Source organism: Pantherophis guttatus, chromosome 6 (assembly GCF_059756535.1).
Source record: "Pantherophis guttatus breed Tessera chromosome 6, ASM5975653v1, whole genome shotgun sequence".
In the NCBI taxonomy this organism is placed as follows: Eukaryota; Metazoa; Chordata; class Lepidosauria; order Squamata; family Colubridae; genus Pantherophis; species Pantherophis guttatus.
The window spans coordinates 46,461,068-46,749,425 of NC_142068.1; the positions used below are offsets into that span (position 1 = coordinate 46,461,068).

General features: G+C 37.0%; 1 protein-coding gene across 14 annotated transcripts; it reads right to left on the bottom strand.

Annotated features, from left to right (window-relative positions):
* Positions 1–771: 771 nt before the first annotated feature.
* Positions 772–160,695, bottom strand: BTRC (beta-transducin repeat containing E3 ubiquitin protein ligase). 14 transcript variants are annotated; one of them, XM_034439931.3, is made up of 17 exons: positions 160,302–160,695; positions 148,111–148,192; positions 142,358–142,426; positions 125,252–125,359; positions 85,102–85,179; positions 72,305–72,391; positions 37,274–37,505; positions 35,433–35,619; positions 29,340–29,436; positions 27,379–27,516; positions 26,724–26,842; positions 23,171–23,420; positions 22,517–22,635; positions 19,338–19,448; positions 15,532–15,610; positions 10,447–10,640; positions 772–5,143 (listed from the first exon to the last, which is right to left on the bottom strand). In XM_034439931.3, exons 3-16 carry the CDS (start codon positions 142,412–142,414, stop codon positions 10,479–10,481), a joined length of 1,824 nt encoding a protein of 607 aa, XP_034295822.1. In that variant the 5' UTR covers positions 142,415–142,426; positions 148,111–148,192; positions 160,302–160,695; the 3' UTR covers positions 772–5,143; positions 10,447–10,478. The 14 variants fall into 14 exon arrangements, with proteins under 14 accessions (XP_034295822.1, XP_087728958.1, XP_034295821.1 ...); XM_087872832.1 differs by lacking the exon at positions 160,302–160,695 and adding an exon at positions 150,682–150,800; XM_034439930.3 differs by lacking the exon at positions 148,111–148,192 and having other exon boundaries at positions 160,302–160,565.
* Between the last annotated feature and the right edge of the window lie 127,663 nt (positions 160,696–288,358).

Consider the following 288,358-nt stretch of genomic DNA (forward strand, 5'->3'; position numbering starts at 1 on the left):
CGCTATTTAAACAAAAATGACCTATGCATCTGTACACATATCCACAGACCCATGATTCGTCTAACAAATTGTTCTACTAATGGGCTCCTATTATCCATTTATTTTTTTCTTCCCATTAATGTCTGTAAGTATCTTCCAATAGATAGCAGGATACAATTAACTCTAAACCTCTAACCACTAACTTGTGCTGTATATAAGTATGTTACGTGATGTCCCTCCTTAATTTAGCCCTCCTAACATGGCTGAATGTTAAAAATAAAATCTGCAACTTTGGACTGGAAAATTGATTTCACTGTTCCTTCCCCTTATTTTAGAAGTAGATGCTTTCCATAATAGTGAATCTGAGTGCTTAAAAGTATGAGGGCTCTACCATTGGGAAAAATCGTTCCTGAAAATTAATCTGAATCCACATATATATGAAAAGTTGACTATGTATGCAAACAGAAGATGCATAAAAAGAGCAGTTAGGCCCAAGCTGAAACTTTGAAGCGGATGTGAATTGGTGAAGATGGCAAGAAAGTATAATCTAAATAATTCTGGATCTTACATGTTTGTATCAACAGCATTATTTAAATAGCTGCTTTTAGGATACCTTCCAAACTAATAATATAATATTTGAGTGAAATATCTTGTACGATCCAGACAGTGTAATAGGTTACCATAATATTAATAAACGACACATTCAAGGGGGACACTGTTGCAGGTCAGAACTATAGCATTTGGAATACAGACTTTTCATTTAAGATTCCAGAAATAAAAACACTTAGAAGGTTCACAGCTTAATCTTGTCTTTATATTCTTTTTTTTTGATGAGTTAATTTTTTTTAAAAAAACACACTTATCATGACCCTAGCTCAAGTGAGCGTTAGTACATAAACTACACATCACCAAAACATAATCACAAAAATTCCAAAGCACTCACCAGTTCTAGAAACTAAAGAACAAAGAGCAGCGTTACAAATAAGACCACACCTTTGCTTGCTAATCACCTATGTATGGATTATTTGCATTTCCTGCAGTTGCAATAAACATATATTGGTCTTTGAGATATTTGTTTTAAAACAGGAACAAGTTATTAGAGACATTGCCATGATTCTGTTTTACCAGATTTGGAAGTAACATCCTAATTCCTTTGTGCTATGAAAAATAAAATACGATTGACAATTATACTTTTAGAGTGAAGATATTAAAAAGGTTTACTATTATTTTCTGTTGTGTAGATTAACAGCAACTTCCCTTTTCCCTTAGTTAAATTAGCCAAACCAATAGATAAGGATTGTCAGGGCTACACTTTTAAAAATATCTGAGGAGCATAAATTAACTGTTTCCTATTTAGACAAATGAGAAATTTGTAGCCCTCATTGTAGTGAATGTACCCTTAAAAACATGCAAAATAAATGTGAATTGCTTTGATCAAAGAGCTTTAGTATCTACAGTCCACCTTCATGGTTCTTCAGTTTTATTTTTCTCATGCAGCTCCTCATAGCCATAATAGTTTCACTATGCCTTGCTCAACATTTAATGTTGTCCTAAATCCTGAATATACAGTATATGCAAATAAAGATTAAGTTTAGATTCATTAGTGATTTGATTATTTTTTACTGTGAGCATTAAATGTTGTCCTTTTTATCCATATAAGTCAACCTATGAATCTCATGTACCTTTTCAAGAAAAGCTCTCTAATATTCTATGCAGATATTTCTGCATCTAGAAATGTGACTGTACCAATTTGTGGGCGTTCCAGAAAAAGCATAATAAAATATTACATAGCACAGACAATTATAAGGTTTATCAAAGGTCCCATTTCTGAGCTATCTGGTACCACTGAAAGGCCACTAAATAATTGTAGTTACTTGAATGAGCACTGTCTCTAAAAACAGAAGAGTTACAGCCCAATTACATTTTGTAAAACTAGGCAATCTCTTTGATATGTAACTTTACTGAAAAACAAAAGTCTTAAAAGGCTCTGGCTTTGAAAGCAGACAGGAACACCAACAGAAATTTCCCTATGGTGCTCTATAAAGGATGAGTTGCATCTATGCTTTATTCCAGTAGGCATGATATAAATCAGGAGGAAGCCAAAATTATTTTATCAGAGATGCCGCTTCCTGAATGTGCATTCCAGGCATCTGAACCCTGTTCGAGTCAGCATGAAGGGGATAATTGTGCTTTCATTACTATTGTTGGTTCACTTTCAGCTGGATATATGAGGTGAATGTCAGAAAAACGAAGGTTGAGGATTATCTAGATATAGTGTGAAGAACAACTCTTTGGAAGGTTTTCTATTTCAGGAAAATAATAATTTGCTTATTTAGGAAGGGAGAAAAAAAATAATTATGGATAGCTTGCAATGTTAAAATTGCATCACATAGGCTGCTTAAAATGAAAAAAATAAATAGTTTTAAAAGATTTTCGCAAACCAAGAGGGCAGCAGGAAATTACACAGACATACAATTCTCTTGATGCTGCTGTTACTAGATGTATTAGAATTTCACTCAGAAAGAGTAAAATCCCCAAACGTTTAATTTTGGGAAGTGTGAAATCCCACTACTCATACAGGCTCAAAAAGATTGTTATCTGTGGGACCAGAAAAGAGGAATACACATGAAGCCTTTTCCTTAGTCTCTTATTTAATCAAAATGGATTTTGTTAACTGCATAGTGGGGTGCTTATCCCATTTTAATGTTATAAACATACATAAATTCTTAATATAATCTTTAAAATGCTCAGCTTCCCTGATGATGGAACAGTGAAAATGCCTCAGCATTATTACAAGGGATTCCTTTATTCAGCTGTGTCCCTAATTGAACATTTTTGTTTTAAATAAACAATTGCAAGTATTAGAAATACAAATTTTTATAGTAAGAATTTTTCTTATGACTAAAATTTAGTTGTGCTCTAATTTGCTTCCACTTGTGAATATACAATTCACAATTCCAAGTTAGTATTCATTCCAAAGCAAAATTTACTTTAGATATGTGAGAATTACATATTTAGTCAATCCATTTAATGTTTTGAAGAGAAGAGAAAACACAAAGTGGAATATTTTGAGCCAATGAACCACAAAGCCTTAGTAGAGAACTGGAGATTCAACAGGAAGTCTCTTTCAAGTTCATGCAGGGTGAAGTTGAAAAGAAAAAGTCTTTCTTTTGTGGCCACTTTCATGGCAATGAATAATTTATCATCATTCTATCCAAATAGCTGAATTTCAGCTTTTTCCTTGAAATTGAGACTTTCTCTATGAAAACATATTTTGTACATCAAGATTATCTGGCCAGTATTTGGTTTGTTCAGAAACAAACAGCTTGGGGAAAATGTTTGGGGAAAACAGCAGGAAGGAGCAGGACTGAATATACAAGCAAAGTTGCGCTAGCCACCTCTTACCCTATTTAAAACTCCATCCGGGAGCAGGGGAAAACAATCACACATGCACAAACACTGAGGGCATTCAGGAGAGAAAACATTGTTTTGAATCAGTGCTTCCCAACCTCAGCAACTTTATGATATGTGGACTTCAACTCCCAGAATTCCCCAGCAGGTCCACACATTTTAAAGTTGTGGAGGTTGAGAAATGCTGATTTGAAGATGATAATAATCTCCTGATATTCTGTTCTGCATGTCGCACACATGGCAAAAGCTGTAGGCCTTGTACATAGGAGAACAATCATGAATGATTAAAGGGTAATAGCAAATTTCTAACCATAACTTAATTCTTTCTTCTCCTCTTGCTATAGGAAGTAATTAGTAGTAGCAAAAAAAATCTGAACTCAAAATAATTACGTTTTAGACACACTTGCACATTGGATTAGCATCTTTCCCAAGAAAACCAATGTCTCAGGCTATACTTCCTTGCTGATAATAGATAATATATGGGATGAAAAAATATAGACAGAACCAGCTGCCCAAATATTCTCTGTTCCCATCAATGTAGGTTCCACTGAGATTGCTACTAGGAATTTGCACAGGTGCAATTACTACTCTAGCAACATAAGCATTTTGTTTTCTGGAATTTCATACTTAAAAACAAACCTTTGCCAATTGAATTCAGCTCTTATCTTCCAATACCCCCAGTTGGTGATGGTGACTGCCTAATGGCCTTTAATGGGATTACTCAGAAATAAAGAACAAGTTTATTTTTATCTCTAAATCTGCACCAAACACTTTCAATCCCCCCTCCCCCCACACTATTTTCTCTTCCTACATAAACTGGGCTTCCAGCTTGAAGGCTGAAATGTGGAGTCATAATATCAATTATTTTATAAGTTCCTTTCCAATTAGGTGGGAGAATACAAAAATGCTGGTCCATTCACAAATGATTCAAGTGGTTTGTAGGAAGAGTAAGATCTTTTTTGCGAGCATTTATTTAATATAGATGTAGGGTAAAGGTAGGAAGCTATAAGTGTGTAGGCAACCCTGTAGTTTCTGTAACTGTTTGTACTATGCCTTCCTTAAATATGGTATCCATCAAAACAAGGAAATCGATGATCAATAAACCTCTCCACTTAAGCAATATTAGACTTAAAAAATAAAACTTACATTTTCATTTACTAGCATCTCCCAGACTAACATTTGATACAGATAAATAAATGCAAAGGTCTTAATTGAAATTGTTTTAAACTCCCATTATGACCACTTAACTAGTTTCCGGCCACCTGGGCCTTCATTTGGCATTAACCTGGCAATTCTTTGCAGTCCAAGGCCATATTACAGTGAAAGAGAGGGACCATCTATATAAGTCTTAAAAGTAGAGGCATCAGCCTGCTGTTCCTCTCTTACTTGCTCATCAAAAGGGATCTCCCAATTGAATGAATGATGGTAATGATTTTTCTGCTTAAGAGCCAAGCAAGAAATTCTGACATATTAAATATATTTATAGGAAGTCAGCACGGGGATAAGAATTGTTGAGGGGACTTATTGTGAAGAGGGAAAGTGTGCACATCAGTCATTCAGGAAAGATAAAAGAAATCTTTGATATAGCAGCACCCAAGCAGTCAGCTGTGCTGAGAAGAACTTTTTTGAGATCAACTGCATGAGAACTTGGTTCCAAAAGCCTCTGAGAGCTTCTGCCTCTTCAGCACAATCTGTTTTGAAGATAAATCTTTTGCCCTGGCACTGGCAGATCATTTAAGTATTGCAGCTCAGTCTGAGGAAAAGAAAGACAAGAAAATAATTATTTGTCATTTATAAATTTGCAACTAGAACTTAATTTACGTGCTTTACAAATTAGAGAAGACTACATCATTAATTTTATTTGAATGAACATTTATATTTCTTTTGTACATTTGTCATATTAATCGTATACATGTAATGGATGAACACCTCTACAGAACTGAAAAAATTTGTTTCTGGGGGTACTAAGTTCTGTCCTTCTGCATTTATATGTAATGCCTAAAATATATTGAAACCTTTACATAACCTAAAATAAAAATCGTGAGTACAGTTGAACTTGCATGAAATGAATGTACATACAGCTCTGTGAATGTGATATAAATGTGAAGTGTACACCTGGAACACAACACTCTAATTGTCAGTGATTTTTGAGAATAGATCTGAGAAGAGAAAAAGACTGATAAATCCACAACATAAATGAATGAATGAAGAATTAAGAAGAGAATTAGAAAAGACACCATCAACTTGTACTGCATTTATTCAACCTCTCTGCTGCAGTCTGAATGACAGGCTGAGGCCTACAGATCTTCTTCAAACAAAGGCTGTATTATAATATAGGTTTAATAGAGACCATAAGTGATTGCTTTCGATAACTGATATATTAGACTCCATTCTTCCATTTCTGAACATTTGAAAGTCATAAGACCTTTTGTTCATCACAACCTCTGTGATTCACACAAGACAGATGAGTTTTGTTTTTTTACCTAAAAAGGCACGCTTGATCGTGAGCACACTGGAGATAGGTCTGCTAAGCATTCTTGTTCAAAGCAACCATTCTCATATGTTTGCCCAGGAGGAGACTACTCTTAAGGTGTATGGTTAAAGCTGATGGTCTTGTGAAAGTGACAAAAGATACCTTATCAATGAACTAACAAAAGAGACTAATGGCTGCAATTCACCTAATTTGAGAAAGGCTTGTTGATAGCAAGAAACTCTGACACAAATCTAGTCCATACAGTATGGGGTTAGATAAGAGGGGGAAAAGCCTAAAGCATATCCAAATGATTCGGTTCCATTCCAACTAATTGCTCAGTTTGGGAATGACAGAGGGAAGTGTCAGAGTGACATTTCAAAATAGCTTTGAGAAGGAAAGAAACATCCAGTGGTAAAATGCAACTATGTATCAGAGCAGCTCATCACAACCCACAAGACAAAGTTTAATGATTTTGCATGTGAAAGTGATGCCAAATGAGCCGAGGTGGCACAGTGGTTAGAGTGCAGAACTGCAGCTACTTTAGCTGACTGCTAGTTCAGCAGATCAGCGGATCAAATCTCACTGGCTCAAGGTTGACTCAGCCTTCCATCCTTCCGAGGTGGGTAAAATGAGGACCCAGATTGTTAGGGGGCAATATGCTATTTAGTATACTGTCTTTGATGTAAGCCGCCCAGAGTCCTCGGAGAGTGGGCGGCACAGAAATATGACTAATAAATAAAAATAATTAGAAAACCTGTCTTAACAATAAACATAAAAGACATGAAACCATTGGCTTGAAGGCCTTTCCATTACACCCATCATCAGCAAGTTCCATACTACGGTAGAATAAAACTGGATGGAATGAAAAAGTCAAAATTTGAAAAACCTTTAAAGAAACATCTAATAGTGGAATATGTGGAAAATGATACTCTTTGAAAGGGGCCTCTAGAGGTAGCTACAAGGTTAACCCTGGAAGAAGGGTGGGAAGAGATAGGAGGAAATCTAGAATATGTTTAAGGAAACAATTAAGCAGGTTTATGCCTTTATAGCCACAAAATTTGGGAATCATTAACATTATAATTTTTTGAATTTCTACGGTTTCTATGCTGCATTCATAATCTAGTGGTGTTTGAGAACTCAGTCTCTCTGATGTTCCCAAGTGGATACTGAGGGTTCAGATGTTAAATTAGGTTACTGCATTACCCTTTCTTCGTGTGAATTAGGGTATGGTGTGCATGGTGACAATGGAATTCTGTTTAGGTCCCACGGAGGAAAAAAGCAAACCAAGGATGAGGGAATGATATAAGGGCATAAGCCATAAAGCATCTTCATCAAGACAAAGGAAAGAAAACAGTAGAAGGGGATAAAACAAAGGCATCTGACCAACAGAATGGAAAGTGATGAACTAGAACTGATGCTGGCCCTAGTGGAATTCTCAGTATTCTATCTGTTCTGGGCTGCAAACATTTCTATGTTTGCTTGTTCCCACAGTGAAGCAAGACGACAATAACAGTTGGGTGCAGATGCCAGTCATGAGATAGAGGTGACTGACTCAATGAATCTGTTAAAATATCCTGCCCAGAAAATGAGCTGTGATGAGATACATTTTGATTCTACTGTAGTTCTAAATTTGAACCTACAACTGGGTGAGGGATTTCCTAATGGCCTATTTATTCAGGTACCATGTAACTGAATGTTAACTTGTTTAATGTAATTTGCACTGTCTGGTGTCTGGTGATAGGCTTCAAAGTCTTGCACACTGCCAGGAGCTATAGAAGGTTGATATAAGATTTTCCGCTTTTTTGGGTATCTGCACTCCCTGGACCTGAATAAAGCAATAGTGAGCTACCAAACCACAGCAGGCATTGGTAGTTAGTATATGCGTTAGTGGTAAAAAGGACACGTCCATTACTAAGTTGTGTCGATCTACCCTCCTATGGAGCCATGAATATTGGTTGGCAAGTATTTACAAGAAAAAAGGACATTGTTAAACTCTTCCAAGAAAAAACAACATGGGTTGCTCAGCAGGAGAAAAACACTGCCAGTTTCATTGGTAATTGTGCATCTAAAACTATGGCTGACACTATCACCCTACATCAGCATGCCTGGCTCTACTCCACAGGTCTCATGCAGAAAGCAAAGGCATGCATTAAAGACATGCTGTTTGACAGAGAAGGACTCTTAGTAGTAAAACTGACACTATCCTCAATTAGATTCAAAAACCAGTTTACTGTTTAGTGCAGAGGCCTAGTTCTCAATAAGGGGGGGGCGCTCATTAAAGGACAATATGCATGGTACTTTCTAAAGGAGCCATTGAAAGACTTCCATGCTTTAAACTGAAATCTGAGTTTTGTGATATATTGCTCTACTGAGAGGAAAATGGTGTACTTGTATTAGTTTTGATCTTTGGAATGTGAATTGTTTCCTATCAGTCCAAAAATTCCATAAGGTTTCTCATATCCATTATTCCCTTCCTTGAAAAGGGACACTATTTTTCACTAATGGATTTAAAGGATGCCTGTTTTATTTTTCATTATTTTCTGAGTTTTAAAGTGAAGACACAAGCTTATTGGCTTTCCTTTGGATTAGGTATTGCCCTCCCCCATGGCTCTCTAAATCTACAGCTGTCATAATAGCTCATTTGAGATTCTCTGGAATAAAATATGATCTTTACTTGGATCATTTTTTTTTTTTGCTGTTCTTGACACACAGTGGCACCATCTTTTAAGTGTGTAGGTATTGTGCTTGACCTATCATCCAATGTCAACATAGAAAAATATTATTCTGTGTTAAATGCTTCAGATCACATGGCACCTGGCATATTGCATTTCTTCCATACCATTGCTCAGACATATGACTCTGATTATATCAGATGGTATCTGTGGATAGTCTCAAAAGGAGGAGCTTTTATATATAAAATATAAAGTTATAAAAGCTATAGAAGGTAGACATACCAATTTCTGCTCTTTGGTTGTCCATACACCATAGATCGGAAAGTGAATACAATCTTGGATAACTACAGAGTTGAAAGCCAGCTATAATGGGGGCACTAATCCTGCCAGCATGAGTCATAAAGACCATTTAAGTATATAGCAATAGCTCTTAGACTTATATACTGCTTCATAGTGCTTTTACAGCCTTCTCTAAGCAGTTTACAGAGTCAGCATATTGCCCCCAACAAACTGGGTCCTTATTTTATCCACCTCGGAAGGATGGAAGGCTGAGTCAACCTTGAGCCGGTGAGACTTGAACTGCTGAACTGCAGCTAGCAGTCAGCTGAAGGAACCTGCAGTACTGCACTCTAACAACTGCGCCACCTCAGCTCAGATATGGGGTCTGGAGTATAATGGCTGAATCAAGCCTGACAACTTGGAACCAAGAAAGCATGCTACAACATGCTTCTACATTGCAGAATGGTTACAGAGGTATGACTGAGAGTTAAGACTTTATCTCCCTTTCTGGGACACTCTGTCACAGATCTTGTGTTCTTACTGTCACATATACCTTGGTTGCCAGTTTACATCCAAGGGTTATAGAATAAATCACCATGAATGATGCATCTTGTCTTCCTGTTTTGAACCCCAGAGCTATTTAAAAGGTACTTTTTATAAGCCATACTGAAGAAATACTCTTGACATTAACTCCCTAGGATCTCTATGGGTTACCAAAAGATGTCTCTTGGTATTAACTGAAGAACTCTATGGGCTGCTCAATGAGGCTAGATACACTGACATTAATCAATGTGATAACTGATAGCCTAAATCTCTGACCTGCTTGAATGCTATGGGGAGCATAGTTTCCAATGAATCAATTGTAGTATCAGCTAAGTCTTACAGAAATGCCTTTAAGTGGGAAGAGAAGTTTCTGCGGGCCTGCCCTGAAATACAACATGCTTTTGCTGAAACAGATTAGGCAAATGAAGTGCTTCCCTATGGCTGACAATCTAAATTTGCAAAATATCAATATTTGTCATTCACATAAGATTAAAGTACATTTAAGTTGAAGAACTGCCTATTTTGTTATTGCTATAGTGTTTGAAATAGGATGGATGGCCCTAAAAGTAGATCTATTAAAGGTGGTGAGAATTCCCTTCAAAATCCTGAGTTGTACTTTTGTGAAAATCACAGTGATTACAGTGAAGAATCACGTATACGCTGTATACAGATTTTGGTGTATGGAACATGGTGTCCAATCCAAATAATCTGTACAACTATCTTTATGTTATGTTCTTTTACTACTCCTAGGTTCTTGATCTGAGGCATATCCCCTCCCCCCATCCCTTAATCCCTAAATTCCAATTGAGAACTTTTGCTATGAAAAGGATAATTATGGCACACAAGGATAGTACATTATCGTTTATTAACCATCTGGATAGATTTTTCTTAGACAGAAATTTCAATGAGAAATGGGATGGCTGGTTGTAAAAAGTGGTTAATAGGATGACCATTGTCATCTTTAGAGAGTTCAGGAATGCTCTCATTTCAGGAATTAAATCCTTAAGATGCTATAAACTACATGACTATTTATATTCCTGGCCTCCCCATTACACAGCCTGATGTCTCTTAGAGTTGTTTTGTCTTTACCTGTGCAACTGTAATTTAGAGTATAGTACCATTTATCTGGATATGTAAGTATATGTTCTGGATGGGGAGCGGTTTGATTCTGCTTGCGTAGCTGGATCATTCAGGAAGTCCCAGATAAGGATAGTATCATCATGTGAGCTGCTGACAATTTGAAATTCATCAAACTGGAGTCGAAAAACTCTGCCAGAATGTTCCTAGACAGAGGAAAGACAACCCAAAGTCAAACTTTTCCAGTTATTGGATAAAAATAAAACATATTTTGTAATTATTCTATATTTCTAAGGGAAATAGATCTTTGAAAAATAGTTTCATTACTGTTAATAGATGGCCCAAAACATGGTTCATAAGTTCATTACTTCCATTGGCAATATTTCAAGGACTGAACATTCTGAAACTAGAAATTTTGTTGCTTGGACTTTTATGACTGTGCAGGCCTTTAACAATAGCTTGAAAGAACGTTTCAGATCTTGCATGAACCCAAACTCATTAGATTAGCATGAAATTTAGAATAGCTTCCTTAAAGCAATAGCATTGTTTTTCAGGCTCTTGCTGCAGCCCCCCCCCAAAAGGGGGGCGCTTTAATGAATAGCAGAGAGATGTTGTATTCATGGGAAGTCCAAAAGAATTCTTGCAAATCATTTTCAAAGTCTGAATAGCCATAGTAATAACTGCACAGTACTTATTTGCTTATCTAACATTTACTAGTATCTTGAGGTATAATTGAATCAGTGTTATTATTTATCGAACAGATTTTCAAGGCATGGATAGTTAAGGAGAAAGTTAAAAATATGTTGGCAATTTAAGCCCACTGTAAATGTGGGTATATACCATGTATGTGCAAAATAATGTCCATTTGGGCTATTAAAGTCCCAGCTAGTTCAGTACAAAACAAACAACATATTTCATGTATTTTGGTTCAAGCACAAAACAAGCTATTTTGGTTCAAGTACCAAACAAAATACGACGACTTTGGATGAAAGAATTCTGAATGGCCTGTTCTATTTTAGATGACGTGCTAGGAAGTTGTCTTATCTTTTTGATTTTTCCAGTTTGAGGAAATACAGCAGAAGACTTATCATGTCTCTCCTGCTATTGGCTTAGGACAAGTGATGGAGTTAGGAGATTAAAAACCAGGTATTTGTGGACCACGGAGCCATTTTGGATCTGACTGTGGTTGGAGAAAGATACTGCTTTCAAAGAGGAAATTGCTATTAGGGATTATTGGACTCATGCTGGAGCCATGGTGGCTGGTGATATATTAAATATAACTGGTTACTTGCCGTTAAGACACACTACAGCCTGAATCATTTATAGTCAGGTTGTTCTTTATAAAATTAGTTTTGCAATTTATATGTGGATCTCTCTAACTTTCCTTTCTCCTTGTTTTCCCAAATCAACCAGTCCATCCTCCAAAAAATTATGGCTTCTTATTTGAAGGGAATTCCTTAATTAGGTGTGCTCATGACACACACACACACACATAAAGTTCTGGTGATTGTACTGGCCAGATGGTAGTAAAAATGCTATCCCTACCCCTGAAGCTATAGCGCTCCTCCCACCCTGCCACTATCTGAAGCCTGGAAGGTGAGGTAGTGCTGGTTTTTGTAAAAATCTTATGGGAAATCCTGTCTTCACGTGAATAGATTGATATGTAGGCCAGCAAAAGCAAAAGGAATACTAGATAAGAGACAACAGTATATTGTAAATACTAAAAGTAATACCAAGTGTGTGTTTTGTCCCTTTGTGAGGATGTGCTTTTCACACAGATCTTACTCAGCAAATATTATCCATTGTAAAAGCAAAAAGTACAATTAGTATATGACATGACCGTAGGCATGTGTGCCTTCTGTGCATACTCTTTTTTCCTGAGATTCAGGATGCATTTATATAAGCAGTTAGTCCTCATTTTCAAAAAAAATTCTGAACACTTTGCAGACAACAGGACAAAAGAGCATGCACCGAATGCACATCCTCTTTTAAATTCATCAAGCCCTTAATTTGCTCATCTTTCCGCTGCCAAAGTGTTATGCTCAGCTATTTGAATATTAGATCTTTTGGAGTTTTTGAGTAACAATGAACTTGAAAAGTATTCATTCCTTTCTGGAAACTTATATTTAAAAATGTTACCACTGTATGCCGGGTGGCCTGCTAAGCACACTGTGCCTGCTCTTCTGCAATGCTGATGCGGCCTATGGTGGATTGTGCTACAAAAGCATGTTTGCACTTAGTGGTTTGACCTGTTTGCTGCAATTCTTGTGTGTCTTTAGCACTTTCGTTTTTGCTGAGCAAGGTAGTATGCATGACTGCACTTTTTGTTCTGTTTCCAAAGTAAATGTGGCAGTGGGGCTGGGAGAATTCTTTTGTACTTCCTAGGGTGTGGCCTCTCTCCTGGGCAGCAACACACTTTTGTTTTATTAATGTTCTCATTCCACCAGGCAGAAAGTGTAATTCCTTTTTATTTGTTTTTGGCAGCCAGCTGATAGCAGGCTGTCAAAACAGGTACATCTGCAAATGAACTATTGGGGTAGAAATCCATATTGGTCATTTCATGCAAGGTGACAATTTAGATTAAGATGAAGTTTATCTTAAAACATTTTTGAAAATTACCCCATTTGTGTCAATGGGTTGACTGGAATTCATTTTTTTCCCCATGATATCCTATTGCCCTGAATGATGTAACTGATTTGAAAAGTGTGTATGAAAGGATAAGGTCTCTATAATCTTTTTCTTCTTATTAAGGAAAAACACTGATCTAGCCTAGTAAGCTTTCCTTACTTTTCTTTCAATTATTATATACCAAGGACGAAAAAAAATAATATATACATTTGAACCTGAGTGCAAGGAAGGCACAAGGCAGCATATGGAAAAAAAAATACTTTCATAATGGGAAATTTCAGAAATATTAAATTTTTTCCCCTTTGCCAATCTTTTTGCAAGTTGGTTTGCTGGTAGCACAGAGCATTAACACTGGCTCTAGATGAAATTAAGAGAGCAAGAGGCTTGGTCTCTATGACTGAAACACTTAAAATGTATCAGGTTTTTTTTTTAACAAAACACAGGATCCTTGAACTGGTTCAGCTTTTGTTCTTTTGAACCGCAGTCACAGAAAACAATCTCATAAAATGCAACAAAATATATTTCCATTTTGCATGTGCTCATGCTTAGTATGTTGACAGAATATTGTTATTCTGTTTCTGCATTTTATTATTCCTGCTTGATTTCACTTGATCCCTACTCACTCTGTTTTTCCAACATATATTATTGAAGTTACCAACTTTTCTTGGCTAGCAATTCATTTTCTGCTAAAAATGTCAAAATATTCGAAGTATTAAGAACTGAATACATAAGAAAGAATTTGAAGCACACTATAACAACTGTGTTAACTCCTGCTGTTGCTAAAATCTTGGCCCTTTCATTGGTCTCATTCAAGAAAGCATTTGTTATATTCTTGTGCAATGTACATTTTATATGGACTATTCACACTGCCTAAAAATTGAACAAGAAAACGAAAATAAATACTTTGTTCATTGGGTAACACCAATTTAATTTCAGTTACTGAAGACAGTACAACAATGGCTCAGATATTTTCCCAAATTGTGTAAACATCTAGAACTTAAATGTTTCTGCCTATCCTTCCTTGGATAAAAGTAGGAGACAACTTTAATGAAGCAATGAAATCTTAGGGTTTGTTTACCTTAGCAGCTTAGCCATGAGCAGCAGGATTCACAATTCAGTCTCAGCTGAAGTGTGAACATAATCACTCAAGGGTAATGGATACTGACTCCCCTAGCACCTCATTTATGCTTAATGAATTCTACTCTGCTTCCCACACATTTAAACCTCTCCATTAGAAGAGAAAACAAAGTGGATCTTTTTTTCACTTCCCTTCATCACTTGTAGATGATAAAAATATATTTAGGCATATTGGGCAAAAGCTACTGATCTGGTCTATGAAATTTGACTTCTGATAAAGTGATTTACTTCTGTACAGCAATGGATATACATTATTCTCATCAGAGGAAGAAACTTCAGAAGAAGAAGATGGGTCAGTTGATCTCACCACGTCGTCTGTAACAAATGAGCCAAACCTAAGCACAAGATCCAGGCTAGAATAATTCCCCTCTAGCCTGCGACCATCTGCCCAGGACTTGATCTAGATTATACAGACACTTATCCTAGTTGTGTGGCACTGAACTAAATTATCAAAAAACTGAAAATAGCTATTATGTTCTAAAATAGAGCATTTTATACTAGCTCAACGTTAAGTGGATGGTCTTTGCAGCCAAATCAGATTTGATAAGCACCAGTTAAGTAAAAAAAAAAGTTAGTCTTCCGTATAAATCTATGTGGGGGTGGCACAATACTGGAAGCAATTATTGCTTATAAGATTGGCTACCCTTGCAACTTGATTGTGGGAATTCTCTCATTTACAGGCATTTCATTCTGGACTCCAAATTTCACTATTTCAAATTTCTTATTTTGCTTCTGGAATTAAATAGTAATGTTCTTTTTGCGTGCCAGGTTGTGGGTAACCTCTTTTATAATTAGGCCTTAAATTGTACAATAGTGCTTTTCTTCTGCTTAATTCATAACTTCACTCCAGAATTGGACATTTGAGAATTACAAATATATATTTACCCAAATTATGTCCCACCCTTCCACCTTAGTATTCTGTATCTTTTCCTCTTTATGCATGATAATTCTAAGACTAGGGACCTGTTATTTTATATATATCTCATCTATTGAAAACTCAATCAAAAGAGATGTTGTCTTTTTTTGTGGATGAGCCAAATTTCAATCCAAAATTTTTTGAACCACTGTCTTTTGGTTCAAACTCTAATTAATCTGGATTTAGCAAATATACTTAAAAATAACGTATTTGAAAGAAAGTATTAACGTATTATATTTAGCAACTAGAGCATCAGGTTGCTTCAGTCAATCTACCTAAGACACTAAAGGAGTTGTAGATTTACATTGCTTATTAAGTCCCCTTTCCTGTTATTCACCAAGTTCCATTTCATTATATATTAATGAAATTTCATTATATATTAATATTAGAACACAATCAATTGAGAAAGCTCTTACCACAAGAGTACGCAGGCAGAGGGTTCCAGCAGGGGCACGGGGATCAAGCGCAGCTAACAGATCCCAGACCTTAATTTTTCTGATAAGGGGGAAAAAAGGATACAGTTTTCTTAAAAATTAAATATAAGGTAAAATTAACTGCCTTCAACCCAACCCAAAATAATGATTAATTATCTTCTGGAGGAGGGATATATACCTCAGTTAAAATAATCTCCTCAAAACTACAAGACAGAAGTACATGAAGGATACATTTCTTCAGAAATTTGCCTTTCTACTCTAAATCTCCGTTCTGCCTACATGACTTACTATGCTATCATAAAATAATAATAATAATAAAGGATGCTAAAACTTAGCCTAATGACCAAAGAATAATCAAGCTGTGTAGCTGCTCCATGTAATTCCTATGATTAACCATGTGACATTAAAAAGCCCAACTAGAAGCACCTTCAGCAAAGACTAAGTCAAACATAAAAAGTTAGTGGAGGGAAACATGTTAGACTAGGATCCACACTCAAGCCCCCTCTCAGTCCTAAAGATTTATAGTGTTACTTGAGGCCAGTCCAATCTATCTCGCATGGTTTTTTGTGGGGAAAACTGTAGGAGAGAGTACTATGCTTGCTACCTTGAGCTCCTGGAAGAAAGGCAAATACATAATACGTACATAAAAGTGTGACAAATCAGATCAATTTGTGTGATAGCTCTTAGCCATGATCCTCATTTGATCATTCTCATCAAGTCACTGACTCAGATCATTACAATAACAAAGACAAGTTTTAAATATGAGAAAGAAGTTTCTTATTAAGAAACAGTCTGAGTTATTTTTCCTTGTTCAAAAATAGAGGGACAGAGCAGGAGAAATCTGTTAATTTGTTTGACTAAGGAAATATAATGAAATTTCTGATTTAACCTAGTTGGTTTTATATGTATAAGAAATAAAAATTAAGAGATACTAAAACAGAGTAAAATGAATATTGTGCGATTGTGAGAAAACATTGACTTTTCATTATCTTGATTCTTAACTCATGTGAAAACAAACTATAGTAAATTTGCACTTTTAACCCTTCTCTGAACATGGAACAACTCCTTCCACTCCCATTATTTTAATGGCATATAAGAATATAGAGAGGGTGAATTCAAAATGATCATAGACAATAACCACTTCTATTCAAGAAATAAGGGACAAAAATAAAGCTAGAAATAATACATTTCCAATTTTTCGCAAACTCATGTTAACTATATTATTGCATAGTACATCTGGTATGTCAGCATTTCTGGTTAGTATTGATGAGAGTTCTGTAGATTTTAAAAGTACATGTTTTCTGTGGCACTTTATTTGTAACCCACATTTATTAATTTTACAAATAATTCAAGGCAAAGAACATATCCAATACACCTTCCTCTTCCTTTTTTCCCTATAACAACAACCCTGTGAGATGAGTTGGGCTGAGAGCAACTGGCCCAAGGTCACCCAGCTGGCTTTCATGCTTAAAGTGGGACTACAACTTTCAGTCTCCTACTTTCTAGCCTGGTGACTTAACCACTATACCTGTGTTAGCCTTCTATAGTAACTTTCTGATTTGTTTGAATAATAATTTTGACATATAAAATTGCATGCAGTCTCTTTGACATTTTTGCCCAGATTATTTTCTTCCAGATAACCTGTATATTATTTTGTTGTGCATTGTAGCTGAGTCTTCAACAGAACAGCCTTCTCTTCCTCTGTTCCAATAGTAAATACTCTATTCTAGAACAAATGTTCTAGAAACAAGAATTTTTTCATCTTTCCAAACTCATCAAAAATATACATGGAAAGGTTTTAGGTTTGATGGATAGCCAGTTAGAAGAAAAACATGATATTTTGTTTTTATATATCACAACAGCAGCTAGACTTTTGTATGTAAAAAGATGGAAAGGCCTACAGATTCCCACAATAGAAGAATGGATGGTGAAGTTAATGAAATTAACCGAGATGGCAAAATTAACTACTTTTATTAAAGAAAAGAGTTTGTCTAGTTTTGATTCTACATAGAAATGACTTTTGGACTTTTTGCTTGAAACTGAAAGAAAAACTACATTAATTTTGGGATTTGACAAGTAGAATTGTTTATTATTAGAGAAATAGTTTATATTATTGAATTTTAGATCAAAAGGTTAATGTATTTTATATTGCAAGTGTATCAAAGAAAATTGAAAGCTATCTTTTCTCATTTTTTCTATCTTCCCTTATTCTTTGCATCTTTTCCTTCCCTATTTTTCTCTTTTAAATTCTTTTTTCCCCAATTTTCATATTTTATTTCTTAGAAAAATTCAATAAAATATATATTGCTCAAAAAAAAATAAAGGGAACACAAGCAGAAGACATCCGAGATCTGAATGAATGAAATAGCCTTATTAAATACTTTGTTCTTTACATACAGTAGTTTATACACTGCTCAAACAACTAAAGGGAACACAAAACTACTGTATGTAACGAACAAAGTATTTAATAAGGCTATTTCATTCATTCAGATCTCGGATATCTTCTGCTTGTGTTCCCTTTATTTTTTTGAGCAGTGTATATTAAAAGGTATATGAAAACTTCATGTAAACTAGGCTGGTCCACACCAATAGATCTAAGATTAACAATTCATTTCAGAAAAAAGAAAATTGTGTAATATAAATGTAAATGTATATAAATGCACTAGAATAGCAACAGCAATAGCAATAGCACTTAGACTTACAGTATATATCGCTACTTAGTGCTTTACAGCACTTTCTAAGAGGTTTGCAGAGTCAGCATATTGTCCCCAACAATCTGGGTCCTCATTTTACCAACCTGGGAAGGATGGAAGCCTGAGTCAACCTTGAGCTGGTGAGGATTGAACCCCTGGTAGCGGAATAGGACAACTCACCACAGCCAGGTCGCTGCGGCCATCTTGCAATGGCCAACTTGGGACAATTCGCCATGGCTAACTCACCATGGGACAACTCACCGCAGGACAATTTAACAATTCAATGTAATTATTTAAAATAAATAAAAAATATTTTAATCTTTGTAATTCACATATCATTTTTTCTCTCCTTTTGCATCTATTCTTTAATTATTCTATTTCACCATTTCTTTGATATTAGTGTAACTTTTGTCTTGCAACGAGTTGTCTTGCGGCAAGTTGTCTGTGGTGAATTATCATAGGCCCCCTGGCAGTGGACAGAGTCTACCTACAATACTGCATTCTAACCACTGAGCCATTACAGCTCAATTAAGTTAAGAAACTATTATTTTAGAGGACAGCTTGTAGCAGAACGGCAAGTTAATCAGTCTGTCCCAATGAAAAGCTGATTCTGAATTGAGAATCTGCATTGAAGTTGAATTTGGATTTTATAGGTACATTTTGAAAGCAATTGTTTAATGGGCACAAAAGATCAGTAGGAAAAGATGAAATAATAGATGCAATACAGATAAAAATGATATAAATGCAAATTAGATATTTTGAATATTCCAACAATTATATATAAACATTACCTCATTTTTTCTTTGTGTCAATGAGAATACTAAAAAAGTTATAAATAACAAAAGTTATTTATCCCCTTATAGCTAAGGGGTCTGCCAAATTTGTAACATGCTTTCTTCCCATTTTTTTTTTAGTCTACTATTAAAATGAATCAAATTGTTTTCTTTTTTGCAGTCCACATTTCAGGAAGATTATTTTCTGATGAAGTGACTTTTCAAAAGGTATTTTTAAATTTCTAGTTTTCAGGTTTTAAGTCAGTTTAGGATAAGCAAATAAGGTATTCATGAGATATGTATCTCATCATTACATTCTCACCCATCATAGGCTCCACTGACTATCCTCTTGCTATCAAAACGAATGCATCTCACCAGTTCCTCATGGCCTTCCAAGACCCGCAAACAGGCCCCACACTCAATGTCCCATAACCTGTTGGAACACAAGACAAATAACCATTATATTTTAAAAACTCTATAATTGAATTATAAATTGCAAATTGAACCTGCTTAATAAAGACTTTGAGAGAACTTGAATATATCTAAGTTTCTATTTTGTATCCAGAAAATATCAACGTTTAATGCAAAAGCTAACTTCTTTCATATCCAGCAATTTCAGAAACAGCTGACATGATTTAAAGTCACTATTGGAGCTGCTATTAGGGCTAAATGACTGACAATACATAATTGAATCCAGATAAATTGGCCAATAGTAGTCCATATAAGCTTATGATAACATTTTCATATTAGACAATAGTATATTTTTTGCTGTAAACTGAGTTTGCTAGTGGAAAGAGACTGAAATGTGAGTTTTCTCTACAGTTACATCTAAAATGACTATTCTTTTTAAAAACATTCTATTGTCAACCTGGGTAAACTTTTCAGATACTGCCAATTGCATGTGATGATCACGTTTGTAGCTTCTTCACAAGTGTCTGAAATTGCATGTTATTTTATAAGTGAAATTGAAAGAAAGGAACATATTACATCAATTGCAATGGCAGATTCATAATAAAGTGAAGGTATAAAGTTCTTATGAATCTGAGTATAGTGCCCTTAGAGTGCTTATAGTTCAGCATCCATTATAAAACAACTAAAAACTGACTTGTTATTCATATGAATCTGGCATAACAAAATCTATAATTAGTGCATACCAGTTATTTAAAAGAGAACACTAAAATTATGGATCTGTAATTCAAGTCTATAGGACTGTTGCCCTAGGGAGCAGGTGCTGTTATACACTTTATGACCTATGGATAAAAAGACAGTTGTTATACATTTTATGATCCATGGAGTAAATGGCTATATAACTGACTGAACTAAAAGTATCTCTTTGTGAATAGTTCATTTTTACTTCATTTCTATGCTCTGAAAGTCCTCTGAAATGCAGCTTTTAAGGTTTGTAAGGTATTGGTGGGAATGTGAAGAAGCAAAAAGAATAACTGGAAGAAACCTAGTTACATAAGAGAGATATTCAGGAGATTTTTAAGCAGATGAAGTTCATTTTTATCAGTTAAGCCTATGGCAGAGCCATCTTTTTGCTTTAATAGTCTCTCTTCCTATAAAATAGGTTTTAACGTTGTGGAAAAATGATCAAGATAATTTTTCTGACTACAGAGCCATTCTTGCCAAAATACATATAGGGAAACAGTTATCATATCCACTTCAACTATGCTAAAGGAAACATATAGTTTGTGATGCTAGCCAAATTTAGTGCAGTGACATAAATTCTAGTAGAGTGATTATGATTTTATTAATAGCTTATGTTTGGCCCATTACCCTGCTCTTTCTAGCTAACTCTGAACAGGAACTGTTGTATTAAGTAACAGTGTCTAGCCATTCATTCCTCACATTTGGCTATGGTCACTGAATTCTAGAGAATTAAATTTCATTCTGCTTTTGAGATTTCAGTGTCGATTCTGTTAAAAAAAAACTATAGTACCTATTAAAGAAGAGTGAGGAAGTAATACAGAATACTGAAATTATACGCAAAAGGTTTACAACCCACTTTCAAAAAACAAGAGGGATAAGAGAAACACTCTGCAAACTAATGTTTGAATATTAACTCTAAGAAGCATATAGGTCAACTATGTATTCAACCTGAATTCTTTTGAGATACAACTGCCAACTGCAGCAAAATTCCAGCACAAGATTTTTATTCCATGTAAGCAGAAAAATAATTGTATTCCTCTTTAAATTTATTACCATATTGACATTTATATTAATTTATTTTACTGTATGTGGTACCTCTAGTTGCTTTTCCAAGGTCCACAATATTTAACTGTTTCTTGGTTGGTTACTACTAGTGTTTGTGTTTTCCAAATTTTATACTTTTAGGTTTATCCTGCTTATTTTTCCTAAATAAAAATGATTTGATAGGCAAAATCTACTGTTACACTTCAAAGATTGTAGCATCAAGCAAACCTCTTTCACAATCTCTCTGACATTAATTCCAGAGGATTACACAAATAGAAAAAGGATGAGCTTAATGATAAGAGTTATTAACAATGCTTATAATTCAATGAAATTTTCAGCTTTAGACTGCTAGTAGTAACTTTTTAAAACTGATCTTAAGCATTAGTTCACAGCAAGCTTGAAATCATGTTATTCATGGCTAGTGTAGAAGCTCTATGCCAACACAGGAAAGCACTTTTGTCTATGAAACATGACAAGGATTAGGATATTGTCACTGGTAGAAGGAAGAATACCTAAAGAGAAGAATGCTTTCCAATAATACTATCATGGTTTACATCACAAGAAAGATTGGATTGGGGGAAAACTTGCACCTATAGAGAGGCAGTTCACTTAAAACATTAAGATAGCTTTTAAATTCGTAAATTGGATTGTATAGGAAGACACTGCAAAATTCACTTATTCACTTCCTTATTCACAATCATTTCCAAGCAGTAGATTTTGCTTATCATTTGCCTTCCTATCAAATCCCATCCAATTATCATCTGAAAAACATCTCAAAACTGTAATATTTGTAGTATGGAATGGACTGATGCTTGGATTATTTCCAGTGAAGGCAGAGCAAGTGGACTTTTTGAATCCAGGCAACTTGTTTCAAAAGGGGCTCAAGGCCAAGTGCTATGAGAAAAAAAAAAGCTGGTAGTTATTAGTTGGATTTAAGAACTGTATTAAAACCTCTTAGTGCAAATCCAACTTTTTTCATGCATAGCACTAAATCATTAAATGCAATGTCATATTAATGAGTGTAGCAAATGTGCCAGGGAGAGAGAGTGAGAGAATACGAGTGTTTCAAACAACTTTTCATACAAATAATGTGTAGCAATAACCTAAAGCTTCCCTTCATTTCTAAAATAAGATGATGAATACAGAAAGAATCCACATGCACACACATAAAGGCTTTATGTCAAAGTAGCTTTTAGTTGGGCAAAGTTGCTATTTAGATATATCACTGTTATATGCAGGTCTGTTTGCCTTGACCCCCCTCCCCCAAAAGACAGCACTGGTCAGTATTACTCCTATGCTTCATACCTAATTGTATTATCAGATGAACCACTGACAACTAGTCTATCTCTATATTGTAGACATGCAATGCCTCGCTTGTGGCCATTTAAGGTGCGAACAAACTCACAGGTACTTGTGTTCCATACCTATAAAAGAAACACAAAGAAGAAAAATGATTATTTGGAAATATTACATATATAACAGGTATTTGTATGAGAAAGACTTATATTGATAATAGAACCAGAATGATGAAGTGGTTAGTGTTGGACTGGATTTGAGTGTAGCAAGTGGTGGGGCAGTGGTTAGAATGCAGTACTACAGGCTAACTCACTGCTCACTCCAGGAGTTCGATTCTGAGCGGCTCAAAGTTGACTGAACCTTCCATCCTTCTGAGGTCGATAAAATAAGGACCCAGATTGTTAAGGGCTATATTATGACTCAGTAAACTGCTCAGAGAGAGGGCTGTAAAGCACTATGAAATGGTATATAAGTCTAAGGGCTATTGCTATTAAGGAAAGTGCAACAAATTGTGATTTAGTTTATGGAGTGACTTTAGGACAGTGACATATTCTTTCAAATCTTACCTATTCACCGTGTTGCTTAGTTAAAGATAGAATATTAATGAAATAAATACAATAAATTAATACATATTCAAAATCATACTGATTTCAAGATTTGCACCTTTATAGTTCTATCCCCTGATGCTGACACAATGTATTTGTCATCAAAGTCTACCACATTGACGGCTGCTCTGTGTCCAACCAGAACCCTTCGTAAAGTAATGTCTGTTGGGGAGGCCATGTCCCAAACAGCAATGGAACGATCTTTAGAACATGTCACCATCATCCCATTATTAAAGCGCAGGTGCAGTACCGCTTCACAATGATGGATCAGCGTGTTGAGCATCTCACCAGTATTTACATCCCACACTCTGGAGTTCATGACAAAAGAGAAGATGGAAAAAAGAAGGCAATGAGTTTCTTATAGTAATTATAAACTTCCTATCACTACATTAAGTATCACAAATGTCCTGAAAAAATGTGTTACATGTCAGCCTATAAGCTTACTTTGAGAGGAATGGTTTAAGTAGCATGTATGAAATTTAAAAAATACAATAAATATACATTCTTTATCTGAGTAATTTTATGAAATAGAACATTCTTACATCCATTTTAAAAACATAAATATCAAAGGACATAGTCTGGTCAACACTGAATCATGAACCTTTGACTGAGCTCATGTTTGAATCAAATTTAATTTTTCTATTAATCATGTGGGATAGCTAGCTACAGAGACCACCTAATTCAAAATAACCATACAGTACTGTTAATACTGTACTGACTGAGCAGGGCAAATGAAAACATTTTTAATTAAATGGTTTGATATACAGTATTATGTAGTGTTTCAAGAACTCCTGTCTTCAAAACAAATGGTGAGTTGCTGTGCTGGTGGGAATTATGCAGCATCTGAATGCTTCTCTAGAAGTTGTTATTCTAGACCAGGGGTGTCAAACTCAAGGCCCACAGGTTGGATCCAGCCTGAAACGTGGTTGGATCTGGCCTGTGGGGCTCTCCTGGAAAATGTAACAGGCCATCCCACGTCGCTTTGGCCAGGTATATCCAATGTGACTTCAGCCCAGTCTACCCAATGCAGCTTTGGTCTGGTCTATCCAGTGTGAAGAGGAAACATGCCAGCAGTTTGGGGAGTGGCGTCAAGCTGGCCATGCCCACCCAGTTGGCCACCCCCCCAATCCCTCCCCCAAGGTCAACCACAGCCGATATGGCCTTTAATGAAATTGAGTTTGACACCCTTGTTCTAGATCAGTGATGGCGAACCTTTTTTCAATGCCCCCTATGTGTCCCACCCCCTGCACATGTGCACTTGACCACCCTGCACTTCCCTACCTCCCACACATGTCGGCACGACCACCCCATGCGCCATTTTTTGTCTAGCAGGCCTCCCTGAAGCCTCTGGAGGCCAGAAACAGCCCATTTCCACACTTCTGGAAACGGCCCATTTACTGACTTCTGGTGGGCTCAGTAGGCCCGTTTTTCATCCTCCCCAGGTTCCAGAGGCTTTCTTGGAACCTGGGGAGGGCAAAAACAACCTCCCCCGCCTCCCCTGGGGGCCCTCTGGAGGCTAGTAATGGCCTGTTTCTTGACTTCAAGTAGGCCCAATAGGCCTGTTTTTTGCCCTCCCCAGGCTCGAGCCTCTCCTGGAGCCTGGAGAGGCTGAAAACGCCCTCCCAGAACCTCTGTGCAAGCCCTGTACTTACCTGGCATCCAGAAGGGGTTGCATTGAGACTCCTGGAGGGGAGGGGTGGCTGGCGGTGCCAGCTGAAAATCAGCTGGCCGCATGCACGTGTGCTGTATCCGAGCTAGGGCAATGGCTCAAGTGCCCGCAGCTATGGCTCCCCTGCCACCTGTGGCATGCATGCCATAGATTCACCATCATGGTTCTAGAACTTTTATCTTAATTTTAAAAATTATTGTAGAAAAGAATACTGGCAACATTAATAGATGAAAAGGATCTTCTGTACTTAGTAATCTAAACGGTAAGCATCCTATTTTGGGTCTTTTTGCTTACATCTCTCTCTCTCTCTCTCTCTCTCTCTCTTTCTCTCTCTAAATTCATTGAGTTTCCAAAGTGGATAGTTTAACAATATACAGAAATTTACACAGGGGGAAGGGCAGACAATGCCAGTGAGTCAAACAGGCTTTCTTTTATTTTCTAAATTCTTGGTTATAGAAAAATTCTAGATATTTTGAGTGGATGATTAAAATTGCATGTAAAAATTGAATTAATACTTTTAATTCAAAATATATTTAAAAATAAAGGTAGCTAAAATATAGCATATTTTACAGCCTGCTAAATAAAATTGTATATAAGCAAAAAATATTGATTTGGGTAATATGCTGATAATATTTTCTCAAGGATAGTTATATTTATATACATATATGGTACATATGCATTGTTAAGTCTGAAATCGAGGATTTAAGTTTCTCATTTTCCAGCTTATTTTAATAAAAGCACATGACACCTTTTCTACCTTCATAAATGCCTCCTGTCTTTTTTGTTTCAGAATGAAGTTTGACTTGAATAATAACCAGTTCAGCATAGGAACAATCATAAGCCAGTATGGTTCAAGGTGGCACAAATAGGATTGTGTGAAGTTATTAGGGAGATGCAGCATTGCGTAAATGCAGAGGGGCTGGGGGAGGTTGTGCAGATGGGGGAGATTTACCCCAGTGACTTGCAATCTTCCCTGACAGCTGTAGGGAAGATCTCAAATTGTGATCACGTGTTCGCAGGGTACTGCAACCAGTTGTAAGTATGAGTCAGTTGCCAAGCACCGGATTGTGATCACATGATTGTGGAACTGTTGGGATGGACCTCCAAGGACCAATTGTAACCACCATTCATTTAGCATTTTGAAACTATGAACAACTGCTGAATTGTCGCAAATCAAAGACTACCTCTAAGATTACCACAGTGCATTATAAATATAAAATATAAAAGGATGCCTATGTATAATGCTTGGAAACATTAACACAATTCATTATGTACAGGTAAGATCCTATTATACAAGTACCTCATGAGCTGCACTGGGAACCAGTTTTCTGATCATAACTAACAATGCTTGTCTTAAAGCTATAGGTGGCACAATAATTAGGTATCTTACAGACCGCTTGCTCTTTTATGGAGGCCTACTGGATGTGCTTTTCTTTTTGGAGATCAGAAACTACTCGGGACAACATTTTCTCATAGTGCCTACAGGACACAGCATGTCTCCAACCAAGCTTTATTCATGATGCGCCTACTGTGAACATTTTTAAAGTATCGATTACAATCTTTTCTGGCACACCAAAGTTTGCAATGACACTCAGCTGGTGGAACCAATATAATAATTAGTTAATATCTGAGTTGAATGAGGAAGACTCAGGTTCAAGACACCACTTGACCATGAAATTCACTGGATGACTTTGAATCTTAGCCCAATGTACCTCAGGGGACGGCTGTTGTTGGGATAATTAGTACAGATGTGATAGAAATGCAAATACTAATACTAGTAATTCTTTTAACTTCTTTTATCTGTTTTGTTTGTTGACAGCAGACTTTATTAATAAGTTGTTTTAAAAATGTTCACTTTAATCACAATGACATAGGCTGGCATGGTGGTTTATATTGGTTAGAAAGACAGAATAAATAGATTTTTAAATGAATAGTTAGCTACCTGACAGTGGAATCTGAAGATCCAGTGATGATTACTCGCTCGTCATACTGGAGACAAAGGACTGACCCGGTGTGTCCAGTCAGAATCCTCTTGCATTCTAAGGTATTTTTGTCCCAGATCTAGGAAAACAAGAGAATACTAAGATTTTATCACAAAGTAACAGACTGCACTGCTATATCGTCTTTTCTGTTTCCTACAACACAGCATTTTCTTTACTAAGGCAAACAGAACTTCTTTAAGTAGCACACGACGCACTTTGTATTCCACAGGCACTTCGGAGCAATATAAACTATCCTTAATATCTCTGTTTTTAATATGAACATCGTATTTACTCTTCTCATTAGGGAACAGAAAGACTTTAATTACTGAAGGACCAATAATATGGTTAGCCATGAATATAGCACAAGAAAATGAAGCTGGTATTATAGATGTATCCTCCCTATTTGAAACTGATAAAAGAAAATCAATATATTTTGAAGTCAAACTCAGCTGAGATAGGATATGGAAAGTAGCTAGTTTTTCTCATGCATTGCCTCTTCCAAATGAAGTTACACTTCACATTCTTTTGAAGAATAGGTCAATTCCATTATTATGCTGGCATTCTCTTGCAGAATAGATTTTGTATTCCATTATTGCACGTCGGGGGAACTCTCACCTTAATCGTATTGTCTCGTAGACCACTCACTATCTTCTGATCATCATACTGTAAACAATAAACACCTTTGCTAGTTTCACTCCTGCAGTGGATTCTTTGTAAGCTGTGTCTTCCACAACGCCAGTTTGATTCTATTGTCTGGGGAAGAGAGAAAAACAATTTTAAAATGTGGAACAAATATCATGGAAATTTTACATTGCTGCACTCATGGGACAAGAGAAGCGGCTCTAATGCTGAACCTATTTATCATTAGAGACTCCCAAATGTGCAAGGAAAAAGGACAGTCTGTTTCCTCTCCCAATCTTTAGCTTTCACAATGTATTAAATCCTGCTAAAATTTCATTGTCATTTCTAAAAATCAAAAGCACCAGCTATCTAGAATATAGTACTGTTAATATAGGGTATGCATGGTAAACTGATTTTTGCATTCTTTTAAGACCCATGTCCTTCCTCAATACCTGTAGTCTTAAAAAATGTAGAATATGAATGAAATAATAAATAGGATATTTGATAATTCTCTATTACATTTTCCACTTTTTTATTTGCAATAAGCATGGAAGAATTATTAAAGTATATATCATTTATGTAATTTTATTTATAATTATAGGTTGTTCTGGTTTTATATTTCTAATTTTCACTTCTATTCTAAATTAACTTCTTAATACCAAAGTCCTATCATTAACGAGTAGGAGCCTGGAACAAAAGCTCTTCTTGGCCTTTGAGTTGCATGCTGGGTATCCCAGCACAAAAAGTGGACAGAGATAAGGCAAATTATTATTATGATTATTTTCAATTTTTCGCAAGTTGCCATAATGACATAATAAAAATAAAACTTTGAAACATTTAAAGAGGCTTTGAGAGTTGTACCTATTCATTTAACATTTACCCAGTTTAACTCTGAGAACGCCTGGAGAAAGGAATGGTCCAAGCTAGCCAAGACCTGGCCATTCAGAATGGAACAACTCACCATGGCCATCTCACCGTGGGCAACCCAGTGTGGCCATTTCGCTGCAGCCATCTTGCCACGGCCAACTCGTCATGAGACATTCCACACAGGATAACTCAGTGCAAAAAATGTTTCTTCTTCATTATTTCCATTGACAAAAATGGAAATAATGAAGAAGAAACAGTGATGGATAACACTTATTGCATTGAGTTATCCTGTGTGGAATGTCCCATGGTGAGTTGGCCGAGGCAAAATGGTCACAGTGAGTTGGCCATGGTGAGTTGTTCTAGACCGTGGCTATTAGTGATCTCTCTACCAAACCACCTAGTTTTAATCTGCCTCGCTCTATCTGGACAAAACTGAACAGAATTAGATGTGACACAGGAAGAAGTGTCTCTGGCCTCTATCAATGGGGGTGGAAAGATTCATCTTGGTGCGACTCTGATGCTGATATGCAAACTATTAAACATATTGTGCAAAACTCCCCATGATGTGCATTCGCTGGTTCTTTAGAAGATCTGAATGAAATAATGCCAGAGACAATCACCTGGATAGCTGAACTGAATATCCTGTTATGAGGCCGTTGTCATATCCCTGTAGAAATTTTGTATATAATTACACGGATTGTTTGTACGTGTTTACTTCTCTTTATCAAGTTTTCATCTTGTGTTAAATAAAAAGTTGAACCTAAAATTTTGAGGGGCCACTGAATGTGTATCTCTGCACTAAAGTATCTGAACACCCTACAGTGAATAGAAATACTAATTATAAATTGATCTAGCCTACAAGATATATAAGTGATTCAAAAGCAAACTAATGCATATTTATGTGTAGTAGACATGATTTTTAGGGAAATGTATAGGCTTTATATTCCTTTTTAATTTAATGCAAACGTATATCACATTTGGCTGGAGGTAGGAAAGTCATAGATGAAGCAGTCGAAATAAGACCAAATGAAAGTTCTATAACCCATCCTACCCAGTTACTTCCTTCATGTGTTTTCTCTGACTCTTACCTCTATATCTTGTATAATTTTGGGATAAAGTGCTCTGTAAAATGAATTTGGTGGTATTATCCCATCAGGTGGTTTGTTTCTAAAAATATACTGTCCCCTTAAAGAAAGAAATGAAATAGTATTAATTTCAGTTGTTTAGTTTAGTTTTGTACAAGGTTGTTTAATATTTCAAAGTTTCCAACTGCTTGGAAGAGAGAAAGTTTATTACAAAAAAAATTAGAAAAGATGATTTATTTTCTCCTTTAATATTGCCTTTTGAAATGGGGCAATTGCACCAGGAGGAAGATACCTAAGTATTTTTCTCAGTAGATTATGAATAAAAAAAAAAATAAAGGAACTGTTGGAAAAATACCTACAGGTGTCAGTTTTGATAAGGAACACATCTCTGTTAGTTGTCATTGGACAATAGGAGAAATAATTTGTTTATTTAACTAGTGTTAAAACTAGTGTTGTAGGTCATAAATGCTTTAGGAGAAAGTTTCAAAATTTTCTTTCCACAGAGACTCCGATTTTCTTCAAGAAAATTGGTGAAACAATATGCACTATGGACGGCAACTTCCAAAGGTTAAATTCAGTGATATGCAACACGTGGTGTGTTGACCACATATAACATCTCAGCACTTTCCTTTCAGGACTGCCTCAAGACTGTATCATTGAAACTGAGGAACCAGCTCCCACACTATGGCCACAAATGTTTTCTATTTTTAAATAAACAAACAGTACAAGTCAGAGGAGGGTTTCAGCAGGTTCTGACCAGTTCTGGAGAACTGGTAGCGGAAATTTTGAGTAGTTCGGAGAACCGGTAAATACCACCTCTGACTCACCCTGCTCCCATCTATTCTTTGCCTCCCAAGTCCCAGCTGATCAGGAGGAAATGGGGATTTTGCAGTAACCTTCCCCTGGAGTGGGGAGGGAATGGAGATTTTATAGTATCCTTCCCCTGCCACGCCCACAAAGCCATGCCATGCCCACAAAGCCATGCCCATAGAACCGGTAGTAAAAAGTTTTGAAACCCACCACTGGTACAAGTAATCCTTGACTTACAAGTTCATTTACATTATTGAAAAACTGTACTCACAACTCGTGCCTGAAGTTACAGCCATTGTAGTACCTCTCTGGTCATGGGTTCAGGCATCTGGCAGCCTGCCTGCACTTATGACCACAAAGGTTTTCTAGCTCTTCAACCTACCTATTTTTCCCTATATCTGCCCTTTGGTCATCCTTGTGGGTTGGCAAACAGCCCAAGAAAGCCAAAGCCACCCCAGGCCAGTCCCAGCAGTTGCCCACATCACCCTATACTCTGAGATACCTACTGCCATGTTCTCTGACTCCCCAGCTCACCTTCTTCATTTTTTTGCTCCCGCTGCTGCTGAGGCATGCTTGGCCTGGCTGCTGGGCCCAGTGTTCAGCTGCAGAAAGAAAGAAAAAAAAAAAAAGGAAAAAAAAAAGCCAAAAGCACTCCCTGATGGCAATGTGCCAAAAACACCCTTGCAAAGAGGCTCCTGGAGCGGGGTGCACCAAAATGCCCCTCTTTTCTATATTCATAAAAATCAGCTGTGGAACAGGATTAGAAAATGATCTGGAAGTGGAGGACAGCTAGAGATTGAGAATGCCCCTCACAAGAGAATTGGAAGCCAGGTGGATTTTGGTAGGGCAAGAATTAATCTCTGAGACACTTCTCTTGCCTGTTGTTCCACTGTGTTTTCCTAACTTCCAATCTTATGGTGGAAGAAGCAGTAGGCTGGAGATGAGCATAATGCATGGGTCAACATACTGTAAGTCCTTGGCATCAACAGCAAGTGAAATGAATGGGCACTGATTTTAAACTCAGCTGATTGAAGGGTACCAGCCAAGGTGCTTTGAAGTCAGCTCAATGTCAAAGAACAGAGATTGACTGAAGAATGTATGCAGGGCAACTATGCCCAAAGGGACATTTTGGCATGCTGAGCCCCAGGAGCTTTTTACAAAGGAGTACTTTGGTGTGTTGCCACTCAAAGATTACTTTCAGCCTTTTTTTTTTTTCCTGCATCTGAAGCCTAGCCTGGCCCAGCAATCAGGCTGAGCCAGGCATACCTTGTCAGCAACAGAAGCTAGAAAATGAAGCTAAGCTGGGATGGTGCAGCACAGGGCAGCAGTGGTCTTAGAGTTCAGGATAGCAAGGCTGACCGCAGCTGGGACTAAGTTGGTGCCGGGCACAGCTTACTGGAACATAGCAAGTAGCTCTAGAGCCACATTGTTCTGAGGCTGCTTGCTGAGTCACAAGGCAGAGTGCAGGTTGGCCAAAGGGCAGAGATGAGGAAAGACAAGTGAGTAGGGTAAGTTGGAGGCAACCTCTTACCTTACTGAGGCTCGGGGCTGGGAGCAACCTGAACCACAATGGCTTTGACTGGGGTAGGTAGTCACTTACCGACCCATAATTCATGGTTAACAACTGCAATGGTGTGTGTGTGTGTGTGTGTGCTGGGATTACGATTATTGTGATCACATGATGTCTTACTTTACAACTGCATCAACATATGACAATAATCCCAGTCCCAACTGAGGTTGAGAACTACTATAAAATGGATATATTGCTTCTAATATTTTGCACAATAAATAACTTTAAAGAAAATATTCAAACCCTCAAATATGTAAAAAAAAAAAAAAAAAGCCAATAAACCCTATGTCCTGTAATGTGCTGCTAGAGAGGAATAATATTTTTTCCTCATTTGCAATTCACCGAGAAACACTATTCTGCAATTTTCTCTAGACTGGTTTTAAAAAATTACTTAAATTGCTTCTATTACCATAGGGACATTTAAATAAGAGACCCTAAAATGAGAATGACATCAGGAGAGTACCTTGGTGAGCAGCATATTCTTTACAGTTCAATTGTTTTGAGCGAAGCCTCATAGTAAAAATTATCAGTCAATTTTCAGTATTACAAATACATTTTACTGGTTCTTCTAGCTACTGGTAAACAGAAAGGCTTCTTCTTCGAACTAATTTGGTTTTGGAATGGATGTGTTTTGAAAATCAATGGGATCAAATTTCTCCAATGGCATAGTTTTTAAAATATTCTCATTTTAAAATTAAAAGGCTACCCAGTATTGTGCAGAAACAAAGAACTCCACAATGGATATTTTTATGTCTATAAAACTGAGGTGGACACAAATCCATAAGTACAATTCTGGCATCTGATGTATGACACCTAAATCTCTACTCTCCCTTTTATAACTGTCTTGTAATAATTCTCAGACCAGTTTATTCCACCTATAAATCTCTCCCTTCCTATACCCTTGAAACTGTATTAAGAAGCCTCTTTGTACATGAGATGGTCTGACACATGAAAGATATACTGTTTAAAAAATTACAAGAGTGGTAAAAATTTGAATAAAACAACCTATTGAAAACTTCTAATCTTAAATTTCCCAAAATACATTTTGAGGAATTGCAAGGTTTTACTGATGTGAAGAATATTAGTAAACAGAAATGCTGGGATTTCCTGAGAATATATTAGTAAATAAAACATTCAGCTAGGTTACAAAATGATTTATCACCAACGTATTTTCTACATATCATATTGGATATGTGTTATTTTACATCTTGGGCTTTTGACAGCTTATTACTATTTTACATTTTCATGCTGGGAAGTAGAAAGTACAGAAGACATGCTACTTGATTATTCCTTTGCTGCTATAATGAATCAGTCTTGTTAAATCTACTAACCAACTGATAAAAAAAATTAAAGAGATAGAATAAGGAAAGAAACACATGTGGTTTAAAATTCATATAAAAGCAACTGTGGACTGTATAGGTAGCTTTCGGAGAGAGAAAAAAACAATTTACTGAGAAATTAAACAGAATGAAATAATATGTGGCACAGGGGCACTGACCCTGATCAGATTTCAAGCTGTCTGCATTGCTCTAGCAAAGAATAACATTTTTCAAACCTTCATTTGTTGTATGTGGGCAGCTCAGCAATCTAAAAATATTTGCTTTGTTATATACCATAGTAGCAAACATGCCTTTTGCTTTAATAATTGTTTCTTCTAAGGAGAATCAAAGAGGATAGTGATATAGTTTAGGTAAATATTCATTTACAACCCACTTTCTAAGGCTAAAGAAATGTTTTTTTTTAATCCCATGCTTGGCACAGAACTGTAGGAAATACATTTCTAATGTTATCGGAAAAGTGTTAGAACCTGTTATTGCTGCTTTTACTGCTTGATGTGTTGTCTACCTATCATTAAGATCTCCACAAATGGAATTTGATTTAATTGTTAAATTAAATCACATTTCCCTATGCTAAGTTTTGAAGACGCAGATAATTGTGATTATTATGTTTGCTGTTAAAAATACCATGAAAAAAGCAATTTGGGTACAGAGTTGCATTTTAGAAAACCTAAGAATATTTCATAAGCATTATTTTTTTTCTTAATCTATTGAACGTCAACATATTAATGATATCAAGGCTTTTAATAGAATTTGCATTTGCAAATTGTGGCAGTATTATTATTATTGTTGTTTAAATAAATAGAAGCTAAAATGCCTTGGCTATCACTTTGTCTTGTTTATGAAATATTTATATCCAAATATCTCACAGAAAACTATGGAGGCCCAATGAATAGAAAATTGTGTATTAAAGGGGTTATCCCAGGAGGGAAGCATCTAATAAAATGTTAATAGTAGAACATCAGACTTGGTCCTGCATATGAAATAGATGGTGTATAATATCTGAATTTCAGATGCTAATTGCTTAGTAGTCAGTATTCCAGGTTTTATGAGCAAAGATTACATCTCCACATGCAAAGGTCTACTATTACATCTCCAAATGCAAAGGTTGATATCCTATTTATAACATAAACATCTATTTCTGAGTTGTAGAAACTTGTTTATTTGTTATATAGTAATTGGATTTTGATTACTCTTTAGGTATGTGTCACAGACTGATCTTAGTTGTGGGATGGAAGAATATTATACCTGACTGGTTTTAATATATACGCATCTCACCATTCAAATCCCTAAAAGGTGTTACATCTATTTGTTACATTGGTTTCAAATGGTGTAATATGAGAATTGTAAAGTGTAATAGTCTCCGTTAAATCCTGTGGTGCATTCTTTGCCTTTCTCCTCTAGGCTAGCAGATGAAATATTTCTGGAGAAAAGTGCTAGTTGAGAAGAAAAAGGTGCAGTTAAAAAAAAAAAAGATGAGCTCTTAGGAGTTTTGACAGAATGGTGCATCTGACATTAGACAAATCTGATAAAAAGCTCTCTATGCCATCAATATGGCAATCCATCCTCAATGCTGGATCCAGATTTTGATCCTTTAAGGGCAGTGAAACCTTTTTCAGAAGAAGCATGCCAAATCCTGCAGATTCTGGATTTAAAGTGGCCATAAAGGACTAATAAAATTTCTGTGCTAAGAGAAAATATTTTCCCACCAAATATTTGAGTTCTGGTTCGGAGAGAAACTACTTTAATGAAGCAGCAGCAGCTGAGAGAATGACCACCAGGAAACATAGGACCAATAACTAGAGAATAATGGGAACAGAGATGACTTTTCAGAGTCATCTGAAAAGAAAAACACTAAAATTACTGCCTATATCAGAAGGAAGCAGTGCAGTAGGGACGGCTGTAGTCCCACCATAGCAATACTAGGCCAGTATTGTTAAGAGACAGCACAGATTAACCTCTTATGAGGCAACATGGTAGTAATCTCTGTTGCTTGTGAAGAAGTGCTTTTGTTTTACCAGAGTCCTACATTAATCCCAGCTTGCCTTTACCTGGTGACTATATTAAAGATAGTTTTTGGATGGGGGTGAGGGAGAAAGATAAGAAAGAAATTGGGGTCTGAAAAATATTCCTACTGCCTTAAATTAGCAGCTAAATAGTTGTACCCTGCCTCCTGATGAAGGTGATATGCCTGCTGCCAGCGGCTTCTGGAATGAATTCTAGAATCAAGAGAAAACATATCCTCAGAAAATAGTAACAGACAAAATAAGAAATACATAGCAAAAATTAAAAGGTGTTCTCCAATTTTCAGGTAAAATGATCAAACTATCACTGGCAACTACTTCCCCTACTGAGCAGTTATATGTTTGATACTCTCACCATCCTCTTCGCTCCGCCAAACCCCTCCACAATGAGTCGGTACGGACCATCCTCTCAATCAGTTTCTTCCACAGCATACCATCAGACGTCACCCGGTACCATTCCTTGCATACTAGTTCAACAGAACACAAAGATTTGGCATCCAAATATGATAGAATATTCTCAGCAATGTGATCCAGGCCTCGAGCTGGAAGAAAAGTAGTTAGTGATCACTGGGGAGCTTGCTTGGAGATTGTAAGTTACAAACACATTTTCAACCTCATCATTGCTCATTCCATTTCTTGTATTAAGAACTGGAATGTCTGAATAGAAAATAGTCTCATGTTAAGTTCAGCAATGAGTAGCTTCCTTTGGTTAAGAAACAGCAAAGCATTTAAGATGATAAAGAATTCAGGAAGTCATTCCAATCTATTTCTATTGGTTTTAGTACTAGAGGGATGTTCTACGGAAGACTTTACTCACTTGATGCATTCTACAAAATCTTGGTATATTAGGAACATTTTTCATTTTGCTACTATAGCTTTTCTTTTATTCCAACAGTTCAAATGCTACTTTGATGCTAAATGCTAAAATTAAAGGCTTTTGATGCAATGAAGAATATATGTTCCTACCGTAATATGAACTCCCAAGAAGTACTATCTAGTAAGAATAATGATGAGACTGTAAAAAGTATCTGTCTGTCTGACTGTCTATCACTTATTTACTCTTAAAAGAAAACACATACAATTGAACATTGACAATTGACTGAGAACACTAGATTACTGTAGGTAGTAATCTACATCTACAATATACCCTGTAAATGATCAGCAAGTGGTTGCCTTCGCCCTCTTTTCCCTATATGTAATATCTGGACTGAGTTGCCTCTTATTCCCTTGCAGCCATCCTTTCTGGGAATCCACCTTCTTACTACATGCCATCACACAAGGCCTAAATACAAGCTGAGTATGTGAATACTTTATAGAATTAAAAGAACAGATAGTGTATCTCAAATTGAGAATATACCATTGTCAATAATTTCAAGTAAGTCATCTATGAGGTCAATCCATAGTTGCTCAGAGTATCTACTGAACATTTCACATGAGATCAAATGCTTCATTTATGCTCTTGTTAAAACTGAACTAGAGACTGAGAATCATTGATTAGTAGTAATGATTGAGCATGTAAAGCAACAAGTATATTTTGGGATGCTCAAGATCATATGTCTATACTTAAGTAGGCAGATACATAAAAGGCTTCTATCAGATGATTCTTAACATGATTAAGCAGGATATTATGTACCAAGTGTTTCCTGTTCAGGACAGACAAGCAAAAAAAATCTCAATAATGACCTTTTCAAGCATCTGAGTAATTTTTATTTCTTTCTGTCATGGTCTTCTCCAGCAAATTCATTAAGTGCAAAGTGAGGAAGAGAAAAGTAACATTTAAAAGATAATTCCTTCAAGGCAAGTAAAAGGACAACTAAAACAGTTATGCTGCAGTATGAAAAAGACAACAAGGTTCACAACACGACAAATGCTTTCTGCTAAATAGTATCATGTGGATGAAAGTGTCAATCTATAGACAGTAAGGATTACTTCTGCTTCAGCTAACAGAGATTAACATCATTTATTATATTTATATGTATTTATTATGTATGTATATAAATGAATGTGCCAATAACTGAAAGACAATTGAACTATTGTTACAGGCTCATCAAAGAAAAAGTCTAGTGAAGCATAAATGTTATGATAAGTAAGAAGATCCAAAACAACAATGTAAGCCAAAATAATTTAAACTTCTGGCAGAAAATGCACTTCCAAATAAAAACGAGTACATCTCTTTGTATGCTCCAAGTAGAATACCTGGTAATGCTGTGATGAAGTCCCTCTGCAACATAGGTTTCAAGTATGAATTTATGTGCCCATGTTGATAATGACACATCTGAGAGATGAGATGTTCCACAAATTCTACCTGGTCAGACTCTGACCACTGCTCAAAATACTTGATGCAGAGCTCCTTTTCTTTTTCATAGCTTGCAGACAACTTTCTTTGTTTTGGCACAATCATGCTTGAAGTACCATTGGCAAGTTTTGTCTATGGAAGAAATGAACACAAACAAAAAATTAGTTTTAAAGCAACAATAAACAATAAGCAATAAACAACAATAAACAATAAGCAACAATAATCTGGAATTTTTAGAAAACAATATTCTAGCATATGACTATTCAGGTGATAGGAAAGCAAATTCGTCTAGGCCTTAGTATACAGTTTAAACTGCTACCAGAGTCTTACAGTGTAATCATCTTAATATACAATTGAAATGGCTACAAGATTCTTACTGTATAATTCAATGTACTAATATAGTCACATAGTTTTAACAATTCAACTTTACAATCGCTGATTTAAGAGAAACATTGGACTTGATAAATTCATAGAAAATACATGAAATGATATATATTTTTTGTTTGAAAATATGTCATTCGTTAGTATGTTCCAGAATTTAACTGAATTGTTTAAAAATTTTGAATATGAAATGGCTGTAACTGGTAAATCACGTCCCCATTTATTTGCCCATATTTCTTTCACAGACATTGTGGTTTCTCCAAGCAGGCTTTTCCAGCAATAATCCCCCATTATATGGTTTCATTCATTGGGTCATTATGAAACAAGGGAAAGGTAGTCTACATGATCAACTGATATTTTTCTTTCCCATGTAGCATTATTTACTTGAGCCTTGACCAGAATGAGGTTATGCAAGAGTCTTAAGGAACCTGTTCTCCACTTGGAATGTTTTAATGTTCATTATGAGAATGGCTTTCATTCCAATCAATTATATGACTGAATAAGATGAAACTGTGCTAAACTGAAATCCTTCATTTTGAAGACTTGGAACCCTACTCAAACACAATACTTATAGAGCAAAGTCTACTTTTTAATTATTTGCTTCATTTATAGCCCATTATGATTCTCTATCATCAAATGCCCATCATCTTTACAATAATCCTGTTAACATCTGCTTTCTGTTTCATCCTATAATAAGCATTCAGAACAGGATTCTAAAGGATAGCTGAATTACTCTCTAACAGCAAAAACAACAAGAATCTTGTGTCACCTCTAAACTAAAAATGTATTATGGCTTGTTTTCAATGGTTGCAATCTGGTACGATAATTACCTCTAATAGATGGTTTCTCTGAAGTTGTGAACAAGCTAAACAGTCAGCATGAGTTTGGTACTAAAAACCATGAAGTGAATCATATGCACAAGGATATTTTCAAGATAAAAATTAGGGCATGTTTGTTTTCCATTCCAGTACTAATCTTGCCCTTTGTGCACTATTTGATCACAAATAAAACTCACAATTTACTTGCAATATATTTTACTATTCTGGATCTGAATATACAAATTTCAAAAGAGATAGGAATTCTATCATCCAAATTCTAGATAAATTATGCAAAGAAAGCGGTATCATTCAAAGAGAGGTCTAAACAGGAAATATCTCAGTTGGTTACAGACTGTTCAATTTCTGGCTTTGGGCAAGTCATTTCAGCCCTCTGTGCTTCATGGAAGATGGAATTCCTAAAATATAACTCTTCGTGGCTTTTAATTATTCCTACCCAAATGTATTAACACCAATGCCTATTCTACAATCTCCAAAGAAGCTGTAAAATTCAAATTCCTCTACCCATAAATTATTGTTTGTACTTTCAAATTAGTGTTAATTCCTAGCGACTGACTGGACAAGTCTGTTGTTTTGGATTTTTGATTTGCCATTGTCTCTTTCATAGCGCTGAAAGTAAATGACTGGCTTTGTGACTAAGTAGAGTAGAATGTATGGCTTTCAAATTTCTGGCCTGTGTTTTAATCACTACATCAAATGGCACACAAAACATGGAATTAGTATTATATGTATTTGTTGAAGATCTACGGAAAAAAGAAACAATTTTCCTTTGAAAAATAGTTTTCTTCTTGAAGCAGGAAAGAAAACAAATTGGTAACTGTTGGCAAAAGAACTGTCTGGTTACTTGAGAAGTAATGTGAAGTTATCAGCGATGATTGTCTTGGAAAATTCTGCAATATATATTGGTAGGAAAAATTAACTACTGTACTGAAGTATTAGGTGTACACTAACAACTAAGCAGTATATTGTGGGCATATATTAATGCTCCAATTAACATGAAAAAGAAATTGTGAGAGGAAACAATAATTTAATTTCCAGACAGACCTATCCTACTATGACGGCCTACTAGAACAAATGCAATTAAGTAATGGGGGCCAGGGGGGGATGTCACAGCAGAGGACAGAAATGGTTGTAGAGTTGCTGAATAGTGCTTTTTTTCTACATCCTGCCTAATTTCATTAATACCTTTCTCCTATCTGAGCTGCAAAATCAACAGTAGCAGTTCAAAAATAAAACACAGTAGGATGGGTACTTCAATATCTTCTATCTATGCAACTAATTGGCAAATCCTTTTTTTAATATGAATAGAATGGAATGGAACGGAACAGAACAGAATGGAATTCTTTATTGGCCAAGTGTGATTGGACACAAAAGAAATTTGTCTTCAGTACATAAGCATAACATGTTAATATTAACATCTTTAATATGTTAGCTTGCTGCCATCATGCATTTAGTATCTCAGTATCATGACATTTATATGTATTATAATTGGCCAGCTTAAACATTTAAAACTGAGCTCAATTACATATTCCATTTATGCTTCAATTTTTAATACGAAGTAGACTACCAGGACTATGAGCAGCATAGTGCCATGTTCTACTAGTTTTCATAAAATAAGGCACTGTATTGCTGAAGTATTGGTGCCATCTGGAAATAAATAGTCTTGGATACAAGGACATTATATTGATCTCAAGGAGGATACAAGAAGTTTCTGCTGGGCTTTCTACAACAAGATATGGTAGTTAATGTGTTGTATGTGCAATGGAATTATAGCTAAGATAAAAAGAATAAACCTAATCAACTAATAATTTAGAAAAGGACATATTTAATAGAATAAACATTGGATATTCACATACTATGACCAAAGGATAATTAGCTTTCCTAGTGGTAAATTTCAAAACGATTTCCTGTCCCTGCCTCTTAAACTAAAATATCAAATATATATTACCCCACCCCACCCCCACCCCGGATACAATGATTGTCTTACCACAAAATCCACACTCCACATTTTAATTGACTAATTAAACTAGGCATTTCCTTAGTGAAAGATATGGATTAAAGCTTTGCTGGATGTGCACAAACATTGCATGGGATTAAAAGAATTGACCAATTGGGGACAATGTTTGTAACAGTGGCTGTTAGCCAGTGCTCAGCAAAGAGGGTTAAGGCCAAATGTTTCCCTCTTAAGGTTAACAGGATGTGTGAGAGATGTAATGGGAATTGCTTTAATGCAAGTTATCCATAGGCAACTTATTTAAATAAACCTATACTACATAGTGAGAGACAAATTGTTAAGGAGATGAACCATTCTCATTGGATCAGCAAAAAAATAAAACAGGACAAAATTGTAGTAACAAGGGAACAGGCCACATATCAGGCTGTGAATTTAACATTGGAGAAAATAGCAAATAAAATAAAATAAAATCCAAATTATTACAACAACAACAAAAGGCTCACAGTTAAATTAATTGAGGGAAAGTGGGGGAGTTTTTTCACAGCAGGAAACTTCTGCTAACCATTGCTTTGCTTGGGCTGTTAAACTGACCCTAATAATTGAAATGAGAAGCATTTTTAACATATTTCATGGAAATGTGTAAGAGTTTTATGCTCTGTTGTTGAATCACAAGGATATGCCAATACTCAATCTTCTGAGCCTGAGAAGCCAATTGTTCTGTTATTACACACAAACTTCCATGAACATTTTTGACCATTGATAAAATCTATTCAACTTATTTAGAAAATTTATTTCCTCGTGTTTAAGAAGATTACTTAATTACAACTTGGAATTGCAAGGATACCAAAATCAAAGCTTCTCAGCATTTCTCTGGTTCAGCAGTAAGGTGCAATAGGAAGAGGTTAATAGAATATTATTGCACTAATAATAACTCTCTGCAAGTGGGGAAGTCCAGTTAAGAAAGTTTGTACAGGTAATCCTCGATTTATGACTGGTCATTTATGGACTGTTCACAATCACAAGGGCCTTGGAATGGATGCTTTCCAGTCCACAAGGTGCTTCCAGCCATTGCAAAATACCCCCATCCAAATCACAAGATGACTTTTCAGGCACTTGGCAACCTATTTGCATTTATGACCAGCTGCCAATTGCCTGTGATCATGTGCTTTCCATTTGCAATCTTCTCTGCCGGCTTCCCAAGAAAGTCAATGAAGAAACGGACGGGAAAGTTGCAAATGGAAGGAACATTTACTTAGGGACCTACAGGCTTGTGACTTTTAAGTAAGGAAATTTGCTATGTAGATGGGGACTAAATATTCTGTAATTATAATCACAGTAATTACAATCAATCTTCCATTGAGAAGTGGAGGAGGGGTTTAGGGTGAGAGAGGGTTAGAAATTATTTTGTGACAAAGCTGTCTTTATTGGAGGTTCTAACATAAGCAAGGACTTCTAGGGCGCATTTTCTAATCAGGATTGGGATTCAAGACCAATATGGAAAATGTCTGGGAGTGGGAGAACTAGAATCAGTAATCCAAATCTGGCAGGGAAAGGGCATGGAAATGCATCAAGGATACTTTCTTTCTTTTCAGGGCTGTTTGGCTCAGTCTGGGTTGTGTTACATCTGTTCTTATTCTTCATCCCTTTATTAGTTTATTCGCTTGGTCAATTTCCAAGTTGAGGATTGCCTGCTTTGGTATGCAAAATACAACCTCCTGTAACTTGGTGCTGCCAGCCTGCATCCTTTACTCTCTGTTACTCCAGAGTTGGCTTTGCTCTAATACCACATACTCCAAGACTACTTGGATTTTTTAACCCCAGTTAAACTATTTATAACCCCTGCAACTATTTATTTCAAGGCTTATTTCTGGGGAAGGGGAAGCCCCCACCCTATGCCCTATCCGGATTTCAGATGAAATCCTGTTCAAAAACAGCTAGTGGCATTGTAGCTACCTGTCCAGTTAAACTATTTTTCCATAGTTTTCCACAACCATACTCAGAAACCCTTGAGCTCAAGCCTAGTGGATGAGACAATGGAAATTCTGGGGTGGGAAAGGGAGAACTTTTCTTGGCGTTTACAATAGACAGAGAGTCTTCTCTTGCTACCCCATGTCTAAGCAGCAATGCCTGAGCATATATTGGGAGCTCATAAATTTTGCTCTTCTATGATGCTGCTTTATATCATCAGCTGTATGGCCTCAGTGGTCAGTACAGTCTATTTTAATTGATAACGGTTCTTCCGAGACTCAGGCAGGGAGGTCTTTCATAACAGCCACCACCTGATCTTTCAATTGGAGATATCAGCATAGGATCTGATGGGAGGTAAGTGCTCTAGCACCGAATGTCCTATTTTTGGAAGCTGTCTAGAGCTAGTGAATGGGCACAATAAAAATGTAAAAATGAAATAAAATACTATTTGATTGCATTATTCAACTGTTCTGCTGCCATAATATTCAATTAGGTCTGCACTGCATACATAAAGGTACCATGTTTTTTTAAAAAATCTTTTACACAATGCAGTGACTATAGACAAATATCCAAGAGCAACAGAAGACCAGTGTGTGGTCTTCTGTTGTTTGTCTGGGTGTTCAGGTGATGCCACCTTTCTATAAAGCTCACACAAGAACAACAATATGGAACAACAATCTATATAAATGCCAAATATTATTACCAATACCAGCAAGCAGGCAGTGTCCTAACACTCGCTTTGAGACCTCACTACAGCTTTGGCATCTCCCCCCCCCCCAGTGTCAGCAACAGGGCAGAAAGGTTTCCCACTGTCCTCTCTGTGATTTTTTATAACAGCTTTGATTCCTCACTAATAAACTTGCTGATCTTTCTACAGCTGCCTCAACAGAATTTTTGTTTGGGCCCAAGTGAAAGGAATGGGGGTGGAGTACAGGGGAGAGAGGACATAATGTTTAATTATAAGAAATGATTGAAATAGGCACAGACATACCCTGGGTGCCTCTGCACTGCAGCAAGCTCTAAACTTGTTATCCTTAATGGTTTAAATTTCACTGTGCTAATCATTTCAGGACACAAGCCTTTCTTGATAATCTAATGAATTATTCCAACATCCTTCAGCAAAAAAAAATCCTCCATGACAGCACTAATTACAAGACATTTTCCCAGTGCTTATGCAAAATATGACAGAGCAGCAGCTTAGGGAATTGCAAAAAAGAAAAAAGAAAGAAAAGAAAAGAAAAGAAAAGAAAAGAAAAAAGAGGGAGGGGGGGGAAGAAACCCACCCTAACACTGCTTCTAATTTCCACTGAGAAACTGACAAACACCTCTCTTGCATCTCTCCCAGCTCTCAAGTAAGATTTAACTTTCTCATTTAGTTAATTACCGAGTGAGGATCATCATTTTCCCGGATCGGAGCGGCACAGAGCCTTTATCGTGTTAACTTGTGAACTTGATCGATGGCTGCTGCTAAAACTTAATAACTTCACCCCCTGGCAAATTGTAAGATAAATATAATAGGAGAAACTCTGACAGTAAAAACCTGCCAGAAATGAGTGCTGTGTTTATGTTTCTTTGCAGGCACCAAAAGAAGAGATTGGGAGGGAGGGAGGGAGAAAGAGAAATTGGGAGAGAGATGTGGGGGGGAGAGGAAGGGAGGGAGAGAAACAAAACAAAACCCAACAAAACAGGAATAAAAAGTCAACCAACAGTTTATTACTGGATGTATGTTACTTGTATTTAAAGAGACCAAAGGCAGTAATACCCTAGGACCTAGGTCTATGTACCTTTCAAACTTTGTTGAGGTCATAAAAGGCAAAAGCAAAACAAAGGGGGGGGGAAGATACAGAAGTAGGATGGAAGGAGAGATGATAGACAAAGGTGTTAGGTAGCCAAGTGTACAACAAATGACCAACCACACTAATCAGTTTACCCGACCTAATAATATAAAAGGCTTTTTAACATACAAATTATTGATGGATTTATTTCCTACCTTTCATTTAGCTGAAGGCAGTACAGTGCTGATATGTAATACTTCCTTCATGCAATTTCTTTAAATCTGAGATAGCCAGGGGTGGGGGTGGGGGACAGGATGAAAGCGGTGACTGCCCTCAAACCCTAAACCTAACCCTACCCCCTTTCTACTGCTGAGCACAGAGTTGAATTTATTTATTTATTTTTATTTATTAATTTAATTTGTATACCGCCCTTCTCCCAGAAGGGACTCAGGGCGGTGAACAGCCAAAATTAAAAAACATACAAATGCAAAAGTTAAGATAATTAAAAAAATTAAATCATTGGCTACCCAAATTTAAAACCCCAAATCCATAAAATTTAAAATCCCAATTAAAAACCATTTAGGCTAGGCCGGCTTGATGAAATAAAAACATCTTCAGGGCTTTACGGAAGGTCCGGAGGTCTGGGATCAATCGTATTCCAGGAGGCAGCTCATTCCACAGGGCGGGTGCCCCCACAGAGAAGGCTCGCCCCCTGGGGGCCGCCAGCCGACATTGCCTGACTGACGGCACCCCGAGGAGGCCCTCTCTGTGAGAGCGTATTGGCCGGTGGGAGGTTATCGGTAGCAGCAGGCGGTCTCGCAAATACCCTGGCCCTAAGCCATGGAGCGCTTTAAAGATGAGAACCAACACCTTAAAGCGCACCCGGAAGACCACCGGGAGCCAATGCAGCTCGCGCAGGAGAGGTGTTACGTGGGAGCGCCACGTCGCTCCCATAATCACCCGCGCGGCCGCATTCTGCACCAGCTGGAGCCTCCGGGTGCTCCTCAGGGGGAGCCCCATGTAGAGAGCGTTACAGTAGTCCAGGCGTGACGTAACCAAGGCATGAGTGACTGTGCACAAGGAGTCCCGATCCAGAAAGGGGCGCAACTGGCGTATCAGGCGAACCTGATAAAAAGCCCCCCTGGCCACGGCCGTCATATGCTCTTCTAAAGACAGCCGTGTGTCCAGGAGGACGCCCAAGTTGTGAGCCCCCTCTGTGGGGGTCAGTGACTCGCCCCCAATAGCCAGCGATGGCACCAGCTGGCTATACCGGGACGCCGGCATCCACAGCCACTCGGTCTTGGAAGGGTTGAGCTGAAGCCTGTTCCTCCCCTTGGGTCTCCTTGGTCCTAGTTCAGTAACTGCTACATAAGAGAATCTGAACAATAAAGTAAGAAAATGCAACTCAAAACTATATGCAAGCTAAATTGAAATTTAGCAAGATAGAGCTGCAATTTGTCCACAGCAGTTAAGTGTTAAAGGGACACTTAACAACTTAGGGTGTTCCTGACATTACAGCTATTGCAGGAAGGTTTTGCCCACTTGCAGCTCACCTGGAATGGGAGGACATTGCCATCATTACCCAGATCCTTTATTCACCTAGACTACCGCAATAGATTCTTACATGGGACTGCCTTTAAAGAACACTTAAAAATTGCAACGTGTCAGGATCCAGCAGGCCATTTGCTCGCCTTGCATATAATACATATGCTTGGGAACTTGTACTGGCTCCCAGGAATTTTTCAGGTGGAATTTAAAGCACTGCTGGAGATCAAGATCTTGTCTTTTAATATTATATAACACTTTTGGTCAACTCTTAAATGCTTATTGAGTCATAACATTTATCACTGCTTAAAGAAGAAGTGCATAATTCAGATTTCCCCTCTTTTTTCTCCCTCTGGAATCCAGAGTCCGGATACATTTAAAGGTAGACTAAGCAGGACTACTTGGAGAATAAATTCTTAAATATTTAAAAATATAAATCTTAAAGGCAATGAAAATGCAAGATGCATATATTTTTACAAATGAATAGACTCATTTCCTAGAAATTAATTATTAAACATTTCTGTTACTGTCTGAAATTAGGTTTTTTTTAAAAAATGAATGCTTTTTAAAAACTGTCTAAATATACATTTTTGTAAATTTAATTTCTCATTTGCATTTTTGCCATGTTGCTGCATTCTGCAATCTTAGGAACTGACTTTTAAAAGAGGAAGATAGAAATGACTGTTCTGTGTATCTAAAGAGAATCTGCTGAAGGTCCCAATCCTTGTGAAATTCATTCATGAAATATGACTAAGTGACAGGCCTTCTTGATGTTCCCTTCCCCCACCTCTTTGGAATATTCTCTTTCTGAAGGTACAGCTGTCTTGAAACCTCCTTCCATTTGGACACAAGTGAAAACCATCTTGTTCAATCATGCTTTGTGGTTATTTAATTCATTGGGGTTTTGTATTTATATTTTATTCAATGGTTTCAGTCCATCAAGATTGGAATACGAAATAAATACTAGAAAGTAGACAAATTCAATGTTATGAACAATTTCATATTTAGAAATTTTTTCACTCCTAACTGTATCCTGAACAATACTATGTTCTTTTCTTTATGAACATTTTATAGAAAACAATACATCCTAAGAGTTCATGTGATTACATAATCTTCTGTCTTTAATCAATTAACTCCAAAATAGTTGAAAATATATTTTCTTAAAGTGGAAATATAAAGAATATATCTATCCAAGATGATTTTATTTCTGATTTGGGAAGCTGGGCTGGAATAGTTCAAATGTCTTTAATACACTTTGCACTCAATAAAGATACTTGATTATCTTTTTTTACTGATGAATTTGTCTTGCTAACATGTTGTTGACAGCAACACTAATTCTTCAAGCCACTCAGTCCATTTATTTTTATTTCAGAAACTGAAACGGACCAATTTCTCCCTCTCTCTAGAAGCCCAACTTGTACAAATTCATTCCAGGGGTTTAATTGATGAAAGACCTGCTCAACCAGTGCTGAATCACCCTCTCCACATAGTGAGCTCACTGAAACATTTAGAAATCCTGTGCAATTTAGCAGTAAATCACCTGAAGTGTCAAAACAACCACTGTGAAAGAATGTCAAATACTCATTATTAGTTATATCCAAATATAAATACTTAATCTTGTTGAGCAAAACAGGGAGAAGTTAATCTTGTTCCTATTCTTCCCAACAAGACTTATTTTGCACCCACACATGACTTCCAATTATGCAGTAAGTTTTGATGAATGATGCATCTCAGTGACATCTTGCAGTTACTTTGAACTATGCAGACTGTTCTAACTGGAATGAAAGCAATTTGAAAACTTCAGCCTTTATCTTCTCTCTTCCCATTGGTTTTATTGTGTACACCACTACCTCTATTACTTTTGATGGTGGCCCCAACTTTTGCAACAGTGTCAGCTTTATAGAATATGTTAGCAATATACAATCAATTTTTCAATTATTTATCTTTTCCCTAGATAGAAATCTGGAATTTTATTCAAAAAGCACAGTATGAAAACCTATGCCATGTTCAACATACATGAGGTAGCTTCCCTTAGAAACAGATAAACATCTTGCTTTAGCATTTTTTACAGCCCAATCCTATCCATAGTCTCTGATATGCTGAAATCTGAAATAAAATTATTTGAATCGCAACATTTTTTAAATAGATTTACAGAGAAAAGTATACTTAAAGAATAAATTAAGTTAAATGGTCTTTTTTAAAAACAACAACACTGCTTTAAAGTATTCAAAATTGTATCTTGAAATATATGTGAGCTAACACAATCGTTCTTTTTAATTAAACCAAGAACCAATGAGCTATTTAAAATATCTCTTGGGTTACACACAATCTATGTTATCTTTTGCTGCCCAAAGAAGTGAAAACATTTTTTTCAGATTTTCAATCAAGGTATTACAAAAATCTTAATTACATCTTCCTTTAGCTATATGTGGTCCATGCAAAGTAGAGTTTGTGCAGTTATAAAGAAAATGCCTGCTGCAATACTAAAGGCGGAATTCTCCCACATAGATAAACAGCAAAGAGAAAGGAGATGGAAAACTTAAAGCGGTTATCCTTGATGTTTCAAACAGTCTAATAAAGTTTAATTGTCTGGAATGTACTATTTCTTCCTGTGATATAGGTCTCCCATTTGGTTTTTAAATGCTGGTAGAACCACCAAAATAAAACTTCTATGCTGTTGTGAAAGAACTGGAAAAATTTTGCCAGCTTCAAATTCATCGTCGAAGACTGATCTGATACAGAATACTTTATTGCCAACACAATAAAGAATGCAGGAAATGAAATTAAGAGATAAAAGAAAAAACTGCATAACATGCTGATATATCTGGATGAATTTAATGAATTGTTTTAAAAAAAATAAGAGACAAATTATTTCCCATAATTGAGGCAAAAAAGGAGTGCATGATGATTCCAATTTAGAAATTTATTTTACATAGTTATATCTGTTTCTATGCTACTACTATCCCAAGTAAGAATTACATCAAGAATGCTTCAAGTAAGTTTGATTCTCTAAATATATGAAACAATGTCCATTATTGTGGAAGAAAACCTTGCTAATAAGCATTACTCATAGAGACCTTGATTTCCTTATGTGCAAATGCCTTGTAGGAATATCCTTAAAAAGAATTGCTGGGAAACAATACAATTCATATGCAGGGTTCATATGAACCAACTCTCAAACTTGCTGAATTGTGACCATAATTCATTTTAATCAAGTTCAGATAAGAGTAAATTCTCACACAACCAAGATGCACTGGTATCAGATGCGAAAGGCCAGGATCACACCCAAAGTTCCAATTAAACAGATTTATTGTTCATGCCTATGCAAAGGAGTTTTTTATGAAACTTTATCATTCAACCATGTTTTCACTTGTTTTTAAGATTCTTAACTGAAACAAAAGTATCATTTGATTCAAGTGTTGCTTGGAATGCTATTTGTTTCATTTGAAATTCAATATTTGTATTTTGCTGATGGAATAATAGAGTTCCTATTCTACATAGTTTATATCACAGGTTCCCCAATTAAATGCCCATACTTATTACATCATAACTGTTTTTTCAGATCCTCTATTATTTTAATTTTTATTCTGGTTCAGTAAACTGTAATGAACTAACAGGGGCAATGAATATTTCTTAAACCTGAGTGTCTTTTAAATGGCAGCTAAGATTTTACTCATATGTAAAATGAAGAATGGACATTCTTAGAACAATTAATTCACAATTTAATTCTTTGAAAAATAAACAAAAGCTGCATTTGTAAAACAATCTATCAAATGATGTTAATATGTCAGCATTTCCCCCTAGCGCTGGATATTTTCATAGAATCAAGTAGTTTCCAAGTATTTATTGGGAGACTATTCAAAGAATAGTCTTGTATTTCCTACTTGGCACTGAAAAAAATGTTTTGAAATTGTGAATTGAATGAAAATCTTTTATGACTCTAACTTCATAATAAGCAAATAAGGAGAAGATGGAAATATCCAACTTGACATAAAACCTAGAGACTTTTATTATCAAATTCTCCTAATAATTTCAGACTTAAGGATCTTCAGTGTTCTAAAATGAAAAATCCTACAAAACCAGAGTCAACGGAGAACTGGGCAGAGAAGGCAAAACTGGCAGATGATGAAACTTCCCCAGAATCAATAGGTAAGTGGGCAGGCAAGGTTGCAAGTGGATAGGACATTGTATTTGAAGTCCATTCTCCCAGTATGCCAGGGAGGTTGTGTTCCAGTTCCTCCTTGCCTGTTTCATTGCATGGAGATTCCCAGAAAACTTAGAGCTGTTAGGGTCATGAACAGTCTATTTTAGTTCCTCATTCTTTAAGTCAACAAAGTCCCTGACAGCAGTGGTGAAATCCACTTACCTTCGCTACCAGTTTGGGAATGGGAGTGTGCTATGCGCACGCTACATGCACATCTCATCTATGCATGCACAGAACCTTCTGTGCATGTGCAGACAGTAAAAAAATGGGACATAATGATGTCCTGGCAGATGGGCGGAGCCTCCCACCGCTGGTGCTACCGGTTTGGCGAGCTGGAAAAAATGGGGGGATTTCACCACTGCCTGACAGGATCACTGGCACTGGCTCTGGCTCCATGAATTCCCCATAAATATTCAAAAATCTATTAGATTCCATAAATCTTAAGCTTCTTAGGAATCCCCTCTTCTGCTACTTTATCAGATAACAGTGACTGTGACAGAAAGATAACCATAACTCCTCACCCACATACATATCTAGGTCACTTCCAATTCAAGCTGAGCTAAAACCTAAGTTGAGGATATGTCCTACCCTATGCATTAATCCAGTAAATTTGAGACAGATCCACAGTTGTCATGGAGTTCATGAAATTCCAAGCTGGTCGTGGCAATGAAGTTTTAACATTAACATTGAGAAATTGGATGAATGTGATATACCATCAGTATACCTTGTCTGCCTTGTTGAACTAATACCAAATACAGGCCCTATAGTTTACCCTAGCTTAGAGAGGCTTACTGGTGAGCAAGATAATATTTGTATGGACCACAGTGACTTTCCCATCCCAGCAAGCTCCCTAGTTTGAGTAGATGCTACATTGAGAAACCAGGCAAGCATAGTTCAACTATCTAAGTCACAATAATAATTACCAGATACATTTTATGGAAGAAAGATATTTTACTGTAAATTGTCTTGGCATTTAACAGCATCGTCAACAGCAAGGGAGGATCAAAAGCCATGCTACTATGTATCTATAAAAGAAGAAAGCAGGTAATGACAATTAACAACCAGAGGGAATGACAGCCTAAATCCCCTGGTTGTTTTATATCTTTATCTCCTGTATTACTATTATCTGTGAACAGAACAGCAATCGCTTGAATTGAGGCAGTACGCTTTCCTCTTTCTTACTTACTATTCTACAAACTTTGCATACATGCTAGCACAGAAAACAAGAGGATTAAAATTCCACAGAATGCATTGAAAAACCACTACTGAATCACCAAATGCAAAGGGGAATGAAATCAAGAACAGTGACCAAGCTCTCACTTTGTCTTAACATGTGTTTTACTACGGTAGTAGGTGTATACCTTGGCACCTCCACACTCTAACTGGGAAACTCTCAACTCTTATGTAATAATACCCGGGTACAGACTACAGTCAGTCTTTAGGAAAAGAGAAAATAATTCTCAGGACAATAAATGCAGGGCAGAAGCTGGCCTACTAGTATTTAGAAGTTCTTCCTTCTCCTGTAGTGGAAGAGGAAAAGGCAATTATGATCGTGAAATATGATCTTGTCCGTTATTTTGTATTATTACCTTTATGCCTTTTCTTTTATTATAAAACCATTATTGCAGAAAATTCTCCAGTATCTTATCTATTAGGCATAGATAACTCAGTATTATAAAATATTTTCTTATTCCTTGTCAGTTGGAACATTGACATTTGTCATACAGAGAACCAATACTAATAGCGCCAAACTCCTTAATTGAAAATGACATTTTCTAAAAGGCTCTTCCTAAATATGTTATTTAAACTAAGTCAGTAATCTTCTCGACTGTTGAGCTCTCTGAATTCCAAAAGCTAATGGTACGGTTTATTTTTTATTGCTGAGGCTTCATAATTCTTCCTGATAGACATGCTACATTCTGACAGCTGCTTTAAAATCAATACCAATATGAAACCAACTAACAAATTCCTGGAGTTCGGAGAAGTGCCCTAGAGAGGTAGCACTTTAGCAAAGTTACCTTACTTATCACAGCAACTTCAATATTTAACCAACAGGGGATTTCCAAACTTCGTTGAGTTTTTTGAAGTTAATGATTATTTTGTCTGTCATCTAGAGAAAGAGATATATACACCGGGTTTGTGTTAGGATAACTGAAATTACATTTTTCTTTTTTCCCTCCCCTTTAGAACTTGCAGCAAGAAGATGAGTGACTGAAAACAGCTAAAGTCAAGCCTCCCAGGGGCATTATATCAGAAACAATGAAAATTTTCTTTCACTGCATTTAACCCTGAATTAAAAACACACCACTAGTAGCTCTTCTTCAAACATTTCTCATAAACAAAGTTTTTTTTTAATTAATTAAATTTAAAGGGGTTATTTGAGGGCAATTCTGAGTTTTCCTACAATTTGACAAAGTTAATGCTAGAAGAATTCTGAATCAAACTAACTACTGCTTTGGTTTAACAAGATATCCCTGCCTTTCCAGTTTATAAATAATATTCTCCCCTCCCGTCTCAGTGAATAAATATTGCACAAGAAGGAAACACTCATTTGTTTAAACAATATACAATTAATGACTTTAGTATTTCAAACAACAATTTTCTTATAAATCAATTACCATACACTGCCTGAACTGTCTAAATTAAGAAATCCAGATCACAGGTTACAATGCATTTAACTTACTGTGAGGTTTAATTGCATTTTTTTCTCTACACAGCCATCAAATGTACCCAACCTAATCAATATTGAAGAATATAAATCATGACTTCAAATTGAAGTGACAGTCTTAAATTAACAGCACAGAGAAGCATTCTAGTTCAGTTATATGATTTACTTATTTTACTCTGTTTTACAAAATCTTAAACTTCACAATGGCATTAATTAAACATGTTTATTACTTTCTACCAAAACATTACAAGGAGGGTATATAAGTCAGCTCCACTAAGGAATTATAAGCTTCACTCAATTTACAACTTTGTGGGGGGGGGGGGGGTTGGTGGTATCACTGTTAATTGAGTTACCCTGTTTCCACCAAAATAAGACATCCTCTGATAATAAGCCCAATCGGGCTTTTGAGCGCATGGCAATAAGGCCAAGCACTTATTTCAGAGTTCAAAAAAATATAAGACAGGGTCTTATTTTGGGGAAAACACTGTATTTTTTATTTTTATATGTTCTAAATTATTGTTATAACGGAGAATTTTGTCCAAGCACACAGGCAATCAAAAGAATCTACATGAATCCTGAGGTCAGGAGAATTAACAGTAAAATATTTATTAACAGAATTTTGAAGATGCTATTTTTTTAACCCCTAAGGTGGGCACTTTTATTTTTCATTCAACATTTAATATTTTAAATCGTAAATGTAGATAACATTGTTCTCCTGCTATTGATATTTGAAAGTACATTTGCCCAGTTTAGAGTTAATTATTGTTCATCAAAAACAATATTTTTATAGATTCAGAATTTTTAATAGAATTTGTAGACCACCCCAATCAGACCAACTCTAGGCCGTGTATAAAGTGAACAAAGATTATATTAAAAATAATTTTAAAATAAATAATAATCAATAATAATATATGGATGCCCCTGATCACCTAGGGTTTGAAGGTTCCCTGAAAGAAGTTGAGCAAAGGGAAGGCAACATGTTTCACCTAAGATAGTAGCCATCTCTTTCTCTCATGATGAAGAATTCCACATGTGCTGTATGAATTTCTTTTGTCCTAAATCTCATTTCAAAGCTTCCCTCATCTCATTTCAAAGCTTTTCTCCTAGCATTTTCAAAGAAATCTAACTGTCCAGTTTATATCACAACCATGTATCCTTTCTTCATTTTTTTCCTAAGCTAGCTCAAACATTCTAGCCTTTTCCCATATGAGAAGTATTTATGCCCTAGATAATTTTAGTTTTTCTTCTGTATTTTTTCCAATGTATTGTATATTTCAAATGTGAAAAGCAAAACAATAGGCAGCATTCCAAGTATGGCAACTAGAACTGTAGTCAATATACAAGATGCAGACCGTACTGTACAGACATTTCAATCTGTTGATAATTTTATTTACAATCTCATTCACAGAATTTGCCCTTTGCTCTGTTGCCACACACTGAGTTACCATCTTTAACTGAGCTCTTCAATACGACCTCTGGAATGTTTTCTTGAAAGTTTATTGAAAGTTCAAACCTCATTAGTGTATATGTGAAGTCAGATTAGTTTGTCCCAATCTGCATTACTTAACAGATATCTTTATTATTACTTTTAATAGTGGAATACAAACACTGAAGCACTGTTTTTATGTTAAATTTATATTTACAGACAAAGAAATAAAGGGAGACTTCTTTGTCAGTAAATATAAATTTAACACAAAAAATAGTTTGTTGCAAAAGTGACTGCCTACAAAGGCTCCTGGATTGGGACTGAAAGGTGAAAGCGGAAGCAGTATGCTCCTTCCCATATTTGGGTAGACCAGGTTGCCCTGATAAAAAACACTTAACCTGAAGCACTAGTAGTGATTTTACATTGGTGTTGATTAAAATAAACTAAATATAACAACAGCAACAACAACAACAACAAACTAGATGAAGAAAAAGAGATCCATATACTATCAAGACCTTGGTGTGTGTGTGTGTGTGTGTGTGTGTGTGTGTGTGTGTATGTGTGTGTGTATGCACATTTTGGTGTATTCAGGTCTTTTCCCGTGTAAGATTGAGAGTATCTTGGCGATGTTTCGATGATCTCACTCGTCATCTTCAGACTGGTGTCTTAGGTTTCGTGCTTGTGCGAGGAAAGCGTGATCGGACCTGCCGTTTCTCTATAAATACTGGTGGGGAGGTGTAGGGGGCGATCTTCATTCTATTTTTTATTCCTTATAAAATTGAATTGTAGGTTTTGCTTCAAGCATTTAACAATTTAAGGTTCCTAAAATCAGAAGTATCTCTGAAACTGCTAAAGCACAAGGATCATACTGTTTAGTCACTATAGGTTTTGACTGTATATACATCTACTGTATGTGGATGCTATATGGTAAATCATATTGAGAACACAATCTCTCAAACTTAAGCCTTAAAACAAGCCATATAAATGAACTGATTTAAGGTATTTTCCCCTTAGTTTTGGTCTTGGCGTTCCAATAAAAGATCTTCTCAGCAATCTCCAAGTTTGAATTAGCCTATTATCATATGGTCTGGATGAAAAGTTCATTGGTTATCTTCTAAGAATCACATACTGTATGTCTAGCAGCTTTCAAGGCTGAAAATGAAGAGCTCCAGTTAGTATTCTTGGACACTAAAACTTACCAAGATTTCAAAGCATTATACACTTGCTCTCTAAAGAAGCCCTAAGAGGACAACAATAATAATAAAAAAATTTCTCATTATATTTTTCTCATTCCAGAAAAATATAGGCGTTAAAATGAAAACTCAATGATGTAGTTAAAAATCTGTTTAAAGCTGCCTTTAACATAAGGCAACTTCAATTTGCCCTGTCACAAAAAAAATCTCATTAGTTTGTCGATCTATGTAAAGTATCTGATATGAATTATTAACATTAGAATATCTTGTAAAATATACATTAATCTTGATGTAGTATTCATTTTAATTACATTAATTTTACCCCAGAGACTTAATGAAGTTTTTGTTATTGAGTAAATCTCTTGAAATTACATCTATACATTTAGACATATTTAGTTCAACATACTGATATATTTTGAAAAAATATAAACCCAAGTACTTTATGGACTCTATACAAATTGTAAATTTCAATTTCTTACAAGTCTATAGATATTACAGATCTTAAAGAAAGCAGATCAGACTTTTTCCGATTGGCTGTGAACCAGAATATAAACCATATCACACATATTTAAACTGGGTCCCAGTTGCCATTTGGTTGACTATTGGCTATTTAAGGAGATCTTTCTGGATCACTTCTTCAATCACTTTGTTTTCATCTTCCTAAACAAGATTCTGCACTAGTTGTTCATTTATCAAATGTAGACTGTTTACTATGTAAGAATGAAAAAAAAATCTGGAAATATGTAACAAATTCATGCTAATATTAGCGGTTCAGAAAAATAGATGCTAGTTCATTGAAGCAATTTAATATATTAGTTTACTAGTATACATTTAACAAAAAGAAGCTACCTTTGTACAGATTTCTGGATCCATGCCCCCCTATGGCTCTTTGAAAGAGCTGAAGGTGGAGACAATCAAGCACAATTTCAACTCCTACATTGGTTCTTAAAGTGGCTATACTCCCTAACCCTAAACAACAAGCGTACAAGGAAGTAGGATCACACAGAGTTTTATTATTTAAAAATGAATCTTAAAAACTCACCCCTCATTTATTCCTTAAGGAGGGATTTCAGTGAAGTGTCTGGATTTCATTTCTTTTCCATATTGAAGGATCCATGGCTTTTATCAGGTAAGACTGAAATACTGATCTGTTCCCTGTTGTATTTTGAAATACTCCCTTTTCATCTCAGCCTGACTCTGAGGGTCATCCAACACTTGTCCTGAGGCAAGGGGATTGTGATTGGGTTCTTCCTGAGTACCTGGCTTCTTATTTGATCAGCAGGTGGAGGCTGTAGTCAAGAGGGATTTTGTCCAGCTGCAGCCCTTTTTGAAGCAGAATGCTATTGACAAAAGCTCAAGCCTTCTAGGATACTCTACTTGGGGCTGCTTTGAAGAATTCCTGCTGGCCTGTTTGTTGGTGGGAAAAAGTTGCTGTAGTAGAGTAACACTGGTTCTGTGGATGCTACATTGACTGCTGATAGGTTTCTAAGTGCAATTCAAAGTATTAGTATTGACATTTAAAGATATGATATGATATGACTCTCAGTTACTTTGGGGGATGTCTTCACCAAATAGAATTGGTCCATCATCACAGTCTTTCTAAAATGGGATATATTGGATTCCTGACCCTCATAAGCTTAAGAACACAGTTCTAGAGACAGCTGTCCTCAGCTGCAACCCCAGTGTTATGGAACAGCCTATACACCCAAAGATTATTTTAATTTTTTTTAGAAAAGTGGTTAAAAAGATTTTGTTTTGCCAGGAATTTGAGTGATGCTTTTGTGATCTCATCCAGTCTTCAGATCTGTTTTTGTTTATACAAGATTTTTTAAAATGTTGTTAATTAGTGGATTGGGATTTCACTGAACTAGGGCTGCATAAAAATCTTGGTTTACGTAGGAAGAACCTGGCTAACAAGAAATACACATAAAGGCCTACGAAAAGAAAAGAAAAAAAAAACAAAAAAAAAAACCACACACACACACACACACACACGTATACACACACGCATATATACACACACACATGTACATATCTGTGTATTTAGGCTCTATGTGTAATAAGCGCCTAAATGACTATATAGATGTATTAATCCAAAAAGGAAGAAAGATATTAGATTACATGCTTAAGTATCAAGTATCTTTTGATGATAATTCAACTACCCCATTTGAATATACTTTTAGATTCAGTTTAGATTTTAACACTATTAAAACTGTAATCTATCTGCAAAAACACGGAGTTCCTGGACATGGAGTTTGCCATTGTTCTCCTGGCAGTGACTCCAAAGCCACTTGTAAGGATAGGACTGCGGAGGTGGTGGCGGTTGTGCCGGCAAGCCAGGGAACCATCTCACCAGCAGCAGCAATTAGAAATACACGGAGCTGCCCTGAAGGGAACAGACCTCTGGAAAGCTGCTTGATGAAAAATCCTGGGCGGTGGAAGCAGCCTGGAGCCCCAGGCACTCTAAGAACACCGCCAGCAGCTGAGGGGACTGCTGTAAAGCCCCTGTAAATCCACATTGCACAGCCCTTCCTGTAAAGTCCAAATCAATCAAGTCCAGTTAATCCAAAGAAATAATAATAGTAGTAGTAGTAGTAGTAGTAGTAGTCGTAGTCCACAAAAAAGACCAACAGAAATAAAACAATTAGGAAACTGACCAAGTCAGAGAAATGCAACTCAAGTCTCTTCAGCTAGACTGAGTGAAAAGACTGAAGAGCAGGAGCAGGTGGCGTAGCTAGACCAACGTAAAAACTTTGGCACTCAGTCTCTAGCAAAACAGGAAGTGAATACCCATGCGTGGATTGTCGGAGCAGCGAAGCTGGAAAATAACTGAGATAGACCGTAATGATTTGGGAATGTAAAAGGACACATTTTATTATCTGAGTCTCACCAGGTTTTAAGGATTGTTCCTGCTGTCTGTCTCACCTTTATTAGGGCCATTTTTGGCAGAAATACATAAAATAAAATGAATTAGGGTCTGAAGTTTCCTCTCAAGAATGGATTTACTGGATAGCATGCTGGAGAGCATTAGTAACTAGGGTTAAATTTTAATAGTCTAATCCTGTAAAAAACATAATTTATAAAACAAAATGTCATATAAATGATCAAGAACAAAGGCCACTTCAACTAAGGTGCAATCACTTCTTGGGTCTGACACAATTACTTTGCTAGAGAGAAATTTTAGAAGTCATTCTCTCCAGGAACAACTGCAAAAGTCAATCTCTCTAGTGGAAACTACAAAAGTAATTTAGGTCTCAGAATGTAATCATCACAGCTGAATTTGGCCAGAAGAACATCAGGGTTAATAACCTCACTCTTGCGATAAGCACCAAGGGATCCTTAATGACCAGTATAAATTGAACTCCTTTCTTACTCTTTATTAACATACTATGTGGCTGATTCAAACCTACAAAAGCAAGAAATTAAGAAATGAAACTGCTAAACTCACCCTATAGTGCGTATATGTTGAAGTACCAAGACCGCCTACTGTTGTGAAAGAATCTTTTAAGATGCACAGCCTCCATAATTGCATGTTGAAAATGAATGAAATTAAAAGTAATTTTAGAAGATATTTTTGTAAGATGTATTTTAAAGAAAGTGACGTTTCTTCTTTACTTTTGCTTTACTAGTTTAGAAATTTGTAGAATATTTTAAGAATTGGGCCAATTTGTAAGTTTTATGTTCTAACCGTATTTTTTTATTTAGGGTATGGCACCATGCATAATAGACATGCCATGTATCTTAACTGACCAGTGGTCCCAAATTAGGTGAGAAAGAGAACAATATATAATACCACAGAAATTTTAGTTTGATGATTTGACATTATGGTTTCCCATGAAAATTTAGGAAATACTGCTCTCATGGATGGATCAAAATAAAAATGCTGCTAAGATTATCTCTTCATTATGAAAGTTGCAAAGCAGCTGTTCAGCATTCACTTTAAAGTGGTGAGACATCTGTCTTTAAATGACAGACCGTACGTAGAGGAAAATCTTTGTTATACCAAACAATACAAGCACACAATTTGTTTTTAGTAGGATGCTATGTTGCTATGTAGGGCAGTTTATACTAAAATTAGAGCTCAGCCATTCATAAATATTAACTTTAAGTAATACAGAGCTGTTAAGCAATCCATTTAAAAATTTGAATTTCTTGATTTGAAATTGCAGAACAAATTAATAGCAGCTAGAAACTGGAGAAAACATTAATTCACAAATTTCTATTGACCAAGGAAAACTTAGAGGGGGGAAAATGTCAACCACGACCCCTGAATGTGGTACCTCTAGATTCAGTTTTGTTCCCAACAAGCTTCATTCCATATTTCATTTAATATTTGAAAAAATAAATAAGAGGAATAATAGCATTTGGCAAAATAAAGCATTGTCTTCAAAGTATAATCATTATTCTGGCCCACATGTATCTTCAAAGCATTATTTGAAAATAAATATGGTAGGGGGTTGCAATTTGAAAGTGCGCTAAATGGGTAGCCACTTCGTGAAACTGTTCAGAGCATGTTTTAAAATTCCAAATGTGTTCACTGCCCTCCTCCGAAACTGGAAATTGCTGAATTAAGCTGTTAAATAGGACATAGTTAGCAGAAAGTTATAAAAGGCAGAAAGTTTTAATAAACTAAATCAAAACAGCAGAGTCACATGAATCAAACACATCCTCTTTGGTAATCACAGGGAGAAATAAGTCTTTTGAGAAGAAAAAGAATTTATTTTTTTAAACTTAAATTGTAGTGAGCAAGATTTTTATATTTATTTTATTTTATTTATTTATTTGTTTCAATTTGTATACCACCCTTCTCCAATAGGACTCAGGGCGGTGAACAGCCAAAATAAAAACAAACATACAAAATTTAAAAACATTTTAAAATAATTAAATATTTTTGGCCGCAAATTTAAAACAAACCCAGTTTAAAATCAATTAAAATTTAACCCAAAACTGTGGGATCAAGCCAGCCTGGCTAGTTGAAATAAATAAGTTTTCAGGGCCCAACGAAAAATCCGGAGGTCTGATATTATACGTATCTCTGGGGGGAGGTTGTTCCAGAGGGCGGGCGCCGCCACAGAGAAGGCTCTCCCCCTGGGGGTCGCCAGCCGACACTGTCTGGCGGACAGCACCCTGAGGAGGCCCACTCTGTGTGAGCGTACTGGCCGGTGGGAGGCAATTGGTGGCAGAAGGCGGTCTCGTAGATACCCCGGCCCTAAGCCATGGAGCGCTTTAAAGGTGGTCACCAACACCTTGAAGCGCACCCGGAAGACCACCGGGAGCCAGTGCAGCTCGCGCAGGAGAGGTGTCACATGGGAGCGCCCCGTCGCTCCCATAATCCCCCGCACGGCCGCATTCTGGACCAACTGGAGCCTCCCGGTGCACCCCAGGGGGAGCCCCATGTAGAGAGCGTTGCAGTAGTCCAGGTGGGAGGTGACAAGTGCCTGAGTGACCATGCGTAGGGAGTCCCGATCTAGAAAGGGGCGCAACTGGCATATCAGGCGAACCTGATAAAAAGCCCCCCTGGCCACGGCTGTCAAATGGTCTTCTAAAGACAGCCGTGCATCCAGGAGGACGCCCAAGTTGCGAGCCCTTTCCGTGGGGGCGAGGGATTCGCCCCCAATAGCCAGCGATGGCACCAGCTGGCTATATCGGGACGCCGGAAGCCACAGCCACTCGGTCTTGGAAGGGTTGAGTCGGAGCCTGTTTCTCCCCATCCAGGCCCGCACTTTTGTATGCATTGCAAACAAAATCTGCAAAGAAATTCTCAAAGATAGAGAAATACTTCTTTGTCTTAATGTACTGTACTTACTAACAAAAATAAATAAATAAATGATTTCCCTTAGAAATAATTTTTTTCTAGAGATTTTTCACCGCCTCACAAATATGATATACAAATGCAACAACTATACTATAAGTTTTTCAAAGAATAATCATCCACCAGACTGGATCAAATGACAGGGCGTTTTTTATTTTTTGTTTTAAAAAAGCCTTTAAAAACTTGAAAAAAGAACAGTCCAGCTCTAATCCTTGAAACCGTAAATAATTCCCTTCATCATAAAGAACTCACATGATGAATAATGACCGTATAAACCTATTATCTTAGGAATCCCAAATGCAACTTCAATATGTCATGAGTTAAAAGAACTAAGGCTTCATCCAAATAATTTTTTTGTGAATAATAATCAAATATCTTTTTGATTACAGTTAAGAATCTTTCTCTCAAACACCCAAGATATTATAAAGTTAAAAGAAAATTATCCATAGAGAAGCAGCTGAAAAATCAGCTGTCTGTATGAGGTTGGTTTCTACTGGGCAACCTTAAGAATATTTTTGTATTTTTAAAGAGTCTTTTAAAGAGGCATAATTTCATAAACCAAATTTAGCAATTATTTCTCACAATATTTTGTCCAAGTAACTAGGTAACTAATATATTTCTGAAGGATACATTCCAGTTACATGTTTAATTTAGTATTTCCACAATTAGTACATTTAGTATGTTCTCTAATGATTCAGTTCAATGTCCACAATTAACAAAGATTCCAGTTTTAAAATATTAGGCACTGCTTTGTATGATTGAAATTCCAGTTTAGAGCAAGAATGTGGTATAGTTAGTAGAAATAAAACAAAAACAATCATGTGTTTGAAAAAGTATGTTCCAGGAGAATATTTAAATGACCCATTATCAAAGATTAATGACAGAGATAATTTTGATTAGTATTATTTCAAATTCCTGATATATTAAATGTGTCTGAATTTCTCTCCCTTTTTCACTGCATCCATTTTTTTTTGTTTTACAGTGTAACTCCTAAATGAGATTTTGGGACAGGAAGTTACTACATAAATACTGGTAGCATGGAAAGATAAAATGAACAGAAGGATGGACTTGCCAAATGCCAATACCAAATTTCACTTACACTTCTCAAGCTGTCACACAGCATATTACTCTTTTGATTAAAAAACAACAACCCTCTCTTACTATAAACTACTGTAAAGCAAAAGGAGCACAAAAGCCAGGTTAAGCAAAATAATTATATCTCCAACTAGGAAATATATCAAAACTTTTAAAATCAAAGCATGTTATCCTTTAACAAATTAATGAGGTACTGTTATGAAAAGCTTTGTTTACACAAATCTAGTTGGAAGCAAGCATTATTTGCAGAGCTCTTAAAAAAGGTTCAAAACAAAGCTAGACTGCTTCTGGGCGAGAAGCTGAGAGCAGAGTAATTTACAATGCATGTTTTTCCCTCCCCCTTTGCAGGAAGCAAGGCTGTCATTGCGCAGCTGTGCTTCAGGCGTCATCATTCCCTCTGTCTCCCATCTTGCTAATTAAAAGGTTGATCACAGAACAATGCTCTTCTCATTAATTTCAGTGTTCCGATTGGGCAAGATCCCCGATTGCTCCGCCTGATCTTTTCCATGCGGTTGAAGTTAATGTGACAGGAGTCCGAAGATAGATTACCTGCTGCCATATTGCCTTTCGCCTCCAATCAGGAGCTATCTGTGTAAACTGATTGTTCTAATTTGCTCTCATTATTTTTACAATATCAGGAGAAAATAACGCACACAGCTCACTGTCAAGGCCATGAAAATCAGTCATTAGTTAAACCAAGGCACTGAGTGGCTTTATTAGGACACTGCGGCTTATTGATGTGTAGCTTCACCAAGCTAAAATAGCGCCTTTTTCCAAACAGAAATAGAGTGTCTTTAGTTGAAAGAAAACATTTATTACGCTAATTCAAGGAGCAGTAGAAAAATTGCTGCTCTGACATAGTTAATTGGCATTATGATATGTACAGCTGACTAGGAACAATGAAAATGTTTCAGTTCAGCCTGCATCTAGATGTCAATCTGTACCAAACCTGAGGGCTGTAAGCCTTTTTGTTTAAGGATTCACTCAACTGTTCCTTTAAATTGAATAACCAACAGCAAAAACAAAAACAAAAATAAAACAAAACTGATATAATCAATACCTACCAAAGCAGTTTCTGAGCACCAGAGAAGACATAAGAAATATTAATAATTGTCTGATGTTTTCTCAAAGTGCTCCCAAGGTCCAGTATTTTGTCTGAATACCCAAAGGATTTCTGATTAAGAAAGGAGCAACCTGGACCTTCTTTCAAAGAAGGTACCATGCTATCCTATTCAAAGGAATCCTCAGAAGTTAGAGCAGAAAATGTTTTTTTTTCCTCCTGATAACATTTTCGCTTGTACTCTGAAAATTCTTTTGAAACCAGAGTTTGGTTGATGTATCCACAGCCAACAAATATGGGTGCTCAAGCAAAGAAAAAAAAAATGTGCATGCCAAGCACGCCAATTTTAGTAACAGCCTTGTCCTTATTGTAACAAACCAAACAGGACATAGCAGACAAATAGTACACAAATAACTAAATTCAATTAGCTATTCAGAGGCCTGGGAAGAACAGCAGGGATGCACAATATTGAGCTAAAAAGTGAAATCTAACGAGAAAATGAAACATTAACAGTTCCATTGATGGATCAATGCATAGTTAAGACAACTAAAGAAAAGAATTAGAAAATTCATGTCCTTTGTCCATCTTGGCTTGTTGGCTTACTTATGAAGGGCTCTATTATATTTTAAATGCCTTAAGAAGAATATAGTAAACTGTCTTGTCAGCCATTATTCCCTAATTTTAAAGAAACAAGAAAGTGCTCCGTCTTTTTGCTGTTGGTTTTTAAATAATTTTAAAAGCAATCTGACTTATTTGCCATTCTGGACAAATAGGGACTGTAGGATTCTCTAAACTGTATTGCCCTTCTCTCTATATTAGCCTCCTTTCAGAGAACCTTAGCCAGGTTTTGCTCTTCAGAATTCTTGCATGGAAAATGGTGCACCGTGCCACAGTCAGAGAAACGTGCTGATGGCACAAATTACAAGCCCCCAGCCGAATGCTCCAGCCCCCACCATTCGGGCAGATTTATGTGGGCTCTTGCCGACGTTATTACAAGTCAGAGTTTATTGGGAAATTGTTACATTATGCGGAGTGTCTAACAAATTGCTTATGCTGCTATAATTGGATTACAACAGCCGCTTGCTCCCACCGGTAAGATTAGGCAAGTAGGACTCCTGCCGATCTCTGAGCGTTAGCAGTAATTTTATTTGCCTTGCCTCTCTCTTTCCTAACAACATGCCTCTCTCCCTGCCAGCTGTCTGCTGAAAAGGCACAGGCTTGTTCCTTGGCCCTAACAATGCAATTACAGCCCTGCAGATCGCACTGTTTGTGCATTAACTACAGAGCCAAAACGAGGCGAATTGATCGTTTGACTTTTGGAGTGGTCACGTGATCCGTGTGTGTATGTGTGAGATCTGGCATGCATCAGCAGGCAATGCTGCAGTACATGCCTGATGAAGAACTGGCTCCTCATTATTACCCCTCCTGGGGACAAAGACACAAGAGCTTTTCCGTGCTGACCCAAATGAATGTAAATTAATTTTTCGTTTAGCCAAAATGGTTAAGCAAAAGCATAAAAGAGTTTCAGTTATGAAATTCTTTTTTGCCTTATTATTTAAGTCCAGTATTGTGGTCTCTGGCTGTTATCTAAAATGGTCACTCCTAGTTTTAATATGATTCCATTATATCCAAGAAGATAATATTCATTACATTTCAATGAAGTGTACCATTATTCTTCCCATTTTATAGACAGAAAACTGAAAGAAACTTCTAACAACACATCTGCTACTATTTAGTGATTACATTGCTCAAGCGAAATTTAAATCCAGATTGTGGAATCAATGGTCTTAACACAACAAGAACCTGCTACTACTAGAACATGCATAAGAATCAGATTTTTCATTATGTTTGTTTCTCAAACATATGCAAGAAACGCATTATTTATATTTCTATACTTAACATAGAAAATAAATTATACCAAATTATTTCACCTGCAAAGGATACAGAATTCCTTAAGATTCCTAATCTCTATATCTAACCATATAAATTGGAATATTTATTAAGCTCATTAGTTTGATTCCTCATTTGTTAATTCAGTGCAAATATTATTGACTATACAGTAATGACCAGAATTTAAAATGGCCCTATCTAAAAAATGACTTGCCAGAGGCACCATAATTTGTGGAAATAACAAGATATAACATTATTTAATTCATGATGAATCCAACATACAAAAAGTAGCTTCCAAAACAGAAATAAAAGCATATGGTATGTGGTGTGGGTATAACAGAGACTAAATATGCCTGTTAAAATGTAGTTTAACACTCAAAAAGAAACTCTGAACAGCTGAAATATCTTATAAATAGCTCAGACCCAGAGGAAGTGCAAACGTCTGCATTGTGAATTGTAGATCTTAATTACAGACAATGGCTGGTACAGCAAGTACTAAGGAAAAAAAAACATCAGTGAAACAGTTGCACTGTTCATAGCTGGCAATAACTCTTCAGGAAAATATTTACTATCAATCAGTTATGAGAAAAGGGACTCCACGCTCATAAAACAGCACGTTGCTTCTCACACCAGCACTATTTTGATTCAGCATAATCTGAATTTAAACAGCTTGTTTCCTGTGGATATAATTTTGGAAATAAATAAAATATGTCATCTATCAAAATCTGGGAAAAATGCGACTTGGGTAAAGGGAACAAGAATATTAATATTTTTGCTTCAACCCATTTTTAAATAATTTTGACAAATGCTGGAAGGAGGAGTGACTAAGAAAGTGAAAAGTATTTCTTGTGATGTTGACCTCACAAAGATAATAAAAACATTGAACATATTCAATAAATTAATTATGTCTTATGGTTGTAGAATACTTGAGTAAATTTCATATTTCTTCTTTGGATTTATTTTCAGTTAATAAATGTGCATTTTCACTCTAAAATAATTATTGACATTCTTTTTTAAGAGGAAAGATGTATAAAATACATAGATTTTTAATTCCTCTGTTCAAACCCCAATTTTGAGCAGAACAGAAACGCACCAATTCCTAGAAGGCAGCATTAGCCATGTGTTCAGCCATCATTACAAAGAAAACATTAATGTGGATAAAGTGCAGAGCCTACTAAACTCTGATACAAAAAACAATGAGAAATAGTATTGAATATAGAAAGGTCACAATGCATAAACGGTCTTTCACTATAACTGTATTGACAGAATGCCTTTAAAGAAATTCCCAATAGGCATAGAGATGTTCAACAAATCTCATGTGCAAAATAAGGTCCTTGATCGAAGATCACTAATGCATTTCACAAACTTAAAATTTTCAAATACTATATATCCTATTCTAAATGATCCTATCACATCTTTTTATTTCCTAAGCCAATTAACTGCTCACTATAGAGTTTATATGTGCAGTTACATATGGTGCATGTAGTCTAACAACATGTAAAAAAAAAATCTAGATAGGAATGTTATCTCTTGATCTCCTAACCCCTTTGAAACAACTAGGAGGATACCACTGAAACAAAGCATAATTTCCCAAATCAGAACAGGATGACTAAAAAGCAGGGAGCAAGAGCTTCCATAAATTCAGGCCTAAAGAAATTCAAACCACTATGGAAGGAAATTTATTTCTGCCTCAGAATTCCTGCATTTCCAGGAACTTTCCATCCTTTTTGAATCTCCCAAAGATGCTTTTTTCAAGAGGCAACGGGACTTTCTGAAAGTCCCGTTGCCTCTTGAAAAAAGCACATTTGGGACAACCATGACCTGGATGACTGAGAATCTCCATAGACATCCTTTTTGAATATTCTTGAACCTCCAAATGGGAGGGGACAAGACATTAATAAGTACTTATATTGCAAAGTCTCCTCTATTGCCCAAAATACCCATATAGTATATACTTAGAGCTTACAAAATAAGAGAACAGCTGCTAGCTTGGCTGACTCTCAATAAGCCTCATTAAAGCAATACCTTAATTGTCCTTGAACTCAAGTAAAAGTTGTGAAGATGTCTCACTAAATTTATTGGGCCAACCTTAGAAGTGTCCACCTATCTGTGATTGAAATACTAAAAATGAGACAACAGTTAAACAAACCTTATTAGAATACTTGTTTACATACCTGGACACATTGATTGTACCATTCTATAGCTGATGGTGATCTATGTTCCTAATATGCTGAAATATTTTTTTTAGCAATTTGTAGGTACATGTCAATTATAAGAAATCAGCTTAAAACCCATCTGAAGTTGACATAGTTTTTACAAGTTATGGTAGTTTGTTTCTGAGCTCTTACAAGGCACATAACCATTTAGTTCTTCCTTATATAGCATCATAATATTCATACAGGTAGTCCTTGGTTAATGACCACTTGTTCAGTGACCATTTGAAGTTACAATGGTGCTAAATAGTGGTACTTAAGACTGGTACTCAAAATTCTGGTCACCCCAGCATCCCTGTAATCACATGATTGAGAACTGGACACTTGGCAACCAACTTGAACTTATGGTGGTTGCAGTATCCTGCAGTCATGTGATCCCTATTTGTAATCTTCCTGGCTGGCTTCCCCGATATATCTTCCTGCATGCTGCAGCCACCCCAAACCCCACAATGCTTACATTGGACCTTCCTGCACCCACCCCAAGCCTTCCACACTCACACTGTGCTAGACTGGCCCCTTCCACATCTAGCAGCAGCCCTAAACTGCCCATCATCATGCTTGCAAGATGCCTGGGACTTCCTGTCAGCTACCCCAGTCACTTTGCTTGTTCGTAGCTGGCAAGAAGTTGTGAGGAGGTCTTTGCTTCCGGATCCACAATTCTTGCTTAACAACGGCAATGGGATGCAATCATATGATGTCATGTTTTACAACTGCATTGTTTAGTAATAGAAATGCCAGCTCCGGTTTTGTCATTAACTGAGGACTATCTGTATTGCAATGCCTATTTAAAGTTAACGTCATGCATTTTTTGGCCAGTTTTGAATTTCTATGTCAAAGGGCGCAACCACACTGCCATGGTAATTTGCTTTCTAAGTATGCAGATATAAATATAAACATGACTGCCCCAAAACCTACCTTTCATCGCCTCTAAGCACTGAGAATAATAGAGGTGCTGCCTTCAAATACAGAATAGGTTCAGGGCAGTGACTGGTGGATGTCTGGAAGTCCTTTCCTCTCCCCCAGCAGTGACATTCAAATGGTATGAGCAATCACTGTCCCAAACGTGTGATGGTGAAGATTCAGAATTCCACTTGTCATATTCACTGCTTAATAATGGCAAAATGAAGTGGAACCCTGAGTGGCTAACTACTTTCTTCTTATGGGGAGTTCAAATCATCTAATAGTGATATTCCCTTGACAAAAACTTAAGTAAATATTCTGCTTTGAAACTCTGCCATGTGAATCCTCTAATATAGGGGTGGGCAACTGTAGCCCTTTTACAACCTGTGGACTTCAACTCCCAGAATTCCTGAGACAGCCAAGCTGGCTCAGGAATTCTGGGAGTTGGTCCACAGGTTGTAAAAGGTCCATAGTTGCCCACCCCTGCTCTAATAGGTTTCCATCCTATTTTGTTCTATAAAACCCTAACAAGATAACAAAAGGTGTTTATTATATGCAACATACCGGGTAAGGACTGCCACTATATAGGACAGATAGGCAGAAGACTAGCAGAATGCATCCATGAACACCAACTAGCAGTCAAAAAACACAATGAAAACTCTTTAATCTCATAACATATGGATGGACTCAACAACAGTTTCAATTAGAAAATTGAGCATCCTAGGACTAAGCTACATCCAAAAATGTTAGGGAATTCCTGGAAGTTTGCATTACACAAATCAATCATCAATAGGCACATAGAGATAAATCACATTCATACGCTAAGAGGCAATTAAAAAAGCTAAGAAGGAAACAAAAAGACCAAAATGCATCTTCTCTAGCAACTAACATTCAGAGAAACAGGAATTAACACCAGACAAACAATCAAGCAAAAACCAATAACGTAATCACGGAATTACCAAATCCTAGCATATAAACTAGTGCATATAAACAGGGCACTAACTACATAGTCGCTAGCACTGACAATGTTACCTAGTTAGGTAATGAAATGTCTGCAACCAAACTCAGAGAGCACAAGGGCTCCACAGTTATTATAAACTCTATACTGGGAAAGCAATACTGCTGAAGCACATCAAAATGTCCAGGAAGTTCCCTCCCTTCAAATCCTCCATCCAATTCAGTTGCTGAACTTTTCTTTTCTTCACAGCCTTCTTAAAACTATGACACACAAAGCTAGAGGTGGTAGGTTTCCCCATTTCGAGTTTTCAAAAAAAATAGTTACTACAGCAGAAGCATAGCCACCTCTATATCTATCAAAGCCGACCTAACCTTCTGGATCTTCCATAAGGTTAATCTTTTCATACCAGCATCAGGAAGAGGAGGAGGAGGTGCCTCCGACATGAGTGACATTAAACTGGCCATGCCCCCTGGCCACCCACACCCACACCCACACCCACACCCACCCGAGGTCAAACACAATCCTGATACGGCCCTCAATGAAATAGAGTTTGACACCCTGGTCTAGTTCTTTTGGCAGTCAGCAAAATAAGCTTTAAATCTCCAGCAGCAAGACAAGAGGATGTAATCCTGCAACAGTCCAATTGGACTATAACTGACCTTTAAAGACTCTTCCTACAATGTCTGCAGGAGAAGTCTTCTGTTAATACAGAATGAATAACTGTTGATTCTTGTAGAAACAACTCTTATCAACTTCAGCCTGTCTCAGCAATTGGCTGATAATGGGGTTGTGGCTTCACTGTGAGAACATATCCTTAGTGAACAGTAAGTGGAGTGTTTTTACAGTGTGGTAACCTAGTTGTATGGATGAGTCCATAGAAGGACAAGATAATATTCATGGAAATAAAAGAGAATAGCTTCTTCTGAACAAAGTGAGGATATAAAAGCTTTATGTTTCCATTTTAACAGGATAATACAAATACCCTGTCTATCTGTATATTTCCTAAACTGTGCAAATTTGTTTATTTAATATTCAAAGATATATGGTAAACACAGCTGGTTTAAAAATAAAAAAGTTTTGAGACATATATGTTACACACACCTATTCCCTTGCAAAATCTAGCAAAACCAATAAATTCATACACACAAAACATGCAGTCAACTATAAAAATCTTAGTGATACAGTGCTAGAAAAGAATATATCTTTAATTTGACAACAGGGCTTACTAATTATTTTTTGTTATCATTGGCTTTTTTCTCATGGATTGTCCCAAAGATTCTAGGAAGAATAAACAGAGGTCTAATTTCTGTAAGCACACCTTCATGTGCTGCAAAAAAAAAAAAAAAATCACCTCATGTCTCTCTACCAGCTACTTGTAAGTTATGGTCAAACCAATGAGCTCTGAACAGAAAAGCCTACTGCTGAACGAATTGCATATTGCCCAGCTTTCTCATACTCCCAGGGTGAAACTCAAACCAAATTTTTAGAGGGAATTTTCAAGCAGAGTGTAATACTGTGGTAATTACAAGAATCCCCATTTGTAGAAGATGGAATCATTTCTCTAATGCTCAGATAGAGCCTGATCATGTAATTACCAACTGTAGATAAGTGAAACTATGGATAATGAGGATGCTGGAAACAAGGACTACCTTTTCCAGTTATGTTTAAGAGATCTTGGCTATGAAGTTTATACAGATTTAACATGCTCATTGTGGAAGATATATATTACAAAAATAAATTCTACTTACCATATTTTTCACACTATAAGACGTACTTTTTTTCCACCCAAAAAGTGGATAGAAATGTCTGTGCGTCTTATAAAGTGAATGTTGCTGAAGCCCCGCCCACCTGCTGGCCCCTACCCTTCGGCCATTTTCAGCCTCCACATGCCTCGTTTTCAGCCTCCGTGTGTCCTGTTTTCGGCCCGTTCCAGATGGTGGGGATTGCTGTCGCCGCCTATTGTCGCCTGGAACGGGGCAAAAACGGGGCATGTGGAGGCCCAAAATGGGGCGCACAGAGGTGGCAATATGCAGCAGCTGTGGGCAGCAACAGTGGCGATGGGTGGCGGTGATCCCCGCACCCTGGAACAGCTGATCGTCAGTTCTGGGAGGCCGATTCAACTGCCAATCAGCTGCTCGTGCTAAATAAGGCTGTGCTGAAGCTGACTAGGCTGCAAGGAGGCAAATTGCTGGGAGGCAGAGGCAGATTTTTTTTTCTTGTTTTCCTCCCCAAAAGCTAGGTGCTTCTTATGGTCTGGAGTGTCTTATAGTGCAAAAAATATGGTAATAAGGTGCTTATTTTCCTATCAAAAATTACCTTGTGGTTGGAGCATCCATAAATGCTAACCTACAGCTGTATGCACTGAATCTTACAGGACTACCCTGAACTTTCTTCTAATGAAAACATGAAGCTTAAGTAAGGAGAAAGTGCACCCACATTCCAGTCATTCACAATTTCTCAGACCTAGTTCTTATTTTAAAACAGTCATATTTGGTTAGAGGGAAAGCTAAGACAAGATACACATTTTGTCTAAGAATAGTTCTTCTGAAGTGGAAATATAAAAAGACACATTACCCATTTACCATTATATGGCAATTTTAAGTTCTTCTGACTTCCCCTCTATCTTGTTAACAGGAGTCTCCAAAGGGGAGGGAATACAAGTAAATCTGAGTTTTTATTATATAATGGTGGCCAGCAGAGGGGGTAGGAGAGTATCACATGCTCACCATTTAGACTTCTATATAAACTTTACTTTAGAAAATAGATGATAGAGGCATTTAGATTCTTGGGTTACCTATTTAAATCAAACATGGGTACTTTCTTTACAAGAAGGTAGGAGAAAAATAAATCAAACCAACATATAAAAATATGACCCATGCTAAAATGTATTAAATAGAACATCTAGGATATATTTTGTTAAACTACTAGACTACAAAATATTTAAAATACATTTTGGCTTTTAATCTCTTTATTTTTCAGCTTTCTGAAAAGCCAAGGGATTATAGATAGGATGCCAAATGCCCACAAGGGTACACAGTCAAAGTTTTACTTACTTTGGCCACACAGCTTTCAGTCTTCATTGTAGTACCTAAGCAGACCGTGTCTTGGTTTAAGCAAAGTCTGGTACAGCTGTTATAGGCCTGTGAAGAGAGGAAAAAAAAGTGATAAAAATAGAGATACAACATAGTAAGAATCTATTTCTTTAAAAAAAATCTGTATTCCTAAAAGGGCCTTACCATAAAATATCAGATAATATTATTTGCAAATTGGTTTTCAGTTAAAAACTCAGAAGAAAAGCTGAAATACTGTGATTTAGTGATTAAAGAATTTAACTGGAACATTGTTTAAGATCTTAAACAAAATTCATATCAATCCTCAAGTATGAAATATCAGTGATGATATTGGGTCATGGTCTCTCAGTTGCTGGGAAAAAATTGGAGGAGTCTCTCCTTTGTATATCATCTTGACTTCCTGAAGAAAGTCAGGATATAAGAGAAACAAATAAATGCTAATTTTGTGATCACCAAAATCCTGCATTTACTTGAGACAATAAAAATTGAAAATACATATGTAAAGGTATGTAAAAGAACATTTACATATAGCATACTCCTCCCTTTCCCCCTCTCCCATGTACCCCTGCGATCAAGAGTCCATTAACCTCCTGCAGATCTGGGGATTCCTAACAGGTATGTATTCAGTAGACAAAATCTACTGCAAAAGCATTGCTATTTTATCTTAACAGCAATCACAATAGCACTGATATACTGCTCCATAGTGTTTTACAGCACTATCTGAGTGGCTTACAATGTCAGCACAGTATATTGCCCCCAACAATCTGGGTCCTTTTAGCAATCTTGGAAGGGTGGAAGACTGAGTTAACTGAGCAGGTCAGGATCGAACTCCTGGCTGTAGGCAGAATTAACCTGCAATACCGCATTCTAATAATGGCACAACTATGCTCGCCTTTTAAACATATCTGATGCCAAAATATACTTCGGCTTACTCACAGTGGTAATTGAAACATGAGAACTCTGTGGCTAAGCAGAGCCACAGTCGTAAAGTGAGATGTCATGTGATCATGGCAATTTACAATAGCTGTTTTGGCAGTCCCAGCTGCCACTTTTAGGTGAATCCTGCACAGTCATAATATCCCAGTGTCACATGATTGCTGTTTCTGATTTTCTGCTAATTTCCCAATGACTTTGTTTATCAGAAGTTGGCAGTTAAGTTTGCAAATGGTGAGAACATTACTGCAGGATGCTGCAATGTCATAATTGTGAGCCAGTTGCCAAGCACCAGAATTATGGTCATGAGCTGCCATTGCACTGACACTAAATCCCCCTTGTTCAGCACTGTGATAACTTTGAATGAACAAATGGTTCTTCAATAAAGACCTCCTGTATTATATTCATATATTTAACAAGGACATTGCACTGCGCATGATACAGGACTGGTGTTCTAATGAGTGAGGTCTATGATTATGGACAATGAGTCTGAACACAGAACACAAAATGTGTTCATACAAATTATATGGTCACAAATAGGAAAAGAAAGGTGTGTTGGACATGTTCACTAACTTCAATTCTTTGTAAAGACAAAGGGGGGATATAAATAAATAATATAAAATGAGTAGTTTATTGATGAAGCAAACAGTATCCAATATTAAAATAAGGTTCTTAAGTCTGTTGTTATCTTGGCTTTAAAAAAACAGAATTTTTAAAGATATTTAAAAGGCAACATCTTTTTGGCACGATGCTGTATTTGTTTGAACAACTGTTTCATCAGAGGGGTGATAGTGATAAATTTTATAGCCCCAAATTCTCGAGATCTTCCCCAAATTTTCTTTAAGGAGGGGTTTAAAGATAGACCCAGACTTTATTTTTGTTTCTTTGTTTGAGGCACGAATACTTTCCATTAACCAAAACACATGTATCTTCAATGTTCACTGAAAACAAAGATGGAAGAAGACATTCTGCGTTTTCATTTAGATGCTCCTTCCCTATTATTTACTTACTTTGAACACATCTTTTCATTTAAAAATATTAAGCCAGTTAGTTACAGAAAAATAAAGCCAATAATCATGTATGTAAGGAAAAATAAAAGAGAAAAATCACCTTTCATTCAAAGCAGCAAAACCCAGCATCTACAAAGAGAATCTGTCTACTGAACATCCAAAAGTGAGAAACTAAGTGTGCAATCCATAGAAAGTCATCCCACAATAGTTTGCTACACAAATTATTTCTGCTTCTCCTTATTAATGATCTTTGAGAGGCTTGAACAACTGCTTTCTTGATCTAGGGGATTACCCGAAGGGTAAAGCTTGAGAAATCTAAAACTCTTTCTGTCATGCAGGCAATATTACATTTTTTCACACTGCTTTGGATTTGTTCACAAAATGCAGAATGGAGTGTTAATGAGAAACAACAACTTGTATTTCAAACAATAAAATAAATAGTCTACCTTTGCATTAGACCAATGTTTTCTATGTGCCCATTAATAGTAAAAATAGTTTCTTTGATGAGCTACAAAATAACAAATATTCAATTTTGGATTGATATTTGAGAGTCAATATGGACTGTCATTTTTATTTTATTTTACCAAGATACTTTTATCTGCAAGAGCCAGTTTGGTGTAGTGGTTAACACATCAGGTTGGACATTAGGGAGAGTGTGAGTTCTAGTCTTGAAGCCAGCTGGGCAACCTTGGGCCAGTAAGTCTCTCTAAACCCTAGGAAGGAGGCAATGGCAAACCAATCCAAAGAACCATGCTAAGAAAATTGCAGGGATTTGTCCAAACAATTGCCAGGAGTCAACACTTAAAAGGCAAGCATGCAAACACACATTTTAAAATAATATTTGAATTTGGGGGTCTTATTTGATTTCCCATTTTTCCTTTAGCATGTATTCTCAGCAGCACAAACTCTGTTACCTGTGAACTAGATTTCTGTCCGTCCTGGCTTCTTTGGGCATTTCAGGGTGGTGGTGTTATGTTTGGGAGATTTTGAATGACAATTTAAGGGAAAAAGTAATGCTCCCTCTCTTAAAGAAGCCAGTTTTTGGTGTCACTGTTTTTGACAACTTTCTCCCTGTCTCTAATATTCTTTTTCAGGAAAAGGAATTTTTAGAGAACATCTTCTCTAAAAATTTCAGGAAATTTTTTAGAGAAGATGACAAAACTCCAATTATAAGGGATCCTAGATTATCAAGATCCTTTCCAGCATGGATTCAGATCTAGATATACTGTAGGAAACTACACTGCGGACTATATAATTTACTATATATATTACTGCAGACTATATAATTTACTATATAATTCTTTGACTTTCAGGCTCAGAAGCTGAATTGTCCAAATACCTCCTCCCCAAACACCAAGAGAAACCCGTTTCTGGGCCATGAGAAACAGTGTCTGAAATGCTTGCCTGATTCTGTGCCAGAGGTAGATAGCCTTTAATACAGTTTTATATTGCATATAAAGAATGCAAGCATAAACCAGTTTGTTGAAAACTACGCTTTTGGTGAAAGCTTGCTATAATTCTGAACAAGTTTTCAATTTCACACTGCTGCTAGGGTAAAACATTTTAAAGAGTTTAATTTTTACAGTGGCTTCAATGACACAGGATTATCTAACAAAGTAATGGCTAATCAATAGGGGTTTAGTTGTCAGGTGAAACATATAACACACTAAAAGGGATTGATTGTTAGACTCCTTCTTATTTACTAGGAGGTATATATTTAAAATGACACAAACTTGTTACCAAGCTACATTCCTTTAACCTTGCAAAGACTGTTTGAGATGAGTGTTAAGCAGCCTATAGCAAAACACACACTAATGGAAAAGAATATCAAGAAAACACACCGCTGCTTCAAATCATGTCAAGAGCAGGAGGAATACAATGAGGGTGACTAGGAGATACAAAGCTTAATCTGTTTCCAAACTGCCATCCCTGCTGGTACACGCTAAGAAAAAGAGAATAAACTCTACAATAATTGTCAGCGTGGAGGGTTTGGAAGGCCAAAAACTGGCCCGTTTTTTGTGAAAATGGGCCCATTTTTCACAAAAACAGGATGTGCAGAAGGTTTGGGAGGCCTACAGAGTGCTCCTGGGAGGCCACAATTTTTTTCTTGTTTTCCTCTTCGAAATCTAGGTGGGTTTTATAGTCTGAAAAATATGGCATATGAATCACAATTTATGGGTGGTGGGCTTAAATAATTGCATCAATTCAGAATATTTTGATATGGACTTAAACAGCAAACAAAAAAGATGGACTAATATACAGAAAATATTTTGAAGTTTGACCATAATCTGAGTTTCTACAGGTATTGTAAAAATGGCCAACATTTTCTGTGGAGCCATATTTTTTTACACTAAAAGAATCTCATTTTTCAATTTAAAAAATTACACAGTTTTCATTTTATCGCTTTTTAATTGACAAGCATTTTCAAGTTCTCATAAGTTACTTATATACAGTCTATTGATATCAATGTGACAAACAGCATGTTCAGAGAATCAGAAATAATTACAAAGTTCTTAATGTATATGTAATGCTGATATCACTATGTATCAGTCTGTCACATTTATTGTATATAATCATAGGTTATTACAAGCTAAGTGATGTGTAAAACTGTCCTTAGGTTACCAGTGTGAAGTAAGGTTAATTGTCAGAGAAAATAGCCTTTGAATCTCTGAGAGATTTCAAGCTTCCCATTTAAACCAATTGAAACCTTTTACAATTGTATGGTCTAAAGAAAATGTAATTTCCCAAGCAATTCATCCAAAAGATCACCATCTGTGAGTAAAACCCCATTTTTGTCAGGTGTGGCAATCTAAAGTTCAATGAGAATGCTTTCCCTACCAATTAATAAGTACATGATTTATCAGAGAAATATTGTAATTAAAAATTCTAAAATACACAGCTCACCTTGTCCTACTATTTTTAGAGACATGATTGTTAAAGAAATATTTGGGAACAGAACTGCCAGATGGTTTTAAAAATATTAGATTCTGAAGAACTCAGCAGATTTAAGAAGTTATAGGTAAATCACTTCTACAGATTCACAAATACTATTTCCATTTCAAAGGCGGAAGCTTCCATTAATTGTGTTTAATACTTTTTGCAGAGAGAGATACTTCCAAAAGTATTAAATAATGCTTGTAAATTTGAAAACATTTATAAACCATGCAATTAAAAATGAAATTTAAGTTGAGCTGCACAGTATTACCCATATTTCAAAATGCAACTAGTATTTCCAAATCTATGGTTAAATCTATTTCCATAGTCCAGAGTATTTATTATTCAAATTTCTAAGATTATATATCTCAACAGGAATTCTGGCTCTAGATGAATTAATAATAAGAGAGGCAACAGAAATTTGCAATGTAAAATCCCAATATAGCTCAATCCAGGTAGGCACGTGCCTCAAACTGCCTCAGGACCTGAGAGAAAAGCCAGGTATTCAACATTTGTTTAAAGGATAGCAGTGCTGGAGGAATATGCTGTTCCAGAGGGCATGAAGTGAGGCCAATATGTCAGATCATAGAGGACAGGCCAAAAGAGTGGCAGAAAAAAAGTCCCTCAGATAAGCAGGCTGTATCCCATGAAGGACATTGTAGATGAAAACTAACACATTGAATGGAGTAGTTCACAGAGGGATTATATGGGCATATCAAGTTATGCCCATCATTCATCTATTTTAAGAATGTATATGTCTGCTTTCGTTTTCCATTTGGAGCACAATTGTTTATACCGCTGCATTTTGGACCAGCTGTTGTTTGAGTGGTCAAGAAACAATGCACAGTTATTTCAATAATCCACTCACAAGATAACTAAAGCATGGATGACTGTGATAAGAATCTCCCAGTCCAGTGTAGGCAGTTTTGAAGATCTTGTCCACTTCTTCAGTCTCAGGGTCAAACACTTCCCATGTAACAGGCAAGGATATGCCTAAAAAACTCAAGAGTTACTCAGTTGGAGCTCGGTTAAGTTTAACACTCATATCTTTGCCAGAATCCAGTGCTGCTACTTTGAATGCTCATCACAGTGGCTGAAACTGAAACCATCCCTTTTGAGGGAGATGGGCGGTTCAGAAATGTGAACAGTAACATGAATTTTCGGGCTGGAAATCAGCCAACTGCCAACCTTCCAGATGCCACAACCCCTCCATGCTAGCTACATTGTTTAAAATGGTGGATACAATGTAAGAGGTCAATCATGGATAGACATCCTATTTGAGGGCCCATCTCGTCATTCCTGGAAACCCAGGACTTTGTTCTTTACATTTATCCACAGTTGTCCTACTCTACTCCAACCACCATTCTCAATTAAAGAACAACTGAAATCATCAATTTCAAATAAACCTTTCCACCCACTGGCTGGAAAAACCTAGTAAAACACCATTTTCTCTGTGGCTACCATCAATATTCAACCTCCCTTGATCACCACCTTAAAGATAAAGGCATAAAAAAGAAAGATAGAAACATTTGGCAAGGCACAATATAAACTAGATAAATCAAAACCCTTTTCAAAAATATTCCCACAGCTCTGTTTAAAATACTGCAATTAGATCTTTCTTCCTGTGGAACCCAGAGAACCTAATTTTACCACTAGAGGGAAGAATTGTCTTGGTACATAGGCACAATACATAGAAATGATTTTTTTAAAACAATTTCTTTAACAAAAGTTCTCTTGACTAGATGAGCCTTCTAATTACATACAAAATAACTAATAAGAAAAAAATCAAGACTCCCTCAACATTTTTTAAAGGGCAGCGATATTATCTGTTCCCATTTTAACTTCCCCCCAACCCTGAAAGTTACCCAATAAAGCTCTATTGACAAAAGCAAGGAAAAATAATTGTTTGTAAAACAAAATCTGAAATAACAAGATCAAACAAAAGAGAAATGTCATGGTAATTAGGCATCTGGTAGTAACCTGTAAATAAACTGTCCTCCAAAGAGAGCAGAAAATACATTCTGCTAAATTATGATTCAAGCACTTATTTTTAAAAACAGATTAGCTAATGTTGGCAGAATTTGCCAGATTCAAATAGCATTCCTTATGTATAGGCGGTCTATTCCATTCCTGCCTCATATCTTGACCATATAAACATGCAAAACCCACTTTTTCTGGCTTTCCTGTCTGCTGTTGCTAGCCTGCCTTATGTTTTGCTCATCTTCAAATGTTCAGATTGTTCATTTTAAAGCCTAGTCATTAAAAGGGAAGATGGCAACTTAAGCAGTCATTTTTCTTCCCATTTACAATAGGTGACATTTCTCCAGCAGTGCACAAGGTGTTGAAAACCTGGCAGCTGTTACCTCCTGGGACAGAGCTCCTTTTTTATCCTCCTCTTGACAGTTTAACTCAATGGGTCAGCACCTTTAAAGACAGCAAAGTATCAGTGAAGTGGATGGCTAGAGTTGAATTACTGCACCCTCCCTAATCAATGGAAGCCCTCACTGCAGGTGAAACTCTTCATCTATAGAGGTGCATGGGGGAGGAAAATGTAATGCCTTAAGCCAGATGGGTTTCATCTTGTGGTGTGTGATTTTTGCTTTGTCTTAAAAAAAAAAAAGAATGGAACAAGCTAACAAGCGGACAGATACTTTGTTAGCTTCTTGGCCTCTCTCATGGCTCTGAAGCCCCAGGGTTCCAGCCACACAAGAGAAAAGAATTCAGCATACACGTAAACACTTAAAGAAATATAACTAAGGGGATGGCAGCATGCTGTTTTCAAAGAGTTGAAAGTCCTGTTCACAGCTTTATTTATCACTATGCACGTTCAGTAGGCTGTAAGTGGACAGAGAAACAAAAGGTCAGAAGAATAGGCAATGCTAGACATTTACTCCCTTAGAGAGGAAGGCAGAAAAGCAGCACATCTGACAGACATGATTAGTATTAAAGTAAAAAGTCAATACAAGTGGGCTTTGTGTTTCAGGATAATATCTTTGGCAGCAGCCTTGAATTCCTGTTTAATTTATAAAGTTAACTCTTAAAGTACTAAAGAAAAGATTATTAACTGAGGGAGGGCAGGAAACATAAATGCATTACTTTATGAATATTTAAAAAAAAACTTGCTGGTCATTATCAATGTTAAAGGTCAGGCTAAATCAATCATGTTGATTTTTCTCTCCCTTAAAGATATGCATTCAATTTTAGATAACTATGAGATTTATTTATTTATTTTTACTGTTTTTCCTTCATAAGGTTTGCCCAAAATTGTAAACGTCCTATGGTTGGGCTCAGCCAGAGTGTCAAACTGGTGGTCCGTGGGCCAGATGCGTCACGCACAGGCCACACCCACCCCAGCCCCATGAAGGGGGGAACTGTCGTGAAATATCACGTGATGGCAATGTGACGCCGCAAGTTTGACACCCGTGGGCTCAGCAGTTTTTCTACTTTCCCCACAATATATCAGAAGCTTTCTAAGTCCTCTGAATATTGCAGCCAGAAAACACAATGCAAAACTGCTGAAGAAATGGCTGACCAAAATACGGTGATGGAAAGGTATAACTATTCTAGCAGGGGAATTCAAGGAGCTGAAGTCCATACATCTAAAAGTTGCTGAGATTGAGAAATGCTGATGTAGAAGGAAGGAGAACCATTTTAGTTGACAGAAAGTCAGGGATAGCTGCTTCACTTTTATTCTGTCTGGAAGCTGTGCACTTCAATGCAAAAACTGCCATGCATATCATTTCAATGATGCTGCTATCAGCACTTCCCCCCACATGGCACCTTTTGACATAAATTCCTCTCTGCAACGACTATCCAATCTCCCTCCACCCGCAGAGCAAGTTTTGACAGGAAAAAGATACTTCATTAATACTCTATTTGAGCAAAGGGGAGTAGTTTTCCTTAAATAACCTGTGCTGAGCCAATCTTTTCAAAAAAGGCAGGAGAGTAATCAAGTTCAGGGCAGCCCTGGACAGCTGCCCTGTGACCTAGGCCTGTTGACCTTTACTATTCATCACTTTCCTTTAGAGTAGGAGGGCAGACTCTTGGGGAGTGACTTCACAATAGACAGCTACAATCCAACAATAATATGGTGCTTACAAAAAGAAAGGGAAAACCCAGATGGTATTGCAATAAATTTACAAATCTTCATTCATGGCTCTGTTTAACACACCCCAAAGCCAAAAGGCGCAAAAGTCCCTGGAGAGATTCCCCCTCATTGGCTTCTAAAGACTAACTCTCTTTTTAGGCTACTAAGACTCAATTCTTCACAGAAGTAGAGCCCTTAAAATAATAAATGCTTGACCCAATCAATCTACCATTCAGATCCAACACTAAACGATGGGTACTGAAAACTAATTATGTTTTTGGCAAGAACTTTGAATTTAAAATAGAAACACACAGGTTAAAAAGGGCACTGAAGCATTTGAGAGGGTCTTTCAAAAAGGCTGCACACATACATAAAACAGGATTCAAACCAGGAGTTTCATTCAATAATTCACACATTTATTTTTAAAATGAATCAGATTAGTCCCATGTGTGACCTGCTGGTCCATCTGTATTCACTGGACTTAATGGGCATTCTTTTCACACTAGCTTCAGTTTGAAGTATGAGACAGATAAATTTAGTTTAATTTTCAACAGATCAAGCTATCCATTTTCCAAACAGACCATCTGGATCAGCCTATTAAAATTAATTTATAACTTAGCAGAGAAAGCATTTGTTTGTTAGCTAAACATAGTTGCCAAAAACTTTGGCCCTCTTGTTATTGTTTTCTAAAACTTCACACACACACACACACAAATCATATGCTGCATGTGTGTATACAGATTTTATCCCTAACCTTGCCCCTCCACAGAATTTACTACATGTATTTTTTTCTACTTTTAAACTAATTATTTCTCTCTCCTTTATTCCTTCTATTCATGAGAAAGTGAAAGCAGTCAAAATGAAGCCCCTCATACACTATCTTTCAACTGTTACCCTGTTTCTCCCAAATTAAGACATCCCCTGATAATACGCCCAATCGGGCTCTTGAGATCATGGCAATAAGGCCAAGCGCTTATTTCAGGGTTCAAAAAAATATAAGACAGGGTCTTATTTTCGGGAAAACGCGGAAATGTTGTTAATGCAGGGTGAACAGTGGTAATTCTTGCCAGAGAAAAGTTAATGGTCACTAGGATCCTTATGACTAATTTAATTCCTCTATTATGAATGCCTTTATCATTGTAGATCAGATAGCGATAACGGCTTTTCACATTATTTAATCACTCTTCAATTCAAGATAAATATTTTTATTTTAATCAATTAACCAACCCCTTCATCAAGTAATCTCCCAGAAGAACTTTTGTTTTGTATGTAGTTTAGGTTGAACTGCAAAGTCTTTGGTGCTCCCTGAGCACTGATGTTACCTAGTTGGGTAATGAAATGTCTGCAAGAAAACAACCAAGCTCAGAGAGTACCAAGGACTCCACATTTTAAACAGCTCTAGCTAAAGAAAAAGCCATATTTTGCAGGGCTAATGTGAAAAATATATCCAGTAACTTTGGCAGTCAGGGTTATTGACTATATTTTAAAAACATGTTATTGCTGGTTTATCTTAGGTTAGATTATCTATGAGTTCTCAGCTTCTAACAGCAACAATTGCACAGTAAAATCTCTAATTTGGGGGTAAGAATACTGATTATTTGTAAACTATAAAGGACAAAATTCTCCAAACAGGTTAACACACTCAGGTTGCCATATAATCTTTCCCATTAAATTTGCAACAGCAACAGCATAAATATGCTGATAATATACTGTATTTTTCAGAGTATAAGATGCACCTTTCCCTCCCTAAAAGGGGGTGTCTTATACACTGAATTTAGCCCCGCCCACCCACTGGCCCCCACCCTTTGGCCTCTGCCTTGCAGCAGTTACCTCCTTGGAAGCAAACAGCAAGAAAAAACAGCTCCTTTCAGCTTCAGCACAGTCTAATTAGCACAAGTTGATTGGATCGTCCTCCCGACTCTCAGCTGATTTGCTCTCAGCTGTTTTGCGTAGGGCTCTCTGCTTGCTACAAAGACGTAAATTGCTGGACCAGATTTTTTTTCCTTGTGCTAATCAGGCTATGCTGAAAATGAAAATGAAAGTAAAGCAGTTACTTTGCTTGGTTTGCTGTTTGCTGCAAAGGCAAAATTGCTCAGAGGCAGAGGGAGATTTCTTTTTCTTCTTTTCCTCACCCAAAAAGGTATGTGCGTCTTATACTCCAGTGCGTCTTATACTCCAAATACGGTAAATCGTATGCCCCTCATTTAACTAGTAGTTCTGGTACAGACAGAACACTCTCCTTTCTATATTGCAATTCTCACACACTTGCCTGCTGCTCACCTCCAGCTCTGCGGCCCGGTTCCTAACAGGCCACAAACCGGTACCAGTCTGTGGCCCAGGAGTTGTGCACCCCCTGTCTTAGATCACTGCCTCTCAAAGACATAAATTGTAGGTCAAATTAAATTAACCTTGCTATTCCAAACAGTTTAGTCAAATCATAATTTTACTTTCACACAGTCCTGAAATTTCTCAATAGTACTTTGCCAGTAGTAGGTATGTAGCCTCACCAAACATTATGTTGCTATGTACCGTGTTTCCCCGAAAATAAGACCCTGACTTATATTTTTTTGAACTCTAAAATAAGCGCTTGGCCTTATTGCCATGGATGCAAAAGCCCGATTAGACTTATTTTCAGGGGATGTCTTATTTTGTGGAAAACAGGGTACGTAACACAGTCATTGAAGGTTAAGGATATAGTATAACTATAGATAATCTGAATGCATTGGGGTCCCTTAACTTTCCTTCTTATTGCATTCAAACTGGGACCAGAAATATATGACATTTTACTCTGATGTAACTTTCATCAATATATTGAATAATTGACTGCTAATTACTTGTTCACTTGAATTTTGTATGAGATAATCTTGCTGTTTCCTAAGAGGTTAAATAGGTTACAGAAGTCTGAATGGCTATGTTATACATAAGATGGGAGACTGTTGCCAGGTGAAATCAGCAAATAAAATGACTACAATTTTATCTGTCTGATACACAAGGCTCTGCTTTATAAACATTACTCAACCAGGTTAAGATCCATAGGGAACAACTCCCAGACTGCTCTATAAAGATTATAGGTTATTTAGACATAGATTAGCTCCTAAAAGTCAGCTTCTGAAGAATACAGAATCACTTCAAAATTAGCATAATGTTTCAAATTGAAAGGTTGTAACAAAATCATGTCTATATTTATGCTATAGCTTTTCACGTTCCAAAAGTATGTCAGAGAATCCTAGCTGTTTTCAAGTAAAGAGGTGGATGGTATTTGTGAGTCTGAATCAGGGGTGAAATGTAAAATGTGTTATTACCGGTTCTGTGGGCATGGCTTGATGTGTGTGTGTGGGGGGGGGGGGGTAATGTGACTGGGTAGGCGTGGCCAACTTTTTTTTTTTTTTTTACTTTTCAAAGCATTTTTTCTAATGCTTTGAAAAGCCTCTGGTGATCGATCAGGCAACTCAGCTGGGATCGTCAGAGACTTTTCAAAGCATTTTTTTTACCACCTCTTCGGCCAAGAGGTTGCAGAAAAAAATGCTTTGAAAAGCCTTTGAGGATTGCAGCTGAGCCGCGCGATCATCAGAGGCTTTTTTTTTTTACTTTTAAAAGCATTTTTTCTACAATCTCTTCCAACGAAAAAATGCTTTTAAAAGTAAAAAAAAAAAAAGCCTCTGATGATCGTGCAACTCAGCTGAGCATGGTGGGGGGGGGGGGCGCGCAGGGATTTTTGCTACCGGTTCTGCGAACCACCCGCCACCATTGCTACCGGATCAGGTGATCCGGTCCGAACCAGGAGCATTTCACCCTGCTCTGAATCAATTTCATACCTGCCTAAGTGCATTCTTCTCAGGAATGATCTTTCTGGGAGGCTCATCATTATTACAATCTTCTCTTTCAGAGGAAGTCTACCCAGAAAAGAAAAAGAAAAAGAAAATATTAGTTCAAGTATTCCATTAAGGCAGTTACCTACATAATTAAACAAACATTTATAATACAGGCAGTCCTCATTTAGCAACCGCAATCGGTTCTATTGGCAAGGTTGCGAAGAAAATCATGTGACTGAAAGAAAGCAATGCTGCAAAGATCACTGGTTGTTGCTGTCTCGTTAAGCAAAAGTTCTCTCATGCAGTGATGCCAAAATTACTCTCGTTCTGGTGTGTATTGTTGTCAGTAGAAGAAATTGGGCACAAGTGCATACCCAGGTCAGAAAATTATTTTTTACTAACAGTTATTACCATCATATTTGGAAATGCTCAATTAATAAGGCAACTGCTAAATGAGAACTACCTACCTGTATTGCAAATATAAGTTTGTTGTTTTAAATTTCTACAATGCAAAATGCTTATTCTTTTACATATCTAAACTCGTATGTCTTACTCTGTGACAGTACAGGATTTAGTACACTGAAATCTCTTTTATGAAATTTAAATGAATGTAACAAAGTGGACATCCTATAAAAACAGAGGTTTTTATGTAGCATTTGTAGGGCTCAGAGTTCAGTTTTTTTGTTCAGCTAAATGGCAGAGACCCTATCTGCCTCCCACCACCCAGAAAATAAAATATACCTCTTTTCTGGTAAAATTCTGTTTCTGTTCCTACAGGTGATATTACAATGACATCACCCCAAATCATGAAACCCTCAGTAAGCAAAATAACAATAAAAAAATAAAAATAAAACTCTTGTTTGTTTTGCAACCCACAACAGATATCTCCAAATCTCTTGTGAGGTCTAAGCTAGCTCTTACAATGGAGAGCATGTTTTACACTTCCAAGCCAAGCCACTGCCCCATTTACTTTAGCACTACCTTATTCTGACATACTAGCTGTACCCAGTCCTTAGTAGCTCTGCCACTTGATTCTGTGAAGGTGCCACAGACTGAACCAACTTACTTTTTACCATTTAGCTTCTGTCCTTCTCATCCATGATACTAAGATGACCATATGATTATTTTTAGTCACATATTTCCTAGCAGCAAATGTTTATTGTCTCAATGATACTAAAAAGCCATTAACAATTATAATTAACTGTGTTGTGCTAATTTTATTTAATAATCTGAGAAGCCACATTTTAATTTTTTTCTGGTGGCTAAAAAGGTGATATTAAAATGTTTGTAAATAACTAAGGTATATACTAATTTTTGATTGCATTAAAAATAAAAATTCCTACCCAAAACACTCATTTGGACAAAATTCAATAGATCAGGGGTTTCCAACCTCTGGTCCCTGGACTGGCACCAGGCCAAAGCATGCCAGAGACTGGGCCATGCAAACAAGTGAAACCCCATCCGTGGGATGCAGGCAGCTTGCGAAAGCATGCTCCCTCTGGCCCACAGAAAAACCTCTCTCCACAGAACCAGTCCCAGGTGCCCAAAAGGTTGGGGGCCACTACAGTAAGACAACACAGTGTCTCAGTCATGATTCTTATACTTTTAAGGACAATCTTAAGTCAGAAGACTGCTGACATCATTCCATAAACACAGAAAATATGGGAAAGAAAGAATCAGACAGCAAGTAAGATAAAGGATGGAAAAAGTTTACACATTACATTTTTAGCCCTTTAAAGCGCTCCATGGCATGGGACCCGGGTACCTTCGAGACCATCTTCTGCCACCAATAGCCTCCCACCGACCAGTTCGTTCCCACAGAGGGTCTCCTCAGGGTGCCATCAGCCAAGTTATGTCGGCTGGCGACACCCAGGGGGAGGGCCTTCCCTGTGGGAGCCCCAGCCCTGTGGAATGAACTGCCCCCAGAAATACACAAGATCTCCGACCTCCGGGTGTTCCGCTGCGCATTGAAGACCTTGTTGTTCCGCCAGGCAGGGCTGTCAATATAATAATTTTAAATTGGGGTATTTTAATTTTTAGAGTTTTAAATCAGCCAAATCTATTTAATTATTTTAATTTTTAATTATTGTTGTGTCTTGTGTTTTTAAATTGGCTGTACACTGCCCTGAGTCCTTTGGGAGAAGGGCGGTATAGAAATAAAATTATTATTATTATTATTATTAGGTTGATATTACAGTGTTAATGCAACTGGAATTTTTAAAAAAACTTTAATTTTGGATCCTATTTTGCTTTGATGTCCTTCTAAATTATATTACTAAAGACTCTGGAATTCTATTGCCTTTATGTTGCCCACCCCAACATGCTTGAAGTTTACCAATTTCATCTTGAAACTAAACAGCTAATTTGAAGCCTTTGTTTTATTCATTATCTTTATAGGTGGCAAGACTAAGAGGTTGGCTGAACAAAGACCAGACAATGACTGCCAAGTGCATATGGTGGCTCACAGCTTGCCGTCACCCTATTCTACTGCACCAACACAGCAGACTATTAAAGAGGAGCGCTGCTCATGCACTTTTGTCAGCAAGTTAAGTTACGCTTGGCAAAGGCTGAAAAACTGGAAAACATTAAGCTCTGTAACAGCAGCAAAGATGGAACTCATTGCTTAGAAACTGGAAATCTTGGTGGACAACAAGCCTTAGAATATTCCTGAAATATATTTTGTATTGTAACCAATCCCAAGACAAAAAATAAATTTCAAATGCTAGTTGTTTTTTAGGTCTGTTATGCATCCTAACAAGTAAAATAGATATGGACATCTGTGATCAACACTTCCCACTGAACTGCTTGTTGACTTTCTTATAGCAATTTAAGAGGGCCAGGGCTAGATTTCTGATTCAGCAAGATGATTATTCTTCAGAGGAAAAAATTAAGCGATTGTTACTATCTTCTACTCTGCTGATCAGTAAAGAAATGCTTTGCAATGAAGTACAAGGAAGTTCAAAAATTGTGATTAAATTAGATAATTATGAATATAACCATTCATTATATTCCTGTTGCTAAAACTTTCTTCATTTTGAACGTACAATTTAGATAGAAAAAAAAGTCATTTTGCTATTGCTATTCTTAAAAAAAATTAAATCAGAAATTATATTCTCTCTAATGTATGTGTCATCGGACATCATGAATTATTAGATCTTTTGACTCGGTTTACCATATACATATACATACATTACATATGGTCTTTTGCTATTTTCCCCCACATTTAACAATTCAGAAAAAGGCAATAATTAATGATATAGTCCCACATGGCATCAATGAGAAGAGAATATTCTGAATTATTCTATAATTGCCACATGATATTCAAGAAAGTAATGAGATGGTGTGGTTGATATTATTTTTATCTGCTTTAAGGAAGGCCTGTATAAATAAATGTAATATAATTATAACAATAAGTGGTAACTTTCCTGGGAAATTTTGTTTTCTGGCTTCAACCCTAACCCTAACAAGATTAAAGATAAGAAAGCATAAGAAAATGTAAAGTAAGCTAATTTTGTGAGAGATGTGTTCTATCTCAGTAATCAATAGGCGGACAATACTTAAATTGCTACTTGCAAAGTGACCTAAAGAGGAACAGACTTTTGAGAAAAGTCATTTGTTTTACCTTGTAATGAACACAACAAATCTGCCTAGCATGTGACCACCTAAACAACCATTGTACACAGTTCTCTCATGAAATTCAGTCACACCTCTCCAAAACATCCCTACATAGTTACAATGAAGAATCTGAACATAAGGCAAATTGTTGCATTAAATTCATCTGCTAGAATCAGAGGCAATGGATGTATTAAAAGCCTTTCAAGATTATTAAAAATGCTTCTTGTCTCAAGCAATAATCTTGCCAATGGAAGCATTGGGGTTTTATTTCCTGAGGATGGGAAAAGTAGAGGCTTGCATTTGTCAGCACTATTAATAAACCATACAGATGCAGCACTTTTTGAAAAATCTATCTGCATGTGAAAGCAAGGAACCATATATACACAGAGCGCACTTCTTTATGCTTTCAAATCCTTAATCCTGTCTGGAACTGTCAGTGGGGGTTAATGGTAGCTTTGGATAAGAGAATTCCAATCTGGTTGGCAGATGGATAGGTTGGTTATAGCTGCATAACTATGTCTTGCCTACAGGCACAATTCAGAACACTGTTAAAGCAATATAAAATCACTGTCAAGCTGAACCATTTGGATCAGTAGCAAGGAGAAATAATAATAAAAGGAGTTCATTTCTGGGCCTTGTGTATTCACGCTAGTATGCAGAAACTGATTAATTGTCATCATGTGCTGGTCGGCTGCACCTCAGATTCCTACTTCTGGAGTAGATTTTGCATGCTAATATAATCATTTCCCCTCTTGAGACATTAGCAAATAATCAAATGAAAAACTGGATCATAATTTACTGAGATTCAGGCAATTTTCTATGCAAATTTGACTTGTTATTGCTGCTGCCTCGTTAATCTGAATGCCTTTGACAAACTCCTTTGATTTATGAACTCATGACAACTCCAATGTGTATATATTTTGCTAGATTGACATTATCATTAAGAGTGGGTGGACTGAGCTCATATGAATGGCTGATTTTATTCGCTGGTGTCGGCTGCTCAACAGCTGAGCATCTCCTTTGCACAAAGCCCCCAAGCACAAGGCTCTTCCCATCTACCCATCCATTCATCATCTCGATGTTAATTGGCCCAGGCTTTAAGCAAATTTTCAACACGATTTAAAGGCATGATGACACTGATTACTGACCCTCTGCCATACGGTGTCTATTGATTAACCTGACAGAGAGAGAGGGTGAGCTTGAGGGGAAGTAAGTGTATGGGGATTTACAGAGAGAGAGAGAGAGAGAGAGAGAGAGAGAGAGAGAGAGAGAGAGAGAGAGAGAGAGAGAGAGAGAGAGAGGAGGGAGCGAGGGAGAACATACATACATACAGTATATATGTGTATGTGTGTGTATACACATACACACACACACACCTATATATTCATTCATATATACATACATACATACATATATATACTATATATGTACTTGTGTGTGTGTATACACATTTTATTTGCATTGTGTATGTGTATGCATGTGACTGATAGTTACATGCATATACATACACAATGCAGATAAAATGTTTATCATTAGTCATTATCTCATGAACCAGAATTTGTTGGTCTTTAAAGTCTTTAAGGACTGCACACACTAATTAAAATGAAGGCTGCTTTGAGAGAATAAAGCCAGTTACAACTATCATGTCAAATATCGTATCAGACTATGGAAGCAGGCAAAGCTAAATGATAGAATTAACTGTGTCTAGTCATCATGAACACTATTGGTATACAGAAGTAAAAATTAGCAGCAGCACAATCAGATCACAATTAATTCCTTAAGTAAATCAAGAACAATTAAAGAGATTGAATACAGCATTCCAGACACTTTGATAGACTCACATTTGGTCTTTCAATACAGAAGAGGCTTTGGGGGAAAGAATCCAAGTTGAATTTCACCATCTTATGGGACAGCATAACTTAAGTAAGGATTAGAAAATTAATTTGAATTACCTTGTGACCCTGTCCACAGCACACATTTAAGACAAAGGGGAAATAAATACTAGTCTAATAGTTGCAGAAGAATAAAGTTCCTACAGTCTTTGTAAATGATAGATTGAAGCAAGAATCTTGTTACTGTAAAGCAGGGGTGTCAAACTCGTGACGACACATTGTTGTCATGTGACGTATTGCAACTTCCCCCCCATCGCTAACACCGGGGTGGGGTCGGGGTGGCCAGCGCATGATGCATCTGGCCATAATTTTGACACCCTGCTATAAAGGGACCATCAACCTCTGTTTTTTTCTTATGTGAGCTTTAGTAGTTTATAAATTTCAAAAAATATTGACCTGAAAAACAGATAGATGTGTGATACATCTTTAAAAACAAATCTCTTCAATATCCAAATGTCTCCTACCCCAAGAAGGTAAATTAAGTATGTTGAGGACATAATCTCTCCAATGCTTGAAATTTCCAAAGAATAAGAAAGCAGATAAAGATCTACAAACCATAAACTAATACAAATAATAGAAAATAGTTGGAACAGGGGATTTCTTCAGTGAGAACATGTAAACAAACTATGTAATTCATTACCATAAAGTGTGAATTGTGAATTGTAAAATCAAGGAGAGTGGGACAGGCAGGAGAAAATGGGGAAAGTATTTTTCTCTGAAGCATTTCTTTTGCTTTAAGAACTGAATATACTGCCTAATGTATCTCTAAGTGGTCAGAGATAAACATAGAATATTGGCTTGAAAAGAGTCACTAGATTACAGATCCTCGCTTGTATAGACCAGCAAGATGATGTTTGGAGCAAGACTGAACTTCAGCTGCACTTGTGGCATACAAACCAAAATGTACCAAATGTGTCCTCATAATTAGCAGGGAATGCTGACCTTGGCAAAGCCACATCTAAGGCTACTCATCTAGTCTGTACCTTCTCTATATTACTAAAAAGTGTTATACAAAAGTTTAATTGCCCAAAGTCATGATAATGAAAGTCAATTATCTGTCACCCTACCAGCTGAAAACCATGGCATATGAAAGACCGCAGCTTGGAATGTAAGAAAAGTAAATTAATCGATCAATGGAAAAAATGAAAGAACAAACTGTATATAATAACTGTAAAACTAAGAAAGAAGAAACATAGAATTGAAGAAAACACATAGAAAACTGAAGGTGTAGGTATAGTTATAAAAGACTAATTTATGATAAAATAGAAATTATCATTTAATTAATACCAGGATATATGAACGTAAGACTCTATAGGCTGGTAATACAGGTGTCGTCTTACAACTATTCATTCAGTGATCATTCAAAGTTAAAATTGTACTGGAAAAAGTGACTTATGACCGTTTTTCACATGTACGACTGTTGCAGCATCCCTATGACTTTGTTTTTTCTTTGAAGATGTTTTGCTTCTCATCCAAGAAGCTTCTTCAGCTGAAGACAACCATGACTGAGAATCTCCATAGACAAAATGATTTTATTTACATATGTAAATAAGAGCCATAGAATATAATTTCAGTGACTTTTATTTACATAAGTAAATAACAGTCTTCGAATATAATTTTCCACAATTAAGCAAAGAACATTTGCTTTCTCTAATCAGGACATTTAATTATTTTTGTTTATTCAGACAACTGTACTAGAGCTGTTTCATAATATTTCTTAATAAGCGGTTAGATTACATCTATAAAAACTTAAAGGATATTAAGGCTTATCAGCTTCCAAAATGAAATATCCTTTTAAAATCCTCTTCATCTTCCATTTGATTTCTAGCTTTTTACTTTTTTCGCCGAAGGGTATATATATTCTATTTACCAGTACTTAAAATTTAAAATCACATGCTAGGAAAAGCAAAACGCCAAAAAAAAAAAAAACCTGTTGAATTTTACTATTGTAAACTACTATTGTTGGTAAAAGTGCAAATACCTAAATCCCACTGTGCAGCTTACTTTAAACTTGGAACATTAGTAATACAACAATGTAGCAAATCAACTGGAACTAAGTTTTTGTTCATTTGAAATTCTTTTCAAATTCTTTTGCATTACAAATCAGTATTTTTAAAATGCTATATCCTAGCACATAGAAGAATAAAATTTAACAATGGAATGCAATAGAATTCAAGACTTTTTCTGAGTATTGGCAGAGACATATACAGTAGGTTGTTTTTCTTGTATAGCAGAAAGCAGGGTTAAACATCTATGGTACAATGCCAAGAGACATTCAAAAACATTTTTCTAGAATTAACAAGAAGCAATAAGATTCAAGAGGCCTGGGGAAACTTAACAAAAACTTTGTATTAACATTCTGTAGTCACAGGTTCATAGTCTCTTCTTAGTATCTATTATGGCTTCATCTGCAGGAGAACAGCAGGTACTCAATTAATGTATTCTAAGATTTGCTAGTTTCATTGCACCTTTTGTGTCATGTTCACAAAGACTAGTTAACTTTGATATCTATTATATGACCTTAGATCTGATTATCCCTTAAAATAACTGAATCCTCATTTCCAGCTCTGTTTATAAAATATATAATCATAGTTCACAGATAATGGTAGTCCATATGATGGCTTATGTCTAGCCTAATACAGTACACAAATCATTTCACTGTGATTTATAAAACAAAATGGACATATTTGCACATCATGCTATGAAAAAACATGCCTTATATCTTACGATTGTCCTATTTTTGAATTCTCATGACCACTGAACAAATGCCAAATGGTCTATGTAGTTCTTAATATGTACCTCATGTCCCAATATTGCTCCTCACACATGTAAGAACATCTTTAGAAGTAAGAACAAAACTAAATAGGCACCAATAGGTTTGAAATGGGCATCATTGTAGAACTTAGAAATGTCTAAACCTCGTGATTCTAGATTTCAATTTCTTCCTAATCAATATCATGCCAGACTAATCTTATTACATACTTTGACAAAGTGACAAAATTAGTGGACCAGAAGAATACTGTCGATATAATTTACTTGGACTTCAGTAAGGCATTTGATAAGGTAGACCATAACCTACTCTGTTCTAGGCCCAGTACTCTTCAACATCTTCATCAATGACTTGGACGAGGGATAGATGGGGAACTCATCAAATTTGCAGATGACACCAAGCTGGCAGGAATAGCCAACAGTCTAGAAGATAGGCTTAAGATACAGAAGGATCTTGATAGAGTTGAACATTGGGCGCTATCGAACAAAATGAAATTCAACAGTGAAAAAAGCAAGGTTCTACATTTAGGGAAGAAAAACAAAATGCACAGGTACCGTATATGCGATACCTTGCTCAATAGTAGTAACTGTGAGAGGGATCTCGGAGTCCTAATGGATAACCATTTAAATATGAACCAGCAGTGTACAGCAGTTGCCAAAAAAGCCAACACAGTTTTAGGCTGCATAAACAGAGTGATAGAATCAAGATCACGTGAAGTGTTAATACCGCTTTATAATGCCTTGGTAAGGCCACACTTAGAATACTGCTTTCAGTTTTGGTCATCATGATGTAAAAAAGATGTGGAGATGATGATGATTAGGGGACTGGAGGCTAAAACATATGAAGAACGGTTGCAAGAACTGGGTATGTCTAGTTTAATGAAAAGAAGGACTAGGGGAGACATGATAGCAGTGTTCCAATATCTCAGGGGCTGCCACAAAGAAGAGGGAGTCAAGCTGTTCTCCAAACCACTGAGGGCAGGACAAGAAGCAATTGGTGGAAACTAATCAAGGAGAGAAGCAACCTAGAACTAAGGAGAAATTTCCTGATAGTTAGAACAATTAATCAGTGGAACAACTTGCCTCCAGAAGTTGTGAATGCTCCAACACTGGAAGTTTTTAAGAAGATGTTGAATAACCATTTGTCTGAAGTGGTGTAGGGTTTCCTTCCTAAGCAGGGGTTTGGACTAGAAGACCTCCAAGGTCCCTTCCAACTCTGTTATTCTATTCTACTATTACTCCCTTGCACAGCTCCAATTTTCTTATAAATTACTTGGAGAAGAGAGGGGCTTTTCTTTCAGAGTACCATATTGCAAGTTCCTTTAGAATGGTTTCTGGCTATCCCGCTATTTCAATTCTATTTTCTATGAAACAGTTGAATCACAGAGGAAGCTGATCTGAAATGTTGTCCTGAATAGCAAGATGATACAACCAAATTTGATCTATAGCTCCCATTTTTCTTTTCAATTTGAGATCCTCTAAATAGTGAGATAGACTTGCAGGCATCTGAGCCATATTCCCATTCACTTCTTTTCCTATTAAGCAAGATTATCTTTTTCCTATGTAAAAGGAATGTTGTGCTTACCTGAACGTTCTTTCTATGTGCGCTACATGAGAGTCCAAGCAGTGGGTTTAATCTCATCTGATTGGCCAGAGACTGAGTTAAAATTTGCATAAACATGCCTCCTTCCTCCTGCGAACTCGAGTTTGTTAATGAAGTCTGGATCTGGAAAGGATGAAACCTGCAATGAGAAAAACCACACTCTGTCCAAGACCCTGGACCCTCATGAAAAATGGGAGGGTTTGGACTCACGAGCGCACATAGAAAGAATGTTCAGGTAAGCACAATGTTCCTTCTCCTGTGCACTGCTTAGAGAGTCCAAGCAGTGTGATATACCCAAGCTAAGTATCCCTAGGCTGGGAAATGGAAACGTCCAGGTCCCTTCAGTTGGAAGAACTTGCGGTAGTATCGCCACCCAAAGGATGCCTCGGCCGAGGCAAACCTGTCAATCTTGTAATTACGGGTGAAGGGTAAGGGGGAAGTCCAGGTAGCCGCCCGACAAATCTCAAGGATTGAAGCCTGAGTGGCACAGGCTGCTGACATGGCCGCGCTTCTCATTGAGTGAGCCATGATGTGAGACGACCAAGGCCTGGCCTTCTGATCATAAGCCAGGGAGATACAAGCCTTGAGTCAACGGCTGATTGTGGAAGGGGACACCTTTGTGCCCAAGAAGCTAGGTTGGAAGGAGACAAATAACAATTCTGTACATCGAATAGAGGCCGTTTGGTCAATGTATTTGCAGAGAGCCCTGCATACATCAAGGGAGTGCCACCGTAGTTCCTTGAAATGTCTGGGTCATGGACAAAAGTCAGGTAGAATGACCTCCTGGGCCCTATGGAACCAGGAGTTTATTTTCGGAACAAATGTGGAGTCCAGGCGGAGGACAACTCTGTCAGGATAAAATGTACACAAGTCTGTGTGGACAGATAGGGCCGCCAATTCTGAAACTCTCCTAGCGGATGTAATAGCTACAAGAAAGGCTACCTTAAAGGTCAGAAGCTTGAGGCTGGCGGTCCCCAAAGACTTGAATGGAGAGGCGGTAAGAGCCTGTAACACAAGAGAAAGATCCCAGGAAGGATATCCGTGTACTGGCAGAGGTCTTACATTGGATGCACCTTTCAGGAAGCTACGAACCTTCGGATGACGGGCGAGGGATTCCGCTCCGGCCCCAGGCAGAACAGTAGCCAGAGCAGCGATTTATCTGTGGAGCATGTTGACAGGCAAACCGGCATCTCCTGATTTCCTCCTGAAGGAAATCCAGGATATGCGGAATGTCTGCCGATGTTGGGGCGAGACTTTTCTGGAGAGACCAGCGGCAGAAGGCAGCCCATGTGGCACTGTAGATGCGGGATGTCGATGGTCGACGAGACGCTAAAATGGTGGTGATTACACTTCTAGAGAAGTCCCTGTGCAGGGTCTCCCGTTCAAGTGCCAGATGGCCAATTGGAGCCACTGCGGCTCTGGATGTACAATGGGCCCCTGGCACAGAGAAATCCTGTCTGGAGGAATCCTCCATGGCGGAGAGATCGAGAGATTAATGAGATCTGCAAACCAAGATCGACGGAGCCAGTGAGGTGCCACGAGAAGGATTTCCGCACCCACTTCTAGGACCTTCCTGATGACCCTCGGTATGAGAGGGGTTGGGGGAAAGGCATATAACAGGCCCTGTGGCTACGGACATCTGATGCCGTCGGCGCCTTCGGCTCCTGGTGTCTGGAACCGGGTGTAGAACTGTGGAAGATGGGCATTGGATGGGCTTGCAAAAAGATCCATTACAGGAAGACCGAATTTGTCCACTATTTGATGAAAGAGGTGTGGGTGAAGCTGCCATTCTGCATGATTGATGGTTGTTCTGCTCAACCAATCCACTTGGGTGTTGGAAATACCAGAGATGTGACTCGCCTGTAGTGATAGAAGGTGCTTCTCTGCCCACAGGCCCAGCGCATCAGCGCTCTGGAATGCATACCCCCCTGGTGGTTCACGTGTGCCTTGGAGGTGATGTCCATTAACAACAGCACATGGTGACCCAACAGTTGGTGTTTGAAATGACATAACACCAAATGCCAGCCAATTGATGTTGTTGAGGAGGTCAGTTGGTGACCAATGGCCCTGGGTCACCTGAGAGTGCAAATGAGCGCCCCAACCAAACAGGATGGCATCTGTGGTCAGGATGAGATGGGAGAGTTCCTGGAAGGAACTTCCCTTCTCCATGGATGCTGATGTCCACCATTTCAAGGACTTGTACACCTTTAGAGGAACTGGAATTCGTGTATTGGCATTGCTGAGGCTGATTTTCTGACTGGGTAAAAGAAGCCACTGAAGAGGGTGGGAGTGAAGCCTCACCCAAGGTACAATTGCTAGGCAGGAGATCATTTTGCCTAACAGCTGAGCACCAAGGGGACCCATTGGCGGGCCCTGACTTGTCTTACTGTGGCACGGATGCTGGACAAGCGTTCCTTGGAAAGGAAGATGAAGCAGGTCTGAGTATTGATTTGTGCTCCCAGATGGACCAGGGAGGTGGAGGGAGTCAGGTGTCTTTTCTCCCAATTGACAGTGAACCCGTGGTCTTGGGAGGTTTCAAATCGTGACCTGGAGGTCCAGGTGTGCTTGCTGATGGGATGACGACATGATCAATATGTCGTCTAGATAGCACAATAGGCAGATGGGCTGTGCCTGCAGGTGGGCAGCCACCACATCGAGAAGTTTCGCAAAAAGGAGAGCAGTGGGGTCTAGAGGGTCCGAAGATCCCTCTTGTTGCCCAATAAATGCCCCCATGTTGGCCGTAGTCTTGGCCTTGAACAATAAAGAGTGAAAAAGGTATGATGGAACAGACTCATGGTAGCCGGTTTGTCGAGAGTAACCCTTTCATTGTCTGAGAGATTGTAGTCAGTTATCTCTTCCTCGCAGACATATGACATATCAGAATGTTGTGAAGGCGAAGGAGAAGGAGGCTCCAACATGCCCTCTCTGCCTACATGACCCAAGGGTGGAATGGGTCGTAAAGGAGGCTCAGCCGCTTGTAATGGGCCTAAAATGCCCCGTTGAATGAGGGCAGCATCGATGCTTCTGGAAATGGTTTGGGCTACCATATCACACATTTCCTGTGACAGAGAGGGGCCCATGTCTTCCTCTAGGCGGAGCCCCGCCATGGTAGGCGTAAACATGGCTAAAGCACGGGAAGACCTGCGGGGATGGAGACATCCTGATTCTGGCAGGTGACCCAAGATAGGATCCGGGTTCAATTCCTGCCAATCCTGCATGTCAGCAGATGCATTAGGAGACCAGCCAAGCTGCTCCGATTGTGTGTCCTGGACCAAGGATCTCTTGTCCAAGGAGTCAATTGATTTCCTGCTGCACTCAGGAATTGTAGAACTCTCGGCCTGTTCTGCCCTCTTTTGGGCTTTGTCAAATTACTTCTCCAAGGCATGTTGGCGCCTTTGAGCATCCTTCGCAAAGGCAGCAGAGGAAGAGGCCAACACAGATGGTTGAGGCCTAGACTGTATGTCCCTGGAATGAGATCTCTCTGTTTTGCTACATGAGTCTTCAGATACACGATGCCTGAGAGAGGAGGAGGCCGAGGTGCGAGAGTGAGAGCCGCCATTTTGAATCACACAAATAGTCCCTCAGGGAAATTAAATTTGAGTATGAAGGTGACCCAACATAACCAACAGTCTGTGTTGTGGTCCAGTAGATTGAAGGTGGCTGGAAAGCCCAATACACAGAAGCTGGCACTATGGTCCGAAAGCATAATTAAAGGGCAAGCACTGTTAAATCTGTGGAGCACAAACAAAATGGCAGGAAGCTGACACAACAGTTCCAAGTGCCCAATTCGCCACAGTTAAGCTAGGAAACTAAGAATCTGACACCATGGATCCTGTCCCAAATACAAATTGCGCAGGGCTGACACCACGGCTCTTCATGCGCCAAGCCGCTGCTGGCAAGAATAACACTCCTGACAGGGGGAATAAACACCACCTCTCGTTGCACATTAGATCTTCTTATGCCAAGACTGCAGCCCTTGAGGAGAAGAAGTGCTAAGCCGACACCACCACTCCACATGTGCCAAATGCTGCCGCCAGAGTCACTGCCAGTAAAAAGAAAGGGCATAGAGCTGACACCATGGCTTTTAAAATGCCAGGCCGGCTGCAAAATTCAAACCCGTCACAACCACACAGGGCCAACACCACGGCCCTTCGAGCACCAGAAACCTGCCGTGAAGTGTATTGAGGCAGAATTAAGCGGCATTGGGCCGACACCATAGTTCTCTGCGTGCCAAAACTTTGAGGAAACAGAGTACGAGAGACCGCCGATGGAGTACAATGAACACAGAGCCGACACCACAGCTCATAGCATGCCAATCCAGCCGCAAAAACTCATGAAGAGCTGGTTCCTCGAATCCAAACATCGTGCAGGCCTTTGCCTGTGAAGAGCCACTGCTCGAATTCCCGCGGCTCAGCTGATCAGTGCAAGGTCGGGGGAGTGCCCCAGAGCCACAGTCTCTCAACAAACCAAGAACAGTTGATAGAAATCCAAACTCTTAAAATGCAGTTAGAAATTCCAAGCAGTGGAGCTAAGAAAAGAACAAGTCTCTCTTGGCCGACTGAGTTAACAAACTGAAGCTCGCAGCAGGAGGAGGTGTCTTTATGCAAATTTTAACTCAGTCTCTGGCCAATCAGACAAGATTAAACCCACTGCTTGGACTCTCTAAGCAGTGCGCAGGAGAAATTACAAATTTTAACTCATTATCAGCCATCACTGAATTACTAAAGATACGTTTGTTACTTACTGGCATGACTATCAGTAAGCATACAGTAACTATATAGAGACTATTATTATACAAGTATAACCCTTTCATGGATTACTGCCTTGTTGTGGTGAAGGGGCTTGCATAGCTCAATGAAGCTATGAGCTATGCCCTGCAGGGCCACCCAAGATGGACAGGTCATAGCACAGAGTTCTGACAAAATATGATCTACTGGAGAAGGAAATGGCAACCCACTCCAGTATCTTTGCCATGAAAACCCCATGGACAGTATCAAAAGGAAAAAAGATATGATGCCGGAAGATGAGCCCCTCAGGTCGGAAGGTGTCCAATATGCTACTGGGGAAGAGCAGAGGGCTAGTACTAGTAGCGCCAGAAAGTGTGAAGCGACTGGGCCAAAGCTGAAAGGACGCTCAGCTGCGGATGCATCTGGTGGTGAAAGGAAAGTCAGATGCTGTAAAGATTTTTTCTCCATAGAAACCTGGAATGTAAGATCCATGAATCAAGGCAAGCTGGACGTGGTCAAACAAGAAACGACAAGACTAAACATTGACATCTTAGGAATCAGCGAACTAAAATGGACATGAATGGGTGAATATAATTCAGATGATCATCAGGTATACTACTGCAGGCAAGAATCCCTCAGAAGAAATGGAGTAGCCTTCATAATCAATAAGAGTAGGAAAAGCAATACTGGGATACAACCCCCAAAATGACAGAATGATCTCAGTTTGAATCCAAAGCAAACCATTCAACATCACAGGAATCCAAGTCTATGCCCCAACCACTGGTGCTGAAGAAGATGAAATTGACCGGTTCTATGAAGCCCTACAGCACCTTATAGAATTAACACCAAAAAATAATGTCCTTATCATCATGGGGGATTGGAATGCTAAAGTAGGAAGCCAAAAGATAACCGGAATAACAGCAAGTTTGGCCTTGGAGAAATGAAGCAGGGCACAGGCTGATAGAATTCTGTCAAGATAATACTATGGTCATAGCAAACACTCTAACAACCCAAGAGACGACTCTACACATGGACATCACCAGACGGTCAACACAGAAATCAGATTGACTATGTGCTATCTGCAGCCAAAGATGGAAAAACTCTATACAGTCAGTAAAAATAAGACCAGGAGCTGACTGTGGCTCAGATCATGAGCTTCTTGTTGCAAAATTTAGACTTAAATTGAAGAAAGTAGGGAAAAGCACTAGGCCATTCAGGTATGAACTAAATCATATCCCTGATGAATATACAGTAGAGGTGACAAATAGATTTAAGGAATTAGATCTGATAGATAGAGTGCCTGAAGAACTATGGACAGAGATTCGCAACTTTGTCCAAGAGGTAGCAACTAAAACCATCCCAAAGAAAAAGAAAGGCAAGAAAACAAAATGGTTGTCTGAGGAAGCTTTGCAAATAGCTGAGGAAAGAAGGGAAGCAAAAGGCAAGCGAGAAAGATACACCCAGTTGAATGCAGAATTCCAAATAATAGCTAGAAGAGATAAGAATGCATTCTGAAATGAACAGTGCAAAGAAATAGAAGAAAACAATAGAATAGGGAGGACCAGAGATCTCTTCAAGAAAATTGGAGATATGAAGGAAATGTTTCATGCAAAGATGGGCATGATAAAGGACCAAAATGGCAAAATTAAGAAGAGGTGGCAAAATTACACTGAACTACTATACAAGAATGAGCTTAACATCACTGATAATCACGATGGGGTGGTCACTGACCTTGAGCCAGACATCCTAGAATGTGAAGTCAAATGGGCCTTAGGAAATCTGAGCAACAGATGGAGGAGACAGTATTCCAGCTGAGCTATTCAAAATCTTAAAAGACGATGCAGTAAAAGTGCTACACTCAATTTGCCAGCAAATTTGGAAAACCCAACAGTGGCCACAGGATTGGAAAAGGTCAGTTTACATTCCAATTCCAAAGAACGGCAATGCCAAAGAATGTTCAAACTATCGCACCATTGCACTCATTTCACATGCTAGTAAGGTTATGCTTAAAATCCTATAAGCTAAGCTCCAGCAGTATGTGGATCAAGAACTACCAGAAGTACAGGCAGGATTCCAAAGAGGCAGAGGAACTAAGATCAAATTGCCAACATACGCTGGATCATGGAGAAAGCTAGGGAGTTCCAGAAAAACATCTACTTCTGCTTCATTGACTATGCTAAAGCCTTTGATTGTGTGGATCACAACAAATTGTGGCAAGTTCTTAAAGAGATGGGAGTACCAGACCATCTTATTTGTCTCTTGAGAAACCTATATTTAGGTCAAGAAGAAACAGTGAGAACTGGACACGGAACCACTGATTGGTTCAAAATTGAAAGGAGTCCGACAAGGCTGTATACTGTCGCACTGCCTATTTAACATATGTAGAGCATATAATGAGAAGGGCGGGGCTAGATGAATCAAAAGTTGGAATTAAGATTGCCGGGAGAAATATCAAAACCTCAGATATGCAGATGATACCACTCTAATGGCAGAAAGTGAAGAGGAACTAAAGAGCCTCTTGATGCGGGTGAAGAAGGAGAGTGCAAAAGTTGGCTTGAAACTCAACATTAAGAAAACTAAGATCATGGCATCCGGCCCTCTAAATTCCTGGCAAATAGATGGGGAAGAAATGGAGGTAGAGACAGATTTTATTTTCCTGCGCTCCAAAATCACTGCAGCCAAGAAATTAAAAGATGCTTGCTCCTGGGGAGGAAAGCTATGGCAAAGTTAGACAGCATACTAAAAAGCAGAGACATCACCCTGCCAACAAAAGTGCGTATAGTCAAGGCTATGGTTTTCCCAGTTGCAATGTATGGCTGTGAAAGTTGGGACCATAAGAAAGGCTGAGCGCCAAAGAATTGAGGCCTTTGAACTATGGTGCTGGAGAAGACTCCTGCGAGTCTCTTGGACTGCAAGGCGATCAAACTGGTCAGTCCTAGAGGAAATCAACCCTGACTGCTCTTTAGAAGGCCAGATCCTGAAGATGAAACTCAAATATTTTGGCCACCTAATGAGAAGGAAGGACTCACTGGAGAAGAGCCTAATGCTGGGAAAGTTTGAGGGCAAAAGAAGAAGGGGACGACAGAGATTGAGATGGCTGGATGGAGTCACTGAAGCAATTAGGCGTGAGCTTAAATAGACTCCAGAGGATGGTAGAGGACAGGAAGGCCTGGAGGAAAGTTGTCCATGGGCTCGCGATGGGTCGGACACGACTTCGCAACTAACAACAACAATTATACAGGTAGTTCTCAACTTACATACATTCATTTAGTGACTGTTCAAAGTTACAACAGCACTAAAAAAGTAATTTATGACCAGTCTTGACACTTATGACCATTGCAGCCATCCCCATGGGCACACAATCAAAATTCGGGCACTTGACAAGTGGCAAATATTTATGACAGTTGCACTGTCTTGGAGTCAAGTGATCACCATTTGTAACCTTCCCAGCTGGTTTCCAACAAGCAAAGTCAATGGGGAAAGCCAGATTTGTTTAACTACTGCACAATTCACTTAACAACTGCAGTGATTTGCTTAATGACTGTGGCAAAAGAAGTTGTTAAATGGGGCCTAAATCATTTAACAACTGTCTTTCTTAACAAAAGAAATTTTGGACTCAGTTGTGATCATAACTTGAGGACTACCTGTAGACAATGCACTACTGTGCAGCTACAAAATTGAACTCTTACTGAATTCACAAGAGTATCTATTAAGACAAGATTTCATTTAAATCCATCAAAAACCACAAAGGAATGTAAAATATGGAGACAAATGCTGAGAACATAAGTATTGAAAAGGTACTATTAAAATACTATAATTAGGAAGTAAGAAAACTCATAAATAACTTACAATCATTCTTGTAACAACTATTCAAAGTTATGACAACACTGAAAAAAAAATAACTTATAGCTGGTCCTCATACTTACAACCATTTTCTGTGTCCCTGTGGTCATCATGATCAAAATTCAGGCACTTGGCAACTGGCATGTATTTATGGTGGGATCGTTTGATCACAATTTGCCACCTTCCCCGGGGACTTCTGACAAGCAAAGTGAATGGGGGAAGCTGGATTCACTTAATGACTGTGGTGATTGTCAGACCTTCCAGGTAAATCAGATAAGAAACATGACTATATGAGCTAAATCTACTTTATTGTAAGGCTACATTAACATAATCTTACAAGTCAGAATATACACAATGTCCTAATGCTACTTTGAACTGTTCGATCCATTAAAGCAGGTCCTTTCTAAGTTTCTTTCTCTTACTGTTAAGCCACGAAAGGGGTGGGGGGTGTTCTTGCAATGGTGAAATCTAAAATTTGTTACTACCGGTTCTGTGGGCGTGGCTTGGTGGTGGGGGGTAATGTGACTGGGTGGGGGTGACCAATTTTTTTTTTAACTTTTAAAACCATTTTTAAAAAATGGTAAAAAAACGCTTTCAAAAGGCTCTGACGATCCCAGCTGAGTTGCCTGATTGGCAGAAGCTTTTTTCTTTTAAATGCCTCTGACGATCAGGCAACTCAGCTGGGATCGTCAGAGGCTTTTAAAAGAAAAAAAGGGTTTGGAGCGATGGAAGCGGCCGAAGAGGTTGTAGAAAAAATGCTTTTAAAAGTAAAAAAAAAAGCCTCTAATGATTGTGCAGCTCAGCTGGGTATCGGGTGGGGGGTGTGTGCAGGGATTTTTGCTACCGGTTCTCCGAACCACCCGCCTCCATCGCTACTGGATCAGGCAATCCGGTCCGAACCGGGAGCATTTCACCCCTGGGTTCTTGCCTCTTGTCTGATGCTAGGCAGCATTTCTTCCCTCTTTCCTCAAGGTCATTCCCACATTTCATTACATTGATTCGCTTAACAACCGTGGTAAAGAAAGGTCTTATTCAGGCACGACTCACTTAATGACAGTGTTGCTTAACAATGAAAGTTCCAGTCCTCATTTTATTTATAAATTGAGGACAACCTGTATTGCTGCACTAACACAACTGCCTACTGTTCAAAAGAGATTGCTTCATGAGTTAAGGGATCGTTGGTCTTACACCTACCTATCAAAATTACTGACCACTAATAAACTGTACCTGAGTGTGAACAAAGATTACCACTACAGTGCATATAGGAATACACCAGTACACACATGTAGTGCCATATGAATGATTTTAAAAAAAAATTCAGTTCGAGAAAAGAATAATTATGGTAATATTATATTGAGAATGGCATAAGATCCCATGTCAATCAAATAATAGTGGCTATCCCAACCACTTACAAATTTTACAAATATAAACTTTGAATAACATAACTCTCATTTTGGAATCTTCAAGAGCTTGAATAGCAAACAGAGTTTTCTCATTAGCAGTTATAGGAATAAAAGTTTTTCTATGAATCCTTCAAAGAACTGCAGTCAAGGAAGTAGAACATCTATCAGAAAGAAAACAACTTTAACCCATGGTGTATTAAAAGCCCCTATTCACTCCGTCTTGCTTGGACCTGAATGGCCTACTAAATTTACAACGTATCTTCTTTTAGTTAACTTCTGAGCAGGGAGGGGACCCAGAGAAAAGCAAAATGTACTTAAATGCTGGGCTTCCCCCCCCCTTTTGGGCTGAATGCCTTTCATCCAATAAGACATTCAAAGCAGTGACCCAGCAAATAGATTGAAAAAGCAATCTTCCATCTGAGTGCCACATTATCCTTCCTATTCAGTATTCTCTATGAGTGATCTCAATCAAGTGGATGTGTGTGTAAGAGACAGCGCAGCCCATTGCTGGGTTAATTAAACATTTGACTTTAACACCATCCCATCATTAAGCAAATAAAAACAGATAACTCAAATCACACTTCATATACAAAATACACAACACACATCAAAAATTTAGAGAACCACTAACCCCCTTGAGAAGTTTTGTCAGGAAAATAATCAGTTTAAATCCTGGCTGGTTTATCAATTATTCCATTGATTAAAATGGGGCAATTATGCAAGAGACTAGATTGCCACATGGGATCAACATCAAAGAAAGGCTAAAATAGTTTGGAAACATGAAGAGACCAATATGAGCTATTATAACTCACTTGAAATACACAAATGGGAAAATGTATGTTTTGCTTGTTTTGACATACTAGAAAAATTGCGTAGAACACAATTACTTATTTAGTTTTGAATGCATATCATGGAAGCCAGGCATGTCTCTCTACATTTTCATAAACAGTATTATATTTTACTGACAATGATTAAACAATTGAACAAGGATGCACATTTTCACATAATTATTTATTTATTGAACTAATGTATACAACTTCCATGAATAAGAAATTATGGCCACAGACATTTCTTCATCATCTACATAACTTATAATTTGAAGACTAAGGCATTTATGGAAACTTGGGAATAACAATATTTATTTTATTCTCTGAATTCTCTTATCTTGGAATGATTATTTCTAGGAAAACATTGTTTGTTAAAAATGTCTACTTCAAACTTTTAAACTCAAATTAAATATTGAAATAAATAGGTGGTTAAAAATTTCCATGAGTTTATGGGGTACAATAAGTATTGTTAAAGAATAAACATTATATTGATATATTGTATATCCCAAGAAGTGCTTTTATGTAAATTTATCTTAGATACATAATTATCAAGAAAACTTGTGAAGATACATAGATCCCAAGGAATTATCTAAACTGCAACTTCCATATGAAAATTGGGTGATGGATTTTTTTTAAACTTTTTTTTTATGTTCAACTTTATCACTTTCACTCTCCTTTTCCTTTTGAATCCAAACAAATTTACTTCAGAAGATATTATGGCACAACTAGAAAATTATTACCTCTCTCTTTTCTACCAAAGACCTGGTTCTTCTTTTAGTCAGAATTCAGTTGTTGTTTTTTTCAGAATTTAAGGATACAAGACATATTTGAAAAATGTGGAATTGGACCTATAGGTTTGATACCTGTTCATATGAACCAGTGGCACTTTGAAATTATTCTAATTTAATGTTTACATGTAACTCTTTTTCTGTGGTTGCTGTTGAATATTTGGATGGAAAATAGTATTACAACTCTTGTCCGACTTATATCTAGTCCTTGATTTATGACCATTCTTTTAATGACAATTTAAAGTTAAGATGGTGCAGACAAAAGTTATATGCGACCAGTCCTTATAATTATAACCATCATCATGTCCCAGTAGTCATGTGATCAAAATTCAGGAGCTTGGCAACTAGCATGTAGAATGGTTGTATTGCCCCAGGTCATGTGATTGCCATTTGTGACTATCCCAGACAATTTTCCAGCAAGCAAAATCAATGGGGGAAATTGGGTTTGCTTAATCTACAAAAAAGTTGTAAACTTGGATGCAACTCCACAACCACATTGATTATTCCCAATTGTGGTTGTAAGTTGAAGACTAACTGTATTAATGAATCCTTGACAAATGTGACTTTTTGCAAGAATTTGGATTGTCTAAAACTATATAAAGATAATGTATTAAATTTTCCAAACCAGAAACTTTCTGGTTTCTCAGTTTTGGAACTGATAAGTTAGCAGCTCCTAAAACACCAAAAATAATTTGGAAAGTATTTTGTAAGAGTCTAAACTAGAGTTTATTTCTATGGACGGCTGATGAGCATTATAAGACACAAGACCATGATCTGACTGTTGGGTCATTGTTTCAAAGGTATCTCCATACCAACACACACATACATACACAACCTCCCCATCCAAACTGCATCTCTGGTGCATCCTCCTCAACCTGTACAGTGACTTTCACACACAAACCTGCATCCTTGTGCACCCTTCCTCACCCATGCAGTGCCTCTCATACATCCCTTGCACTCTTGCACACCCTTGACTTGCACAGAGCTTCTCACACATGCCTTTGCACCCTCCATGACTCATACAATGCTTCCATGCACTTCCTCTCTCCCTTGCACATCTAACAACTCCCCTTCATCCCCATCACTCTCTCTCCAACCCAGCAACAGCCACTTATCTAGCTGCCAATCTAGTTACAACTTCCTTCCAGCTTTCCCACTGACTTTCCTTGTGGGAAGCTGGGAGGTAGCATTGAAAATAATGATAATGTCACCATAGTAGACCATGGCACAACTTTGCTAAGTGTGTTTGTCCACTTGAGGTATGTTGATTCAAAACTTTTTGGCCTAGGATGTACCATGTCACTCAAATGAAGGTCAAACCAGGGGGGCCTTTGCACAGGTGCGTCTTGTGCGCCAATTGCGCCCTTTTCTAGACTGGGATGCCCTCGCCACGATCACTCACACCCTCGTTACCTCTAGGTTGGACTACTGTAACACCCTCTACATGGGGCTGCCCTTGGGATGCGTCCGGAGGCTCCAGCTAGTCCAGAATGCAGCCGCGCGGGTAATTACGGGGGTTTCTCAATACTCCCATGTAACACCTCTCCTGCGTGAGCTGCACTGGCTGCGGGTGGCATTCTGGATTCGTTTCAAGGTGCTGGTGCTTACCTATAAAGCCCTTCATGGCTTAGGCCCGGGTACTTGCAGGACCATCTCCTGCCACTCTCCCATCGTCCCATGAGCTCTCACAGAGTGGGCCTCCTCAGGGTGCCGTCAGCCAAACAATGTCGGCTGATGGCCCCCAGGAGGAGAGTGTTTTCTGTGGGAGCCCCGACCCTCTGGAATGGATTGCCCACCGAGCTTAGGACAGCCCCCAACCTCCTTTCCTTCCATCGCAAGCTGAAGACATGGCTCTTCCGTCAACTCAACTGATCCGTTTGGGTGTACACTGTTATAATTTTAAACTGTTTTAATTGGGCTGTTGATTTTAATTTAATTTTATTGTGATTTGTATTGGAAATTGTCATTTTGTAAGCTGCCTTGAGTCCCTCGGGAGAAAGGCGGCATATAAATCGCAATAATAAATAAATAAATAAATAAATAAACAAACAAACAAACAAGCAGTATATTGATTAGTAATTTGCAAGAAATTTGCCATAGAGTTGGAATATTCTATTTTAAAACATGGATAATTTTGTATTTTGGAGAATATTCGTTATGTTCCTACAGATAAAACCAACTCATCAAAATATTATCTTTATACTTTCTGGCCACCTAAAAGGATGTTTCAGAAGGCCTAGATCAGTGATGGCGAACCTATGGCATGCATGCGAAATGTAGCATGCAGCGCTCTCTCTGATGGCTGGCGAGTCATTGCCCCAGTTCAGCTCTGCTGCGCATGCGCCTCCCGCCAGCCAGCTGGTCTTTGGATCTCTGCCGTGCATGCGCGGGGGCGGAGCACATATGGGGGCCCATGTGCACATGTATGTGGGGTGGGGCGCATGCAGGGCCACACATGTGCATGCACAGGGGGTAGGGCACATGCAGGAGCCCGCACACGCATTGCATTTTGGGGCTTCATGCATGAATACTTTGGGCACTCAGTACAGAAAAGTTAGTCATCACTGGCCTAGATGTCAACCTTTTTATAGCAGAGATGTAATATTAAAAAATGTTGTGTTCTCACCTAACTTTTTTGAGATTTACTGTGGGGAATTAACATTTGAAAAAATTGGAAAACGTATCATGTGAGTTAATAATTTGAAGCTATGTGCCTGCCATGCATGGATTCTAGTTAACAGCAAAAATATGAGGTGTAACAAAGCCATCTCAAAGAATACACTAGTTCATATTGGCTTTGCTATAAGATAAAATATTTCAATCTTCATGAATCAACGCAACCATTTTTCTTGACTCCCCATATCACACAGATATGCTTGCTGACTCCTCGTTCTCATAAAATTTGGGAACACCTACGTAAGAGAATAGGTAGGCTGTGGGCTATGATAGTTGGGGACAAACATGGTTGTTATAGAAATGGCTAGTATTTATTAGTATTTATTAATTAAAATGTCAAAGTAAAAAAAATGAGGCTGTAATTTTACTTCGTATTCTACTGCACTGAAAAAAGTTGGATGTCAATGCTATTTTTCTTTTCTCTTTATCCTACACTTCTTCTTCACCTTTCTTTCCCTTTCTTTCCCCATTTCTTTACTATCTTTATTTTCAGTTGTATTTTATATTATGATTGTGTGTGTATGAATGAACTCTCATTCCATATCTTATATGCACTAGTTTATTACTGCATTATTTCTTCTCCCTTCCCCCCCAAATGTTCTTTATATTAACATTGCCAGAAATTTTACAGTCACTTTAAATTCAGCTAAGCAACCCCTGAATAACATAGGTCACATACATTTCAGGCGAATCTGCTTTCACCATCCCTGTTTCCCATAGAAATCTCATTTGGGATGGAGTTTTCATTATGTCAAGTCTAGTTTAAAAATTAATTTTAATGCTAAGAAAAGAAAAATCTTAGAAACAATAGCAGCTTTTGCTAGAGTAGATTCAACTAGTCTCTATAGCAGTCACATGTATACAAAATCTGATAATTAGCTCAGTTAACTAAAAAAAGCAGTGAAGATAGTATTACACGCAGCATGTAACATAAAATATCTGTAAGATCTACACGTATGTTGTCATATTAAATAAAAAACCAAGCTGACAATAAAGAGCCAAGTAATGGACTCAAATGGAACTGCCATAAATTAGTTGCAAATCTTAAGGAGAAAAAAATTATAAAGAAAACACAAAGAAAAGTGTACATTACTGTACATAGGTTACACATATAAGCTCCAAAGAACTACATGCAAATCCAATTGTACTTTAAAGGTTTTTCCCCCCTTCAGATCCCCCATCTTTCACAAGCCATCTTAAAAACAAAACAAAAAGTCCCGTTATATTAACATGCTGTATTTTACCCTCACCGCTAGAAATACTAAGGGTACGATTTGTAATTGTATTCTTTTAAGAGGTTTGTTCTCTGCAGCTGTTTTCTGCTTGCAGTGTATTTTGTGTAATCAGCACATCATCATAAATACATTGGCTGTTCCCCTGAGGGGAGCTGTCAGTGTTTAATTTACAGAACAACCTGGCCAATGTGAATTCTAACGTTACATCACTAAAGCAAAGAGTAACCATACACAAGGAAAACAGGAGGGGGAAAAAAAGAGGTTTCTATGAATTTTTATGTCAAGAGCTAGTCCCAGGACAATTTAGGTTCAGAAATAGATTGTTTTAAAAAGCTTTTTGCACAGTATATAAAATGGATTCTTTACTGCCTATAACTTAACACTCCCCTGCAGGCATTAAGGCAAGTTGGCCTTGCTACAAAAAAGACTTCTGTTTCCAATCAGCAGGGGGCAGTAAGAAAACAATGCTTTCCAAAAATTAATGAATGATATTCCAACTCATTCTCCTCTCTTTGGTTAAATGATGAAGCACTAAGGTACTCCAAGTTTTTGATTCATGCCTTGTCGTTCAATTTCTGATATTTTGAATGCATTCTCTAAGAGTAAATGTTGTAAATATCTCTTTATCTTTTTTTTTTCAATTGCTTTATGGAACAGCATACTAAATTTCCATTTCAGCCTAATGATCAACAAAGGTTTGACTATATCCTTTTCTAAAAAGCACAGCACAATCCCAATCTGGAAAATGTAGCTATAAATACACTTCTGAATCACTACAAATATCTGGACATCCTTCAAGCTGGCAACATCAAACACACTGAAATCAAGGAGGAGGTTAGAAGCGAATACATCATGAGTGTAGAAGTACTTAAAGTCCACATTCAATGGAGGAAATACCACCAACGCAATTAACACCTGGTCAATTCCAGTCATTAGATACAGAGCTGGACTAGTGGAATGGACTCAAGCAGAGCTAAAAATACTTGGGTAGGAAGACCAGAAAAATAATGATAATGAATCATTATCCATGCAGTGATGTTGACAGACTCTGCTTACCAATGAAAATAGATGGGTGTGGAATGTTGCAAACACACCATACAGTTGATGAAGGGAAAAAAGGGCCATTGGAAGAATATCTGAAGGACAGTGAAGAACATGCACAAAAGCTAGTATACCATGAAGGCCTAGTGAGTACAGGAAAGACCAAAGTGGTGTAGAAGAAAGACCAAAGGAAGAATAGAAAAGAGACTTGACAAGGCAAAGTGTTTATAACCAATGGGGGGAAAAAAAACAGGCAAAGCCAATAACAACCAGATCTGATAATGACCAAGAGCGGAAAGTTAAAGAACAAGACAGATTCTGGCTGCACAAGATCAAGCCTTAAGAACAAATGAACACAAAGCCAGAATTGAGAAAACAGCAAAAGACAGCAAGTGCCACTTATGCAAAGAAGCTGAAGAAACAGTGAATTACCTGGTTAGCTGCTGCAAGAAGATCACAAGGACTGATTACAAACAACAGCATGACAATGCAATAATGCAACAATGGTGTATTGGAAGATCTGCAAGAAAAACCATTTGCCTATAAGATCTGATAAGACCATAAAATAGAGAAAGTAATAAGAAATGGACATTTAGACTTCACCTGCCACATTACACCCCAGATTTAGCAACTGTTGATAATAAAGACAAAAAGGTTTGGATACAAAGACCTGCAAATAGAAATAAAACAACAATGGCAAAAGAAAGCAGAAGTAGTACCAATAGTCATATGTGTCTTGGGTGCAATTCCAAAACAACTGGAGCACCACTTGAACACCATTAGCATTGACAAATTCACCACCAGTCAATTGCAAAAGACAACTTTACTCGGAACAGCTTATATCCTGCAATGATACCTCTAACATCAAATATCCACATCTGCCTATCTCTGGTTCTCGGGAAGGACTCAATAGGTGAATAAAAATGCCAAATCCAGTTTGAACATCTGGCTGACTCTATAACAAACCATATAAAATTAAGCAATATTTGGAAACAGTAATTTATTAGAATTAAATTTGAAAAGAAAATTGCAGTTCTCTTAATAATTCCCTTATTCTCCCCAAACCTAGATCCACAAATGCAATCTTTTAAGAACCTCGGTATTAAATTTTCCTTAAAATACCATCCTAAGAAATCTCTCAATATTTCTCTTACTGGTGAAATGTGGCAACTGTTATCTAAACACTTTCAGATATGCATATTTAGAAGTATGTTTTGCCAACTTAAATATTTTCACCCAAGTTAATAAAGACAGGGTCAAGTCTCATTGGGCTGATAAAGATACATCAACCTTGCACGTCCTTGAAAAGGCTGCACTGTTAATATGTGCTTTAGAATAATTCATAACTATCCATCATTCTACTTCTTTTTGAGGTAAACTGTATTATACAGGAACACAAAAAAGTAAGAGGTATTAATGGGAAAAGACAGAAGAAAACATCTAATCTGCATCAATAAATGTAATATTATCTCTCCATCTACATTTAATCTTGCAACTCATCCTTCTTTCCATGCACTGATTCACATATTGCTTTTTGTTCTTTAAACTCTCACCTTTCAACAACATAATCCAGCCACAACATTCTCAGTCTTCACCTTTGTCTCACTCCATTCATTCTTGCTCCATAAATTTGTTAAAGTTTATATTTATTCATTTTTTTCTACATGACCAAGTAACTCAATGCACATCTTTTATAATGGTTACCTTTTCATTCAATTAATTTTGTACCTATTAATTCTTTGTATGTTATTATTTTACCGAAAGAACTTCTTACATAAGCAAGTCCCAGTACAACAATTTTTGTGTGTGTTTTCCAAACATATCCTCCTTTTAATTCGACGTATCAAAGAAGCATACGTCTATGCAAAGTCCTTTTTATTTCTTTCAACATACAATACTAGCAACAGAGCAAATACTGTTCATCACTTTTCTAAAGTGCTTACACATCTATAAATTCACAATCCTTTCCCCCATAATTAGTAGTCTACAAAATTATATACATTACATACATTTACTTGTTCTAGTTTTTTGACATTCATGTATAACTTGGAATCACTCAATTTTCACTGTCAAATACAATTATCCTGAGTTTTAATACACTTACATAATGTTCCTCACAAGAAAACATTCCATAATATAGTCCTCAACTTACAACCACCACTGAGCCCAAAATTTCTGCTGTTAAGTGAGACATTTGTTAAGTGAGTTTTGCCCCATTTTACAACCTTTCTTGCCACAGTTGTTAAGTGAATCTCTGTAGTTGTTAAGTTAGTAACACAATTGTTAAGTGAATCTGGTTTATTATTATTATTATTATTATTATTATTATTACTTTACAGTAACCACACCGTATTCATGCTTTCCATATATTTTTTAACTGGATTCTACAGGTTTCTAATTTGCGCCAGTTCCATTCTTCAACACATATCAGTCTCATACATATCTCTAAAATATTCCTTCCCGCATAATATCATCTCAATTTCATTCCAAACAATTGTATTAGTTTTATTCTCACTTTCATTCTTTTTTGCTGGAAGCTCCTTGTTTACCCACTTCATCACTTCCAAAATGATTGCTATGGTCATTAAAATTAGTCCACATTTTCTCTACTTTTAATCATTCCCCCTCCCCTTGGTCTGCAAAACAGCTATCTACCTATATACATTATGATTATATGCAATGATTCACTTAATGACAACTAGAATTGCCATTGCTTAAATCTCACTGTCATGTTATGACATCACATAGTGATGGAATTTCTGGTCTCAATTGCTGTCATTTTGGAAATATCCCAGGGGCTACAAAGTTAGGAAACAGATTAATTTCAAGATCAGTACCCCATTATGCTCCTTAAAAATTTTCAAAACCTTATACGCTCTTTTTTTTCCCACTAGCAGATAAGATGTTTTCTGAGAATCCACAGGATTAGATCTCCTGGGGAAAAAAGTTAATTTTAGGAAAATAGTACCAAACTCTAGTTTCCTAGGAGATAAAGTCCATCTCTAAATATAAAATAGCATTCTTAATACATCTAGATTTTTCCACAACATTCTAACATCTTTTATTATTTCATTTTCATCATTTTTCTTTGGATAGTAACATTTATCATATGAATTTCAATTTCACTCATCAGCACATTATTTTGAATCCCACACAAATCTTTCTTTCCAACATTGCATTTAGTGTCATTAAAAAAATATTTCACTACTTTTCATTCCATTTACTTTTCTGGAAGTTCCTTATTTAATCGTCTTCACCATTTCTAAAATGATTATTTCCTTCAAGATTGCTCTGCAGATTTTTCTGTATGCTCTTGATTTTAACCATCCTTTCTTTTCTTTGACTATATTTCTTTGCAGTTACTTCTCCAAATGAGATTTAAATATCTCTCTTATCCTCATTAGCAACACTGAAGCTGCCTGCCTCAGAGTTCTTGCTTGCATTTTTTTTCTTGCACTCATTTTTTGCAGCTATCATTCTCTTATAAGCACTTTTTCTTCATCCACAGCCTCTTTCTCTTCATTATTTTACCAAACATTAAATTTCACAGCATGGTGCAGCATGTTACTGCAGCATGGTTCTTCTTTTCTATTTCAAACAGCTTCCACATCGTTTCTTATATCCCATTCATTCTGATTCATTTTGTTGGGAGATGAATCTTCTAATTTTTTTTTTCTACAGGATTTATACCTTCCTGGAGTCATTCTATTTTCTCTCTCCTTTTACTCTTGCTTTTTTTTTCCATGTTCATTTTCTCCCAAGATCTAATTCTAATACTATCTCACATTCAGAACATCTCATCACTCTTGCACCTTTTAGTAATTATCTTAATCTTTAACAATGAACAATCAAATTAGCAGATCATACAATCTATTCCTTTCCTGTGTCTTATCTATGCATGAACAATTTATGTGTGACCATATTCAAAACGAATAGTTCTCTTTTTAAGCAGGTATTGACTGAACAGTCACTCTTCTCATACATTCTTGTCTTAAAAAATATTTTTTTCACTTTTTTTGTCTCTTTCTTACCCAACCTAACTTCACATCACGAATCATATTAATTTAGGATGTAGATCATATTTACAGTTGTCCTCAGAATATATCTCTAGATAGCCAGATGTGATGTCCAGTGATTTAAGTGGGGGCCAGATGGATTTGTTTATTGTTTTACCAAGTTCCCCGTTATGCAGCAGCACCCTTAAATGAGCTGCTAATCTCTGTCAGGGGTTGGTGGTGGAGACCATTAATTTTGGGAGATTTCAACTGACCCTTGTTTGGTAGTCAGTCTGATGCAGTTCATTAAGACTTCCTGTTCATCTAAAACTATCCCCAATCACAGAAGGCTTAATTCACCTAAGTGGTCATATGCTGGGTCTGTTTTATGTTTTAGGGCAGCTGGAATGTGATCTGAAGGTGGAGAACATAATCATCCTCTGACTGACTTCTCTGTGTACTTACAGGCATGTTTGAAAATCTGTAAGACAACTGTACTACTATTTTAGAGTGGATTCCTTCATGTTCTCTGAGCTTGGTTGTTTGCTTGCAGATGTTCATTACTCAACTAGTTAACATCATCAGTGATATTATGTAGTCTGGTAGTGAAACAACGATTCAACAGCTCAACCCTGAGCTACATATATTATCTTCTATTGCTATGACTTTAGCCTCAAATACTTTTCAGTCCACCTGATAAATATTTATCTCCTTTTTGCACAGAAGAATCTTAAGCTGACAGCTAAATTTCTTTTAGTGTGTGTGTGTTTTTAAAGAATAGGTTTGGGCTCTACAGGACTTTTCAGCCTGGATTAACAATTCCAAATATTTGAAGTTTGAGGCTATTGATATAGAGCAGATCTGGGCATTTTACAGCCGCAGGGCTACATCCAGCCCTTTGGTTATCCCTGTCCGGCCCATGTGAGGTCAGTGGCAAATTACAAATCAAATGTAAATAAGTATACCACAAGGGACAGAAGAAGCTGAACTGGGTCCAGCTCTGCGCAGTTGCTGTGCACTTGTTCAGTCAGCTGGCAGCTACGGAAGGGCAAGGAGAGAAAATGCTTTCCTGCACCTCAGCAATGCTCGTCGCTCACCTGGGCAGCCTAATGAAGTCATTGCGTGAGGGATCCTGAGCTCAGCCACCCACTGCAAGTCTTACAGGCAAGTGGCGGAATGCAACTGGGAGCTAGCAAACGATATTAAGCAGAATTAAGTACAGTCTACTGGTTCAGCCCCCCCAGAACAGTCCCAGTTTCTGATGTGGTCTCTTGAGAAAATTAAATGCCCTGATGTAGAGGTAAAACAGCCAATGAGCTTAAATACACCCTTGTTTAATACTAGCAGCTGGAGTTAGCAGCTATATTTTAAGAAATAAGCAAAAGCAACCTTTAGTTTTCAGGCAACAGTCAACCTTTATTTTTTGTAGATTTAATAAGCATCTTCTATGTGGCACATATTAGAACAATTTGCTCCTTTTAAATGTAAATAATCTGTGAATATTTAAATTCTTTATACCTGATAAAATATAACCTATTGCTAGATTTTTGTGAAGTTGGCATGAAGAGACAATAAAAACCAAAGCTAATTTATTTAGTAGAATCTGTACTCTAATTATTCACTACAATATCTTTTATTTTACTTAAATAAAGAATATATTATTAATTTAGAAGTCAGACAGTACCAAGAATTGCCATTAGGTAGCAGCAAAGGATACTCTATTTCCTTATTCCTCTCCATTTTCTTACTTTCTCACATAGCTCTGGATTTGCTAATTTCAAAACAGCATGCATATCCACACTCATACAAAAACTGGCCCTAATTCAGTTAGTGTAATGTGCAATTCTAGGAAAAAAATTCAATTACTGCACTGAGGAGTTTTCCAATACTACTGATGTTTACAAGCCTCAGAAATGTGGGGTTAACTTTAAGAGTACCTGTATTCCATCCAGTTGTTCCTACATATGTCATTTGTCATAATACTTATACCTAATTTTCTGTCTTATAACAAAGAAAGGAAGAAATTCTAAATTTGACAGACCTGAAGCTAAGCAGAAAACAGGAAGTAAATGGCTCTATGTTTTATTTAAAAATTACAGATTCTTGTTTGTTTGGAATTGATGTTATTTCATCAATTGTATTTTTCCCTCAATCGTGTGTGTGTGTGTGTGTGTGTGTGTGTGTGTGTGTGTGTGTATCTTCCTTCAATACATACATGCACACATTCAAGTCAGTCTATAAAAGAGTGACTAGCTCAAAATCACTCAGGACTTTGCACATAAGTCAGGACTAGGCCTCCCAGTTTCCAGCCTGGAACCTTACTCACTATACTAAGATGTCTCCTGTGCCCCCATCAACCCTCAACTGCTCTCCTCTGATCATGATAAATTTCACCAGAGACTATGCCATCCAAAAATTATAAGGTATTCTAACACATTGGAAAGTAACTAGCTTAGGGAGACAAGCTTTTCCCTTTGTATGATTGTCTCTACAACATATGCACTTCAACTGCATATTCCCTCAGATAATATGCTCACTCATTCTACTACATAGCAACATGCATAGTCAGCTTCAATGGATAGCTAATATACTGGAAAGCTAAGCTTTATCCACAACCGATGCATGTAAATATGAATATCAAATGCTTATTTATTTTCAGTACTATCCGTCACTACATTTAGGTTCTTTGGGAGTTGATAATGAGAAGAAAAGAGAGGTCTCAAAGAACTTAAATATATGTAATTTTTAAGGCCAATGTTTAAAACTGAATGTCAGAAGTATGGTGGTTCAATATTTCATAGCCAATACAAGAAATGTGCAATGCCACTGCAACTTTAAATCTTGATAAATCCCCTATGTCAGCCTCTCCTTCTCATTGAAATGCCAGAGGGAGCAGCAATCAGAGAGGAGATGTTCAATGTGATAGAGGTCAGGACACTGGTGGATCAACGTACAAGGAACACGACCTTGTTTATTTTTTTCTCCAGTATTATTGTTTACAGGGTGCTTTGTTCATGTACCTTGTGGTTCTTAGCTAAAAGATGAAATTACAGCCTAGGATGGTGCACTCAGGCACACATCCAATTTGTGTTTCCATCTCAGAAAACAAAAAGCTTTGGAGGCCCTCAGGCTGCCATTCAAACTTGGAGAGGCTGACATTTTTAACAGCATGAACCAGAGACTGGCAGAGGGAATGATCGAATGCATTTCTAACTTGTCAATCAAAGATCTCACCTCTGCTGTCTTGTAAACAGTTGGGAGCCATCTAAGTACATTCATAAATGGGGACAAGTACATTCAGTTGGGGGGCTGAAGCCATGGCCATAGATTGCTAGCACTTGAAATCAGAGCCTAGTGTAATAATCTCAGCACAAATAACTTGTAGATTTTTCACAGTGCTGCTACAGCAAATCAGAGTGGACAAGGTATATAGACTTCAGACAATCTTTTTACTATCTTGATGGATATTTGGTTCAGGGGATACTTCCAATTATATTCAGGAAACTTCCAATTATATGCAAGAAACATCTTGTATTAATAGAAAACTTTACCTTTTTTATCAAAAGACATCACTTTTATTGCAGATGCTAAACTAGAGCTACATGCCAGAACATGACTTGTTTCATTAGTAACAGTGATTTTTTTTTGTAGTAAATATATAACAAGAAAAGAAAAGAAAGGGGCAGAATTATTGCTTGAATGCTTATTGCTTGAGCAAGTTCACTGGAGAAGAAAAAATTAGGCGCTCTCCAGGAGAACAAATAGTAAACAATGTGCTAAAAATACAACGATCCAATAAAGCATTATGGGCAATGATGTAAATAACTTTACAATCAGCAGGGATTAAGCAGCCCTAGATGTTGCAACTTCTATAACATGAGAAAAATCTACTGATACACTCCATGTACTTAGAATGTATTAAAAGAAAAGCTTAATCTCTGAGAGTAACTATGCTGAATTATTGAAAAAAATCTTATTTTTAAGAGACCAAGGCAAAGATGGGTATGACTAGAGGGTCGGAATAAGTAATTTTAATTCATCTCTAAAATTTATTTCAATCCACATTCAAAATAAGCCAAGAGAACAAAACTCCATCTCAGGCATATCTAGCAAATGCAATTCATTCCTGCCCTGCTAAGTACAATTGTATTTTTTTTCTAAAAACTGGCAATTTGAGGCTATCAAATCAAAAAAGAATTTTGCAAATTTAACTTTTATGTTTCTGAAATGCTCAGGGATTGCTGTTTGCTTGGAGGGTATCACTTTTCCATCTTGTTCAAAATCTTAAGAAAACTGGTTTGAGCAACAGATTAACTGCAAAAGGGTCCAAAAAGCAGGTAAACGCCATTAGCATCTGTTAATATTTTAAGCTAAATAAAATTAAATATAAAATTAAAATTAAATATAAAGTGTTCTCATCCACTTACGCAAAAAAATAAGACTTTGAACAGATATAATTTCTGTCAACCTGCCATCATTTAATGTTATTCTAATGTAAGCCACCCAATCATCTCACTGTGAAATAGTCAGTAAATAAATTTAATAAATAATAATGATAATAACAATAACTCAAGTATTTGCATTATCTAAATGACAAGCTCAATTCAACCAAAATTTTAAGGAAGATATCTTACTTACTCCAGGAACCAAACTACAAAATCTCCTAGTCCTTGCATGCCCAAAATCTGTTACCTTCTTTAGAATCTTCATTAGTATTTTGTAACTATCCTTGAATCCAGTGCTCAGAAAAATTAGAAAATTAAGTGGGTGCTGGCCTTCTATTACAACAACTGGTAAACTTCCTAATACAAGAGAGTTAAGATATCTCTGTCACTTTTGTTGCATACACATAACATATCGAGCAAGCAACATTACACAGAGCAACGAAAATGTAACAAATAATAAAACAAAAAAGTTATAGCTATATTAGATATACTTATAGACTTAGATGTGCATTGATCATTATAATGAAATATAGTAACCCTTCATTGAAATATTTGCATAAACTTTCTATATACAGTGTTTGAAGATGTATTGGAAATGTCCATATATTTGTTTCATTTCCCTTTTGCTTTTTCCCCTCATTTCTTTTAACTAATTTAAGGCAGGCATACTTACATTCATACTTATTTTGTATGAAACACTTGTGAAATAAAGAATCTTCTCCTAAATCACATCATTTTCTGCAAAATTCACACATGGTTCCTTTACATGGAATTACCACAAACCTGTAGATTACAATTTTCATACATACCCACAACACAGATGATACCAATCTATACTCACTAGTATATATTTCATTTTTTTCATTGAGAATTAAACCTACCCCTCTAAAGGGTAAGGTACTGTATATAAACAGAGGACAAACCCTTCCAGCACTAATGATGTTTACCTAGTCAATTAATCAAATGTCTACAAGCAAACAACCAAGCTCAGAGAACATCAAGGTCTTCACAATTTAGCCATGGGCTACATATATTCTCTTCTATTAATCCTTTATTTTCGTAATTTTTTTAACCTTAAGCTTCTCAAGTGCTCTTCAGCTTATATTTTATCTCTTCTAGTACGATGGATATCTAGCTTACAAAGATCATTTATGGAAATTAAAAAATCCAAATCATTTAATCCCTTAAAAATCCTTTATAAAAATGAGGTACCAATTTACAAATAATTAATGGTGCCACAAATTGCCAATCAACTTTCTAAAACTAGAATCCAGGAGCAAATAACATCTTGGATTTATTCAATCTATACAAATCAAGGCAGAAATATATGAAGATAATTAAATTCTAGCCTCTATTTCTCCTTATTGAAAATAGATAAAATGTCCCTATTTCTTTAATTAATTTTTATTGATAGATATTAATTTTATGTAATAGAAAAACAATGCAAATTTAAGAAAAAGAAAAAAGAGCAAAGAAAATGGTGAATAGATTTATTCATTTATTTATTTTATAGCCCCGCTCCCATCTTACCTCAAGGTAAATAAATAGATAAAGAAACAGAAAAGAAAAATAAAGTATAAAGAAGTGGTTTCTGATCATCTTTACAGCAGTTACAAATCAATCTATCATCTATCCTCCCACTTTAAGGTTGCATCATGATTCTGTCTATATTTTATCCTTTCCAATCATCAATCCCATAAATCACCAGTTCATTTTTTTCATTTTCAGAAAAAAGTCCAGAAAGGGTTTTCAGTCACTAATAAATGTCCATCTTTTCCCTAATCAAACAAGTCAATTTTGCCCTTTCTGCAAATTTGATAATGTAAAACAGCCATTCTTCCATTGTAGGTAGTTCCAAATCTTTATGCACATACTGGTAATAATCTTGCTACAGTTACCATATATAACACCAATTTTCCATGAGACTTATTAATGTCCCTATTTCTGAAAGTTGTGCTAGATAGTCAAGTAAATAAGTAGACATCTTAAAGTCTATCAGTGCTGAATACTAGGTCAACTACAGGAACTCCTGTGGAATGATCTAAGATGTGTCAGCATTATTTTCACATCACTCAAGGCAAAAAGCCAGATTTAAAATTAAATCAAATCTTATGTTCTTGGCCACAATCTATGGACTTACCCAACTAACTGTCACAATGATTCATGAATGTCAGGAACATGATGAAGCAGCTGTTCCACGAGGTTTCCCCAGGTACTGATGGCACAGATTTCTGTTACCACAAATTTATTTAATGTTCTGATACATCATATCTCACATATTTCTCTTGGAAGCCAACATATAATCATTCAGATTTTTTCGCTTTCATTTGTATTTGCTTATAACTCTCCTAAATAATAATTTCATTGCACAGCCTTATGTTTAATTCAGTGGTTTTAAAACCAAAAACTAGGATTGTGAAAGGAAAGTGTAATTTTGCCTTATTAATTAAAAACTAAGGAGGAGTGAAAATGCCCAAGATCAATTAAAGTCTATGGGAAGATTCAGACTATCTTGTGGGAAACTGCCTACTTTTTTTTAGACACAAATTATTTAATCTTGTTTTGTACTAAATGTAAAAACAACTTCAGTTACTTCTGGATTTTTCAATTTTGGGTCTTTTGGGTGAACAGATTCTTATAACGAACAGTTATAAGAAGAATCTCTTTCATATACATACCTGAATACATATATCTTTCAACATGAGAAAATAGAAGGATATAACATATAAATTGATATGTAATGCATATCAATACTTCCTATTGATACACATTATATGTAGTACAGAGACTCCTCAAATCTACAACCACTCATTTCGTGACCATTTGAAAGTTACAACGGCACTGAAAAAAGCAATTTGCAACAGGTCCCTGCACTTGCAACTCCACAGCATCTGCATGATTGTGTGATCAAAATTCAGAAGCTTGGCAACCAGCGTGTATTTACAGTAGCTGCAGAATCCCAGGATCATATGATTACAATTTGCAACCTTCCAGTCAGCTTTCAACAAGCAAAATCAATCTGAAGAAGCTAGATTTGATTAACAACAGCATGATTCATTTAACAACTGCAGTGATTCGCTTAACAGCCATGGCAAAGAAAAAAAGTTGTAAAATCGGGCGCAACTTACTTAACAGCAACCTTACTTAACAATAGAAACTCTGGTTCCAATTGTGGTCATAAACTGAGGACTACCTGTATTGCACAACTCCAGCTAAACACAAATACAGGTATTCCCAAGCTTACCACCATTCATTCAGTGATGAAATTACAAACACACTGAGATACGTGACTCACAACTGGTACTTCAAGTTTTGGCCATTGCAGCAACTCCATGATCAAAATGTGGTGCTTGGCAGTTCTGCACTTACACCCACAGGCGCGCTGTATCTCCACCCACCTATGCCCTTTTTATGAGGTATACCAGAGGTGGGTTTCAGCAGATTCTGACCAATTCTGGAGAACTGGTAGCAGAAATTTTGAGTAGTTCAGAGAACCAGTAGTAAAAATTCTGACTGGCCTCGCCCCCATCTATTCTCTGCCTCCCAAGTCCCAGCTGATTGGGAGGAAATGGGGATTTTGGAGTAACCTTCCCCTGGATTGGGGAGGGAATGAAGATTTTACAGTATCCTTCCCCTGCCATGCCCACCAAGCCACGCCCACCAAGCCATGCCACGCCTACCAAGCAACACCCGATTTTGCCACACTCAAGGGCGGGGCTGGAGCTGGCTAAAGAGTGGGGAAAGATAGGCAGTCCCTCAACCACAGTGTCTTAAAATGCTTCTCTTCACTTCCATTGCAATTTTTCACTCCTTATCTAATTGGGACTTTTATTCCTGGCAACCAGGCAATTTGCATGGAAACCACTAAATAGATTGCTAGAGGTGATCTCTTGATTCCACAGGAGAGCTGCGTGGTGCTTTTAATCCTCAGGGAGTCAAGCCAAAGCCAAGAAAGAGTCAGCTGTTGCACTCTATTGCTCTTTTCTTAGCTGATGGTCAGAGGCCACCATCAGCTAAGAAAAGAGCAATAGAGTGCAACAGCTGACTCTTTCTTGGCTTTGGCTTGACTCCCTGAGGATTCTCCCTTTCTTGCAGGAAAGCACTCAGGTGTTATCCGTTGGGAGTTTTGCTGGAAAAGGGTATTTCCTTGCAAAGCACTTAGTTGCCAGGACATTTGGATTTCCTTCAGAAACACTGCTTTACACGCCACTGTGGAGGCCTCCCAGGCACTGGCCCTTTACGGGAGAAGCGTGGCTGCTTTGTGCTGCACCTGGCGCTTCCTAAGCATTTGGCACTCCCCAAGGCATGACGTGTTTAGTCGTGCTGCTGGGCTAGACTGGGTCTGAGGCTTCTCGGGTTGGCCTAGCTTATTTTCCAAGCTTTCCCCTGCTCTCACCACACTACAGCACCCCAACTTGCATGCAGCCTGCCACGGCCACCCCCTATCCCTGAGGCAGTCCTATGTTCTTTATCTGGGACTCCATCCACTTAATGATCCACAATTCTCACTTAAGAACAGCAAGGGGAATTGCTGGGATTGTGATTGTTGAGTGAAGCTGTCAGGTGACATCTCACTTAACAACTGCTAGTCCCAATGGTGATCCTAAGTTGAGGACTATCCAAAAGATCAATTTGTAAATTACAATGTTTGTCTGTTCATTACAATATCACTTAATAAAGTCTTGATCTTTTGAATAGTATAATTTAGTAAAAAAAAGTTTTAATTTTTTAATTAAAAAACGTTTTAATTTCAATCTCAGAAAAGGCAAAAGTCACCCTCCAGAAATATACCCTTCATTCTGTGTGAAGTAGGGGTGTAAATGGAATATGGGATAGACAGAAGGCAGAGAAATAAATTATTCCAGAATCTATGACAATTAACCTTATCTGTCTACCTTCTTCCATTGTCAGTACACCACTAGGAAAGCAAGAATAACAGCACAAGCCAGAAATCAGACAGCTTGAATATGAAGTACCAATTTTTACCATATTTATGTTCTAATTTAAATATCAAATGGCTTCCTGTCCAGGCCAATCTTTCTAAGCACAACTATACCTAATTTGCAAGGATCAGCACTGTATCTTCTTGTGAGATCTTAGCAAAAATATTTCTATCAGAACCATCAATCTTTCTGTGTTAATGGCCAACTCTGGATCTCTGCAACATGAACAACTGGAATGACATGCTTGTAAAAGCACTAGCAATAGCAATCATAATAAAGATGAAAGAAGTTATGAAAACAAACAGGATCACAAACCTCAGACACCCAGAGAGAGACAGAGTGAGAAAGTACCTGAAAAGTTGTGAGTGTGCCAGTCCCTGGGTTATACAGGCATCGCAGTGAGGGCATGCTGTCCGCCAGGCTGGAGCAGCCCAGCCAAAGAGACCGGGGCATAGAACACTGCAGAGAAAGGACAACTATGAGATGGGACTATATGAAACAGGTTGGTACAGAATATAAATTTTTTTTATGTCTGTACAGTTTACTCATTGACATATGATCACAATTGGGACAGGAATTTCTGACATACGTTGTTGCAGTCATAAGTCAGTCAGATCTAATTTTTAATGATGGATGTTAAGTAAATCACCATAGTAATTAAGAAATCCAGTTTCCCCATTGGGTGCTTTTTGCTAGAAATTGGCAAAAAAGGTAACAAATCACAACCCCGTGACTGCAGGAGGCCGCAACCAGTCATGATCCAAGCCAGTTATCAAACACCCAAATTAAAATCATATGGCCATTTGGGGGGTGGGAGGTGCAATGCTTTTAAGTGTAAATATAGGCCATAAGTCACTTTTTCCAAGGCTGCCGTAAATTTGAACCATCAAAGTTAAACAGTCATAAATTGAGGACTGCCTGTAATTTAAGTTCTTAGCAAAATTACAAGTTAGTGTTAAAGAAACTGGAAAAGCTTCCACACACCCACACATTAGTGACCTGTATGTTCCCCTTAGAAAAAAACAGAAAGAAGGGCAAGGTAGGAAATACCACACTACTTGCACACACAAATAAGGCTAATTAAATTTCTCATTAACATTTCATACTATTTTGTCTGCAAATGTATTCTAATTCAAAAGAGTCAATTCAATGCTTTTAGCGGAGCTGAATTACTTGTTCTTTTAACCCATTAACCAACTAATTAAAGCAAATATTATAAAACCTAGCGTAAGTATAATCAAGCTAATTCACTGACCGATTTTTTCTTCATAGAAATTCACCTGGACCTTTCCCTGTGCATCTTAATCATGACTAGTTTTCATCATGGCAATACCTTAACTATTGTTAATATTTATCATCTATTTCTACCCAAGGATTGAAACAGATTAGCAATAAATAAAGTTAACATTTGTATCGATACGCTGAAAATTGAGACCAGAGATAAAAGGTAACATTTATATTTTATACAAATACCTTGCCTTTTTTTTCAAAAAAGTGAAGGCTAGACAAGTTTTTTCTTCCATTCATAACAATATACTTAGTGTCAACTCGTGAAACTTCCCTGACCTGCTCCTGAGTTACCATAGGTAGGGGGATGGGAAATTGCATCTCGCAGCTGCACCAAGGAATTTACTCCTAAGTCATAAGAAGATGCATTCTGGCTGAGCAAGTCAAGGCCATCTCCGTAGATACCAACAATGCCTGGAAGGGAGTGACTTCTGCAACTCATGAAATTACCTCATTGGGGAATGTGACCAAGTGACACACTTTGGGGGGAGGGGGAAACAGGGTCAGAGGCAAGGCATGAAGGGGGTGAAGTCAGAGTTGGCTTCTATGATGCTCCTTTACACACCTGAATTGTTACAAAAACTGACCTTGCTACTTGGCCATAATTAACAGGTGGTCCTATTAACAGGTGGACCACCTGTTAATTATGCGATAATTTGATTATCTTCTGCTTTGAACTCTACCCGTTCTATGCATACAGTTACCATGAATTATAGAATATGTTTATAATTAGCACAAGTGTAAATTCAAACAAATTTAGTTTATTCAGCAAACTAGATATACTACAAAATTTAAACTCAATTTCAGTCCCCTCCTATTTAACTAGCACTTAGACTTATATACCACTTCACAGTGGTTTACAGTCCTCTATAAGTGGTTTACAGAGTCACCATATTGCCCACAACAATCTGGGTCCTTATTTTAATAATCTTGGAAAGATGGAAGGCTGAGTCAACCTTGAGCCTGTCAGGATTGAACTCATGGAGTAAGCAAAGAGTTAGCCCTGCAGTACTGCCTTTTAACCACTGCACCACCCCAGCTCTTAACACCCATAGGGATGAAAAATCCCTTAGCAAAAGTTATTTGCCCTAATAAATTTTGTATTAATTTAGCTACAGCAATTTACAAAAGCAATCAAATGAAATCATTGTGCAGCATCAAACCAGAGTTTTAGGCAAATCTGGCTTGGTGTTTTGTGCAAATTTAACTAACTAAAAATCCTATTTGCTCTGCCTCTAGAATAGATAATTTCTAGCATGCAATTATTTTTCATGAGGAATGGAAGAAGTCTGTTTGAAATATCATCACTCTTTAAAAAGTAGGAGCTATGTTAATCTGATACCAAAAAATCAAGAGTCTGGTAGCACCTTTTTCAATCAACCACTTTAATTTTTTTTTAAAAAAAAATAAGGTTTTACCATTCTATTTATCTGATGAAATGAAGTGCAGACAACTAAATTTGTTAGTGAAATAAAAAATATTATCAGCCTCTTTATTTTTGGGTCTTCAGCAAGTAGCTTTGAAAAGTCACAGTATCTATCAAGCCCCATTTCCATGATTATACCCATCTTCCTTTTTCTAAATACTATGTTGTCCACTATCTCTTGTTATTTTTCAGTTGTATCTGAAATTGCCACTCCCACCCTAAAAGCATCTCCTTGTTTCTCCCTATCTTCTTTGATATTTGTCTTATAGCCCTACTCTTGATAACCTTTTGTCTCTGGCTTTATTTCAGCATCTTTTTGGAAGCAGCATCTTTTTTATAAATAAGACACTGAGAACCTCTTTTAAATTAAAAAAAAAATCTTAGGTTTTTTTTCATCCCACTCATCATCTCACTTTCAGCAAAAGATCTGTGTTCCAATTTTAATGCAAAAATGCAAAATATATCTAATGAATTTATACACATAAAATTGTTGTGAGAAAAATATTTTAATTACTACTCCAGTCTCATTTTCCTTCACTTCTCTGTCACTTCAGTACTATAGTTTGGTCTCCTGTATGAGCTCCTATGCTCTAGACCAGGGTCACCAACCTTTCAGACCTCAGGGACCACTAATATGATCTGCCTAAATACTGGCTGGGTGGGCATGGCTAGGTGGTCATGTGAATGCGTGGGCGTGTCACTCGATGTCACTCACATTGAGGGACACATTGTTGACCTCTCCTCACTCCTGCCCTCCCAACCACTCCTTGCCTCCCCACCCAGGCTCCTTAGGCCCTCTACAGAAAGCAGTTGTTGGAGCCACCATGAGAAAGAGTTGACGAAACAGCTGGCTCAGTTCAAATTGGATCTGACAGAGAGGAGGCTCAGCAGAAGAAAGACCTGCAGGAGTGCAAGACCAGGTACTGGTGCCTGGAGGCTCAGTTGGCTGAGAGGGTCAGCTAGTTCCAGACCATGAGGCAGTCCCACTGGAACAAGGCCCTCCAGATCTATGCCATCAGCGGCACTTCCCTCCAGCCTTCGCCCAAAGCCCCGCACCAGGAGGTTGAAGCAGACCCAAGTCGGAATTTCTCCCCCCACTCTGACCCCTACAAAAAGACCCCAAAGGAGGAGATTCTCTGCAGCAACACAAATATTCATTGCATGTATCTGTCCCAGGGGCCCTAGTTTGAGGAACCCTGATTTAGTGCAATATAAAAAATGCAAACAATTTTTTTGCAGACCACCAAAATTTTCTTGTGGACCACCAGTGGTCCACAGACCACCAGTTGGTGACCATTGCTCTAGACCAGGGCTCTCAAACTCCCGGCCCATGGGCCAGATGCATCACATGATGGTCACACCCACACCCAGTTTAGTGAAGAGGGAAAAAGTCCTGATATGTCACATGATGCAGCAGTGATGACGTAAGTTTGACACCCCTGCTCTCAACTCAATGCTGAGTAGATTTCATGTCTGTGACAGCTCTATCCAGTCTGCTGGACCCTCCCAGATAGACAACTGGGTACCAAAACACTAATATAAAGCAGTCTTCTTCCTAGCAATTTATTCTGAGTAGTAAACCTGAACAGAAGCTGGGTTTTTTTTTCCATTTAAAAAAAATTCTTTGCCTCTGGAACATTTCAATCCATAATTTTATCTCATGACCATCAGAATTCCCCCAGAGATTGAACTCCATGTACCTTAGAATGGACATAAATTCCAATGACTGCTGCAAGTTTTCTCCTTCCTTAATAAACCTCTTCTTGTTTTCCCTCTTTGCTGAAATCCCTTTGGACTTAGTTCTAAGGACCTATATAGCATGTCATTTTTTATCCTATAACTTTTTCCATCCTATCTAATCTACTTCTCCAAATGTATTCTGATATTTAACTTAAGTGCTCCTTGGTGCTCTGTCTACTCAATTCCAAACATCTCACATTTCTTTCCAATATCTGTGCACTTCATTCTATCTTGCTACCTATTTCCTCCAAACAGTTTAACAGGCACAAATCTCTGGTTTTCTCCTAGATTTCTCTGTTCCCTCTGCCCTTGATGAATCAGTCAGAAAATGATGCTTCTCCCTCTACAATATTTGAAAGCATGATTCCCCTTTTAGTTCATTCTGCAAACATTTTTTTAGAAAAAGATTGGTCCATGCCCTGCACATTTTACTCTCTAATCTTCCTTTGCATTCATTCACCCTTCTCCAGCATTCTGTTATCAAAATCAGATACATAATCTGACCACATAAGGTCCTTCCTTAATTCTAAATACTGGCATTTTTTTCCATTTCCAAATTCTACACCAATTTCTTTATTTTTGTATTTGTCCTGTGCCTGGCCTCTTTACTGTTAAATCTCCTTCAGATGCCTGAACATTTCTTATTCATACCACAGTGCCTTTTCTCCACGTTAGTTATCTAAACAATTACCTCTCAGACTAATCCCCACTTTAGTTCCTCCAAATTTATCCTAAAAACCTATGTTCTCTAACAGTTTCTTTCTATATCCTTATTTCCACTTTAAGTGGTTTTGGCTGGGAAGATAATAATTAAACTAATGAAGTGGCCTCTAGATTACCAAAGTTCATGCTGTAATACATTTTTCATCAATAGCCTACTATTGCTAACTCTAAATTAGTGCAATGTAATGTGGGTAATCTAGATTCCTTTGAACAACTACCGATCTATCACATTTGCCTGGAACATGCTCCCAGAAACCAGTCTATGGAATCTAACAAATAATTTTGACATCGTAAATAAAATCCTAAGAAACACTAAAGTGCCTTAAAGCTTCCTAATACATTTTATATAGCTTTTGTATTCTATATCATATGCAAAAAACAACAAACTACAGAAAATCCAGATACTGTACAATTATAAAATAATAAATACTTAGAAGGCTTGAATGTAGAAATAAATGTTTAAACCCTTCTTCAAACAAGGATTATTAAAAGAAGCAGAGATGAAGTAATCCACATTTCTAAGGGGAATTAGAAAGGGGGAAAAGCCCCAAGAAAAGCCTTGCTTTAGCTCACAGGTGTCAAACTTGATTGCATCACATGACTGATGTGACCTATCGTGACTTTTTTCCCTTAGTGGAGCTGGGGTGTGGCCTGCGTGTGATGCATCCGGTCCACAGGTTGCTAGTTTGGCCTCCCAGCTCTAGCTGATTCCAAGTAGGCCGCCACCATTCAGGACACCACCTGCAAAAAAATCCTTAGAAAGCTATGAGAGCTTTAGATTCACAACTTAGAGGGGAAGAGGTTCCTTCAGGTAGGCAGGGTCTGAGCTATTTAGGAATTTCAATGCTAATAAAAACACTTAGAATTTAATATGGAATTCTACTACTGGTTGCATGGCCATGGGAAGGTGTGGCATCACATTTTATGATGACCAGAAGTGCATTACATTACACTCATTTTGGGTCCTTCATAAGTGACCAATCAAGGATTACATGTAGCACCAAAGAACTCCAACCAGAAGCCTTTCGAAGTGCTTGAGAGCATCTGACCTTATGCCAATGGGTGTATTTTCCTTAGCAAGAAGTCTACTCACACTCCTATTTTACTACATTCTAGAATATTTACTATATTCTAACCTTGTCTCTTTTAAAATCTTTGCATTATGGGATAAGCTGTCACTTCATTTTAATAAATCAGTAATAATCTTTTAGATTTTCCCATTTGTTATGTGCTAGATGTCTCAAAATATCATTTAGACATCTTCCATATACAGACCTTCACATAGGTTCCCAATTTTCCCAACCAAACATATGGTTGTGGGGATGATAAAAGCTGTAGCTTCAGCTCATTTGAAAGATAATTAAACACATTTATGGTTCCAATTCTAAATACACTTCCTAATGTGAATTTAGGATTAGAACCATAAATGTGCTTAATTCTAGAGAATTTACCATGCTGAATAAAACAACTTCAGAATAAGTAAGGAAAAAACTACTGAATAGATACAAGCACAAGAAACAATACAATAAGTATAAATGTTAACTAAGTTTGCTATTTAAATACAATATAACAGAGAAACAAAAGCAATGAATCACTTTATCTATGAAATCTGAGGAAAATATACCTAATATATATATTAATGGGCTGTTTTGCAAGAAGCTGAGTTTATCTTACTAAGTTTTGATGCTCCCATTCCCATCTTTATTTTTGGAGGAAAACAAAGACTTTAGTTCAAAAATTCTCACTTTTTAAGCAACTTCGTTGCTAAATAATCTCAGATTCCTTCAAGGAATAGCTAAAAAAATCATATATCTGATCATTAGAGCTCCTAAAACTGTATATATGTATATGTGTATGTATGAAAGAAGGGAGGGGAAGGGAAAGGGAAAAGGAAAAGGAAAAGGAAAAGGAAAGGAAAAGTCTTTACTTTCCATTCAACTTGATAACTGAAGCAGTTAATATAAATAAATTGAAGCCAGCTATTAAAATATAAAATAAGATTTTATTGCATTTGTAAACATTCTCATTTAATAATCACAATCAATTTACATCATACGAGTCTGAACTATAATAAAGTTACAATGTTACAATACAAAATCCTCACAAAAGCATCAGATGGAGCAAAATTTCTTAGCAAATATATAGTCTGATTGGACACCATGTTTAATATACCTCCCAAAGCAGTTAATTTTAAGCTCCTCACTCAGACTGCTGCCTCCAGGCACTGCCCATGATCACCACTATAATCAACTCGGCACTCCAACAAAAACATATGCTTCAAGCCATTTAGGGCTTTAAAAGTCAACAGCAATACCTTGAAAACTGGCAGTCAGTGAGGATCACTAAAGGTAGATACAATCATAAATAATTCCAAGGATTGGGATGAAAAGGTGACTCTGCTTAACTCATTTTCCAAAGGCAGAGAGAAGACACAAATGTAACATCTAACAAAAAGCATTTCATAGCCTACACTGTTCTAACTTAAGATGTTTAGAGATTATGCCATTCTCAACGGAAACATTATACATGACAAACAGACTAGAGGATCTTTTGGTAGCGAAACTTGCAATCAAGTGCATAATATATGAATGCAGAAGGGGATTTTTTTTTTCTTTTGCAGAATAAAAAGCCAATACATTCTGAATTAAATTAATTAACAAGCACACATTAAATTGCCAAATAGGAAATTGCCAAATAGGAAATAAGAATTAAGAAGACACACCTTTTCCTTTTTCCCTATAGGTTATTATAACCAATTAGGTTATAATAATTGTCCCCAAACTCTTTCTATTCGCCATAAAGTTTATATAATCCAATGCAGTCTCCTCTCTTTTTAAAGATTTTAACTCTTGTTATGGTTAAAAATAACCATAATAATGTGAAATATTGTATTTTAATTTGAAAATGAAAAGGGAAGAAATCCAGAAAGGGCTCAAATAAACACTGCTAAATTGACACAGGAAAAATAAGTAGTACTACCTAGTGTTCATACAAAGAATTCCTTTTTATTCTATACTGGTCTCTGTGGTAACAACAGGGTGCCTGTATTGTTGTTATAACTGCTTTTGCCTTTATAGAAGGACAAAGGTTAATTGCTTTTCTGGAGGTCACCCAGCAAGCCAACACTGGAGTCAAAAAATTGGACCCAAACTTCCTTATTCCAAGGCATTATTTAACTATTTCTTTGCAGTTATTTCTTGTACACACAGCATGCTTTAGAATCCATCCAGAGTCTCGAAACCAATAGGATTGACAAATCCCTTAATCCCTGCATGGAAAAGAAAGTAGCATAAAAATAAATTCAGCAGTGGGGTTTTGAATCATGCCTTAGTAGACTACTGCTGTATGATAGATTCCATAAATTCAAACACAGATCGACAACAGTTACTTTGTTGCAAGCACACCATTCCATTCACACTTGAATGACAATAAGGAATTTCACAGCAAAGCCATAATATGGCCATAATATTTGGAGAAAATCCGCTCTTTCCATAAATGCTAGAATATTCAGGGCTTCCAAGTGTAAAAACAGTGCAGTACTGAATAACACAGATTTTACATCTTTTCTCCACAGAATTTTTCTTAACACATTCTATAACTAGTGAAATTTAAGAACAAACTTTAAATATCGTGCATTATCTAACTAATCCAATCCAGAAATCTTTGGCATGCATTTTTGAGGATATATCTTTAACTCCCAGAATCAATTGTCAAGGTAAGTGCTGTTCTTAAAAGGCACTCCTTCCCTCACCCCTTATTTGAATTCAACTTCAATTATTTCCAATCATTTCATCTAAAGCAATTTTCAAGCACTTGTTAAGGGATCCTCTCCCTCACTGGAATTCCAATGGAAGCTAAAATAAAGCTGTGCATCATCAGCTATATAAAACCACAAACAAATTTTTCCAATGTTTCACATAGATATTAAGCAGCCCAAGTGATAACAACTTATGAAATTTCTCTTATCGAATTCTGGATATTTTACTTTTTAAACACTATCAATTAAATAATTCATATGCAAAAACAAGAGAAGGCTCCCACCAAAGAATCTTGCAGGCTAAATCCAAGAGCTGCGGGGAGGGGGAGGGGGGTGGACACACAACAAATGTGAGATAAAGGGAATAGATACTACCCTTAAGGCCTCATAGAGAATTATCATTCTCAGCATTTGGTGTGTGTTTTAAAAAAACAAGCCTAAAATGTTTTTTTTTTAAAAAAAAAAAAAAAAAAGAAGAAGAAGCCTTTAGCCTGAAATGATAGGAAATTCAACTAGACATTTTTTCTAGTTCTGTGTTTTCCCCCGATTAAACTAATTATCCCTGTGGAAGTATTTTCCAGGCATGCGCATATGCACCCTAAAGATTTCAAAAGGCCCTTGAAGCAGAAGGGCTTAGTCTGAAAATAGCTGCTTTGAGAAATACTTCACTGAATAATTTGCACAGGCCCAATAAGCATGACTAGGTGGCTCAGTGGCTAAGATACTGAGCTTGTTGATCAGAAAGGTCGGCAGTTCGGTGGTTGGAATCCCTAGTATAGGTCTCCTGTGTGAGCAGGGGGTTGGACTAGATGACCTCCAAGGACCCTTCCAACCCTGTTACTGTTGCCAAGCATGTTTCTTCCTACCTTCTAACAGGGGTAGGGATAGGGCCTTTTACAAGTATGCTTCATATGAAATTTTGCCCATTACTTATGAAATATTATATCTTTTTAAAAAAAAGAGAAGGGAGGATAAGTGGTTATAAACTTTTATGGAAATACTCACCACAAAATATATTGTGCATTTTATCCAGTTTTCAATTGACTCACTACAACTACATTTACTAATCCCTCCGACAATACTTGTTTAACTGATAGTATAAAATTGTAGTTATTTTTACAGTCAGTGAGCACTCACAATATCTAATTAAAAACAACTAAACTCTAGCCCTACCAGATTGTCTCAACCAAATTACAATCCCTTAGTTCCACATTTCCTAAATAAAATGACAATATATCTACCGGATAAAATATTGCAAAGAGATATAAAAAAGCAACATTGTATATATCACATTCTTAAAAAAACTACATAATTTTTACTCTAGTTACTGTATAATTGGAGACTTCTATGGAAATATCTGTCTGAACAGGTATTTTAAAAATGTGACATACTACCACGCTGTGCATGGAATATGCAACAAACACATTCATTCAATAGGATGCATCTACTCAAAACTGCCAGTTTTACTGTCTTTAATAAGTACAAAAATCCTCCAAGTGCAATATGCGGATTTGGTGACCTGTGGAAAGTGTGTACAGGTAGCTCATTTAGCTACCACAAGTAGGATTAGCAACTCAGTTGTTAAGTTAAACTGTCACTATGTGAAACTGCAACCATGCTTATGGTCTTACTTCAGCTTTTCTTTGCTTTACAGACCTGAAAAAGTCATAAATGTAAGGAGTGGTCATAAGGTTACTTTTTCATTGCTGTCATAACTGTGAACATTAAATATAGCAGTCACAAAATGAGAACTGCTTCTTTTTTTCCTTGAAAAAAGTATAAAAGTGTTTACACTGAAAAACCTATCACCAAGGCGCTTATAGGTGACATTAAGGTGGCACTACGGGAAAGAAAACTGTTTTAGCCAGAGTAAGAACCAGTATTTAGGAATTGAAGGCTATTAAAAATCCTTTCAAACACTAAGTGTGTGAGAGAGTGATGCAATCTTAGCTGAAGGGGGAAAGGACAGAATAATATAGGAAACAAATGGTGATACAAAATTGATCTGCTAGCTGGAGGGATAATATCAGAGACCATTGAATTATGCCATGTTGGAAAAGTCGGGCAGCAAAGATGGCAGAGATGTGGAAAAGGAGAGTATCTTCCAGAGAACCATGGTGATCTGAGAAGCCACAACTGGAAGAGAAGCTGGAAGCCCATTTTTGTTCTCTTTGCACTCCAGACTGTGATCCAAAGAAGAGGATTGAAAAAGACTGAGCACACCCATGCATACAAAGACAGAAGGAGATATACCGGTAGATGGGAGTAATTAAAATCAAAACATGGAGAGAATGGCAGCAAGGGCAGGCAATGGGTGAAAGCAACTGCTCAACCAGTGGGTAAGAGTGGACTAAATGAAGAGGGTTTTGAATAGGAGGAAGGAATAAATGATGAAAAGGATGGGCAATCGTGTATCAGTGAACAGATTAAACATTATTGGAAATTGTACGAGACACTTCCCAGGGAAGCAATAGCAAACTAAGATGGCTTCACTTTTAGTGGAGCTGACAATCCTGGTGGACAGTGGAGCAGGTGAAGAAGCTGGCTCCCTAAGTTCCTCCCAGATAAAGGAGACGGGATTGTTCAAAGTGCTTCTTACAGATGCTCCCTGTGATGAGCGATCTCCAGAGGATTTTAGAGCTCTGGGAGTTGGGAGAGACAGCTTTACCCAAGCTACAGAGTTCAGAGCCTTTCAAAATGATACCGAGTTAGTCCAATAACCCTCTTCATCACTTTTATTGGAAACTGCAAATGTAACCTGCTTTTTGGACATTAAGAACCTCCAAAAGGACAAGTTTTATTACAATGGGTGATATTCTTCCAACCCGCAGCAAAAGAAGATTTATGTAAGTTTAAAACTTAAAAAGAAAAATGTTACTTAGAAATAAACAGTGAAAGGGTGACTAGAATGTTGATTCTGGAAAGCTTTTAAATGGACTATGGGGCCAGATTGACTAGAAACATGGTTTTTGAAAAGTTATAAGAATATTTCCTCTCAGTATATATGAAGATTTGAGTAAGAAATCTCTTCCTGGGAAAATGTTTTAGATGAGAGCAAAGGTTGATGAGATTTTGAAGGCTAGTTACTAGAGGCAGCCATAAAGACTTAAAAGATTGTATTAAAGGAGAATTCTCACTTCCCCAGAATGAAGAAAAATATTTTAATTCTGGAAGAATTTAAAGATATTTGGCCACAATGTATCCAAAAAGTACCCTTAAGACAATGGCTATCCAACCTTTTGGCTTGCCTGGGCTACACTGAGTGAAGAAGAATTGTCTTGGGCCACATATAAAATATATAAAATAGTTAATGTATATAAATATCACTAAAATCACAATAATTGTAAAAGTCTATGATCTTGCGGAGCTGCATTATTAGCTGTCCAGGACTTCATGTGGCCCATGGGCCAAAGGTTGGTCACATTTGCTTTAGACTTTTTTTAATACATAAAAATGGAAGAAATACCACAGCTATCGCTGATATAACTGAGAATCAGGCTGTTTTGGGTATGGTTTTAAAAATGGCATGATACAAGAATGATGTTGACAAAAATGTTATACAGGATCTACAAATGAAATCTACCAAGGTAAACAAATAATAAACCAGAAGAGTGACTTGGATATGTAGATTTTAACTCAGAAAAGTGACCTGGATAATTTTTTTACCTTGGATTTACAAAAGAAATGTATTATATTATTTAATGAGAAAAGGAAAAGAGAGAAGCTATCAGCTTTTCCACCATTACCTAAAATAAATAATTAAGACCTTTAAAATGAAGGTTTACAAAGTTGGCTTATTCAATCAAGGTTAAACTATATATGATCTTTTTAAAATAGATTTTAATGGGTTTTCTTGACTAGGACTGAATGATGACATATTAAAGATTTGTTTATAGACAAATATAAGAAGTAGACTGTTTCACTGTATTTTTAGAGAAAGTGATAAATTATATTAAAATTGAGAGGAGATGAGAAGAAATGAATTTGTGGGACATCATTTGAAGGGATTAAAAATTAATATTTTTAATTTATTGTTTTAGTAGCTCTTAATGGATTTTTTATCTGAATGATTTAAAGATTTATTTAAAGGTACAAGATGAGGTGTGAAATATTTTCTTTCTTTGGACAAAATGACAAGATATTGTGTAAAGTATAGCCATTTCTAGGCAAAAGAGGTGGCATATGAATTTAATAAATATTATAAAGGGCTGAAATATATATATATTCCACTCTGGAATCTCTTAATGGACTTTTGCTGATTAAGATTGAAAGCCTTTATTATTTATTATAGATAAAACAGGAGATATGGGATGAAGAGATTTTTGACAGAAATGTTAGAAACAATGTTGAGTTATTGAAAATATTTTTATTTGTCTTTCTGAAGAGAGAAGATATTTCTATATTTCTTTTTGCTTTGTTTCCTTTTTTATACACTTTCCCTTTGCCCCTCTCCCTCTTCTCTTTCTTTTTTGCCTTTTTTCCCCTTTTTTCCCCTTTTTTAAATATTTTCAGCCCATCCAAGGGAAAAAGTGCTTGTTAGGAGACGTCAAGTTTCAAAAAGTGCAGTAAGAGATTATTTGAAGGCAAGCTGATGCCTTCAAAATGATTCGTGTGAGTTTTCCTACAAAAAAAATCCCTCCACATATTTGCAACCACATATTTAATATTGAAGAAATATCTAATATATGGCTTTTCCAAGAGGAGTAATTCTTTAGAGGTTTTTTTTTTTTTAATTTTGATTTATATGCCGCCCTTCTCCGGAAACTCAGGGCGGCTTACAATGTGCTAAGCAATAGCCTTCATCCTTTTGTATATTTATACAAAGTCAGCTTATTTCCCCCACATTATTTATTCCTTTATTCCCCCAAATTGGGTCCTCAATTTACCTACCTTAGAAAGGATGGAAGGCTGAGTCAACCTTGAGCCTGGCGAGATTCAAACCTGCAGTAATTGCAGGCAGCTGGTCTTAATAACAGGGTGCTTTAAACCACTGTACTACCAAGGCTCTAAATTTAAATGCAAGGTTTTTTGTTTCTGATAATTTACAGTCCTATACTTTATAATTGCTGGATTGCATTAATTTATTTTTTGGTGATTTTGATGACTATATTATTATAATGTTGTATTTTGTTTTACTGTAGAGAAACATTAGAACATAGCAGCATTAAACATTTGCAATTAGTAAATAAACTAAATCATGGCTCAATAGAAAACCTTTGTTTAGAACTGATTACTTACATTCTCCAACCTCATAGAAATCAATTTAACATGTTTATTATTTCCCTTTCCATAAAGGTACAAACTTTGTTATTGCAATGAACTATAGTTGAATTTCATTGCTTACTTTCATGTCTGAATGAAACCTATCGTTTCATAATTTTATGAATGAAATCAGGTTTTTAAATGACTGGTCAAAGAAAAAAGCAAGCATCTTTTAAACTATTAAAAACCATAATATTTTCCCCAATCGATACTTACTATTTTAAAAAATGGCATCAGTATGCTGAGGGTGTAATGTTATTGGTCAATGGACAAGGCATCCAATGGAAAAAGTCGAGATTAATATCTTAAAAAGGAGCATGGACATCTGTTTCTCTCCAAAACTTGTGCTCATAAACCGAAAGGGCAAATTTGTTCACCAGTCACAACTATTCTTCATTTTAGTATACTACATTCTGTAAAAGCGTATTAAGGGTAGTAATACCTTGTTTCCCCAAAAATAAGACCAGGTCTTATATTAATTTTTGCTCCAAAAGACGCATTAGGGCTTATTTTCTGGTTAGGTCTTATTTTGGGGGAAAATACGGTATTAAATGCATCTATTTGGCTGACAATTTTAACTGGGGCTTATTTTGGTGGGTAGGGTTTATATTACGAGCATCCTGAAAAATCATGCTAGGACTTATTTTCCGGTTGGGTCTTATTTTCGGGGAAACATGACTGATCCCTCATAGTTTCTGCTCAACAGTTATTCTGACTTTAGGTGGCTAAAATTATTCAAATCTAGTCAGTTATTTTTAAATAAAATGTCAGCTTTATTACTATTTCACTGACTGACCAGCTTTGTAGAAATCCATTTTGTTTCATTTTTATTTATAATATAAATTAGTTTAAGATCACTTTTACTAAGGTACTTATATTTAATGTATAAATCAGACACCAGATCGATAGAAAGTAATGCAAAGGGAAAACACTACTGCCAGTGAAAGAGACAATTTGGAAAACAGTTTGCACATAAACCAAGATTTTGCTAAAGGCTTTGTCAAGCTAAAGGATTTGCTACAATGTTACTTTTTAATAACATTTTCTTTTTAATATTTTCTTCATATCATAATTCAATTCTCCTAATTACACTTTGCCACATAATAATTTAAAAAACAAAGCCAATTGAAAAAAGGGGACAAAGAACAGGTTTACAAGAAAAGGCAGCATATTTATTTTAAAAACACAAGGAAAAGAAATATTTGAAAAAATTTGTAGTCATTGCTGAAAAATACCTGAAAGAAGAGGAAAACTATCCCCATTGCAAATAAAATACTGCAAATAATTTCCACCTTATTTACTCATTTATTTTGGATCAATATGTGGACTATGTAGAATCCTTGGGGTATTGCTTTCTCTCCAGCTATAAAAATAACTCCCCAGAAATACTGCATTTAATACAGGTAAAGGTGCATAAGTTACTGTCATTATTCACTCAGTGGGTAAAGACTTTGATAAGAATAGGAAAAATACACATTCAGTTATAAATCATGCATTAAAGATTCTGTTAAGGATTGGAGTATCAACAAATTTATTTTCACAAAAATAACTATGTGCAATATATATTTAAAAGAAAAGTGAATACATTTAAATTTTCATCAAGTTATTTGTATTCATATTAAATTCAAGAATTGGAATGGAACAATTTATAATGGTGAATGAGTAAACTCAGTGACACTCTTATAAAAATGTAACTTAGGCAAGTAATGTGACCATAAAGTCAGGAAATATAAAGACTTCAACTGTGATTTATTTAACCTGATTAATTTAAACAGGCAAATTCATATTCCATGTTTTAAGCATTTTTTTCTGATCCTACATAAAAATAGTCTTGAAAAGAAATAAGATGACTAATTTATTACATGATTAACGTAGCTACTCTATCCTAGTTATAGAATAAAAACATATTGACTAATAAATTTGTTTCTTCTGTACTATAACATATAAGTATTAGAAGTTATTTAATGATTAGGTGCACTATGGCTCAGCAGGTGGCAGCACCTGGTTAAGAAAGTTAAACATGATCAAGCTTGGTTAATTCTTGACTAGGGAACTCCAAGGCTGTATGCTAGACTAGGATGCTGAGAAAATGTCCCAGAGATATGTAGTGGTAAACTACTTCCTGTATTGTTACAAAGAAAATAGCAGGGACGCATCCATGTGCTCATGAGGAAGTGAGCTCAATTTGAAGGTTTGTCTCTCTTTTAAGGTAAGGTATACATACTTCATTTAAATTTTATTACTCCTAGGTTCTATTTTTGAAAGAGAGAACCTAATAGTCCCTTGGTAATTCTTCACAACATTCCATCAGATTTACATATTAACTAAATGGATCCTTCAGTCTATCTTCCTGATTCTAGAGCCACATATAAAAAAATTTGAAAGATCACTGAAACACTCAAAACTCTACCCTTTCTTTTAAAAGTTTATTTTATATCCTCCTGCTTAATTTATTGGATTTTTCAAATCAGTCTGCTTTATCAGAACTCCAAAGAGAGATTTATTTCAGCACAATGTTCATTACTCTAACTACAAACATGGTATGTAGTTTATCTTCATTGTTTTAGTTTTTCAATAACAATGACATAATTCCTAATTCCTTTTCATCTCTACTGCATTTTCCCACAAAAATTACTATCACAAGTATGCATGTGTCACACATGCAAAGTTTAAAACAGGATTCTTTGGGGAGAATTGTTATACTAGATTTGTTTTAAGATGCTGATAGCAATTGCCAGAGCCAGAGTGCCGAAACATCTAAAGCTTGGCCTTTAATAATCACCAAAGTAATATAGCACTAGACTACGTCTGAGCAGGGACTCCCAATAGTGTCAGATTGTGTCAAACTGCAGGATTGTTATGGGATATGAGCAAATGTCCACACTTGTTTTACCCAATCAAATCTGAATTAGGCTCTAGATGTAAGTCTCCTGTGTATTAACCCATTGCCCTCCCTGTTATTACCACCACTACAGATCTTCACACTTGAAGGTTAATTTTAATTTGGCAATTTAAGTTGTTGTTTCCCATCTTTCTAGGTATTGTTCCACTCTCCCTTCTGATGATCCTTGTTTGAACTTTTACTCATGAGAAGTGGAAATGTACACAGCATGCAGACACAAAACGCACATGAATACAGAAATGGCACTGGTATTTGATTACAGAATAAGAGTTGAATTCTGTATATACTTGACTAATGAAACAAGCACATGTTTCTGGTGCAAACTCTAACCATAAATAAGAAACAGTAATAAAGTCCAACCTGTTTTAGCCATGCTTGGTATCCAGAAGATGTAAGTTGGAATCCATCTTTAGGCATGTGTATTCGTGGCTAGGAAAAAATAGACATAAGAGACCTCCTTTTATATTGGGACCTGGCTATTCTAAACTTTGTTCCAGGTGATAATAAACATCAAACATATATTCTGATATAATTTTCAAGTAAGGTATAAGTGCAAAATACAGTAATAGAACTATAATTACAAGGAAAAAAACCTTAACATTCTATAAAGGCTCCATCCCAATAGATTTATCAGTATAGTAGACTAAAATCTTTGGTAAAATATAATAAGGGACATACGACTCTCACCTCAACATACTCTGCATCTAATCTGATTTGGAGCAAACATTTTGATTCAGGTTACCCAATGAAACCACTTCAGGTTTTTTGCAACCCTTTAAGTCATTTTCTGCAGAGTACAAATGTAACTTTTTCCCCAAGCTGGCAGCGCCTGGATTGGCTGTGGCTGCATCGTACAGGTTATGAAAACTGATGTTCACATTGCTCTAAAATATGAAAATGTAGTACTTGCAAACTTTAACAATGCATTAGTGATGTTTGGATGTATGACATACGTGTTACTAGAATAAACAACAGCAATAGCACTTAAGACTTATATACTGCTCCACAGTGCTTTACAGCTGACTCTGAGCAGTTTACAATGTCAGCATATTACCCCACAACAATCTGGATCCTTATTTTACCAACCTCAGAAGGATGGAAGGCTGAGTCAACCTTGAGCCCTGTCAGGATCAAACTCCTGGCAGTGGGCAGAGTAAACCTGCAATATTGCATTCTAATCATTGCACCACCACCAAGTTAATAGAAGAATCTAATACACAGATATTTGGTATGGGGTGGGTAGGGAATGACTCAATGTCATATATATTTGTATCTGATGAAAGGGTGGACTGTGATAGATTGGGATACACGTTTCATCCTTTTTTTTTCCTCATCACACTTGGTAACTGATGCTTGAATGAATCTGTAGTACATAACAGGAAAGTATACTTCTTTGGAAAAAAAAGCCATAACTTTAATAAAATAACAATAGATTAATTGAAAAAGCCAACAGTCTTCTATATACTATTAGGAAAAGCAAAAAAAAACCCAATTCTTAAGGCAACTTTTCCCTATTCCATTTCTGTTTTATCCTATATTCTGGCAGGAACTATAAGTCTGAGTTTTTAAAAAGACTCTCATTCAGCGACTTCTCAACGGACTTTACACTGTCAATACAGAATTATCCCAGTGCTTGTTGGGAAAGCAAAGTCTTTAGTGCTTTTCAGAAGGCTAGGAGGGTAGAGGTCTGCTAAAATTCAGGGAGAAGTATGTACCATGTGGCATGGGGTGCCATGAAAGAGAGGTGCTTCCTAGCTGCCTTAGGGTGGCAATGTTTAAGGTAGGGGATCAAGTGCATGGCTACCCTAACTAATCTGATAGGGTGTGTAGATGTTCTTAGGGAAAGGTGGCCCTGCAGACAAGCTAGCTCTGGCCATATAGAATTTTAGAGGTAAAAACAGGCAACTTGTAAAACTAGGGGCACCCATTACTATGTTCACCACTGCATTCTGGACAAGTTGTAGCTTCTGGGTGATCTTCAAGGGCAGCCCCATGTAGAGCATACTGATGTTAAACTGCCATGGTATGTCAGTCAAAATCCATTTTGAGTCACTCATTTGTTTGATTTTAAAAAGCTCATCAGTTTCAGTATTGAGATCTGAACCAAATCAGGTTGATTCAATTCACATTTTCCAGATAATGTAGAAAAATTGCTTTTATACATGCACAGAAATTGTCTGAATCTCGTAAGTGTACCCACATATATCTGTACATATATCTGTGTCTAAGATACTTAAACAACATAAATAGGACCATGTCAGGAGATATTGTAACATGATCCTACTCCCTTAAGAAAAGCAGTAGAAAATGGACCAATAGCATTAATTTCATTTTAAAAGGAGATGACTGGACAAAGTTTGTTTTTAATTGTCAAGATTGTAACATTTCTTGCCTATGTTAAGAACTCAACACTCCCATGTATTTATTATAAAAGTAATACTGCTAACCAATGTTTTAAAAATCCCAAGATATCCTTTTTTATTATTTTATTTTTAAAAAGTTTTTTATTAATAATGCAAAATTAAAAAAACATTGGACATAGATATGACATCACTGGTTCCAAACATCTTCCGTCACTTTACAATAATATTAGTACTCATATAAGTACTCATATAGTTTTTAAACATACATTTATCTATAATAACATCTATATTTTTGTTCTAACACTATACATTTGTCTTGGCTACCCTCTTGTTATCTATCCAAATCATAAAACTGTTCCCATATTTTGTAGTACTTCGTTTCGCTTTTATCCTTGAGTTCCAAAGTGAGTCTGTCCATTTCTGCGCAATTAAAGACTTTCAGTAATAATTCCTCTTCAGTTGGAATATCTTTCTCTTTCCATTTTTGAGCGAAGGCTATCCATGCCGCTGTAAGTATATGCAGTAATAAATAATGTGTATCTTTCTTATATTTTCTTTCTATAATTCCCAGTAAGAAAAATTCCGGTTTGACTGCTATATTTGTTGACAAAATTTCTTCCAGTCAGTTCTTTAGTAAATTCCAAAATTTTTGCACCTTTGGGCATTCCCACCACATGTGGTAGTAATTCCCAATGGTCTCTCCACACTTCCAGCATATTGAGGATTTTCCCTTATTCATTCGTGCTAATCTTGGGGGGGGGAGAGGTGCCAAAAAATCCCAAGATTTCTTGACAACAATTCCTCAACCATGTCAACATAATTGTTTTGTGCAGAAATTGAAACACAACCTTTCTACACACATTTTACAAGCATGATTCCATTTATCATCAACACAATTCAGTGCATTATCCAGCTAAACTATCTTCAGCATTTCACTTTAACACTAAAATTCAAACGTTGTTTTGAATATTTTACCTGACTTTTAAGGTTGCCTTCTCAATGTTCTCCCTCCCAGTGTTATAAAGCCATTATCTCACTCTGATTTCATACCGGTCATCATTTTCCTGCAATCTTTAACGGATTTTTTGTTTTATTGCCTTCCTTTGCTCCTTCTTCCACAGTTAAGTTAATGGATCTGAGTAGTCTCTAGTGAGGTTTGAAAAGGCTGTTTTCTCAGAATGAGTCAATATTTTAAATTCTATGGAATGCATTTCTTTTTTTCTCCTAAAAAAACGCAGTTTTTAAAAGACAGACATTAAATTACAGGCCTCAGTTCCTATTTTCAAAGCCTAATACAACCCCTGAAGGCTTACAATATTTGAATCACAGCTGGAGCCATGGTTACCATACAGTTTAAATATCAGCTTCTTTACTGTGCAATTTGTTTTAAAAATCAGATCAGAGGTTGTGTCATAAACAAGTGCTAATTATGTAGCAAGAAAGAATAAGGCTTTTTGTGCAAGAAAGGTTCTTAAATATCTGCCTCTCCTCCATACATAAAAAGGAGAAATAAAGCAAGCTGAGAAAATTATGGAGCCAACTCTGGCATCACATATAGAGCAAAAAAAAAAAAAAAAATGTGGCTGACATTAACCTTGCAGTGTTATTCCTTTGATATGAGAGTCAGGGGGCTACTGATTATGAAAAATTCCCTGCTTTAGGTGAACAATGTCAAATAAACACAGCAATATGATTTTGATCACATAATTCTTTAAGGAAGTCTAGTCCCATCCAGCAATCTTGCTTCAAGGCTCTCCATTTCAAAGCTACTGAATTCAGAACTGCAGCTTCCTTTTGGTACCATAGAACTACTGCTGGGATGGAAGAACATTTATTATTTTTATGTGGTCCTTCGCACAGACATATTTGTTAACAACAAGAGCACAGTAATTTATTATTATCCATTATTTGTTAAATTCATTTATGCTTAGCTAAATGCTTAGCTAAGAATAAATGAATTTTTAATACAGTTTTTACAAACACTTGTCACCGCTTCAGCATTGCCATTTAGTGAACAGGACTGATGTTTTTTCTCAGCAGGGGGTGATATTTTAATGATGCAATGCTGTACTTCCTAGAAGACAGACAAGCCTCATGAGGCAGATTATAGGACTACAGAAACTCTAATTCCATTAAAAGTAGACAGCACAAGACCATTTTTAAAATTAATTTTGTTTAATGATAAAAAGTATTATAACAGGTGGGTAGCCAATTGTAAAATTAACCAAAACATAGTTAAAGGAACAGAAAAACGCTAGGAAAGCAAGGGATGTTTTCATTATCAGTGTATTTAAGACTCGGTAGAAATATAGACACTGTTCTTTGCCTCCTCTTTCCTATCTACAAAGCATCCATGTTCTTTTTTAAGCTGCCCATTAGCCAATTGATACTTGACGACATAAGTGAAAGTTTCAATTTAGAGGTAATCTTGCAGAGTGATTTGTTTAATTACTGTTGTACTCCTATAAAATGTTTGAATATTTCCAAATGTAGTAATTATTTCTGGCATGAAAATAAGCAATAATATCTTCTATTAACTAACTTATGTGTTGCTTGTCCTACTTCTGTGGAGTGTATAAACGATTCTGCATGTTCCATCCCATTTTCCATTTGTTGGTGTCTTTAATTATATGGTTGTGACTGCCAATGATAAAAACTAGGTCTGAGAAAAAGTGAGAATTGGGTGGTATTGTTTGCATTTATTAAAATGGGAAATCTAAATGGCTGCCTCAGGTTCCCTAAAATTGTTTATTTAGTAATGTCTTATAAATATGTGAAAAGCTATGGATCTTAACTACACCAGTCAGGACAGGCTACATGGTCAAAAGGTAAAGATTAAGCTAAAAGGAATATTCTGTTCTGCAGCATATATATTATCATGTCCAATATCTGGAATGTTTAAGAAAATCCGTAAGAAAATCTCTGAAAGAATTATCTTTGACAAATGCCAAGTGCTTGATTCAATTCCCCACAAAGTGGACTTTATCAGTTATGAATGAAGGCGAATATACATGTCCCAGGATAATGTTTCAGGATCCAATCTGAGTCAGTCTCTCACATTCTAGTGAGAAAGAAGTTCCCTGAAGATGGGCTCCAGCATGGGTCCGAAAGCTCAGAAGATTAAATGTCCAGTCCCAGTGACTGCCCCAGATTGGCTTTGTTCCAGTTGTGCCTAGATTAGCTGTAGTTACAACAACCTTTTAAAAAACAGTCCCACATAGAGAAAATATGTTTTGCAAAGGTATCTAGAGAATGATTGGTTGCACAAGAAACAGAAGTACTTTTAATTAAGGTGGAAAACTAGCTGCATAACAATACAATATTACAATGCTTGAAATAATATATGAATGTTCACTCTGGTTCATTAAAACAAAAATAACACAACTCCATAGTTGGGCAATACTTGCTTGCAAGTAACCAACATTCCACAATTTCTCTGAGTTCTCACTACTTTTCAGCAGGCTAAAGATTCAAAACCCAAGGAAGAAAAAGCTGTGTCACAACCATGAGGTTTGCTGTTTAGATTTATCTTGGAGAGGTGACATATTATACAATTATTAGGAAACAATATTTTAGTGCCTAAGATTGAAGGGAGGGAGAGGAAGAGAGAAAAGGAGAGAAAATTGATTTTATACCTCAGTATCTGTTTCAAATTACACAGCATTTACTAGCAAAATAGCAAGCATAATCCCCTCCCTTCCCATTTCTGAAAACTGAACAGGTTCACTATAATTCAGATTTGTTTCTTACCTTATGTGATGTATAGAGCTTTCTGACTAGGATCAGACCTTTATTTTTCTTCTCCCAACCCTCTCTTTTTGTATCAGCTAGCCTGATGAAGAATTACAAAGTCAAAAGTTTGTACACTCTTATTCGCATTTTGCTTACCTCTAATAAAAGTATAAAATCCACCTCTTTTATAATTCTAATGCAAATTTACTTTGCAGTAACCTGTAACAAAAATACTCCCTTAATCTATCTATCTATCTATCTATCTATCTGTCTGTCTGTCTGTCTGTCTGTCTGTCTGTCTGTCTGTCTATCTATCTATCTATCTATCTATCTATCTATCTATCTATCTATCCATCCATCCATCCATCCAGCTATAAAACAAAATATAATGATATATTGGAATAAAGAAATAGAAGCATTCTCTCACAGATTCAGTCATAAAAAGACACAAGTAATCTTCCATCCTTTGCAAATAAAACAAAACATAAACTATTACTCTGGGATCACTGATCACTTTCCCATCCCACACAACAATGAACGTAAAGACTGCCCAAAGCATCTATGTGCTGATTTTCAAGAAGTCCAGACTTCTTCTTCCAGGTTCTTCATTCACACACAAAGAAAACTCTACAGATAGTCCTTAACTTACAACCACAATTGACCTCAAAATTTATGTTATTAAGCAAGACAGTTCTTAAGTGAGTTTTACTCCATTTTATGACCTTTTTGCCACACTTAAGCAAATCACTGAAGTTAAGTGAATCATTCAGTTAATTAAGCAAATCTGACTTTCCCCATTGACTTTGCTTGTCAGAAGCTGGCTGTGAAGGTTACGAACGGTGACCACATGACCTCAGGATAGTGCAACTCTCATAAGTACATGCTAATTGTCAAGTGCCCGAATTTTGAGCATGTGACCGTGGGGATGCTTCAACAAGCACGAAAACAGTGTGAAAACCAATCCTAAGTCACTTTTTCATTGTAAGTCTGAATGATCACCAAATAAATGGTTGTAAATCAAAGACTACCTGTATTACCTTCACTTTCCCTCAGTCTAATCTTGTGCTGTCTCTCTATTGCCTTTGCCTTCCCATCACTCCTACCTAGTCAAAAGGTTAGCATCCAGTATTGTTTTGATTTGCTTCTTAACAAGAACTATAATTTAGCACTAACTACTCATGAGAAATTATAGTGCTGCTGGCTGGTGAATAATTTGCCAAGGAAGACCCGCTTAGCCATATAAAATAAATATCCACCTGCATATACTAGCACTAATCAGGGCGTGAAATTAAGCTTTTCATTCAGTACAAACTAAATGCTGCAAGGCGGCGATTTAGTGGAAACAAATATTAAGGTCAACCTATTCTTCCTATTGCCTATATTATAGATGCTAAGAGAGGGCATGGAGCACTAATTCCACTTTTCTCAATCCAAGAAGCTAAATACTTCAATGATGTGTTAGCAAATTCACCATTTGCTTTTTACTAATTGCATATAGTTAATGAAGCGAATGAAACAAAAGCCTCCAAAACATTGTTAACTTGATCCCTACATTTCCTTTGTACTGTAGCTCAAATACAAGAATAAAAATCCATTTGCAAACCTTAGAACGAAGATACAAAACATTTATTATTTAAATTTTATATAAATTCTGAAAGAATAAGGAACCGATTTGTACAGTAGAACTGCAATGCACTGGAAAACATCCTTTCAGTTATGATGTAGGCAGCCAATTCTTGTACACAGCTGAAAAAGTTCCCTCCAAAACATAATTCCCCAAATGTGCAAGAGAACAATATATCTACGTGGACATAAACAAACATGGATCTGTCTACACTGAGTTTCCAGCAAGTGTTCCTAGAAATAACCAAGTAATATATGACATTTACTCATTCTCAAAGCACTGTGATACCCTAATGTTTGCTTTAGCACTACTGTCAGCCTATATTTACAACCTACTCTTTCCTAAAGTTTGCAGGAATAACCAAGTAGAGAACAAGAATGGTACTCCCATTAGAACTACAACTGTGGCATTTTACTATTTTTACTTGTAATCTAAATAAAATATTTCAAAATATTTTTAATCAGGTGAACAAATGTTAATAGAACATACAGACTGTTAATACATATGTATATGGACTATTAAGACAACTCTGATTATTAATCAAAGCATCTTATAGTTATCTACTTAATCAAATTATGATTGTCATGCAGCTTAAACCAATCTGGCACTTTAGCACTCACCTGGTCTATAGACTGCCAGAAATGAAGACAACAATATCACTCATTCTTTTTCTCCAATAGCCCAGTCTATTCTGGTCATGGAAAAGAAGAAATTCCACTTATATCCACCACACAAAATAAATAGAAAGGCTAGGTGCAACCATTCTGTTTTCTCAGTTTTTTATGAGTAAAAAACTAGAGAGCATTTATAAAAATAGTGGTATTTAACAATTGTAGACTTATCTATAGATAGCATAGCATAGCATTTAGACTTATATATCATTTTACAGTGCTTTACAGCCCTCTCTAAGTGGTTTACAGAGTCAGCATATTGCCCCCAACAATTTGGGTCTTCATTTTACTGACCTCGGAAAGATGGAAGGCTGAATCAACCTTGAGCCTGGTGAGATTCGAACTGCCAAATTGCAGTCAACCGGCAGTCAGCAGAAGTAGCTTGCAGTACTACACTGTAACCACTGTGCCACTATGCAGTGTAGTCTCTGTGATGTAGTCTCAATGTACACTGTGATGTAGTCTCAATGGCTCCAGATTAACTCAAGATGACAACTAATCAACCTAGCTATAGATACACAAACACTACTATCAGATGTGGTTTAATAACAGAGCACTAAAGCTGCACTAATGACAGAAATGGGTTAACTGCATCCTGCTTTGACCAGAATGCCATCCTAAAATAAGGACCATAGTACAGTATTCTCAAGACTGACAAACTAATCTGATGCCAGTAATTGACAACACAAGAAAGACTTGACTTATCAGCATGATAAACATCTAAATTTACCCTCTTCCAAAACTCAGAGATACCCACATCTAAATTATCACTGTGATACCTAATTTACAAATTAAAATCATATTCGACTGCTAGATTCTTCAAGAAATATTTTCCACTTTTTGAAGAAAGTGAGAAAAAAGAATCTAAGGATCCTTCATAAATTCATGAATTTAAAGTCTGTGAAATGGTAAAGGAGATAATAACCTCAAGAAAGATGCCATTGGGGATTTTAATAGAAATTCAAGAATTTTTGTTGTTAACTTGGTTACTTAAAAACCTTCAATTCAAAATAAAAAATGTGAAACCAAGAAGTATAATTCATGTCTTCCAATTAAATTATCCACAACTGTCTTTTTTAAAAAGGCATTCAAAATATGACAGAACTAAGACAAAAGAAATCTAATAATGAATTGCAAAGGTATTTTTAATTAGACATCTAAACAAATGTAGTTTAGCTATGTGCACTGCTAATTATGTAAAACCTGAAGTAGCTACTGGCCGATTCAAGAAAACAGATGTTGAATCACAGAACTTTGATATCATTCTTAAATACCTTTGAAAACAAGGATCAGAAAATATGAACTGTTATTTAAAAAAAAGGCTTTATTGTATTTTTATAGCATATTACATACCTTGTAAGAATCCGTTTGTTTGCATGAATGTCAGTTTTATTTTCTGTCCTTCCCTTTTTCCTGGCTATTTACAAGCTTTGTAAGAAATTGTTCTTTAATTAAGTCTAAGCATAGTTTTATATAAATGGATTCCTGGAATTAAAAACATTCAGACTTAAGAAATGATTGTTATAGAGACTGTAAGAGGCCGTAAAAAAAAGAATGCCACTTTAAACAAAGATTTCTCATTTTAATTAAAAAGATAATCATCACAACATTCCTACATTTAGCAAAACCATTTGAAGCTACTTTGGAAGAAAAAGAAATTCATTTTTGATGTAGTCACACATAGAGGACTTTAGAACTTTATTTACTCAAAATTCTGCCTATTCCTCTGTGCTTTTAAGAATCATGTATGCAATTTGAAATTTTTCTCAAAAATACACATTGGACATTAATCTCATCCATACTATCCTTGCAAATTACGGTGCAATTTATGTCAAAACAAATTTAAGGAACTGTTCTAGGTTTATGGATTTCTTAAATTAAATACTTCAACATAAAATATTTCAGATTAACTATGAAATGTTTATTGGATTTATAGTGTACATACTGAGCACAGCTGTTCTAAAATGTTAAGCATCCATCTTTAAAAAATACATTTAAGAAACCAATATGCACATGATCCTTACATACTGAAAGATGCATCCACTATAATTATTACAGCTGTATAATCCTTTAAAAATGCGCTCAAAGATGTTCAGGAACACATAAGAAGCATTTCTATTTGAATAATGAAAAATAATGGGAACCTTTTTTCCAAGTTTGCACAACTCTCTTAGAAGATGTTCCTGGCTTTCTTTGTATGCATGTATATGAAAAAATGCAAGCTAAAGGAAATATAAAATGAATGTTTGGATTAATAAGATTTGAGCAGAGATATAAAAACCCCATTCCTATCACTTTTTCAACATCGTTAAAAGGAGGAATTTGGATAAAGACCAAATGTGTAGGGAGGATTATATACGTAATAATGGAACCTAACTTTACATTCCTAACAATAAATAGACACCTGCCAAATAAAAACTATGCATAATGATCAAACAACGACAAAATACATTAATGGTTATTAGATATTTTTCATATATCCATCCATCTAGTTGGTAGGCAGATCTGAGAATATATTTTGGCTACAAATACAGAATCGTTGCCATAGCGGGCATTGCAGTCATAAAACATCAATTTGCCAAAAAGCAACCTGATGGCTGAGGTTGCTCCTTATCATTCCATTTAGTTCTTCAGGATAATATCTACCATCTTAACTTCTTTGAAGTTTTCAGTAAAAAAAAAAAAAAAGTGGGCACAATTTCATGTGGAATATTGAGCTACACTTATCCCTTTTATTTTATGAGATTGCCTCTATAAAATGTGAAGCTCCATATTAATTTCCTGTGATTAAAAATGGTAAAAATGATGGAACTTGATGAGATTTGTAAACATTTGTATGTTTTTTAATTTTGGCTGTTCACCGCCCTGAGTCCCTTCTGGGAGAAGGGCGGTATACAAATTAAATAAATAAATAAATAAATAAATAAATAAATAAATAAATAAATAAATAAATAAAATGATTAAATCAACTTCTTTCAAAAGAGAAAAGATTATATAGTACAGTAATGGCAACATTGCCATCGTGTGGAAACATTGCACGCATGCGTGCTCATCAGGGCCACGCTCCGGAAAAGCTGAACTTCCGGGTTCTAGTGTGCATGCGCTCAACGATCAGCTGCTATGTGCGCAAAGGACAGCTGATCGTTGCACACGCATGACCACCAGAAACGTGGAAGACAAACAGGCAAGGCCACGCGTGCCAGGCGCCATGGCTTTGCGTGCCACTTTGGGCATGCATGCCATAGATTCGCCATCACGGATATAGTTCCTTTAGTGCTGACTAGAAGCCCTTTCTAGACTTTTTGCATGAAACAAAAACATTTGTTAAGTGAGTTTTGCCCCATTTTACAATCTTTCTTGCTACAGTTGTTATATGAATCACTGGTTATTAAGTTAATAACACAGTTGCTAAGTGAATCTGGCTGCCTCATTGACTTTGCTCGTCAGAAGGTTGCAACAAGTGATCACATGATCCCAGAACACTGCAATGGTCATAAATATGAGACAGTTGCCAAGCATCTGAATTTTGATCACATGACCACAGGACACTACAATGGTCATAAGTGTGAAAAACGGTCATAAATCATTTTTTTCAATGCCATTGTAACTTCAGTCACTAAATGAACTGTTGTAAATTGAGGACTACCTGTACTGCCTTGCAAGGGCTAATCTAAAGAAATGCTATTGTACAGATTACCATGAGTATGTTTGAGGTAACACTGGACTTTGATTACATTTAGGGCACACGGACCAAAATGTGCCAGAACTAAAAGGTATAATATCTTATGGCCAGTAGAAATGCCACCTGCATCATAGATACAAGTAACCATGTTCACACTTTATTTTTTAACTCCTTTTCAATACATAGTATTGTTGCTTATCATGAAAGGAAACAATGTGATCAGTATATATTAAACAGCATGTATCTGTGTATGTATATAGGTTTCATATTCAGGAATCTTCAAAATAGGGGATAAGATTAGGTGGGGCATGGAGTCTGACAGAAATGAAATAATTTGTCTGTGGGAAACCTACTTTCATAGATTTGGACTACAACGCTCACATTACTTAGAACTGCTGGCTGAGGACTTCATTATGTTAAACATCTGAAGGGTACTAATTTTACTGCTCTTGGTATACAAAGATAGTCTCTTAAAGTTTTATTACTGTAAGAATTACTGGCTACACTACAGCAACACTTAAAATGTCTAAAAACGTTTCTATTTTTCCTAACCAAATATAATGTATGAAAGAAATCATGTAAAAGGACTCCATCAGCAGTACAATTCTCCAAAAACTAAACTGAGCATGGTATGATAAGAATGCAAAAGAATCAGAGTTTAAAAATGGACTGAATTAGCTAGGAGCAAAAGAAAATAAATATTTCATAAAAAATCTCCCCCCCCCCCAAAAAAAATCCCTGTGGAATAGGAAGTTAGGAGGCATCTCAGAACATTGTCAATTGCTCCATTCTAAGTCCATCTCTATCCTGGCCATATGACCCAGGACAGAGCATATGCAGTGCATGTACTGAAACAAACAACCTGAAGTGGAAGCAGAAACACACGAACTGTATAATGACACCACATATTATTTCATTGCATACAGACAGTTTATGGCCACAATTAGTAAATGAATTGATAAGAATTTAAAAAGTCATATTCTGCATGCTTTGTTTTGTTCTTGAGATAACTTTAGCAACTTAATCAATTTTAACTTCAATTCAAAAGAGGACCCTCTGAATTTCTAACCCTGGTCTGCAATAATTTTGCTATAGATATACAAATATAGATATTTTTTAAAATTCTGTGGTAAAGTAAGAGAAATTTGAACTAGAAATAGGGAAAAATTGTGAAATATCTATGTAATTGATATTCAAGGTCATTTCTGAAGCCAATGGCATGTAATAAGCTGGGTGATCATTCTCTTGCTTGTTAAACAGTTTATCCACCAAGAATGGACATGAAAGATTAATAAACCAATTCCTGTCCATGGAAAGATAAAAACTCCACTGGAGAAGCTCCTAACCTATCATTAGCATTAAAGACATTTATGAGACAAGCCATATACCATATAATTGTGATTGTCTAAAACTCTTAACAAATAATATATAATTACAGCATACAGCAATATGGATGAAATACAAGTTTTCAACAGGGATGTCCTTGAGGGTATTAGTATTCAAGGCAGTAACGTCATAAACTAATCCATGAAGCTCACCTAAAATATTTGTTTCCAAATAAGCTGAGTAACTGGGAAAGTCCTCAAAAATATTTGAAGGGCAATGATAGTGATCACTAATAATGCTAAGGATTGGTGCCAAACAACTAATCAGAGTGAAAAGTTAATAAAGAGATTCCTTGAAAATGATTCAATATGAAGGAGATGGGATAGGGACTTTGTCCAAAGATTACCAAAGATCCAAGACCCAATTCAGGTTAAATTACAGAAAATACAAACCATCTATGGTATTTTTCTTATATTTGCATAAGCTCTGAAAATCTTTTCAAGTCATTTTATAGTTTTTATTCCCATATGCTAAGTAAGTAATATATATTTTATCGTAGAAAAGCTGGAACTGCCCAGCCTACATCCTCAGAATACCCTTTATTTACAATATGATACTATTCAGTATTTTATGTTTAATTATATCCTTATTAAAGCTGGTTTATACAGAATATGTATACTCAATAATAACTAGTCAAGAAACTATTTGCTTAAAAATAGCCCAACCTGAAAGGATTTAATAGTGTATTATTGTTAATGCAGTATTTTTATTATTGCTTGTGGCACCCTTATATTACATACAGTCTGCAAGATCAAGAAACCAGAAAGCATAGAGTAGATCTCTTGACCAACAATCCCTATGCTTATACAACATACCTGGAATCAAAAGAAAAGTACTTCATTTGGCATTGCATTGTAATAGGAATTCTCTTCTGAAAAACATTTTGATGCAACTCAAATCAATCTACAATACCTGGACAAATACCCCAAAAAAGCCAGCGGTTAGGTTTCTTTTGAAGACGGAACAGCAAGGATGGTTGGCTATCTTTTATCTGTTCAAGAATAGTTTTGTTCCTTTCTTTTAGCTTTCTTACTTTTTCCTTCCCCACAAACTCTGAATGAAAGTTTTCTCCTTGCGTGAAACATTCATCACACTTGTCTTCTTCTTAGAGAAAGATATTACGACCTCTACAGTTTGCAGTTGAGAGAGACATTGAAAAGATCCATACACAAGCAGATGCATTCACACCCATGCAAAAAAGATCAACTATCAGTTTCTAAAATGAAGGGAACCTCTGTGAAAATGCCCAGAAGCAGCATAGAGAATGAGGGATAGGAGGAAAAATCACTTGAGTCCCTACTGGCTGACTGAACATGCTTGTGAGTTTACTGCTGACTCCATCTGCTCTTCCTGATTACAGTATCCCAAACAATTTGGGCAAAAACCAAGCAAGAATTGAAGCAATCTGCCTCCACCCCCATTGTATAATTAGGCAAAGTAGTCAAAGTGATCTGCTGTCCCTCCAGAGGAAAACATTTCTTCCCCAATAACCACAAATATCCTGGGAAAGGGAGGAACATAGTGTTGGTCAGAAAATCCCCATTCACCAGCCTGTGTTCATAGCCATTCAACAAGGGCAAAATTATTCTATCAAAGTAAGGAACAATTTATGCCCCATTTAAATAAGAGCACCAGAATGCAGCACAAGAGGTGGAAAAGACAAAGGTTGTGCTTCCAACTAATACTTGGAAAGTTTTTCAAAGGAAAAACCAGAGAACTAAATCTGAAAATGTTCAAGTCACATTTACTAATCTTGCCTTTAATTGTTGACTGCTCCTCTTTAGGCTGAATGACCAGTATTTTTACTAATAATGGTTAACAAATGATTGTATGCATAATCAGAAAACAAGAAATGGTCATACCCTTAATCTTTTAAATCCAATGCCATAAATTGGTGAAGACTTGTCAGGAAAACTTCACAAATAAAGCTATAATGGTAATTCAGGGTTTATCAGAGATTGATTTCACCTGGTGGTCTTCCAAGGACCCAAAGAGGAAAGGGTAGAGTAGCTGCTTGTTAAATGATTTTAACTATTAGGTAAATCAACTTTTGATTAGTATTGTGCCGATCAAGTATAGCCAATACAAATAATGATGAAATATATAAAACTTTGATTTTAAGAACATTTCAAAACCCAAAGATATACTAATTGTAGAATCTGCAATCTTCCAAAAGAAATTCTAGCTTTAAATCACAAAAAATTACTTGGAGGTCTTTCTTCCCATAGAAAAATCCATTTTTCAATGTTTTATGAAGATAAATACAGGTATTTTTAAAATAGACCAAATCTATCTGGAAAATGGTATTCCAAAAAAGAAAGTAGGTCAGGAATGTTTCTTATGAAGGGCAGAAGTATCTAATATCTTTTCCCTCATTAGTCTATTTGTCCAGATGATAGATACAATAGCCATAGGTATGAGAAAACATATCATATTCATTAACATGAATATATAACAATAAAGGAAGTATATCCTAGACTACCAAACTCATATGATGTCCTTTCAATAAATACAGGTTACATTCTCAAACGTGAGTAACAAAAAACATTTTGGCCGGAAGCTATTATTTGCCTCTTCAAAGGTATTAACTAGACTAGGCAGTAGAATAGATTTTAGCTTCCAAATCTCAAATTTCAAATATAGTGACACTGAAAACTACTTTTATGTATACCCTGGCAGTCTTTCATCAATCACACCCTACAGCAGCAATAGTTTAACACTGTAAATTTATTCAGCTATTTTACACTTTCTGAAATTGAGGCTTAGCTCTCCCCTCTTGTTTTCAATATGAGAACATACAATTTTCCAATGCCTGCAAGGATCAGTTTTCTGACTGTACATACTGCCCACCATAATTCCACTGCCTTACAGCTTGTTTCTCCCAAATTTTGAGAGATTACCTTTAAATTGTATAATATGAAAACTAGGAAACATGCAATACCTGCAAGCTTTATAGGAAAAATACATGTCACTGGCTCCCATGAAATTAAAACATTGCCTATTGCTTTGCCATACAAGGCTTATGATTTAGGCAGACCAACCACTGAGCAGCATTTTGGTTTGGGTGGCTACCTTTCTCAAAACTCAGCAATTGGTAGTACCAGTGCAGATATTGGATATAGTGGTTATTGAATAAATGTATTTGTATCCACCATTATTTATACAAATTACTCAAGGCAGCAAACATATTCCATACACCTTCCTCCTCCTATTTTTTTGCACAACTACTTTGTGAGCTGAGTTGGGTTGTGAGAGAGTGACTGGTCCAAAAGAGATGCTCGGGAAATGCAGATTTCTTGGCATATCAATGAAAGCAGGATGAAAGCCTTTGGGGTAAGGTTCGGCAAGCTTAAACATTCAAAGAGCCTTTTGGACCCGTTACCCACACTGGGAATCACAAAACTCTTTTGACATCTAAAATGAAGATAACACTGCATATATCTTTTTTTTACCTTTATGCTATGTATACAAAAACGATAGTGTGTTGCATTTATGAAATCAATGAACTGCTACAGAGAAAACAAATTTTTATTTCAAAATGTTTCAAAAACATTTTGAACTCTGAAAAAAGAAATATGGGTTGAAAAGCTAAATAAATCACGTGACAGTGGGTGTCGCACATTGGTGGTTGTGACTCATATTTTGAGTGACAGGGAGCCGCAGCAGAGGGATGAAAGGTCACATGTGGCTCCAGGGCCGCGGGTTGCAGACCCCTGCTTTAGGGCAACAGGGAAGAAAGGTGGATCAGGTATAGCGTATATTGCTTTAGATACAATTTCTACTCAGAGATGACTCTATTTACAACACATGACAAGATTGGAGGTAGACCAATCTTGGTTTCAGGGGAATGAGGGTGGAAATGTAGTAGTTTCTACACAAACTCACCAATTTGTGTGTACCTAGAGAGAAGAATGTCCTCATAGCTTTTGCTGTCATATGACATCAAGATGCAATAAGGAAAGGCAGCAAAGACTGCTTATCATAGAATAACAGCCTTAAACATATACATCAGAGTAGAGATTATACTCCTTGGTTACATTTAGCAACCATGTATCTAGCCTTTAAAAAACCCTCTCACAAATAGAATCTTTTTCCAATGCAATGTAACTAATCTAACATTCTATCATACAATATTTATAACAGAACTCAGCATTTTACTGATAAAAATGCCCTTCTATCATGATCTACTTTGTAAATTGCAAACCTCTTTGATACCAAACACTACATAAATTCTTCTGTATCTTAGTTAGGCTTGCTAATGTTTTTTTTTAAAAAAACATTTGTATAAAATGCTTCTTATCCTGTGTTGTTCAGGTGCTAATCTAATCAAGCCCCTCAAAAAATAACAAGCATTTTCATTTTTCCTAAATCCCATCCCATCTTCCAACATGTACCTCACAATGTTCTGATCCAAAACTTGGCCTTCTGGGCTCCTTCATTATAAAAGCCAGGCCTTCAGTCCAGATTCCTATAAAACCCGTTATTAAAAAAAAAAACTAAACAGAAAGAAAACCCAAATCAGGGAACTTCTTTTCCACTACAACCGAGGATCATCTATGGAAAGGGGGGGGGGGAACCTGATGGAGAAACCTACGATTTGCTTGCTTTCCTTTATTTTCTCAGTATCCCGTAAGAATGTCAATTTCCCAATGTTTGTTTTTTTTCCTCTGGACTCATTTAAAAGATAACTGTTGCCCTTATGACTTGTTAGTGAACCCGTATAAATCTCTCCTTCTCCACAAGTCCCCATCCTCCTCGGCTTCCTACGGTACTACCATTACCAGCCACAGCCATTGCCAACCCCCTTTTCTCCTTTCAATCCCCTCCCCACTCTTTTCCTTCTTACCATGAATTTCAGGGCTTTCTCTTGTACCACAGCCTCGGCGGGGTCCATAGCCTCGCCAATTCGCCTCTGGTGTAGCTGCCGTTCCCCCGCCAGCTCCGGGCCTCAGCCGGCCTTGGGCCTAACGCCGCCCCTCCCCCAAGCCTCCCTCTTTCTCGCTTAGTGCAAGGCCGCAGCCAGCGCGGTTAGAGAGAAAGCTCCGTTGTTCTCCGGCTCCTGTAAACGGGAAATGTAGTTCCCGGGAGCTCCTGAGAAGCAGCCGAGACTGTCCAAAACACTACACTTCCCAACAACCCCTGCTTGAGAGGAAATGCTGCACTAATCGCCTCTTATGGAGCACAAAAGTGGGGGCTCCTAGAAGCGGCTGTGCGATCCTTTTGAGTACAGTAGCTGAAATAGGTAAAGGTGGGGGAGGAGAAGATTTCACGTTTAATCTTCCTATTCCGAAAGAGAAAAGGCTAATGAAAACTGAAGTTTTTTAACGAAACTGTGTGAATTTGAATTTTAGGACAATATGTTGGGCTTTTCTATATATATAATTACATATATACATCACTGTATATGTAATTGTACCATTGAACAGAATTGGCTTGCAGTGACTAAACCCTGACCAAAGAATGCATTTGGCTTAACACCTCTTATGGATCAGCCGTTGTGATGTATAAACATAAGCCATGTTAATATATTGTGCGACACCAGCTGTGTTTATTCAATGAGCATTAGCTTAAATATACCGTGGCTTAGCATGATATATGGATTTAGTGAAGGAATTAACATTTTTAATTAGCTGTTCAATAAAAAGTGACTCCAATATAACACTGTGTGTGTTGTTAGGATTGTTTTAACACACATACACCCACCATCAAATAATTGCTGAGGCTCAAGTAACTCAAGTGGACCAGAAGCCCAACTTATTGAATAGCATCTCAAGACCAACACAGAGGGGCTCACTTCGATCTTCTCTTTATATGCAAAAAATAAAATAAAAATGTTGCAATAGCAATCCTTTGTCATGACTCTTGTTTCCAATTGTAACCATTTTAGTCTCCTGCCCAAAATAGCTGGTGGTGTACTGGTACTCATTTTACTCATTCACCTGTTTTCTTTGGAGAGTCATGAGGAATAGGAGTCTTAGGTTACAGGAAAGCAAATTCCAGCTGAATGTTGTTAAAAGTTTTTAACAGGAAGACCTAATTCACCATATTAACAGCAGAGCTAATTACCAAGGATGTGATGGAATACACTCAACTTGAAATGCTTTAATTTGGATTTTTAAACAGAATTGTGGATTAGTTTGTTAACCAAAGTGTCCCTTATATCTCAGTGATTCTTTTATCCTATTAATTAATCCTGTATTGTCAGTCAGAGAAAAGTCACAGCTATTCCTTGGAGAAGTAGGGATAAAACAAGCAAGGTGTGATATCAAAAAGTCTGGTTTCCTATCCACTCCCTGGCTAAAATCAAAGTGCTCATGGGTACCCTTTAAGGTTTTGGATGGTTAAAGGTTCTAGCAGAATGTCTCCATTACCAATCAGCTGTATAAATCTAATCTGGCATTAGTTTATGATTCAGCATGTTGTGAAAACCAGAAAGTTGCACGAATAAATCATTCTTTTTGTTTGTGGTTCAAATAATCAATTGTTTGGTCATCTACTCAGATTTGCAGACGCCTGTAGGTGGTATTACCTGAAAGGTGATAAGTTGAGCTAGCCAATAAAGAAAATGAAAACAGCAACATCCAGGGTCTACAACTATGCACCCCACCCCCATATTTTAGGTTCCAATTTCCCCAGGACACTGGCTGTACCACAGCTTTATAAATAGCCTATGAAGTCTCCCAAAACCTTTCTCTTCCTTATGTCCTTTTCTACATTAGCTATTAAGTTTAAAAATATTAGTAACTCACTAAAAACTTGGGAAACATATATCTTACCAGGAATCTATACTAGGACTGCAAGCTAAGCCCCTTTCAGAACAAAATAACAGAGTTGGAAGAGACCCAGTCCAACCTCCTGCTCAAACAGGAAACCCTACACCATTTCAGACAAATGATTGTCCAATCTCTTCTTTAAAACCTCCAGTTTTGGAGCACCACAACTTCTGGAGGCAAGCTGTTCCACTGATTAATTGTTCTCTTCCCTGCACTCTTTCTAAATCTCAACATCTGTTATATATCATGGTAGCCAAAACTGGATGCAATATTTCAAGTGTGATCTTACCAAGACATTATAAAGTGGTACTAATGCTTTACATGATCTTTGTTTTATCCCTCTGTTGATGCAGCTTGGGACTGAGTTAGCTTTTTTGGCAGCTGCAGCTCACTTCTGACTCATTTTTAAATGATTGTCACTAGAAATCCAAGATCCTTCTCACAGTTACTGCTATTGAGCCAGACCCCACCTATTTTATACCTATGCATTTGATGTAGAACTTTACTTTTTACTGAAATTCATTTTGTTCGATAAGGCCAAGTGTTCAAGTCTCTTGCGATCCTTCTGTATCTTAAACCTACTTTCAAAAATATCCTTCAGTATGTCTAATGTTAGAATATTTTGCTTTATTCTATAATTGTAAGTAAAGAGTAAGTAAAGAGCCAAAATGGCACAGTGGTTAGAGTGCAGTACTGCAGCTGACTGCTAGTTCAGCAGATCAGCAGATCAAACCTCACCGGCTCAAGGTTGACTCAGCCTTCCATCCTTCCGAAGTGGGTAAAATGAGGACCCAGATTGTTGGGGGCAATATGCTAATGCTAATGCAATATGCTATTATGCAATATGCTATATGCTAACTTTGTAAACTGCTTAGAGAGGCCTGTAAAGCACTATGAAGCGGTATAGAAGTCTAAATTAAAAAAAAAAATCATGTGTTGTTCTCCTTTAATTGTAACCTTTAGTTCGCTCTACTGTCCCAATTTTAAAAATCTTATCTTACTATGTTTTTTTTTCACAAAAATGCAAAACAAAAGCATTTTTCCACAGGAAAGATTCTTTATAATTAATTCCAAAATCATATTTTAAATTTATCTGAACTCTTACTCTGTTTGTAACTTTTTAAAATCAAAGTTGTAATACCCCTTTGCTGCTTATTTAAAAAAAAAAAATCACCACATTTCTTTAAACTTTTTTTTGCTAAGGATTGAAGGAAACCTACCTGGTGCTGTAAAGACTTGTCAATCCAAAAGTTTCTAATAGCTGAAAAGCAGTTTAACAAGCAATTTCTGAAAATGATAAGAAAAGGAAGAATGTGAATTTCGTATCCTTTCAGATGTACTGACCATAGTTTGAGCAGGATAGCAATTGTCTCCCAGAGCTCTAAACCTATTGCACACCACTTTCTTGCAGTGTCTTCATAAGGAGCAACTGTTTGGAGTACTTTTGGGAAATCTCAAATCCTCTTTTTCCCCAGATTGATTTCAAAGAACTGCACTCTTTAGCAAGTACCGATTGGGGAACGTGCTTTCCTTTCCACCACAGTCATTGGCTCCACTTTTTGCAGAGCTGCCTTCAGTCTTCCAAAGTAATATTGTAAAATTCACCATAATCCTCTTGGTCAAAACAATCTCACAACAAATTATTTAGTGTAATTGAAGAATCTTTTTCCAATTCTAAAATTTTATCAGCAGAAAACTGATATTACTATAAATACCAATTATAAATTACACCGAACAGATATGTAATCAAGAAGCTAAACAGATTAACTGAGCAGTATGTCAATAAGTTATTTTATTTAGAAAGTTGTTTTATTTATTTGGTATAGTGCAATCGTTAAGGTGCTGGATTGGCAGCAGAATATGTAGGTTCAAGTCCAGCATCAGCCACAGAAGCTAATTGAATTAGTTTAGTTTACTTTTTCACATACTTTGGCCACCTAATGAGAAGGAAGGACTCACTGGAGAAGAGCCTAATGCTGGGAACAATTGAGGCAGTGGTGAAATCCAAATTTGTTTACTACCGGTTCTGTGGGCATGGCTTAAGCGAGGTGTGGCCTGGTGAGTGTGGCTTGGTGGGTGTGGCAGGAGAAGGATACTGCAAAATCTCCATTCCCACCCTACTCCAGGGGAAGGATACTGCAAAATCCCCATTCCCTCCCCACTCTTGGGAGAAGGACATTGCAAAATCTCCATTCCCATCCCACTCGGGCTAGCCAGAAGTGGTATTTGCCAGTTCACTGAACTACTCAAAATTTCTGCTACCAGTTCTCTGAACTGCTCAAAATTTCTGCTACTGGTTCTCCAGAACCTGCTGGATTTCACCCCTGGATTGAGGGTAAAAAGAAGAAGAAGAAGGGGACAATAGACAATGAGGTGGCTGGATGAAGTTACTGAAGCAGTCGGCGTGAGCTTAAATGGACTCCGGGGGATGGTAGAGGATAGGAAGGCCTGGAGGAACGTCCATGGCTCGTGATGGGTTGGACACGACTTCGTGACTAACAACTTTTTCTCAGTCCAACCTATCTCTCAGAGTTGTAAGGAAAAATGGAAGATGGAAGCACTGTTTACATTGCTTTGAACTTCTAATGGAAAGGTGAGATATATATTTAACAAAATTATTAAAATAACAATGAAGATTTTATGGTAGAAATATAGTAGCAGCAGGAAAAAAAATATTTACTGTGTGCTTTCCTGATCATACCATCCTCTTAAGAATTTCAGGCCCCAGATAAGAACACCTGCTGTTTCCCTGAGGAGTTGAATATTTGCTATACAATCTAAAAGCAGCTGTAACTGTCGGTCCAAGATAAATTAAGGTGTTCTAGTACTGGAATGATCATATAAACATCTGTAACAGCACAGAGGATCCTTGGATTAATCAGGAGAGGCATCTGCATGACTGACAAATAGAGACATCAGAGTTGTTGAAGCAATTATGAAAGATCTGTGATTACTTTTTTTATTGTGTATGAGGTTTTTTAGTTTAACTTAGAAAACTATCTACACCTAAGGATCTGGTAATTGTAGACATCAGCTCTGCCTATTTTTATTTTGGGAGAATTAAAGACAATAAGATTTTCTGCAGGTTAGCAGCTACAGTAGAACCTCTGGTTACAAACACTTCTGACCACGACCAAATTGGGTTCCAACCAAAAAATCCACCACCACCACCCCATGGCCGAGTTCCCCTTCCACGCTATTTTTTTTTTTTGTAAGCGCCAAATTTCCAAAATTAGGTTTGGGTCACGACCAAATTGACCAGAGGTTCTACTGTATTTGTTTTTCTTGTCAGAAAATTAGAGCTTAATTGATTAAAAGAAAGTTGAAAGGTATATTTTAAAGCTAATTTATAATGCTGCAAGGAATCTTAAAACTGACAAATGTGGAGCTCTTCCCTCCTCGGTGCATTTTCCAAGGAATCCCACCGTATTACAGGATGTTCTTGTTTCAGATGGAATTACAAATTAATGTTTGGCATTACTATCACACAAACATTTTTTTCCACACAAACATTATTAAAGACACAACCACATAAGCCCTATACAGCAATTCAAAATACCCTTGCAAAATAATATTTAAGGGTGCTTCTTCATAATGTAATCTTCTGCTCATATCTATTATCTAAGGTCAGCTAACAGGTTGTATCATGTTGTTTTCAACATATCTTGGCACAGATATTTGATTTTTGGTGGATTGGCAGCAACTAAGGTGATGACAGAGAAGAATCTGGAACTGCCCAGGTTCTGTGAGCTACTTTTGTCTGCTATGTGTATCTTGGCTTTGTTCTGGTCACTGAGGTAACATCCCTCCATGGCCATTTTGGCTTTGACAAGAGGAGAGATCAGGTATCAGCCATCTGTTTATTCTTTTCACAATTAAAGAATTAGATTCCTTTTCCTCATTTTAAATAAAGGGCAATAACTATGAAAGAGCAAATTGAGAAGATAGATGATGGTTTAGAGAAAAATAATTCATTATTTCCTCAAACTTTTTTTTAAATATAATTTTATTAAGAGTTTTTTTAAAAAGAGCAAAAATTAACACAATCTAAAATAGAATGAGGAGGGGGAAAAGGAAGAAATAAAAGAGAAAGCTAAGGTGCAAAAAGAAAAAAAGAGAAAACAGTAAAAAAGAAAGAAAAAGGATATAAAGAAGTGACCAGAAACCCTAGTCTCTTTCCAATCAATTGATTGGAAAGCCTTTATGGACTTCTTGTGTACAACATTAAAAAAAATGAATTAAATATTCTTTGATGAATAGATGGAATAGATTATATAAAGAAGAGAGTCATAATGTAACTTTACAGAAAAAGGTAACTATGCAGTTGTATTTACAATTGCTATAAAGAAGCTCAAAAGTCATTTCATTATCTCCTCAGTCCTGACTTTATTATTCATTGTGCTTATTCTGATTTCCCCCCCACCACTGGCTAGTCTCATAATCTTTTTTTAAAAACCTGACTGTGGTAGGTTGTTGTTATTGTTGTTTGCCAAAGCCAACTAATTCTAGATACGTTGTTACCATAACAGACATAAAATCCAAATGAAGCCTCTTATCCAAAAAAGGACTACATAACAGTATGTACCATTGAAACATGTGGATGTGTACTTAGAATCTTCAAAACTCTGAAAATTATTGACTATATGGGGAGTGACCATATAAACCATATAATTAATTAAATTCAAATTTTATTTATTCATTAACTTACTTTTAAAAAATCTGTCTCAATCTTTGAAAACTGGAACAACAGAATGATGCAGACAACAAATATAATTTTAGGTTAAGTTGTTTTTTCAGTCTCACCTAGTTCTTTGTCATAGTGCCACCTACCTTTTTGAAATACCAGACCCAGCAATGCCAGAGTGACAGATGAGGAAGAGGAAGACATGTGATAGAAATATTACTGACTGAGAGAGGTGATGGAGAGAATGTGAGAAGGCAAGAGTGACAAAGCAACAGGAGACCAATGGAGAGAACAAAGAGGTGGGAAAATGGAAGAACAAGAGAGAGTAAAAAAGCCTGAGTGGGTCTTTCAGATAGACAAATGAGATGGGATGCAAAACTTGAGCCACAAGCTGAATGAGAGCTTCTTGATAAAGCAGGAGGTGCAGAAGGGCCTCTTGATAAAGCAGGAGGGGCTCCCACCACTTATCTCCAAATCAAGTTTTGACAGAGTGCTAAATCTCCTGTCTGTCAAAACTGTACTAGCTCTATCCACTTTAGCAAGAGTGATGGCTGCTTGTTTTTCCTACATGGCAAGTGGGAATGGGAATGCTGGTTGGAAAGAAAACAATGTAGGAAAAGAAACACAACCATCAGTTGTAAAGATGGAAGCATTTACTATAGCTCCAAGGAGGATGCCTTGCTTTCTACCATTCTGGAATCCTGGGGGTATGACATGGATGACTGCTTGTCAGCTTTGGAGAGACAAAACCATTTAAAGACTAAAATAAATTCTATATAAAAGAAGAAAGTGAGAAAAGACATAGTGGATAGAAAATAATATATCAGTAAATAAACATATATTTCAATTCTCATACAATTTAAAATCCATTATTTCGTTATGTCATTGATTACATAAGTAATTGAATGCATAAAACAAAATTCATGATATTCTCAGAATGTAAATCACAAAATTATAAACATTAATATTTATACTGATTTAAATTATACCACTATTTATCATTACCTAAATAAAGGCACATCTTATAAAATAAAATGAAAGAAAGGTCACCAGATCTTATGCAGTATGTCCATTATTTGGAAGTCTGTAATTATTCTCCTGCAAATAAACTTGTCCAACAAGACCAATTTCCTTCAAGAATCTCTGATAAGCTTCCAAGAAATCCTTGAGTTTCATACATAACAATTATTTTTTAAATATTTGTTCTTATTTACATATGTCAGTATATATACTATTTATTTTATAGATGCTTGCTTAGAGACCTCTGAACATTTGGGAACAGTTTTAGATATGTTTATTATAAATATTAATTTTATCAATTCCATTTTTCAGTTATCTTTACAGCTTGTGTCATTTTAATGCTGAAACAAAAGATGACCATTGCAGTAGTAGTATCATCCCAGAGGAAATACATGTAATGGATTGATTATTGATTAATAATTGATTATTAAATAATCAAGACAATGATAATCAGTCTTGATTATTTTTGCATTAAGATGTTACCTCAGATTCTTCATCAGAAATGCTCATCCCTTGGATGTATTCAATATAAATAGAAAGTGGTTTGAACAAAATTCAACAAGAACAATTGTCAGCTGAACACTAGCATTCTGAACGCTAAAATATTTGATAAAATATTATTCTAATCAGTCTATTATCCCTCCAATATGAAACAACTCTTAGTCATCAAACTAATGCCAGAATCAAACATGAAAGTCTGGTTGAATGGCTGGCACCATTTTTATAACCTAATTCTTAAAACAAGTTAAAGAAATCCTTAGAATTGTCATGGTATATCCAAATTAGTAATTTGAGTCACTTGCAATGGCTACTCTTCTTTGCACATTTCTTTAAAAGTGTTTTTACCACAGCAGAAGAGGGATAGGAACAAATTCTCTAAACTCATGGAGATTTTCACTCCTAATGTAAGAAGAATGTATCATAATTTAACTTTGTCCATTATGTATATGTTTGTGTGCATGGGGGGGGGGCATGTCTGTCCTCACTGCCATAAAATTATTTCCCACCTCCACACTAAAAAATGCTTTATAGGTAAATATTCAGTTGCCCTCTTCTATGGTATATTAGTAATAATGGGCAGTAATATATAGAAATATTTACTTGAAATTGGAGTAGCAAGTATACAATAGATGGTAGCCTTACTTGTCAAGTCAAGTAAACTAGCCCTTCCAACATAGACTAATGTATGATATAGGAACATTAAATAAATAAATACATTTAATGTTTAGAAGAACTGGAGTAGATGAACTAGACTGCCATGACAAAAAAAGTTAAATTCTTTACTTTAGTTTAAAAGGGATCAAAGAGAAAAAAAAGCTAGCTCAATTCAACAGCATAAAAACAATCCCAACAAGTCTCTTAGAGCCAGAAGAGGCATTTTAAAACCTCATGAATATTTAGCTTGTCCTCACGTAAAATATATGACTTTGGGTAAGGATCAAGCAAAGGAGGAGCATGATTTTTTTCTGATTTATGAACCCAGTGACGGATTATTCATAGCAGAGCAGCTGTGTGGAAAGATTCATCCACTGCAAAATGTGATTGTACATCAGGCAGTCTGAGAGAATGGAACTATGACTAATGACTACTTTACATATAAATGAGAAGGTTTGTCCTAGGTATATACACACACAGAGAGAGAATGAGAGGGAGGGAGGGAGAGAGAGAGAGATACTTTACTGAAGAAGCCTAGTGGCCTCTGTGTAATAACTGGGACTATAGAAAAGAAAATACCTAGCTAGTCTTATCCCAATCCAAAACATGTGCTTGGAAACTAACTGGAAAGTCAATCATTCTTTTGCTGCTCAACCATGAATTGATGATCTTTCTACAGATTCAGCCAAATGGAGTAAAGAACTGGCAAATCTCTTACCTATTCTTCATTAGAGCAGCCTTGGAGAGGAGCCAAGACACATGAAATCTCACCCTAAAATTTAGTGGTCCATTCAAATACTAGCTTAAAAAAAAAAATCTTTTGATGCCTGATGGAAACAGAAACGTGATGGGGTATAACATTTTTCAGGACCGAAGTATAAAGATTGTTATATTTTGCTTCATAGGCTGAAACTCTATACTTACTAATTTGAAAATAAGCACAATAGATTTATATCTGAGCAAAGATCATTACTATCATTTTAAAGCATAAATTGGAATGAATCCAGTTCTGATGTTTGTATTAATTAGAGTTTTTTTTTAAAAAAAGTCTTAATTAAGTGTCAAGACTGTACTATATTTAATAGCTGTATAATATCTCCTGACTTGAAAGCAGAGATTTTTAATACTGCTGGGAACTGATAACAAAGGAAAGATACTACAAACTTGTTTGTTTTTGTGAGCATTCTGAATGCATCTAGTTACCATTATATGATTCAAATTCTGGGATACACAAGCCCTTAATATGATCCAGCAGAATCCTTACTACGTCTTGGTTGGCCTTCTCTGTATTATAGCTTCCACTTGAAACAGTATGTTGGACAAGATTCTTTCTATTCAACTAGAAGCAGAATGGAACTGCTTTCTAGTAACCTCAAGAAGCACTCGAAATAAGCAAGAAAAAAATCTGGTTAAGAGCCAGTAACATTGTGAGAAACATTTTCTTTGATCAGAAACCTTCATTAGCAAGAAGGTAAACAGTGATCAGTAAGATCATGTTAATATTGATTACTGCCTGATTTATAGTGGAAAGTTCTCTATTCATGTGCAGCCACAGGACGCTATTTATCATACCTGGCTCAATCAGACCTCCAGACTTAGAGAAGGGCTTCTCCATTCAATTACTGGGCATTGATGGCTTTATGATATCTTACCGAAGATATCCTGGGCATTAAAAGTTAGTGAATCTAAGTTAAAAATGTTCTTCAATTGTTTTCTAAATGTAATTAATAGTACTTATTTGCAACAAAGAGATGAAAAATTTTCAGAGATGAAAAATTCACCTCAATGTCTAATTTGTTCTAGTTCTACCCATGTTTTCCCAAAAATAAGCCTGGGTCTTATATTAATTTTTGCTCCAAAAGATTCATTAGGGCTTATTTTCTGGTTAGCATTATTTTTGAGGAAATATGGTACTAAATGCTTCTGTCTGGCTGACAATCTTAACTGGGGCTTATTTTGGGGGTGGGTTTATATTACGACCATGCTGAAAAATTATGCTGGCCTTATTTTCTGGTTGGGTCTTATTTTCAGGGAAACATGTTATAGAATAAAGTTTAAAAGTTGATTCAAAAGGTTTAAGGAATTGATAGGTCATTTATTACCATTCTATTTTTTATAATTGGCTTATAGAAGACAGTGAAGTGCTTAAATGAAATAATTGCATGTCATTCATTAGAATGTCTTGACTAAAGCAGTGTAAAGAAGTGTTACTGAAAATGTCCTGTGCTAATGGACTCCATTTAATCTGATCATCAATTCAGAAAAGAATCCAAAAGCCTGGGAAAAGTTAAAAAAACAAGATGGCATCATTGAAACCAGAAACTATGAAAGTAAGCTGAGAAATGACAACTTGAGTTACTTATCCAGATAATGTCACTAAGTGTGACAATAGTAAATAGCTGGCTTCAAAGAAGTAGAAATGTTAGAAGAGGCTCTGAAAAATTTTAACATTTTTGATAACTGAATTTGCTTGCTTATATTCTGGTCACCAAACCTCTGACCAGAAGAACTTCAGCAGTTATCCCAAGCAGAACTGACAATGGTATATACGTTGCATTTAGGAATTTTAATTGATAAAATACATTGATAAGATATAATCTTGTAAAATTAATGTATTCATCATAAATAGTGATTTAATTAATTTTTTTATGTTTTAAATAATTATTTGTATCAATTCTACATTGAAAGCCTAGTATCATAATATTGGTACTCTTCTTAGGGGAATATTTTATTAGGGTTTTATGATGACAGATTTTAATAATAACAATAACAATAACAATAATAATAATAATAATAATAATAATAATAATAATAATAATAATAATAATAAAATTTATTTCTATACCGCCCTTCTCCTGAAGGACTCAGGGCGGTGTACAGCCAATTTAAAAACACAAGACACAACAATAATTAAAAATTAAAATAATTAAATAGATTTGGCCGATTTAAAACCCCAAAAATTAAAATACCCCAATTTAAAATTATTATATTGACAGCCCTGCCTGGCGGAACAACAGGGTCTTCAGTGCGCAGCGGAACACCCGGAGGTCGGAGATCTTACATATTTCCGGGGGCAGTTCATTCCACACGGTTGGGGCTCCCACAGAGAAGGCCCTCCCCCTGGGTGTCGCCAGCCGACATAACTTGGCTGATGGCACCCTGAGGAGACCCTCTCTGTGGGAACGGACTGGTCGGTGGGAGGCTATTGGTGGCAGAAGACGGTCTCGAAGGTACCCAGGTCCTGTGCCATGGAGCGCTTTAAAGGTGGTAACCAACACCTTGAATCGCACCCGGAAGACCACTGGGAGCCAGTGCAGCTCGCGCAGGAGGGGTGTCATGCGGGCACAACGAGGTGCGCCCATAACCACCCGCGCGGCCGCATTCTGGACCAGCTGGAGCCTCTGAGTGCTCTTCAAGGGGAGCCCCATATAGAGAGCATTACAATAGTCCAGCCAGGAGGTGACAAGGGCATGAGTGACCGTGCGCAAGGCATCCCGGTCCAGAAAGGGCTGCAACTGGCGGATCAGGCGAACCTGATAAAAGGCCCCCCTGGCCACGGCCATCATATGCTCTTCTAAAGACAGCCGTGCTTCCAGGAGGACACCCAGATTGCGAGCCCTCTCTGTGGGGGGCAAAGATTCACCCCCAATAGTCAGCGATGGCACCTACTGACTATATCGGGACGCCGGTAGCCACAGCCACTCGGTCTTGGAAGGGTTGAGTCTGAGCCTGTTCCTCCCCATCCAGACCCGCACGGCCTCCAGGCAGCGAGACATCACATCACATTTTCTTTAAGAGAAAAGTAATTGAAATGAATTAATAAAACAGCCAGAAGAAAGATTTGTAGCCAGGTTTTTCATTATTTGGTGAGTTTCATTGCAATTTAAGAAACACTCATAATTTCCCCGTATTTCATTGTAAAATTATATAAGTACACATAGCTTCCACATTTCATGATATAACAATGGCCTAATAGGTTCAGCAATAATCACCAACACATTGGATTGAAAGAAAGAAATTGATAACTACTTTTAGGGCAGAGTTATTATTGTTATATTCTGAAATAATTGCTGCTTCCAAAGATTCTTCAAAGAAAACCCATGTAAATAGATTGTAATAATCCAGTTTAGAGGTAATTGAAGGATATATCACAACCTCTAATTGTTTTATCTAAAATAGACATTTGGAGCATCATCTTGAGTTGGACAAAAGATCTCCAAATCACACCAGGTTGAATTCCTGTTGATTTCCTAATCAGAATCATATTTGTTTTATCAGGATGAGCTTTCAGTTTATCAAACTTGATTGCAAAAAATGCGATTTCCGTAACAGAGTGGTCAATGCCTGTAATGCACTACCTGACTCTGTGGTTTCTTTCCCAAACCCCCAAAACTTTAACCTTAGACTGTCTACTGTCGGCCTTACCTCATTCCTAAGAGGTCTTTAAGGGGCGTGCATAAGCACACCAGCGTGCCTGCCGTCCCTGTCCTAATGTTCCCTTTTATTCGTATCCATTTTTATACTTATATCTGTTATCAATACATGCTTGACAAAGATAAATAAATAATAAATTAAAATAAATAAAACAGCCTGGGGAGTAAAGTAGAATTCTTGAATTACCATAACACTCTTTAAAAATTGTACATATTAGAGGATATCTCTCAAGTCCAATCCCAACAGGTGATTTTGGATGATAGCCATGCTCAATGGTACTGCTGTAAGTTCCAGATGAACCAACAAGGATATACTCTCAACCTAACCAGCTCCAAACCAAGTCCTGTTCTTCATATCGTCTCAATGAATGTATAATGAATAGATAGATGTTTGTTACTATTAACATCATATGGTATAATAATATAGCCATAACCTGATGGTTTACATTGTTTTTTAGTTTTCTTTACCTATTAAATTGTTAACTGTTTCATTGCCCTGAACTTCCCAGAAAATCAGATAACTTTCTTAACAAAACCAAAAGTGAAATATGGTCAGTGGCAAGTATGTCAACTGCAAGCTCATTTCCCCTTTTAGAGTTTTTAACAATTATCCAGATGGAGTGGTAGGAAATTTCCATAAGTCAGATAGGACACAATTTAGGTTTATTTATCAAATTTATATGGCCATCCATCTCACAAAAAGTGACTCTGGAGAGCATACAACAATTGCTTAAAAAATAAATATATAAAAACAGCCATTATTAAAAATGCAAAAAATTCCTTTGTGGGGAATGGAGAAAAGAGGGATTGCAAATATTGTGTTTGCAAAGATACAGTATATAGAAATAAAATGCTGAAGCTGAGTTCAGGAGCTAGAAAACTGAGTTGTGCTGATAAATTCTTCCAGGAAAGGCTAAAACCAATGGTTCCCAAATTAAAAAGAACAGTTAATAAGCCTTTATCGGTTACCTGCAAGAGATTAATCAAGTATTCTTAATCTGGAAAGACAGGAAGAAAAAGTCTAGAATTTAAACATGAAGCTCAAACAAATCAACTGAAACATTGTAAGGTTTTATTTTTGCCAGCAATAAAAGTTCTCATCTAACCAAGTCACATATGAGAATCTTCACCATATCGAGCCCTGTGTTGAATATGGAGTTAAGTGTCAGGAGAACTGATATTTACTGCCAAGCCTGGTATGAAGTCTCCCATGAAATACAGCAACAGAAGTGCCAATAACATTGTGATTTGAAAAAAATTCTGAAGGAGACAGGATGATTGCCTTGTCAAAACTGCCATTAGATGGAATTTTCATGGTGGACTAAATAAATTATTGTAATACCTCTGATTGTTTAATAACTATAGGCCTGATGAATAAACTGGTCAGTTGTCAGTTAAGAGGGAAAATATAGTACTAAAATATTAATATCATCACCATCCTCCAACACACATCATAATGTAAGCTAATGGAGCAAGATGCTCACTGTATCAGTTTATACTTCAAACAAGATTCAGTTTCGTCCTTGTTGGTTGCTAAAAATGAAAAGTTCCAACAGATTGTTTCCTGTATATCATTTAGTCTTCCTGCTCTATTTAGAATGCAGATTGTGTTCTTCTGGGACAATAAATGAAAGTTAAAAAGCAAACTGAATAGGTGTACCAAAAATCTACTTTTAAAACTTAAAATGGTCCATTTGCATATAACATAAAGCAGTAAAAGAAAGTTGATTTTAAAATGTCTTTCATTGTTAGAGGAAAGCATCATTGGTTAATTCAAAATATTATTATCTAAGCTTAAAGTATTTAAGAAATGTCTTAATCACAAAACTGTCATCATGCAGGAATGTGCCCAGGCAAAAATGCTGCCTCAATTCATTACAGGTTGTACAAGACGTGTCATCAAAAAGCAGTGAGGAGAAGATATGCTAGATTGCTGAAATAGGACATAGCTGATAATTCATAGAATAGAAATGTGGTATGAAGACCACTGGATGGAGTCTTAATAGAAGAGCTAAGGTCATCCAATGAAAATCAGAATTTGCCCTTGAGTTAGGAAGACATTGCTCCAAAATTAGTTATAGTTGATAACAGACTTAATGGGTGGTCTATATTTATTTATTTCACTAATTCTTTCCCACTCCAGTATAAAGAAGCATATTATATTTCAAGGTCCAAAAGCTAGTAACACACATTATGTCAAATACACAATTTCTGTCTAAAAAGGGATTAATAACTTCACTCCTAAAAATTATATATTGGGGTGTGTGTGGGTGTGTGTAAACTTGACTCCCATTTTACTGAACTTGGTATGTATTGTATTTTTATATGGTTTTTATGTTTTTATCTGTAAACCATCCAGAGTCACTTTGAGAGTCAGATGAATGGTATCTAAAATTGAATGAATGAATGAATGATATCTGACACTTATGAGAGAACAAAGCAAATCCATTTGCAAAAATGTTTCAAAACAACAAAATGAACTGTAGCAGGCTTTTGTTGTGGTGGTTTTCTGAAGTTTAGTACATTCATAAGGGGTTTTGACAATTTTAAAAAATAGTTTATATTGTCTATTATATATGATGCGCAGTATAAGAGAAAGGGAAAAGCATAGAAAGAAGAAAATAAATTCAGGTATGTACTCTTGTACAAACAGCTTTAAAGATTATTTCTTTTTCTGTTGAGGGAATTATTAGATCAGAAGCATCTGATCTATTTTATTTTTTATATTATAATGGACATGTATTTTGTACTATCTAAAGGCCTTGGGCAAATTGCAATGTTCATTTTAAAAGTGAGCAGAAAAGAAATTCACACATAAATGGCTGCTTTCATATGGCTTCTGCAGTTTAGTATCTATCTTTGAAACTCAATTCCCAATCTGAAATATGGGGAAATTGGTGATTTAGAGCTTCCCCGCATCACTTTGTGTATAAGAAATGCTCATTTCTTTCTCATTTGAGGTACAATATTCAGATAGTGTCCTAGGGAATAGTTCTTCATTCCCCTTAAATTCACATGCTTGATTCCATTTTCTGAATTTAATTTTTTGATATATGGAAACATTAATACACTAACCTTTTACACATTTACTAGGGAGTTGAATTCAGTAATCGTTTGCTATAGGTAGACCCATATATAATTGCAATTAGCTTTTTTCCTCACCCTTCTTTATCCTTCCTAGAGCAACTCTGCAAACTTTGAATTTTTATTCTGATTATTTAAAAATTGCCATGTATTCTCTTCTTTTATTCTATTGTGGAAAGCTCTAAAATAGTCAACTAGTTTAATCTGGTTGTGTATGTAAAAAAGGCAGACGTTTAAATACCAGTAATTTGATAAGTCCAAAAATAGCTATTTTTCTTTTGCCTAGTAATAAGTTGTGGTACCAATTATGGCAAAGATAGTTACACAATTTTTGCATTTTTTTTCCTCATAGCAAGAATGCTGCAAACCTTTTTGCAAAAATGGTTGAGAAAATTTGGGGAAGGGAAATGAAAAGAATATTCAGGTGGTTGCTATATACTGGTTAGATTTTCCTTTTAAGTGAGAAAAACTATTAAATGCAGGAATGGACAATGTACTATATCATCAATAAAAGAGTCCTTTAAAATCTTTGTTATTAGAAAATCAGATAAAATATTTGCACAGAAGAATAGATTTTTTGGGAGGTGTATTTTCTTGGGTAGAGTGAAAAAAAACCTGTGCCTGCAGAAATATGAAAGGTACTCTCTTGTACATTGCTTCTAAGTCCTTGACTTGAAGTGGCTACAATGTGCTTGTACTATAACTCAAAATGACCTTTTGTACTGACATTAATATAGTAAAGATGAACAAAATAAATCACTGAAAAACACTTTGCTACTATTAAAATGTTTATAACACCTTAAGTATGCAGTCAAGATTCTGAAGCAACCAGTCAGCTCAAGAAAAAGCTTGGCAATTTCCCCCTTCCCCCTTTTTTATTCATGTCTTTGTCAATAGGCTGTGCTAGATTTAATAGTTCGGGGAAATGAGATATGGTAACAGCTCAAACATACTAGAAATATAAAGTGTCTCCATCTCTTTTGAGGGTCGGTTTGTTTTGTTGTTTGTTTTTGGTTTTTTGACCTCCCATGGAGGAAATGGGGTTGTAGGCTTTTAGTGGAACTTAGCAGGACCCTCTTCTACCCCCTTTCAGCTCACTCATGCTATTTCAATTAAGCACTGCAGAATTTAATCTCTTGCTCTTAATAAAGTTTATTGTTGTCTTGCCAACTCGCCTCCGGACACCAAAATGCTATTACTCCTAACGCAACGGGAAGGGCTATTTTACTGCTGCAAAGTTTCTAACTGAAGAGTCAGGGAAGAGAAACTCCCATCCCACAGCAGGCTGCAAGCCATTTGGATCCGGGGAAATTAAAGGCAAGGAAATGTGCAGGAGGCTGCAGGAGTGAGCCAGAGGGCAGAAGGGTATTGCAAAGGCTGACACATCCACATCCACAGATCATGATGCAAATACACAACCCACGCATGGCCAGTACACAAATATTTTCTTTGATAATCCCAATATGTCCCAATATGCAACTGCAGAAGTGAACTTGTTAAATCCATGTGAATGAAAAGTGATACATTTCTTTCTCCTGAAAATGTTTCTGCTTTCTCTGACACGCTAGCATTTTCTGTTCTCCAGCATGACTCTTTTCCATACTGAAAGAGATATATTTAATATTCCTTTCTAAATTTATTTCAAAGCTGCAGGAATTGTATCTTCATTCCAAAGAGGATTTCTGTGGGACTCCATCATTGCAGTCTTTTCCTTTCTTGTGGGATAATATAATTTCTCCTCCCTGATTTCAGATGAAGAGTTCACCTCTCAAGGAATGCAGAGAAATCCTTTTTAAAAAAAATTCAGTAGTGAACCTTCATTTAAGGAAAATCTTTCACAGCCCATATACCAATACTGTAGAGCAAGGCTTTAGGAACCCCAGTATCTGTGGGGATAGGAAAGCCCCAGAAAACAGCAAGGTTGCTTTAAGAAGTGAAGTAAGTCCTCAACAACAACAACAACACAGACTCTATTTACCAAGATAACTGACAGTTGAAGGACATTGGAAGAATATTTGAAGGACAGTGAAAAAGATGCACTGAAGCTAGCACACTATGAAGGCTTACTGAATACTGGAGAAACAAAACCGGCCTACAAAAAAGATCAAATGAAGAATAAAAAAGAGCAATGTCAAGGCAAAGTATTACATAGCTAGTACATACACAAATTAGCAGGCAAAGCAGATAACAAAACCTGGAAATGACAGTTGAAAAAAAGAGACAGAGGGGCTAATTCTGGATGTATAAGACCAAGCCTTATGAATAAATGCATGCAAAGCCATAATTGAGATGATAGCAATAGACATCAAAAGCTGCCTCTACAAAGAAGCTGAAGAAACAGTGGAACAATTAGCTACTGCAAAAAGTTCGTACAGACAGACTAGAAAACAACAGCATGACAAAGTAGCGACAATGATGCACTGGAATATTTGCAAGAAGCACCATTTGTCTACAAGCGAGACCTGGTGGGATCACAAAATAGGCAAAGTAATAAAAAGAGAAGAAGCTTCAGTGGAAGATCACCATCAGTCAATTGCAAAAGGTAACTTTACTTGAAACAGCTTACATCCTGCAATGATACTTTTAACATCATCCAACATCAACATCTCCCTACCTCAGGTCCTTGGGAAGGACTCAATATGTGCACAAAAATGCCAAAATCAGTCAAACATCTGGCTGACTGTGCCACCAACCATAATAATAAATTACCATATAATTATTCTAGTTGCCCTACAACCTGATATTTCTCTTTAGAAGATGTATTCTCTTGGTCATTTTCTTACTACACTTTGTTGTGTTTTTCTAGCCAAGTAACAAGCATATCGTCACAAAGTTATATACAATGAGTTAGGCTATGCTCCTACAAATAAAACAAAGAAAAAAAGCTAATAGCCAACATTGTCATCTGCTCACAATTTATATCTATCTCTATTTGTCTGCCTGCCTGCCTGTCATATCTCTCCCCCTCTCCCTCCCTCCCTCTCTCTCTCTCTCTCTCTCTCTCTCTCTCTCTCTCTAATCTATCTAATCTCAAGACTTTTTAAATGGTGCCAGGTGATAAGTAGTTGCCTACTTCAACTCTCATATTTGCAATGTTAGAGGAAAATTACTATTCACTTCCTTTTTAATTTGTTTTGCACTGAAGCTTATACTCATATATGCATACACACAAAGTATCAATTTATTCATATTCAAAGTTCTCATGAATTCTATGATTTGTCTCAGAGAAACAACATATGTCCAGTTCAAAGAACTCTTGTTCAGTTTGCTTACGCTAATACAGTTTTAACAGAAGCACACATTACAATTATTTAGATCTTTTCAGATGTCATACAAAGGAATCCAGAACCATGAGAAATAATTTATGTGAATTGTTTCCTCTATGAAAAATGTATCTGTCGTATCCTAGTGATTGTAGGAACTATAGTATCCTACCCTCATATTGTGTTAACCTACCCGTGTTCACCAGTCTACATAGACATGGACAATTTCTACTCGGGTGGCCTGTTTGCATACCTCTCTTCCTCCCTGGCAGTCAACTTCCACATCAGCTCAACCCCCATTCTTTGTCATCTATAAATTCCAGAGATTCCTCTCTCCCCTCCCTTTTCCTCCCCTTCTCTCCCTTCCCCTCCCCTCTCCAGGCCCCTGCTCAGCAAAGCAGGCCCCGCTTCCTCCACTCTCCTCTGCCTGACAGATGCCTCAGAGCCTGGGGCCGCAGTTAAGGTGACAAGATGCAGCCATTCTTTATGAACATTTCATTCCCGCTCGCTACACGACGTAAATTAGATTGGTGTGTTACATTCGGGCGAAAAGCAAGCGATGTCACTGCTGAGCCGGCCCATTGGATGGAGAGGCTAATCCTGCCGTGAATTTCATTATAGCTTTTATACCCTCAGAATTAGCCGGGCGGCAGTGAGCCTGATTGCCTTTCACTAGGGGTTGCTGGGGAGCTGAGCGGATTCCACTTCTGATGGGGAATGCTGCCGAGTGACCCCCAGCTCCCAACTACTTTGATGACTGTGCCTTTCCTTGAGAGGGAGGGAGGGAGGGAAGGAGGTTTATATCTATCCCTCCCTGGCTGCACCATAATGGAAGTGGAAATGGAGCCCCTCTGTGAGAAATGGTCAGAGCCTAGTCAGGGGTAATTGCTCCCTGTGGGGGTGCAATATGTCAGTGGCTCCTCTACCACCTCACACTTGCAGTCTTTAACTCTAGAAACTATTTCTTTTCTTGATTGTTGTTTCTCATTTACACCTTAAGCGCAGCATGGTAATTTTGTTCAGAATGCTGTGGTTGGAAGGAGAGGCTTTGAGACATTATATTAACCACGCCAACTAGTAACCACCTCCTTCTGAGAAGCAAAACATCTTCAAAGAAAAAACAAGAAAGTCCAGTGGCCTTTTGAAAAAGCACCTTTGGGTGCTATTTACTTCAGTTTTTCACCACTTATATATATCTTGCAATTGTTCACTCCATTTCTCCTGTTACATGTAACTGTGTTGTTATTATTGATAGATTAAAATTTAAATCTAAACTCTTAATGCATCATGCACTATAATATTGGCTGAAGATCATTTGAATTACAATCTATATAGACAAATACATGCACATTCATATCCCTGATCAGCACACTTCTAAATTTATTTATTTATTTATTTATTTTATTAAACTTGTATGCCGCCCTCTCTCCCAAAGGACTCGGTGGCTCACAACGATAAAAAACACATAAAGTTCAGTATTCAAATATAAAAACCAATACAATCCCCTTGAAAAACCCCTTCAGTCCAATCCAGCCAGGCCAAATAGCCATGTTTTGAGGTCACGGCGGAAAGAGCGAAGGTCAGGGGCCAAATGTTACAGAATACTGAATAACAGAGCTGGAAGGGCCCTTGGAGGCCTTCTAGTCCAACCCCTGCTCAAGAAGGGGACACTATACCATTTCGGACACATAGTTGTCCAATCTTTGTTTAAAAACTTCCAGTGATGGGACACCCACGACTTCTGGAGGCAAGCCATTCCACTAGTTAATTATCATGAAATTTATCTTTAGTTCTAAGTAGGATCTCTTCTTGATAAGTTTCTATCCATTACTTCTTGTCATATCCTCAGGTGCTTTGGAGAATAGGTTGACCCGATCCCTTCTCTGTGACAGCTCCTCATATATTGGAAAGCTGCTATCATGTCACTCCTAGCTCATCTCTTCATGAGTCTAGACCAGGGGTATCAAACTTGTGGCCCGTGGACCAGATGTGTCATGTGCTGGCCCCACCCTGTCCAGTTTAGCGAAGGGGAAAAAAGTCCTGATACATCACGTGACACTGCCGTGATGATGTGAGTTTGACACCCCTGGACTAGACATACTCAGTTTTTGCAACCGTTCCTCGTACACTTTAGAATCCATTCCCCTAATTATTGTTGTTGCTCTTCTCTGCACTCTTTCGAGAGTCTCTGCATCTTTCTTGTATCCGGTGTTGTGGCCCGTCAGCAGCCTGTGCAGCTAGTAGCCGATTCCGACAGCGAGGAGTGTGGTGTGGTGCTGCGCCAGCAGCCTGTGCAGCTGGTACTCAAGTCAGACAATGAGGAGGTTGGAGAAGAGGCAGGGATTCAGCCAGGGCCTTCAGAACCTCCAGAAGCTCCCATAAGTAAAGAAGAAGAAGAGGAGGAGCCTCTTCTTTATGCACAGACACGCAGAGCTGCCAAAAGGCAGGAGTGGCTCCTCAGGAGGAGGTCTCCTCGAGAGTAAGGCTTGGGGCTAATTGGCCACTCTCTTAGCCTATTTAAGGAAGGACGACGACTGAGGCAATTTGCAGGGAACAACTTTGTTCACTCTCCTTCGCTTCTTGATCTTAGTTCTCTTATCAGTTTCCTGCAAATTGCTTCTGGCCTTTCTGCCAACCATAGTAAGATTACGATTATTTATTCTTTGGATTCTTGTAGGCTGTTAAGAAAGTTAATTAACAGCCTTTGTTTGAAAAAGACTGATTTAATTTAGTAAACTAAGGTTTGTACAGACTTTGTGTGTGCTGTGTTCTTCGGGGTCTGTAGCTGGGGCAGAACATCCGGGTGTCTAAAACTGGACACAGTATTCCAAGTATGGTCTTACCAATGCAGTATAAAATGGTACTAATATTTCACATGACCTTGATACTATCCCTGTGTTAATGCAGTTTAGGATTACATTGTTTGAGCCACACTGCTGGCTCATATTTAAGTAGTTGTCCACTAGGACTGTTAGATCCGTCTCACTGTTACTGCCATTGAGCTATGTATCACCTATTCTATACCTGTGCATTTGTTTTTTTTGCCCAAGTATAAAATGTCACTTTTCTCACCACTGAATTGCATTTTGTTAGATAGCATCCAATGTTCAAGTCTGTCAAGACTTTCTTCTAAATTGTTGGCTATTCCACCAAGCTTGGTAACCTCTGCAAATTTGATAAGTTCCTTTTCTATCCTTTATTTAAATTGTTTATGAAGATGTTGAAGAGTACTGGGCCTAAGATGGAACCTTGGGATAACCCACTGCATACTTCCCTCCATATAGTTCTATTGGAAATTACACATTGAGTGTGGTTTGTCAGTCAGTTACAAATACATGTGGTCAGGGGTGAAATCCACTTACCTTTGCTACCGGTTCACAAATGTGAGTGTGTGCACCTCCTCCACGCATGCACAGAGCCTTCTGCGCATGTGCAGAGAGTCAAAAACGGGACATGATGATGTCCAGGTAGGTGGGCGGAGTCTCCCGCCGGTGGTGCTACTGGTTCGCCCAAACTAAATAGAACCGGCTGAATTTCACCACTGCATCTGGTGATGATGCAGTCTATTCCATATTGTTCTATCTTACCAAGAAGTAGGTTGTGGTTTACTTTGTCAAATGCCTTAGTGGACCACTAATTTAGACATTTTGTTGAAGACTGCAATAAGGTTTGCATTCAGCATGGTGGGGCATTCTGACAAACCATTTATAACATGTTTTCACGTTCACTTTTTGACATACCACTGTCTCTAAAATATTGATATCTTGTCTTTGCATATTTTGATCTTCCTCTAATCTTTTCAATTAGTCATGTATTACCTTGGAGTAAGGGTATTAGTTTTAAACCAATGCTATTAAAAACTGGAAAGCACTTATGAATGTTCAGAGAACTGATACGGGCCTTTTTGTAATCTTGCGAAAGCAAACATAGACACTTAACAGCTACAAAACACTTAACAAACACCACTAGAATTTTAGCAGGGAAGGAGATGGAAGACAGAAAAGAGCAGGGTAGATAAAAATCAATGTTTTTTTAAAAAAAATCAAAAAAATCAGATTTTTTTATTTAAATTGGTTTTTTTTAATTTAAATTGGATTTTTTTTTATTTTTATCGAATTTATTTTAATAAAAAACTTTTGGGGTAAAAATCTATCGTAAGATAGTTTTCTATTTAAGATACATAAATAATTTAATTTATTCAGCATGAAATGGAGCTTAGTTATGTAGCATGAGGCTGTATATTCTACAACACTGGGACTATTGGTGAGTCAACAGTGGGTCAAAGGAGTAGCAGAGATGACAGTTGCTCTTTAAAAATTATGATTTAAATCGAGTTGATTTAAATCAAGCCTTTTTACTAGTGATTTAAATCATGATTTAAATTGTGATTTAAATCAACTCTATTTAAATTAAATCCACCCTGGAAAAGAGTAAGGGTGGATAGGAGTATTAGGATTCAGATGAATTGAAATATAATTGTAATTGGTTCATCTTGTCACCCAAGCAGCTTCACTGAGGGTATGGAAAAGAAGTCAATCTAACTAAAGCAATGTGATGATTATTAAACAACCTTCACCCTCTTCCTTTACTTTGTTGTGTCACTCAAACAAAGTGGAGCTTGCAACATTGCAAAATTGACAAAAACAACATTCTGTGGATGTGGCTATATTGAAGTAAAGGTTGCAGTATTTGATCATTAAGGTTTTAGCCAAATAAATAAATTATACTATAAAACTTTGATAAAAATCCAGTCTAAAAATATTTATATTAAATGTTGCTATTTTGTGTTCTTTTCTCCACTAAAATATGTTATTCACAGTTCCTTCTTTACAATGGAAATAACTAATAGACAGATGGAAGCTGTAAGTAGCACCCAAAGCAATGTTTCTGCTGATCATATCAAAATGCTTTTAAATTGTTAACAGAAAAAAATTGTGTTATCTTAGTTCTTATTTCTCTATTTGAAAATTGATATACAATATGTAATTGAATATATTTTGTATTAAGCTTATATCTACGGAGCATGATCTATAATGCTAAGCCTTCCTCTTTCACCAGCTTTATTATGCAGCTGATTGTTCACAGCTTCCAAAACTACTTCCTGGAAAATACTGAAGAGCAGTAATTGGAGGTGGCAGAAATTGTCACTCTCTAATTTAGATTACCTTGTCTTTTTTTCTTGAAACAGATAATTGCTTTTTCTATGTAGCTATTTCATCAAATATCAATTAGACTTTTGCAAGCAACCCTTTAATATGACAATAATCTGAGTTTATGCTCTAATCACTGATGCAGAAGAAGAGGAGATTGATGAGTTTCTATGATCAAGTTTGAAATCAGCAGAACATGCAAAAAAGATGTGCTGCTTGTGCCTGGAGATCAGAATACCAAAATTAGAAATATCAAGGAGTAAAATGTAGTTGGACCGTACAGTTTCAGAAACCAAAATGAAGCAGGAAAATGACGTATCAATTTCTGTCACTCCAATAACTTCTTCATAGTTGTTTTCTGGTTGTTTCAAACAACCAAAACAATGCCTGTATACATAGATATAACCAGATGGAGTACATAACAGGTAAATCGATTGAAGTATTGCTAAAAGAAGGTGGAATTTATAGTATCAAAGATATGGCCAGACCAGTTTCTATAATAAGATCTTAAGCATATTCCCACAATTTTCAAGGACAACATCAGGATTTGCTTTGAAATCCCAAGCCTCATTGACAGAGAAACAGAGGAACTGTGTAATGAATAATAAAGATGTTGTTAAGGATGAATGTGACAATGATGCAGAAGAAAACAAACTGGATGTCAGTACAAACCATGGAAATTGTCAAGAAGAAAAGAGAAATCAAAGCTAAGAAAGATACAAATCTCAAGAAGGAAATTAACCAAAAGTTTCAGAAAGTTGCTAGAAAAGACAAGAAGCAGTATTACAACAGCATCTGTACATACATTGAAAATGGAAGTAGTAGAAAATAAGATACAGAAAAGATCAGGAGGAGGGAGGAATAGATCCAAAACCAAACAGATTAGATAAATTATTAGAATCCAAAGGAAAACTAGTTTCCAAAACTTACAAATACTTATTAGAATTTGACTTGGCAGAAGAACTGGTAAAAGGACAGATGATAGCTTGGGCAAAGAACATCGGGCATAATATACAGTTAGAAGATTGGGAGAGGGTATGGGAAAATAATTATAGTATGACAAAATCGGCAGCATACAAGGAGAACCATTATAAGATGTGGTATAGATGGTATCTAGCTCCCTCGAGACTAGCGAAAATGTACCCGAATGTAAATCCTATTTGTTGGAAATGTAAAAAAGCTCAGGGTACTTTTTTCCATGTTTAGTGGCTTTGCCCAGAAATAAAGAAATATTGGAAAAAAAATAAAAACATGGATAGTAGAAATAATAGATCAAGAAATTGAATTAGAACCAGAAGTTTTCTTATTAGGCATGATAAAAAGGAATATTAGAAAAATCATAAAATATTTGACACTACACATAATTACAGCGGCCAGTCTGGCTATAGTACAACTGTGGAAAACAGATCGTATGCCAACAGATCAGGAAGTAATTCAAAAAATCTACACATGCGCAGAAATGGATAAATTAACTCTAGAATTAAAAGACAAGGAAGACTCAAAATATTTTATAGTATGGAATAGATGGTATAAATGGATAAACCAAAGGAAAAAAGGGTAAAGATAAGAATTAGGGGAAATGCAAGTAATAATAAAAAGAAAGCACCGTCAGATAGATAGAACAGGTAAATAAGTCACTGTTTGTATATTTGTATATATGTGTTTATATAATCACATGTATTTAGTATGTTAGTGTAACTGTGGATTGAAAATGTAAATTTGTATATTTTCTCTTTTTTTCTTGTTAATATTTTTAAACTCAATAAAGTTTGTTTTTTAAAATTAAAAAAAAAAGAAAAGAAAATGGAAGTAGTTATGTAAAAACAAGGAAGTCTTCCAAAAGATCTTGGAACTCAAAATGAGGTTCTAACCTCAACTTGGAATGCCATAGAATACCGATGGTGTTTTAAACACCAACTTAAAAAAAATCAAAGAAAGATGAAAGTATATTGAAATACTATACACTAGAGGCCAGCATCTAAGACACTTTAGGAAATATTCCCAAATTATAAGAATCTCTAGTATTAAAAGATGAGGTTAAATCAATAATTCAGTTCTTACCAAGTGCATTCAAATAATGAATATCACTGAACAGAAGTGATGTGATTTGAGTTCTTTCTGTGTCAGCTCTAATCTTTGGTATCTCCATTTAAAAGGAAAACAAATTTGGAATTAATATAAAACTTTTTTGCCCAAGATGTTGGGCTGCTGCTATACTATTGCTGCTGCCAGTAAAAAATAGTGAGGAGTGGTTTAGATTAACAAATATTCTGAAGTGGAATACAACAAGACAACTGTCTTTAAAAGTAAGTTACAATAAGACATACTGAAAGTAACAGTAATCATATAAAGTATGCAAATGTAGTTTACCTTCACAAAATTGGTAAACTTTACATTTCCTTATGTTTATCCTACTTTTGTGGGTTACTAAACTACTTACATCTACAGTAGCAAACAGTACCTATAAAATCTAGACACCAGAGGAAAGGTGGTTGATTCTGTGTCTTCCTTTTCGTATTAAATATACTTATTTATTTAATTTTAATTCAATTTCCATTTTATTTGTATAACCCACTCCTGGGGAGAGGGTGGAAACAATCATGGCAAGAGATTTAAGAATATAATAGCTGATCAGATCTAGATAGTTTTGAATAAAATAATTTCCCAATTAACCAGCTACCATGGTTTATTGTAGAGAGAAATGAGAGGAGAACAGCCTACTTGATGCTTTTTTAATGACATATGATTTCACTGACTACTGATTCTTCTAGACAGGTTGCCCAAGTTAGTATGGATTATAAAGCTTTAAAGTGGTGCTATTAATACTTGAATATGATGAAATGAGTCTACAAAGGGGGAAGTGATATGATGCACTACAATAACACAGCAGGTACTCAGGAAAAAGGGAGAACATTCCAAGAAGTGGGGCAAGACAACAGAGCAGAATTCTGAGTTGGATCATGGGAAGAAGAAGAGATTTAGGATAGCCACTCCCTAGAATCTCCCAGGGTATATCTATTAGTTTGGGGTAGCATAGGTTTAGCCTGGCAAGATTCTGTCCATACAGTGTAAGCAAATAAAGAACTGAACTTTGGCGGAATTCATTTGCATAGTTCTTGGGCTAGGGCTGACATTGGATGACCATCACTAAAGGGTTATACTTGGAGATTTCTGCTTCACTTCATGGCTGTGAGGTTCCACAAGGTTGTGTTTCATTCTTCATGCTGTTTAATATTTACATGGATGAGATCGGTCATATCTAGTTTATACTCAGGCTCAGCAGTAAATCACAGGTCTGCAGAAATTTAGCCTTTAATTTAGTTCTTTTATAAACACTTGCAGACATAAGTCAGTAAGATTAGAAACTGATTGCAGAGATGAATCTAGCCTCTAATTCAACAGTTGATTATCTTCTGCAGAGCAAATATTTCACACACACACGCACACAAATATGAGTGAAAGCCAGTGTGGTGCAATAGTTAACGTGCTCGTATAGGAATGGGGACAACTAGCTTTTCATCCCCCTAGACATGGAAGGGGCCTGGGTGACTTTGGGCCATTCATTTTCTCTTAGCCCTAGACTGGAAAGTTTAAAAAGGTCTATTGTATCTACCAGCCTGTGTTATAAATTATGCTTCAATGAAGTGGACTTAATCCTGCAGTGGATTGATTTGGCATAACAATAACAATAAGAGACTATCTGAAATAGAATCACTGCTCAACACTATCTGAATATGCAGTCAAAATATTGCAGTGAGATTTGGACTGGACAAAGGTGCCAACCTTACCATGAACAGGAGAAAAATATTTAAAATTGAAGGAATCAAGATGCCCTATGGAAGTAACATCAAGAATACAAAAAAAAAAAAAAACAACCCAAAACCCCCACAAACAAACCCCAAAACCACCCTCTAACAGGCAAAGTAGATGAAGCACCTTTTACCAACTGAGGCAGATGCACTTAGCTTTAGCTACAGCCTCACTTGGATAAAAATAGCCCTGTAAAAGAGATCTACATCCTGGTCATTTCATATTTAGTTTACTCTAATGCATTAGTTGTACAACTGATGTTGAAGGGAGTTTGAAAATTACTGTTATCAGCAGAATGCTCAACAAGAGTACTGATTGGAATTGGACAATATAACATACCAGGGTTTTATGTTTTATGACCTTCCATGATTCCCAGTTTATTTCAAATTCCAAATCAAGATGTGTTTTATAGGTTAGTATGACAATATCTGAAAGGATGCCTCTTCACTTACCTTTCCACCTATACCCAAAAGTCATCTTTAGGTGGTCAGATTTTGAGTATGTGTGTGCCCGACCAATATGTTTTTATTCTTCTAACCTTTTAGTAATAAATCTGTTGTGCTTTCTAACCTTCTTATTTCATTGTTAGTGCTTTGATGTTTTATTCCTTATTTTATTCTATATAGGTTATATAATGTTTTGATGAAAATTTACTTGTATATTATTGCATATTTACTTGTATATTATTGTTAAAATTCCTGAGTTTGATTCTTAATGACTTTCCGTTTTTCCTTATTTTATACTATATCGGTTATAAAGTGTTTTGATGAAAATTTGCTTCTTGTATATTATTGTTAAAATTCCTGAGTTTGATTCTTAATGACTTTCAGTTTTTTAAATAAAAGGTGGTATATGAATACTTTAAATAACTGAGTTTTGTTTGCAATGTGGTGCAAACATGTGCAATGACCCTGTGGTGATGTAATCATTGCTATTTAAACAGTATCCCAAGTTACAATCCTTGATGTGGACTACTTCACTTGTCCAACAGTAGGGACATTATGGACAACTCTTTCCTCTAAATTATTTCACAGAGAAGAGGTGAAGTACCCATTAGGCCAATGCAAAGTGAGTCAACTTTACTCAGTGAGATGCTTCACAAACCTGGAAGTGACACAGTTCTCCTTAATGAAACATCTCAACGTCACTTGGAAGCCTCCTCCAGCTGTTCTGGCAGGGTTCTCTGTGTATGTACAGAAGATTTTTGTGGCTATTGTAATTGTCAGTGCTTCAGAGTAAAATAACAGAGCCACTTTGTTGTTTGAAATGGGAAACTGAATGCCGATTTGAAGGTGTGCTTTCTCTTGAGCACTGCCCAATTCTTTTCAGCTAAGTGAAAGGTTTTACCGGGGAGTGAGTGGGAAAAGAGAATGTACCAAAGCCAGCCTGCCTTTCTAAAACAAAAAGCAAAAAGCACTGAACAATCACTTAAGAATTAGAAGAGGAAGAAAAACTTCACAGTTGGGTTTCTTTATTTTGTCCTGCTAGTCTTCCGTCATCTCTAAACTGGCTCCAGGTGAGCTGTGCAGTGCTGACAGATGACACTCTTCTCTTCATCTGGGGCAGATAATGCCAGAAGAACTGTTAAGTCGCTATTAGCATGCAAATAATGTGAGGGAGCTGAAAAACAGAGAAAGTGAAAGAGAATGTGTGTGTGGGAGAGAGAGAGAGAGAAAGAGATGGAAGAAGGCAGTTGTTTTATTCATGGCTGGTGATATTACAGACTGAGTGAAAATCACATTATCGTAATGGGAAAGTTAGAGTTGCTGAGACGATGCCCTGAAGCCTGCACACTGATTGGGGTGTGATTGCTATCTGTATTTATATGTAGAAAGCAAAGTTCACTCTCAGTTCAAGATGGTGGTGTCTGCTTCTTTCATTCCATGTATTCTTCAACAGAAAAAGGTGGAAGATAGAGGAAGCAAATGTGAACCTAATCAGATGGGGGAGGGATTTCCAAATTGCACAGGCAATCTGACCCTCTATATACTTTCCACACTGCCCTGGTTCACACCTAGGTAAATCTTTAAAAAAAAAACAGCTGCCAAAAAGCTGCAAGAGAATGGCAGTACAGCTTAATTGTAAACAACCCAAGAGAAAGCACATGTTGGAGGAAAAAATAGCAAGACCAAATGTGCAGAAAACCTTGTGAAGTATTTTCAACAAATCTGCAGCAAATGCAATTCAGAAGGATCACAATCTAAGTTGGCCATCCTTGACTTAGTCTCTATTAGCAAGGCCATTACTAACCTCTCCTGAGGGGTATTATTAGAAATGAATATACACTAGAGATTTTAAAGATTTTTTTCTTTGCTCTCCTCTGAAGATCATCAACTGATCTAAAACTGGGGGAGCACAAGGCCACAGAGAGACAATATATTCTCCCTTCCAAGAAGAATATCATGGCAAAGGAAAGACCTCTACACCCATCCTTAGGCCAGAGCTGTGCAAAGCTGTATCTCCTTTATCTCTCTCTGCTAGAAATGGCTAGCTTATCACAGACTAAAGACCTAAAATGATGCAGATAATGACTTGTGTCATATTCCTAGGAAGCTAAAGTCATTGGGTACATGGAGGCATGGAGAACATCAGCCTGGTCCATAAATAAATTATAGACAAGGAGACTATAGAAGGAGATTCTCTTTCTGCCTAGAAGAACATTGTACTCAAGTGGCTTAACATTCTCAGGCTACTGAACTGGAAAAAAAAGTTATTGACTTAATCCATGGGTCAAGAGAATCCAAGACTGTTTGAATGAACTCTAAGCCTTTTCTATTGGTTTCATAGGTTTAGACATGGCGAGCATGCTCTGGATCCCATTAATACAAGAGTATTGTCTCGTGGCTGCCTGGAATCATCTCTGCTGTTCTCTACCAGAGCCACCATCTGGCTTCAACCATGCTATTCTATAGTAAAGATTTTTAAAAATGACTTTTCAACAGGCAAAGGCCAGGACAATTTGCGATCCTGGCTGAGATACGAAGAATGGTTTGAATTTACCTGTATGCCTTTTTACCTGACCCTTGACTAATACTGCAAAAGAATGCAAATGCTGGTTGTGAATGACCAAGGAATCCACTTTAAACTTTATAAATCTAAATGTAAACATTCAAAACTAGAATGGAACAGTCAAGATGAGGCTACTCCACTAAGTAATAAAAATAGTAAAAGTATAGCCAAAGTATGCTTGTTGATAGAAACATTACAAAACTTATGTAGTGGTGACAGAATTAGCAACTGCTGGCAGAATCTCATTTTTGTTCCAGGTTAAGTAGAAATTTGATTCAGCACTAAAGAATGCTATTTTTTGTTAAACTTCCACAGATCTAGGATTCTTTCCAAAGAGTGCTAAAACTGCACTAATAAGACTTGCATATTGTGATAGCAAATGCTAATTATGCATTGTGTGAGCAGGTGTAAAAACTAGGTCTACAATCTCTTTGGCAGCTCAAATGACCGGGGGGGAGGGGCAACTTCCAATGGTCAAAGAGGAGGAAATTGTGTAGTGCAGTCTGAAGTAGCCAATACAAGCTGGACAAATTCTAACTGACTTCATTAGAAACAATTTAATCTGCCAAGTGTGGCAAATGATATCTATGGCCAAAAATGGGTTAGGAGAATAGAAAAAAACATTGTGTGATGACCCGGGGAGTGGCACAAGGGCAACACAGCCAGAGAATAAGTATGAGTCCCTTTATTAGCTCCAAACTTTGCCCCCAACGTCCCTTTACTCTCCGGTCTGGAGAAAAACTCTTCCACAAACCTGTAAGCAGACAAAACTTCCAACTATACATCCAACAGGACAAGATAAGGTAATTAATCTGGCAGGGCAAGCAGGATAAGAAGTCCAGACTTGAAGTAGTACCGCAGTAAATCAAAACAGTTGAAAAGATGCCAGGAACTCAGATAAAGCAGTGAACATGAACTCAGTGTTTGTTCCCAACAACTGCCCCTCCCATTTGCCTCTCCCTTTAAACTCCAGCTCCAGGTGTATCTTGTGAAGGGAGTCAGGGCCCTCTCCTCCCTCATAAACCACGCAACCCACGTTGCTCTCTTCTCCGTTCTTCCTTGCGTGCCCTAGGATGAGGAGGGGATGAGCCTTGGTCTTCATCAGAACCCCCTCTCCCTTGTTCTACCTCTCCCCTGCTCTGCTCAGCCTGACTTTGCTCTTCCCCAGTTTCCTCCACAGCCAAGGGAGCCAATCTCTGGGCTCTCTGTCAGCTGTTCCTCTTCCATCTCAGAGTCAGACTCCGACAGGGACATGACACATTGCTTTAAACCTGGAATAGCTTAGGATGTCTGAAATTGTACCTGTTAGATTTATATCTAATAAATCTGTTCTTCAGAAACTAAGAATGGTATACATCAAGCTCCCTCTTTTCATTTTTACCAACAACAATCTTGTGGAAAAGCTTGTGCTGAAAGAGTGTGACTGACCTGAAATCATTTAGTGAGGTTCCATGAAAGCAAGAGTGAACTTGAACCATGGAGCTCCCCAGTAGACATCCAACATCTTAACCATTGCATATAGTATCTGTCTTAAGTTGCATGACTATGGGCTGTGAATGAGATGAAACAATTTAGGAAGGAAGGAAGGAAGGAAGGAAGGAAGGAAGGAAGGAAGGAAGGAAGGAAGGAAGGAAGATCAGAGCACAATTATGCTCTGATAAAGGAGACATAAGGAAGGACTTTTGTCACCCATGATGCTGGAGGAAAATCAAGTACGGTAATCACAGCAACAATAGAGGCAGAATAGAATAGCAAATGTCAGGCTGGTACAATTTTGTGCTGCATCAAAGATGGTTGGCTAATATTTCAACTCAGCATTATTGAAGATCACCATTCTCTTGCTTAGGTCATCTCTAAGACATAACAATTTGAGCATTCACTCCTACCCATTTTTTGCAGTCCTTAAGTGGGCAGGCTCAAATATATACTGAAATCTTTGAGTGACAGAATATAGAGGATAGAAAAGACTATATTATAAGAAGTCAAAAGCAACTGAGATAATCCTCCCCTAACCAAGATCTTTCAGGTGTATTATAGCTGCCTGAAACATTATTTGAAATCCTTTTTTACTTTATTAGTAAGGATGGGGATGGGGACAATTATCTGAATCTTTTAGAATGGAAATATTTTAAGTTATACTACTTTTTTTTCTGGTGAATTGGTGATCCCTGGCTCTTTTTGTGCATTTACTCAGTTATATTTCTGTCCCTTGGCCTGGTAGTAGCTCTCTGGCACTACCTTAGTATAATGCAAGTGTAAATCCATCAGGTTAGTATATCTTTGTGTCCTCCAGGCATAAGCGGATTTAGAAGTAATCTTGTCTTTGTCCAATGGGCATAACTTCTAAAGCTAACAAACTCTATATGTTTCCCTTCCTGCCCATGGCTAATCATTGGGTAGTTAGTATTTCCCTCTAGAGAAAGAATCTTCACTGCTTATTGGTTGTGAACTATATGGTACTAAATAAAACCAATGTCTTTTGACATACAATTCCAGATCCTGCTCTTACTTGAGCATAGATTGACCTCTCTGCAAAAGGGTGATTTAGCTTCCCTTAAAGCTCTAGATAGGGGGAAAACACAATTATTTGCCAGCTACCCAGGAACCTCCTATTTCACAAAGGTTAGAATCAATAGTAGCTGATTCCCTCAAATGGGGACCAACCGTTAACTCGTTTCTTCTTCCTCCCAGTACATCATAAGTTCCAATTGTACATCCTTTAACTCTCTGACACTTCGATGGTACAGACCTAGCTTCAAAAATTCTTCTTCCTTCTCCCCATTTTGATTTTTTTTTGTTTTTTTAAAGTATCATTTTACCCAAGATCTCAGAAACAAAACAGTGTTTAATTACTTTCTAAATCTTCTGTTCAATGCACTGAGTTTTTCTATTAGTCGAAAAAAAAAATACCACAACCCATATTTCTCATGTTTTTTACAATAGCATTCATGAAAAATATCAAAACTACAGAAACAACAATTTTACTCAACTGTAATATTTGGGTTGGAGACAACTTGCTGAAATATACTGTTCCAGTTTGCATCTCCTGAAGAAAAAATGCAGGTTATAGCAGCCAGAGAAGTTCTTCTCTGGATGTTACTCATATCGCATTCTGTTCTACTATTGACAATGAACCTATTTGCCCAAAGATAAATTTGCAGTGCTTGACTCTGAATCTTGCAATCAATTCACTTTTGCATCTGATAAATTTGCAACAAAGCAAGCCAGAAGGGCAGTGGGTGGTATGCAGAGGCAACAATGGGAAATCTGCATGACTGAACACATGGAAATGTATGGAAATTAGACATGGCTAAATACTTCCGCTCTTCCCCCCCACCCCTTCCCCTGCAGGGTGGTAATTCTAGCTGTGTACAGATGGGGATAAATGTTAATAATGATTAACTCCATCAGTGCTAGAATATGTTCACTTACATTAACTTATTGAGATTTGCCCATGAAATAAGTGGCAGTTACATAGGAATTGGTTGAGGTATGGTTGTTACATTTTTATAATGACATTTTATCAATGTTGCTTTTGATGTTCTTTTGTGTTATTATTAGTGTAAGTTGCCCAGAGTCTCAGATAGAGTGAGTAAGTGAATGTAAATAAATAACTCTATTTCCTTATGTAGGTTTTTATGATCAGCTTAAATTCAGATTTTATTCTAATATGCAGCATGAAGAATAAAGAGAATTGTAGCTGAAGTTTAAGTTCCAATGCTGAACATTTATAAAATCCAAAAATCCATATTATAAAGGTTGAAAAAAATTGTCCTAAAATAATCCATTCACTATGCCAATTCAAATGTCACCAAAAAAAATTTTTTTTAAAGATCTGTAAAGTTTCGAGATGCATTATATGATGCTACCCTCCCTTCCCACACCTCTGCAAAAAAAAAGAGGGGGAAAAAAAGATTTAGGAGTGAAATTACTGGAAGTCATGAAATCTCTATGGGTCGCAATCCCAATAATGTCAAAAAATGTAGTAGACAATAATTTTCAAATTAGATCTTTGGTCTAAAACAAATTAAACTCAGAAATAGTTCTGGGAACATTGAGGTGAAGAAGGAAATAATTATCAGTCCTACATTTTTAAAAAATATAAAATCTAAATCTTACTGAGTTTAGTCATCATCAAAGGTAAACCAGCAGGTTTCTTTGTAAGTAGAAAATTCTTATGATGACGCAGAAATTTTTTTAAAAATGTTTTTAAAATGTTGATGAGGGTGAATGCTATTGCAAGCCTGAAGCAAGCAAAGAGCTATGTCATTTTTATTTGTCCTTAGATTTGAGGTACAGGTAGCACTCTTGAATAACCATTTGTTCAGCAATCGTTCAAAGTTATGATGTCACTGAACAATGATGGTTGTCATAGTTGTGGCTGTCCTAGCATCCCCACAATCATTTAATCACAGTTTGAGCTCATAGAAACTGGCTCACAATTATAACATTCGTTGTGATTGCCATTTGTTACCTTTACAGCTGGCTTCTGATAAGCAAAGGCAATGGGGAAGCCAGCAGGAGGTTGTGAATGGCAATCATGTGATCACAGGATGCTACGACTGCATGGAATTTACCAAATAGCAGCTATTACCAAAAATTCTGCTATTGATTCGATTGTCTGTCTGGTTATACTTTGAGAGATTTATAGACAATGATACTATCTTCAGAACTCTGATCTAGAATCAAGCCAAGAGAAGAATTAGATTTTGACTGATTTGTTATATATAATCAGTCTCTGAGCAGAAAGCTTATCGTTAAAGTCAATGCACTTAAACAGATTCAAGGTAGAAAAAAGCTTAAGAAAATGATGCTGGAATCTCATGAAGAAAACATCTTAAAAAGATAGACAGAAAGTCTATCTGAAAGTTGGAATTCAGATCCAAGGCTTTTAATGCAAGGCAATCTAAAGTTCTTAAAATTTCCTTATAGAGCTTTGGTATAAGCAGCCTTAGTGGTCATTATGGAAAAATGTTTTGTAAACTGTTTTCTCCTAAATAACTTCATTCAATTGAAATTGAAGCAGCATTTTTTGTTCAAATCTCAGTCTTATTTTTGACCAAGCTAAGTTGTGATAGGAACTTAGGAAAACCTAAGGAAAACCATTCTGGGAAATACCTTGAAGCTCTCCAAGCAAGCAATAACATTTTGGAAATAAATGAGGGGATTAGTCTCAAAAAATGTATGTTACTATAAGTGAATATTTAAAATTTCAAATACAGAATAATCATGATATACATAGGTGGATGGAAAAAATACCCATGAGTTTATGGGGTGAAATAAATATTGTGAAAATGAATATATCATCCCAGTTGGTATATATTGGAGAAGGGATATTAAAATACAGTAATTTAGACAAATTGAGAAGTACCCTGTTTCCCCGAAAATAAGACCTCCCCTGATAATAAGCCCAATTGGGCTTTTGAGTGCATGCACTAAAATAAGCCCCCCTCGAAAATAAACCCTCCCCTGAAAATAAGCCCTCCCCGAAAATATTTAAATGCATGTGCAGCCAGTCCCCACCATTTACTCTGGTTAGGGTTAGGGAGACAGAGCTAGAGAATCAGGTAAGATGGCAAGAGGAGCCCTGCCTTGCTCCACACGCCCCAAAATAATAAGACCTCTCTGAAAATAAGGCCAAGCGTTATATTTCAAAAAAATATACGACAGGGTCTTGTTTTCGGGGAAACATGGTAGATGATTACAGTTTAATGGAATGGTCAGGCTCCAAGGTTCTCTTTCTCTAAACTCTGATTCCCATACGATTATTTGGGGGGGGGGTTACTTTCCCATACTTTCAGTTGTACCATTGGGCATACATTTGGGGTTGTTTTGGAATGAAAAGGAGACTAAATATGCACCACTATGGGCACATCTAGAGAATTATTTTTTGGCACTTTTGAAATCTTGGCAATCTTGGTTCTAATTATATTCGGAATTTAGTTGCCCTAACATTAAAGGCAGCTTCATATATTGGATGTTATGTAGAAAGAAACTATAATTTGATTCTTATTTTCATCAGAAATTTACCTTTGGAATACCCCTAATTCTTACCTAAAAATATTGGATAAAAGTGATTTGTGGAAAATTTGAACTAAAAATTGAATTAAAAGCATTTTTTAAAATTTATCCTTATGACTTTGAGAAGTTACAAAAATAATATATCCCAAACTGCTGAAAAGCATTATTTCAGTTAAAGTATTTGTTATGATATTGATTTAGATTTGATGCCTCAGGAATTCCTATGATTTTGAACATATTAGTCAAAGGTTTTTCAAAAACAAAACCAACTACTCTGTTTTATTTATAACTCACATTTTTACAAAGATTTTGACAATTTACAAGAGATTTAGAATAAATCATTGGATGCTCCAATTCCAATGTTAATGGCTCCAGATTTTTAAAATATTGAATATGTTTCTTATGATCTTAAGATGAAGCGAATTCATTTGGGGAGGGGTCTATTGGATTCCTCAGTAAATGTTTAACAGGGCAGTTATCAACCTTTCTGTGCTGGAGATACAATAAATTTTAAACTATATTAGCATACGTGATTTGGTCATGCCCTCTGGTGGTTTCCTATCAGATAGATATTCTCAATATGGTCAGTTAAATTTTAGTAAGGAAAGCCAGATTTAAAGAAGTTATTGAAATATATCTATTTCTGAAGAATGTTGAGCTTATCATGCTTGGATTGTTTCAAAAAAGATTGTTATATGTTCTTGGGAGGTTTTTGACTCATAGGACTGTAAGCAATCTCCATCCAAAAGTGTCATTTCCATATTGAATCTTTACCTTCACATGGAAAAAAATGAGCTAAATGCATTTATCCAATCTTTGCAAAAGTTCTAAGGAACTAATATTACAGGAATACAGTGCCTATAAGTTTTGTTTGCACAGGTCATCATGCTGTACACAGGTTCTGCATCGATATACCACCTGGACAGACATTTGGTAACATAGTAAGCTGCCCAAATACCATAGAAGCGCCACAGTTCTAAATATTTCAAGTTAAGTGCTCTGCTGAAGCAATATGACAGTGTAGACCAGGGGTGTCAAACTCGCAGCGTGACGTGACGTATTGGGACTTTTTTCCCCTTTGCTAAACCGGGCATGGGTGTGGCATGATGCATACAGTCTATGGGCCGTGAGTTTGATGGCCCTGATGTAGACTGATAGCACATTCTTTTCCCTGCTTATCAATCAAATTAGCAAAATCTGAAATAATTTAAATGCAGTTTTAGACCCACTAAATGCTTTATGACTATTATCTCAACCATCGCTCCTCATGTTTCTTAGAGTATTTGGTTCTACTTGGCTAGTTTCTAGACCATCGTGACTAGTTACCAACCACAAGAGCCGTGGTGGCACAATGGTTAGAATGCAAGTACTGCAGGTTACTTCTGCTGACTGCCTATTGCCAGCAGTTCAGCAGTTCAAATCTCACCGGCTCAAGATTGACTCGGCTTTCCATCCTTCTGAGGTCAGTAAAATGAGGACTCAGATTGCTGGGGGCAATATGCTGACTCTGTAAACCACTTAGAGGAGGCTGTAAAGCACTGTGAAGCAGTGCTATTGCATTGCTACCATACTTAAAATAACAACAGTCAAAATTCTCCAGAGGCAATTTTAAGTCTGTAAGTGTAAAGAAATGTGCACGTACAAATGAAACTTCAGCCATATCCTTATTAAAAGATTAACTTAAAATGATATTTTTAAAATAATATTTGCAGTAGTGGTATATTAAAGTCTTTCAATATTCTATTCATGATTTGATATTATTTACGAAAATATTAATTTAACTACATTTCTTTTCATTTCCGTTCAGTAGCTGTCAATAATGTCATTGTGAGGCCAATTCTGCTTGGCAGTGCAGCCTTGAGATGCTTTATTATATACAGGGTTAGAAATAATCAAGAAAAAATATGCTGAATGAACAAACACTGCAGAAATTGGGTAAAGAATAGAACTGAGAAAAAGTGGCAGAGTTGTCTTATCAATGGGAGGATTTCCACACTACTGAAATTGGTAATATTATAGCATTCCAAATGCCATTCATATTAATTGCATGATGGGTAGTTCACATGTAAACATTTAACATACAGCAAGACTCTATATTGGTAGCCTATGCATTTAACAGAAATAAATCCTTGATAGTACAGTGATTTAATGCACCCTGTTATTAACACAGCTGCCTGCAATTTCTGCTGGTTCGAATCTCTCCAAGGCTCAAGGTTGACTCAGCCTTCCATCCTTTCTAAGGTAGGTGAAATGAGGACCCAGTTTGTGGGGGCAATAAGCTGACTTTGTATAAAATATACAAAAGAATGAAGGCTATTGCTTAACGCATTGTAAGCCGCCCTGAGTCTCCGGAGAAGGGCGGCATATAAATCAAATTAAAAAAAAAATATCCAACTTTATTGAATGCTTCTAGATTTAAATAATATAAGATATTGTGGTCTTAATTAATTTTTATTGTCAAATTATGATTTCAGAATTCAAAGATAAAGAATTGTACAATGGATATAGGGGGAAAAAAATCCCACATGCTATTTACACATGCATTTTTTTCAAAGGTATTTGGTTATTGTACCTGAAGGAGAAGTCAGCAGGCCTACCTAAAATCCCTGAATGCTAATGCAAACCTGAGGCCAATGAATTTTTCACAAAGGTTTCCAATACCACTCTTAGATTGGGACAATATACTTATGTATATTGTCATTGATAACATTGGGCACATAAGCCAATTTACTTCTGTTTCAGCTGTGGTACAGAAAAAAAAATGCAAATCCAAGTTTAATATGAATAATTAGTGCTTCATGAAGTTTTTTTTTAGAACATTTGATCATTGGTGGGAACCAATGATCAAATTACCATTGGTGGTAATATGTCCCATGGTAACATGGGACATATTACCATGATATTTTATCAGCCTTTTTCCTAATCTAATGTGATACAGTTTGGAGGGAAACCATTAGCAAGTATGAAGGGAAGGTGAAATATTGGGCACTTTTTTCACATCACAGTTTCAGTGGGAGCAAGGAATTCTTGTATTTTCAACATTGTGAAATCCACTGCAATGAGAACACATATTGGTATGAAACTTTCATAAGGATTTAGGAATGAAAGTAATGGCAGGGTTTAATTCCCAAAGCACAGACCTTCCTCTGTCTTTTACAGTGGTCTACCAACTTCTGCCATTTTTCTATTCCTCCCCCCTTTCCCATCTAACTTCATTCTCTGTTTCCATGGTGTAAACCAGACTCAGCAGCTTCTTACACCTGCTGCTACCTGCTTCGCTGACTCTGCTAAAGCCCACAGATGTGCCTGTGTGATTAAATGCAAGAAATGGAAGATTAGTGAAGAAATGCCACTGAGGGGGTCCTTACAGTAGTGGAGCAAGCAATACAGCTGGAATAAGATTTCCCTGTGCTCCCCTCACTGTTGTACATGAACACTGGGGAATTCAGGGATGGAAAGAACCAGAGAGGAGACAGATTAAAACAAGGTGTTAATCAACTTGCTATAGAAAAATAATGTGAGGGCTTTGTGATTTGTTCAGCAAAGAATGAAATGGAGTATCTGTACTAAGGGTATCTGTACTATAGGGAAAAGATGAAGTTAATAATTCAAGAAGCCCTGATTGGTGTCTAGAGACTTGAGAATCTGGACTGGGTTAAACAAGCTGAATAAATCCCATCAGGTCAAAGTTGCTAGTCATTAGGACTAGCAGCTTAGTAAAATCAGTCCTAATAATTATTCTTGACAGGATTGTGCTTCCCTTAAAGGAGATGGTTCATGACTTGGAGATTCTCCTGGACTTTTTGCATTCATGTCAGAAGCACCAAAGTGCTTCAGGATTGAAAGGATTAGCCAGTGATATCACTGTTGCCCACGGGACACCCACAGTTGGGGGATCCTTTCATGTCCTGGCAGGAGCTAGAGTGAAGGATGAGAGCTCATCCTGCCCCACAGCAGCACTCGGGTCTTGAATGCAGTCTTGCTAATCTCCAACCCATCATTCTAACCACAAGAACCAACATGCTCCTTTTCTGCGACTGAAATAAGGGAAACTATGTTTGGGGTGTCTTCCGCCACTTATACCAGTGCACCAATTGTGATCCAACTTGAACCAAGATGCCCTGAAAAAGTATCCGTGCTCTGATCATAACTTGACTAGACTATTGTATTATGCTATACATTGGAATACATTTGAAGATGGTCTAGCATCAGATGAAATAACATTTGCTAGCTAAAATAAAGACTTATGTGAAGTCACGGCATTGGTTGCTAGTTAACTTCTAGGCCCAGTTCAAAGTGTTGGTTATTACTTTTAAAGCTCTTTATAATGCAACTTTGGGATGTAACAGGCAAACCAACTGTTTGATCCTATCATCAAAGCAAATACTCTTTCAAATTCTTTCTCTCTGTGAGATGCAAGTGCAAAGCAATAGGCCTTGTCAGTAGCACCCATTGTAGGAAAGCCTCTCCATGTGGCAGTATAGTTGATTGTAACCCATTAGGCATTTACAAAAAAAGCAAAGACTTAGTTGAACTCTTAGATTGGGATTGGGATTAGGATTGGGATTGGGATTCAATTAATTTTAAAGATGATTTCTTTGGGATTTTTAAAAATGATTTTACCGTAAATACTGAACTTTACATTTACTTCTATTTTCAGTTTTTACATTTGACTTGTACCTTTCCCAGTGTTTGTTAAAGAGTGGGGCAGGGTATAAAAGAGAAAGGAAGGAAGGAAGGAAGGAAGGAAGGAAAAGTTTTCTTTGAAAATAAATCCCAGTCCATGCCATGAAACTTGCTTCTGTATATAAATCTTTAGGATTGGAGTGCAAAATTTTTGTTGTTAGATTGGGTATAATATTGGAATAGTTGGTCAATAGAAATAAAAAAAATTGTTTAGGGTTTCTTTAAAAAGGACTTTTGTAATCTAATAATTGTATTTAGTATTTATATGATGCTTTAAAGTACTCAAACAAACATTTCATCTTTTCTTTCTATGGTCATTATCACAGCTCTTTATGATTTCTTGTTATAAATTAGGGATATACAACATGGTACTGCTGTTGATCCTTGAATGCATTTGTCAGTACTGTCAGGTTTCACCTAATATTCAATGACTAAGTAATTTGAGATCTATAATTTCCATCTTGAAACAGACTGACTGATTGACTTTCATTATTATAATAATGCCTAACTTGGGATCTTCATTCTTCCTCATCACCTGCTTTTTCTGGAAACCTGGAAAGCTTGCACAAAGCTTTTACCTCTTGCTTAAGATCAACAAGCAACTATGTGGCAGAGACAAAATTCAAGCTGGAGATTTCCAATCACTACACATTATGCCAGTGACTGGTTGATGCCCCTGAGCTTGAAATGTCTTATTATTCTCTGTGACAGATCCAATGACTATTAAACATAAAGTAAATTATTAATCATATTCTTTACTAGGGGAAAAAAACATACAGATAGCAAGGTACAAATAACATAAGCAAGAAAGAGACAATGATATGAAAACAAAAGAGGCAAGGTACCAGCCAAGAAGATAACTGTCATATGTTAAAAGACTGATGACCAGTGTCATCAGCAGCAGTTCTAACAAAGGATCAATAAATAACAGAAATATGCATATAGATTAGAATTTCTGCTATTCAAGACAATAATGCCTGTTAGTATATGGGTTTAAAATGTCCAAATTCAAATTCAATTCTTTTCATTTCCTTAACTCATAAGCAAAGATCATGTTGAATATTATATCAGTCATATCTGTTTTGTCATATATATTTTGCTAACTGAGATTTGAGTTATTTCTTTTTCCTGTATTCTATGTCAGCACACTACTATTATCTTCCTAAGGTGCTGGCGGCTATAACCCAAGGCCAAGACAATATTATTGGGGGTGGGTGGGTTCATTTAATTTTTAAAATCTACAATCAGCAGGTGGATGGACTTAGTTATAGGGTCAACAGGTGCAATGTTGAAAGACTTGAAAGACAAAGTAAGGGACAGATCATCATGGAGAAAATCTAATTATGTCAGGGGTCAAAAATGACTTGATGGCTCATAATCAATCAATCAATCAATAAAGAAGTCTGTTGCCCAAGGACATGGTCTTGGCTAAACTTTAAGAAGCAAAGCACTGTCAAAACCAAAAAAGTAATATGAAAGTGTATTACCATTGCTTTTTCTCTTGTTCTGAATTCTAAATCAAGACCTTCAGCTTTGTGATTTTCTCACAGTCCATGTACTAACCTGGTCTGGCCTTACCTATTCAGCAGATCTTGAGCTTGACTTAAACAACTTTACCTTTAATCTTTCCCTCATCATAATAGAACGCATGTTTCAAAATTAGACCTTATAACGATCTCTGAGTAGTTATTTCTGGCTGCACTCTAAGCTCTATATAAAAAGTAAGTTAGGATTTCAGTAAATGGCTATCTATCTATCATCTAACCATTAAGAACTGTAGTAAGACATATGGTTCTTTTTCTCTGCATAATCTTTATAATCTCTTATGCAAGTCCTTCATTTCCTCTAGCTTCAGGTGCCCTCTTGCATACACCTTTTAGTATGAAAAGTTATCTGCCTCCTCCCTTCTTCTGTGTCCTGCATCTTCCCACATATCATAAATCTTAATTGCATCTGTGATTTTTTCCCCCTGCAGCATTAATTAATCATATTTAGGCCTCTTACCAGCTGTTGCTGCAAACTAGCCTCCTCCCAGCCCAAGGCAGGTGCCTATTACTGTGCAGAAGCTCAATCAGTATGAGGAGGGGTTTTTCTCCCCCTTCCCCTGCCATACAGAGATACTAATTCATCTGCCCTGCTTGTCAAGACTCTGCCTTCTCTGTCTTTAGATATCTTCCACTGTTACTCTCCTCCACTTGCTCAGAATTTCAGCTCACGTGATCTAGCTGAAGAATCAGCCATTCAAACAATACATTATGACAAGAATGAATGTTTAGAACAATAACAGCAGTGTTAAAAATTACACAGAACTCTTCTTCAAATGATCAAAGTAATGGCAAATAGAAAGTTTTCACATATTGAGAGAGGCTAATTTAAAACAGGATAATTCTGGAAGGAAAGATCCTAGTCTTTCCTTTTGCTATTGAGCAAAAAGCATTGTGCAGCTCTTCTCTCTGTTCCTCTTCAGTGATTTTTCCTTTGGAAAAGGAAATTTCTTTGGTAAAAGAAGCCATGAAAGAAAACAAGAAAGATCCGAATAAATGATGCCACCCACTCCCCTTGCAAAAAATTGTGAATAATAAAGTCCAGCAATTGCATAACAAATGTTCCATCTGAGAATTTGGTTGATAAAACATTTTTAAACCAAAACATTGAAAATGTTTATGCTCAATAGATTAGCCAATCCAAATAACTTTATTGGAAGAATGATAATAAAGAGTAATATAGTACCTTACTCGTGTGGTAATAAACATACTTAGCCTTTAAGTTACCACCCAAGTCAGGGGATAGGGGGTAGATATTGAAGTACATTAAGTTTGCTATCCCCCTGGCACAGGGCATTTACATATCTTCTTCATGAAGCAAGAAAACAAATAATTTCAATGAGATATAGGAAACATACTACAGACATAGCTATTTAAAACAACCAGATTAATCTATTCAGTCAGGAAAATATTCACAGTTCTATAGTTTTTTTCCCTCTTATCATACCTGTAACTGAAATGCTAGTACACTTAAAATAAGTTTTGAATATAATTAGCTGAGGCCATATTGCAAAATTTAAAGTCCACAGATTCTTTTGTCCACTCTCTCTGTTTTCTTTCTCTTTTGTCCTTTTCTTGCCTCTTCATCTCCCTCTCTTGCTTCCAGTTAGATAGCTAAAGAGCTAAAGGTAGAGCTTTCTCTGTGGGTGATCCCACCCTCTGGAACCAACTTCCTCTGGGGCTCCGATTGGCCCCTGACCTCCGCACCTTTCGCCGCGACTTAAAGACATGGTTGTTCAGCCTGGACTGGGGGGGTTAACGTGTATTTTAACACGCTTTATTCGGATATTTTATTGTTGTGAGCTGCCCTGAGTCCTACGGAGATAGGGCGGCATATAAATAAAATAAAATAAATAAATAAAATAAAAATAAAGAGCTATCATATTTGTCCACAAACCATAAAAAAAAGGCCACCTGAATGGTTTCTGCTAAAAATGTCAGAATGAAAATAGCTTTGTGTATGCCAGTGGTTTAGGAATTGTTCCTGATAATAATCTGATGTCAGGCCTCTCCTCTCCCTCTGAACATTTGGCAAATTTGTACTTACCTTCTCCTCTAATTCTCGAATGCTGTACGGGTGAAGGAAATCTATAAGCATTTGCTACATTGAAAGTATAATGAGGAAAGGTGGGGATTGTAACAAAGAGACAAAATCAGTCACATCCTGTCTTCCCTGGCGCAAGGCTCTGAAAAGAAAATCAATATTAGACAACTGGGACAAAGTATACAAATAAACATTTATTTAGTCACAAAATATGTGTATTCTACTTGCTAAATTTATAGGTGCTGTTAGATGTCTTCATGTATACATTTTTAATCAACTGTCTATATCTAAGGATCCCTAGATTTGGAGTTTATGTAGCTAAGGGAGCTTTGAGCCTTATTCAATTTACTTTTTCTTACTGAGATTAAAGGAAACTACTATCAAAGGGCAAACCAAAAGCCTAAATTTTTTTTTAATGTTCAAGGTGAAGAGGATTAATTATTAGAAATCACATGTGGGGCTAACATTGTCTACTACTGACTGACCCTCTGTCCTCCTTAAACATGGAGGTGCACTTCTTTTTCTTCTCCAATATTAACACTTTAGTATGACTGACATTCTCTTGGTCATCCAAGAAGCAGGGAATAGCTCAGATTTTACATAGCAAACATTACATTGCCAGGATAATAGAACATCAGCCTTCTCAAGTGGATTCCATGCACATTGAATTGGAATGCCATGGGCTAAAAATATATGCCTTCTATAGATCTGTTTCAATCACCTTTATGTTCTGTGTAACTGCAATTCACTTGCTTGATATACTTAATTGTGTGCTCATCACTACAGATGGTCAACCTAATAAAAATGGCTAGTTAGAATGTAAGATGTGAATCATTACCATTGTTTGACAATTCCATATCTTTGCTACTCATACAGTTCCATGGGAAAACCAGCATATTGGCAGAAGTATTTATACTATGCCTGAAAGCAGTAATGCCACCTGCTGTTCATGTTACCACTTTACTTAAACCTGCTGATTATGACCTAGGAATCTGTTCCAGTAGCGCTCTACCTCTCTGTCTCTGCCTGCCTGTCTCTTTTTCACTCTCATTGTTTTCACATTGTACCATATGTTCTCTTTCCCTCATAAATATTGTTCTATTGTTGTATCTATTCCACTGAGTTACTGCCATGCGTCCTATTCTTGGGCTGGATTAGCCGCTGAACTGAGGGGTTGGAATGAAGCTTTCTAAACTATCCAATCCTTTGGCAGTTTGTACAAATTCCTCACACATATTCTGTTACACTATTTCCATTTCCATTCTTAGGGAGTTTCATTCTGGAACAGGTATGATTTCCTGAAATCCATCCTATCACACCCCCATAGAACTTACAGCACAATCCTTTCTATTTTTGATTCCTAACACATTAAAAGATGTTGGAGGCTTGTTGTCACATACTTCGCTGACTGATTGTACCCATAAACAGCATTTAAAAATCTGTATTCATAAATTCTCCTCTTCAGTGTTGCAGGCTGAAGCATACTATGCCTAAGTATTCCTAAAATGGGAATCTGGCTTGAGCCACAATTAGTAAAGAAGATTTTTAACAATAACAGAAAGGAGATTTATTGGAGGAAATACATTATAGGTAGCCCCTTGATTTACAACCCCAATTGAGTCCAAAATTTCTGTTCTTAAGTGAAAGAATTGTTAAGTGAGTTTTGCCCCATTTTGTGACCTTTCTTGTTACAGATGTTAAGTGAATCCCTGTTGTTAAGTCAGTAACATGGTTGTTAAGTGAATCTGACTTCCCCCTTGACTTTGCTGTCACAAAAGGTGATCAGATAAAGTGAAACCTAATTCTATAATCCAAATACGAAGTAATTGCAGACAAAACTTCACACAGTTATCTTTGTTCTTTCATGAAATGTCTCTTTTGCAACTTCCCTGTGTTTTCCCTTTCTTTTATTTTATGAGAAAGTATTTTGAGGGGGGGGGAGGAAAACATTTTGATTAGTAACACTTGAAGCCTGCCATCTGGACCCACTGTTCAAGACTGAAGGGTTTGGAAAAAGGTAAAATAGGCAGGCAATTTAGATAATAGTCCATTCAATGATAATCTTGAAATGCATTATCTAAATCAGGATATAGACTCAGATTATTTATGTCAGCAGTGAAATAGGGTTTTTCTACATCAAAACCTTAAGCTGTTTGATTCCTATGCATAAACCAACTGGAAATAAAGTTGGCTTAAGAAATCCTTCACTGGATTTTACATTCTTTACTTTAGTACAGGGATGTCTGATGTTGTGTCTTGACTATGCTTACCATAGTCCCTAGCTGATAGATTCCTTGCTTCCTTACTCTTCCTTCTGGGTTGAGAAAGCAAGGATCCATCACTTTCTTTGCTATGGGGACATCTTTAACGACATGTAATTTGTATTGTACTGATGGACTTTTTGTATGAGACCCACTGCAATGAAACTTATATTTGACACCTTCCCCTTTGGAAGGAGGGAGTCAAAGAGATACCGTTTTATCTGTCAGTTGGGCTAGAGGATAAAGAAAGAAAGAAAGAAAGAAAGAAAGAAAGAAAGAAAGAAAGAAAGAAAGGAAGGAAGGAAGGAAGGAAGGAAGGAAGGAAGGAAGGAGGGAGGGAGGAGGAATAGAAGGGGGAGGGGAAGGGGGGAGGGGGAGGGAGGGAGGGAGAGAGGGAAGGAAGGAAGGAAGGAAGGAAGGAAGGAAGGAAGGAAGGAAGGAAGGACTTTCATTTTATCAGGGAATTTGCAAAAACCAAATGAAAACAAAGCTCAGACCTTCATTTTTGCACTAGTGATCTTGTTAACCAAAAGGATCCAGTGGTTGGAGATCGTCCAGAGGAAGAAAAGCATCCTAGTAACCCAGAACAAAATGGCCAAAAAAGCCCAGCAATTGGTGATGGGAGAAAGGACATTTATGCCACAGAGCCCAATAGCAATTAGAACAGAGCCTTCTGCCTACAATGAAAGGAAGTGAAGCAACCAAACAGATAACAGCATCTGTGCCAGCAGAACTAGGAAAACATTATTTTTGACATGTAGTAGCGAAAGACAGATAAGATTGCTTTGGAACTACACTGGGAGTGGATAGAGGACAAAGTTATGTGTTCCTATCCTTAAGGAATGGTTAGTGGCCCCCAATCGCACTGGAACAAGCAGCTGTACAGATCAGACCATAGTAATCCTCCTTATGGATCATTTCAAATACTAAAAATTTATTATGTATGTTATTGAAGAACTTAAATTCACCAAGATGTTTGAAATATAACAATATACTTTTGTTCTAGAATTCAGCTTCCTTAATTTCCAAAATTTCTGGCCAGCATGGACATTGCTGAGAATTTTAAAATCCATTTACTCCATTTGGAAACACATCCCTGTATGGGTAAATTGTTCTAAAATTGCCATTCTGCTGGGACAGGGGAAGAAGGGGAAGCAGTGGCTTAAGTTCAGTCAAGGCAAGAGTCTTTTCATGAACAATTGTTGACCTAATAACTGAATTCTTAGGAATAACGTTTTCTTGTATAAAAAGCACATCTTTGATACCAGGGGTAAAATCCAGCAGGTTCTGACAGGTTCTGGAGAACTGGTAGCAGAAATTTTGAGTAGTTCTGAGAACCAGCAAATACCACCTCTGGCTGGCCCCAGACTGGGGTGGGAATGGGGATTTTGCAATATCCTTCCCCCAGGAGTGGGGAGGGAATGAGGATTTTGCAGTATCCTTCCCCTGCCATGCCCACCAAGCTACACCCACCAAGCCACACCCACAGAACCAGTAGTAAAAAAATTTGAATTTCACCACTGCTTTATGGCAATTCCTAATGGAGACACCTGATAAGACCTCCTCCTCATCCCTGTCTCCCCAAAGCTCCTTTTGTATTTTAAATCCAATCTTTACTATCATAATCTTTTTCTTTAGAAAAGGAAGCCAAAATTCTTGAGGGAATCAGGAGAGGAGATATGTTTACCTCAAGAGTTTCCAGAGCAACATTTTAAGAGGTGTTAATTGAAGACTGTGGGCTGGATCCAAATATAGGGTATTTCCAAACTAATGATTTACAGCATCCTACGGTCTTAGCACTGTTGTGGCAATATAAACCCTATCTTCATTAGTGATTTATCATATCAGTGATAAAAGATGGCACGGAAATGGCTGCAGTCATAGTTAGGACAGAGCCTTTGAAATCCCATGGATTTTTACACTATACCTCAAGGAGTCAAATGTAGATGTTTACAAAACTTGCAAATAGAGAAGAGCTGGTTTTCTCCTCTTATTATCCATGATCTCCAACTGGTAATAGAAAAACCTACAAGGACATTGTCAATATATGCAAATATGGCCATTCATGTTTTTTGGGATCCTTGACTGCACAGGATTTTCAGTATCTAAGCCATTGAAACTGCATTCAAGTGAACTCAGTTATAATTTGACAGCAAAAAAAAAAAAGAAGAAGAAGAAGATTGAAATGGATTTTCAAAGCTCCCTTCCTCACAGATTTGTAGAATACCTGCATCAAACTAAATCTGAAACTGACACAACAATTTCTCTTTACTACATAAAACATATAATAGTCCATTCAATGATAATCTTGAAATGCATTATCTAAATCAGGATATAGACTCAGATTATTTATGTCAGCAGTGAAATTCTTTGCAATGGATCAGTCCAATTAAACTGGAGTAATTTAGTAAAATTAGTACTTGAAATTTGTAATTAGTATGTTAAATAATTACACTGATTTATAAATACTAGAAAGTTTTATTGATTTTTCCATACTGACATAAAACCACATAACAAATTATTCTGTTTCATATTATGTACAAAAGGATATTTTATATGGATACCAATTATATGCAAAATCAACAGCTCATTAAAATATTTCCTCAAAATAAGATCTAAACACGTTCAAGTAGTAAATCAGGATGCCAATATTAAAACAATTATCATTGTTGGATGAATAGAACAACCTAATCAGCAGTGTTTTAAAAACCAGTTTTTACTTTATTGCTTGGTTGAAAATAATATCTAGATATCTGACCAGTTCCTTATATTCATCTAAAAATTATTTGAGAACATCCTATTGCTGAAAATTCAGCAAAAAAATTAACACAAAATGCTATGCTGATTTTGAAAATTCATGTCACCTTTGTTAGATGCATTCTAACACCCTCAGGAATGTTTTAATTCAAACTCCTGCACTGAGCAACCAATTAGATTTGATAGCCTAAAATGCCATTTTCAGCTGTATTTGGTAATCTTTGTGCATGCTTCAGTTTAAAATTTAGTGCAATTCCTAAACCACTTGTGTCCTATGCTGCTCCTAGATGTTTCCAAAACCAACTTCAGAAATTCCTATCTGGATTACAGGGGATTAGTAACAGATTCAGTTTGGTACTCTGTCTAGACTACAACCACCAGAAGTCATTATTGGCCATTCCTTTGGTTTTTGCTCTTCACCTCCATTCAGGAAAGGCAAGACTTACTGGCTGATGCCTTTGGTAGCAATGCACACTTTTTACTACTGCAATATACAAGTTTAATAAATTATGATTATTACAATATCCAAAACAATGGGGAAAGTGTGTTCTTATGTCTTTTGTAGGTCTACTGAAATTTTGTAGCAAGGAGGAATTATAAACTCGGCTTCATAGAAAACAAAGTAATGTGGGGAGGAAAGGGAAGGGAAAGAGAAGGAAAGGGAATGGAATGGAATGGAAGAGAAACTTGGCAGTACAGCAGGCAGAAGGTAGGAAAGCAAGAGGACCTTGCTTCATCCAGGCTGGACAGAAATCAAAACTGGGGATGAATGAAACATGAGCACCTAGGGTTACAGAAAAAGATTATTAGAGAGAGAGATTTTTTTAAAAAACCAGCAACTTCCAACCAATCAGCAGAGAAGCCCCGAAGTCCAGGGTGATATGGCTGCCCACAGCAACAACAGATTCTGGAAGAGAAAAGGTGCGCAGGCATTGCAGCCAGTCAGAGCTGGGCCAGTACTAAAGTGCAACAAAATGCTGGAGACCATCTGCTCTGAAGGGTTTAACATGGCTCAGGTCAGAAAACCTCAGTTTTGAATCCCTGCTGGAAAATACAAGTCTGGAGTGCATTTGTAGTGGGCTGAGCAAGGATGACAATCATCCATTCCTGCATAGAAAGCAGTGAATGGCCCGTACTGCCATTGGCAAGCAAAAGGTAAGGATCTGTTCTTAATTTCCTAAAAAATATAAATCAGTATTTAATGTTGGTCCTCATTACTTTATGATGGGGCAGATTCTCTCAGTAACTGAACTTTTTGAAAACAATGCTAGTCTTTGAAAAATTGAAGGGCTACTTCAATGACAAAGAAAGCAAAAACAATAGAACAATCACATGCTTAGGACAATAAATGCTTTGGAAGAGACAACCTGCCTCTCTGAGGAAGAGATGGAATTTGGGAAAACGAAGTAACCTTAAATATGGGACATAGGAAGCTAGAACCTCTCCACTTCTCTTTCCCTTCTCACTTCACATGCTTTAGACTTTAGTTCAATCTTCCCCCATAACCATAACTGCTGGCTGAGGTAATTTTTTTTTAAATTTGATTTATATGTTGTCCTTCTCTGGAGATTCAGGGCGGCTTACAATGCGTTAAGCAATAGCCTTCATACTTTTGTATATTTATACAAAGTCAGTTTATTGCCCCCACAAACTGGGTCCTCATTTAACCTACCTTAGAAAGGATGGAAGGCTGAGTCAACCTTGAGCCTGGTGAGATTCGAACTTACAGTAATTGCAGACAGCTGGTGTTAATCACAATGCTTTTAGTCTGCTGAGCCACCAGGCCCCAGGCCCCAGGAATTGTTATTTAAAACATCTGGACAGGATGGAGGGCACTGGTTTGGACAGGGTCTTCATATTTTTATGTTCTCCCTTGCATCAATAAGAACAGATATTTGCTTTTCAAAGAATGATATCAAAACATTCTTGGGTCTCTATGGCACACATCTATGCTATGACGGACGATTTATTCCATGTTTCACGGTGCAGTTGCACAAACATCTATTTCCAAATGTCCCTGCCAATAGTATCTGAGGCCAGGAGATGTACAGGCGGTGGAATGAATGATGACCTTCCATTTTTATACCACTGTGGGCAAAAACAACAGGTGATGATAGGCAGCTTCATGGGAAGAAGAGGAGGGTACTGCAAAGGGCAGGGACATCCAAAAGGTGGAAGATGATAGACGCTGTGTCATCACAAACTTTTCCTCTTAGCCTCTTGCTGAACCCAATTACGTTAAGGGAAAGGAATATGTTGTAGTATGACAGAGTTTTCACTTTGATTAAAGACCTCCAGCCTCTTTTGCAGGTGGCACATTTCATAATTCACTCCTGGAGATGGCTGGGTTTTATAACCAATGAATGGCTAAGCTCTTTCTCCTCTCATTCCCTGCCTCTTGCTCTTTCTCTCTCCTTCTCTTTCCCCTCCTGCATCTACTTTCTAGTCGAGACCAAACTGGGTTTAACTAGGCCTGAATAATTTAAGAGAGTTATTATGCTCCTGTGTTTTTCCCTTACTGTCAACTGTAAAATCCATACAGTAGCTTCGGGAAATGGGGGTAATTTGAATTGATAATAGGAAGCACTGGAAAAAGTCATCTATTGCTGTGCAATGGTGGAGCAGATGCGTGCTAAATCTTGTATAATGAAAGAATATGCCGATGTCAATTATGTAAGAAAACGACTTTACAGTGGTTTGAGGCAATGGGTTAGCATTCTGCCTGATATTATCACATAAAGAAACACCCATCAAAAGCTCTCATAAATATGGAACGGCAAGTAAGATTACATTATAAATTTGAATGTTATGAATGTGTATGAGAAAGACAGATAGAGGCAGAAAAAGAAGTCCACTTCACCACTGAATAGTAAAGAAGGGCTGTATTTTAGAGTTTACATTAGAAGCATTAAGAAGAATGCAGTGAGGACAACAAAACCAGTCCTGTAATCTTGCAAGTGAACCAAAACGTAGCTCTTAAGAGTTGCTGTTTTCATATTGCCCTAATAAGCAATCAGGAGTTCTGCTTTGTGGTTTAGGGGCAAAAGGAGATGAAGGTTAAATTAAGGTGCACCTGTCATTCTCTAGTCCCCTGCTCAGTTTTCTCAATCTAACTCTGCTGCTGTTTCCTTTCTCTCCTTTTAAAAGTCTCTAATGTCTTTGTTCATCATATTTGCAAAGTTGCCATCATTGTTGCTTTGGGAGGAAGCAAAGGAGGCCAAGCATTTATTCAGTGGTCTGCAACTTTTTTTTGACTGAGTTGCAACTAGTCTATCAGTGTCACGACAGAGCTCATATTTCAAAGATAGTTGAGTCTCTAGACAAAGAAGTAGATGGGACCAAGATAGGAATAAACATTGATTTACTATAATAGATGTTTAAACATAATGTTAATTTCAACTAAATGCAATTAATATAATTACTTCCCATGTGTTTCACAATTTTCTCTAATTCCTGGTGCTAATCTTAAAACAGCTGTACTTATGGCTTTTAGGCTTATCGGCCCTGCCGATAAGCCTAAATAGGACTCTATTCTCCTAACCTGTATTTAAAAAGAACAGAATAGAATTCTTTATTGGCCAAGTGTGATTGGACACACAAGGAATTTGTCTTGGTGCATACACTCTCAGTGTTCATAAAAGAAAAGATACATTTGTCAAGAATCATATGGAACAACAGTCATATGGAACAAATAAGCAATCAAATCATATTAGGAAACAGTCAATATAAATCGTAAGGATACCAGCAACAAGGTTGCAGTCATACAGTCATAAGTGGGAGGAGATGGGTGATAGGAACGATGAGAAGATTAATAGTAGTGCAGACTTAGTAAATAGTTTGACCGTGTTGAGGGAATTATTTGTTTAGCAGAGTGATGGCAATAGGGGAAAAACTCTTATTGTGTCTAGTTGTTCTGGGATACAGTGCTCTATAGGATCATTTTGAGGGTAGGAGTTGAAACAGTTTATATCCAGGATGCGAGGGGTATGTAAATATTTTTACAGCCCTTTTTTTGACTCCTGCAGTATACAGGTTTTCAATAGAAGGAAGGTTGGTAGTAATTGTTTTTTCTGCAGTTCTAATTATCCTCTGAAGTCAGTGTCTGTCTTGTTGGGTTGCAGAACCCAACCAGACAGTTATAGAGGTGCAGATGACAGACTCAATAATTTCTCTGTAGAACTGTATCAGCAGCTCCTTGGGCAGTTTTGAGCATTCTGAGGTGGCGCAAAAAGAACATTCTTTGTTGTGCTTTTTTGATGATGTTTTTGATGTTAGGTGTCCATTTTAAGTCTTGAGATATGGTAGAACCTAGAAATGTGAAGGTCTTTACTGTTGATACTGTGTTGTCTAGTATTGTAAGAGGTGGAACTATGGGAGGGTTTCTCCTAAAGTCCACCACCATTTCTACGGTTTTGAGTGTGTTCAGTTCTAGATTGTTCTGGTTGCACCACTAGGCTAGTTGTTCAAACACCTGTCTGTATGTGGATTCATCATTGTCTCGAATGAGACTGATCACCGTTGTGTCATCTGTGAACTTCAGTAGTTTAACAGATGGATCTAATATATCTATTAGATATATAAAATATAGAAGTGGAAGTAAGTCTGAGCCTGAGCATGGAGTAGTATATGTGGAATATTTAGAAACACTATAATGTTCATGGGACAAAGCTAATTTTAGAATTGCAACCCAGACTCTTTAAGGAGAGGGAATGTTAACACTCTGGAGATCTAAACCTCATACAGCCTCCTTATAAGCAGATGGATTTGGAACATCTCATGACAGTCCAGAACGGCAAAACTTTCAGCAGCCAGTTAGCTTACAAATGCTAGTAATGTTCATCTGTCTGTCCACCTGGACAGAATAATATTTAAATTGTGTTTTGTTGCCTAAAACCAATACAAGAAAACATTTAGCTGTAGGAAGAAATTGCACAAAATCACATCAAAAATACTGCAAATTTGGTTCTGAAATTGGATTTTATTTCTGTCCTGGGATTGTCCCAGTATATTTGCTTACTTTAGCCATTTACTGTATTTTTCGGAGTATAAGACGCTCCGGACTATAAGACACACCTACCTTTTTTGAGGAGGAAAAAAAGAAAAAAAATCTGCCTCTGCCTCCCAGCAATTTGCTTCCTTGCAGCAAACAGCAAACAGCCTGCTTTAGTTTCATTTTCAACACAGTCTGATTAGCACAAGAAAAAAGATCTGCCTCTCAGCAATTTGCCTCCTTGCAGCAAACAGCAGAGGCCCACGCAGCAATAGGCAATGGCAATCCCTGCAGCCTGAAACAGCTGAAAGTCCGGAGGCCGATCCAACTGACAATCAGCTGCTTGTGTTAATCAGGCTGTGCTGAAGCTGAAACAGGCTGTTTGATGTTTGCTGCAAGGAGGTAAATTGCTGGGAGGCAAAGGCCAAAGGGTGGGGGCTGGCAGGTGGGCGGATGGGCGGGGCTACATTCGGTGTATAAGATGCACACAAATTTTCACCCTCTTTTAGGGGGGGGAAGTGCATCTTATCTCCGAAAAATACAATAGTTTCCTCCCATCCTAATGGAGAAATGTTAGGCCAAGCACTTGAGAACATTATCTGAAACACTAGCATTGGGTTTGATTATCTTTATATTGGATGGAGTCAACATTTATTGAGATGGACATAAAAGCATGGAATCTTACTATGCAGATTTATAATTATAGAACTTCTTTGTTCTAAAAATTATCATTTAAACAATTAAATTCATTGCACCACTGGAGTAGGAAACAATATTATTTCTGATTATCTTCCAGGTATCTAGAATTAACCAAGTTAACCATGATTTTCAGAATATTCACTGGGGAGAATCCAATGGTTTCAATTTTAGAAGGGCAACTAGTTGTTTTACACTTTTTAAACTTGAATTTTATTAAAGATAGTACCTTGTAATCAATACCTTTGGGAGAAAGACTTTTGCTATTGGCTACAGTATGTGCAGGTCAACCATGCTCCAGCCAACACATATTCAGTATCAGTCTGATGCTTGATTGGGCAAGACTGGCTGTATGAACACAGCCTCCTTTTAGGTTAACACTTTAGAGGAACATAGATGTACACGGGGGTAGAGGCATAATTGATGTGGTTGACAGGCTGGGTATACTCGTAGAAACCACTTAAGATATGCATTGGTTTAATATATGATTGGGTTATATGATTGGGTTTATAATTAATACTTAATATATGATTGGGTTTATAATTAATACTTAATATATGATTGGGTTTATAAAGAGACATAAAGTGGAGAGGGGTGAGAAATAATAAAAAACTGTGTCATAATATGAAAATCGGTTTTTAGGAAATGTTGTCCAGCAAATGTGAAAAGTGTCAATTTAGGAAATACCAAATTATAATGGCAGATGAAGATGGGAATATTGAATAACCCAGCCTTGAATCTTACGGGGTGACCAGTTATGATCTGTCAGTTAATACCAGAGTTGAGGATAATTCACATAGTATCTTCCCTGGGCTTCTTATATGAAAAGAGAAGGAAAGAGCCAAGAGCGAAGAGCGAAGGGGAAGGAAAAGGAAGAGGAAAAAGAAGCATTTTTTGTATCGCTAGTGAGGTGGGTATGAGCCCATCATTCAAACTTGTGAGATCTTCATCTAATTTTTTCTATATCTACTAAGGCAGTGGTTCTCAACCTGTGGGTCGGGACCTCTTTGGGGGTCGAATGACCCTTTCACAGGGGTCGCCTAAGACCACCGGAAAACACATATTTTCAAAGGTTTTAGGAATAATTTTATGGTTGGGGGTCACCACAACATGAGGAACTGTATAAAAGGGTCGCAGCATTAGGAAGGTTGAGAACCACTGTACTAAGGATTTCTTGTTCACATTGTTCTCCACATTTAAGTCAGGTAAATTTTGTTACAAATCTTGATGCCCATTTCTCTGCTAAATAGTCTGAATTTCATATCCCCCAATCATTCTCCATGGAAAGCTGATATCCCAGCCAGGGCCATTTGCTTTTCCAAGACCCAGTACCATTCTGATTTGCAAGGCTGACAAACTGAAGGGTAACTTTAATCTTTGACTGTGACAAATGCAGTAAAAGGAGCTATTTAATGGTAAAATACAAGAAAGATAGATTTTACCAACCTGTAGTAAAGGAAAGGTTGCAAGAGTCTGTCAGAACATGATTTGTGCCAGTCATTGGAAGAAAAGGAAGACAGTTCTGGCTCCCTCTGGTCCTCTCCAAGCAGATATTCTTCTCTGATAAAACAAAGATGTTGGCTCTTAAATCTAGCTATCTTAGATGGAGAATGACAGCTTATCTACCAGGCTAACATATGACCTCATTCAGTAGTTATTGCCAGAAGCACAAGGCTGGATAATTTAATATTCTAATAGAATTCAAATAGCCTTTAAACTAACAGGGATAACAACTCTATTAGCTGCTATGCTAAGAGAGGAAAATAAAAAGGCATTGGGAACTATCCAAAGATTCATCAAATTCTGACTTTGACCAAGACAGCCCCATCACCAATTCTTTCTCCTGGTATTTATAATTTCTTGACACAAATAAAGTAGTGAATAAGAAAAGGAACATATGTTGTAAAACAAAGAGACGATATGTGGAATACTAAGAACTAAATATAGTTGTGGTTTACAGTTGGCATCAACTTTTCTTTTTAAAACAAAAATCCAGTCATCTCCAATTTGCTTTGGCTTCAGTTCCCAATGGTCACGCTGTCTGTGGTAGTCTCAGCCCATCTAATGGTGCCAAGTTGGAAGCTACTGCAGTAAACTTTTGCCTGAAGAGTTTGTTTCCTCTATTAGATGGACATCTGGAACAGGTTCTCTGATGCAAATTGTACTTTATTGTAGACTGCTAGTGCAAGACAGAGATAGCATTCTAATTTTGGCTGGGAGATCTGAGTTCAAATCCCTGATCCACATTGAGCAAACCACAGATTGCTTATACAAACCTGTATGACTGATAAATAAGACTGAATAAGCCCAAATATAGGATTGAACTCTCTCTTAAACTAAAGTCTGAATTCAAGCCAAAATAGTTGTGGCAATGAAAAGACAAAATGATGTATCACACCACATTCAGAATAAGAATAAGCTGGGAATTGCCAAAGTTGATGTTTTCTGGAAAAAGTGTCCAGGAAAGCATCATGGTAGTTCTCTAGGAGAGAAATATCATCTTTTTGTCATTAAGTCATTCCCTCTCTCTTTTTGCTTGTTACCTTTGCAGAAAAAACCCATTTGTGCTCATTACACTCTGCCACACCTGTTTTTGTACAGAAATAAAGTAGTCATATTGTACAAGAAGCCTGGTCAGACAAAAAGCATAAATAATGCAAAACACAATAAGTGCATGCAAATCCACTAATACACACAATATGTTTTAAAGAATGGATATGGATTGCTGAATTTGGATTTGGGGTAAGAGGGGAGACTGCAGGGTGTAATAAAGGAGGATGAAATGGATGAAAATGATATTGTTAAAAGCCTTCTGCATCTGAGTTGCCAAAACAGGTCATTGCCTAGATAGGGCTATAAAGATTGTGCTATAAAGACTCTTGCATGAGAAATAAAATTGTTAATAATGTCAGCTTCAGCATCATCACTGCTGAGCATCTATATTAACCCTATTATGGAGATGAATGGGGCAGCTTATGCTCAGACATATTGCAACACACTCTTTGAGGACACACACATTCTAGGTCAAGCCCATTAAACTAAATCACCGCTTTTAGCTGTGGCCTGCAAGGTGCAAATGATGGAGAATCTATTCCCATGCTATGCCAGCAGTTAATCAGGGAGACAGAAAGAAAGGTGGGCAAGTCATTTATCTGGCAATATTCCAGTTGAAACTTTTTTAAAAAACAAAACAAAACAATGCTTGAACTACCATAAAACATCATGGGAATGTAATCAGATTTAACACATGTTCCTTAGTCAAATGAATTCACATCTTATTTCATTCTATTTGAGTACTGTAGTGCCAAATACTTCAATTTTGATTTTCTGACTCTTCAACAAGTTATTTTTGGCCCTTTAAGAAAACTCTAATTTTCTTGCTTGCTTAATTATTTTTTTAGTCTTTCATATAATTTCTATATTGCTTTTTTGGAACTTCTCCAGATGGTCGTCCAGTCCTGTTTTTAAAATGAAAGAATAGTAATTTGTAGAAGGATCACTTCTACATTTTATGAAGCCCAGATTGTAATAGACTATGATTTTCAGCTGTAGTTTCTAGATGGCTGCTTTAAAAAGATATTTTCTGGATCAATGGATTCTTGGTTACTGCAATTCCAGTCATTTAATTCTGCGATACTTATTTGTTTCTGAATTCCTGATATGATTATGAATGACATCTTTATGAATCACATCACATTTCTAATTCAAATCAAAAATTAGAGTTTTCTTTTCAATAGCAGTAGACAGTATTAATAGTAGATCTTCAAAAAGTAAAGCAGAATCACCTGTGATGGTCTATAGCATCACAGGTATAGTGTTTTGAACTTCAGTTTCCTTTGACAAAACTGCAAGACATCAGCTTGGAGAAGCTCAGTTGGAGACAAGAGATTTTTTTCATATTAGCCCTTAGTTTGGGAAAGCCCTGTGTGTTAGGACTTTTTAAAATTTATATTTTATCTTCAGGAAACATGGTCACTTAGATAAATACTTAGATAAATTTACAATAGATTATAGAAATTGAAACTTTATTATTTTTTAAAAAATCATCTGATCCTCAATAAAAGTATTTGATACATGGGAGCACTGATACTTGCACATGTAATGAACAGCTACTATTAATAAAACATTTGACTCCAGACTCGATATCAGATAATAATTATTCTTTTGAGTGTATGTATTTTTCAAACAGTGAAGATTAAGAGAATGAATGAACCAGGCCTTATACAAAACAAAGAGCAAAGCCAAAATAGAATTCTGGTGTTCATTTTGAAAAGCCCCAATGCTATTAATTGGACACCACAGGCCTATTCTTTATTCTTTGATGGGCATTTATTGTTCTGATTGCCATTTGTTTTAATGGAAGTCTAGAATTCTGGCTGAAGGTTAGAAAGTTGCAGCCCTAAACAGACAGATCTCTGTGTTTGTGCACAGCACCCATAAATAAAGGAAACGCCACTGGATGTGATCATTGTCGTGCCCCAGGGAGGAAACAGCTATTAGAGCACTTACCGACATAGCGGTGTGTTACCTTGATAAGCCTGCTGGAGCTAGCAGTGGCTACAAGAACCAGAAAATTGCTGATTACTTCCTTCCCGCTGGGGCTGTTTGGAATTATCTGCCAATGCATCCTTGCAGTGTAGAAAGTGCTGCTGCTCTCCATGGGAAAAGAGAGGTGTGAAAAGGAGCAAAATATTGTTGCATCCTTTCTGTGCTTCTTTCTGTGATGAATTGCAGAAGATCTTTCCTTGCTGTTCAGGCTTGGTAAAGCTTCCTCCTATAGGGCACTGCAGTCCATCAACTTTGAAGATAAGCTGTATGTTCACTCTCACCTAAGGGCAGGATGAAGTTGAATCCAACTGAAAACATTTCCTGATTATTAAAAAGGAAAAGAGAAAATAAGCACATGGCTGACAACATGCTGCTCTTAGCAAGTCCCAATCCAGCAATAGTATAATTTCCTGTCCCCATGTAAAGGATAGATAAAACAGAACTCATTATCTTGATAGCTTTCAGAAATACATGGTTTTTGCAATTAATTTCTTTGGCATGAGAATACCTGATGATGAGGGAAGGAGATACCAATATGCTCAGTACCTACTAGGGATCCCACTTGGCCTACTATCTGACTTTGATAGGTGGCATTTGTTTTTGCAGATACTTCTGATCTTAAGATCAAAGCTCAGCCCTCCCCTAACTTGGACATTATCTTAGCTCAGTCGCTGTGCTGCCCCACTCCCCTCCCCCACACATGGCTTTTACAGGTGTTTATTCAAACAGCCTTGGAAAGCACCCCTGTTACGCAGGTCCAGATTCCAAGCTCAATACAGCAAGAGTCACTGGGTAACTGAGTCCAATGGGCACACAATAAATCCAGGAAAGCAGTCCAGGAGTCAAACAGGTCAGGATACACAGCACAATCACACAAGGCACAAAACTGGGCACATTGCTCCAGCAACACTCAAGTCATGAGGGCGGAGTTAAATAGGCAATGCCAGTGCAGCCCTTAATGAGAGGCAAGTTTGCCCCTCGTGAGTAGTCTAGCTAACCATCATTGTGTCTGTCTTCTCTCTGCTCCATGTGTCCTTGGATTAGGAGGAAGTGTGGACTCCATCTCCTCCACATTGCTGACGGGAGCAGGTGCTCCTGGTCCTTGCCTGGAGCCTCCTGGCCAACTTACTACAACTGTGGTTCACCTCAGTCAGCCTCCATCTGTCGCTCCTCTGATCGACCCAGCTGAGATGGCTCCATCAGGCCAGGCCAGCATTCTCTGAGCACTGATACTGACCAATACTCCGCTCCACGTTTTCCTCTGCAGACTCAAACTCACCCTCCTCCTTTGAACTCATGCCCGGAGAAGAGTTGAGGAGTTGATCTATGACAGTCACATACTGATCTCCCCCGAGTCATACAACATTGTCTCCATCAATAAAACAACTTTAAATTGTTACTAGATAAAATAATTTTAAAGAAATAGTTTTCCCATTAACCTGGCATTTGCAGTCTCAAAGTGTGCAAACGTGTTATCTTGGAGAACACATTCAGCTGACTTGTGGCAAATATGGATGTATCCTTTCTCCTCTGGTTAATAGTCATTTTTCTCCCAGCATTTGAATTCTCTATTAGCATTATGTTTTCAGTTCCCTTTCACATATCTCACCTGGGATTTTCTAGAAGTCTCTACCCCCAAATTAGCTAGTTTTTAAACCAGAAATCAATCAAAATTGTTTTGGTGCTGTCAGATATACATTTTCTTCAATAAATATCAGTGTACATTTCCCTATGCCTGTGCCAAATAACTGGCTGTCTTCTGGTATGTGGGTAAGAAAAGGGACATCCAAGTGATAGCTGAAAATGTGAACCAGCATTCCTCAGATGGTCACTTTCCAAATCTGGAGGACCACAACTCCCAATATTCCAATTCATTGTGACTTTTGTTCTAGAGGTTTTAGCTTCCAGACTGCTTGATTCCTTTTTTTTTTTATTTACACTTTCTCTAATAATGATTGTCTCTGAATGGACCCTCAGGTACAAAACATATGCTATATGGATAGGAGAGAAAGAAGAGATAGACATCATTGGAATGACTGTATCTTGATTCTCTTCTTTCATAGTCACAGATGGTCCAGTGGAAGGGCTGAACAGAATGTGCCAGAAAAGTTAGTTGTAACTTTCTTTCTTTTCTTTTTTTTTGCCTGCCTTAATGGGCAGCTTCTTGTGGGAAAGCAAAGAATGTAGATAAGTCATGACTGCAACACCTTTGGAACTGAGCTGCAATAGAACAGATGGCTGGAAATGGGAGCAAAGGACTGGTCTCCTTCTGTATATAGGAAATGTACAGAACATATTTACTAGTAAGGCTTGCAAGATGGCCAAAACAAGAGGATAAAAAAAGAAGTATTATATTCATGTCTCCTTTCTCCCTTCAATCAATCAAACCAACTGTCACCTTACAGATGGCTTAATTCCTTCAACCATGCGTCTCAAATCAGGGTTTGAGACTTAATCCAAGACTGAAGTTTTGATAGTTTACATATTTGGATATTATGTAGGGTGGGCCTTGCTTAGATATCATTCCTAGGAAAAAGTGGTTGACTATAGGATAGGAACCCAGTTAGCTGGGATTCTCTAAGGCCTCCCTTTCATCTTTCAGATGGATGTTGACCTCTATGGGATTTTCTCTGGTTTGAGAAGGCTCAATTTTTGACATTTTGAGGAATTTTGCTAATGTGGTTGGTTTTCAAAACTAAATATGCAGCAAAGAAAGCTGTTTGTTCTTTTTTCCTCCTGGTATAAGATATATACAGTATATATGCACATTCATTTCATCTTTTTCTCTGAAACAATGCCCAGTTTTCGGCGCCTTTGCTAAGACTATAACAATACAAACAATACCTGCTTGCATTTACCTTTAGGAGGTAAAGTCTAGCAAAAAATAAATAAATCATCATACAAACTTAAAATGGTTTAGAAAACGCAGCGGTGGCCAAAGGACTAGAAAACATCCATTTATATTCCAATACTAAAAAAAAGGCAGTACTCAAAATTTTACATTCAGATTTCAGGAAATAGAGATGTTTACTACTTGGGATAAAGTCTATGACAGATCCACAAAAGAAATTGAGGCACAGAGAGATTATACTGACCACAAAGTATGTTTTCCAGACCATGGTTTTTTTTTTGCATGAATAGGAAAGACAAGAAGCAGGGGATGGGCTAATCAAGTTTTGCAGTGGCTGCAGCCCAGCTAAACCCAGCTGGGCTGCAGCCCAGCTAAACCCAGCTAATTCCATTGCCAGTTCACTATAATCCAGATTAGAATTTCTGAAACTGATGTAAGAGACATCTGAGAGCATCATAGGAGACAAGTGGTTAAGGCTGCAGTACAGAATTATCCTAAAGAATTATCCTCTTTAGCTGACCTAGGGGCTGCATTTTGTTTTCCTTTTTTATTATTTGCATTTAATTTAATTAGGTGGCTTAGCAATATTTGGCATTCCAGCACTTTTGGTTGGGTGATGGTTCACTGCATTGTACAAAATTGGTTAATGTAGGCAATCAAGTTAAGTATTTCTTCCAGCCCAATAATAAAGTCCAACAGATGTTTCTGCCTCCTTGCTTAACCATGCTTGCTCACCAGCCATTATTTTTGAGCAGTGGAACATGGAATGAAAGGACCCTCTACCTTCTCACTCAATGGTTTTCTTTTGCATCTAGATAAAAGGGAAAGTCACTTGGTGATGGAATGAGAGCTACATTCAGGGCTTTGAAGCCAAGCATGTCACCCCATGTTCATCCAAATTGTAGCAGGTAGGTGTCCAAATCTGTCAGACCAATGAACACATTTGAAATGGTTTCTGAAATGGATATAGCCAATCACAAAACATCCTATAACAAAATATGTAAATAAAGCACATGATTGCAACCCCCCCCCAACACTTTTTATTTTCTAAAAAAGGCACCATTAGGAATGTAAATTATGCTTGAGACTGGTGCTTTGCTTTGTGGCATGATAGCTTCCCATTTGGTACTCAGGAGCCTGATGAGCATGAAGGAATATTGTGTAACTCCTGGTGCGGTACTGGACTCAGCAAGTAGCAGATGCTGATGCCAGTGACAAAAACTCTGGTCCCCTCCATTTCGTAGGTTGACAAAGACATCTCATCACAATGAGAATTCACATTAAGTAGAATAATTTAGAACAATATCAAGCAAGAAAATGCAAAATTGTTTGCAATCCCAAGTACTTCCCAGAAAGCAGGGAACTTAATAAATATTCATCAGTAAATACTCACTAAATACTTGTCAGGTTGGACTCTAATTAAGAATTCTTAATTTAGTGTTCAATACAGGAAGAATAACTCCATACATAAGATTAGTTATGAAATCTCTACCTATTCATTTCCTTAAAAAAACATTGTGAGGTCTAGAAGACCCTTATAATATTATATAGATATTAGATTTTGCCACAAGCCGTTGGTTTGCCATTCTGAACACAGTATTTGGTTAAGTTTGTTTCTCAGACAGAAGCCAGTGCAAATCTGATTCTTTCCTGAAGATGGTGGCAATGGCATATGAACACCTCCCAATGTATCTGCATTCTGCCCCATAGTGTGATACCTGTGGCCACCGTGTGGCAAGGTGGTGAACACACAGTATCACAACAGCTTTTCCTGAACTGAATTACATATGTTTAAGTAAGCGAACAGCATCTTGATATAGGATTTTACAGTTTAAATCAGAAAATGAAAGGAAAACAGACACAAAGGCAAGAAACACTCTTAATGAAACCCCAACTTCGATTCTAAGCATCTGATGTACTATTTAGACTGGCGAAGCACTAAGCATTTCAGATGAAATATAACAACAAAAAACAATCCAACAAACTGTAATGTCATCTAAGTAATAGTTCAAATATAATCTTGGTGATTAATTGTGTGTTTGTGTGTATATTAGATGACCATGAGTTCGTTTCATGTTTATCTAACTTTCAGAGTATAAGTATAAATATACTATATGTGCCTCTTAGCAGAGTATGTCAATATGGGTTAGAAAGGCTCTAAGCCAGTTAGAATAATTTATTCCTCCATCTCTCTAAAACTGCCCTAACTGATACTGTAGTACCTCTCCAATTTCCAAGCAAAGGTCTTCCATATCACCTGCTTTCAAGGTCTTCTTACTGGAGATGCCAATGACTGAAATTGCATACAAAGTACCTACTCTCCTTATTGAACAACGATCCCTTCTGTGGGGGCTATGGCTGCTGCTGTTCTTGAACATAAGCCATGTTGTGTCTAGCAAGCTCACTTGTGCCAATGAACCACATTTTCTGGACTATGATAGCTGTCAGTTCTGCACGATTGCAAACCAGATACATCAACTGTTAGTGATTTCTACAACAGCCAATTTAGACAAACATATACCTGGATGCATCTGTATAAAATAAATGTTTTGGTTGGCATTATTTATGGATGAATTACCTCACAAGAATCTTAAAGTATTTTATAGTATATGGATCATCATTTTAATAAAGCCCTAGCCTCATTTTTTTACCTTTCCTTAAAAAAACTACTTTATTTATTTATTTATTTTATTAATAAATAATAAAAACTACTACAGTATCTACTAAAGTAGCGTGCTCAGGATCTGTAAAAAGGTATCTGAATCCTTGTTCTACTTATAAGTTTACACTGAAAGAATGAGAAACACCAACTAGTTTTTCAATATTCAGTTTTGCTCTCCAATTTTGTCCATAGTGAGATATTGTGGTTCCAAAGAAGATATGCAGGTTTTTGAATCTCTTCAAACTAGGATCAGATAATGGTAAAATATTTCCTCTGATCCAGCATATTCCAATAAAACCTGGAGCATATTAGGTCTGGCAACATGTGAATACAGATTTCTGGCACATGCCATAGCACAATAACACCATTGCAGTCAAGATAATCTGTAAGACTTTTAACATCCTCCAGAGCATGCCTCCCCTTCCAAAGCAATCTCCTGGAAGCCTCTGTCATTGTGCAAAAAGTCCCAGTGTCCACCTCAAAATCCATGATGCCTGCCAATGGTGCACTAATGTTCTCAGATTTGTCTTCTGCTCTGTGACAATTAAACCACCAGAGTAAAATGCAGCATGGCAGATCCGAAAGTAATAGTTTGAATATGCATTAGAATGAATAGCCACTACAAACAGAATGTTTGTTCAAATGCATATTGTAAAAAAATAATAATAAATCCATCAGATTTGGGTATCTCAGCTTTACCCATTGGGGAGACTTATAAGCATATCAGGACTGCAACTTTCAGAGCTCCCAACAATGTGGATGGCATATACAGATGTGTGCTGATTTTTTATTTCATTTTAACATATTTATACAGTAGTCTCTTAGTGCATTAGCCAGAATCTCGTTGTATAAGCAAAATAATTACATTTAAAAATGGTGCTGGAACAAATTAGAATGATCAGTGATTGTAAACAGGCATTTAAAGAGTGCAAGAAGCTCTGTAATAAGGCCGTTGGTGGGTGCTGTTTACCTTGATTACATTCAAGGATAAAAATTCTGCACTCTTCTGTTACACATAGAGAAAAGTTTCACGCATCCAAATGAGCTGTTTCATAAAGTATATGCAAAAATAAATTAGTTAAGCTTTAAGGTGGAACCCGACATTGTTGTTTTTTGTTACCACAGCCTTTCCCCAGATCCTCTTTTCAAAGTAGGATTGGTGTGTGTCCTGCTCTTATTTCATTTATACCGATCTAGCAGGAAGAGTCACCTAGAGACAATCTCTCCCCCTGAGGCTGAGGCTGCCACAGTGCATGTCAGTGATGATTTAATCAGCAAGAGAGATATAGAAACTGCCAGCATTGACGTTAGGGGACAGGTAGAGGAGAGTGAAGAAGTTAGCAATAAGAGGTAAAGGTATAGCTAGACTCTATCAGGGTGAGAAGCACCGATCTGGGGACAGATACAACCACAGCTATCCACAACCTGGCACACTTCACATCTGTTGAGATTGGAACACCTGGAATTCCAGATCAATATGGTCTTGTCTATTGTTCCCAGAAAATTTGGAGGGTTCCAGTTTAAGATAAACTGATACAGGCTCTTGCAAAAGGGTACAAAATAGGGAATAAATGTGAAGAAAACTCCAAGGTTATTAATAAGGGTGTATAAAGAAGCTCGGTTCTATGATTCCATTGTAACCGAATTCTGAAGTTTGCATTTAAGTATGCGTGTATTTCTTTGACAGGCAGTCACAGCAATTTTTTGCTTGCTGCCATTATTAAATATAATAATCAGTACACAAATATATAATAAATACTACAAACATTGTTTCTAGAAAAAGAAGTAAACATCCATAGGAAATACGGAATAGAGACTGATAAACACTCACCCTGCTGCTGAATTAAACTCAGGAATTGGAAATTAGTCTTGGAATTGGAAAAATTTAGTCTTTTCATGATTTTGTCACTTTGGGAATTGACATCAACATCATTTTAGTCTATATCTCCAGTATTTGGAGAATTGTGGATTTGGGAGACATGAGAACTAAGAAAAAAAATAATGATGATAATGCAATACTGGAAGAACAAGAAATCTGCACCTGATTTGTAGCAATTGGTTGTTTTTATTTTATTTTATTTAAAAGAAGTATGTGGCTGTCCATTTTGAGCAACTCTGAGTGACTCACAACAATAAAAACTTAAAGCAATCAGAAAACAGTAAAAACAGTAAACAATAGTTACAATGGCACTGAAAGAAAATGACTAATGGCCTGTCCGCATGCTTAGGATTGTCGGAATCCCTACAGCAGAGGTCTTCAAACTTGGCAGCTTTAAGACTTGTGGACTTCAAGTCCACAAGTCTTAAAGCTGCCAAGTTTGAAGACCTCTGCCCTACAGCCACATGCTCAAAATTTGGGCCTTTGACAACCAGTATGTATTTATGACAGTTGCAAGCCTTGGGCCAAGGGATTGCCATTTGCAACCTTCCCAGAGGCCTTCCAACGAGCAAAGTCAATAAGGGCAGCCAGATTTGCTTAACAATCATATGGTTCTCTTAACAACTGTGGTGATTTACTTAACAACCGTAGCAAACAAAATCAGATGTGACTCACTTAACAACCACATCACTTAGAATGGACATTTTGGTCTCAACTGTGGTTTTAAATCGAGGATACTTTATTTAGGGTTGGCCTAAATTCTTTTGGACTGTCTTTATACTGTAACATAATTTCCAGAAATTTTCTTTCTTTTTCTTGTCTCCCTTTATTATCATCGCTATTAACTTTTTTATATTGTATATTATATTTTTTGTATTGTATTGTATATTATATAATTGTATTGTGTTCTTTATACTGTTATATGTCTCTGTTCTTTTTTTATTGATTAACATAATAACATAATAAATTTGTATATTATATTTTTGTATTGTATTGTATATTATATAATTATAATATAGTTATATATATATAATATAATTATATATATTAATTACATTATATAATTATATTGTGTTCTTTATACTGTTCTCTGTTCTTTTTTTTTATTGATTAACATAATAAATTTGGGAGAGACAACTGATTCACAATGACTTCTGCAGTGACATGGCAACAGCCGAGCACCAAGTCAAATCTTTTGCAGCTTTATATTTCTCAAACCGAAACAGGGAATCTTCAACCTACGGGGTTAACTTGATCCCCAGAAGTCTTTGCACTGACAGCATGTTCCCTTTTTTGACATCTCACTCTCTTTGTTTATCATCTGAATTTCAGTCTAAGTTCTTGTCAGAATCTAGCTTGCCAAGCAGCTTTCAACAACTTGTTTGGGGTTTTTTGCTCTGGTCCTTGTTTTAAATTTCTAGAATACACCAGTCTTAACTAAATAATTTCTGGGAAATGTGTAACTTTCTCCAATCACATATATAAAAGAATGCATGGGTATTGGATATGCTTCCTTGTTTCTGAGATATTTATAGTGAATGAAAACCTGACTTTGGGAGTAGGAAGATAATCAAGAGTCATTCTCTTTCTTTCCTCTGTATCTTGGCTGATTGCTTAAAACTTGATTTCTGAGTTACTTATACTGAAAACTTTTATTAGCATCCTTAACTAATGGCATAGTCATAATATCTCAGTTTCCAGGTCAGTAGGATTTGATGAGACTTATTTTGGAAGTGGATATGGATAATATAATTTTCTAAGCTCAATTTTTTTCTTAAACTCAATTTAGTGGGATTTACCTTTAATAGATATGCATAAGATTGTATTCTACTTTTTGAAGTAACTACATCTACCAGATCTGGGCTGGTAAAATCTAGATGGTCACTAGACAGCAGATGACAGCAGAAAGGCTTCCTTTTCCTTTGTCTTGCCATATAAAGGTCATCTGGATGTTTGCAACCTAAATACGGTAGCCACAGATTCCCTGATATCCTGAAACTGTTTTCTTCTTAAAATTCTGGAACTTAGCCCTTCCTTACATTCTCCAAATTGGAAATGGATTCTGGAGCTGAAAAAAAGTTCCCCATTTCTGGCTTACATCAATGGGTGTCAGCTTTCCACATGAGATTGATTCTTAATTCTTAATTCCATATGCAGATCATGTACTCTGCCACTGGAGTTCTGCCCATCTTTACAAAAGTGATAAAGATAGTCAAAGCAAATTGAATTTCACAGATCTAGAAAATGAAACTATTGACAAACAATGGAGGCTTCTATTAAGATTGTGCTGTGTTATTTACATCTTTGCATATATGTAGATTCTGCCATTCTAGGAAGTAAGATAACACATGTCTACATTATTTATAGGGTTGCTGAGGATCCCCAGTAGTGATTACAGTATCTTCTAGTCTAAATATTGATTCAGTGATGGCTGGGTTTTGTTAGAAGATTCTCTGAGTCACCAGGAGAGATTCTGTCAAAATAAGAAAAGGATCACAGAAAAGGCTGGCAGGATAGGAGAGAACTGAACAGGATAGCTGTTCAATATTCATTTTCTTTGAAGAGATAAGTCTTTTATTTGTCTTTAATTTTTTTCTTCTCAGTGCTATCTTTATTTCCTCAGGAAATACTTTTTTTCTTCATTTTTTAATTCAAAGGACAGGTTTAGGTGTGTGGCCTTGAGGAAAACTTAACCTCTTTTAGCCTCTGATTAAAAAAGAGAAAAGGGAAGAGGTGTGTGCACACAGTGCACAACAAACCAGAAATTCTCTGGAGGGCTAGAAACTGGTATATTAATCTCACCCAGGCGCAGGCGCGTGCAACAAACACACACACATGCGCACCACACATGCTATCTCTCTGTCAAGTTCCTTTTGTGCAGTTCTCACTCATCCTTACACCTCCTCTCTGTCTCCTTGCCTTTATTTATACTAAAACTGCTGCCAGAATAAAACATCCATGTAAAATCCAATTTCCTCTGAATCTCTCTCAGAGACGAAGCCTTCAGACTGAGTAGGTAACCTCCACAGTAATTGCCTGAACCACTCCTGTTTGCTGGAAAGGTGAGATCCATTTTTCAATTATCTATCTGCTGTGACAGCAGCCAGCCACCCAGCTAAGAAGAAAGGGAGAGAGAGAGAATCCAGCCAAACAAGAGCCGTCTGTGTCAATCCTAGCAAATGGGAGGTAGGATAGATGCGGTCACAGCTCCCACCATCAATATCCTCTAATATAAATGTCAGCGATGCCATTTTACCCACACTCATTTCCCACACTGCTGATTACATTATCGTCTAATAGAGGGGGCGCCAGTCTCACTGCTTTCTTTCTAACCCTCCTTGCGGTAATGTGTCAATAGCCTGCCTCCATGAAACAAGTCAATTTTCTGCAGGCTTGGCAGAGGAATAAATCTGACGGATATCTGGAGAGCTGGAGATATTTATACATGCCTGACTCTTGCTCTTCTCCCCCCACACATACCAGTGTGTGTGTGTGTGTGTGTGTGTGTGAGAGAGAGAGAGAGAGAGAGAGAGAGAGAGAGAGAGGGAGGGAGGGAGGGAGGGAGGGAGAGAGAGAGAGAGAGAGAGAGCGCAAATGCATATCTGTGTCCTCAGCAGAATTGAATGATTTTCAGCCCAGACTCAATAAGAAGAGAATTTAAAGCAGTCCCACAGCTTGGCTTCCAGTAACAGCCCTACACGTTTATTTTCTTTCGCTTAACAGGAAAGAGAGAATTATGGTGGATTTATATGACAAGGGCAACATGGCACAAATGCTTTTTTCTGAGGAAGAAAGGAAGGAAGGAAGGAAGGAAGGAGGGAAGGAAGGAAGGAAGGAAGGAAGGAAGGAAGGAAGGAAATAAGGAAATAAGGAAATAAGGGAATAAGGGAAAGGCTGAAAATGGTTTTTCAGGTTAAAGAATGTATTTTAATCAAAGGATTGTTTTTAAAAAAGCAAATAGACTACTAGTAGTACAGCTACATTTAAAATAAAACAAAAGACCAGGAGCCAACCTTGTGTGATTTATGGATTAGGTGGCAAGCACTTGATACCATCATAGTTTTTATAGTTGGCAAAAGCCATAATTAATGCTGTTTAAGGTTATAGTGTAGAAGTTACATTAAATATCTTTATGTAGCATTTGTTATCTTATGAGATAGTTAATGTGGGTGCTGTCTTTGTGCTGTGGCTAATGAAACAATCTTGTCTACATTTCAACAAATCCATTTTGGAAGTGTCTATCTTGAAAAATATTATCCTTCCATTTTTAGAACAATAAAACTCCTTAGCATCACAACCTGGGAATTTTGTAGTTGCAGTCCCAGTGTATCTATAAAATCCAGACTGAAAAGACTGTTTCAATATATGACATTAGCAATCATATACAATAATTAAGAGTAGTCCTTCATGGAAGCTATAATGCAAAATAAGGCCCTAACTTTTTTTACAGTCTTCCATTCTTATTTGAAGAAACTTTGGAACAAATTGTCAAACAGAAATTGCCTGTCCTTAAGCTTGCCTCCTATTTGATCCTGTACATTGAAAAGACAAGTAATTGAGCCCAGTCACATGCCAAAGTTATGCTCTGGCACCCCGAGCAATGATTCTTTCTTGAATAATATTCTCTGATAATTTTCTTTCAAGCATGCATTAAGGAATATGTGGTAAGCCTGGGAATGGCTGAGGTGAAGGTGTTTTCCTACCATTCTTACAAGAATTGCAATTGTCATTATAAGTCATAGATAGATCTTTTCAAGCTAAGTGGGGAGATATGTAAATGGGGGCATATATTACACAGCGCAAAGGAAGGATTTCAAGTGGACGTATCAATGACTTTCAGCTTTTTAAAATTATCTGAAAAATATTCATAAAGAATAGGACAATCAGTCTTGATGAGTATCAGGCGGTATGCTTTGCTAACTGTCAAGGATCAATAAAAGCACTGTAGACTTTTTTTTTAGATTATCAGATTTAGGTTGCAAATATTCAAAAGGCCACAAGGTGGAAGCAGAGAATTAATTTTATGAATGGTTTTGCTGCCATCCAGTGGCCATCTGCATCTTGGCAGCTCAGATGAGGTAGCCCTATCAATTTTCTCAGTACCTTATCAGCTTCCAGGATATATTTGAATAATTACTTTTTGATTCAGAATGCAAACTTCTTTGCCTTTGGCCTGGTCCAATGGTATGTATGTATGTATGTGTGTATGTATGTGTGTATGTATGTATTTATTTATTTATATGTGTGTGTGTGTGTGTGTGTGTGTGTGTGTGTGTGTGTGTGTGTGTATGTATGTATACACATACACACACAATATTATTTGCTATAATACATTTGTGTTATAACAGGCCATATAGCTAACTATATTTGTATAATATACCCCCCTGACTTTAATCTATAAAGATGAATTATACTACTTTTTTCAAATAATTTAATAGAGATTACAGTTAAAAAGATAAAAACTACAGTATAAAAAAATATTGGAAGGAGGGAGGGGAGAGAGAGAGAGAGAGAGAGAGAGAGAGAAAGAAAGAAAGAAAAGAAAGAAAGAAAGAAAGGAAAAGAAAAGAAAAGAAAAGAAAAGAAAAGAAAAGAAAAGAAAAGAAAAGAAAAGAAAAGAATTAGGATGTATTAATACTAGTGAGAGAGAAAGCTTCTACAATAATTTGAACCAATACATTTGTACCTATACATAGGTACTCTCTCAAATGTGCAAATAAATGTCTTCTTTAGAGCTATCTCCTCTAACCTGGTATCTTTTAGATACAAGGGATTTTAATCCTCATGATTCTGACCCAAAACAATATTTGTTTTCTATTGATTAGGAATTGGGGCGGGGGTTGTTGTTGACGTTCAGCATATCTATCTAAAGGGTGCCAGGTTGAAGAGGTTTGTTCTAGAATCCCTCCTCTTGTCGAGTGAATAGCTCAAATCACTAATGTGGTAAAGAAAAAGTACCAAGCTACATCATGTGCAACCAACCTAGGAACAGCTGCTGCTGTTAGTGCTCTCTTACATCTATTCAGGAGAAAATCTTTAGTCGACTTTTCTATTTCTACGAAAGAGAACTAGAATGATGATTGCATCTATTGTCCACTTTCACCATTACAGGTGATGTAATGGTGAAAGTGGACAACTGATATGACAAGGAGAGAGGGAAGCAATTAGCCTATCCCCCAATTATTTCCAGGCCAGCTTTAGCCTCCTGCAATGCCACATCATGCTTTCCTTCTTTTCCCTCTAAAATAGCAAAGAGACAGACCAGAAACAAAACAATGGGTCGAAGCAACCAGCTATCAATTAACAATGATTGGTCTCCCTAATTAAAAATAAATATTAGCAAAATTTGGGCAGCCAAGCCCTTCTCTACTTATATTTGCTTTGATAAGATATGAGGGAGTGAGCATTGTTTTAAGCCAAGCACTGACAGTTTGCCATTATATAAATTGCTTTTCTCTTAACTTGGGAGCAATCTGTGCATTGTAATAAGAGGACATGTGATCAATGAACACTCATGAAATAAAAATAAGATTTTTAATTGTTTTAAAAACATTTATTATCTTGCATTACATTCTATAATGGGGTATAGATCAATAATTTAAACATTTGCCCATATTTTAAATAATTCAAAATTTATATTTTTATATCACAGCTTTTTCCAGCCTGATACACTCCAGAAGTGATTGTCTACAAGTCCTAGAACTGCCAGCTATCATTCACAAAGTTCTGGTGTAAAAGGTCTACAGTTGACATTGGGAGGAGAGACTCTGATGTATTAATCATAAGTGTCTGATGCTAAGAAATATTTCTTTTGCCAATAATTCTTTCAGACATGGTGTTCACAGAGTGATACTATTATCCTGTGAAAGAGCCAGAAACATTTATTTTATCATCCAGAGAGAAAGTCAACATGAAGGATGCTAGCTAGTCTAAGAAATTCTGGAAGCCCAGACATCTGCCAAGTTTGCTAGCTGACCATTGTTGACAGCTCCCACACTTGGCTTTTCCTATTTCAAATACCATCTCTACAGTAGTTTTCTGCCTCTTTCCTAGATTAGATGGGGACTTCTCAGGTTGTCTGTAGTTCAGCTGATTATCTGTTATGTCAAATGATATTCTTGCAAATCAAGAGAGCAAACTGAAGCTCATGCAGACAATCTCCACAATGCCCATCTGAGAGATACCAACATCAGCCAAGCCTCCTACAATCTTCCCCATCCCATTGGGACCATCACCTCTGGTGATTACAGAGAATGAGGTGCAAGGTCTATTTCATAGACAAAAGTCAGGAAAAGCACCAGGGCCAGACAAGATAACTCCTTGCTTAAAAGCTTGTGCTGACCAACTGGTCCCCATCTTCACCCACATCTTTAATAAATCTCTAGAGATGTGCTATGTTCCTTCTTGCTTCAAACACTCTACTATCTTCCCAGTGCTGAAGAAACGTTGCTCTGACATCTGTTGTTATGAAGACCTTTGAAAAGCTAGGGCTGGCCCACCTGAAAACCATCACAGATCCGCTGTTAGATCCCTTACAATTTGCCTACCAAGCAAATAGATTGACAGATGATTTTGTTAATATGACTCTGCACTATATCCTACAACATCTTGAATCTCCAAAGACCTATGCAAGGGTCCTCTTTGTAGACTTCAGCTCAGCATTCATTACCATCATTCCAGATATTCTTCTAACTAAACTAAATCAGTTAGCTATACCTGACCACACTTGTAAATGGATCATAAGCTTTCTAACAGACAGGAAGCAGCTGGTGAAGCTAGGCAAAATCACATCTGATACCTGTACAATTAGCACAGGAGCCCCCGAAGGCTGTGTGCTCTTTCCACTTCTCTTCTCTCTATATACCAATGATTGCATCTCAAAAGATCCCTCTGTTAAAGTTAAAGATGATACAACAATGATTGGTCTCATTCAAGACAACGATGAATCTGCATCAGTGGTGGGTTGCTACCGGTTTGCCCCGGATCAGGTGAACTGATAGTGGCAGGAGGAGGCTCCACCCACCCGCCTGGATGCTTCTGAGCATGCGCAGAAATGTCGCATGCGCACATGAGCGCACGCATGCCCACTAGCAAACCGATAGCGACGGGTTTTGAAACCCGCCCCTGATCTGCATACAGACGGGAGGTTGAACAACTATCCTTGTGGTGTAACCAGAACAATCTTGAACTAAATACACTCAAAACTGTAGAAATGGTGGTAGATTTTAGGAGAAACCCTCCTGTACTACCACCTCTTAAAATACTAGACAACACAGTATCAAGAGTAGAGTTCTTCAAGTTTCTAGGTTCTATCATATCTCAAGACTTAAAATGGACACCTAACATCGAAAACATCACCAAAAAAGCACAACAAAGAATGTTCTTTCTGCGCCAACTCAGAAAGCTCAAACTGCCCACAGAGCTGCTGATTCAGTTCTACAGAGGAATTATTGAGTCTGTCATCTGCACCTCTATAACTGTGGTTGGTTTGGCTGTGCAACCAAACAAGACAGACACAGACTTCAATGGATATTTAGAACTGCAAAAAAAACCCCACAAACAATTGCTACCAACCTGACCCATCACATCCTGGACATAAATTGTTTCAACTTCTACCCTCAAAAAGACACTATAGGGCTTTGCACACCAGAACAACAAGACACAAGGACAGTTTTTTCCCAAATGCCATCGCTCTGCTAAACAACTAATTCCCACAACACTGTCAAATTAACTACTAAGACTATATTACTATTCTTCTTCTCATCCTTACTAGTACCTATCTCTTCCCATTTATGGCTATATCCATGTTGCTTGTATCTTTACAACTTATATTGTTTTTATTGTTTCCTAGTATGATTTGACTGCTTATTAGTATCCTATGACTGTCACTAAGTGTTGTAGCTTATGATTCTTGATGAATATATTTTATTTTTTCTTATGTACACTGAGAGCATACACACCAAAGACAAATTCCTTGTGTGTCCAATCACACTTGGCCAATAAAAGAATTCTATTCTATTCTATAAGGCCCTAATAGCAGATCGTTGTTACCAGGATGAAGTGTTTTTAGAGATGCTAACATTTCCACAAAACCCATAAAACCATGATGGGTGCAGTCCCATAAAACCATTGATGTGGTTTCCAGAGTTCTCCAAATGCTGCTGAATTGTGATTTTTATTACCTGTGAAAATTATTAATTACATTATTTGTATTTAATTAACTTTTTCTCTTAGTCATACTTATAAGACACACACACACACACACACACACACACACACACACACACTTTAAGTGCCAAGCACAGCGTTCAGTCTGGAAAATATTTCTCTTCCTTATCCTAATGGATTATATGTACCACTCCTGGATCTATTGCTATAATTAAAGGCTTAAGCACCTCTGGTTCATGGAGCATCTTTTACCAACTTCAGCTAGTATCACTGCTATAATGTCCTCTAGAAAGGGGATAATTTAGTTTTAGGGGTCCTTCCTCTAGTGACCATTTGCTCAGATTACTGTAATATATTATACAAAAGGCCAAACAAGTCAAACAAGAAACTTCAGCTGGAATAAGGCAGCAAAAGCTCTAATTCCAATAAAATATTGTGAACAAATTATCACAAGACTGTGTGAAGCATTGATTTCAAGATTCAGTTCAAAGACAATTCAATTAAATCTCTGAATCTACTTGATTTTCCAAATTAGAGCAACAATTTGGATTGAATCATCAAAATGAGTCATATCTTTGAGCTGACTTTTTTGCATGAATCAAGGTTCTTTATAAAATTCAAATGAAATTGAACCAATTCGACTATTTGAAGCATCAAATCAAATTGATTTAACACACTGAATCAAATAAATTATTCAAATAAAATCAACAATCTGAACTAAGCTGATTTGATTATTACATTCCGCTCTAATCTTCATTGGTTTCTAATTCACTCTAAATTCAATCTGAAGTGCTAGATTTGCCTTATAAACCAAATATTTTTCGGGAAAGAATATTACAAGGAACGTATCTTCCTTATTGTTCTTACTTGTTCTCTTTGGTCTTTACTAAGAGAACTTCACTTCTTTCCCTCTAAAATGCTTAAAAATATTGATTTTTAAAAATAATGCTTTTCCAAGGATATTTCCTTTCTCTAGAGAAGTTTGCCTATATTAATATTATTTCAGCATCATTTTTTTTAAAATTCCCCCAGTCTCTTAACATTCCTTTGATGTTTTGCATTTAATTGTAATATCATTTACTAGCATGGAATTCTTAGGGTAGTATCACACTTATGACACTTACAAAATGAGCCGAGGTGGCACAGTGGTTAGAGTGCAGTACTGTAGCTAATAGTTGCAAATGCCTGGACAACCACTAGAGTTGAGAGTGATACTTTGCTCTCATCTAGTGGTCAGTTCAGGTTTCGCAGCCCAGATTATTTGTTTATCGATTCCCTAATATGATTTACTAATAAATATGAATAGATGCCAAGAGGTTGCTGAATGGGACACTTCTGCCTGTGGATCCAAAACAACTGCCTCACTCGCCTTTGCTTTCTTTACACCATTGGCTGCTTCTTACTGTTGCTGTAAATAACTTCGCAGAGAAGTCTAATCCTTTTGCAGTTTTAGTTCCTTGTGCTGCTTGTAGATATTTGCTTGCTATAACAATTTCGCTTTTAACCTGTCAAAACAATTTGGATTGAAAGGTAGGTAATAAATATAAATGCTTAATGCTGTGGAGATCGGATCGTTGGGCAAACTGGTCCCTGAGCTGCTTTGGTTTGGTCTGGTCTCTCTGCGCTGCTCTAGATCATTAAGGCAGAAGGCAATTGTGACAGGAATCTGCCAGCATCCCTGCCACTGCCTCCCAGCACACAGAATGCTGACATTTCCTTTTTGTTCAGGCTGACAGCAAGCACCTGGCATGCTGTGTGCAATATTGCTGCTGCTGCTGCTTCTGTTATTCTCCCCACCAACACTTTGCACACGCACGTGCTTGCGTGCGCACACACACCCATACTTCCCTGCAGGTTTAAATAAATGCAAACATATGCTGTCATTAATAGAAGAATCACTGCTGTAAACATGAGTTCTTTTTTATTTGTCCTTTTCCTTCACCTCCCCTGCTAAGTCCGCTGGGAGAGAAGGGGTCAAGTAGGGACTGCTCTTCTCCTTTTGTTTAAACCCTCCCCCCATTTTCAGGGTCTGAGCAGGCAAGAGAAAAAAATGAATTAAGCTAATTGGTGTGCAAGGGAGTTGGGACAATGGCTGGCTGTGTGCTTCTGGGGGTTCTCCGGCTTTCAGAGACTTCAGCAAATCAACCATACAGACTTTCACTTTCCTTCACTGATTTTTTTTTAATCTAAGAAATAAAAGGCATAATGCACAGGGTAATTCTTTTGCAGAAGTATGATCCAAATGAAAGGGAACAATTTAGTTCCTAGCCAATGGTGGCAAAGGAATGCATTAGCGCAAAGGCACCAAATATTTCCATAATTATCGATCATTGTCTGAAGCTAGAAGTTTGAATTGGGTATTTTGGGCTTTCTTATATCTTCCTGAAAGGTTTTTCTTGTGCTGCTGGGCGTCTTAAAGGCACAGGGGACATTGATAAGAAGAAATAGCTGAAATGTAATCGATGAAATACTTATTGTGACTATGATTACACTGTGAAATTCTAGAGTTGGAAGGCAGGGTAGCACTTTGAAACTGGAATGAATGTGCAGACTGGCTATGGTGAACATACAGGCCAAGGATTAATCTAGTTACCAATATGTTCAAATTGAATCAGGGGCTAAAGAAAGCTACCTGACAGAGCCAAATCTAAATGGGCAAAACTAAAGAAAAAGTGAACACTTTGACTTCACAGCCAAAAAGGTTTTTTGTTTATCATGACTAACTTTATTAATGAATACCAAAATAGAAAAATTCCAAAGGATATATTTTGGCAGTGTGCTGCAGCTGCCAAAAAAGCCAATGCAGTCCTAGGATGCCTAAACAGAGGGACAGAATCAAGACCACATGAAGTGTTAATACTACTTTATAATGCCTTGGTAAGACCACGCTTGGAATACTGCATCCAGTTTTGGTTTCCATGATCTATAAAAGATGTTGAGACTCTAGAACAGTGATGACGAACCTTTTTGGCACCAAGTGCCCAAACCAGAATGCGCGCACGCATGCAAGCACACACCAGAAATCCGAAGACCAGCAGGCCAGTGCGCATGCACATGCTATCCACCTGGTCTTTGGGTTTCTGGTGCATGCATGCACAGTGTCCACCTGGTCTTTGCACGCGCCAGAGTGCCAGAAACCCGAAGACCAGTTGGCCGGCACATGTATGTGGATTTCCAGTGCTCCAACATGCACAAAGATTAGTTGGCCAGCGTGCATGCAGAAACCAAAAGGGCAGCTGGCGATGGCACGCATGCCCACAGAGAGGGCTCTGCATGCCACCTCTGGCACATGTGCCATAGGTTCGCCATCATGGCTCTAGAAAGAGTACAGAGGAGTGCAACAAAGATAATTAGAGGACTGGAGGCTAAAACATATAAAGAATGGTGGCTGGAATTAGATATATTTAGTTTAATGAAAAGAAGGACCAGGGGTGACATGATAGCAGTGTTCCAATATCTCAGGGGTTTCCACAAAGAAGAGAGAGTCAACCTATTCTCCAAAGCACCTGAGGGCAGGACAAGAAGCAATGGGTGGAAACTAATCAAGGACAGAAGCAACCTAGAACTAAGGAGAAATTTCCTGACAGTTAGAACAATTAATCAGTGGAACAACTTGCCTCTAGAAGTTATAGTTGCTCCAACACTGGAAGTTTTAAAGAGACTGGACAACCATTTGTCTGAAATGGTTTAGGGTTTCCTGCCTGAGCAGGGGGTTGGACTAGAAGACCTCCAAGGTCCCTTCCAACTTTATTATTCTGTTCCATTCCATGCTGTTCTGGAATCCCTCTTTGTGAAGTGTTACTGAACTGGAAAAGGGAACTTAGTCATTCTTGATAAATAGATGTCAATCTACAGTGTTGATGGCCTTACTAATTCTTTTCAGCCTGTCTGGTAAGGCTGATCTTACCATTAGGCAGACTTAAGCAAGCAACAATTTTTGAACTTATGAGAGAACTGCTACTTGTTATTTAATTTATTAGCATTTTATTTTTTACTGCCAGCTATGGGTAAGGCACTTCTGAGAATTCCTGCAAAAAAACTTGGCTGGATTTAAGTTCTTTGTCTTTTTTCAAACCTGGATTTACTACTTTAATAGGTTGGTTCTATGTACCAAATGTACACCCTGTCCTAGCAAGATCAGTCAATGCTATAATATACATTTCTAATAAAGAAGAAAAGAAAGGTTTTGCCTCACTTCATTCTTGGTTAAATTGAGCTTTGACCATGCTAATTAGATACTATATTAATTGCTGCCCGACTTTACCTGAAAAATTTCATATTTGAGAAAACTATCCAAAAACAATGCTTTTTATGTCCCAAGCTCATCTATATGCCTTCAGATTCTCATTAGCATATCCAAGTCTTACACGCCTTCAAATTCTAGAAGTTAGAGTTCTAGCACATTTGAAAGGGAAGCTTGGTATAAAACATCTTTAAGATAGGAAGCTAAAGATAAAAATGTTCATTAATATTTAAAGGGTTGCATAGTTGGATGGTATTAATTTTGCAGCAATCAAAATAAATCTGAGTCCTAAAATTACCACTAAAATTAGAAAATCAACCCTAACTTCAGTGTGCCGTGAAACCAGTACAGCACCTTAACTACTAACCATGCTGATTTAGCATATCTACTACACGTTACAATGTACACATAATTACTGTTACAATGACTGGGTCAAACTGGGATCCAAGTCCCACTTAAAGATCAAGATGCCTAAGAAGGCCTTGAAGGTACCCATATCAGTTAGCATCAGAAAACATTATAAGCAAGGATACTGGCTCTGTGGTTTCCTCATTTTGTGAGGCATTTAATATTACTTGTTACTTTTTTCCAGTTTGGTGCCATCCAGATATGTTTGACTTGAATTCCTGTAATGCTCTACCTAGTAGAACCAAAGGTGTATAACAATAGGAGTTGAAGTCCAACTCATCTGGAACTCAGTACTTAAATCTAGAGGACATCAGGCTAGGGAAGCTGAATTAAAGTAATTACCCTGTTTCCCTGAAAATGAGCCCAACTGGAAAATTAGCCCTAGCAGGATTTTTCAGGAAGCTCGTAATGTAAGTCCTACCCCCAAAATAAGCCCTGGTTAAGATTGTCAGATGGATATACCATATTTCCTTGAAAATAAGACCTAACCAGAAAATAAGCCCTACTGTGTCTTCTGGAGCAAAAATTAATATAAGACCCAGTCTTATTTTTGGGGAAACATGGGTTATTTCTACATTTGCATTTATTCATAATATTAACATACACATATTTGCTTTGTGCAAATTTATATCCTCTTATTATCTGTTTTCATGATGCATTTCCTATTTTTAATAATATTTAAATAACTATTGTAGATAAGTGCTGGCAACTGTAATGAACTGAGACATTAATTAACAGCCATTGATATTTTTGCTTTTTTCTAGTGTTCCAGTATTTTATTTAACCCATCATGTCAGCCCATGGACATAACTTCCAAAGAACAATATTGCTATGTTGTGTAAAAGGAAGCAAATATACTCATGCATATTTTATCAGCTAGGAAAAAAAGAATCTTCTTCACTATTGCATTCCTTTTTTTGTCCATCGTTAACTGCTCTCCATTTGTGTTTTTTATAATAAGGTGAGGCTGAAAGGAATAGCTAATTGATGTGTTAATTAATCCCACACAGCAAAGGGCAGGCATATGCAAACCAAGTGTATGTCAGGATAGCAGCTGCTAGAAACCACAAGTGGGGCCAGAGGGAAACAATGGCCTCTTTCACAACACGCTTCCTGCGATCAGTGCTGTCATTACAGCATCACCAGAGCCTTGCTGGATCACACAAATTGCCCATCTAGTTCACCAATCTATTACCAAGGTCAGCTATCTGTTGGAATCCTACAGTCACAACATGAAGGCAACATCCTTGTCTATAATAAAGTCCTTCAGAAGTAATACTACTTCTGCATTCGTTACATTTATATAAGTATTTTCCATGAATTATTCTGAATTTGATGTTTTTACAAAATCATCATCATCATTATCATCATCATCATCACAGTCATCTTTGTCACATCTTGTAGAAAATACAAATCAAGAGACAGTTCTTTATCCAAGTCTTAAGCAACACTTAATAACAGTACTAGACAACTCATTCCCCATTGGGTCATCATTTCAGAAATATTTATCTAAACAGAGAAACAGAATGACCACTTGTGGCCAAGAAGCACTGACAGCAGGAGCAACTTCTGACTTCCTGCTGGCTTCCTCACTGAGTTTCCTTGTGGGAAGCTCGAAAGGAGCATCAGAAATTTTCCTTCCTTCCTTCCTTCCTTCCTTCCTTCCTTCCTTCCTTCCTTCCTTCCTTCTTTCCTCCCATCCTCCCACCCTCCCTCCCTTAAATACCTGCCAGCTTCTCCATTTATTTTGCTTGGGGAAGCTTGCAGGCAGAAAATCAGTTGTAGAAGCCAGCAGGGACCTGCCAATTGAAGACCAGCAGGTAGGTAAGTAGCTGCTGATGGGTTGGGGAAGGGAGTGAGTTGGAGTGAGTGGGCTGGTGCTAGGGTTACATGATCTTAATTTTCAATATTCCATGACAATTTCTTAGCCAGTCTCACAATCTCTCATTTCCTTTCCCCTCCCAGCAGAAGCCACTTACCTGTCTGTTGGAAAGAAAAGGAAAGAGAAGAAGAAAGGGAGGAAGGAAGTTGGCGGGAAGAATCCTTGTGTACCCTTCCCAGCACACGCCATCCCCTGCATGTTCTTCCGACCTGCCCTGCCCCTGGCATGTTTTCTAGGCCCAACTTCATATTTCATTCCCTCAAGATTCAAGGGTCCAGGATTTTGGACACATTCTGTAAACTACCCCATTTGAGGTATCTTGGTTCAAAAATTGTTGCACCGTTTTACCCAGTTAAAGGTCATGAATTTTACTAGTATATAGATTTAATTATCTTTTCTAGTTAGGTAACATCCAGTGCTGGATTTCTGTTTATACAATGCAACTTAGATGAACATTTCCCTTCTCTCCTACCACACTTTTCTGAAAAACTGTCCTTCAGCTTAAGAGCAGGTTTTGGAAAAGTGCCATCTTAGGTTTTTCAGTTATTCATTTTTATTCACTATACTGACTAATTTTGGATAGTCCAGAAACAAAGCTAAACTGGCCACCTCTCTGATTTCTTGATAATTTATAAATGTTAATTAGCATTCAGTCAATATAGCTCCTTAGGCAGCCTTGCTGGCTCCTTTGCTCCATTTTGAAAACAGATAATTGATTTGTACTATTAGCAATAGCACTTAGACTTATATACCACTTCACAGTGCTTTTACAGCCTCCTCTAAATGGTTTACAGAGTCAGCATATTGCCCTCAACAATCTGGGTCCTCATTTTACCGACCTTGGAAGGTTGGAAGGCTGAGTCAACCTTGAGACTGGTGAGATTCGATCTGCCAAATTGCAGTCAGCTGGCAGTCAGCAGAAGTATCCTGCATACTGCATTCTAACCACTGCACCACCGTGGCTCCTATTGCTTCCTTCTTTAAATTGCCAATCCCCAGCAAAAGATGTCTTCTCTAGAATTTCTTCTCTAGGAAGTGACCACTTTCTATCCAAAAGTCTTCATTCTGAAATAAGTAACAGATACCTCAAAAAAAGCAAAAAATGGCAACTAAAAGTAAATATAAAACTTCTGAAAGTTGGTAGACAAATATTGCATGGACTATGGAGCAGACTTGAGATCAAAGCAATTTGTAAGATCCATAGATAGTTCAAAACAAATCTTGAAGCTTTGTTCTGTGATGACACCCGGATATATAATCCAGGATGAAGAATGTAATCATTTGCAGTGTCTCTGCCTAAAGGAGACACTCCACAAGATATAACTGTTGCAGGAAGAGTTCATAAGAAATTACTTATTTGTGATTCTCACTAGTTTTCTCCCTGACTGAGCTAGACTGTATGCAGCCTGAAAGCAAAGCTTTTGTTAAACGTAAGTCCCAAGATATTGGCATATGACAGCAATTATTAATGCTCACTAAGTTTTTGTTGCTGCTGTAAGCAGAGTAAACTGCAGCCGTACCTTTCAAAACCTTTGTTACAGAAGGTCATTTAATGTGTTATGGTGTAAATATATACCCACAATCTTTATCTGCACATGGGGGTGGGGGTGATGATGGCAATAAATGACAAACATTACATTAAGCAATAAACAAATGTAAGGTGCAATTTGTTAAAGTAGATACCTTTTTTAAATTCACACACTCAGTTATGTGTCTGCTGATTTTGCATGAGTCTATGTTAATGACACCCATGGTAAGCGTTTAACTATTCTTGGCTTATCTCCAAAAGCAGGCACGAAATAGCATCAGACCATCTTAGAACTTGGATGGAAAGATGATTTGGATACTCCATGGTTGTAAATTAAATTGGGAGATTAAAAAAAAATCCCAGATAGTGGCAAATAACTTCTGCATAGTACTGCTGGCAAGACATGTCCATGTAAACTCCAGAAGATGAAGAACTTATGTGATTAACAGCTTATACATTTATAACATCCCAAAGACATTAATAAGCTTTAGAACATGCTGATTAATTTATTTTGTTGTCAGGGTACAGAAGTGGTGACATTAGCAGTGGGTATCAATATGTTATCACATTAACCTGTGAGCTTCATGAAAGAAGTCCACTCTTCTGAAGAGCAAATTTGATAGTGTAGAATGAAAAGAATACAAGAGACTGAAGTCTCTTCCATGGTGACAAGGTTCATTATATAAAAGACTATAGTCCTGCATAGGAAACTATGCCCTTTAATTTGCCCTTAATAGACATTTAACATAGGCATTAAAGATGGTTAAAGGGAAATACATAACTAATCCTTGGTGGTTTGGACCATTTCACATTTGCGCATCAATGTGATGGAGAGGAAATTCCACTGCTCTTTTTAGTTAATATGGTGCTTGTTTTCACACACCTGCTGTTTAGTGTGGCTGTTATGCAAAGTTTCATTTTCTTCCCCCACCAAGTCCTCTGCTGAAAGTCCTTCTTTAGTCTTTCATTTCTAGACCTACAGGTCTTTCAGTCTGGGATGCCTGACTCCAGCTGTGAGCATTTGGAAAACCAGCCTATCGGAGAACATTTAGATGCATAACTCCAGATCCTAAATGACACTTTGGCAACATTTCCCTGATGTTCTGCCTTCTCCTTCCCTGGGTTTTCATAATGTGTCTTTGCACTGCTCATTGCTGGTAATGAGGCCCCGCCTAATTGCCATTCAATAAACTCCAGTTAAATTAACAGCTTCATCAGATGAACATCAACATCTGCTCTGTGACAGCTACAGCTCTCCCCCATCTTCCAATCCTAATGCCCATGATATTCAGTCATTGATTGACAGCCAACAAATCAAAGCCATGTGTTACGGCTTGGCCTCAACTGTTACCAGTTGAGCAAATAAATATAAATAAACATATATGTGTTGAGCAAAAGAGAGATTCTAGCTGTGTTTAAAAGCAATCATAAGAATATGGGTATATCAGTGGATCATCCATAGCTAAAGAGGTTAGCCTCCTATATTTGGGTTGCAAAAATCTGGAAGACCACAAGGTGCTGTGATAGACATAGAGAATATTCTAGCTATACTGGCTGACTAGTCATTATCTGACTTTTAGCTACGCAGATCTGGTAACCTTTGCTTAGTAATTGAGTACATCCATTCAAAGGGGTAAGTTGTGGGGAAAGTATGCATGTATCTTCTTAGAACCAGATCAGTCCTGTGTATATTTCTCCCAGTGGTATGTTTTTCCTTTAAAACAACAATGACAAGAAAACAGAAGTAGACTCAGAGGAGGCCTGCTTAGCTAGATAAATTGCTGGTTGAAGAGAAGGAAAATATGTCCACCCTTTCACATAACAATGGCTAAATTTGACTTAAATACCTATAATAAAATAACATCCAACATCCTATCATATTTGAGCAAAACGGATCAATTAAGGAATCAGGACAGGCTATCTGATATAAGATGAGAGCCAATGGGTGAAAGTGTTACAGTGAATGTAACATTGAGTTACATTCAATAAGGATGAATTTTCTACCTGTGAAAACTATTAAGCAGTGGGACAACTTGCCTCCTCAAGTTGTAGGTCACTCACGGGAGGTTTTCAAGAAAAGATTGGACCACCATTTGTTTGGGATGGTATGAGGAATTGTGCTTTGGGATGGAAATTGAGCTAACAGACCTCCAAGATCCCTTCCAACTCTATGATTTTTCAGTCTTATCAGGTAGGCTAGACAGGAAACACAATCAAATAAGCTAATTCTACTTTATTGCAAAACTATTTAACAGAATTTTGCAAGTCTGAAAGTACAATTCTCCTGACATCACCTTTATAGCCCAAGAATGTAGGGAGGATCCATTCTGAGCCTTTTGCTCTTCTCACTAGGCAGCTGCAAGTTGAGTCTCTTATCTGACCATTCCCTAGGCAGCATGCCTTGACGCCATCCCCCAATGTCACTCCCACATACCATTACAATGATTTTATGATGATTTCTCACCATTCCTGTCTGGATAGGGATGGAGAGGTTGCCACTATACTCCTCATACTGTGTATCCTGCCCAAAATTGTTGCATTACTCAGCCCTACCTTGGATTTTGCTATTTTATGCTAAAAATAACCCCATTATTAGTTTACTGCTTTTGAATAAAGTATGAGAGATTAATTCTCTCTCCCCTCCATATAAGTGTATATACATTTATGGTTAAGTTTTGGACTGTAAGAGGCTTAATTGTAATTTAATTTACACCTGTGTTGTTCATATACGTATTTATTTATTTTTATTTATTTATCATATTTGTATACCGCCCTACTCCCGAAGGACTCAGGGTGGTGAACAGCCAAAATAAAATACAGAGACATACAAAAGTTAAAAACTATTAAAAACAGATTAAATAATTTAAGCTCAAAAAAATTAAAAACATCCAATTTATCTAAAAAACATTTAAAACCCAATTTAAAAGCCAATTTAAAAGGGAGAGTTAGGCCAGACCAGCCTGTTGGAATAAAAACGTTTTTAGGGCGCGGCGGAAGATGCGTAAGTCTTGCAGATGAGTAAACCATAGTAGTATTTTTTTTTCAAAAACCATGTAGCAACGTTTAAGAATCCGTCTTGCTTCTGATTCTGTGAACCAAATAACCATGCTCTGTGCCATATATGGATGACCTTTTGAGAGCCAAATGCATCAATTAACATGCGGTGGGGGGGAGTTAAAATCTATAAAATGGGAGCGTCACATGACATACAGATGTGGCTTATTTTTAGGAAAAACCGGGTTCTTTTTACTGTGATATAATTGTTACAGAGCTCACAGTATTCTTTTTTAACTTTACCCGAACTTGAAAAGGCAGATTTTAACTTTCCTCAGCCATGGTCTGAGTCAGTTTAAAGAAATGTTGAAAGGAATCTTCAAGGCAGCATGTAGCTTTCTAGTTTTTGCTTACTCTTGTTTTATGCGAGTGTGTTTTACCCTCAATGTTTAAATCATTTTTCAAAGTAATTATGTAGGTTTATTTTACTTTTGTCAAAATAATTTTAACCAGTGATTAAAATGTGTTCATTTCTTTTGCTTGTATATTGTTTTAAATGATTTCCTTTTATTAATCTTAAAAATTACTCTCTTCTATCATTAGCCAACTTTCAGCATCATTAGAAGTAGAAGAATATATATAGACATATGATTACTGTTACACATTTAATTTCTGTACTTGAATATATTGGATATATTGTTTTATGGTTGATTAGTTTGCAATTATTAATTGATATAAAATTCATTTACATATACTTTCTCTCTACTGAGCTGACAGTCCAGTATATTTACAAGAAATATTACCCATGCTGCACAAGGATGGATGGCACTGCCCCATTAGGGGGGAAAAGCCTCTTGCTTCTCCCACTGCTTTGAACAGGGAATGTCTACATTTTAATTGCAGCTACATGTCCCACATATTTGTAAATAAACTCTAGCTAATATTAAGAGAGTGCTTTGTGCATAGGAAGGCCAAGCAAGCCATTTTAAAAGGTCACCTACATTATCAACTCCAAATCTAATTAGTTACTGCTTATCTGTAATGAAGGCTTGTTCCTGGAGAGCTCTGGGGAAGAATGAGCAGCCATTGCAAATGCTCTTAAAATTTCCTCTGGAACTAAGAAGGAAGAATTGGAATTGAAAGTATAGTTTTCATATGGAACAGTCCTTTTCAAAAACAGACCAAAGTTTTACTAAAATAATTTGTGGATTATTACTATTTTAGTAACTGCCAATTGAAATTTATAAGTTTGCCATTTTAATTAGTTTGCCATTTTAATTAGATTTTTTTTAAAATATATCCGTGATACTTAATAAACATGTTTTGGAACAAATCTGGCAGTCAAGAGTGATAATAAAGAGCAAAACTGCAGTCTCCTTTACTTAATATTTTTTCCTCAGATGTTGTTGTTTTAATAACCCATATCAAGAAGAAGAACTCTGTATTTTATTCAAGGCATCAAGACTTAAGTCTTCAGGAGGCTTAGCCTATCAGAGATATATTGACAAAACAGAGATAGGCATATCCAAGACCACCCAAAAACTTCATGGTTCATTTGAAATTTAGGTAGTCCAGGGCTCTCTGGAATAGCTTAACTCAGCTTTCCCAATTTATGTTGTAATACAGAATGGAAATGAGAGAACTGGAGTCCAATAAACAGTAATTATCAGGTTGGAGAATATAGACTTGATCAAGTCATCTGTTCTGAGAGTTAGATTAAATCATGGGGCTATCATAGTATTGTTAAAATAGCATGTTAACATCAGTAGTAAACCAAACCCAGCACTACTGTATAGTCAGAATAATGGTTCTGGGGAGAAGAAACCAGTTTTCAAGCTTCCAGGATCCCAGTTTAGAAATTAAGCAATACTATAAAATGATCACATACCTCCCTCCCTAGTCAACCCACTTGGATTCTAAAATCAGATCAGTTGCAACCCAGCTAAGCTGAGACCTTTCTCTGCTGAGCCTACATTGCTAAGAAATTTTTATTTTATTTTATTTTTATTTATTTATTTTATTTATTTTATCAAGCATGTATTTTATGACAGATACAAGTGTAAACATAATTATGCATACATGAAAAGGATACGAATAAAAGAAAACATTAGGACAGGGACGCTAGGCACGATGGTAGGCTAAGAAAATAAATATTTTCTTCATACAGCCATCCATATAAATTCTAGTCCAGTGATGGCGAACCTTTTTGGCACCGAGTGCCGAAAAGGGAGCATGCATGCACGTCTGGGCCGCAACCCGGAAGAGGAGCTGCCCAGGGCACATGCACACGCCAGAAAATGAACTTCCGGTTCCAGCTACTGTACTTCTGGTTTCAGCCAGCTACTCTTCTGGGTTTCTGGCATGCATGCGCACATGACGATCAGCTGGCCAGCGCATATGCTCATGCAGGAAAACGGAAGACCAGCTCTTCTACTTTCCGGCACTGCTACATGCAAAAAGGGCAGCTGATTGTCATGCATGCATGCGTGTCAAAAACCTGGAATGGACAACGCTGCATTTGCAAGGCCACATGGCTCCATGTGCCATTTCGGGCATGCGTGTCATAGGTTCGCTATCACGGTTCTAGTCTATCGTTGACTTGCTCTGTGCCATCTTACTTCTTACCAACTAACCATACAAAGAGTCCATAGGCATTTCCTCATTCTCACTTCCCCTCGTCAGCTAAGTAATTTATGATAGAAGCTAAATGTTGTTAGTGTGGTACATTCTAAACTCCCTTGTTCTTTCTTCTCATAGCAGGTGGTACTATCGTGAAGGGGAACATGCTTAAATATCTCACATGGTGTTTTACAATCTCCCATCTGTGGCAAGACACAGGTGGACAGCTTTGCAATAACACTTTGTGCAACCCTATGGATTTTCACAGCAATCCATTTTCCTGTAATCCAAAAGGCTGCAGTGAGATGGTGTATCTAGCATCTGCCTTCAGAGAGGAAGGATACACTTTCAAATAGACACCCATCCATTAAAGGAGCAGCCTGCACACCTGGGAGCAGCTGTGAGATATGTGTGTTGGATATTTGTCAAAGGAAAGCATGAATAAGATAGAGACATAATGAGAAGTGGAGGCAATCAGAGAATGGTAGACTGAAACTGCTTGCCACTTGTAAATGTTTAGGAAAATGTCTTTTCTGTTTAGAAAGTGTCTTGTACAAAGTCAAATTCTTTGTCCAGAGCCTCAAGCAGAGATTTTTCACATCATCTACAGACATCTATGGGCTGGCTTTGCTGGAGGCATGAAAGCCCAGCGTTGATAAATACAGTATCTAAAAATGCCAGGAATTGAATGTGCTCTCTAACTAAGTTATAGGCTCCCCCTTGCAAGAAGTTTTATTGTGTTTTTTTTTTCACTAAGAAATGGGTTCTGTTAGTAGTTTTCAGAAGACTCATGCAGAACTTTTGTCATTTTTTTCTAGTTCTCCAATCCAAAGCAAGTAATTGCTGTGCAAAAGTCTTTGGTTGTATTGTGTGGTTAAGATTTGAAACAGTTAACTTGTCCTTTGTGGAAAACATTGCTGGATGGCAGTTTTTCAATCAATCGTTCTTAAGCATATATATTTGGTATTGATGTAATACAGTATTATAGGATTTACTGCATTGTTTGTTATTTGTTTATCTATTATAACATTTCTCAACCACCCCATTGCCAAAGGACTCTGGGCAGAAAAGACAAAAAGTGAAAATGAATATAGTAAATTATAAGAAAACATCAAACTTATTGTGATGCTTCCAGACAATTCAGACTGAAGGCATATTGAGACAGGACACTTTTCACTTCCTTTTGAAATTCAAGGAGTGGAAAGACCATAATTTCATCCAAAGCAGAAAGGTGGAGGTAACTATTAAAGAGATCGACCATCTTGCCTACATTTCATAAGCCTTCTGAGGAGAAGGGATTCTAGGTAATGCAATGCTGCACCATGATAGAACTTTATGTTCTGACCTAGGCTTCCTGAGTCAGTAAAACACACGAGTAGTCCCAAAAACCTCTTTTATTGCAACAGCTGTGAATTCTGTTCATTCATCAAATAGTTGTAAAGAGTCCTTCAGGATGAGGCTGATAATCACCCACTTTTATTTTCCTTGACATGCTACCAAAGACCTTCCTGCAAAGGCCCACATGCCTTTGCTCCTCTTTTAAGTCTTATGGGAGGGGCCAATCATCTCCAAGCCCTACTCTCTAGTTGTCCCTTTTGTTTTAACTGTTCTTGCCTTCTGGTAGCTCTGCGTATGCGTGCACTGGGAACAGCTCCCCTGTTCCTGTGCCTCGCTTGAGGTCTGACTCTGGAGGCTCCTGAAGCAACACCTACTTCCCAGATAGCCCTTTGTCTGCATCCGACGCAAAGCCCTCGTCCAAGACTTCCCCAGACTCCAGGACTGGCCCATGTTCCTCCCCAACCTCCTCACTGTCCGACTCTGTTGCCAGCTCCGCAGGCCGCCGGTGGACCACAACACTTTAAAGGTAATGACTAAGATTCTAAAGTTTATTGTTCACTAATGGAGCAATTTTAAAATAAGTACTATTCTAGATTGATAGATCTGTTCCACCAACAAGATCATTGCTTGAATTTGTATCAGCTGCTATTTCTGGGTTATTGCCAAAGGCAGCCCTATGTACAGTGCCTTTGAATAGCCCAGCCAAGTGGAGATCAAAACATGAGTTACCATCACCAGGGTATCTTCCTTTAAGCTAGGGTTATAATTAAAAAGTCCCGTGTTTATTACTTATTGTCTTTTATGAAATTTTTAAACTGTTTCTTATTCTATTAGCTGCTTAGAATCATACGTTTTGAGATTGGCATCCTTTTAAATTGTGTAAGTAAATAAATAGACAGATAGAAAGAAAAACATATTGCTTCATTCACCAAAGTGGATTCTGCCCAAGTTGCAGCCACCCCAAATAGACGCAAACAATTTTATCTTCAAAGAAACCTGCAAAATCATTTGGTGTGCTAACCAAAGTGGTCTTTTGCCCATCCTCCCCTTATAGGGTCCAGGTAATCCTGTATAGAATTTCTAAGTAGAAATCTGCAGGTGTATAACTGAAGAGAAGAATTGCCACTTTACTGCTTTTATAGCCACTGCATTAGCCTGGACCTGAGTTCTTACTAGTGTTCTGTTGTGACAGCTTTGTGCTAGGCATCTTTTTAGACACTTCATTTCCTTCAGCACCTTAGATGTCCAAAAGCTGTGTTGGACCAGCAATTGGGCATCAGCTAAAGCCTTTGCATTTCATAGGTCAACCAGGCTGCCGTAGTTATCAAATACTAGACATAGGATTTTAATTTACTGCAAGTGTAGTTCAGCTTTTTGTGCTAAGAATTTTCCTCAGTTGTAATATTTAATTGCTAAGCAGCATCTTCGATTAAAACCTTCTCCATTGTTGCTCTCCCAATCAACTGGAAATTGTAAGAGTAACAATCTTAAAATCTGGAAGCAACAGCCACAATTTTTGATTGTTACAAACTGTCTGCTTTTCTAAGTAATTATGGAATTGTTTAATGATCATCACCCTTTTTATTATAATTTGACTTTTTAAGACATTGTATTTAATTTTGTTAAATGTAAGAAAATACAGTTATTTCAATGGTAATTTTAGAAAAGTTTTGAAATCTAAAGTAAGTGGCTTTTTAAGAGCATATTAAAACTAAAAATTAAAGTCATATTTCAATCTTGTTTATTAATTTTCTTTGCACTGGAATAAGAAGTAGATACTAATCTATCACTATGAACTCTTTTTGGACCAACCTGATAGCAATGCAAAACTATGATTCTTTCCTCTTATAAAACAAGAGACAGAGGAGGCAGTGTTGGTAAACAGTCCATTAACACAGAGTCACTTCATTAACTTCTAAGAGTAAACATCTCCTTTATTTTTTCTCCCACTCTTTTACAGTGGAAATTGTGAGATAGGAAGGTATCCAGTGCCAGGGATGATAATAACAAATAGCAGTGAAGAAAAGCAGGGGTTAAATAAAACCCCACATCTTGAAATTCCAAAATATAAAACACTTCTTATATGATATTCAAACACCCAATTTATGTTGAAATACAACCTTTGTTTGAAAACTGGAATATTGGAATTTGTTTTCCACAATACCCACATATACACATTTTTTTGAAAAGTTGATGCTACAATATATTTGATGAGTCTCTAATTAATCCTATGTTTAGGATGTAATGCTTTGTAATACTACACAAAGCAGTTACCAGTCATGAGTTTTCAGATGTCATTGTACCACAGACCTTTTTTTGCCATGAGTTTTATCCCTCAAATCTTTACATGCAGTCTGAAAGCAGTTGTGCTCTACTTTGAAATGTTGAGAAAGAGGAATGAAAATCACGGTCTCAACCAAGAAAAGCCACAATAAAAGAAAGGGAAAGAAAAAGGATAAGAAAAAGAAACGAATAAAACCAATGTGGCAAAAAATAAAGAAGCTGATCTGTCTCTTTTCTGTGAATTGAACTGCTGCAATAGAGCTGCAAATCTATCATGCGAATCATTTCTTTTTCAAGCCTTGAAGTTCAAAAGCCAATAGGAGTCTTTAAAGAAACCTGATGCAGTGGTTAATTTTATCACAGTTGTAAAGATTCCCTTCAGTTGGCCTGAAAACCTGGAGACATCTTGGACATGCCCATCTTCTTGCTTGGTCACAATACAAATATGATATCAATATCTTCTTTCAGTTTTTTTTTAAATTTTCACAATCTAATGTAGTATTATTTTCCATCCAAGTACTATCAAGGCTGACCTTGCAATGACATTTTGAGATCAGCCAAGGTTGATTTGATGCGGTCATCTAGCTGGTCTTCCTTTCTTCCTTCCTGTCCTGCCTCTTTCCTCCCTTTCCTAGCATAATATAGTTTATTGAATAGCCCGAAGGCCTTTTCAAACAAAACAGAAAAGAAAAAGGGAAAAAGATAAAACAGTTACAAAAATAGCAATCTAAAAATATATGATAGATGACATTAAAATTTTACAATATCAAATTTCAATAGCTAAGTTGCCAAGACTAGATAACCCAAATAGGATAGCTCCTCTCTAACTGAGCTCATCTTCCTTACAATCGATAAAATGTTTTTTGATATAACTGGCTCGTATTGCTGTCATTCTTTTAAGGTATCGAGTGATCGCTCTTACCAGGGGAGGAGAGTCAGCCCTCAACAGAAATGCTAATTTTTGGCTTATATTCCAGTGGGGAAATTTATTTATAATTGGGGACAGATATTGTTTTCTTACTTCTTGATAGAGACTACATTCGAATATTATATGTGCCGTGTCCTCCACGATGTTTACCCCACATATGCATATTCTTTTGTCATATGGGATCCTCCCTTTCAAATCTGCCAATGATTCACAGTTTAAAAGTTACATTCATAAAATAAATGCAATTAAGATATCCCTGGTAAATAACTTAATTAAAATAATCAATGAAGCCTACATATAGTTAGAGTAATAAACTGAACATTAGCAACCAATCCAACAACAACCACAGCAATAAACATTATAACAATGGCAAAAAGTTAATCATCAAATGCCCTCCTTTGGCATCTTCCAAAAAGACATTAGGAAAGGAGTCAACCCTGTTTGTAAAGGAAGGCTATTCCATAGAACTGGGGCCATAATAATAATAATAATGTGCCTCCTAGCCTTCCTGCCTCCCATCATGAAGTGGGAAATAATCAACAGCTTGGAACAATCTTATAGAAACAGGTCAGTTCACATAGGAGAAGACAATCCTGCAGCTGATCTGTAAATAAATCACCTCAGATCTCCAACTCTGCTAATGGTTAAGGTTAATGGAACTGTAGTCCAACACTTTCTGGGAATCCAAAGTTGGGAATCACATAAAAACAACTTACATGCTTTCTCCCACTTTTCATTGGAGGTATGGGAGATCACACTTTTGCCCAGGTCACAGGAGAAATTTCTTTTAAACTACAGTGGTATCTTGCAGTGGTGGGATTCAATTTTTTTTACTACCAGTTCTGTGGGTGTGACTTGGTGGGCGTAGTATGGCTTCATGGGCATGGCTTGGTGGGCATGGCAGGGGAAGGATACTACCAAGAGCCTTGGTAGTACAGTGGTCTAAGGCACCCTGTTATTAAGCTGGTTATTAAGACCAGCTGCCTGCAATTACTGCAGGTTCAAATCTCACCAAGGCTCAAGGTTGACTCAGCCTTCCATCCTTTCTAAGGTAGGTAAATTGAGGACCCAGTTGTGGAGGCAATAAGCTTTGTATAAATATACAAAAGAATGAAGGCTATTGCTTAGCGCATTGTAAGCCGCCCTGAGTCTCTGGAGAAGGGCGGCATATAAATCAAATTAAAAAAAAAAACTCTATTCCCTCCCCATTCCAGGGGAAGGTTACCGCAAAATCCCCATTTCTTCCCAATCAGCTGGGACACGCGAGGCAGAGAATAGATAGGGCAGGGCCAGTCAGAGGTGGTATTTACTGGTTCTCCGAACTACTCAAAATTTCTGCTACTGGTTCTCCAGAACTGGTCAGAACCAGGTGCTGAATACCACCTCTGGTACCTTGGTACTCATTGTTAATTGGTTGTGGGAGGTACGATAACTACCAAAAACAATGAGTACCGAACATAATGAATTTCCCATAATGTATAATATAAATAAATTTAATGCATTTCCAAATCAAAGACAATGCACATTTTAAAGTGATATGTAAAAAGGTAGGGTTGTATATCATTACTTTATATGAGTAATAAACTAAAAATTAATAAATATTTATATTAAATAAAACAAAAACTATTTTACCAGTACTGATGAGAAAAAAAGTGCAAAAATACACAAAATGGCCCCAAAAGTTAAGACAAGTCTGCAAGGGGATGTGCACAGGGCAAGAGCTAGCATGTGTGACTAACATGTGATCCTTTATTTCGGCTGGAAAGGGTAGCGTGTTGTGATGCAACCAACAACTTCTAGCTTGCATGTCAAGTACCAAACAAACAACAAGTACTAGGACAAAATTTTCTCATCAAAATGTTTCGAGATGAGTTTCAAAGCAGTTGACTACCAAGGTACCATTGTAATTAATTAGAGAAAGAAGTCCACCCTCCAGGCATATTACAAATCACTTATTAATTTGTCTGATTGCAGGCTACATTAGATTAAATTTTCTTGCTAGAATTCTGGGAGTTAAAAGTCCCAACTCATGTGGATGAAACCAAGTTAAGAAGCTTGTATTACTCTGGATAATAGAGGATATAGTGGATTATATTTATATATTAATATAAATGATAGTTTATAAAGATTAACAGGTACAAACAGAAATATATATTATTGCCCACAACAAAAGAAAATAAAGTAGAGATTGTTAAATTGATTTATACAAAGAAAAGAACATATCTAATTTTGTTTCCATTTGGAAATCGCTTGTGGATTTTGTGCTTGTGATGGGGAAAAATGAAACTTTGATTTTGGTTTTTCTGATTAGATAAGCTTGTTATAGAAATGGCTAGTATATTATTGTGTATAAGTACAAAGTTGAGGCTATAATGTTATCTTCTACTGTGCTAAAGAGAGTCAGAAGTCAATGCCTCGTTTTTCTTTTCCCCCTTCTATCCCACAATTTTTCCTTTTCCCTTTCTTTGTTTCCCATCATTTTCATTTTATCTGTATTTTATATTCTGATAAACAAATAAAAAATTTCAAACAGGAATGCAGAAGGGGAATTTTGCATGTATCCCATTCACAAAAAAATTCTCATAGCTTTGTCTGAACGCAGCAGTTCCTTCCATTCTAGCGTTTCCATGGAGCTAGAAATACTAACATTAGCAGGAATAAGAAAATACAGAAGCATTTGTGTGGGCTGCTGATGGACCTGAGGATATGAAGCAGTAAAGAAATACACCCCTGATCTTATCTAAAGCACTCCTTTGAATTTTCCCTGGCAGTAAATGGCAGAACAGCAAAATAAAATGTTTTCTAGACTGTTCATGACAGGACATAAAATCCCATCCCTTGAATATTTCTGAAGAGTTGTTTGAAAACTTGATCCAAGGCTTAGGTTTCATGACTTCCCTTGGCAAACGTGACTTTTCACAGGGAAAGTGACAGAAGTGCACTTTCCTTTTGTTTCTGTGGGAATTGGCTCATGCTTGCAACCTTTTTCACGCCTTATGCACGTTATCGGATCTGACATGAATGCCTGTGGTTCAGTCATTTGATCTCTTCCAACATGGTTAATTTGTTCACTGCTGTAGCCTTTTGCTTGTTGAAATGCAGAGATTTTGATCTATTTATGAAGGTCTCCACTGTTTGGCCATGGTGTAGCAGTGTTCAGCTACACATATACAATATCATTAAAGGGTCACAGTAAAAAAGTGAAAGTCAAGAAATCATCAAAAGCTAGACTTACTGTTAATTCTAAAATCAAAAAATAAATCTTGCAAGGTTCATTGAACAAGAGTATCAATAGTATCCTAAAATATTATATTATTTCCTGCTAGCTCAGAAATCGCAAACTGATCAGCTAACGTAACTCTTTCAGGATTAAAATAGGATCTATAAAATAATAGTAACCTAAAGTCAAATGATTAATAGGCAATTATTTGATTATAATTTTTAACTGTGATGGAAAAATATCTGAAAGGTCTTTAATTTGATTCCTTTGAATTGGCAGCATTCCATAATCCTCCTAACCATCCAGAACAGATGTTTATCCAGTCTGCTTTCATTAATATTAGCTGATATCCCTCATTTCAAGACAACTAGCTGGTGAGGCGTATTTTTGATTATCAAAAATGCAACTGTAACTAAATAGTACAAGTGAACACATTTTAAGCAGGGGACAGCAGTGTGAAACTTTCAGTAGCTATGAGGAACACACTCTGTATGGAAAGGCACAATGTGCAACAGATGGGATGATAATATAATGAGGGTAAGGTTATGATTTCCATTTCTTCTTAAATTTTTATTTGCTTTTCCAATGGGTTACACTATTTTCACACTTTCGCTACAGTTTTTTGGTGATCTCCACCATTGCCCTCAAAATGATGGAAAATTGTGCTGCAATTTTTGACAATTGCACTGCAGAGTCACAGCACTACCCCCAGATATGGCACTTCAGCTGCAGGTTGCCCATCTGCATTTTAAAATATAGAGGTTTTTTTATTAGCAGCTACGAATAAATTGGGAACATATTCTTGAAGCAGACGTGGAAGCCAAGTCCTAAGGTCATACTCTGACTCTGCTGAGATATCGCACAAAGACCTGATAGGAATTAGGAAGATGCTGACTGCCAACAGTTTGTGTCATGAATGGTTTGGAGGGTGTCTATACTTGCCCTATCTCTTCAATCAAAAACTGAAGATCCTTTCTTCTCTTGGTTTTCTGATAGAGCATGGCTCTAAAATTAGAGACAAATACAGCTGTCAGAACAAAGAGCTCAAGCTATGATGGATGGCTGCTGAGATGATTTTGGCTTCTCGTTATCTCTCACTCTGCCTTGGCACTCAATAAGGGAATGATGCAGTGGATTGCTATCAGCCATGGAAGCAGAGAGCAACAGTAGCATCCACCCTGATCTAAATAGTTTGTTTGCAAAATCTAAACAGATAACTGAACTTTCAAGTTATATAGTCTGTTACTGCTGAGATCAAGCAGTATATGAAATGGCATTTCATAAAAGAGACAACTATAAAAAATCCCAACAGTAAAGATTTTTAGTAGAATCTTTATTCAGATTTTCATGTGCTGCGGTTTTGCTCCAATCTCTTCCATTTTTTTAAAGTGTCATCCTCTTTCTCTTTCTTTTCCTATCTTATTTCTTCTCAAAGAAAATGTCATTAAAAGCTACTAATAATGCAAAACAATAAAATATAGTAACATCTTGGTCCTTCCCCCTGTATGTTGATCGCTCTATGGCATTTAGTACTAAACAATAAAATAAAACTATATCCCATTACCAATAATATTGACAACCCAAGCATTTATATAAAACTAGCAACACAAGTGCTGACAAGTTTAGACATTGCTTGGTATTTTGATGAAATCTGAGCACAGTCAGTCCATGTTTATATAAAACTAAAGTCTTAACCTTCTTTCAAATGTTTACTAAATGCTCAAGATAGGCAGATGTAAGAAAATACAAAAGCAGGAGATTATAACCCAGGTTTTCCAGTTCTAACAAGACATGGTTCTGCCCTTTTCCTAGACCAGCCAGGAAAAAAAGTAAAACATTTAGAAGTAGAAATACTCATTTTGAATATCTCGAAATGAAGTAGAAAATCAGAAGAGTCTAAATATTATAGAAATATTGAAGAATATTTCTTAGAGAATAGAACTCATCTGCAAAAACTTCAAAGCAAAAGTAATAAATAGGGTAGATCAGGATAGATCAAATCTTTCTGAAGAATTAGCTGTAATGTTTCCTTTCTCTTTCCCTCTTTCTTCCCCATGTTTTGGTGCTGGTGTACTCTGTCTATGCCCACCACCTGCATCACCCAAGATGGCTGGACTATTATGCAGGCTGTACCCAAGCAAGACTCTTTTGTGGAACATTACTGAGTGGCAGCACAGCAGGAGAAGTGTGCAACTGGAGAGTGTGCCTCTTGAGCTATCAGACGTCTCCTATATGGGAATGGTGACATCCTGGACACCTTCCAGCTTGGGAAATTACCTTCTGCCTCCCTGAATACCCCCTGCAGTTTAAATTAGAAGCAGCCTTCTTCCCTCTGTCTCTTCCAACTGCTCCATAGGGTTTTTGTGATCTGTAAAACAGCTGCTGTCAAAAGTAGGAAAAGTAGTGAGCTGCTGGCAGTGTGGGACAGCAAAGACTTAAATGACTCACACACCTGCTGACTTGCCAGCAGCATTGTCCATATCTTCTTTGTGATGGATCCTTTCCATGAGAATATTGACATGTCTGGTAAATACAGTTAGGTCATCTCTATTAATAATCATAACCTTAATGGTAGCACATTTTCTAACAAATGTTATTATAGGTAGCCCTCACTTACCGACTGCTCATTCAGCAACCATGCATAGTTACAACAGCTGAAAAAGGAGATTTATGATGAGTCCCCAAAGTTCCAGACATTGTATCATCCCCACAGCCATGGGATGCCGTCTGCAACATTCACTGCCAGCTTCCGACAAGCCCAGTCAATGGGGAAACCATCAGGAAATCCCAAGTTCCAGTCACGTGATGTGTTTAATGACTATGGACAGTTCACTTCACAACAGCACTTGATTTACATTATCAGTTTATCAGTTCTGTTCCAGAGGAAGGTTTCTGCTACATAGAATACCCATCATCACCCCCCCCCACCTTTGGCAGATGAGGATCCTCAGAGGTGCTCCCTAGTTGTTTAGATAAGATCAGTAGAAATTACTGGGGAAAGGCAGTCCCTGAGGTATCCAGGTCCTGAGCCATTTAGAGTTCTATGGGGAGTGACCCATTCCTTGAATTGTACTAGGAAACCTAGAGGTAAAAGTAATTCCCACAGCAGAAATATAATGTGGGAGTACTGTGACTGATCACTGAGCATGCGTGCCTGAGCATGTGTGCCTGGGCATATGTGCCATGACATTCTGGACGTCCTGAAGTTTCTTGTTGGTCTTTAAAAGCAACCCACAAAGAGCAAATTATAGTAATCTAACAGAGATTAGCAGCCTTTTTTGTTGCATCCTGTTCCAGGAAAGGCCACAATATGTACATCATCCAAAACTGAGGAAAAGCCATCCTGGCTATGGATCCTATTTGCTCTTCAAGGGTCCTATTCGATTTACAATCCACTTGTGGGCTTCCAAGAGACATCTGGTTGGTTATTGAAAGGAAAGTAAGGCCCCTTGGCCTGGCCCAACATGGCCCTTCTATGCTCTTGGTTCAATAACCTGATGTTGTATTAACTGGTCTAGAAGGAAGTTTCATTGGCAAAGCTTTGCTAACCTTCACATCAACAAGGTAAATTTTGTCAGGTTACTAAACCTAAAAGCTCTGCTTTTTCCTTATTGGTAGTTAAGACATGTCAGAAATTTTTAGTGTTTTTCCATTTTAATAAGCTTTTCTTCTCCTTTTTTAAACCTAATTATATTTATAAAAAATCAGAATGACACTTTTTTCATATCCATACTGATATTACCAATGAAAATGCTGTCATGGAAATGCCAACATTTCCCCAGTCGTATGTCATATTCCATCTGGGTGCAAGAAAAGAAAGATACAGAAAACCTGTGTGAGGTTACTGATACCATAATGGCAAAGCAAATACCCTGCAGGCTTTCTCCTGAAGTTCTGAAGCTTGTGACGGATAAATTCATGTAGGTTAAATAGCTTTTAGCTAAACCTACACACAGCATTTGGGGACTGTCATTTCCTTATACCAGAACAAGCCATATACAAAAGATTAAAAACATACCTCGGTCTGACATAGCAGACTATCCAATAGATTCTTATGAACTGTGAGGTGCATTCAGTTGAATAATCATTGGGACAAACAATTCTCTGGGTGCAATGCTATAATTAACTCATTTTCCCTCAGAGACAGCCTGGCCCTAGAGCCTGCTTGCCAAGAGAGCCTCTTAACTCTCTTATCTTTTTGGGTAGCGAGAGGAGAAAAATACCAAATGAACCTAGCAAATATTTTACATATTTTCTAGGCTAGTGTTTTACAACTTATCCATTCCATTCCCAATCCTCTGAATTTTTATTATTAGAAAACAAAATAGATGTGAATTTTGCACTCTCACTCCTATACTTTTTACATATTTTCTCAACTTTCAGGACAATTGAAAGCCTCTTCAAGATAATAATAACAGGACACAAGAATTAAGATAGGAAAGGACCTTTATGTGAACATTTTCTACAGTAACAAAAAAAATCTTAATACGTGTACGGGCTGAAGTATATTTAAAAAAGGAATGAAAATCTTGTCAGAGTGAGGGCACTACTTTTCATACTCAAATCTTACTGGTAGTATATTATAATAAGATCATCCAGCAAGATCCAGTTCCTGATTTCGGATAGACTATGATTGTGAAGAAAAGAGAAAAAAAGAGAGCCATAGTAATTGGAAGAAAAAATGGCACTGAAGAAACAGCACATTGGGGCTGCAATGGCAGTGGATAACACAAAAACAACCACTACAACAAATGAGCATTCTTGTCTTGTCAGTGTTTTCTTTTGGATGGAGGAGAGAGAAGAGATTTTAATCCTCCTAAAAGTGCCATGTTTGGCTCAGTAACGTAGGCAAATTTTTAATATGTCTCTAAAAATTGTTAGAGCTTTTTTCCAGCTTTTCCCGTTGACCAGAGTTTGAGATAGGCATATGCTTCCTAGGAAATAGTTAATAATGGTAGTTTGCTGATTTCTTAGAATTTGTAGCTCAAGGTTTTTGTTTTTCATGAAATCTAGAAATGCTGTTGATTATTTTCTTGAGAGAATGTACTGTATATTGATGGACTGAGGGGAGAATCAATGACATACAAGACCTTCCTGTTCTATGATGCATAAGTTGGTGAATTCAACAAACATATGGGGGGATTATTCCCCCACCCACCAAGTCATACTATAACCAGCCCTTCCTTGAGGCCATTGGAGAATCACTATTCTTTATAGTCAAATAGTCTGTTCAGCCTAATAATCCCTATTATAAAGGATCAATGTATTGTTGCTTTCGAAGGAAGCTGAGGTGGTGCAGTGGTTAGACTGTAGTACTGCAGGCTACTTCAGCTGACTGCTAGCTGCAGTTTGGCAGTTCAAATCTCATCGGCTCAGGGTTGACTCAGACTTCCATCCTTCTGAGGTGGGTAAAATGAGGACCCAGATTGTTGAGGGCAATATGCTGACTCTGTAAACTGCTTATAGAGGGCTGTAAAAGTACTATGAAGCAGTATATACTATAAGTCTAAGTGCTATTGCTATTGCTATGCTCTTAAAAGCAAGCAAGCAAGCAATAAACCAAAAGGAATTGTTTTCCTAGTACATTAAAACACATTTTCTGTCTACTGAGCCATCATCTTGGAATTCTGAAAAAAAAGAAAGGCACCTGTACTGAAATACAAACATTAGGGTTAGTCAATTGGGGGGGGGACGGGGATGGACGACCCATATTGTTGGCCTAGAAAGAAACAAAAATTAGTGGTTGTTGGTGTGTGTGTGTGTGTGTGTGTGTGTGTGTTTGTGGTGTTTTTTTTTTGGTTTTTTTTTTGCAGAAACAGCAAAGCCTCTGTATACTGTCAGGCTAAAGTCCACGTTTTCCTAATGCATAATAAGAAATGGATCAGGTTCAGTGTGCATGCTGACAGCATCAGTGGCATGTCCTGTGTTTTTGGATTTTCTTTTCTCCCTGTCTACCTCCTTTGCTCTTCTGTGATATAATATTCATCTATCACAATCATTTTAAATGCAAGCACACTGCTGAATTTGTCATGCTCCCCATTTCCTGCTCATTGCAAGGCTTGGCCTCATTCATCCACCTTCTTGTGTTTTTGCCTGCTGAAGCCCTGTAATCCTCTATTTGGTTTAGTTCCACATGGCTTCATTGTATATGGATGAAAGAACCCAATGGGAGAAGAGTAAATTACACTAAATAATAACAGGCGGTTTGCTCTGATAATTTTTGTAATGACATGGGCATACACATCCATACATTTATTCATATGCACACACATCCTTCTGAACTATTACAAGTATCAGAGATAAACCTGAAGTAATCTAATGGAAAAAAGAAACCCAATATCTTAAGTCTATACCTCACAACTGTGAATTTTAGGGAAATGAGTAATCCATATATGTAAATTTATTCATTTACATTTTCATTCCACTTTTATGACTACCCTAAAGCAGAATGAAAGATTTTCTTGTCTAGTTCACATTTATAACAATCTTTCAAAAATGGGTAGTATCAGCTGTATTTTACAGATAGAAAAATGAGACTTGGGGCCACTGCTGAGTTAAACTGCAATCCTATCCATAGCAAACCTTTATCCTGCCTCTCTTGCCTCTGTTCTGACTCTCTGCCAAATGATGCTGTCCTGGTAATGTGTGTTCAACGTATGGCAGGCAAAGTGATTGGCAGAGTTTTCTGGCTTGGCCATCTTTGCTTTTCTTCGCCTCATCAGACGGTGAGAAAAGCATCTTCCAATTACAACCCTACAGGAGGAGCAGGGCAAGCCTGAGTGTAGGACTTTGCTGTCTCTATGTCCTCCCTATGCCTTCATTACATTGTAACTTGGGTTTAAATCATTTTAAAATGTCACAAAAGGAGCTGAGTCATAAGCAGTATTTTTATTTGGGATTACTATGTAGAGAATATGAAATGGTGACCTGTGTGTTATATTTGCTATGTGAGTTCAAGTATCTTTATGGCAAGCGCTTTCAGAGGAAGCTTTCAGAGGAAGTTAAAGAGAAGCCCTGCACTAAAAAACATGCATATCTACCAGGAAAACCCAAAGCATAATCATCACATTGCCTCTCTCCATAGCTTTGGTTATTGTATTGCCATCTGTAGATTCAGATTAAAGTTCTTGCTTCATTAGGTGTCGAATCCAAAATAGCACATGGACTCCTTCAGAAACCCTCTGAATTTATGAGAGGAGAAACCAAGTTTGCTATTTGTCCCAACAGATTTTAAGGGTATAAAAGATAACTAAACTCTTGGCCCACTATCTTTTCTAACTCTTTTGGAGAATGGAAACAGAGGCTGGGTTACTTAAAAAATCTGGAGCAGCATGGCAGGGATAAATCATGTTATCGTCTCACTGTTCATTTACCACTGAAGCAGCCTTTTGTTGAGCTCCTCTATTTGTCATTTCAAAAATACCCCAGACTCCATATGACAGAGATTCTTTTGAAAAGAAATGTTTGGAATGAGGAATAGGCTGCCAGGAGAGGCAAAACACAACTACATGGAACGGAGCAACTTTTCCCGTTTTTCCACCATCCTCTTCCCAATAAATCTTCTGTTTCCAAATGCCTGTTTTTGTTCAACTTACAACTACACCTATCTCCTGACTTTAAAGAAATAGTTTATTTTAATTGCAATTTGTTTTCTCAGCATGTTCCTAAAATAGAAGGGGGAGAGAGAATTATTTAAAAGGAAACCCCTTAGGTGGCAGACCTGAACATTTCTAATTATAGAAAGCAGAAGGTGCACCAGTGCTGAAGGAAGAAAAGTGTTTTTTCTCAGATAGAAGTTGGGATGGCATTCTGTGCCTCATTTAAGCTATAGGAGGCCTAATGGAAAAATTGGGGATTGGCCACATTGGGATGGAAGTAGGCCTACGGAGAATCATCCTTAACCACTGGCAGGAAGGCAGATCTGTGGAAGGCCTGAGGCCTTTTCCTCAGAAGAGCCAGTTAGTTATGTAAATTGGAGCTAATGAAATCCAACCCAGGTGGCATCATTAATTAGAGTAAATCAGCCTGTGTTGCCCTGGTGCCAAAATAGGGATGCGATTGTGGGTGGCCAGGGGATACAGGGCAGGACTGAAGAGAAAAGCTTGAGGAAGTCTAGATCCCAAAAGGCGAGAACCCTGTGGGTTCTAAATTGAATCAATGAGGGGAATTGTTTCAGGGAATTACATGGAGTGAATTTTCCAGAAAGAACAAACACCCATTGTATTATACAGTGACATATCACTTATCTGAGAAAGTGGGGAACCTCTTAAAATAAAGAATGAAGACGTAACTATTTACATAAGGGGATAGAAGAATATCAGGTGACTAGTGCTATTCTAAAAAACTGTCTGCATATATTTTTATCTATTTCATTCAAACTGCTGAAAAACAATTAGCTTTCAAAATTTCAAAAGAGGGGAATTTTAGTTAAATATTCATAGGATGGAATTAGGTATCCTTACATTTATTTGGTTAAGAAATAGGTATGGGGTATATATGTGTGTTTCTCTTCCTCAGTACAATCCTTTGTCCAGTAATCTGCAGTCTTCCAGATCTCTATGCATCTGTTAAATTCCAAAGGAAAACATTAAGAAAGGAATTGGGCTTTGGGGCTTTTCAGATTGGGAAGTGTGGGCCTGAGAGGATGGAAAGAGCTGTAACAGAAACATTCTCTGTTAATCCAGTTATAAAACAAGGGGAAGAAAGTACTAGTGAGAAATTCAGAAGACGTTTGAAGCATTCTGAGAATGAGATATGGAAACAGAGCCCTTTTATGCAAAAAAAAAAAAAAAAGCCTAAAGAATTCCAAGATAAGCATATTATTTAATTAAATCCCATCCTGTTTAGAAACTGGTGAAATTATTTTGCAGGTATCAAAGTACAGAATGTAGCAGTATAGCTTCTTTGAAATTCTCAAAACTATGTATCAGCACTATCCTCAAATTATCAAGTATCAGAGATGGAAGGAAAAAAAATATCCTACTGCATGCTTTCTATTTTTAAAAAGTATACATTCAAAGTAGCTTAGGCTTACTCCAGGGGTGAAATCCTCTGAAGTCTGGTACCGGTTCTGTGAGTCGGCTATCAAGCATGCACTTTGCACACATGCGCGCCTGAGGCGCGCCCGCGCAGCACTAAAAAAGTAACATTTTGAAGCCTTCTGAGTCTACAAAGATAAATAGAACAGCCGGTCCGAACCGGTAGCATTTCACTCCTGACTTACTGCTTAAAGACTGTACCCATGTGACAAAGATGAGGTTTTTGCAAATTCGAATTATCATGCTGTACTTACAGGGAGTCCTTGACTTACGACCACAATTGAGAGCCAAATTTTGATTGCTAAGTGATACAATTATTGAGTTTCACCCCATTTACAACCTTTCTTGCCACAGTTGTTAAGTGAGTCACTGTAGTTGTTAAGTTATAACACGATTGTAAAGTGAATCTGGCCTCCCCATTGACTTTATCAGAAGGGTCGCAAAAAGTGATCACATGACCCTGGGACACTGCACCTGTCATAAATATGAGTCAGTTGTCAAGTGTCTGAATTTTGATCATATGACCATGGGGATGCTGCAATGGTCATAAATAACTTTTTTCAGTGCCATTGTAACTTTGAATGGTCATTAAACTAATGGTTGTAAGTTGAGGAATACCTGTATTATCAAGATTGGTTAAGCTTATTTCTGAGTACATACCAGTGGCAAGCAACAGTTTGAATTCTGTTTAATATGCAAAATGAGTCAAGGTTATTTCTCTTAGCATGTAAATTTTAACTTGCTAAGATAAATCAGCCAAACAATTGCACTATTTTCTTGTGGTATAGCTGGATGCCATGTTTAATCATTGCATTGTAAGTGTATGGACTAATAATGATTATGGATCTCTTATCTCAAGGATACAATTGCATGGATGAGTCTAACAAAAAGGAAAGCATTGCTCTGCAACTGTACCAATGTCCCAGCAGCACATTTTTTGCTATCTGATTGCCACAGTTCAGCTGCCATTGGTGCACAGCCAAAGTTATACAGTGATGATGTTATGCATTGATGCTAACTGTTGCATGAGCAACCAATGCACCTTCCCCAGAAGGATCAGAAGGACTATAACTCTGAAGGGATATGGCTACAGCTACAGTCAAGTAGTTAATTCACGTTACCTCTCTACTCTGTTAAATTTTTCCCCAAAATCTGCAAATTCTTGGTGTTCAGTCATTAATTAATTTGAAATATATATATTCCATTTTTAGATAATTTATCAAGAACAACTGGAGCTGAGAAGCAATCTTTTAAAGGTATTATATATAATATCTTAGCTATTGGTCTATAATTATCAAGATCTTCAGATCCAAAATTGACTTAAATAAAATTCTGTGAGAATCACAACTTTTTTTCAGAAAGTCATTAAACCATTTTTGAGATCCAGTCCTCATGGACACTAAGGAGAATAGCAGCTTCTAAATTGGAATTAATATAAAACATTTTCTCTAAATACATTACAAATTAATTACTTTAAGACAATGAGATATATCTAAAATAAAGCTGTGAGGGTGAACTACATTGAGTCCAGCCTCAAACTCAACCATCAGTTGTCTCTGAGCCTTCTATCCTACACAGAACATTTACAGTGTTTCACTACTAAGGAAAATTCCAACAAATCAACTTTCTTGGCACCATAGCAGTGAAAAAAGATTTCATCTATGCCAAAGGGTAAATTTTAAGATAATTTCTTATATGTGGTCTCTAATATTTGTCACACATCTACTTCCTGACCACAATCATTTCATAAGTTTCTATGCCTTTGAAAAATTATCTAGTTGAGATAGTTTGGAAGTAATTCAGTTAAAGACCAGGGTCATTTCTTCTTTCTAACTGTTGGCTAAACTAAGAAGTTTCCCAAGGACTTCAGGAAACCAACACCTCTCCTTTTATTTTCAAGGACGAGCCACTACAATTGGTGCATCATCTTTGTAAATACTAAGTAGCCAGTACATGAGATAATTACCTAATAGTAATGGAGTATTTCTAGTTTTACACAACCATAGATCATTGTTGGCTCAAACAATGCAGAAAATCAATTCCTATGTATTTCCTATCATGTGTGTTGGAGTTGAGTTTCACTGAGATATATCTGTGATTGTCCAATGGCCATGAAATTCTAATTTACTTTAGAAAGCTGTCACTAGTGCACAACCTGAAGTTCCTCAAAACCACAAACTTTATATGAACTACCCGAGTGCCATAATATACTTAGTTTAACATATCCAATGAATAAAAAACTAAAAGAATCTTTTATTTGTTTTATATGGTCAGTAGCAAGTACAGATTGACTAACTTTACTGGATATCAGATCAGAAGTTAAAACTTCATAGATCAACCTTCTCCAATATCAGAGCTTCAAAATAGCCTTGGCTGCACTTGCTATCAACTCTAGACAATAGAATCAGTGACAAGGAATGATAGGAGTTTCAGTTTAATCTGGATAATATCAGACTGGGGAACATTGTTATAAGTCAGAATCACTTGGCAAAAAAACAGACAAATTCCCCTTAAGCTGAACTTGATGTCAATAACATGGTAAATGCAACCCGATAAAGAGTTATACCTCCTTCTTCTAATCAGAATTTCATTTACATCTGCTGATTTCATAAGGCCTTTGCTTGTCATCGTATTTCCAGTGACCAATCTTGCATCCAGAAACTGATATATCTGAACGATATTATAAAGATAGAATGAGAAAGATGGAAAAATCATGACGAAAGGACAGAGGATGGGATTGGATGCAAGCATCTTTTCTTCTGCCATGCAATACAGCAAATAAGCATTTGCTGTTCCTCTTGAGTGTTACTAGTTCTCCACAACTTTATATCTCTCCAGTCTTCCTTGTTTTGCTCCCAGGACTATTAGCTGTCACTTATTTTGAAGAAATGCCCTTATTTCAGAACTCTTTTGTATCAGAGAGAATTATAAAACACTCACTCCTCCCAAACACACAGAGAACACCAAAAGAGTCTTATATTGGGAAGTTTTGTCAGCTACACATAACACACCTTTCTCCCTCCCTGTTCATACAGCTGTATAGGCATCCATACTGTACATTGACACTGGCCAAACAGATGGAACAGGGAAGTAATGGGTATACGTCAGTTGCATCCAGGCCAGAAGTTGATCTATAAACTAATCCCACCCTGATCTATAGCCTAATTCACCTAAAACACAATTACAATCTGGAAGAGAAAAATATTGATTTCAAAATTGCTTTTCAGCTGGAGGAAAAAGGGAGGTGTAGAATGGCAGTGAAGAGGGAGGAAAAGGCAGACAGCAAATACTGAGGAGACTGCAAACATGGATAAGATGGCTTACCAGTTTAAGGGAGAATGCAGTCTGGTATAATGCAAGCATTGTTTCCTAATATAGTCAGTATCAGCAGTTGGAGGTTTCTGGTCCAAATCTAACCAGAGAACATAACAAGGGATTATTATTATTTATTATTATTTATTAGATTTCTATATCGCCCTACTCCCGAAGGACTCAGGGCGGTGCACAGCCAAACAATAAAAACACATACAATACAAAATTTAAAAAATAGAATAAAATCAAATTAAATAATTTTGGCCCCGACAAATTTAAAACCCCAAACTTTTAAAACCAATTTAAAATTGAATATATAAATACTAAAAAATATTTAAAATTTTAAAAATCTTTTATAAAAGAGGGGGAAAATTAGGCCAGGCCGGCCTGGTGAAATAATAAGGTCTTTAAGGCGCGGCGGAAGGTGCGCAGATCCGGGATAAGTGGAGGGTGGGGGTAAAGGTGGACTAATGATAAAAGCAGCAACTTGACCAATGAACCCCGTTCCCAGTGTAGGAAGTTAGCACCTACCCCTTTCCTGGAAGAATGAAATATTTTAGGAAATATTAAAAAGGCAGAATATTATATTTCCCTGGATGAGAAATGGAGAAACATGTTTTAAAGACAAAGCAGCTTCCTGCCTCCTCCCCCCCCCACACACACACACCTTTGTCAATGGGCAAGAGGCAGAAACTCAATCTTTCAATCTTTGAAACTCATCTGCAACACAATAGGGCCAATCTAGCAGCAGAAACTCACCACATGGCACCTGGGAAGATTACATCAGCCAGCAAGTCTAGCTAAGACCCCCCCCACATGGGAGTCTGACAACCAATCAGGATACTCTTTCTGGGTCCCAGGAAGTTCAAAGCCAGGGAAAGCATAAAAACCCGTGGACTCGCTGTATCCCCCTTTTTCTGTTCAGGAACTCAAGCCATGTGATCCTGTCCACCATTAAATCATCTTTCCAAGCAGTCTCCATGTTTCCAGTGTCTTTTTCCCCACTTGGAGCAGTACCCAGAAGGATATTTCTTCCTACACCAGCAATACTTCAGGAGGATAACTGGATGACAATGGTCAGACAGTAGAAAGTATAAAAAAAAAAAACCTTGATGAAGGCAGGAACCCCCAACCTAAGTGCCAACCCAGCAAAACAAGGCTTCTGAAACACTATAACAGCTCTTCTACCTGCCAGTGGATCAAGGCACCACATTTCTTGATTTGAGCACAGCCTAGAGAATCCTATAGAAGTCATCACCCCACCATGCCCCAGTCAGTGACCACTTAATATATAATTTATTAACTGAATTGTGCAAAAAGAAATGTAATAAAAGTGCCACCCAGACCATATTACCTTCTAAGGGAGATTAAGACTGAGGTCAGACCCAAGCAGATACCAAGTGGCTCGTTTAATTGGTCCAGAATGAGTCAAAATGATGGAATATTTATTCTGATACAGTGCAATCCTTTGCATGTTTGCTCTAAATTCCCACCCCACCCAATTTGGTGAAATTATTTAGCAGACCACAGCAGGATTTTGGATCCGATTCCAAAAAAAAGAGCTTTGGAAGATGCGGGAGTGCAAACAGAGCATCTGTCTGAAGCATCTGTGTACTCCAAAGCACCTTTTTGGAACTGAATATGAAGTAGTGCTCAGCCTTATTATTTTGTCATTAGATTTATATTCCCCTTTTTCCTCCAGGCATTCCAAGGAGGTAAGTTGGACTGTGGCTGAGGCTAGATTTGAATTGAAATACCTGTTCTAATTTACAATCCTAACTATTGACAACGTATTTTGGGGGGTTTGACCTTAAACACTTGCTCTTTCAGCTGTAAAGCTGCAAAAGCTATAACTTCATCTATCATTGATGGAGGAAATTATAAATGCATAGGGGTGTAATATTTCTAGAAACAGCTTTTGAGTCTATAGATTATTATATAGGGCTATATTAGAGGTTCAGATTGTTTTCTCTTTCCCTTTCTTCTGAAACTGACCAGATTTACTAGTTCTCGGGGTCTTTAGCAGAGATGGGTGATCATCTTTAGAAGCTTCTAGGAAGCACCTAGAAATAGGTTGCTCAGTGTTTGTGGGAAAATTTTCTGGACATATCCCTCATTTGCTATACAAACTGCCCAATTATGTTCACATGGTCATGAACACCAGTGCACAATTTATTCACAGAAAATTTGTAACAAAAAGAACCCCAAAGCAGATATATAAAGAAAATTGTGATTTATATAAAGATGTTAATTTCCATCAACAAGAAAACCAGTAGCTTTAATAATCCAAATTATGTTGCAATTCTTAAAAAAAAAACGGTTTTTCATTCAGCCAAACTTAGGCTGCGTCCACACTCCTGGCAGCAGCATTTGAAAGGATGATATATGACATTCAAAAAGAGGAAGGATACGTTTAATGGCAGATGGAAGCATTCTATTGATTATACAGACAAGATATGAAATACTACCATAGGTTACAGAATTTACTAAACAGTTATGGAGAGCAGTGGAATAATCACACAAGTATTTTCTCCTCTTAGGAAAGTACTGCAAAAGTTCACTGGCTCCCTTCCCCACTAGCCAAGAAACCCTCTCTGTTTATTCCAAACTGCCTGTTTGCTGTCTTATTAGATAGATTGGATATTAGAAGGCTACAAGCAGTGTCAATACATGGGTTAGACTGCATTCTGTATGACAATTAAGGCTAATAGGACTTCTGGTTCAGTACGTCTAACATGCAACTAGCTGGGAATGATGGAAAATGTAGTTTGCGTATCTGGAACACAATCTATAGCCTAGATTTTTCTGTACATTTTCTTTATAATTTCCTTTGGAAATTAAAATTTGGTTTGTATATCATCTGCTCTTTTAACAAATAGTATTAAAGGCTTAATTCTTTTTGCAATCATTCTGTTAAAACTGTTCATAACTATCTGATTTTTCTCTTGCAATGAATCCCACAAAACAGCTATAAATGGCATATGTTAATTTTGCCGTTCTATTGTTTTGATAAATCATCAGATCACTTGGAATTCTTGCATTGTGAGAACAGCTAAATAAGGTCTCCAGGCTATATTGGTTCACATTATTTGTAATCTTGTGTCCTATTATTTGCCAAATGTTGCAGGCTCAGTAACATAAAATGCCAGCTGAAGATTCTGGTGAATTTTATTTCACATTTTGCTTGTGATTGTTTTAGTCTTTTTATCATGCCTATCAGTATAGTATCATTTTATCAAGCATAAAGATTGAAATGTGGATAGCATAGTATAAAGGTGGCAGCTGGTAATACAACAGCATCAGATGCATATAATTTCTTTCAAAATTAGATTTATTGAAGTCCTGTCTGGTGGAAATCATTGTAGCATGGAACAGTCAGCATATGGATTTGATCATTGACTTATGCCTGACTACATCTTTCATTAGGGGAAATATTGGCTACGAATGTTTTGACCTCATAATCTTTGTATTTTAAATAATAATCAGAACAAAGCCAAAGTGAGGAGGGGGCAAAACATTTTATCTGAAGTGTTCTGCTAAGGATGTAAACTCCACTGTCAGAACCTGAAAGGAAAGCCCATACTGTAAAAGTAAAAGCCAGGAGAAAAGGGAAAAGAGCTACTTCGTTGCCTGACTGCCAAATACAGAGAGGATAAAGTAGCACCATGTTCAGCAGTGTCTAAATAAAGGGTGTACTTTGGTGGTGGGTTGCTACTGGTTCAGCCCGGATCGGGCGAAATGGTAGCGGCAGTGGGAGGCTCTGCCCACCCACTGGGCGCTTCTGAGCAAATCAGTAGCAATGGGATTTGAAACCCACTACTGGTGTACTTGACTCTATGTTCACTGGGACAAGAGATTAAAGAAGCTAAAACTGGCATAAGAAGAAAATTTATCTGAAAATAGAAAGAAGTGAGTGAATTAAACAAACCAGACATTTATCCAACTACTTCTGGCACACTAGTTTTATATTAAATGACATCATGCATGTCCAAATATGCATATAAATGTTTAGTCATCTGTGGTCATAGGTCCAGAAACCTTTGGTAATACATCTAAAAGGTTAACTAGATTAGAAACAGCCTGTTTCAGAACGACTGGAAAGTTATCTAATGATATATTTAAATGATATGATAGTTATGAGTATCATAAAATAGGAACTGCTTACCTACTGTTCAATTCTGTTCAGGATGGCATCCTGGAGTAATATCTGAGGGTCAACATCCAGTTTGACTAATTATGTGGGAAATATTAAACACAACTATTGAATTAAAAACTTTAATTCAGGAAATTTACACAAATAAAAAGGATATGTTCTGTTTTCACTGGCTGTTGGTTGAAGCTTCCAAAGATCACATCAGAATTGGCTTTCATAATAAAAGGCATACTGACACCTGCCTTGCCTTAACCCCAAAGTAGAGATTTTTGGTTGGGGAGACCAGTAGCATGTGAAACCAAAGTTCTTAAATAACAAGGTCCAGCACACCGAAGGATTTGATTGATTCAGTTGGTTGATTTGTGCTTAATCCCGACAAACATCTAAAGGTTTCTCATCAGCTAAAAAAAGGACTAAGGTCAACATTTTTGACCACATTAAAGTGACCATGACTGAATACAACCGTTTTTATAGCTTCAGGAGGAAGTGAGATCATATCATTGTAGTCTATTCAGCCACATCAAACTGTGTAAAAGATCATTTTATGACCACAGCTGAGAAATTAATAAAATGTACTTTCTATCATACAGAGTTCTCTCCTGGTGTGTGTGTGTGTGTGTGTGTGTGTGCGCGCGCGCGCGCGCCTATTCACTTGCTACCAATGATGAAATCCTAAGTCTGTGTTCCCCCTTTTTGACAGCATTAGCTTACCTTCTGAGTTTTAACATTGCCATCAGTTATAGAAAAATTATTTCTGTGATTGTTGTTATATCCTTTAAAAAAAAAAAAAATTGGCTCCAGGCAGCATCACAGAAGCAAAGAAACAAAATACCCATAAAAAGAATTAATCACAAATGACTAATTACTTCCTCACCACCATCCTCCTTCCCCAAACCATGAAATATTATCCCCATGAAAAAAAGAAAGCGTATCTTCACTCATGATCTCTTCATGGATTTTATGCACCTAATCAAACTAGAAACACTTCCTACTTTTCTCTAATCATTGTAAAAACAAGTTGGTAATTCTTGCAGATTTTAGATAGCAGAAAAGTAGCTTTGCTTTTATACCTCTCAGGATGTCATTTAAAATTAAAGCCCTTTCCAGGTTCAGATAGAGTTTTGTGGTATACTATAGTCCAGCGGTGGGTTGCCCGCAGTTCAGAGCAGTTCTATAGAACCGGTAGTAAAACTGGCGGGAGGCTCCTCCCACTGACCCCAACGTCATCAGCTTCTGTGTGGCCCCACTGCGAACAGGTAGTAAAGGTAAGTAGAATCCACCCCTGTTGTAATCTTAATATATGGTTTTTCAATTTCTGAAAATAAAGAACATTATTTCAACAAAAAAATTAAAAAATGAAACCAATTTTTTACTCAAATTCTCAGAGATTGGTGAGTCTATATAACATCCTTGGTACCTTCCCCATCAAGTCTACACTCTGATGGTTACCAAAACAAAAAACAAAACCCAGTCTTTTCCATAAGATGTTTTCCATTCTCCTTCACTTTCTGGTTCTCTCTTTTCTTATAACAGAGTGTTAAAATGTTAGAAGCTATTCAGTTTTATGATGTGTCTCCCACCCTGGTAGACCACAATTGGCATATCCACAGTTGTTAATTGCTTTGTTGTCTGGTGTAAACAACTTCTTCCTCCTTCTCTTCCTCTTTTTCTGGCCAGGCAGATTCTAAAATAAATTATAGGAACCACCTACTAGATACATTAGACTTCGAGTTCCATACACCCCAGCCAAGAGAGCTAATATGGAATAGAAGTAAATGGGCAGAGACATAATTGACTGCTCTGTATATCCACCTAAGCCATGAGTGCTTATTATAGCTAGTAAGTGCTATACATCTGAGGATTATGGGAACTGAAATATAACATATCTAGAAGACACTAAGTAAGAAAGAAAGGATATATTATAACCAAAGAGTTATATGGCTGGAATTCATAAAGTACTAAATCAATCTAATAGTCCATATTGCAAATCTTCTGACAGGAAGCAACTTTTCATAGGACCCATCAGCATAAGTTTTGTATCTTGCTTTGGTTTATTTTTATTAATGTATCTAACCTAAATGTAGATCAGTGTTTCTGAATGGGTAAATTACCCAAAACTGAGTAAGAATGGTTTATCTTTGGGTAATGACACAAACACATTACCCACCCAGGGACATTTAAATTGATTTAGATTGCCACATGTATTAAAATATATTTGACAGTCTCTCAAAGTATTCTTATTAAGATGGAAATTAATAAAATTACCAATAATAATTTATTGAAATGACATAGAGACAATTTAATGATATTGTATTTATAATACAGGTAGTCCTCCAGTTATAACCATTCATTCAGCTATCTTTTGATGTTACAACAATGCTGAAGGAAGGGACTTAACAACCAGTCCTCAAGGTTTGAAAAGACTTTCTGATAAGTGATTTTGGATAATATAGGAAAAGGTTTGGGAAGCACTAATGTAGATGAACCTCTCACTACATAGGGAAGATATCAGTTGAAGTAATTATAACATAAAGACATCGTAAGAATAAACCTAGGACAAGCAAAATTCTTCAGAACAATTAAGCAGGAGATGTTAAAACCTTGATGGAACAAAAGAATCTTCACTGACATTTGAAGTACGGTAATACAGGGGTCCCCAGTCTCCGGGCTGCAGACCAGCACCACTAGGCTGCAGCCTGCCAGGAACCAAGTCGCAGAAGCAAGCGAAGCTCCATCCGTACACACGTGGGATCCAGGCAGTGCACAAAAACATGACCCCTGGCCCCAGTCCACAGAAAAACCACTCTCCATGGAACCAATGCTTGGTGCCCAAAAGTTTGGGGGCCGCTTCAGTAAGGAATGTAACACTCTTAAGAGAATGAATACTGGGTATGGCCACAGAAAATGTATTGTCTCAAATATCCTCAGTTAACTTGTTATTAAGTTGGACATATAACAGGGGATCTGTGGGAAAGACTGCTTTGAGATTTGAATGGTATTCACAAAGTTACTTGAAAATTACAGTTCCATATCCCAAAAGATATTTTTTAGCTTAATTTTGGGATGCTTTTCAAGGACAGCTCCATACAGTAGTAGAATTACAGAAATCTAGACAATTAAAGCATGGATCATTGTACCCAGACCTTCTTCTTCCCAGGCAACATTGCAGTAATGAACTCTCTCAGCTGTTGGCTTTTTAAAAGCTAGTTGAACTATTAGCCATTATACACCAGACACCTTGTGTCAGTAAAGCAATCAATGTATTTAATTAAGACTGCAGATATTTCACCCAAAGCACTCTTGTTGTTCTTAATCTATTAAACTCAATAGGGCTTACTTCTGAGTAGAACTGTAGAAGACTGCAGTATAATTAAATGAGTGTTTTGCTGCCCTGCTATCCAAACCCTAAAGGGAGGCAAAATGTCAAGATATGTGTTGAGTTGTTAAAGCCAAAATCATAACAACTTATGGCTTACAGAGTACAAGAAGGAAGTACCAAGATGGAGAGATTTATTGCAAAAACTTTAGTGAGCTTGCCAAAGAGCTATAGCCTAGGAAACAAGCACCAGAATGTCAATATGGTGGCATTTTAACAGCTTTTATTAATATCTGAAAACAAACAGCAGGTGTGGAATGGGCCAGGAACAGCAATTGCATCAACACAATCATATAGCTTGTCATCTGCATATCTATAACCCACTGACCTTTGGGGTTTCTTTCTGTATCCAGAAGCTATGTTCTCATTTATTTGTTCTATTCTGCATTCAAAACATGGTCTTGGAAAGAAAACAGAATCCAAAACCATGAAAACTTGGGGGGGAAGAGTCCTGGTGGATTTCAGAACAAAGCCTTGTTATATATTGCTTCCAGCACAGACCTTTTCTATAAAAAGCAAATGCAAAAGGCGATTGTCTGGGGGAATGAAAATACATTTGAATCAATAGGATAAAGTTAACAGAATAAAAAATAAAATAAAATAGAATGAACCAAATGGGATAAAAATTCCTGTGGATATATTAAAGCTCAGTACCAGATTTAAAAGCAGCTGTGGAACTATATGATGGGCCAAAACCTATTCTGGTGTAACTCTATATAAATTTCATCATTGATGCTTTATACTTGCTTTGGCTTTTTTTTTTTTTTTTTTTTTTTGACACACTGCAAGCTTTCAAGCCTCCAAATAACATTGCTGGAGCTTGATGTGAGGTGAAGACTCTCCCCTCCCCCCGCCCCATACTTCCACACTACTGTAGAGAGAATTGCATAGCAAGAGAGTTCATGACATTACATGAGTTACTGACCAATGAAAGAGAAAATGGCTAAGGGCACAGATTCAGAAGAACATTATTGGACAATGCTAAAAGAGGCACACCAAGGAAGGAAAGGGAAAGTAAAAAACAATAATTCCAAAAGACAAGCCGGGATCAAGTATGGAACCAAAGCAGACATGATAGAGGAATCAACTTCTCTCTTAGTGTGCTTCAGAAGAAATCTATAGTTTAAGCTAGCCAGTACCCTCCATAGTAAGAGCGAAACTCAGATTTTCTTGAAATAGTAATATTTCAACAGAGATAATTGTCTGATGGTGGTGACTGCTTAGATTATTCATTCCAACTACCTTGCAAGGCCACCATTTTGATTCCCTCCAAAGTTCACCAATCAAATCACAGCTTTGTCTAAACAACAAGGTGAGAATAAAGATAGTGGTGGCAGTATTGTAATTGGTTGTGCTAACTAAAGATGATAAAAACTATACTCTAGCAAATCTGGAGGGCACCAAAGTGGAATTACAGTAATTTAGTAAAAATTAGGCCTAGCATGTTCACTGCTTTTTAATAAGAAGATGGGATACTTTGCTTGATAATATTTTTATAAAACACATAACGACAAGTATCACTTACTATTATTTCATCAATCCCATTTCTTGCTGCCCTGAGGGTATTCCCATTCTTATACTGACCTCAGAACATTACTGCTCTGTTTAGGATATCTGTTTAAAGGAATAGCTCTCAGGCATAGCTAAAATACTTGGTTGTCAGCAAATCCTTTGCCTGGATACTACTTCAACATATTATTGTCCCACAGCTTCAATAAATATATTTTTATACACTAATTTAAGTGGCTAATCACAGTCTAAACATATTATATCTCTTTTTATTTTGCTATATATCTTTCTAGCATGAATATTGGTTAATCAATGTGATTAAATATGCACAACCACTTTATCTGATGAAATAACTTATTTACTAATTATAAACATTTAAATATTAAAATTGAAATATCTAAGATCAGCTTCGGTTGGATGTTTTCAACAACAAGTGTTCGGTGCTTGTTGTAAGCAATTCGTGTGTATTTTTTTTTCCGTGATAATAAATGGTTGGTCTGAGAAAATATTTTCATTCCAAGACAATTTTTTAAAATTTATTTAAAATTTAGATAACTATCCATCTTATAACAAACCCCGGGCAACCCCCAATCAAAAATTAAAACAACATAAAACCAATATTAAAACTATAAAAACCAAACACATTAAAAACAAAAACCTGGTGCTGAGCCAAGCTTCTAATATACAGTCGCTTTATCTTATATCAGCACTCGGGGAAAAAGTCAGGTCTTCCGGGCTTTACTGAAGGCTAAGAGACCTGCTGAATTTCAGGGGGAAGAGTATTCCATGGGGCAGGGGTTGCTCTGGAAAAGACTAATTTCTTACATCTCTTAAGGTGATAATGTTTAAGAGAAGAGAATAGGAGTGTTCCCACACTGTCTAACCTGGTAGGATTGATAGATGTCCTTAGAGAAAGGTGGTCATACAGATAACCTAGTCTTCTGCCATATAAAGCTTTAAAGATTATGACCAGCACCTTGAATTCCACCCAGAAAGAAGCTGGAAGCCAGTACAGCTCACACAACAGAGATGTTACATGGGAAAACCTAGGGGGGGGGGCATTACTGTACACAATGCCGTGTTCTGGACCAGCTGAAGTTTCAAGAGCAGCCTCACATAGACCACATTGTAGTAATCCAAACAAGAGATAACCAAGGTTTTCCAGTCCAGAAAAGGATGCAGTTGACACACTAGACAAATCCATGCAAAGCCCCCATTCCCCACATCCATGGCTGCCACCTGTTCATTGAGCACGAGCCCAATGAGGAGGTGCTCCCAGGAGAACCTCCAAATTGCAAACTAGCTCAGTCCAGGGAAATGCCACCTCATCCAGAGTCAAAAATAAAATCTCCTCTGGGCCTGGGGGACCAAAAACCTAGAGCCACTCCATCTTGTCTGGGTTGAGTCAATATTCCTCCCCGTTCAGACCCTTACAGCTTCCAGGCACTCGACCAGCACTGCACAGCAACACCTGTTCAGCAAGAGTGGAGTTATATAATAATTAAGAATCATCAGCATACTGATGATACCAGGCCCCATACCCATGGATGGTCACCAGTACTGAAATACTGTAGCTTTTTCCAATTCAGTCATTGTGAGTGATAAACAACACAGTTAATTGATCATCTACAGTACTTTTTGTTGGTGGTGTTTATAGCTTTAGCATTCTGTTGTTCTCCTTCAGATCTGTTAAAATCTACAAAAATAGCTGGAGTGAGACAAGATCATTTCTATTATCTTATTCCATGAAAACTCCATTGCTACTCTTTTCCTCATCACTTCACAGGGACACTGTTGTGATAATATGGATTTACAGAAAATTCTCTGGAACTTGTGCCTCATTGGGTTTGGGAGGAGCTGAGATCCTGTAATCAGATTTTCAGTTCAGTTTGTCATGTAAGAAGGAGTATTCAGTGCTATGAGAGAGAGAGAGAGAGAGAGAGAGAGAGAGAGAGAGAGAGAGAGAGAGAGAGAGAGAGAGAGAGAGAGAGAGAGGGAGGGAGAGGGAGAGAGAGAGAGAGAGAGAGAGAGAGAGAGAGTTTTTAAAAAATGGATGTAATGTTAGGCAGTGGCATGTAAAAGCTTTAGCTAAATATATTTACCATACTTATCTCTGAGAATCCTGGGTTGTATATAATGGTACAATGAGTGCTAACAGTATTCTAGACACTCAGTATTATCTGAGATTTGTTGGAAAATGACCATGTCTCATAATATACCCAAGTCCTTTCTTTTTTTTTTGCTAGGGATTCTGAGACCTTCATTTTCAACCCCAGAAATAGGCATAGCAAGTTTTTAGAAGAAGAGAATATCATGCATGAGTAGAATTTACCCAATATTTTGTCTGGGCTAATATTTCTCAAACTATTAGGGAAGCCTCCTTAGGAAGATGCAAACAGTTGTTAGGAGAGATGCCAAATCTTTGCTGATTATTTCTTTTCCCAGGTTTCATGTTTGCCTTGACTTGGCCAGGAGGCAAAATGTTGGCTGGTGCTTTTCCCCAGTAACTCAATCAATGTAACACCAGTTCTTTTGTTTTGTAAGAGCTAGAAATGGAGAGACATTTTGCCTTTGGTCAAACCAAAACATATGCTTAGGCATTCAGTGCTTCCACTCTGGCAGACAGCACACTGCTACTGCTCAAGACATTCTCATGCATTTTTCTAAATTATATCCCTGCCTTTCATGTGCTTCAGGTATGGGGCTCAGAATTATGTCAATTAGTCTGTTCCTGCTTTTTGAATATTCTATAATTTTCATCTTTATAAAAGTGCATGCAAAAATGCGTTGTGTACTTATTTTTATTTTTTGCAAAAAAAAAATAACAAGCCTCCCTAGAGTTTAGATAACATTGCATCAACATCTTTGCATTCTATCAGTTCAGAATAGTTTTGTATACTACATTTAAGATTCTGTCGATGCAGAATGTTATCCTCTACTTAGGGAATGCAAAAGATGAACAATGTTACTAAAAGAAAGAATCTTTAACTATTTCTTTAAAAAATGTTCAGCAGAAGACTAAAAGAGCTGTACAAATAATTCTGAGTCCTGAAATGATTCAAGAGAATGCGCTCAATGTTTATCTCATATTGTTTCATTATTTTGTGTGTGTATGAAATGCTTTTTAAAAAGTCAGAAGATATAACCAGATTGGTCATCGTGTTATTTTTTTCTCCTTTGTGACCATCTCATGAACTGAAGACTTTGGTCTGATTGAGTCCTACAGTTTCCTGAAGAGGTTATTAACAGTTAAGATAAACAGATATGGAACTGATGGAACCAGGCTCAAATACATCTTCGGGCTTGATAAAAGAAACTCCAACTACTTCTGCATTTATTTTTTATTTCTAGTTCAATCAAACAGTCCTCAAAATATGCAGGAGATAGAAATCAGGAGACAGTGAACATTACCCCAAATACCACCAAGTGCCTGTCTCTACAGTTAGAGGTGAATTATTATTGTGAAAATATTTCTTCTTTAATGCCCACTACATAAGCTGGAGCATGCATCTCCGTGGGGTTATGCTCTTTCTCATTTATCTGCTGTCCCAGTGTCGAGATCAAATATCCTCATTGCTTTCCACCCCCACCCTCCTCTCATTTTTTCAGAGACAGTCCGTCTCCACTTACGCCTTCTCTCTTTCTTTTCTCTCCTATCAGCAGGGCACTACATAGCTGATAAACTGATAAATGAGAACAGGAATGGTTTGATAGCCATGTTGAATTTGGAAGCAATCTTGTGGTGGTGAAAATTAGGGGACATGCTTCTCGAATGTCACTCAGTGTAACAGCATGACCTTTACTTGAGTACCAGCACTCTCTGCTACCTTGACTTCTTTTAGGAATGCTGCCACTGTTCATATTTCTTTTGAGGCCAATTTAGTGTAGTGGTTACGGTACTGGCCTAGAAATCAGAAGATGATGAGTTCTAGGCCTCCCTTGGCCCTAAAAGCTGGCATTCCCTCTTACGGGGTTGTTCTTGTGGGGAAATATGAGCAGGAGTATTTTAAGTATGTTTACTGAGGTAAATTATATTTATAAAAAGATGCAATAAAGTAAGAATAAGAAAAGTAACAAATTAAGAATCATTATTGTAAGAAGGATTACCAGTTTTGTATTCATATAATTTTTAAAAATCTGTATATTGAATAATATTTAAGGCATTGAGATTTGACCATTGATATACACTGGACAAAATATTATTCTAATCAGTGAGGCGTTTTTAATTACAAGGTAGTAATTAAGAAAGGCATTTGGAGATATGTAGAAATTGAAAATCATTCAATCAGAGTGAAGCAGACTTTTTTTTAAAAAAGTCAGAAAGATAGAATCAATTACAAAACTTTACGTTTTATAACCATAGCACGATTCAAAATTTCCATTTTTTTCAAGGATTTATGTAATGCCTACATCAATGCACAAAACTGAGCAATTGTGCCAGTGCTTGGAAAGTTTCCTATCTTCAACAAAACTCCTTTCATCCCACCTTCCCATTTTGGTCTTAGTTCTGGATTTGGGTGTATGTGGATGAGAGAAAGAGGACAAACGTATTAGGTAGTGTCACTGGGAAGAGTGAGAACACACCTGAAGTCAAAAGATCTCAGTAACATTGTTCTAATTCCTAGGAATACTGTGGAAGTGAACTAAGCTATTACAGTTTAAAGGCCGTGTCACTTGAAAATCCTTATTCTGTTGTCAATGCATTTAACAGATTTTATCCATTCATAATAATATCATTTACGCACATATGTTCTACTTTTATTAAAGTTTCTGCTGAGAATTTTTCCATGCTAAATTACAGAAAGTGGAGCTCCAAATTTCCTGATGCTAATCATACTCTGGAATCGGGATCGTCAAGAGGACAATCTTCAGGACTAAAACAAGATTGGTTAGGCTGTTTTTCAAGCTAAGGATTAAACTACAGAGTCAGCCAAACATTTCCACAGTCCTTATTCCAGGCCTTTAAATTGGGAGAGAGGGAGAAGGGAGAAATGAATACGAAATTCTTTTCAGATTTGAGGATGTTAGGCCCTTTTCTACTTGATTAACTCTGCTCCGGTCAGCTCAGAATTGCATGGTTTACAACTGGTGCTGAGGAGCTGGATCAGACACACCATCTTAACTTCTTACAATGCTTTTGAGTGTCAGAGTACTGAGAAATTTGAAGGACAACAGTTTCCAGCAGCTGAATCCTGCTTAGAACATAGTGCTAGTTGTGCATTGTGATAGTACCTATTGGGACCTTGGCAGTGCCTGAAAATACTATACGCTGACATTGGAGCTGCCTGACAATGAGAAATACAGCATGCCTCAGAAGAAATAAAACAGCTATGGGTGACTTCAGTTAACAATAAATAAGAGAACACAATAAAAAAAACAACCAGCTAATAAAGCCTGCAGGAAAATTCTGTTCAAGGGAAATACTGGAGAACTGGAGAAAGAAGAAACAAGAGTTTTAGGGCATTGCAAGTGGATCAGGTCAGAAATATGGGACACTTTAGACAGCACTATTTTAATACTTTGCAGGGGAAAAATTCAAAGAAATGTTTAATTCCTTTTAAACTGATGACAATCCAGAAAAGAAAAAGTAAACTTTTGTCTGTTAGATTTAAAGCATACTATGTAAAGAAATGCATGCATGTGCATGTATATGAAGATATGTACAGTATACCAAAGAGATGCATTCTTAAGTTCAAAATGAAGGAGAACTAAAGTGACAAATTAAAAACCATTTGCAAACACTTGGACACTTAAGGAAAGTAAATTTCAAATTACTTCTTAAAAATTGCATAACCTGTGGCATAATTTTTGATGCATGTGAACTGAATGAAATGGGTTTTCCTAGTCAACAGATAAACTTCCTATGAACCTCAATTTCTAGATCAGGCAACTGATGCCCTGAGTCTTGAATAACCATCTGAGGAAGACATTATTCAGTTTGCAATGTGACTATTTTTAGCCCAATTGGACTCTATTATATGATTATATTATTATTCTCCAAGAGTTTCAACCATATATTACAGCCTGCCAAGTTTATAAATTGTCCCACCTCTGTTTGTAAATCCAAGCTATTAAGCCTTTGAAGAACAGTCATAAATAGGCTGTATTTTGTTATGTAAGAGTCTGCAAGATTAGATTGACAATAACCTTTAGGATTGTTTGAATTATTGTTCCTCACTGTCATTGGAGCATCTAAAAATATTTTCAAAACTGTGTGGAAGAGAAAGAAACAGAAGTTGAGCACCCATTGATGCTCAGGGTGTCTGCTGAAATATTTGAATGGATATAATCCAGCTTCAAAAAATTATTCTAGTGCAGACAGGCAGACAAAGACTTGCAAAGTGGAGAACCTTGCTTTGCTCTGCCAGATTGAGAGAAAGTCTGGCTCCAACAACTCTGTGCAGATGCTTTAGCTTTTAAAGGCCAAGACAACCTGCTAGAGCTATTTTGTGCAACATCAAATTTTTACTTCTCCATTGGCAGCTCCCTTCTCATAAAGCAGTTAATTTCCCTTCCCCTTATGCCTGCCAGTTTAAAATGATAGGGTGTTAATGGTTCAGGCCAAAGCACATTTTTTAATTTTCCAAATTGTGGCTGCTTTTCTCCTCTCCCAGCTATTATTCCTGACCAAAGCCCAGCATGAGGTTGTTTGTTTTGATGTATTTTTAATCCCATCCTCCTCGTTTCCCCAGTTTCACATGGCAGCCAACCACATTACCCTATATAAAAGCTTTTCCTCTGGATTGCTGGCAGCCAGACTTCCAAGCCCAGCTTGCAGTTTTCCCCCAGAGTAGCTGGATTGATTGGCTACAGGCAGAATGGGCACGGTTCTCCACTGCTTGGACCGAAATGGAACCATCTGTTACACCTCTAGTTAAAAGTACATAAAGTTGAGCATTTGTGTGTAGACAATACCACCCCTGATACACTCCCCACCGCACATCTCACTCGCACTTTGGCAGAATCTCACACCATGATGAGGCCCAGTGCAGGAAAACCGGCACTTCAGCTGTGCTGGAATGAGGCAAAGCAGCGACTGCAGTGCATAAATCAACCATTGCTTGCTTCATTGCAGTCCTTGTCTTTGACAGGCCTACTAAACAGGGGTGGGCACAGGCTGGGGATCACATGCATAAAGCCCAGCATTTGATAGTGTTCTGCATCTTGGGGTTTATCCAGTTACAATTATATTCCCAATCTTTCTTTCAGTCACAGACAGAGCCACACAAATTCATGATTTTTGTCTTTTATTTCAGGTTATTTGTATTGGCTCCAAGAAATACAGTTCTTTTTGAAAGCCACCATTCAAATTTTATTTGCTTGGTGTCATTGGTATGATCTCTCCAAAGTTCTGCATTTTTCAGTTCTATTGTTTTCAGCAGAAAGGTGGACAAAGTCCTTCACAATTTTCCACATAAATCGGTGACACTTCTGTGGTAGCATCATGCCCATTAATTTTATTTCAAAGCCACTTTTTTGATAACTTAGATGAAAAGCCTTTATGGAGGTCCTACCTACCTGCCCATGGTAGACTGGACTGCAAGTGACCATCTCTGCCTTTAACTGATTCTTATTTCACTATGT

Excerpts from the sequence above, each read along its gene's own strand:
- BTRC (XM_034439930.3), bottom strand. The coding sequence starts at position 160,349 with ATGGACCCCGCCGAGGCTGTGGTACAAGAGAAAGCCCTGAAATTCATG. Across the intron at positions 125,360-142,357 it reads ACCAAGCATGGCTAAAACAG|TGTTCTATGCCCCGGTCTCT; the intron begins GTTGGACTTTAT and ends CTTTCTCTGCAG. Across the intron at positions 27,517-29,339 it reads AAATTATACAAGATATAGAG|ACAATAGAATCAAACTGGCG; the intron begins GTAAGAGTCAGA and ends TCTCTTCCCCAG.